We start from the raw sequence: 288358 nt of genomic DNA, 5'->3' as shown, positions 1-288358 counted from the left end.
TAAAAAAAAACTCACCTGAAAACATTTTCCCTTTCAGAAATGGTCCAAATACACTTTGACAGTTGTCGTTACTGATATGGAAGGAAGAGGTTATTCAACCACTGGCACAGCTGTTATTACTGTGACTGACAGCAATGATAACGCACCTCAGTTTGACCAAATCTCAGTAATGTATATTGATAGATTCAGAATGTTATAATATACAGGGGTGCACATAACTTTTTTTTTGGTCTGGTTCTCTAGGAAGAAACTGGAGATGTTGCTTGGTACTCACACTTTATGCGACACACTTATCCTAAAAGCTGTCCTCATCACTTTCCTCCTGACTGCTCTCCTCACTGTCTTCTTTTCTTTTTAATGGCAGACAACAGCAAGAATATTAGGCTGCTGTCACTTTAAGAAGGAAAGCACGGACCTAATAACTGACACACATCCGGTTTCTTTCTCAACTGTTCGCTTATGACATAACTGAGAGAATACTTGCCGAGACAGGTATTTTGACATAATTTTGTGTGTCTGTATCTGTTCAAGCGCAAGTAAACGCGAAAGAGGAATAGACCCTTTTCACATTTCTGGGTTTCTCAGAAGTGAAGTCGTCATAGTTGGGTTAACTTTTATAGCAGAGAATGAAAGACTTCATTAAATATATTTTTTGTTTCCATTTGCATAAATAGCAAAAGAAAACTCCACAATTGTGTTTTCACAACTTTCAAAAAGAGGAAAAAATACAGAGCGATTGGTAACGGCAGTCAGAAAAGAGAAAGATGTAGTTTTTACTGTCACTGCAATAGCCGCTGTATTAGAAACATCCTCACAGCAGCGTTAATTTTATTTTATTTTATTTTTTTTTTTTTTTTTGTTTGGTGATTTGATACAAAGGTAATATAATACAATGTATAGTGTTATAAATGTATGTACATTTTTTTTTTTTTTTTTTGAAAATCTAAAAAACTTTGCAGGATTTACGATATTGATGACCTTTAGAAAGCGGAATCACAGTCTGTGAAAAGAGTCTATTAAATCGGCATTCGAGTGCTGACTGACTGACTCTCTCTCTCTCTGTGTGTGCGTTTCGGGATTGTGAGGCTGTGCGCACAAATAACAGCTTGCGAGTCCCGATTTTCACCTCTTTCGCTTTTAATATCAATTTTGTTAATTGGCGAGACAAAACACATCCAAATGATAAACTTTCACTCTATGATGATTAAATTTAGCAGTTAATCTGCGAATCACATGCGTACTGAACCGCTGGACCTAATCCATATGGATTAACTGCGATCCGTTGCACACCTAATAATAAAAGAACACACTTATCATCATGATTGCTATCTTACCAGAGATGGAGAAAAATTCTACTCCAGTAAGTAAACGTATCTGCGAACCGGTCCTCAAAGAAGTTGGTACTCAAAAGTGCTTCCGCTACCACTCATGTGAACCCCTGATAATATAAGTGCTTTAACTTTAATACTTATACTGTATGCATCATACCTCTCTTTGTTTTAGCACACTGTATCTGTCCCAGAGAATAAAGTAGGAGCTGAAGTGGCCAAACTTACAGTTACTGATGGAGATGAAGAGGGATCTCCTGCCTGGTCAACCAAATATCGCATTATTAGTGGAGACAAGGGTGGGTTTTTCAGTGTCAGTACTGGACCCAGCCAGCTAGAGGGCGTCATCACCACTGTAAAGGTACTGTGTGTTGCTCATGTGTTTGCACAGGCGATTGGTTGTGATGATTTAACTTTAGTAAAAGACACTTTCTTTTCCATTCAGCCTCTGGACTTTGAGAAGAACAAGCAATACATTCTATCTGTGATTGTTGAGAACGATGAGCCGTTTGTCGGTTCTTTGGCCACTTCCACTGCCACAGTCACGGTGAATGTAGAAGATGTGAATGAGCCTCCAGAGTTTAATCCAAATGAGAAGATTATTTACAAACCTGAAGATTCACCGGTTGATAGTGAATTGGTTACTTATACAGCCACTGATCCAGACACTGGAAAATCACAGAAGATAACGTAAGAAATGTTGCAATATTTTTTTCCCCTCCCAGACAATCTAATCACCAAAATTTCATTATTTCATTTGAAAATTCTGACTGTTTTCTTTAGAGATTCAGATCTTGTAGCTAACAAAAATTGCATAGATTTGCATGGAAGGAGTTGAGAGTTTTTTTTTTTTTTGGTCAAACAGCCTCACTAGCACTAGAAACCACTGAGAACTATCTTAGCAACTGTTTAACAGATACCTTTCAAGGCCTTTTATCCCTTCCAATATCAAACCTCTTCTACCCACAATTTAAATTACAGCATTCAGCAAGAACAACGTAATTAAGTTTTGCCTGGAAATTGAAAATAATTCAAAAGATATACAGGGTATATCTTTTGAATTATTTTCAATTTCCAGGCAATACTTAATTACGTTGTTCTTGTTGAACATTTCTAGTTTTAACTTGTATGTGGTTCCTTACAGGTATAAAATTGGCAATGATCCTGCCGGCTGGCTGAGTGTAAATCAAGTCATTGGATTGATTAAAGTCAGGAAACCTATGGATAGAGAGTCTTCCTATGTCAAAGATGGCAAATACAAAGTTATCATTTTGGCCATGGATGATGGTAATTTGTTTCTTTTTTTAGAATAAGAAATCATGCTAGCATAGCCTTTTTCTAATGTCTGCTTGTGTTCAGATAAGACTCCAGCAACTGGTACTGGAACCCTGATAATTGAATTGTCGGATGTAAATGACAACGCTCCTGTCATTAATGAAAGGACTATAGAAATGTGCAATCGTGGTTCAACCCCAGTGCTTCTCTCTATAACGGACAAAGATGACCCTCCTTTTGCTGGTCCCTTTACTGTTGAGACTCAAGGAGAAACCAGTAAAAATTGGTCCACCGTGATGAACGAAACGTGTAAGCAATTACTAATGTTTAAAGGAGTAATTATTCACATTCTTTTATATGTTACACATTAAAATATCTGGCTGGCTTTGTATACATGTCTAACTACTATAATGTGCCCATTTTAGCAACCGGTGTCTTTCTGAAACCGAAGTTTGCATTGGAGCAGGGTGACTACAATGTTGTCCTGAGAGTTTTTGATCGAGAGAGGCTGTCTCAGGATAGCACCATTCAAGTATCTGTGTGTGACTGTGAAGGAGATGATGTCAAATGTACTGACAAACAGATAGCAGGAATACCACTATCTGGAGTTCTTGGAATCCTAGGAGCAATCTTGCTTCTGCTATGTATGTAATTTCTCCCATGCATTTATATATGTGTGTATGTAGTTAGTATTCCAGATTTTGAATGCCTACAGAAAGATATACTTTATACTGCAGGTGACTCATACTATTAAGCTGTTTCACTCTTTGAATTGAACTCCTGCCATAAGATTAATAGCAATCCAATTTTCCGTTGACCGTTTTTAGAGTCCCTTTTCGGTCTTTCTTAGTTCATTATTGATACTGCTGAATTCTTTAGGGTAAATAAGTTGTTCCTTATACTACAGTGCTCGCCCTTCTTCTGCTCTTGTTCATGAGGAGGAAAAGTAGCACCAAAAAAGAACCTCTCCTTGCTGAAAATGATATAAGGGACAACATCTACTATTATAATGAGGAAGGCGGTGGAGAAGATGATAAGGTTGGTTTTAATTTGAGAAAAATTAAGGGGTTTATGAGTTTTTCATGGCTGAATTCATTTGTATTTGTTTGGTTAATTTTAATACTGAATGTTGACAGACAAACTTGCCGTTACTTGGCTTTTGCACAAGCAACATGTCTTTTTGCTGTATAAGCATTTGTGAAGCTCTAAAATAATGGGGTGACCTACTTGCCCTCGGAAAGCTCTTATGGGACTTTATTCAAGGTCCAATGCTTCACTACCTGAATCGCTGTGGTGCTCGCAGTACACTAGGTTCAGGGTCCTTACAATGTCTTGGACTTAAATTCAATTCTATCAAATAAAGTCTTGTATGACTTGTACCAAGATATATAAATGGTACGAGAAAAGGTTAACATAAAAGGTTTAATAACTTAAAATGATGTTAAGGCACATCCAAAACCAGCCAGCAGCCATATCACCCTGTAGCCCAAGACTGGTTGCCCACTGAAGCTAAGCAGGGCTGAGACTGGTTAGTACCTGGATGGGAGACCTCATGGGAAAACCAGGTAGCTGCTGGAAGAGGTGTTAGTGAGGCCAGCAGGGGGTGCTCACCCTGCGGTCTGTGTGGGTCCTAACGCCCCAGTATAGTGACGGGGACACTGTACTGTAACAAGCACCGTCCTTCGGATGAGACGTTAAACCGAGGTCCTGACTCTCTGTGGTCATTAAAAATCCCATGGCACTTCTCATAAAAGAGTAGGGGTGTAACCCCGGTGTCCTGGGCAAATTCCCTCCATAGGCCCTTACCAATCATGGCCTCCTAAGAATCCCCATCCATTGAATTGGCTCTTTCACTCTCTCTCCTCTCCACCTACAGCTGGTGTGTGGTGAGCGCACTGGCGCCGTTGTACTGTGGCCTGGAGGTCGTGGACAGGTGCGGACTGGTAGGATGCCTCCAGGGTGGTACCGGCAGTTCAGGGGGCCATAGCAGATCAGGCAGTACTGGGCGCCATGGTGGATCAGGATATTCAGGGCGGCATGGCAATGCCTTGGCCCAGACCCCAACTTGGCCACTATGACCACGGGTCTGGAGCTGACTCAGGGACTGGAGCGGAGTCTGGAGCTGACTCAGGGACTGGAGCAGAGTCTGGAGCTGACTCTGGGACTGGAGCGGAGTCTAGAGCTGACTCTGGGACTGGAGCGGAGTCTGGAGCTGACTCGGGGACTGGAGCGGTGTCTGGAGCTGACTCAGGGACTGGAGTGGAGTCTGGAGCTGACTCGGGGACTGGAGCGGAGTCTGGAGCTGACTCAGGGACTGTAGTCGACGTGTGTGCCACCCATACACACAGAAGTGCTGTGGCCATAATGACCAGCGCTGCACTCTCTGAAGACTTAAGGGATAGGAACAGATTCTGGGACTGGAGCCATTTCTGGGCTCTGGTCAGGGGCTGAAGCAGACACTGGAGCAGATTCAGGGGCTGGAGAAGATACTGGAGTGGAGTCAGGGGCTGGAATAAATGAATGAGGCATATATATAGCGCTTTCCTATGTACAACTGTACACCCAAAGCGCTTTACAATCTTATCAGGGGTCTCTCCTCATCCACCACCAGTGTGCAGCATTCACTTGGATGATGCGACGACAGCCACAGTACAATGGCGCCAGTGTGCTCAACACACTAACTGTAGGTGGAGAGAAGAGAGAGTGAAAGAACCAATTTAAATGGATGGGGATCATTAGGAGGGCTCAGGTGTGGTGGCAGCCATCTTGCGATGAGGCTCTGGGATGTCGGCCATCTTTATCACTGGACTGAGAACTTGGGGTAGAAATGGATGGATCCATTGGAGGGATATGTGGAGGGAACAGGCTTTGGGTGAGCTGCTGACGACATGTGTGTCTTCGATGGGACTGGATGAGGAAAATACTTTCTTTCTTTAACTTCTTCAACTTCAAAATTAGAACCATTTAAATAGAGAATAAGATTAATAGACTCGACTAGAGAGAAATAACAAGATTCGCTATAGCGAATAGTATCCTCATTCAGACCCAAGCGGAAACACACAACAAGAGAGGCGTCAGGCCAGCTCACCTGATGGGAGAGCTCAAGAAACTCCTCCACAAACCTCTCCAAAGGACAACCACTCTGCCTTAGTCCCCACAGGCGGTCCTCAGCCAGGATCATGTTGTTCGGTTTGGGTCTACCACTGTCTTTATAACCAGAAAGGTGATAGTATTTCAGCAAAAATACAATGTAAACAGTGTCAGAATATCAAGTGAAGGGACGATACAAAATTAGCTTTTGTGCTAAGGACGGCATGCACAAGTCACTCAGGGACGCTGAGGGTATTTTAATTGAAGGAGGAAACAAGATGTTTCACTCATTGTTTGCAGCAAGACTCAAATGGTCTAAAGAAACAAATCTGGTGGTGGTGGCCTTACGAATCCATGCACCAAATGTGTGGATGTTGTAGTTTGCTCGAAACTTTGAAAACATAACAATAGTTTCCGATTAGATGCTGGGTGCTGCTGTCATTGAGCTAATTCGTAAAAGTACACAAACTGCATAAGCTACATTGTGTGTTACTATCAAACCACATCAAAATCGAATCATACCATGTACCTGCCTGTCCAAGAGAAATACTGCAACCATGGCATCATCTTTCAGACCCTTTGATTCCCACAGTTGTCTCCATTGTGGAAAAGCAACACTGATATCAATTTGGGATTTTAGCTCTTTTATGATCCAGCCATTTCAGAGATACTCTGAACTAGTCACCTTGCCATAACATCTCTTAATGATTAACCGTGCAGCTGTAGTGTGTAGTAGTTTGCAATGCTTCACTCGCAGTGACTCTTGTCTAATGAATGGATATTATCAAAGGAAATAACGTGGTAACCATGGTAAGTCAACAGGACTTGACAGGACAGGAGTGTGAATGCTTGCTGCATACCTGCTGTTGAAATTACACTGATGTTGATGTGCTGTAAATGCAAGGTGTGTGAATATGTGATTACATGCTGCTGTTATGTAGTAGATGGTTTCCTGTTTGCAGTTCTTTTTAAATATCAAACACCCTTTCTACACAGGACTATGATCTGAGTGTGCTGCATCGAGGCTTGGACAACAGACCTGAAGTGTTCAGAAACGATGTGGTGCCCACTTTCATGCCAGCACCTCAGTATAGACCTCGACCAGCCAACCCTGAGGAGATTGGCACATTCATTGATGATGTAAGTGATTGTTACTTTGTTAAACATCAATTAAGAGAATTCATTTTAAAGCAAGGTTTAAGTATGACAGTAACACAATTCTTTGTACGGTAGAATCTGAATGCTGCGGATAACGACCCCACAGCGCCCCCCTACGACTCCCTCCTGGTGTTTGACTATGAAGGAGGTGGCTCAGATGCCGGTTCGCTTAGTTCCATCAACTCCTCTAGCTCAGGACATGACCAGGACTACGACTTCCTCAATGACTGGGGCCCACGCTTCAAGAAGCTGGCAGACATGTTTGGAGGAGAAGAGGATTAAGACTTTTTGTTTTTTGTTCATTTCGCTCTCTGTGTGGAAGAGGCACATTGATGGTTTAAAAGTGCAAAATATGATAATTTTATACTTCACTTTATGGTCTGGTGATTGAATATTATGTTTAAAATTGGAACTGGAAAAATAGCACTGCTCACTTGTAAACATAAAGGAAAGATTCTTTGACTTGAAGTGTTTACTTTTCGTGGGAGCAGTCTAGGCAGGAACTTGGCTTTTTTCCTCTAAATGAAGTTCCCAATTGAAAAGACAATCTGTTGTGATTGCTCTGTGGATAAACAACTGAAATGCAGCTTAAGATTTTGTCCCAACTTTAAGTTGTTTGCTCAGTATATTTTATGTAATAATTTTCAAATCCCACATTTTTTCAATGCATTTTTTTACAACTACTTTGGCACTAAAGATTTATCTAAAGCATGAATTATACTGTAAGTTTTTTTTTTTCTTTCTTTTTTTTTTTCAAAAGCACTGATTTTTCAACAACAACAAAAAAGCTTGTTTTGGCATTACATTTTTACAATGTATTTGCTTATTTTATTAAACAGATTACTTTTACAGTTTTTGTTTCCAAGTGTTCACTCTGTAACACACTTTACACACAACCCTGGTCAAATGAACATTTTTAAAGTCTGCATGAAATTCTTGCGACCAACTTTATTATTTTTGTGACTCATTTCTGGGTGAAACTGGTAACACTTTATTTTATGGTATTGTTGTTATACATGATCCATGTACTTACTATAGTAATGACTGAAATATGCAGAATTATATGCTGAACTATATTGTCAAAAGTATTGGGACACCGCTCCAAATCATTCAATTCAGGTGTTCCAATCTCTTCCATGGCCACAGGTGTATAAAATCAAGCACCTAGGCATGAAGACTGCTTCTATAAACATTTGTGAAAGAATGGGTCGCTCTCAGGAGCTAAGTGAATTCAAGTGATTACCTTTGATTTCGTTAGATAGAAAAGAAGCAGGGCCGTACGCAGGGTTTTCTATTTGCCGAGGTCACAATATGTATTATGCTAGGGGGGTTCGGGGGCATGCTCCCCCGAGAAAATTTTGATTTCCTTGGTGTACATATATGCATTTTAAGACGTTTTAAGGCAAACAAATTGGATAACAATAGCTTTAAAACCATGTCAACAAATACATACATGCATGCACAGTTTTGAGGCAGCTTTAATCGCATGTTTGATAATTTCATGACTTCATTTACAGCAGAATAACGACGGTGCATGCCCGTTGTTTCTTTTGCGCTTTAGTTAAGCTATAATAAAGTAATATGCAGCGCGCACCGGCGCATTTGCGTGAGCAATTCTTGAGTTCACGCTTCGAGCACAGTAGGCTATAGCCTAACGGCTGGTTGGAGTTTTACTGACATAGTCTGACAACATCTCATCTGACCACAGTTCACTGTTGTGAAGCTCCCTCGTCGTCACCTGCACCTTTTCCGCGCTCGTTTGACTTGCGCCTGGCTCTGAGGCGAAGTCGGAATGCGCGTCTGAAAAGTGTCCCGTTTGTTGTGGTCGTAAAGAGACAGTTCCCTTTCGTGGGAACTATCGACGCTGCGTGAAACGCATTGGGAACCTTCTGCGTGATATCGTCATTGAAGCACTCCTGTATCCAACCAATCATGTAACGAGACGTCAGAGGCGGGTGACGTCACGGACCAGGAAACTATAAAGCATGCCCGGATGCAGAGAACGCTAGCTTCTGTTATCTTCAGCAAGCACTCTATGTTATCCCGTGTGTCTTATTTATTGTTGTCTGTCCATATATATATATATATATATTTCTCTGGTCTCACTCTTCGTCTGAGGACAAGAGTTGCAGCAACAAGTGTGTGTGTGTCTAAGATCGCTGTTGTGCGTCTTATTGTTTGTTATTCTCTCTCTCTCTCTTTGTCTGAGGACAAGAGTTGCAGTATAAACACACATATATACACACCCATAAGACACAAATATATAAGAAATGGCGGATGAAAGCAGCAAGCGATTCAGGAAGTGTGTGCATCCCTGTACTCGCTTTATCCCCGACGGGGATACACACGATATGTGTGTTATTTGCCTGGGGGTTGAGCACGCGCAGGCAGCTCTCGAGGGAGCTGTCTGCGTGCATTGTGAGAGGCTCACCCTCAGAGTGCTGCGATCTCGCCGGGCACTCTTTGATAAAGCGGAGGGTGCCTCGGTTGGTGTTCCCCGCGGATCGGGTCCCGCTGCTGCCGAGGCAGAGCGAAGGCTCCATTCGTGGGGTTCACAAATGGATCTGGCAGCGGGGGTTGAGACGGGCTCCGCCCTATCTCTCCCTTTAGCTGCCAGACCCACTGTCTCTCCTGCCGTGGTGGAAGCACGCCCAGCGGTTTCTTCCCCTCGGGGAGAGACATCGGCACTTCATCTGTCTTCATCTGAGGATGTTGACGTGATGAGTGTCGAAGCAGCGGATGAGGAACCGCCATCCTCTTCCTCTGCAGATGAGGAGCTCATGGAGGTAGTGGCCAGAGCTGTTGCCAAATTAAATATTAGCTGGCCAGAAGCAGAGCGGGGAGATGTAAAACCCAAAAGCAAACTCGATGAGTGCTTTCTCCCCGCGCGGTCATTACCTCCACGTCGGTGCTTGCCGTTCTTTCCAGATCTACACACTGAGGTGTCTAGATCTTGGAACAGACCGGTTCAGCATAGAGTGTTCAGCCCCCAGACCTCGGTCTATAGTAATATCGTGGGGCTGAAACAGTGTGGCTATGCGGCGATGCCCCGGGTTGAAGAGACGCTCGCGGGCTATCTCTCACCCGAGTCGGCGTCGTCCCTAAAAGCACCGACGTTGCCCACCAAGCCCCTTAAGACTACATCTAACTTGGTGGGCAAAGCTTATGCGGCAGCAGGGCAGGCAGCAGCATGTCTTCACACCATGGCGCTGCTGCAAGCTTATCAAGCTGAAGTGCTGGGGGAAATAGATACCAGCGGGGAGGCCACATTTGAGTGCATCCAGGAACTGCGCATGGCGACAGACCTGGCTCTCCGTGCCACCAAGGAGACGGCTAAGGAAGTGGGCCGTTCTATGGCAGCCCTGGTGGCCACGGAGAGGCACTTGTGGCTGAACCTCTCCGACATAAGGGACAGAGATAAGTCTGCCCTTATGGACGCGCCGCTGTCTCCTGCGGGCCTCTTCGGTGACGCAGTCACAACTGTCGTCGAGAGGTTCCAGGAGACCAAGAAACAATCTGCGGCGTTTCAGAGGTTCCTCCCCCGCCGGTCTAAAATCCCCGCCGAGACTGTTGAGCGGGAGCAGTCTCGGCCCGCAACGAGCTCCTCAGCGCACCACAGAGCGCAGCAAAAGATCAGTGTGGCCACCCGTGCTCCCCCACGTAGATTCTGGGGACAGGGGCAGGCTGCACAGAAGCCTTCTCAGCCCAAGACCGACCTGCGGGCTGTCATTGTGGCGCGGAAGGCTTCTAAAAAGCGGTCCTGATATCTGTGGGTCAGGACCCAGGAGGGCGGCCCCCGTCTGGAGGAAGCGTGGTGTTGAAACACCTGGCACCCGCTTCCATCCAGCGCCCTCCGGGGACCACGCTATCTTCACCATCCAGTGTGCGTCGGGTCCCCACCAATCCTCCGAGGAGGGTTGGCCTGCACTTGATTCGGCTGACTTCTGCCGGCACGCCGTTTCAGAGCGCCGAGCCAAGTGCTCAAAAAACACCAGAGGCCAGTCTCGAGAGACTGGTTCCCTTAGTAGATTTTCTGGAAGAATGGAAAACTCTACCGAATATATCAAATTGGGTGCTGCTCATGATAGAAAAGGGGTACAGAATTCAGTTCGGGTCTCGCCCGCCCAGATTCAATGGGGTCCTTCCCACAGTGGTGACCCCCGAGCAGTCTCTGGTTATGGAACAGGAAGTTATGACACTTTTGCAAAAAGGAGCTATAGAAAGGGTTCCTCCTCCCAGCAAGCTGTCAGGCTTTTACAGCCGCTACTTCATAGTTCCAAAGAAGGATGGGGGACTTCGTCCTATCATAGATTTACGGGTGTTAAATCAGTCTGTACAAAAACTGAAATTCAAGATGCTTACACTCAAACAGATCATTCCCCAAATCAGGTCCGAGGACTGGTTTGTGACGATAGACTTGAAAGATGCATACTTTCATGTGTCCATCCATCCTTCTCATTGGAAGTTCCTCAGGTTTGCTTTCGGGGGCGAAGCTTACCAGTACAAGGTTCTTCCGTTTGGCCTATCATTATCACCCCGCACATTCACGAAGTGCGTGGATGCAGCCCTGGCTCCTTTGAGACTCCAGGGCATTCGCATACTGAATTACATCGACGATTGGTTGATTCTAGCTCGCTCAGAGCAACAAGCAGTTCAACATCGAGATGTTGTTCTGTCTCACATGAAAAGGCTTGGGCTGAGGCTCAATGCCAAGAAGAGTGTGCTGATACCGGCTCAGACCACCAATTATCTAGGTGTTATGTGGGAATCCACAACAATGCGGGCACGTCTGACTCCTGCCCGTGTGAGCTCTGTTCTGTCAGCCGTAAAAGGGGTGAAGTTAGGCCAGTCTCTCACTGTGAAACAGTTTCAGAAACTGTTGGGTCTAATGGCAGCTGCGTCCAACATAATTCCTTTTGGCCTCCTGCATATGAGACCCCTACAGTGGTGGCTCAGGACCAGGGGGTTTTCCCCGAGGGGGAACCCTTTTCGAATGATCAAAGTCACACGGCGATGCCTTCGTGCTCTAGCCGTGTGGAAAACCCCTGGTTCCTGTCCCAGGGTCCCGTGTTGGGAGCCTCTGGTCGTCACGCAATGCTTACGACAGACGCTTCCCTCACGGGCTGGGGAGCGATCATGAGCGATCGCTCAGCTCAGGGTCTTTGGGAGGACCAGCAACTCTCCTGGCATATAAATCGGCTGGAGATGATGGCGGTGTTTCTAGCACTAAAACACTTTCTCCCAGACCTGAGAGACCATCATGTGCTGGTCCGCACAGACAATATGTCAGTGGTCTCTTATATAAACCATCAGGGGGGTCTACGGTCTCGCCAACTAAATTACTTGGCCCGTCGGATCCTCCTGTGGTCTCAGGGGAAGCTGCTTTCGTTGAAGGCAGCCTATATCCCCGGGAGTCAGAATGTGGGGGCAGACGCCCTGTCGAGGCAGGGGCCGAGGCCCGGGGAGTGGAGACTCCATCCAGAAGTGGTGGATCTCATTTGGAAAAACTTTGGTCAAGCACAAGTAGACCTGTTTGCTTCGGGAGAGTCAACCCAGTGTCCGCTCTGGTACTCCCTCACGCATCCAGCACCCCTGGGTCTGGATGCCATGGTACAGACGTGGCCGAGGCTACGTCTGTACGCATTTCCCCCGTTCGCTCTGCTCCCACGAGTCCTGGAGAAAGTACGCCAGGAAGGGGTCAGCCTGATACTGGTGGCCCCATACTGGCCGACCCGCATATGGTTCTTGGACTTGGTGTCCATGATAGACGGCGCTCCGATGGAGCTCCCCTTGAGACGGGATCTTCTATCTCAGGCGGGCGGCGCGATAATACATCCCCGCCCAGAACTATGGAAACTATGGGCCTGGCCTCTGAGGGGGACAGGTTCATAGAGGCTGGTCTCTCATCTGAGGTTGTTGAGACCATACTTAGCTCCAGGGCTCCCTCCACGAGGAAGCTTTACTCTTATAAGTGGAATCTATTCTCTACCTGGTGTAGACAACATGAAACGGACCCTGTCCGTGCTCCTATCAGCTTTGTGCTATCTTTTCTCCAAGAAAAATTCTCGGAGGGCTTATCCTATTCAACCTTGAAGGTTTATGTTGCGGCTATATCAGCCTATCATGTTGGGGGGGATTCCTCGGTCGGTCGAGACCCCCTCGTGTCACGCTTCCTCCGTGGTACACTGAGGCTGAGGCCTCCAGTGCGCACAAGGACCCCGGTCTGGGACTTATCAGTGGTTCTACGTGGGTTAGCTGAGGCTCCCTTTGAACCACTGGAGGAGGTGTCTGCAAAGTTTCTGACTTTAAAGACGATATTTTTACTTGCTATTACTTCTCTAAAAAGAATTGGAGATCTTCAGGCCCTTTCAGTGGCCCCCTCATATCTGGAGTTCGCTCCTGGAATGGTGAGAGCATTTCTTCATGCTAGACCTGGCTATGTGCCTAAGGTCCCCACCAATGTCCCGGGTCCCATTGTGCTTCAAGCTTTTCATCCTCCTCCTTTTATATCCTCGGATCAGGAAAAACTAAATCTGCTTTGCCCAGTGAGGGCTTTGGACGCTTATGTCCACAGAGCTGCCCTGTGGCGTAAAACAGAGCAATTGTTCGTCTGTTACGGTTCTCCTAATAAAGGTGGACCGGCGTCCAAGCAGAGGATGAGCAAGTGGGTGGTTGAGGCCATCTCACTTGCATATAAAGCGGTCGGACAGTCCTCTCCCTTTAACGTCCGCGCTCATTCCACAAGGGGTATGGCGGCATCAAGAGCTTTGATGTCTGGCGTCTCTATGAGTGACGTTTGTGATGCAGCTGGATGGTCAAACCAGCACACATTTATCAAATATTATAACCTTGATGTGGGCTCCACTCCGGGGTCCTCCGTACTGTCGAGCTAACATAACAAGCATTTGAAGTACGGCACAGTTGGGATTGCGTTCCCAATGCGTTTCACGCAGCGTCGATAGTTCCCACGAAAGGGAACGTCTCGGGTTACGGATGTAACCCTGGTTCCCTGAGTAAGGGAACGAGACGCTGCGTCTCTCGCCGTACCCCTGCATGCTTGCGAGTGCTTGCTTCAGATTTTCCACAGAAGCTAGCGTTCTCTGCATCCGGGCATGCTTTATAGTTTCCTGGTCCGTGACGTCACCCGCCTCTGACGTCTCGTTACACGATTGGTTGAATACAGGAGTGCTTCAATGACGATATCACGCAGAAGGTTCCCAATGCGTTTCACGCAGCGTCTCGTTCCCTTACTCAGGGAACCAGGGTTACATCCGTAACCCGATACGTTCTATATAAACGCAGCGTTTTACTTGGCGATGTTTTAAAAAACATTTTTATTTTTGGTATTTTTATGCTCTGTTGGTGGTTTGTGGAGTAACATCACCTGGGGGGATTAGACAAATGCTTAATTAGAAATGGTAAAAGTGAGTGGGTCCAATATCATTGGTCTTAAAAAGTGGGTGGGTCCTGTCCCACCCACATACAATGGTTCCGACGCCCATGCTACTAAGTATTCCATGGTCAACTGTTAGTGGTATCATAACAAAGGAGAAGCAATTGGGAACAACAGCAACTCAGCCACAAACCCTTAGTTCCAGTGAAAGGAACTCTTAATGCTTCAGCATACAAAGACATTTTGGACAATTTCATGTTCCCAACATTGTGGGAACAGTTTGGGGATGGCCCCTTCCTGTTCCAACATGACTGCGCACCAGTGCACAAAGCAAGGTCCATAAAGACATGGATGAGCAAGTTTGGTGTGGAGGAACTTGACTGGCCTGCACAGAGTCCTGACCTCAACCCAACAGAACACCTTTGGGATGAATTAGAGCAGAAACTGTGAGCCAGGCCTTCACGCCAACATCACTGCCTGACCTCACAAATGTGCTTCTAGAAGAATGGTCAAAAATTCCCATAAACACACTCCTAAACCTTGTGGAAAGCCTTCCCAGAAGAGTTGAGGCTGTTACAGCTGTAAAGGGTGGGCTAACTCCATATTAAACCCTACGGATTAAGAATGGGATGTCATTAAAATTCATGTGCATGTAAAGGCAGGAGTCCCAAAACTTTTGGCAATATAGTGTATACATATATATATATATATATATATATATATATATATATATATATATATATATATATATATAGCAGAACATTGCCCAAAGCATCACACTGCCTCCGCCGGCTTGCCTTCTTCCCATAGTGCATCCTGGTGCCATGTGTTCCCCAGGTAAGCGACACACACCCGGCCATCCATGTAATGTAAAAGAAAACGTGATTCATCAGACCATCACCTTCTTCCATTGCTCCGTGGTCCAGTTCTGATGCTCACGTGTCCACTGTTGGCTCTTTCGGCGGTGGACAGGGGTCAGCATGGGCACCCTGACTGGTCTGCAGCTCCATACGCAACAAACTGATGCACTGTGTATTCTGACACCTTTCTATCAGAATCAGCATTAACTTCTGGAGCAATTTGAGCTACATTAGCTCGTCTGTTGAATCGGACCACACAGGCCAGCCTTCGCTCCCCACGTGCATCAATGAGTCTTGTCCGCCCATGACCCTGTCGTCGGTTCACCACTGTTCCTTCCTTGGAGCACTTTTGACAGATACTGACCACTACAGACCGGGAACACCCCACAAGAGCTGCAGTTTCGGAGATAAAATCCATGACGCCTTGTATCTAAACAAGATGTCCAGGACCTCCAGCAGAAAAACAGGCCCACAACATTATAGATCCAGCAGTATATTTAACTGTGGACATGGGGTACTTTTCTATACCTGTGTACACCAAACCCATCTTGAGTGTTTGATGCTAACAAGCAAATTTTTAGTTTTATCTGACCATAGAACCCAGTCAAGTTTGACGATCCAGTAGTGTCTGACAGCTGAATATTCTGGAGTTTGTTTCTGGATGAAAGCAGAGTTTTTTTTCTTGAAACTCTCCCAAACAACATGTGGTGCAGGTGGTGAAGGTGCAGTTTGATATTTTTTTAGGCTTTCTGACCACATTTCTGCAGTTCTCCAGCTGTGATCCTTGGAGAATCTTTGGCCATCTCTTTAGATTCGGGGTGTCTAAGAGTTGAATGATATCCATTTTTCCCATATCAGCCATTTTGGGCGTCTGCCATTTTGAATTTTGTAGTAAAAAGCTGTATTTTTTACGGACGCATGAACATATTGTTAAGAAACTCGGTATGGGTCATCGACACAATGCCCTGAAGGAGTCTGAGAAGTTTCAGACCAGCGTCACTTAGTGGGGAAAAAAAATATTTACATGCTTATAACTTTGGATGTGGTTTACTTATTTTCACAGGATATTATTTCCAATGATAACGAACTTGCTAAGTTTGTTTCTCCTTATGGTACAACATTTGCGAATATCTTCTAAACCGTTTTTAGAGGTCATTGATTATAAGCTAATGGCCAAATGTCAAAATTTTGATACTAAGTGATAAAAAAATGCAATCAAAGTCAGTTGTGGGTATTTATTATGTGTTTATACATATACATGTCTATAACTCTTAAAGGTCCCGTTCTTCGTGATCCCATGTTTCAAACTTTAGTTAGTGTGTAACGCTGTTATTTTCATCCCGCAGTCCAATCACCGGGTCTGATTCCGGCTCAAATTGATAGGGTAAAATTAAAGACATGTTTACAATAACACTGAGCGCATACATCTCCACGTTATGGTAAGAGGCGTGACTTTTCCGGGCAAGATGCGCTCTCTCTATGGCTCTGGGTGCGCTCAGAGCTGTCAAATCACAACACAGGAACCGCTGGCACAATCAGAACTCGTTACGTATTTCTGAAGGAGGGACTTCATAGAACAAGGAAGTCATCAGCCCGTTTTTATGACAGTGGAAACAGCGGTATACAGATAAGTAAATTATGTGAAAAATACTGTGTTTTTTTACACGCGAAACATGAACACATGTTATATTGCACACTATAAACACAATCAAAGCTTCAAAAAACCACGAAAAACGGGACCTTTAAACAAAATGAGATATTTTCACCAAATTTGACATGCTTATGTATGGGAGCACTCTGAGGACACAAAAAAGTGGTGTGACTGCGCCACTCTAACTACAGTATGTTGGTCTGACTGACTTTGCAGCGTCTTTGTCTCAGTTGCTATCATAGTCCATTATGACAAACATGACGTGTCAGAAGTAGTGACTCAGCAGTACAATGAGGATGTAAACAGATGCTGAATGAAGGATTCCTAATGCAAACAAATGAATGGCACATCGGTGAAGTAAGTCTGTGTTTGTTTGGAGAAGGATAAACGACTAAATGGAACAATTTAAGCCACAATTGCTTCTAAAACTCTCAGGCAATATCACAGAGAATTGGTGGAGATGGGAGCAAAGATTTTTATGGCAACTGGGGCTAAAGAAAAAGATGAGAATGTTAAAATAGTGATTTTGCTTCACACAATAGGTGAAGAGGCATTGGAAATTTATAACACTCTCACGATTGATTATGAAGATGAATAAAATTATACTATGCAAGCTATTTTGCAAGCTTTTAATAAACAGTACTGCAGACCCTTAAAGGTCATCTGAATGGAGTGGATGTCAAGTTTGAACTCGACACAGGTGACGAAGCAAATGTGTTGTCAATGGAGATTTATGAAAAGATTCCTTCTGTATATTCGATGGAATCTACAAATACTTTGCTTGTGGCTTTCGGACCATAGACTGTAAAAAAAATATGGACGTAGCGTCCGTGACGTCACCCATAGAGTTCTGAACAGCAGTTTTGACGCCTAAATGAGGCCGCGGCCATCTTAGCTGCGCATCACCACACGTCACTCCCGGATAACTGAAAATGGGCAAAGAGGCGGGGAGGTGGTTTGAGCTGATATGACTGGTTGCTGAAACCACGCCCTCCTAGCTCGACGTGACCATGTTAGCAGCAAAGGAGCTATATATCTATCTTAGATACGATCTAAAATATTAATGAAGATAAGTTTTATCATCAGAACGTTCTAAAGGTTTACCGTTCAATCTACGGTGTTTTTTAAGATATAGATGCTCCAACACCAGTAGTGTTGGTTGTGCAAATAACAACATGGAAAATCAAATGGGACTTCATACCTTTATAATGAAATAGAGATCGCGAGATGAATCCAATCCGTGGCACTTGGGTAAAATATGAATGTCCATTGCAAAACAAAAAAACATTTCACATTTCTTCTGAATGATCTGCTCTCTGTCATCGTTCTTCAAGAAAGGATGCAATCTGAGCAGCGATCGTATCTAACAAACAAATGAGACCGTGTCCAAAGTATATTTTTTTCAAAATAGTGCAGCAGTTTTAGTTATAATATCCAAGCAGTGCTGTCGGATTTTGATATCCTCCCGCCATTGTCATTGCAGTAAATCTCACAACCAAAACTTTCAGCCAATGCCACGATCCAACAACGTGTGTTCTGTGTCTCTTCCCCATGCATGCACATCTACACAGACACACATCAGTCTCGAATATTATGCAGCAAGCCATATTTTATAATTGTATAAAATAATCGAGCACAAATACGGCTGAGATGCCAAATTCAGCGGCAGCTGAGGTAACATGACGGCTCACAGACAGCAGCGCAATATACCTGTCACTCAAGTGACCACGCCCTTAATTATGCAGAACTTTAAGGCTTAATATAATTTAAATGGATAAGTTATAAAAAAATTCACCCCCCTCAGAGTTGTCATGAAGGGCAAAAATAGCAGTATAGACCAAAACCACAATTTGAACCAACTTGTAAACATGTTTTTTTCTGCTATAAACTTGGCCAATTTAACATGGGACTCTATGAGATTCTGCTCTCTTTTGGAGCCTGTCCCTAGCGGCCAGTCGATGAATCGCAGTTTAAGTTACTTCCGTATTGGCTTCACGAGAGAAAGGGGGAGGTTGCCGCTTGTTTTGGACAGAATAAATCCAGAAGGTACCATGTCAGGTATGCACAAAAAATAGGTTCTTCAGCAAAGACGGTGGTTAACATGTTCAGTTGAAAACAGTCCATTATTATAAATCAAATCTGTATGCTCGTTATCTTATCCTTCTGTTTTGTTTATGCATAAATGTAGCTGTTAAATGCAGTACTGTCATTAAATATATGTGCTGGATATGTTAAATGTTTTTGATAGATAGATAGATAGATAGATAGATAGATAGATAGATAGATAGATAGATAGATAGATAGATAGATAGATAGATAGACACGACAAAAATCAATCAGAAATCACAGCCAATCAGGAGCGCGTGTGGGCGGAGTCTCTCTGCAAGCACACTGAATTCATAACGAAATGGATAAATATTAGGCATACTTCTAACATAATTAAAAAAATACACACTGAGTGACTGAAACAATCGTTGTCATAAAATACACTTGTTTGTTCACAGTTTGAGTGCTTTTGTTTAATTTATTTTCAAGATCTGAGGTGAATTATCCATCGTCGCTTTCATTACGACTGTGAAAAACACACAAAATGAAATTCAAACTCACATTAGACGCTTTTAACATTAATTAAAGGACATAAACAGTACCATAGATGATCGTTGTCATACTTTGTTGTTTCAGTCGTGTCGTATAGAAACCGTTTGTAAATGTCGTCGCGTGTTGAGCTCTGAATAACATGTTTAATACATTAAACGATTAACCACATTTTAAGCATTGCATTGACCATGTTACTATGTTTTTATCAACGAGCGAGGGTGAAAAAATAAATAAATAATCTCTGGGGAATCACATCCCACGTTTCATCAAAATAAAGTTCTGCTGTTTTGTTCGCGCGCGTGCACCTGTTTGCCGCGAAATGTCTCGACAAACATGGCCCCGCCCTCCTACACTTGTCCTTTCATTCTGATTGGCTGAGCGAGCTGTCCGTCCAGCTCGAGCCCGCACCTGACTCTCTCTTCTCTACTCGAGAATGTGGCGCAAAGACAACCTCCAAACATCAGCTATTCATTCAACACTCAACATCTCCCGCTTCAGTTTCCTGCAGAAGACCCAAGGTACGATGCCAAGGTCTTTCTTGGTGAAGAAACACCTCACGAACAAGAAGCCTGACTATGGAGTGTTGGGCTCAAAAAAACACGGTAAGTTATTTTCAGACTAAAATGACTAAATAGAAAGTTTCTCGTTTGTGAGACTTGTTTTTTTAACTGCTTATGTGTTTCATAGTTTGATTATTATTTATATTAGGAGATATCAATTCGATATGTGCATAGTAGTTTAAAATATTTAACACATCATTTGTTTTCGCATAAATCACCTTTAATAATATAATTCACTTGTTTGAGTAAAATAAAAAGGTAGGAATGAGGAGAAATGTTTTGCATTAATTATTATAATTTAATAAAATTATGAATGTACAAATATTACAGTTTTACAAAAGTGTTAACGTGGACATTATGTTCTAATCTTAAGATCACTAGTGCAAAAACTATAAATATATCTTAAAATTAATATTTCCTTATAGCTGAGACTTTTTAAAAGTCTTATTATGATGTAATTCAGACGGCATGCATGATAATTTTACAAGAATATAAAATGTTTCAGATATATATATATATATAGTCACTGCTTTAAATGTGTCACGATAGGCCTATATGATCAGCTACAGATGTTTTATACATGATGATGATGATGATGATGATGAGAGAAGGATGAAGATATGGCAGTTTAGCAGGTGCAGAATCTCTCGCAAAAGAGCGAGTCCTTACTTTGGGTCTGAAGAGTCCTGATAGAAAAGCTGGAGAGGGATAAACATGTGTAGGTATTATTCAACAGCATTGTGCTAGACTGAGCCATTGTCATGGATGGACTTGAAAACCTTTGTGACTAATTTTTGGGCTGATATGTGCCAAATTTTGAGTTTTTCTTTCCCTTGGACACAATTCTCTGAAACCAAAACTACATTAACTTAAAACCCTTCTGTTGATGTAAGCAAAGGCTGTTTGAGATCATTAAAAGCTTAGTTCACCCAAAAATGTAAATTCTGTTATCAGTTTTTTACTCTCATGTTGTTTGACTTTGGTTAGTCTTTCAAACACAAATTTAGATAATTTTAAGAAAACAGGATGGAAAACTTTTTTGGATCTTTTAAGTTTTGGTTACCTGGACTTTCAGTTGGAGGGACAGAAACCTCTCAGATTTCATTAAAAATATGTTTATGTTTCAAAGTCTAACCAAAGTCTTATGGGTTTGTGACGTCATGAGGGTGAGTAAATGATGAGAGAATTTCATTCTTTAATCATGCGGTTGCACTAAAGTCAACATTCTTTTTAATTAAAGAGTTAAATTGTCACCTGCCAAAGTTTAAACTGTCAAAATTAAGCTAACATTGATTTTTGTTTCATGGTCAGCTATTCAGTTGCTTGTCAAAAGATTTTAACATCAACAGCAGGAGGCAGAGGAGGTGTCAGGGAGTTTTCAGTGTGAAAAAGCCATGAAAGATGTTTTTCAGTTGAGTGAACAGCAGTTGCACAATCCAGGCAATTGCACATACAGGATTAGTAATCCGGGGATTTTCGAACAAGTGTAGGCCATACATACTCATATGTGGAAATGGTAATTACAGGATGGGCGAGGTCATCTGGCTGCTTACATCAGAGCCCAACTACCTGCTGAAGACCATTTTCCTCAATTCACGGTTGATGAGAGGTTGGAAGGAAGAGCTGCTCTACACTTACAACACTTCGAAAGATTGGAAAGCTGAAGGATTTTCTGTGGATTTTATCGTGTCGAATGGCTTTTGTAAGGATTGTGGGATTAGCAGTGATCGTTTTTCTTTTTCAGGTAAGTTTTTGTTTTGTGGCGTCGAAAACTGTCGCACGGTTTCATCATCGAAGGCTTCGGTTTGTTATAAAATGTTAATATTTGTTACATTTTTTTTTTTAAAATAGGTATTTTCGTGTGGATATACGGAGGAGTCGACATGTACACCTGGGTTTGAGTCGGAGATAGTCATTTTTAAAGTGCAAAGAGATCACCTTCACAGGGGAAAGAGACTAGGAAGAGGTAAGTCTTCATAAATCTCATTACTGAAGCATTTTTAAAGTGTTTTAATATTTAAAGGCAATGCGAAGTACACTATTTCAAAAATCCTATTTGTGGTCTATGCCAGTGTTTCCCAACCCTGTTCTTGGAGGCACACCAGCAGTAAACATTTTCCAACTCTTTCTAATCAAACTCGCCTGATTCAACTCATCAGCTCATTAGAAGAGACTCCAAGACCTGAAATGTTTGGGTCAGATAAGCGAGACATCCAAACTGTGTACTGTTGGTGTGCCTCTAGGAACAGGGTTGGGAAACACTGGTCTATGCTAATGCCTGCGATAAATCTGGTCTCCCCTCAAGTTTAATTGTTGTGCCTTGATTGAGTTTCGTCGAAAATATAACTTTGTTTTACAGAACTTAATTTCGATTCTTCACCTTAACCCTTTATTAGGTCTAGAGACTTCGTAAAGATATTGGCAATTTTTTAATTATGTAGTCTCTGGTGTGACAAAGCAAATGTGGAGTGTTTGTGCAGGTTAAACTAATGTTTTTCTGTTCCACCTAGGACTGAACCCCACAAATGTTCAATTAAAACACATTTTAGTTCTCCCATATATCAGGAAGTGAGGCCAGGTGTTCAATTAAAGTCTCTATATAAATGTCATGCTTCAGTAAGTCTCTGCAGATGTTGTGAAATTCAAGTGATCTCATTCGATGAGTTTCCGTGGGTGTGAAACCAGGAGATCAGGGCCAAAAAGTCCTTTAAGATGTGTCACTTCCTTTTTTTTCTTTTCAATCATTGAAATATTAAAATATTAACCCAATTATTTTTGGTTTCATCATACCCTGAACTTTATTGGCCACAGTTTTTATTAAGTGTAAACATTTCTATTTCATGCATTGATTCCCTCGCCCCAATCAGGTTGTTTCCATGAAAAGCGATGCTGGTTAAAGATGGTTTATAATTAAGGGTTCAAGCGTGTAGTGCTGAAACCCTATTGTAATTATTAAATTTTACAAGGATCAGCCTTCTCCCCTAAAAGTGATCGGGCAGATCAAACCATAAGTCGTAGAGAGGGCTGGTAGTACTCATACCGCCAACAACGTCACCAAGGCTCGCCCCGATTGGCCTAATGGGGGCGCTACAGTGGTCAAAAGTACCAACTTTTGGGTACTTTGGGTTTTTTGAAAAACCTATTTTGCAAACTAGTCCTAAGTTTTTGGCCTGATCGGAACCAAACTAGTGCAGAAATGTTCTCTGGAGTCCTTATATCAATAATTATCAAAAAATCAAAATTTTGGTTCACGGTCACTAAGGGGCGCCAAAACCTACAATGTGGTCGGAGCCACTTCTACTAAAATGGCTATAAGTCGAGAAAGAAATTAGATATTTGCACCAAATTTGCACTCAATCTTTGATCCCGATAAAAAAATAGTGTCGATTGGACACTATGTGGCGCTATAACACAAAAAAATCTTGTAAACAGTTATAACTGCAACTGTTAGTCTGATCGACTTGAAATTTGGCATGCAGTGTCTCGGTCCAAGGGGGCATGATAGTCTATGAGGACAATGGCGTATCTCAAAAAACATGGCCGTCATCGGCCAATGAATTTTGAGCACCTATTAGACAAGGTTAAAGGAGGCTGACCGGAACGAAACTGGGTGGGCATGTTCAACTCATGGTCTTAGAGGTCTGTAAGAATTTTGATAGAAATCGGCCACTAGTTGGTGCTAATGAATTTTATGCCTCAGTAATCATGTGGTGTTTCACAGATTCACACAATATACATATCATTTGATAGATCTCCTCATGCTGAACAACTTTGCCTCAAGAACCAATGTTGTCAATCAAATCATTCATTAATTATTCATGAATAGCTGAAAAACCTACTTTTGCGAACTAGTCCTAGGTTTTTCGCCCGATCGGACCAAAACCAGCGACAGGACAATTCTCTGGACTCTCTAGATCAATAATTATCAAAAAAAAAAAGTTGAACTTTACCCTTTGGGTCACTATAACAGGGTCATTTAGAAAATGGGAGTGGCTAAATATACCCAAAAGCCTATAAATCATAAAAGAAAACTCAGAACTTCACAGAATTAAGGGAGCACATGCAGCATGACTCTAAAGAAGCACACCAGTTTTTATGGAGATGGGACCATATTTAAAAAAAACATATGTTTTTAAATGGTTTGGGATGAAAATGTATATAACTTTGGGTGTAGTCGACTTATTTTCACGGGAGTCACATTTTTAGACTCACGAAATCCTTGCCGAGTCCAACAATACCAGACATGCCAGGTTTCGGCTTATGGTTTGTGTAACGTTGTGATTTAGTGCTTAAAAAACTTCTGTGAATTTCGTCTCGAAACCGTTAGTCCGATCGAGACGAAACCACCAAAACAAGGAACCTAAGTTCATTAACTAAATGTGAAAAGCCCAAATGTTGGGCTGATAGGAAGTGGCAAAAAAATCCAATCAAAGGTCATTTTTTATGCTCTCATATATTTAAGTATCTATAATTGTAAAACACAATGAGATATTTTCACCAAAATTAACACGCATATGTATTGACTCTGAGGACACCCAAAAAAGTGGTGCAGATCAGGCAATAGGTAACACTTGACTGTCAAAAAACCTTTAAAAACCTAATTTTTCCTTAGTAAATTGCCTGAAACTGCAATTTTGTGCCACCAGATGGCAGCAGAAGGCCACTAATATAGTTCAAGGTTTCAAGGTTTTGATTTTTTCAAGAAAATGATTTTTTACTGAAATTTGCAAAAAACAATCTTTACCCATCATGTATTTCAAATACTGAATCTGCAAGAAAATATGCGCATGTCTATGTGTTTATGTGTGTGTCTTTGTGTGTGTGTGTGTGTGTGTGTGTGTGTGATAATAATAATAATAATAATAATAATTTTTATTTATATAGCGCCTTTCCAGAGCTCAAGGACGCTTTACAGTGTACATAACAAGGAAGAGATAATACGAGTAAACAATGATGAGAAACAATAATGGACATGAGAGTATACAGAAAAATAGAGACAAGTACAAAATTACAAAACAGGACTTAAGAGACATAACATAACATTCAGACAAATATTAGTAGTAATGCAGACCAATCAATGAATCAAATCAAGAGGTATAACATTCAGAAAACAGGTGAGTTTTGAGTAATGATTTAAATTCGGTGATATTATTGACACAACAGAGTGAGCGGGGGAGAGAATTCCAGAGTTTGGGTGCAATAACACTGAATGATCTGCCCCCCATTGAAAAGAGGCGATGCCAAGGGACAACGAGAAGGCCAGAGTCAGAGGAACGTAGTGAGCAAGTCGGAGGGTAGGGGACGAGCATATTATAGAGATAACGGGGAGCCAAGCCATGCAAAGATTTAAAAGTGAGCAGGAGAATTTTGAATTTAATACGGTAAGCAACTGGAAGCCAGTGGAGATCATACAAAATTGGGGTGATGTGAGCAGAACGTTTGGTATGGGTGAGTATTCTAGCCGCAGAGTTTTGAATGTATTGTAATTTGGAAATGGAGCTGGAAGGTAGACCAATGAAAAAAGCATTACAGTAATCAAGGCGTGATGAGACAAATGCATGGATGACAGATTCAGCGTCTTTGGTACTGATGAAGGAACGGATTTGGGCAATGCGACGTAGGTGAAAGAATGCAGATTTGGTAATAGAGGTAATATGAGACTGAAAGGAAAGGGTGGAGTCAATGATTACACCAAAAATTTTTAACAGTATTGGATGTTTTGATGTGAGAACCAGCAATTTCACAGGTGAGATTTGTAGAAATATTGCTGGTAAGTGAGGGAGTTCCAATGAGGGAGGGAGTTCAGTTTTGTCCATGTTGAGTTTCAGAAAATTTGAATTAAGCCAATCTTTTATGTCTTTTACACAAGCAGAGATTTGGTCTGTTGGAGGAGGTAGAGTAGGTGTGCAGATTGAGTATAATTGAATGTCATCAGCGTAAAAATGATAGTTGAGACCATGACGTTGTAAAATCTGACCAAGTGGCATGATGTAAATTATGAATAATAAAGGCCCGAGAACGGATCCCTGGGGAACACCTCACTTCAGGGGGACAGTAGGTGATCGAAAATCCTTGATTGAGATGTAAAATTGTCTGTCAAAGAGATAGGAAGAAAACCAAGAAAGAGCAGAACCAGAAATACCCAAATCAGAGAGACGAGAAACAAGTAATTCATGGGAGACGGTATCGAAGGCAGAGTTGAGGTCGAGTAGCAGAAGTATAGACAGAGTTTGTTTTAGCATATACAGTATCATAGTTGTTCCTCTATAATTTCAGTGGTTACATGCTGGCTAAATAAAACAATTCCTTTTTACGCACATGTGCTTAAAGGCCTTAAATGCTTGAACCCCGATAAATGCTGCTTGCAGCTTTAATTTTAGTTTTGATTTTATACTTTTCTCACAAGCATTGTTTATTTAATCATTTAAAGGATGTCTATTACTTCCTCATCCATTTTATCTAAAATTCTCAAACAATTTTGTGAATAATTTGTGCCGCATTATACTGTTTTATTTATTATTATTATTTAAATTGGTCTTTGGTTTCATATTGCAATTGATCTGTAGTTTACCTCTGTACATCTTGAAAGGAGTTTTCTTTTATTGTCCCACTAATGGTGGCTTATTTCTAAGGGTTGAATGATTTCACCACTTCCAACCTCTAATGAATGGCAGCACTATGGCTATTGCAAAACCTCTGTATGACAGGATAGTGTTTGTTAAAATGAATTATGCTTTGACACATTAAGCATTCTGAAGTTGAGACATGCCTTAGGACATGACGCATGACTGTAAGCTATACCACATGAAAAACAATGAACTTGAATATTGCAAATTGAATTTATTATAAAAGTGTTTCACAACTTTTTCCGTCAAAAAAACATTTTATGAGACCAGAATGTATATAAAAATTGGCCATAAGAGGCCAGTGAGTCAAATAATACTGTGGGTGGATAACACGTGGCAAGTAGCTTATCCTTAGACCATCTGATAGTTATGTTGGTATGATCAAAACATTTGATGAAATTAATGTGTTGTGAAGTGAAACGATTAAAGCTTTTGCGGTAATATAACTCGAGTCTGTACTGCTACAAATGTCAGCATATAAATTTATACTTTATTTTTCTTAAGGAAAAGTTTTAAAATCATCTTTTTAAACAACACATTGAAGTCATAGCTTGAATTTGTTCACCCTGTCTAAGTTTATGCTCCTTTCCCTCCCCCAGTAACTTTCAGTAATTGTGATGGAAGAACAAGAACGCTCTTTCACTCCGTTGACAAGCGGTTTGATGTGGACACGGATGGGACTGTAACACTGAAGAGACTAGTTACTCTTCATGAAGGTCACAAGGTGTTTTCTGTGCACGCTTGGGACTCCAGTGGCAAGAAGCACATGGTGTCTGTCAGAGTTGAGCGTGTCCACCATCATGAGGACCACCATAGGGACCATCATGAGGATCATCATAGGGACCATCATGTGGATGCAGTCATGAACATCTCCTCTCCACAGGTACAAACAAGTTTCTTCAAGAAACTACTGTCAGTATAGTACAAGCCTGACCTCTTTTGGGACCTCATTTCAGTTTTTTATATGTGCTGCTTTACTATGGTACTTTAAATGGGCATATTCAACTACTAAATTCTGTACATATTTACAACTAAATACAAAACAGTAACTTTATGAATTACCTTTTATGATTAAAATAGAACAGCATTAAAGTTTAGGTAATCTTAGGTTTGGATTGGACGTTTCATAAGTTTAACACTTTATTTTTTGGAAATGCACATTTTTTACACACAGATACACTTCACATTTTTTAATTCTTTACACTTTTCTAGTCATTTTTCCTTAATAAATATCTTGATAGAAAAAAAATTCTTAGTTCCTGCATGTTGTAACAGGTGATTATTGTTTTAAATCATGAAACCGGTTTGTGTTGACTGACTTTAACCCTCTACTGCACACATGTTGATGGCACATGAAAAAAAAAATATTCCACATAATTTTTTGGTTCATTTGGGAACATTTTTTTGATTAAAAAAAAAAATTTCCCCCCACCCTCCCCCAATCCCAAAATATTTTTTCGTTGCCTCAGGGCAACGTTGTGCGACAATGGTACAGAGTCATAGAGAAAATTATCATTAAAATATATACATATATTTTTTTTTTAATTCAAGAAATCATTAAGTAAAAAGGGAAAAACACTTGAAAGACATTGATATATTGAATTTGACACATGCATAGCTCTGTATCATGTAGTGTGCTCAAGGGCGTAGATTTGGTTTCAACATTGGGGGGGGTTGAGAGTTGGTATGCTGCCTGTTATTATTTTTTTTAATAAAAAAAAAAAATCTGTTTTATGTGTAGCGTTATTGGATAATTTATTTCTTATCTATCTATCTATCTATCTATCTATCTATCTATCATAACTTTATGGAATTTATCTATAACCATTCATCTAATTCTAACATAAGGGAGTGATTCTAAAAAGAAAGAAATTGTTAAATATTGAAACCGCCAGTAGGTGGCAGCGATTCGACGTTTTAATGAGTGAGCTACTTAAATCATTAATTCAAGCCAATTCGTTCAAAAGTCAGATTAATTAAGGAAGAAAACAAACACAGATGTGAATACTTTTGTCATTGATAACTATTGAAAAATGAAGTAACAAAACAGACGGCTGTTTTGGTAACTGGTTACAGTTACACTGATAGTTATGACTAAACTGCAATGGATTAGATAATATATATGTGGAGTGTACCTAGCTGTTACAATGTTTTCATACCTCCTTCTCAGTACATGCTTTATTCTTTTTAACGTCCCTCTTTGAACAGAAGTTTAATATAGTCGGCTGGGCAACGGTTCTCTTCATTTTTTGGTGCTACCCGTGCTCTCCATTCAAACAGTACACCTCCACTCGCGTTGTGTTAGTGAAAGTGCGACGCGCATTGGTTGGGCGTTACCAATCGGTTCAATGGAAGGGGGGTACTTTTTTGACTAATTTATTATGACAAACTCATATTCGATTAGAAACAAAATTATTGTTACAAAATAAATGAATTATACATATGTTAGTATAGATCTACTGTGATTTTCATGCTGAAATATTGGGGAGGTTGTAACTGATGGATTTGAATATTGGGGGGGTTACCTCCCCCCCCATCCCCCACGCAAACTACGCCCCTGAGTGTGCTATGCAATATGATGTACTTCATGTAATAAGATTTCACTCCGTACGAAACTTCAAAAAGCAGTTCTTCTCTGCTGTGACATAGTGGTGTATGTTACAATTTTTGCACATCACTTTGGGTGTTCCTGCACACCCAGGAATCTTGCATCTTCCCTTCTTATAATACATTGTTGCCAATGTGAGGTATTGTCTAAAACCTCCTCGAAAAGTACCCCTTATCGCACAACGTTGCCCTGAGGCAATGAAAATAAAACGTCTCAGGTTACAGATGTAACCCTGGTTCCCTGAGTAGGGAACGAGACGCTGCGTGGCAACGCATTGGGAACCTTCTTGTCAAATGTTATCTTGACAAGACAGATGACCCCACAGTGGGGCCGACATCAAGGTTGTAAAACCTAATAAATGTGTGCTGGCATGACCATCTAGCTGCATCACATATATCACTGATGGAAACTCCTGACATCAACGCTGTTGATGCCGCCATACCCCGAGTAGAGTGGGCGCGGACATTTAAAGGAGAAGGCTGTCCGGCCGCTTCATAGGCAAGTGAGATGGCCTCAACCACCCACTTGCTCATCCTCTGCTTGGAAGCTGGGCCCCCTTTCCTAGGGGACCCATAACAGACAAATAGCTGATCTGTCTTACGCCACAGGGCAGCTCTGTGAACATAAGTATCCAACGCCCTTACAGGGCAAAGCAGATTTAATCTTTCCTGATCCGAAGTTTCGAAGGGAGGAGGATAAAAGGCATGGAGCACAATGGGACCTGGGACATTGGTGGGAACCTTCGGCACATAGCCCGGTCTCGGATAAAGGAATGCTTTCACCATTCCTGGAGCAAATTCAAGATATGAGGGAGCAACCAAAAGTGCTTGTAAATCTCCTATCCTCTTCAGAGAAGAGATAGCCAACAGTAAGATAGTTTTCAGAGTGAGGAACCTCTTAGGAACCTCCTCTAGTGGTTCAAAGGGTGCCTCAGCCAACCCCTGTAAAACCACGGCCAGGTCCCAGGCCGGAACCCTTGTGCGCACTGGAGGCCTCAACCTCAGTGTGCCATGGAGGAAGCGTGTAACGAGGGGGTCTCGTCCTACCAAGGAACCCCCCTCAAGAGCAACATGGTAGGCTGAGATAGCCGCAACATAGACCTTCAAGGTCGAATGAGATAACCCCTCCGAGAATTTCTCTTGGAGGAAACTTAGCACTGAGCTAACAGGAGACTGGACAGGGTCCATATTATTTCTTCTACACCAAGTAGAGAAAAGATTCCATTTGTAGGTATACAGCTTCCTCGTGGCTGGAGCTCTGGAATTAAGGATGGTCTCCACAACCTCGGTTGGGAGCCCAGCATCTATGAACCTGGCCCCCTCAGAGGCCAGGCCCATAGCTTCAATGTTTCTGGGCGGGGATGTAGAATCGCACCGCCCGCTTGCGACAGGAGGTCCTGTCTGAGGGGAAGCTCCAAGGGGGAGCTGTCTAGAAGGGACACCAAGTCTGAAAACCATATTCTTGTCGGCCAGAATGGGGCTACCAGTATCAGGCTGGCCCCTTCACAGCGTACTTTTTCCAGAACTCCCGGGAGCAAGGCGAACGGGGGAAATGCGTACAGACGTAGCCTCGGCCACGTCTGTGACATCGCATCCAGACCTAGAGGTGCTGGGTGCGTTAGGGAGTACCAGAGCGGACACTGGGTTGACTCTCCCGAAGCAAAGAGGTCGACTTCTGCACGACCGAAATTTTTCCACAGGAGATCCACCACTTCTGGGTGGAGTCTCCACTCCCCGGGCCTCGAACCCTGCCTCGACAGGGCGTCTGTTCCCACATTTTGATCCCCCGGGATATAAGTTGCCTTCAGCGAGAGCAACTTCCCCTGGGACCACAGGAGGATCTGACGGGTCAAGTAATACAGTTGGCGAGACCGCAGACCCCCCTGATGGTTTATATATGCGACCACCGCTGTGTTGTCCGTGCGGACCAACACATGCTGGCCCCGCAGGTCTGGGAGAAAGTGTTTCAGTGCTAGAAACACAGCCATCATCTCCAGCCGATTTATGTGCCAGGAGCGCTGATGGACCTCCCAAAGACCTTGAGCTGGGCGACCACTCATGATCGCCCCCCAGCCCGTGAGGGAAGCATCTGTCGTGAGCATTACACGGCGAACAGAAGTCCCCAACATGGGTCCCTGGGACAGGAACCAGGGATATTTCCACATGACCAGAGCAGGAAGGCATCGCCGTGAGACTTTGATCATGCGAAAAGGATTTCCCCTCTGAGAAAATCCCCTGGTCCTGAGCCACCACTGTAAGGGTCTCATGTGCAGAAGGCCAAAAGGTATCACGTTGGACGCAGCTGCCATCAGACCCAGCAGTTTCTGGAACTGCTTCACAGTGAGTGACCGGCCTAACTTCACCCCTTTCATGGCCAAGAGAATGGAACTCACACGAGCGGGGGACAGATGTGCCCGCATCGTGGTGGAGTCCCAGATTACACCTAAATAATTGGTGGTCTGAGCCGAAACCAGCACACTCTTTTTGGCGTTGAGCCTCAGCCCAAGCCTCTTCATATGGGACAGAACAACATCTCGATGTTGAACTGCCTCCTGTTCTGATCGAGCTAAAATCAACCAGTCGTCGATGTAATTGAATACACAGATGCCCTGGAGTCTCAAAGGAGCCAGCGCTGCATCCACGCACTTCGTGAATGTGCGGGGTGATAATGATAGGCCGAACGGAAGAACCCTGTACTGGTAAGCTTCGCCCCCGAAAGCAAACCTGAGGAACTTCCTGTGAGAAAGATGGATGGACATATGAAAGTATGCATCTTTCAGGTCTATTGCCACAAACCAGTCCTCGGACCTGATTTGTGGAATAATCTGTTTGAGTGTAAGCACCTTGAACTTGAGCTTTTGTATTGAGCAATTAAGCACACGTAAATCTATGATAGGACGTAGTCCTCCATCCTTCTTTGGAACAATGAAGTAGCAGCTGTAGAAACCTGACAGCTTGCTGGGAGGAGGAATCCTTTCTATAGCTCCTTTTCGCAAAACCTGGGCGGGTGAGACCCGAACTGAATTCTGTACCCTTTTTCTATAATGAGCAGCACCCATTTCAATATATTCGGCAGAAGTTTCCATTCTGTCATAAAATCTGCTAAGGGAACCAGTCTCTCGAGACTGGCCTCTGGTGTTTTTTGAGCTCTCGGCTCGATTGTCTGGCGCGGTGCACCGGCAGACAAACGAATCAAGTGACCGGCCCTCCTCGGAGGGAGGACACTGGGTGGCAGGGTTGACAGACCGATCCCCTGAGGGCGCCAATGGGGAGCGGGGACTAGATGTATTTTTCCCCGGCTTCCTTCGGAGGGGGCCGCCCTCAGCGGTTCCTGACCCACAGATGTCAGGACCGCTTCGAAGCCTTCCGGGCGATAATAACAGCCCGCAGGTCCGTTTTACCCCCAGAAGACTTCTTTTGAGCGGGCCGACCCGATCCCCAAGTTCTCTGCGGGGGAGCACGGGCGGCCATGCTCACTTTTTGTTGCGCTCTGTGGTGCGCCGAGGAGCTCGATGACGGCCGAGGCTGCTCCCGCTCAGCAGCCTCGGGAGGAATTTTTGAACGGCGGGGGAGGAACCTCTGGAACGCCGCTGACTGTTTTTTGGTCTCCTGGAACCTCTCGACGACTGATGTAACAGCGTCGCCGAAGAGGCCCACAGGGGACAGCGGCGCATCCATCAGGGCAGATTTATCTCGCTCCCTGATGTCCGAGAGGTTCAGCCACAAGTGCCTCTCCGTGGCCACCAAGGCTGCCATAGACCGGCCGATTTCTTTGGCCATCTCTTTGGTGGCACGGAGAGCCAGGTCAGTTGCCATCCTGATTTCCTGGATGCACTCGAATGTGGCCTCCCCGCTTTCATCAATATCCCCCAGCAGGTCAGCCTGATATGCTTGGAGCAGCTACATGGTATGTAAGCATGCCGTCGCCTGACCTGCTGCTGACCGAAGTCTGGGGGCTGAACACACAGTACTGCATTGGCCTTCTTCACGATCTCGACACCTCGGTGTGGAGATTGGGGAAGGCAAGGCAAGGCGAGGAAATTTTATTTGTATAGCACATTTCATACACAATGGTAATTCAAAGTGCTTTACATAAAAAAGAATAATAAAAATAGAACATAAGGAATAGAAATAACAGTCAGAATGACAAGATGATACATTAAAAGATATATAATACATTAAAAATGAAATAAAAACAGGAAAAGGAATTAAAAGAATAAAAAGATAATACGTATAAAATAAAGTGCAAACAGTTCGGACATAGCACAGTGCTCAATCAGCAAATGCATAGATAAAAAGATGTGTTTTAAGTCTGGATTTGAATGTGGCTACTGTTGGAGCACACCTGATCTCTTCTGGAAGCTGGTTCCAGCTGCGGCTGGCGTAACAGCTAAAAGCAGACTCTCCTTGCTTTGAGTGAACCCTTGGTATTTCTAAATTACTTGATCCTGATGATCTGAGTGATCTGTTAGGTTTATATTCTATGAGCATATCTGCAATGTATTGAGGTCCTAGACTATTGAGTGATTTATAAACAAGTAACAGTACTTTAAAATCAATTCTAAATGCAACTGGAAGCCAGTGCAAGGACCTGAGGACTGGTGTGATGTGTTCATGTTTTCTGGTTCTGCTCAGAATCCTGGCAGCAGTGTTCTGTACAAGCTGCAGCTGTCTTATGGTCTTTTTGGGAAGACCAGTGAGGAGCCCATTACAATAATCCACCCGGCTGGTGATGAAAGCATGAACAAGTTTCTCTAAGTCTTGACTGGAGACAAAGCATCTAATTCTTGCAATATTTTTGAGATGATAATATGCTGATTTAGTTACTGTCTTTACATGGCTACTGAAACTCAGGTCTGACTCCAAAATCACACCAAGATTCCTGACTTGATTTTTAGTTGTTTGACCCTTAGAGTGAAGATACATGTTCACTTTGAGAACTTCATCTTTGTTACCAAACACAATGATTTCAGTTTTGTCTTTGTTTAACTGAAGGAAGTTTAGACACATCCAATTTTTAATTTCATCAATGCATTGGCACAGGGAGTCAATGGGGCTGTAGTCGTTAGGTGATAGGGCTAGGTAAATCTGGGTGTCATCTGCATAGCTGTGATATGCAATTTGGTTCTTTTTCATTATTTGGCTCAGTGGCAGCATATATAGGTTGAACAGGAGGGGTGCAAGAATTGAACCTTGAGGGACTCCGCATGTCATGGATGTCCACTCAGACTTATGGTCACCGATACTCACATAATAACCTCTCCCTTCTAAGTATGACCTGAACCATTTAAGGACCATCCCAGAAAGCCCAACCTAGTTTTCCAGCCTGTCAAGAAGAATGTTGTGATCGACAGTGTCAAACGCAGCACTGAGGTCAAGTAGAACCAGCACTGATAATTTACCTGAATCTGTGTTAAGGCGAATATCATTTATTATATTTATGAGTGCTGTCTCTGTGCTGTGATGCGGTCGGAAACCAGATTGAAAGTTGTCAAAGTATCCATTCAAGCTTAAGAACTTGTTCAGCTGATTGAAAACAACTTTTTCAATGATCTTGCCTATGAAAGGAAGATTTGAGATTGGTCTGTAGTTGCTCAATATGGTGTTATCCAGATTGTTCTTTTTCAGGAGGGGCTTGACAACTGCAGTTTTCAGGGATTTTGGAAAAGTCCCAGAGAGAAGTGAGGCATTTACCACTTCTAGGAAATCTGCTTCTAAACAGTTAAACACACTTTTGAAAAAAGATGTGGGAAGTGTGACAAGGGTGCAGGTTGATGTTTTAAGGTGCTGTACTGTTTCTTCCAAAAAATTTTCATCAATTGCTTCGAAAACAGACATAATAGCTGCTTTCTGATGTTGTGATCTGATCTGTTTTACCCCAGTGCAGCTCAAGGATGTGCTGATCGCCTTTCTGATATTATTAATTTTCTCAGAAAAGAAGGAAGCAAACTCACAGCATTTGCTGTCTGAGAGCATTTCACTGGGAATCTGACTTGGGGGGTTTGTTAGTCTCTCTACAGTAGCAAAAAGAGTGCGGGTGTTGTTTAAGTTTTTGTTTATAATATTTGAGAAGAAGGTCTGTCTAGCTTTGCCTAATTCCACATTGAAAGCATGAAGAATATCTTTATAGATGTTATAATGGATTTCAAGTTTTGTCTTTCGCCACATGCACTCAGCTTTTCTGCATTGTCTTTTCATATTTTGCACTGCTGTTGAGTTTCTCCATGGTGCTTTTTGTCTGCCACTTTTCTTCCTGACTTTCACAGGAGCAATGTTATCAATAACATTCTGTACTTTTGAGTTAAAAGAATCAAGGAGAAAATCAACAGAGTCTGCAGATATGCTTGGTGTTAAAGATATAGCCTTCATAAACAGTGCACTAGTATTCTCATTTAAGCATCGCTTTTTGACCAAGATAGATCTAGCTTCAACAGTCGTAAAGTCGTGTAAAGTCCTCCACAAAGGCTGGAGAGTATTTTGGAGGCCTGTAGATAACTATAAGTAGAATGCGAGGAGCACCTTTTAACACAATACCCAAGTATTCGAAAGACAAGTAATCACCAAATGACACTTGCTTGCACTGATAGACATCTTTAAATAGAGCAGCAACACCTCCACCTCTCCTAACAGCTCTGCAGACACTCATAAAAGTAAAGTTAGGAGGGGCTGTTTCATTCAGGATTATTGCACTGCAGCTGTCTTCAAGCCATGTTTCATTTAGAAGAATAAAATCTAGGTTGTTTGTGGTTATTAAGTCATTGACTAGAAGTGATTTATTTTTAAGTGAGCAGATGTTTAAAAGTGCTAACTTAACAGTCTTACTTTCTGTCTCTACAGTAATCTTAGTTTGACATGTAATAGGTAGCAGATTAAATGGGTTTGCCAAACGGTTTGAAAAGGCCTTAGGCTTTCTATAACGTAATAAAACAGAAATAGAGAAAGCTACAGGCATACTGGGTTCCCACTTGTTCTGTAAACATTTGATAAAGTCACTGTTATCATAGCGGGGATCCGACACACATCACTGAGAGCTGTTATCGGTTGTTTTTGGTTCACCTAGAACAGACGGAGGAGGTTGAGGGCCCTGACGTTGTGGCAGGGGCCGAAGAGCTCTCGCAGGAGGAGGGGGAGGGCGAGCTGGGCCCACAGGCTTTGGTGGTTTCGGGGCTTGACGCTTTTTTGTTGATATCTGGGGGCTCGCAGCAAAAGAGTGGGAGAGTTTGGTTCCAGCATACACCAGTTCCTCCATTTTCTCTGAGAAGCACAGAAGAGGGGATGCTGGAGAATGGGATAACGTGTCCGGTGAGAGGGGCTGTTGCTCTGGTGTTACCGGAGGCTGTAATATGTTGTCCTGGCTTCCCTGGCTGTTTTCCCGAAAGTCGTCCTTGGGTGCTGAATCTTGGAGCAGTTCTAACATGTCACTGTCTCTCGGTGAGCTCTGTGGGCAGGGCTTAGTCAGGATTGTGTGCGTGAGCAGTGGTTGTTGTGGCTGCATGGTGTTATCATTGACCTTGTGGGATGTGTTAACCGCACGTCCATTCAGGTGCTGAAATTAAGTCCTGTGGTCAGTTGTACTCTGTCCAGGTGTGTTTGTGCCATTCAGGTTGAGTGGATTTGCACACACTGCTGAAGGATGATTGAGGTAGAAGTAGATATTGTCCTTTAGCACTCTTGAGCCCAGTTTGTTTGGGTGCAGGCCATCATGAGTGAACAGTTGTCTCTGACTCCAGAACAGATTGAAGTTGTCCATGAAATTCAGTCCTTTTAAGTTGCAGGTTTTTTGCAGCCATGTATTAACCCTCTGGAGTCTGAGGCTGATTTGGGGCTTGGAGAAGTTTTGACATGCCCTGACATTTGTGCTTTTTTCAGTTGTTCATAAACATATAAATGACAAAAGTGTCATTACACTGTATTCAGCACAAACTAGGCTACAATAATATGTGAGGAACATATACGTACATTTTTGTATTTTTGAAGGAATAATGTTTATGCGTGGTTATTGAAAAAAACAAAAAACTTAAGTCACTGAAATAAGGCCAAAAAAAGTATATTAAATCTGTGTTCATAAGACTTCTGGGTATTGGAGGTTGTAGACTAGAGTTTTTGCTTCAGAATTATGTAAAAATTATGCTGCCTACTCCTTCATATAAAACAATAGAGAGATTTAAATTTTCTAAGACACTTTTGGTCAAGAAACACAGTATGCATGGAGGTGTGAATCCTCATGTATAATGGGTGATTCTCACCTGAGAAGACAAAAGAATTGAATAATAATAACCTGAAATGACTTGCATATTAATGAGGCCTTTCAGTCAGGTAGGCTGTGAAAAAACTCTCTGTGATCATGCTGATAACAGGATTAAAGTCCACTCAGGACAAAAAAAAAACATGATTTTTGTGATCTCATGCATGCACGTATTATTGCACATGATATGAAGAAAATGTTGTATAGGCCTATGTTAAATTACACTACCAGTCAAAAGATTGAACACATTGCCATTATAATGTTTTTAAAAGAAGTCTCAAGTCTCTAACCCAATAATGGTTTTCTATTTTAATATACTTTAAAATATAATGTATTTCTGTGATGCAACGCGTCTGAACATTCCTACCTCTAGGGCATTTCATATAGGCTACTATATTTGTTACATTATAGAGCCTAAATGTTGATGTGCAGTTGACAAACTATACATCATTAAAAAGATCTAAGACTCAAGCTTCACATTTTGACTCTTAAAATCTTATATTGACCATAATTTCTTAATATGCTTAAAAGCATACACATTTGGAGAAATATTGATGGATTCTCATATGTTTATATCAATTTTCTATACAGAGGAGTAATATTTATTATTCTATATTTATTGTCATCATTATGAGCGCTGGATGCTGTGTTTTTAATTCATACTTGAGCCAGAGGGCGCTCTGCCCCTTTTGTCCACAAATGCCTCAGTAAAAGAAGAGGCATATCATGTGACAATCAAGGAACTAACAGAGGCAAGAGATCGCTAAATATGGCTATTCAAAACACTTTTGAAGACAATAAATACACGATTGAGATGACGAATGCATGTATTGACTGAATTTGCATCTGAATAGCGCTGGCTCTGTGGGCGTGGCCGCATTAGCGGATAATGAGCTGAATCACAGACTTCTGACATGGCTCTCTTTTCATACAGATTACATAAACACAGAAGGTTTGTTTTCGATTTGACTTATATGTTTTAAAACCTGACATCTTAACGTTTTTTTAGACATAAGTGTAATTTTTTTGTCATTAGTATTCACTAAGTTACAGTTCATTTTCTAAGAACTATCAGATTGGAGTTCGTTCAGAGGGAGACGAGAGATCACGCATCATGTTAGTTTTCTTTATTTTACAAAAAGCACAACATTTTGTTTTTACTCTGAGTGTACACAAATGAAAGAAGATATTCCACAGATTAAAATGGTGTATAACTCTTAATTGTATGTGCAACATTGACGGAGTATTTTGAGTCTCTTTCACACTGGTAAGAAAAAAACCACGGTGGTATCGCCGGCGATACCCTCAGACCTCAGAGTGTTAAGCCCAAGCAACCGTGTAAATCTATTTGTTCCTCTTGCTGGGAGTGGTCCACTGATGAACGACTGAACTTTTAGTCTTTTAAGCATTTCAAAAAGTTCATTGAAATCCCTCTTAAGGAGTTCTGACTGCTCCTTCCGAATATCATTGTTCCCCACATGAATGATTAGTCGATTTGCAGTCTTATATTTCATCAGAATGCTCTTAAGTTCCCTGTTTACATCAGAAACTGTTGCTTGTGGAAGGCAGCATGTAGTTGTATCCCTGCTGCTAATGTTTCTGATAATAGAGTCACCCACTATCAGAGTCCTGGGCTCGGCTGCTCTATGAGCTGAGTGCCGCTGACTGTTTAACCTTGAGCGGCAGTTAGCATCAGTGTTAGCTGCTGGCTGATTTGATCTGTGTCCGATCATGTTTGGGGATTCCTCACCCACATTCATCATGTCTGGAGATTCCTCACCCACATTCATTAACACTTCAAATCTGTTCTCCAGATGTATTGGCGGTGGTAGGGAGCTAGTGTTTGGGGTAGAGGATGCTACTGCATTAATATGTGATACTCTTGACAATCTGATGTCTCGAGTGCCTTTGGGTCTCGCTCCCTGTGTGTGCCATCGATTAATATGTTGATCAATTTCAGCACTCAGTACGGTCTGTTTAGGGACATTAGATTCATGGGATTCATGGTCCATGATGAAGCTCTGTTGTGTGTTCCTTCTGGTTTGGTAGTCCCGCAAGTAACTTTGTTTCAAGAACTGCAATCCTTTGTAGAAGTCTGTGGCAGTTTGTGCAGCAGATAGATTCTTCAACCAGAGGAGGCATATTATTTCTAATCCTTTTGGATGTAGGCAGCTGTGTTTTCCCTTCTCCGGAATGTAAGCTGATGGCTGCCGTCAGTGGGAGGCTGGTTGGATAAAAATTCCCCTTTTTTGTAGCAATTCTTCCAGTTAAAAAGATTGTTGGTGCCAAGATTTGTCGTTTGAGCACTGTGCTGATTTGCTGTAGTTAAAATTAGGAGATAAAATATAAAAGCAATAGAGCAAAGCGCAGAGCTGTGAGCAAGAGCATCCGAACAGTAGCGACGCAGGAAGCAGAAAGCAGGAAGCAGGGGAAGAAAGGCAGACCCCGACGCTGGGGTAGCGACCGAGCAGGCAGGAAGCGCTCATCTAGCTTGCTTTTCGGTCTAGTTTCTGCCCGCTCTGCTGGCCAATCAATTTTTAATTTGGCCACAGCCCTGGTCACTACCTCCAGGAGCTCCTCGTATGCTGGGGCAGAGGATGGCGGGCCCTCTTCCCCAGTCTCGACACTCACCACGTCAACCTCCTCGGAGGAAGAGAGGTGAAGCGCCGGTGCCTCTCTCTGGGGGGAAGAAACCGCCATGCATGCTTCCGCCGCCTGAGAAGAGACACTGGGGCTGGCAGGTAAAGGGCGAGATAGGGCAGGGCCCGTCTCAACCCCCTCTGCCAGCTCCATTTGCGATCCCCACAAGTGAAGCTGCTGCTGTGCCTCGGCAACAGCGGGGCCCGACCCGCGGGGAACACCGACCGGAGCGCCCTCTTTATTATTAAAGAGCACCCGGCGTGATCGCAACACTCTGAGGGTGAGCTTTTCGCAGTGGACACAGACAGCCCCCTCGAGAGCTGCCTGTGCATGCCCAACCCCCAGACAGACGACACACATGTCGTGTATATCCCCGTCAGGAATGTACCTGGTGCAGGGATGAACACACTTCCTAAATCGCCTGTCATCCGCCATTACTCGTGTCTTATTCTCACAAACTAATATATATATATATATATATATATATATATATATATATATATATATGTTTGTGGTACTGAAGCTCTTGTCCTCAGACGAAGATCTTTGCTTCAAATGGAGCGAGACAAACAACAGTAAATAAGACACACAAGATAACATAGAGCGCTTGCTGAAGACACAGAAGCTAGCGTGCTCTGCATCCGGGTATGCTTTATAGTTTCCTGGTCCGTGACGTCACCCGTCTCTGACGTCTCGCTACGCGATTGGTTAGATACAGGAGTGCTTCAGTGACGACATCATGCAGAAGGTTCCCAATGCATTGCCACGCAGCGTTGACAGTTCCCACGAAAGAGAAACTGAATTTCTGAACATGCAAAATAAAAAAAACTTCATAAAACTTGACAAAAGGCTTCTCTACACCTTCATACACACACACATATTTTTTTTATGTACAGTTCATGTCGTTTTAAATAAGATTACTAAAGCAAATAATATTGCCTTCTTCTCACACCATGTGCTCGTGTGACCATGTGTCAGAACAGGACGTCCCACCTTTAAATGGTACTTGATATTGACTCCAACACCTTACTGAACTGTTCTTTGGTACTTTCTCGACCTTTCTAATTGGTTGTTATCATTTAAAGAAAAATTTACTAAACATAGGGCTTAAGAAAACTTTCCGTTGCCTGAGGGTAACGCTGTGCTGTAGAGGGTTAATGGCACGTATCTTAAGCACTAACAGTTATTTTTCTTAAATGAGACTGCCTCGATGATGTATGCAGCCTTCAAAGGGTGCAGCCCCTGAATTAGGACACAGCCATTGTTGAAAAATCTCTGGGCTTCCGTATTCCGAAAGAAAAGCGTTGATGGGTAGCTCTTGCTCTTGCTCTGGGTGATGTGTGTGTACACGCTTATCAGGGAAAAGTGCCTATACAAGGAATTCCACCCTTTTTTTACGTGATAAAGGGCCATACTAGAAAAAAACCCCTCAAAATCCTGTACTGGAACCGGAAGTAGTCATTTGGCACAAAAATACTTTGTCATACTGTCGCAGTGCATGGTTATGGGAAACACACGCATTACACTCCCCCTCCTTTAATTACTTAAATATACACTGAGGAGAATACTAAACCATAATGAGCATTATATAGTCTTTATGATCATAAGCTTTCTATAGATATTATTTTAATGTTTTTGAGACAAGTATACGCAGAGTTTTGGTTCATTTTTGTGACGCTCTCCAGTTCATGAAGACTGAGACGGCAGAAAGCGCATCCTGTTTGTTTTCTTTATTTTACAGAGGCACAGCGTTTTCTTGTTGTTGTGAGTTTACATAAATAGAAGTAGACCCTTTACAGTTTCGGTTGATGTATTATGTCTGTATGACCATAAAAAATTGAGTATATTTCTGCTGTTATCAGGAAAAAATGCAAGTGATCGTTCCGGCGCCTCCAAGTCATGCTGTAAGCTCACTATACTTCAGCTTCTACACTCCACATGAACACTTGGGTATGCACCTAATAATAGTGCACATTTAGGAAAATGTTTGAGCGAGCAGCCATGTTTTTTTTTTGCGACTAATAAACTAATACTATTTTGGTCGACTAAGTCTCTTTCAACAATTAGTTGAATTTTAGGGGGCGGCCAAGTAAAATTTAAATATATTCTGACTTTTTTTTTTTTTTATTTAGCATTGGTCTTCCATAGTAGCATACAGATCATGGTAACCACAGTTAAAACCAGGCATATAGCACCTCACTACCATAGTAAAATGTAACCATATGGTATTTGTCTGAAAATCAGGAGCAATACATTTAGCATAAATAATAATAACAATAATAATAATAATTATTATTATTACATTTAGTATAAATGCACAAATGTTATAGCTTAATCACACAAAAGACTGTAATAGTATTCCATTACTCTTTTTAATACACTTGATACATGTCTACATTAAAATAATACATTTGATATGAATATCCCACATTTATGCAACAATACCACGGTGTAGTTAATGTTTCTACAGTAAATACATGGTAAATGATGATGATTTGTAGATTGAAAAGCCTTTTGACTGTATCATTGTGCAGAGTGTTTCTCTTGCTTTCAGCGCTGTTTTATCTGGCTTAGTTTAAATCGCAGAGACATTTGTGTTCTTTGCTGAATTCAAGCACTTCTCACTGGATCTCACGGCGCTGTTTAGTGGTTGCGTGACCGAAACTAGTCAGAGTAAACGCATCTGCTCTAGTAAGCTTGCTCTGCCATTTGAACATTGAGCCAAGCAGATAAATGGTCCATGTGGCGCAGTTCAAACGTGTAGCACTGTCTCGTTCCGCTTGTGGCACATAAACATTATATCATATATTTATCAAACTCTTATCGTTTTATCTAGGGATGCACCGATCCGCCTTTTTGTGCCTCCGATTCCGATAGCTGGGATTCAGTATTGGCTGATACGGAGTACCGATACGATCTTCAAGTAATAATAAAACAGTGCTGAATTACATAATAAATATTACAATATGAATATTTATCTGTATCTCACATTAAACTATGGATTGGCTTCAGAACACTTGAAATATAGTGCAAAAAAAACTTTATGGTGCTTTTTAATTTTAAAATTGTAAAATTTTATGGGGCTTAACAATAACACAGAATAGTACACGCACATTATCAGATGTTGAGTCAGTCCTGTTTGACCAATACCCGATCCGGCAAAAATATTAGTATCTGAGCCAAAACCGATACTGAGTAGCGGATCAGCACATCCCTAGTTTTATTGAGGAAAATTATATCGCAATAATTATCATTTTATCACCCATCTCTACTAAGAATGTACCAGATCAATGTCGCTCATTGTATTTTACTTAACATTTTCAGATGGAATCTCCTTCTAATGATCTGGTTCTGACATTTCCGAAGTCTTCGACGGGTCTAAAGAGAGCAAAGAGAGATTGGGTTATTCCTCCATTCAATGTACTTGAGAACAGCAGAGGTCCTTTCCCACAGTGGCTGGTCCAGGTGAGTGAATGTCATTAAGGGAATGTTTAAAATGAGATGGACGAGAAAGAGGTTTGTCTGTCATTAGGGCCCGAGCACAGATGGTGTGAGGACCCTATTGTAATTGCTCGGGCAATTTTTCTGCCTCCCCGAAATGAATAACATTTTTGAGGACCTGAACATGCTTGAAAACTCATGAAACTTTGCACACATGTTAGAAGTGGTAAAAAATTTACGTCTGAAATGGGTATCAGACATCTACATGCCAGTATTCGGTTACCGTCAAAGCGCCACCTGCGGGCAACAGGAAATTACATGTTTTACACTATGATCAACTCCTCATAGAGATTTAACCAGAACCACATCATATATGGTCAGTCTAATCTTAAGGCCTTTGCAATGTTAAATTGCAAAGATCTTCAGTTTTCGTTGAAGGGCGTGTCCGTGGCGACTGACAAAATCTGATGTTTTGCTATGAAAGAGGAAGCTGTTGTAACTCAGGCATACTGTGTCCGATCTGCCCCAAACTTCACATGTGTGATAAGATTCCTGGCCTGAAGACATCTATATGCCAATATTCAGTTAGTCATAGCGTCACCTGCTGGCAACAGGAAATGGCATGCTTTGCACTGTAACTCACTCCCAGAAACACATTTCAATATGCCACGAAGTGCCAAACATGCTAGAGACACGTTAAATCATGCAACACTTGGCTGAGTGCTAATGTATGCAATTAACGCCACGAAACAGGAAGTTATTTTAACTCAGTCATACAATGTTTGACCTGCTCCAAACTTCACATGTTCGCAAATAATCCTGGCCTGAAGACATCAACATGGCAATATTCAGTTACAGTCAAAGCGCCACCTGTTGGCAGCAGGAAGTGTGGCACTTTGAAATGACTTTGCCATATTTCCCTTGTATTTACTCGCTTACATGCATGTCACCCACTGTTCATTGTTTTCCTAAGGCCAACGGGTGGCAGTGAGCCCGTGTGCGAGGGCCCTTTCATCGCTGCTTGCAGCTTTAATTGACTTTGTTCACTTATTGCTTTCTTTTTTTTTTAGATAAAGTCGGACTACTCTAAAGAAGCTCAGATGGCATACAGGATCACAGGTGAAGGAGCAGATCTGGACCCTAAGGGGACTTTCACTATAGAAAGATTATCAGGGAATCTGTTTGTGACTCGACCACTCGACAGAGAAAGAAAAGCTTCATACAGAGTAAGTTGATTTTTAGTTTCTTTAACTTTTAAAATCAATATTTAGTTCTTATTTTAAATCAATATTTAGTTCTGTTATTTTTTTGAAAGCTGTCATCAGTTAATCAGATAAAAAGGTCAGATGAAATGCATTTACACAGTTTTCTTGTGTTTGCAGAGACCATACATTTTTGTGTCACCTAACAGACATGGACTAAAGAACTCTAATTTATTTAATTGTGTTTTCAAACAACCTCAGATATTTGTCTCTTAACATGCCTGTATTTCTTCTCCTGTCTTTAGCTTATAGCTCATGCTACTGGAGTTGGTGTGAATATAGCAGAAAAGCCATTAGAAATTATTGTAAATGTGCTGGACCAAAATGATAATTATCCTGTTTTTACACAAAATCCATTCAATGGAAATGTTCCTGAAGCTGCTGATAAAGGTAGGTGTATGGTGCAGTTTCTCAGTGAAATTGTTTTTAGTATTTTTGTTTTCCCCAATTGCCTCTTCAGCTCGTACCACCTAATCGGTCTTTATTCTTCTCTCTCTGAAGGTCATGAGTTTATGACAGTCACAGCCACTGATGCAGATGATCCAAATACTGACAATGGTGTGATCAGATACTCAATTGTCAAGCAAGAACCAGAATCACCAAATGCAAACATGTTTGAAATCAACTCTGTTACTGGAGGAATTCGTGTGAATTCTTTAGGTTTGGACAGAGAGGTGAGAAATCTGATGAATGGATCTCACTGTGATGAAGAATGATTTGATGTAAACAAACTCACCTGAAAACATTTTCCCTTTCAGAAATGGTCCAAATACACTTTGACAGTTGTCGTTACTGATATGGAAGGAAGAGGTTTTTCAACCACTGGCACAGCTGTTATTACTGTGACTGACAGCAATGATAACGCACCTCAGTTTGAGCAACCCTCGGTAATGTATATTGATAGATTCAGAATGTTATAATATACAGGGGTGCGCATAACTTTTTTTTTGGTCTGGTCCTCAAGGGAGCACCTGGAGATGTTGCTTGGTACTCACACTTTATGCGACACACTGATCCTAAAAGCTGTCCTCATCACTTTCCTCCTGACTGCTCTTCTCACTGTCTTCTTTTCTTTTTAATGGCAGACAACAGCAAGAATATTAGGCTGCTGTCACTTTAAGAAGGAAAGCACGGAGCTAATAACTGACTGCAAAGGTAATATAATACAATGTATAGTGTTATATATAGTGTTATGTATGGTGTTATAAATATACGTACATTTTTTTTTTGATACATAAAATACATTTTTTTGAAAATATAAAAAACTTTGCAGGATTTACAATACTGATGACCTTTAAAAAGCGGCATCACAGTCTGTGAAAAGAGTCTATTAATTCGGTGTTCGAGTGCTGACTGACTCTCTTTCTCTCTCTCTTTCTCTCTCTCTGTGTGTGCGTTTCGGGAGTGTGAGGCTGTGCGCACAGATAACAGCTTGCAAGTCCCGATTTTCACCTCTTTCGCTTTTAATATCAATTGTGTTAATTGGCGAGAGACAAAACACGTCCAAATGATAAACTTTCTCTCTATGATGATTAAATTTAGCAGTTAATCCACGAATCACATGCGTACCGAACCGTTGGACCTAATCCATATGGATTAACTGCGATCCGTTGCACACCTAATAATAAAAGAACACACTTATCATCATGATTGCTATCTTACCAGAGATGTAGAAAAATTCTACTCCAGTAAGTAAACATGTCCCTGTGAACCGGTCCTCAAAGAAGTTGGTACTCAAAAGCGCTTCCCTCCATGTTTTCTGGTATGCATCGTTTATTTTTGCCATGCATGCGTACCTGCGTACCACTCATGTGCACCCCTGATAATATAAGCGTTTTAACTTTAATACTTATGCATCATACCTCTCTTTGTTTTAGTACACTGTATCTGTCCCAGAGAATAAAGTAGGAGCTGAAGTGGCCAAACTTACAGTTACTGATGAAGATGAAGAGGGATCTCCTGCCTGGTCAACCAAATATCGTATTATTAGCGGAGACAAGGGTGGGTTTTTCAATGTCAGTACTGGACCCAGCCAGCTAGAGGGCGTCATCACCACTGTAAAGGTACTGTGTGTTGCTCATGTGTTTGCACAGGTGATTGGTTTTGATGATTTAACTTTAGTTAAAGACACTTTCTTTTCCATTCAGCCTCTGGACTTTGAGAAGAACAAGCAATACATTCTGTCTGTGATTGTTGAGAACGATGAGCCGTTTGTCGGTTCTTTGGCCACTTCCACTGCCACAGTCACGGTGAATGTAGAAGATGTGAATGAGCCTCCAGAGTTTAATCCAGAGGAGAAGATCATTTACAAACCTGAAGATTTACCGGTTGATAGTGAATTGGTTACTTATACAGCCACTGATCCAGACATTGGAAAATTACAGAAGATAATGTAAGAAATGTTGCAATTATTTTTCCCCTCCAAAACAAACCACCAACATTTCATTATTCCGTTTGAAAATTCTGACTGATTTCTTTAGAGATTCAGATCTTGTAGCTAACAAAAACTGCATAGATTTGCATGGAAGGAGTTATCAATTTCCAGGCCAGACTTAATTATGTTGTTTTTGCTGAACGTTTTTAGTTTTAACTTGTATGTGGTTCCTTCCAGGTATAAAATTGGCAATGATCCTGACGGCTGGCTGAGTGTAAATCAAGACACTGGATTGATTAAAGTCAGGAAACCTATGGATAGAGAATCTTCCTATGTCAAAGATGGCAAATACAAAGCTATCATTTTGGCTGTGGATGATGGTAATTTGTTTCTTTTTTTAGAAGAAGGTTTCTTGCTAGCATAACCTTTTTCTAATGTCTGTGCTTGTGTTCAGATAAGACTCCAGCAACTGGTACTGGAACCCTGGTAATTGAATTGTCGGATGTAAATGACAACGCTCCTGTTATTAATGAAAGGAATATAAAGATTTGTAATCGTGGTTCAGCCCCAGTGCTTCTCTCTATAACGGACAAAGATGACCCTCCTTTTGCTGGTCCCTTTACTGTTGAGACTCAAGGAGAAACCAGTAAAAATTGGTCCACTGTGATGAACGACACATGTGAGCAATTACTAATGTATTAAGGAGAAATTAATCTCATTCTTTCATATGTTACATGTTGAAATATCTGGCTGGCTTGGTATACATGTCTAACTATTATAATGTGCCCATTTTAGCAACCGGTGTATTTCTGAAACTGAAGTCTACATTGAAGCAGGGTGAATACAATGTTGTCCTGAGAGTTTTTGATCGGGAGAGGCTGTCTCAGGATAGCACCATTCAAGTAACTGTGTGTGACTGTGAAGGAGATGTACTCCAGTGTACTGTAATAGACGTGGCAGGAATACCACTATCTGGAGTTCTTGGTATCCTAGGAGCAATCTTGCTTCTGCTATGTATGTAATTTCTCCCATGCATTTATATATGTGTGTATGTAGTTCGTCTTCCAGATTGTGAATGCCTACAGAAAGTTTAATTTACATACTTTATACTGCAGAAAAGTGTCTCATGTTATTAAGCCATTTCACTCTTTGAATTGAACTCCTGCCATAAGATTAATAGCAATCCAATTTTCCTTGACCTTTTTAGACTCCTTTTTGATCTTTCTTAGTTCATTATTGATCCTGCTGAATTCTTTAGGGTAAATAAGTTGTTTCTTATACTACAGTGCTCGCCCTTCTTCTGCTCCTGTTCCTGAGGAGGAAAAGAAGCACCAAAAAAGAACCTCTCCTTGCTGAAGATGATATAAGGGACAACATCTACTATTATGATGAGGAAGGCGGTGGAGAAGATGATCAGGTTGGTTTTAATTTGAAAAAACTTAAGGGGTTTATGAGTTTTTCATGGCTGAATTAATTTGTATTTGTTTGGTTAATTTTAAAACTGAATATTGACAGACAAACTTGCTGTTACTTGGCTTTTTGCTGTATAAGCATTTGTGAAATAATGGGGTGACCTACTTGCCCTTAGAAAGTTCTTATGGGACTTTATTCAAGGTCCAGTAATTTCCTACCTGAATCGCTGTGGTGCTCACAGTACACTAAGATCAGGGTCCCTGTGGGTCCTTAAAATGTCTTAGACTTAAATTCAATTCTATCAAATAAAAAGTCTTGTACAACTTGTACCAAGATATATAAATGGTACAAAAAACGACTTGATTATTTCAGGAGATCTTAAATTGGGAACAGAAAAGGGAATTGTGATATAACTTAATGTAACTGCATATTAAACTTCAAAAGGCAATGATTTAATTGTAAATTTGAGCGCTGCATGTTTCAAAGTAAGTTTTCAGTATTTCGCCTGCCTTTCCAGTCTTAAGTTAATGGCAAATTAACTTGATTTGCTGAGCCTTGGCTCGAGCTCTGAGCACAACTAAAGGTGCTACAGAGTAGGGCTTTTCACACTGCATTTAACCCAGGGTTATCGTTGTACTAAATACCGCTTTAACCCTGGATAAAGGAAAATTTCACACTTTAGAAGCAGGGTTAGCACTGCTTTTCACCCGGGGTTATGAAACCCTGCTCTGGAGCAGGGTTAGCACCGCTTTCACCCCGCATTGCAGTGCCAAACTTGTACAGTGTGAAATGATGTGGTGAATGTTACAGCCAGACGTTTGGCAAAAGAAATGTAGAGGTGGAAGAATGCTGGAAGAATTGCCACTGGGGCGGCACAATGACTACTGCCTATATAACTTTAACCACCTGCCTAATAAGCTGCTGTTCTTCCGCTTGCTGCCAAAACAGTGCTGACCCGCCAAGGCATGGACTCTACAAAACTTCTGTAGGTGTCCTGTAGTATCCTGTAGAGGTAGAGCCACCATGGATTGAACTTGTTGGTCCAGCACAGGAATGAGGCATTTATATAGCACTTGACTATGAACTACTGTACACCCAAAGTGCATTACAATCATATCCGGGGGTCTCTCCTCAACCACCACCAGTGTGCAGCATCCACTTGGATGATATGACTGCAGCCGCAGTACAACGGTACCGGTGCGCTCACCACATGGCAGCTATAGATGGCGAGAAGCGAGCCAATTCAGTGGATGGGGAGACCATGATTGATAAGGGCCAATGGAGAGAATTTGGCCAGGATACCGGGGTTACACCTCTACTACTGATCGGGCAGTTCAGGGGTCCATGACGGATCGGGCAGTTCAGGGGGCCATGGTGGATCGGGCAGTTCAGGGGGCCATGGCGGATCAGGCAGTACTGGGTGCCATGGTGGATCAGGACATCGGCCCAGGCCCCTGGCTCGGCCACTATGACCACAGGTATATGCCCCCCCCCCCTTTTCTTGGAAGGAGTCACGGGTTTCTGGGCTGGAGCGTGCTCGTGGGCTGGAGCTGACTCTTGAGCGGGCTCGTGGGCTGGAGTGGAGTCTGGAGCTGACTCAGGGACTGGAGCAGAGTCTAGAGCTGACTCAGGGACTGGAGCAGAGTCTAGAGCTGACTCAGGGACTGGAGCAGAGTCTAGAGCTGATTCAGGGACTGAAGCAGAGTCTGGAGCTGACTCAGGGACTGGAGCAGAGTCTGGAGCTGACTCAGGAACTGGAGCAGAGTCTGGACCTGACTCAGGGACTGGAGCAGAGTCTGGAGCTGACTCTGGGACTCGAGCGAGCTCATCGGTTGTGGCCATAATGACCAGCGCTGCACTCTCTGAAGACTCGGGGGTAGGAACAGATTCTGGGACTGGAGCCATTTCTGGGCTCTGGTCAGGGGCTGAAGCAGACACTTGAGCAGATTCAGGGGCTGGAGAAGACACTGGAGCAGATTCAGGGGCTTGAGAAGATACTGGAGTGGATTCAGGGGTTGGAACCATCTCTGGGTTCCAGGACATCCCCTTATACTCAACTAAAAGGCATAAGTGCACAAGTGTGGCGGCAGCCATCTTGACCGAGGGCTCAGGCATGGCAGTGGCCATCTTGCGACGAGGCTCTGGGATGGCGGCCATCTTTATCACTGGACTGAGAACTTGGGGAAGAAATGGATGGATCCATTGGATGGATATGTGAAGGGAACCAGCTTTGGGTGAGCTGCTGATGCCATGTGTGTCTTCAATGGGACTGGATGAGGAAAATACTTTCTTTAACTTCTTCAACTTCAAAATTAGAACCATTTATATAGAGAATACGATTAATATACTCAACTAGAGAGAAATAACAAGGTTCGCTATAGCAAATAGTATGCTCATCCAAACCCAAGCGAAAACACACAACAAGAGAGGCGTCAGGCCAGCTCACCTGATGGGAGAGCTCAAGAAACTCCTCCACATACCTCTCCAAAGGACGACCACTCTGCCTCAGTCCCCACAGGCGGTCCTCAGCCAGGATCATGTTGTTCAGTTTGGGTCCAGTCATCTGTAACGGTGTGTCACCAAAGTATGAGAGCAGGTTTCCAAATAACACAAAAGGTTTAATAATAACTCAAAATGATGGGACAGCATGCTAGGGACAGCATGCACAAGACACGCAGGGACACTAAGGTCATTATATTTGAAGGAGGAAACATGATGTTTCATCCGTTGTTTGCAGCAAGACTCAAATGGTAGAAAGAAACAAATGGTCGAATCATTTGGTGGTGGTGGCCTTATGAATCCATGCACCAAAGGTGTGGATGTTATAGTTTGCTCTTAACTTTGAAAACATAACAATAGTCTCTGATTAGATGCTGGGTGCTGCTGTCATTGAGCTAATTCGTAAAAGTAAACAAACTGCATAAGCTACATTGGGTGTTACTATCAAAACACATCAAAATCGAATCATACCATGTACCTGCCTGTCCAAAAGAAATATTGCAACCATGGCATCATCTTTCAGACCCTTTGATTCCCACAGTTTTCTCCATTGTGGAAAAGCAACACCGATATCAATTTAGGATTTTAGCTCTTTTATGATCCAGCCATTTCAGAGATATTCTGAACTAGTCACCTTGCCATAACATCTCTTAATGATTAACCGTGCAGCTGTAGTGTGTAGTAGTTTGCAATGCTCCACTCGCGGTGACTCTTGTCTAATGAATGGATATTATAAAAGGAAATAACGTGGTAACCAAGAAGTCAACAGGACTTGACAGGACAGGAGTGTGAATGCTTGCTGCATTCCTGCTGTTGCAATTACACTGATGTTGATGTGCTGTAAATGCAAGGTGTGTGAATATGTGATTACATGCTGACTAACTGTTTGCTGCTATGTAGTAGATGGTTTCCTGTTTGCCGTTCTTTTTAAATATCAAAACCCTTTCTACACAGGACTATGATCTGAGTGTGCTGCATCGAGGCTTGGACAACAGACCTGAAGTGTTCAGGAACGATGTGGCGCCCACTTTCATGCCAGCACCTCTGTATAGACCTCGACCAGCCAACCCTGAGGAGATTGGCACATTCATTGATGATGTAAGTGATTGTTACGTTGTTAAACATCAATTAAGAGAATTCCTTTTAAAGCAAGGTTTAAGTATGACAGTAACACAATTCTTTGTACGGTAGAATCTGAATGCTGCAGATAACGACCCCACAGCGCCCCCCTACGACTCCCTCCTGGTGTTTGACTATGAAGGAGGCGGCTCAGATGCCGGTTCGCTTAGTTCCATCAACTCTTCTAGCTCAGGACATGACCAGGACTACGACTTCCTCAATGACTGGGGCCCACGCTTCAAGAAGCTGGCAGACATGTTTGGAGGAGAAGAGGATTAAGACTTTTTGTATTTTGTTAATTTCTCTCTCTCTCTCTGTGCAAAAGGCACATTGATGGTTTAAAAGTGCAAAATATGAGAATTTTATACTTCACTTTATGGTCTGGTGATTTGAATATTATGTTTAAAGTTGGAACTGGAAAAATAGCACTGCTCACCTGTCACCATAAAGGAAAGATTCTTTGACTTGAAGTGTTTTCTTTTTGTGGGAGCAGTCTAGGCAGGAACTTGGCTTTTTTCCTCTAAATGACGCTCCCTATTGAAAAGACAATCTGTTGTGATTGCTCTGTGGATAAGCAGCTGAAATGCAGCTTAAGATTTTGTCCCCAATTTTAAGTTGTTTGCCCAGTATATTTTATGTTATTTTGCAAATCCCACATTTTTTTCAATGCATTTTTTTACAACTACTTTGGCACTAAAGATTTATCTAAAGCATGGATTATAATGCTTTTTTTTTTTTCTTTCTTTCTCTCTTTTTTTTTTTCTTTTTTTTTTGAAAAGCACTGATTTTTCAAGAAATTTTTGTATGATATTTGCAGGTCTCTATTTCTGTTCTTTTCCCATCAGCTGCAAGATTGATCCATGTGTACATGATCCATGTACTTACTATACTAATGACTGAATTATGCAGTATTACAACACTAAACAAAATCCTAACCCTCTAGTAAGTATTGATAATGTTAATCAGTAATTAATTGTCTATATATATATATATATATATATATATATATATATATATATACACACACACACACAGATATATACACTATATTGCCAAAAGTATTGGGACACCCCTCCAAATCATTGAATTCAGGTGTTCCAATCACTTCCATGGCCACAAACATTTGTGAAAGAATGGGTCGCTCTCAGGAGCTCAGTGAATTCAAGCGTGGTACCGTGATAGGTTGCCACCTGTGCAATAAGTCTATTCGTGAAATTTCCTCACTACTAAATATTCAACTGTTAGTGGTATCATAACAAAGTGGAAGCAATTGGGAAAAACAGCAACGCAGGCACGAAGTGGTAGGCCACGTAAATGTAATGACTGAGACAAATCAGACACAATTATTTGTTAGTTCACCAATAGTTTTAAGCTCACTCTGGGATTTGACTGTCCCCATCCCCCGAGAAGTTTATTGCACTGAGGAATGTGCTGCCACATTGAGAGCAGAGAAGAGACGCAGGAAATCTGCATCTTCCCTGCATTTTCCACACAGAACACAGACTGCATTAATTTATAGACAGACTATTTTCTACATACATATTCTCAGGAAATGAGATCCATGATTGCTGTTGTTGTATTGTACCCATTGTATTTACATGCCTTATGATTTTTAAATGCTATGACCTGCAAGGTAACTTCAATTATGCCATGTTTGGTGTCTATGGGTTCGTATCGAGCAGATTTAAATGCTTGTGTATGCGGTATGTCCACACCTGCACAAGACATAAGTATTACAAGAAGCTTTAATAGTTCTTCTTCAAAGCTCAGCCAGTTTAATCTTACTTGGTCATAAAAGCCCTGACAAGGGGGTGTGTGTCACCCGGAAATACAACATCTTCATTGGCCCCCATCATTCCTAAGAGGTTGGACATTGACCAGAGGTTAAAAACCAGCGAACAGTGCCACTCCCTCTCTTCTTCCTTGCTTCTGGACGACCAAACAGGTCTCCAAGGCTGGTAGACCCCCGGCCTACAACACCCAGCCATGTGCTCATCACCCAACAGACTAGCAACAACTTTTCAGACGATAACCTTAAGATTTATCCTCAACCTGCAGATCCGACGCTCCTCAGCCTAAAGGTATCTTGCAAGTATCGTACATTTTAATGCTAAACAGCGATTTAGTATTGATTTGTAAGACTTACCTTTGCTATTGCTAAAATAAACTGATGAGTCCTTTCCAGAGTGTCTTTGACTTTCCTATAGCTCTAGTAACAGTACCTCTTCCGGTTCAACTCTATCATTACTCATTCTGACCTACATATGTGTGTGACCCTTTGTGTATGTTATGTTATGTTATGTTATGTGTTTGCTAGTTTAGTTATGTGTTTGTGAGTTAGTTAATAAAGATTGTGCACAATACATGTTTGGTTCTGACTCCATCTGCTAATGAATTGCCTCTTAAGTGATATAGACCCGAACCTATGCTCTAAGTAGCACGGTGCGATAAGAATGTTATTTTTCCATAACCTGGAAATGAACATTTCTTAGAATTATTAAACAATCAACACTAAGTGTTCCATGGACAACAGGTTAATTGATTGTAATATTAAGATTAATGTAGCTATATCCAGTAAATCTGATTAACCGATTTACATATTCATAATTAATCATAATTAATAAGTCATATTGAGTTATGAATAATTATTAATATTTCCCCTTTGAGTTAATTCGCTACATAAAATCACAGAGCGGGGTCAGCTCATGCTGAGGTGCACAGTGCACAGACGTCGCCAACTTTCTGCAGAGTCAATAGCTACAGACCTCCAAACTTTGTGTGGCCTTCAGATTAGTTCAAGAACAGTGTGTAGAGAGCTTCATGGAATGGGTTTCCATGGCCGAGCAGCTGCATCCAAACCTTACATCACCAAGTGCAATGCAAAGCGTCGGATGCAGTGGTGTAAAGCACACCACCACTGGACTCTAGAGCAGTGGAGATGTGTTCTCTGGAGTGACGAATCACGCTTCTCTGGCAATCTGATTGACGAGTCTGGGTTTGGCGGTTTCCAGGAGAACGGCACTTGCCTGACTGCATTGTGCCAAGTGTAAAGTTTGGTGGAGGGGGATTGTGGTGTGGGGTTGTTTTTCAGGGGTTGGGCTTGGACCCTTAGTTCCAGTGAAAGGAACTCTTAATGCTTACCAATTCTTACAGCATACCAAGACATTTTGGACATTTTCATGCTCCCAACACTGTACGAACAGTTTGGGGATGGCCCCTTCCTGTTCCAACATGACTGCGCACCAAGGTCCATAAAGACATGGATGAGCGAGTTTGGTGTGGAGGAACTTGACTGGCCTGCACAGAGTCCTGACCTCAACCCGATAGAACATCTTTGGGATGAATTAGAGCGGAGACTGCGAGCCAGACCTTCTCGTTCAACATCACTGCCTGACCTCACAAATGTGCTTCTAAACCTTGTGGAAAGCCTTCCCAGAAGGGTTGAAGCTGTTATAGCTGCAAGGGGTGGGCCAACTCCATATTAAACCCTACGGATTAAGAATGGGATGTCATTGAAGTTCATGTGCACATAAAGGCAGGCGTCCCAAAACTTTTGGGACTTCCGTTGGCTTGCCTTCTTCCCATAGTGCATCCTGTTGCCATGTGTTCCCCAGGTAAGCGACGCACACACACCCGGCCATCCACGTGATATAAACGAAAACGTTGTAGCATATGCACACGTATCAGGATAATCAATAAACTTTGGAATGTTCAGAATGCTTTTAGCATGCTGGACTGGGTTGTAAAACCATCCCGGCTCCGAACAGTCTGCCATAAGATGAGCCCACTTGACACTTTTGTGGACCTGCGAGGGTAAACAGAAAACTCCAACTTCCTCACTTTGGTTACTTCAAATGGAGCACTCCCCCCCCCCCCAGAGACTGACCAGATCCACATTCCAACACCCCACACACACAGGGACACACAAAAACACACACACAGACACATACAGAAACACACAATCATACATTTTTGACTGTATATGTAAAATACGACTATGCTGAAATATATATCCATCATGTATTTTAGGGCCTATGCATGTTTCCTAGTGTTTAAATGAGTGTATTTGTGCTAGTGTGCATTTTAATGATAGAATTTGGTCTGTAAACCATAACTTCTTTTATATGCATTTCTGATGTATCGAGTTTGATCTCGTTTTAAAGCTCCGGACTCGAGCTATTCACTGAGAGGTGTCACATAGCTGACAAATGCATTTTTCTATGTGTTTAATGATCCTGTGAAGAACGGACTCCATCTCGAAATCCGATCTGATAGTCATTAAGTATGCAAATTCAGCTAGGAGACCAAACAAAGGAACTTTGCCCGCCAAATAGTGCTGCGCATCTATTGGTCGCTACAATTCAGGAGGTGTGTTAGCTTGGGTTTCCATAAAAACAACCACACACACCTTCTCCTCCTCCTTCCTCTCCTTTGTCTCCCGATGGTCTCACGAGCACCTCGTGCACGGACGCCTCCTGTGACCACGCGCTGCCATCGTGCTCATCTTCGGGACCACTTCTCTGGACTCTCTCTTTCTCTCTCTCTTCGGTTAAGTTACTTAAGTTTAAACCTCTTTTGAAAACCCCGCCGGAGAAACCCTCTCGGAAAGGACCAACCCAGCCAGCCGCACTGAAACTGCTACACACGGACTTGAACCAATAAGCAAGTATTAGAATTTACCTGAAATTTGTTTAAACTGATTTCTGTGCTGGCTCTCTCAAAAAGGTTTAACTGTGTAATTTGCCATTCTTTGATCATCTTTCTTTTCCTGTCTTTTCTTCATTTTCACTTTTGTGTATATATATGTGTATACCTTCTGTATATATTTTAGACGTATAATCTCTGTAGTCGTAGCTGCATATATTAAACACTTAATTCATGCTAGATTGCTCTGTTTGTTCTTTCAACTGAAGACCAAGTCACTTTAACGTTTTTCGATCGTTTTATGCTTTGATGCTATAATAGGAATTTATTCTCATTGGCCAGAGAATAACTCCGCTCCTAATATTCTATAACATTCTGAGGAGCTGCAGTTTGCTGGACAAACCAACAGTTTCTCTAAATAATTAGTAAACCAGAACTAAACATATATGTAATTGATCATAATTCGTTGTAATTAATTCACAATATATGTTTAATTCCCCGTTGGGTCGATATATGAATCATAATTTATTCATAAGGCTTTATGAATTATTATATTCATATTTCATCCATAAATTGATTAATAACCGCTACGTCATTATATATTACAACGTGATTTATCAGACCAGGCCACCTTCTTCCATTGCTCCGTGATCCAGTACTGATGCTCACGTGTCCACTGTTGGTGCTTTCGGTGGTGGACAGGGGTCAGCATGGTCACCCTGACTGGTCTGCAGCTATGCAGCTCCATACGCAACAAACTGTGATGCACTGTGTATTCTGACACTTTTCTATCAGAACCAGCATTAACTTCTGGAGCAATCTGAGCTACAGTAGCTCGTTTGTTGGATCGGACCACACAGGCCAGCCTTTGCTCCCCACATGCATCAATGAGCCTCGGTCGTCCATGACCCTGTTGTCGGTTCACCACTGTTCCTTTCTTGGACCACTTTTGATAGATACTGACCACTGCAGACCGGGAACACCCCACAAGAGCTGCAGTTTTGGAGATAAAATCCATGATGCCTTGTATCTGAACAAGATGTCCAGGACCTCCAGCAGAAAAACAGGCCCACAACATTATAGATCCAGCAGTATGGACATGGGGTACTTTTCTATCCCTGTGTGCACCAAACCCATCTTGAGTGTTTGATACTAACAAGCACATTTTTAGTTTCATCTGACCATAGAACCCAGTCAAGTTTGACGATCCAGTAGTGTCTGACAGCTGAGTATGCTGGAGATTGTTTCTGGATGAGATGCTTTTTCTTGAAACTCTCCCAAACAACATGTAGTGATGAAGGTGCAGTTTGATATTTTTTTAGGCTTTCTGACCGCATGACTGAACTATTTTCTGCAATTCCCCAGCTGTGATCCTTGGAGAATCTTTGGCCATCTCTTTAGATTCGGGGTGTCTAAGAGTTGAATGATATCCATTTATCCCATATCGGCCATTTTGGGCGTCGGCCTTTTTGAATTTTGTAGTAAAAATGCTGTTTTTTTATTTACGAACACATGAACATATTGTTACGAAACTCGCTATGGGTCATCAACACGATGCCCTGAAGGAGTATGAGAAGTTTCAGACCAGCGCCATCTAGTGGTGAAAGAAATATTTACATGCTTATAACTTTGGATGTGGTTTAATTATTTTCACAGGATATTATTTCCAATGATACCGAACTTGCTAAGTTTGTTTCACCTTATGGTTAGTGCAATGTTGTGATTTAGCATTCAAACAACATTCACGAATATCTTCGAAACCGTTTCCTACCACTGCAGGAAAATTGAAAACATAGGTCGTTGATTACAAGCTAAAGGCCAAATGTCAAAATTTTGATAGTAAGTGAAAAAATTTTTATCAAAGTCAGTTGTGGGTATTTATGTGTTTATACATATACATGTCTATGACTCTTAAACAAAATTAGATATTTTCACAAAATTTGACATGCTTATGTATGGGAGCACTCTGAGGACACAAAAAAGTGGTGTGACTGCGCCACTCTAACTACAGTATGTTGGTCTGACTGACTTTGCAGCGTCTTTGTCTCAGTTGCTATCATAGTCCATTATGACAAACATGACGTGTCAGAAGTAGTGACTCAGCAGTACAATGAGGATGTAAACAGGTGCTGAATGAAGGATTCCTAATGCAAACAAATGAATGGCACATCAGTGAAGTAAGTCTGTTATTGTTTGGAGAAGGATAAACGACTAAATGGAACAATTTAAGCCACAATTGCTTCTAAAACTCTCAGGCAATATCGCAGAGAATTGGTGGAGATGGGAGCAAAGATTTTTATGGCAACTGGGGCTGAAGAAAAAGATGAGAATGTTAAAATAGTGATTTTGCTTCACACAATAGGTGAAGAGGCATTGGAATTTTATAACACTCTCATGATCGGTTATGAAGATGAATAAAATCATACTATGCAAGCTACTTTGCAAGCTTTTAATAAACAGTACTGCAGACCCTTAAAGGTCATCTGAATGGAGTGGATGTCAAGTTTGAACTCGACACAGGTGACGAAGCAAATGTGTTGTCAATGGAGATTTATGAAAAGATTCCTTCTGTATATTCGATGGAATCTACAAACACTTTGCTTGTGGCTTTTGGACAGAATAAAACCAGAAGGTACCATGTCAGGTATGCACAAAAAATAGGTTCTTCAGCAAAGACGGTGGTTAACATGTTCTTGTAAGCAGTGGGGTTGGCGGAGATGTGTAAAGTGTTTTGAATAAATCTTTTTCTTCCAGGGAGCAACAAAAGGTAAATGTTAGTGACTTTTTTCTTCATCACATCTTTTCTTTCCATATAATGAAAGAGAATGAAAGGCTGTGATTCCCTAATGTCTCCATGCATGAAAAAATCATACCAGTTGTAACTACATGAGGATGAATAAATGATGATTGTATTTTAATATTTGGGGGTGAATTATCCCTTTAACAAACTGTAAAAAAATAAAAATAAATAAATAATAATAATAATATCTCACACTTGCACATGTGAGTACACTAATGTCACACAAGATGGCGATGTTGAATACAGGTGTAGACTCAACCTTTCTCTCTCTATTGTACATTTGATTTTTCAACATTTAAAAATATTACATATGTTTTTGTACATGGCCCACGTGGTTCCTGTTCTGTTAAACCTTCATTAACCCACTGATTGCTGGACATATAATGGCAACAATGCAAACTGCTAATATCAAAACTATTTCAATAATATTAGTCAAGACGAATTGCTTGCAACAAATTATTAAATTATTTATTTATTTACTATTTACAGAAGGCACAGGCCTACATGCAACTTATCAATTTCTGGTTCCTGAAACGTTCTGCATGAGAACTTTAGTTTATGGTTCGAAAAGAAAAAATAAATAAAGAGAACACTAAAAATTGGTTCCCAATAATGGAATAATTTACCATATATAACCCAACTGTAAATAGCCAACAATTAAGCTAAAATAGTTTTTTATAGTACATTATTTCACTGTATTTCAGTCATCCAGTTGAATAAAAACAGTCCATTATTATAAATCAAATCTGTATCCTTGTTATCTTATCCTTCTGTAGATAGATAGATAGATAGATCCAAACCAGACGCGACAAAAATCAATCAAAAATCACAGCCAATCAGAAACGCATATGGGCGGAGTCTCTCTGCAAGCACACTGAATTCATAACGAAATGGATAAATATTAGGCATGATTCTAATATAATTAAAAAATACACACTGAGTGACTGAAACAAAGAAAAGAAAGAAAAACAAAGAAAAGAAAAAAGACAAACGTAGCAACCATTTGAAGTGCAGTCAGAGATGTTCACAATCTCAAAACAATTCCTTTACAGCATTCATGAAACAAATATTTCAATTCTTCATCAGCTGACCTCTATTAGAGAACCCTTCCTCATACCAAAAGAAATGAAACTGGAACGTTGTTCCTTCCACAGCATCTACTGTAAGTCACACAGCAACAGCAAAACATGTGCATACAAGATAATCAGCACAAAATCAATATAGATGTAGGTAAAAAAAATGATCTAAAATAGATTACAAACAATATATCATGAGTAATAAAGAATATAAATAAATGAATCAAAAGATGAGTAAATGAATACCATAGTATGGATATATGAATATAACATGTGAAAAATACAATAATAAATGGATTATAACGTGTGCTTTTTGAAAGCATAGCCAAATAAACTGTTCTGCTTTCCTGACATGAGCCAGACCAACAATCACCCCTCAGATAAGATACATACGAGTACAGATGGCTTTACAAAGTAATATCCCTTACTTCCCAGCAACAGAATCAAATACAAGAGGCGTTAATCAAACATCATTTCTAAAAATTGCCTCAAAAGTCAGAATGCTCTGTGTTTTACAATACTTTATATTTTAAGCAGAGCTGTGCTTCTCTCTTTCTGTGTCAAGCACACATAGGCCGTAAACACTATGGTTAGGCCTGGCAATATTTTGTCAAACTGCAACACTGTTGGGGATTTGGTCTGGGGACAAATAACAATAATCCAATGTTAATTCCTCATTCCTGCTCTTGATGATGTTGGTCACCTCATCCAGTTTCTTGCGGAAAGTCTTTATGGCTTCCTTCACTGGTTGCTCCGTGAAGCACATATCTGGATACGTGCCTAAGAACAGCTGGGGAAAAAAATGTAAGTTCAGAAAACAGAACAACATCTTGCCTCCTCAGTTATTGTCATTCATTTAGACAAGCTTATAAAACACTGGGGATTTTCATGAACAGCAGGATTTTTGGAGAAATGTGCTCATTATGTGGAAAAAAACTGAATGGATATTATTCTTGGAATGAAGTCTGACATTTCAAAGAATTTTTATTTGCTGTGTTTCTTTAAAGAACTTGTTAAATTATGCGGTATCAAGAACTGCAGATCAGAATCAGTGCAAATGCTTTTTCCTGTAAGCACTGTAAAAATATGATATGATCATTACTTTAACTCATCAAAATAATTTCAGCTTAATTTTATAAGTTGTTCAAGATTCAACTCAGTATTATTATTTTTTTATGCTCTGTGCCCTCAGGTAGTAAAAGTTTTATTCTTTTTATTCATTCATTGATTTAGACTAGACTGCTGCCGTGTTCTCTACAATTTCAAGAGGAAAGTATAGACCTCATTCTTCTGGAACTGACTGAGGGCCCAAACTGTTCCTAGAGCCTTGATGGAACATCCACGGTCAGGCAGACTATCCATGATATACTTCATATCCACTTGGCCCTTCTGTTCGGGAGGCGGCTTGCGCATGGTGGAAGGACTGTTGGGGATCCAGCCATACCAGTCAAACTGGAACGTAAAAGGTTATTCACAGATATTAGCTTATAGATAGAATCTATGAATTTGTCTAGCAATTTGTTGTGTGTAATCTCACTTGTCCAAAGTTGACTGCAGCATGTTGTGCTGAAGCTGTGAATATCACAACGGTCAGGTACTCAGCTAGCTCCTTTCGCGTTTTCAGAGACTTTGGAAACTCTGTAAACAGTGGCAGTGTGCGTTTAACTTGTGCACACGTTTCAAGTTGGCTTGATACACACGAGATGCATGTAGAATATACAAGAATACAAACAATCATGCTTGCACAGACAAACATACACTGACTCACTGTCAGAATTGTTCATGCCAAAGGAAACATCCTTAACAAATTCTTGAATCTCCACATCTTTTTGAACCGTTTCATCGCTGTCATAGTAGATCTCGACCACAGCAGAAACAAAACTAGAGGAAGATCAATAAGATGACAAATTTTCATTGGAGTGTATGTGGACTAATTTGTACGTTTGCAGTACAGGATCTGAACTGTTGCAACACCTACCAGTTTATTGCCTCCCAGATCTTCATGCCATCATCTCTATAAAAGTACTTGGGCATATCTTCCATTCCTCGAGCTTTTATGGCCTCAGGGAAGCACAGGGACTCGTAGGTTAAAGTCTTCATGGCTCTTTTAATCACTTTCACCATCTCAGCTCCAGCGATGCTACTAATCTTTGGATACCAAGAATTCCAATAAACATTTGCCTAAATATTTTCAGCACTTATTTAGCCTATTCAACTGACCATCTAGGGTATTATGGGTGAAGTTTTATTCTGGTAGTTGTTTTTGTGTTTGGAGAAATTTAGGAACTACTTAGGTCTGGCAACTTGCTTTTCCATTGCAGTTAGTACCGCTTCAAAGTGGGTGGGATTATAGACTGATCGTATAGTTGCGCCACCTCTACTGCCGTGGATCCACTCCTCATCTACCAACGAGTCTTTACCTCATCTACTGACCACGATACAGCCTTTTCTTTTTTCAGGAAGTAATTTTGCGAACAAATAATACTGCAGTGGCTGTTACTGACTATTTAAATGTAGCGGTTTTGGTGTCTCACGTTTCAAATCGCTGGTAGTGACGATTCTCTCGGACTAATCAGTGATCTGCAGTGTTTACACCTCACATGTAGTATCGGTACGGCACGCTTGGAACCTCCGCCGAGGTGGTACTATTTAACCCTTGTGCGACCTTATGGACATTTTTGTCCATTTTGCACCTATGTCTAACTCTTTTTTTTTTTTTTTTTTGACGCACAAGGGTTAAGCGAACTGTACCATTCCATATTGAGCCGTCTCAAACAGTGAAAAAGCTCCAAAAAGTGAGCCAAAGTGAGCCGTACCGAACCATGCCATGCAGTGGAAAAGTGCTATATGAAACAAAAATAAAAGCATTCAGCAAAAAAAAAAAATATATATATATATATATATATATATATATAGCCGTGAGCAGCAATTATCAGGGTTCAAGTGCTTTAAGGCCTTTTAGCGCATGCATAAAAAAAGTTATTAAGTTTTAATTAGCAAGCCTGTAACCATCTTGATCATAGATGGAAAGACCATTTACAGCAAATATAGCAAATTAACTTTTTTTTTTTTTTAAATAATTCCCAATATTTAATGAATGATTCGATGCACAGCTGTTAACCTTGTCTGATAGTGTCATGGTTCCAGTCATTCCCGGACTACATTTCCCACAATCCTCCCTGGCAATCACCTTCACTCATTTCACCAATCAGTAATTACCACACCCAGCTGCAGCACATTATCTGGACTATTTAATCCACTCACATCCTGTCATACTTTGCGAGGTCTTGTACAATACGGTTACACTCCATGTACGATTCTCTGCTGCCTGCCCCTTGGACTATTTGCTCTGTTTTGGATTTACTATTGTTATCTGCCTGCCCTGACCCATTGCCTGTTCCTTGACTATGATTCTGCCTGTCCCTGCTGTACCGGTTTGCCACTGTTTGACCCTTGCCTGTTTGACTACGAACTCTGTTTAATAAAAGCTGCAAATGGATCCTATCCCGTGTCCCGCCTCATTACAGATAGCTGCTCGAATTTCATTTGCCAATGGCGGACATGTTTTTTTATACTTAAGTGTCCTCATGGACAATCATGGAACCTCGGACAAAGACACTGCATTCAAATTTTGTAGTCTATAGGACTAACGGTGAGGAAGTTATAGCCATTTTCATGTTTTTTTGCTCCTATGGTGCCGCAGCCTTTTTCACATGACTACAGAATGACCTCTCACATAGATGTGCTGAGTTTGGTGAAAATATCTCATTCCGTTCATGTTTAGTAAAAGTGGCTCGCACCACTTTGGGCCATGAATCGTAATTTCAACTTAATAGCAATCAGACTCCACAGAATCTTGCCACATTGGGTTGGTTCCGATTGGACCAAAAACCTAGTTCGCAAAAGTAGGTTTTTCAAAAAATCCAAAATACCTGATAATTTCGCCGTAAGAGCCTACACCTAATGGTTTAGGATTTATAAGCGTACTTTTGACCACTGTAGCGCCCCTGTCAGGCCGATCAGGGTGAGCATTGGTGACGTTGTAGACGGTGTGAGCACTACCAGCCCTTAAAGTTTCAAGTCTCTACGACTTACGGTTTGGTCTGCCCGATTACTTTTAGGGGGGAATTTTGATCCTTGGAAAATTGAACAATTACAATAGAGTTTCAGCGCTACGTGCTTAAAAGCCCTAAATACGAAATGAATTGCTTTATATTCTAGCAAGATGCTGTTTATGAGGGATATATTAAATTAGGTGTAGAGCTACCTTGCTGAAGACCCCGCCATCACTGACGAGCTTTTCACGGGCCTCTGCATTGATTGCAATTGTGAAACGAACATGTGGTTTCAGTAACTGTAAGAAACAAATTATGCATTTAAACGTGCATTAAATCATAACAATTTATTCAAAAAGCATATCCTGAAGAAGACTGTGTATTGAAAGACAGGTACCGTGTGTATGGGATGGACTGCAGAGAGCTGTCTGTACATGGCAATTTCAAAAACCTCTGATATCAGATGTGTCTTGAGAAGGTGTGTGACCAACTGGTGTACATTGAAGTCAGAAGATTTCACCCACATCTTGGCAAGCATCCAATCATATTCATTATCGCTTGGGAGAAAGATTGGGCTCTTTTCCCCTGGGTTTTGACTGAGCTGATTCAGATATAATAAAGTCAGGCAGGACATTTTTTACTTCAATGTGTAAATTTACATCAAAAGCACATTTTGGTTGCAACCTGGTCTTATAGGAGAGATGTACCCGTGGGCACGTTTTCACAAGACACAAAATTACGTACCAACGCGTACGTCTCGCTGCAGTTTCCGACAGAAACGAACGCTAGAGGCTGGTAAAACGTCAATGAGTCCTTTTCACACACGGTTTTGATGACGGCCGGGGTCAGATTATGGATTCATAAAGACTCGTTTTCACGTCTCCTCGCGCAATATTATGTTACGACTTCAAAACGCTTCTTACCAGAGTGCCCGATTTGTAAACGAACGTACTTTGGACTTTGCGTCACTTGACCGGCTCTATGCGTTTCACTTTTTTTGGCCGTTACCAAGCTTGCTCGGTAGTTCAGCCGGAGTTGGACTTACGACGAGGAGTCGACTCCCCCCTGCCTGGGTACGAATCCCGTGAAAGGCGACTGACAGCAAAAAGAGAGATCTAAACAAGCTGAAAAATGGTACGATCGCGAACGCTTTTTACATCACATTTGCTTCTGTTAACGCTATCGGGTAGGTTTAGGCGTACCGTCGGTGGGAAGTTATTTTAAAACGCAACGGAGCACAAATGTCAAATCAAGAACCGTGGCGATTCGTCTAAAAAGCAACGTCATATATGTGTACCGTATTCACCCTATTATCTGCTCTAGCAAAAAAAAAAAAAAAGGAACATGCTTTTAGCGCCACTCAGTGGACATTTCGCATCGAAACTGCAGCGTACCCACGGGAACGTTTTCGTCATGAGACCAGGTTGCTTTTTTTTTTCAGTTACTTTATGTTTTCATTTGATACTGATTCTATATGGGACAGATACCTGAATGGCAAGTGGCAAAATTTGGTCCAATCTGTTTTTGTACAGCAGGCAGATGGGTGCAGTCAAATAGTGCCGTGTACTGGATGCTGGCACTCCATCCAGTATTTTATAATCCGCTATGTAGATGTTTCCCGCCTGTAAACAAGTGTACACAGTTGTATAGTTTAGAACAAAAGGTTTGTAAGGTTAAAGTAACATTAATATGAAGCATTTCTATAAAATACATTATGTGAAGGATGTTACAATACAAGTTGGGTGTTTCGTTGGTGACCACTTAGTGATGTTTTCTTCTATATGACACATCTTCAGTTGTGCACCTTGACTTTCGGCCATTTACCACAAGACTCCCTCCCCTGAGGCAGGCCCACCACAGGCTGATCAGACCTGGGTGTGTGTCGCAAGGGGACAGAGTGATCATTTGATTCCCCACGCTGTCTCCTTTCTTCTCAACCACAGCCAGTGACTGCTCCTTTCATCGGCTATGGCAAGTTCTTTGATGGTTTTCGCCTGGGCCTGTCCTCTAATGCCTACTTCCTCTAGGAACCTTGTAGAAGGATTCCTTGGACCTTCACCTCCACTGGACACACCTCCATGCTCCAGCCCCTTTCCTCTGCCTCAGCAGCCAAAGTAGCATAGCACAACTTTTTCTGCTTCATTGATGGCATCTTCCCAGGGGACCGTTAGCTCAACAATGAAGACATGACGGCAGGAGATGGACCACAGCACTAGGTCTGGGCGCAGGTTGGTCACAGCGATTGCTGGTGGAAAAGTGAGTCTCTAAGTTGATTCGCATTTCCCTGTCCCTGGCTGCGTTTAATTAGCTAGAATCTGAGGGTAAAGGGTTGGCCTGCTTCATTTCACCTTCACGAATGAAGGGTATTGGCTTTTGGAGGATAGTCTGGGTATTTGGGGTGGCGTTGATTATGGTCCCAGGTGTATCTTCCTTGGGTCCACCAAGATGTTTGGTGATAAATTATCAACTGTTCAAATGATTTTATGTCTTAATATATCTGTCAGCTATCACCCTGTAGATTGGTTGCCCATTGAAGCTAAGCAGGGTTGAGCCTGGTCAGTACATGGATGGCGTCATTTAAATGAGCACTGACTTTGCGGTCATAAAAAATCCCAGGATGTCCTTCGACAAAGAGTAGGGGGGTGACCCCAGCATCCTGGCCACATTTGCCCATTGGCCTCTGTCCATCATCATGACCTCCTAATACACCTAATACTCCAAATACATGGTCTCCTCTCCACATATAAGCTGGTGTGCGGTGGGTGTTCTGGCGCAATATGGCTGCCATCGCATCATCCTGATGCTGTACATTGGTGGTGGTTGTGGAGGTTCCCCCTTCCATATGTAAAGAGCTTTTCTTACCTAGAAAAGCGCTATAAAATGTAACAAATTATTATTAATAATAATGTTTCTGACCTTTATTTCCTCTTGTAGTGTGGCACCTCTCTTCAGAAAGCCATCCACCATCTCATGTCTGACTGGAAAATTGTCTGGAAGATTCATACACTTCCTGATCATGACAGGATTGCAGCCATTCAAAAACTGATAGCCAAACATGTAATCCTTACTCCAGTCTTGCATCACATTCTCTGGCGAGATTTCAAAGGGGAAGATTGTGTCAGCTGTAAAAGGCTTTACAGGTATGAAATGTGCTTCTACATTGTTGGTTTCCTAGAATAATTGTGTTTTTGGATATATAGTTTTTGTTTAAATGAAGAAACAAACAAACATTATTGACAAAGGAAGAAATAATCCAAACCTAGTAGAGTGTTCTTGATTTTAAAATCTTCCAATATCTTTTCAAAATCTGCCAAGTCTTTCCAGGACTGAATGAAACCTTTAAATTTGTCAAGAAATGAATCCCCAATCCTGAAACAGAATGCATACTCTATAATTATAGACTTGAACACTATATGCATGGTACTGCATTTGTTCTGAATTTCATTCTGGAAAACAGGAAAAATTCAGTATCAAATCAACAAGGAATTTAGCCATGCCACAAACTTACGCTTTCATGAAATTCAATTCAAAATCCAAAGATTTTTCTTTATCAAACTTAACTTCACTAGGAAGTTCATCCATTTTGGCATCTATGCTCATAGGAAAGCCTGGGCGCCACTCATTCCATCTTCAACAAGAAAAATTACAACATTTATGTTAAGTTAGTTTCATTTTCATAGACTTTTATTTTGTTTATCGTCAGTTTCCTGTTTCTTTTGTCTTAGTTCCCTGCCCAGCATGCTGGTAAGTTATCCATCACACACACACACATTTTTACATTCATTGCTACGGACACATAATGTATATGTGACAATATATTTACATTATTATTGTGTCAAGCACACTGAGCTGTATCTAGGGAGTAATAAAGAAAAACAAAATGCAACAAATGAATATTGTTCAAGTCTGAAATTGTTTCGTCAAACCTGAATGTTTTACGTCTAGATTTCAGTTCCTCTTGTCTTTGCTTTTTAAGCAATTCGGTGTCATCCTGAGGCAATTGAGCTAAATGAACACAAAAAGAAATACATAGCACACATTTTATATATAGAAAGGACAGCATTTAATCAATCACAACTGAATTTAAAATAATAATAATAATAATAATACTTAATTAAGAACTGGATAATGAATAAAGTGAGTCTGTACGTACCGCTGCCTTCTCGGATAATAATCACTTCATTTTTGCCTACTAACCAGCGATGACAGGGGAACTCAAAGAACTTTTCTGAGGGTGTTTTCACTTTGATATGCTTACAAAACCACTGAAAATTGACAAAGTGTTTCTCCTTTTCAAGTTTCACCTGGACAATGTCTCCAAGGTCCTTCTTCGCACTGACGTCAAAGGAGATCTCCTTTGATGACAACTTTTATTAGACACGTTATATGGGGGGGAAATCAATCAATCAAACAAACAAACAAACAAATAAACAAACATTTCTCCACAGGCTTTGGCGAAGTGAGATTAATCCTAATTGTGCCACCCTGCTTATCTGCACTATCAAGATGCAGGATATTGAGTGGAAGGATGTTTGGAGGTTGAGTGGAAAGTACTGTCTCACCCAAAACTTATTTTAATCCACTTAATTTATCCTGTAAAACAAGTCATTTCCAAAATTGTATTTGTGTTCTGTAATGATCCTCAACTGGATGGAACTGAAATAAATACTTTGAATGTTGCGATCCTATCGGACTTATGATAGCAACCTGATTCGTAACAAAGCACTGTTCACCAGAGGAGAACTGGCCCCCCGACTAAGCCTGGTTTCTCCCAAGGTTTTTTTTTCCTCCATTTTAACACCTATTTGCCACTTGTTTGCCACCTGATGTCACCTGATGGAGTTTGGGCTCCTTGCCGCTGTCGCCTTTGGCTTGCTTAGTTGGGGACACTTGACATTTGACTTGACATTATTCAACAGTGCTTTGATCTGCCTGCATTGACACTATTCTTGAAGAGCTGCTGTGCAGCAAAAGTTATGTACCAGTTATCAATGTAAAGCTGCTTTGATACAATCTGCATTGTAAAAAGCACTATATAAATAAAGGTGACTTGACTTGACTTGTAATGTAGGGAACAAATGCTGAATTTGAACATTTGATATTTAAACACCAAAATTAAAATGCATTCTATAAAGAATGAGAATCGTTTGCAAAACATATTTGGGACCTGTTCAAAAATTATCGGTGTGCCTCTGCAGAGTTTTTATGAGTTGCAATTTAAAAAAGGAAAGAGTATCAACACGCACCCATTGAAAACACTTTAAGATAATGCCTTCGGGTAGTTAGTTCAAAAGCATATACAGACATGGACAAAATTGTTGGTACCCTTGGTAAATATGAACAAAAAAGCCTGTGAAATAGATGTGCATCGTTAATCCTTTAAATCTTTTATTTCAAAGCATTTTCATTTAAGTATAAGAAAATTTAAGTGTGAAATAAATGTTTTTCTCAATACACGTTGGACACAATTAATGGTACCCTTAGAAATTCTTATGAGTAAAATATCTCTGAAGTATATTCCCATCCATATTTACTTTTTTAGCACACCAGGGTGACTAGGAGCATGTCCAGCCATGACTTCCTGTTCCACAGGAGTATAAACATGAGGAAACACAAAGGCCAAATTCCCTTAATCATTCATCACAATGAGTAAAACCAAAGAATATAGTTCTGATGTGCAGAAAAAGATTGTTGAGCTTCACAAAATAAAAAATGGCTATAAGAAAAAAGCTAACGCATTGAAAATCCCCATTTCCACAATCAGGGCAATAATTAAGAAGTTCCAATCACTAAAGATGTTACAAATCTGCCTGGAAGAGGACGCGTGTCTAAATCATCCTAATGCGCGGTGAGGACTCTCCAAGGATCACAGCTGGAGATTAGCAGAGATTAGTTGAGTTTTGGGGTCAGAAAACCTAAACCTACAATTCAAACAGCACCTACATCCCCACAACTTGTTCGGGAGGGTTTCAAGAAAAATCCTCCTCGCTCATCCAAAAACAATCTCCAGCATATTCAGTTGTCAGACACGACTGGAACTTCAAAAAGGGACCTGGTTCTATGGTCAGATGAAACTAAAAAAGAGCTTTTTGGATCTTCCAACAGGACGATGATAAAAAACCAAACATAAAATTTGTGTCACTGAGCACAAAATGAAGCTTCTGCCATGGCTGTCCAAGTTTCCTGACCTGAACCCTAAGGAAAATGAGCTGAAGAGAAGAAGCACCAACGTGGAGCTGGAATCTGAAAGATCTGGAGAGATTCTGTATGGAGGAATTGTCTGTTGTCAGGTGTTCTCCAAACTCATCAGGCATTATAGGAGAAAACTCAGAGCTGTTATCTTTGCAAAAGGAGGTTGCGAAACGTATTGAATAAAAGGGTACTGTTAATTGTTTCCAACATGTATTAGAGAAAAAACATTTATTTCATAATGAGATTTACCCCCCATTTTAAATTCTTATAAGAATTTTGTGAATAAAAAAAAAAATTACATTTACATTTATTTTCACAGACTTTTTTGTTCATATTTACCAAGGGTACCAACAATTTTGTCCACATCTGTACATACACATGGAAGTAAATAAATAAATAAATAATCAAGTGTTTAAAGTTCTTACCCTTTCCGTATCACCAAAGCGGGATTTTTTCACCAGGGTTCTTTCACTGCTCTGATTATTTGAGTCCAGCAGCGTCAGGTAAATGCTGTTCTTTGTCTCAGCAGTCCTCTGTCTATCAGTAGATATTAACACCTTGTAGGTCAACATTGTGCCTTTGTGTAAGGATGTACAGTCTCTGGATCCTCAGTTTTATTCTTAAGCAACTTTATATGAAGTTCACTTCCCTCCCTACTCTCCACCTCCTTTGATATTATCTCGATTACTTAAACACAGTTCTTGAAATTTTACCTCCTTTCCTCGAAACTCTAAACACGAAGGTAACACTTTAGAATAATGGTCCATCATTAATATGTGACTATGCAGGAAGTAATGCATGACTATTGAGTAGTACTACATTAAAGGGTTAGTTCATCCAAAAATGAAAATTCTGTCATTAATTACTCACCCTCATGCCATTCCACAGACCTTCGTTTATCTTCGAAACACAAATTAAGATATTTTTGATAAAATCCAATGGTTCAGTGAGGCCTAGAAAGCTATAGACATATTTAAAACAGTTCATGTGACTGCAGTGGTTCAACCTTAATGTTATGAAGTGATGAGAATACTTTTTGTGCACCAAAAAAAAACAAAATAACGACTTTATTCAACAATATCTAGTGATGGGCGATTTCAAAACACGGTCCCACTATATATTAAGTGGCCTTAACTAGTATGTACTTACATTTAAATTAATAATTTGATACAATGCACTTATTTTGTTTTTACACTTTTTTTTACTTGTTTTACACTGTACTTATATTTTAACGTATTTTATATAATTACATCTGTAATTAATTTCTGTATAATTACACTGTTGACCCATCCCTTACACCTTACCCCTACCCTTAAACCAACCCAAACCACCAAAGCTGTCCCTAACCTTACCCGTATCCACCTCAATAGCAGCAAAAGTGATTTGCGCAAATATAAACCCAATAAGTACATTTACTTATTTTTTTTATCTAAGTATAGTAGTTAAGGCCACTTAATATAAAGTGCACAAAACACTTTCTGGGCATTTTAAAGAGTTAATTATCTTGCTGTCAATGCAGGCCTCACTGAGCCATCAGATTTCATCAAAAATATCTTAATTTGTGTTCTGAAGATGAACGAAGGTCTTACGGGTGTGGAACGACAATTAATGACAGAATTTTCATTTTTTGGTGAACTAACCCTTAATTCGATAAGTAATATCAAATCTAGGACTAAGATACTTCCTTATGAGGTAATCAATAATTACTGAATGAGGTAACACTTTAGAATAATGGTCCGCCATTAATAAGTAACTATGCAGGAAGTAATGCAGGACAAATGACTAGTAGTATGCACATCTTCCTGATGTATGCTTACCTATAATATATAAGTACTTATTTAACCAATAACCATTAACCTTGTAAAAATTATTTCTTCTCTTCGTTTCTTTCCAATAACCCTCCCTGTCCAAACCTTTTGTTGTATACTGTATAAATGTCTCCCTTTTTTCCTCTGCATCTCAACGTCTCTGCCACTTTTCCATAATTTTCAGTTCAGATCTAAGCGTTAGCTTCTGCTTTAGCAATGATGGTGTGATGCCCCTATTGGAATTGCTCTGCCAATTCTGCTTCTTCTTCGAAATAAATCACATTTTTGAGGGCCTAAACATGCTCGAAAACTCATGAAACTTTGCACACGCATCAGAAGTGGTGAAAATTTATGTCTGATATGGGTTTCAGAATTAGTTGTGGCGAAATGGCTCAATAGCGCCACCTACAAAATTTCAATTAAGCGCCCTTTGTGCTACATTTCGCATACAGGTATGAAATTCGGTAGACACATTTGACAGCCCAATACCTACAAAAAAGTCCCTGGGTGCAAAATCTGAAACCCAACAGGAAGGCGAGATCTGTTTGGTTACTGACATTCTTCTAAATATCTTCCTTGGAACTACTTGAGGGTGAGAAAATGATGACAGAATTTTCATTTTTGGGTGAATTATCCCTTTAATGTACTACTAGTAATTTTTCCTGCATTACTTCCTGCATAGTTACTTATTAATGGCAAACAAATAGCCACTACCCTTACGAAAAAGTTTATTCAAGTGTGCTATTAGTATACTTCTTTTAAACATAAAAATAACAAAGTATGCTTTCAGTCTATTTTTTGTATACTTCTCAAAAATATACTTTATGTACTTCTGAGAGATATACTTAAAATTGCACTTAAGAATACTTGACTTGTACTGACAGAAAAGTCTAAGTATATTTGGCCTATACTTTTGATTGATATGTACTTAAAAGAATATTTATAAAAGTATAGTATAAAAGTACATTGTTTGAAAATATTGATTTATAAAGAAAACAGATATATTCCTAATTCTGAATATCTGAATTTACATAGTACAAACGGAATTTACTTCAAATCTACTTCACTCTTTCGTCGCCATTGGCTGAATTTTCAGGCTATACGGTAGGGGGCGCTGTTACGCATCTTCTGAAAGAGTACAGAATCTCTGGATCAAAATGCAGGAGAAGAAGAAGCTGAAACAAGCGATAGAAGATTACTCACGCAAATGTAAATTAAAGCGATCATCAAACATCAAACAGCATATAAATAAAAACTGCCTAACGTTCCTGAATGAGGACTATATGAAGCTTTCGGGGTGTTTATGGACTCGGTTTACTCCACCTGTGTTTGATCATTGTTCTGAATCCCAGCCGGATGTAGTCTTTGACCAAAAAGCAAATTTTTCAGCTTTTTGTTTAAATGTTTCCTTTTAAACAAAAAGAAAACTTACCCATATTTAAGTGTTGATAAAAAAGGATTCATGTAGCTAGAATAAAATGTTACCTTAATACCTAAATAGAACACAGTAGTATACTTACAGCAAAAATTGCAAAAAGAAAAAAAATATAAAAAATTATATATAAAAAGTAAACTATAAGTGTGATTTTATGTTCACTAAAAGAAAACTTACAAGTATACTTGCACTAAACTAGTAGTTACTGAGAGTATATTTCAAAGTGTACCTTCATATTACTAAAAATGTAGCCTACTACTAGTATTAAAATAGTAAACTACTAGTTTACTTGTAGTACAAATGAGAAACGAAGCTGTGAACTAGTAAGTTTACTACTGTTACACTTATACTTCAGTTGGGCCAATTTAGTCCCAAGCGGTATTAAAATAGTACACTTACAAGTTTACTACTAGTACATTGATACTAGTATACTTAAGTATACTTAAACAATATACTTGAACATTACTTAATAAAATGAACTTGAAGTATACTTATTTTTTGTAAGGGCCCACACACAAAAATAGGTTCTTCAGCAAAGACGGTGGTTAATATGTTCTTGTAAGCAGTGGGGTTGGCGGAGATGTGTAAAGTGTTTTGCATAAATCTCTTTCTTCCAGGGAGCAAAAAGGTAAACTTTAGTGACTTTTTTTCTTCATCACATCTTTTCTTTCCATGTAATGAAAGAGAATGAAGAAAAAAAATCATATCAGTTTGAAACCACATGAGGATGAATAAATGATGATTGTATTTTAATATGTTAATGTGTTTTAAAAAACTGTAGAAAATAAAAAAATATCTCACACTTGCACATGTGAGTACACTAATGTCACACTAGATGGCGATGTTGAATACAGGTGTAGACTCAACCTTTCTCTCTCTAGTGTACATTTGATTTTTCAACATTTACAGTTTTTCTCATTCGTTTTGGTGCATTTCTCACATCACTATTTACATTTGCACAACATTTTGTTCAACCTCCACAACATTTAGTCTTTTGTGCACATCATAGTAGCAGTTTCTCATTCCTTCGAACAAATTGCAAATGCTTTTGGACATGCATCAATTGCTTTCATACAACTCTCTGCTGTTTTATAACATTATCATTTGCTTATGTCATGTCAGTCAAAATTAACTATACTTGTGAATGCTGAATAGTCATTCCATATAAAACTAATAGTCCTCATTTCATTGCTTGAGTCATTACATACAAAAACGTTGAACTAGTTGTCAAAATCTGTCAAGCAAATTTTACACATTTTTTTTAAATCTTTTTTTCCTGAAAATGTCTCCTAAATTGAACAATTTCTCTCAAGTGAATCTCAACTTTCACTGATGAGAAGGGGTGTGTGAAGCATTAGTTGCAACCAATGATAAGCCACTTCTCTACAATCACTGTCAGAGCTGAATCCCATAAACCCCCACTTTACAAGCATATATGAACCAAGCAGGACATAGTGTGTACCATTTCTACAATACTGTGACACAGAAATGGAAGGTCAGCCTCGTGGAAGAGGGGTAAGGGTGCGGGGAGGAAGGGGAAGGGGACAAAACAGGTGAAGAGGAAGAAGAGGCCAATAGGCAGATCCCTGATGAAATCAGGGCTACAATTGTGGATCATGTTGTCAGTCACGGCCTCACAATGGCTGAGGCTGGTCGAAGGGTGCAGCCAAATGTTGGGAGAACCACTGTAAATTCAATTATTCAAACATTTCGTTGGGAGAACAGGTGTGTATAAATGGACAGTAATTCAGCACTAAACAATCTGCACTGCACTACTGTCATCGTGTCATACATGAAGCTTGCAGTGGGACAAGAACTTGTCACTGTACATTTTACATTTAGACGTACAGCTTTACTGCATCACACATTTAGTGTATTGTAGTGTACAGTAGTGTTACAGTAAAGATTTGCCATATGTACTGCAATATTGTTTACAGTTGTGCACAGCTCTACCCAAAGGGAGTTTATGCTTGTTGCAAATAAGGGTGTATTTTTTCTTTTGCACAATGCTGTGAACAAATTAGAATTGCAAAGAGCATATGCAGTAAAAATGTGAAACATACATATTCAGTGTCTTGTATTCAGTTACCTCACTAAATACAGTAATGTGTAACATTACTGTATTTTTCAAATGGCTGTGCAAATAGTATATAGTGCTGTCTTGAGCATTTTCAGGTAGTGTCACCAAGATCTGACTTTTTTGCATTGGAAAACATTGACAGAGTAAACTGTCATAATGAAAACATGACAAAGCCATTTGACTATCTTGTTCATAAACAATGGTGTCAGGACTTTTCATCTTGATGATACTGACACTTTCATTGACACGAATACTTGCTTTTGAGGAATGACCTATCCATTTTGAGCAAGTGACACGCTTTTGCAGGTTATCAACTAGATTTTGCAGTTTGTACTAATTGTTTTGAGAACTGCATTAACTGTTGTGCAAATGTGAATAGTGATGTGAGAAATGCACCAAAGTGACTGAGAAAAACTGTAAAAATATTACATATGTTTTTGTACATGGCCCACGTGGTTCCTGTTCTGTTAAACCTTCATTAACCCACTGATTGCTGGACATATAATGGCAACAATGCAAACTGCTAATATCAAAACTATTTCAATAATATTAGAGTCAAGACAGGCAAAATTCATACAAGAAATGAATTGCTTGCAACAAATTATTAAATTATTAATAATTTTGATAGATAGATAGATAGATAGATAGATAGATAGATAGATAGATAGATCGACAGATAGATAGATCAACAGACAGACAGACAGACAGATAGATAGATAGATAGATAGATAGATAGATAGATAGATAGATAGATAGATAGATAGATAGGCAGATAGATAGATAGATAGATAGATAGATCAATAGATAGATAGATAGATAGATAGATCGACAGACAGATAGATAGATAGATAGATAGATAGATAGATAGATCGACAGACAGACAGACAGATAGATAGATAGATAGATAGATAGATAGATAGATAGATAGATAGATAGATAGATAGATAGATAGATAGGCAGATAGATAGATAGATAGATAGATAGATAGATCAATAGATAGATAGATAGATAGATAGATAGATAGATCGACAGACAGATAGATAGATAGATAGATAGATCGGCAGACAGATAGATAGATAGATAGATAGATAGATAGATAGATAGATAGATAGATAGATCGACAGACAGACAGACAGATAGATAGATAGATAGATAGATAGATAGATAGATAGGCAGATAGATAGATAGATAGATAGATAGATAGATAGATAGATAGATAGATAGATAGATAGATAGATAGGTAGATAGATCAATAGATAGATAGATAGATAGATAGATAGATCGACAGACAGACAGATAGATAGATAGATAGATAGATAGATAGATAGATAGATAGATAGATCGACAGACAGATAGATAGATAGATAGATAGATAGACAGACAGACAGACAGATAGATAGATAGATAGATAGATAGATAGATAGATAGGCAGATAGATCAATAGATAGATAGATAGATAGATAGATAGATAGATAGATAGATAGATCGACCGACAGACAGACAGACAGACAGACAGACAGACAGACAGATAGATAGATAGATAGATAGATAGATAGATAGATAGATAGATAGATAGATTTATCCACACCAGACGCTACAAAAATCACAGCCAATCAGGAGCGCGTGTGGGCGGAGTCTCTCTGCAAGCACACTGAATTCATAACGAAATGGATAAATATTAGACATAATTCTAACATAATTAAAAAAATACACACTGAGTGACTGAAACAATCGTTGTCATAAAATACACTTGTTTGTTCACAGTTTGAGTGCTTTTGTTTAGGCTAATTTATTTTCAAGATCTGAGGTGAATTATCCATCGTCGCTTTCAGTACGACTGTGAAAAAAACACAAAATGAAATTCAAACTCACATTAGACGCTTTTAACATTAATTAAAGGACATAAACAGTACCATAGATGATACTTTGTTGTTCCAGTCGCTACGTTTAGAAACCGTTTGTAAAATGTTGTCGCGTTTGACAAAAACTCTGAATAACATGGAAAACATTTTATACATTAAACGATTCACCACATTTTAAGCATTGCACTGACCGTGTTACATGTTAGGCTATGTTTTTATCAACGAGCGAGGGTGAAAAAACAACGATAATCTCTGGGGAATATATGTTTCATCAAAATAAAGTTCTGCTGTTTTGATAGCGCGCGTGCACCTGTTTGCCGCGGAATGTCTCGACAAACATGGCCCCGCCCTCCTACACTTGTCCTTTCATTCTGATTGGCTGAGCGAGCTGTCCGTCCAGCTCGAGCCCGCACCTGACTCTCTCTTCTCTACTCGAGAATGTGGCGCAAAGACAACCTCCAAACATCAGCTATTCATTCAACACTCAACATCTCCCGCTTCAGTTTCCTGCAGAAGACCCAAGGTACGATGCCAAGGTCTTTCTTGGTGAAGAAACACCTCACGAACAAGAAGCCTGACTATGGAGTGTTGGGCTCAAAAAAACACGGTAAGTTATTTTCAGACTAAATGACTAAATAGAAAGTTTCTCGTTTGTGAGACTTGTTGTTTTAACTGCTTATGTGTTTCATAGTTTGATTATTATTTATATTAGGAGATATCAATTCGATATGTGCATAGTAGTTTAAAATATTTAACACATCATTTGTTTTCGCATAAATCACATTTAATAATATAATTCACTTGTTTGAGTAAAATGAAAAGGTATGAATGAGGAGAAATGTTTTGCATTAGTGATTATAATTTAATAAAATTATGAATGTACAAATATTACAGTTTTACAAAAGTGTTAACGTGGACATTATGTTCTAATCTTAATATCACTAGTGCAAAAACTATAAATATATCTTAAAATTAATATTTCCTTATAGCTGAGACTTTTTAAAAGTCTTATTATGATGTAATTCAGACGGCATGCATGATAATTTTACAAGAATATAAAATGTTTCAGATATATATAGTCACTGCTTTAAATGTGTCACGATAGGCCTATATGATCAGCTACAGATGTTTTATACATGATGATGATGATGATGAGAGAAGGATGAAGATATGGCAGTTTAGCAGGTGCAGAATCTCTCACAAAAGAGCGGCTCATTGTGAGTCCTTACTTTGGGTCTGAAGAGTCCTGATAGAAAAGCCGGAGAGGGATAAACGTGTGTAGGTATTATTCAACAGTATATATTAGAGGTAGATTAGAAATAAGAAACAGTGGACTAGACATTATAATATCTATTATTTTTACTTTTTTGACAAAAGACTGACAAAACACTTGAGAAACCTGCTCAACTAACTATAACTTGCATTTTGTTTTTACAAAGACTTAGTATTATTTTTATTTTTCCTGTCGATGATCTTCTCTGACAAAATGAATAAGGTCAATATTAATTAACTACATTAGTTAACATGAACTTCTAAAGCATTTGATAATCTTACCTAATTTTCATTTCCGTATTTACTAATACATTACTAAAATCAAACATTGTATCTGTTGGTATTATTTAATAGACCTGAGCTGACATGAACTAACAATCAACAGTTGTATTTTTATTAACTAATATTAATATATATATATATAAACATTATCAAATGAATTGCTTATTATTAGTTAATGTTAGTTAATGCTTTAAAGGATTAGTTCACTTCAGAATTAAAATTTCCTGATCATTTACTCTCCTCCATGTCATCCAAGATGTTCATGTCTTTCTTTCTTCAGTGGAAAAGAAATGAAGGTTTTTGAGGAAAACATTCCAGGATTTTTCTCCATATAGTGGACTTCACTGGGGTTCAACAGCTTCAAAGAGCTCTACATGATCCCAGACGAGGAATAAGAGTACATGGGGAAAAAATGCATGGAAAAACAAAAAGCTGAATATCAGTTATTAATATTTTGTTGCTTCTCACTTGTTTTTGCATGTGTTCATAATTTCTTTGTTTGACATCCTGGACAAAAAATTATTTGGCAGGTTTCATTGCATTATTATCACAAATAAAACAAACAAATAAGGCTGAAGTTGTTGATTTTCCTAGAACATATACAAGTTAAATTTATGATAAGTATTCAGCTTATTTTGCCATGCGGATGTAAGCTGTTTCCTGTGAATGTGAGACTTCTGATTCATCAGCCGTTATAAGGAAAGAAGAGAAGAATAACAAAATGCAGTAAATGTAAAACTATTTGTGCAACAAATCAATGTGTTCATGATTATGATAAATAAAAAGCGTAAGCCTCGCACATTCATGTTACACTTGCTCTAATGTTAAAAGTGAGGTAGATGATGTGAAATCAATCATGCTTTAAAGGCACATTTAATCATTTATTGTTAGTTTATTTGTTTATTGTTAGTGATTTATTTGAATGTTGATACCCATGAATTCAGATAATGCTATAAATTATGCATTACATATCTCCACAGAGGTGATTCATATCGAATCCTCGAGCTCCAGACTCAAAGCGCTGCATCCACATGAGACTCTGCTTCTTGGGAACACATTGAGCTCCAGTCTGCGGACGATCCCGGTCAGTTCAGGGATGTACGTGCCTCCTCAACACCCAACGGACGGCCCAGTTCTGGGTCTCACTTACCCCTTACCTGTGACGTCCAGTCCTCTTCCAGACATACGGCCAATGCTGGAGCGAACCGAGCCACGGCCATTCCAGCTATCCCAAAGAGACCTACAAGACGACGTGTCCGCTTTAGGACTGGCCCGCACCGGCAGCGCTGATGAATGTTATGACTGCCAGAAAGCTTACCTGAGCTTCTCTAGTCTGACCGGCCCGAGGCAGGTCCACTGTCAGTGGCAGTGCCAAAAGTGCTTCAGCTGCAAGTACTGCGACAAGGAGTACGTGAGTCTCGGGGCGCTGAAGATGCACATCCGCACGCACACGCTGCCATGTGTGTGTAAGCTGTGCGGAAAGGCCTTCTCCAGGCCCTGGCTGCTTCAGGGACACATTCGCACACACACAGGTACGTTCAGAGTCGCCGGAGGAACATTAAAATGTATTTGCTGTTTGAATATGTTGTGAAAGGAATATGTGTCACTCAAACATTTGTCACTCTTAAGAAATAAAGAGTCACTTTGGCATAATGTTATGTTTGAATATACATAAATATCTGTAGTTTTAAAGCTGTTGAGATAATTGAAAAACTTCAGGGTGGCACAACTGCAAATATTTTATTATCAGCTGACAAGATAATAACGTTAAGGCTGATACTGTAATGCAACATCCAGAGGATCTATGAGTGAAAAGGTTTTAGATATCTCTGTCAAATACTAATAAAAACAGCTAATTTCAAGTATCTGTAGATATATATTTGGGTCAATGGCGTGACGGTCATTTTTTTGTCCAAAGGCCTTAATAATAATAATAAAAAACAAAGATATGACATCCAAAGTATGTAAGGTAGTACAACTAAATCTCTTTTATTGAATCCAAAAGGTTTTAATTATATTTTGCTTCATATAAACGTATTTTAAAGATTCGGAAGTGTCAAAAGGTCATTCGGTTTAACCGTCCAACTGTTGATTTGTGATTAAAATATCTTAAAATGTAATAAATGTATATATTTTTTTTATTCTGGCATGATTTTATAACATCATATATTAACATAGTGCAAAAATGGTGTTAAAATTGTGTAGAAGTCGTTGGTTTGTTATGAGAAAGAATGTCCGGATAAATGAATTTCATTGATGTCATTCGGAGTAACCAATATAAAGGACCATTTTGGATCAAGTCATGTGGTCACTATCATGTGACAGGATGTGACATCATTCAGACACTTGAAAATGACCACATGGTCATGAAGCAAAGTAACTAACTCTCTTTTAACTATTTGAAAAATTCATGTTTTCAATCTCATACGCATGTCCCGAAACATCAGGTCATTCGGTGCAACCGCTATAAAACATGGAAAATGATGTAATATTTACTAAATATAAAATGTTTTATTGTACTTTTGTTAGCTAGCTAGATATCAGCCTATTGGCATTGTCATTATTCATTATCATCATTCGGTGTAACCAAAAGTGTCATTCGGTAAAACCGAAATTTTGGTTAAACCAAATTACTTTTTTGGAGACAAATTTTTGTCCATCTTGTAAAAAATGACAAAAGCAGTGATAATTGATTCTAAAAAAAACAGATAATGTCATTGTTAACACTTAATAAAACTTAAATTATAAATTAATTAACTATATCTGCATTATGTTTTTTTTACACTTTTAAAAACCTTATTTATCAATGACCCATTTACAGATATTTGGTTGTACTGCTGACAAAAAAAGTTTAAAAAATGAATTTAAACACTTTGAAATGTTATGTAACAACTGAAACTTGTTTAAAAACATCATTCATGACTCAAAAATATGCATCAGTTTTGAAAAGATTTTTTAAAAATACCTGTAGGAAAAACATTACAATAAAAGTGTATTTCCGTCAGTGTATTTGTACGTCTACAGCTGAAATCATTAGAGAATAAACTTGTAGTTTTGATGTTAGTATTTACTTAAAAATGCAATGATTTATTTAGCAGTAATGTTGAACTGTTTAACTGAGGTAAGAGTGTGTTTAGATCAGGTTTTAAAAAACAGTTACATTACTTTGGAGAAATGTGTCAAATCGATTGAGAAAAACTGTAGTATGAAAAAAAATTTATAATCTAAAGAACTTTTTTCCCCTATAAAGAACCTTTTATCCAATGGAAAGGTTTCGTGGATGTTAAAGGCTCTTCATGGAGCCGTCGATGCTAATGAAGAACCTTATTGGTAACACTTTATTTTAAGGTGAGGTAGTTACACGTTACTGCATGTACTTCCTATAGTAACAACAGTAAATTATGCATAATTACAAGTAACTGACCATAAACCTAACTCTAACTCTAACTCTATAGTAAGTACATGTAGTTATCAAGTATAAACCCTTTATTTTTAAGATTATTGTGTCATTTCATATTTTCTGCTTGTGTGAAACATGAAATGAGAATAGCTACAGTATGTTTTCATCCAAAGTTGTGAATTTAACTTATGCATAAAACTAGAATGTCGCATAAAATATTTGTAAATAAAGCAGCGTTTTCATCCCATGTGTTCAAGAGAACAAAATCATCACTTCTTGGGAGATTGGCGCAAAAAATCAGTAATAAAAATGTAATGCTCTTTTGTTGAGTTTGTCTTTTGGAGGGAATTAAACCAAATCATTCTGATGACAGACTTTGACTCGGGCGTTTCAGAACCACCAAACCAACATCTGAGATGCTGCAATGTGATTGGTCCGCTGGTTAGTATAGTTATCCAATCACAGCCTCCGCTGAGGCAAGGTCACGTTTTTTTGTTGCACATCGAGGGATTTATTCGTTAAATGTTGTAGTTCATGCACATGTCTTCTTATCGGATAAAAAATGTGTCTGCCTCATTTGAGCATGAGTTTTTCATGCATATCCAGCTTCCATCCAGCATTTGTTTTCAGGTAATGTGGATATAAACGGTTAATGTCAGTGCTAGTCGTTTCCATACAATGAAAGTGTAAGGCGACTATACTGCCAAGCTCCACATCGGTCACGAAAGCTACATAAATTAAACTAAAATGAATCTACACAGTCTTCTGAAGCTGTATGAACAGACCAAAACTTGTGTCAGTTTTCCCTTCCACAGTCTCAAATCTTGATCTTACTTGTGTTGACCTAAATTGTGATTTTTTGACATTGCTGATGATGGCAAAACTCCACTGGTTCTCACCTCACATCATGGCAGGTTTGAAATAAGTGCACACAAATGAGATTTGAGATTGACAGCACAGGGGAATATTTTAAAATTCAGTCTCTTCCACAAACACGTGACTTCTGAAGATTTCCAATATATAGTCCACAGGTTGTATAGACCATTTTGTGAGACTTTTATGGTGCTTTTTGGAGCTTGGCAGTTTAAATCATCATCCACTTTCCTTGTATGCACATGAATATCCTCCCTTAGATCTTTTTTTTTGTTGTTTTCTGAAAGAAAACAAATAATACAGGACCGGAATGATATGTACACTAAAAGTACACTGGGAAAAAAAAGGTGTATGATTTACTTTGAAACAATTTTCACTCAGAAATTGCTTGTACATTTCACAATCAAAGACCCTGCAAGTAACACATTAAATTAAAAATGAAATTTTGAAGTTGAAAGACTCATAATTTCTTGTAAAACACTCCAATAATGTCTAATAAAGCCTTTATATACAATGCATTCAATGCATTTAATTGTGCACCTTATAATGCATCGTATGGTCTCATGAAAAATTGTAACCACAGTTATGATGCATTATAATACTACTAATACTATAATGCATTTTAACTTTGGTTGCAGTTGTTTGTTTAAAAAAAATATAAACTACATTATGAATACCTTTATAATGCGTTATACATAAAGGCTTCAAGTAAAGTGTATTTTCTACAGTGCAAGTAACATTTTCATTTTAAGTGCACTGCTTCTCACAGATGTATGAAAATGATGCATTATAATTTTGAAGAAAAAATGGATGTGACCTAACTCAGATCATTTAATGCTTTCAGGTGAGAAGCCGTTCTCCTGTCCCCACTGCAGTCGTGCGTTCGCTGACCGCTCGAACCTCCGGGCGCATCTACAAACCCACTCCGAGATCAAGAAATACCAGTGCAGAAGCTGCTTCAAAACCTTCTCCAGAATATCACTCCTGACCAAGCATGAAGAGGCCGGGTGCTGCCCCATGTCCTAATATTACCAGAGCCAAAGTTTGACAGATCGTTCTGCTTGGACGGATCAACAAGTACTCAAGAACGAGGAATACTGACTGATATATACTGTATGCTCTTTGAATGCAATGCAAAACTATAAAGCACAATATGCTGTGTGAGAGTGGCCTTACAAATCTTCCAGTTGTTTTCAGTTGTTATATTTAGTACTTGTGATGGTTTTTCAGGTTACGGTTTTGTAATGGGGAAATTTCTAAGCAAACAATAAAATAATATTTTTCTAATAATATAATATGTGTCCTGTTTAGTATAACATATAAGTTTGAAACAACTGCCGTGTGCTTTATGGCGAGCCGTTTTGACTTTTATTCACATCTCAGGATATGAATTCTTGATATCATCAGTTCAGTTCTTGATATCAGGAATTACATTTTCACTAGTAACAATGTTAATTCTTGATATCAACATTTGAATTTCCACTAGTAAAAACTAGAATTCTTGATATCTGTAATCGTATTTGGTAACACTTTACTTGAAGGGGTGTTCATAAGACTGACATGACACCTTCATAATCTTGACATGACACGTGTCATGAATATGAAGGAGGTTTTATGACAACTGTCATTAAGTGTCATTCGCTCAATTATGTCATTTTTAATGCAAAGATGACATTGTTTGAGATGTCCGAGTTATGACAACTTGACATAAACCAATACATCATAACCTGTCAGTGTCTTTGTCATGACAACTTGACATCATTTAGCTTTATGGGTTAACATTACATTAAACTGTCATGTGGTTGGTTTTGACATTGGCTGTCATGAGGCCATTATAATAGTGTCATGAATATGTATCTTGAGCTCAAGTACAGTGGTACAAATTGAACTTGTCATTAAAATGTCATTAAGTGACAATACTCTGACAAATAATTTTATAACAGCGTCACAACTATTTTTCATTTCATGATTTTTCAGTTTTTGTTTTTTGTTTTTTTAAGTTTCCTCCAACAGAAGGTCAGATAATAGACAATTTCAAATTTTGTAAAAAAGATGACAATGTTATAAAATAATGGTAACACTTTATTTTAGGGTCTTTTAACTAGTTGCTTATTACTATTAGCATTCATATGGCTAAAATATTGGCTATTTATTAGTACTTATAAAGCACATATTAATGCCTTATTCTGCATGACCTTATTCTACATTCTTAATCCTACCCAATACCTAAACCTAACAATTAACTATAATAAGCAGTAAATTAAGAGTTTATCGAGGAAAAAGTCATAGTTAATCATGTATATATGTGTTCCTTATACTGAAGTGTTGCCAAAATAATGTAATGTAATGTTAACCCATAAAGCTAAGTAGTTTTTTAAGTTTGATAATTAATCTGCTATGTCATGTTTATGACAGGTTATGATGTTTTGCTAATGTCAAGTTGTCATGACAAAGACACTGACAGGTTATGATGTGTTGGTTTATGTCAAGTTGTCGTCTCCAAAGTGTTACCTTGTATTTTCACAAGTGAAATGTCACCATAGGCTGCCATTCAAATTCAGTTGTTGATATCAAGAATTTATTTCTTAGTTGAAATTCCAATTTCACATATCAATTATTACTAGTAAAAATTGTAATTTTTGATATCAAGAATTCAATTGTCACTAGTTTAAATGTCAGTTCTTGATATCAACAATTGAATTGCTACTTTATTGTTTGTTTTTGATATCTGAAAATTCTGATATCAATATAATTTCAGATATCTAAAATGGCTTTCTTACTAGTAACAATCACATTCATGATATCAGAAACTAACATTGTCACTAGCAGCAATTCAATTGTTGATATCAAGAACTGACATTTCAACTAGTGACAAATGAATTATTGATATCAAAAATTAAGATTTTTACTAGTAAGAATTGTATTTCTGATATGTGAAATTGGAATTTCAACCAGTAAGAAATCAGTTCTTGATATCAACAATTGAATTTGAATGGCAGCCTATGGTGACATTTCACTAGTGAAAATATCAAGAATAGTTTTTACTAGTGGAGATGTTAATTCTTGATATCAACAATTGTCATTGTTACTAGTAGAAATGTAATTCCTGATATCAAGAATTAGCATTTTAACTAGTGAAAACTGAATTGTTGATATCAAGAATTCATATCCTGAGAATGAATAAAAGTCAAAATGGCTTGCCATAGTGCTTCTGCACCTGCTCACGACACTGGGTTAAAAACAACCCAACTTGTTGAATGTTTGACCCAACAATCTGGATTTTTTAACTCAACTATAATTTAAAAAATACTGTATTGCTGGGATAAAATGAACCCAAAACAGTTTGGAAATTAAAGTCGCACACAGAAACACTAGAGTAACAACACAGGCAACAGTAATAATCAAAAGGTGAACATTTATTAATAAGCAAGAACAAAATTATAGGAAAGAGTAAAAACAATGTGTACACGTGTATGGGAGTGAGAAACTCAACAGCTTATACAGTATACAAGTGAGTTTTAATATTTAATAAATTACGTTTATGAACAAAGTTTACCATATTTCACTTTTTTTTCCTCCGACCAGACACATTAATAACACTACGGCCAAGTTCAGCCAAAAAACACTGAAAGTTGGGAATCAATATGATTTTACCCTCGCTGGAAAACACTAAAATGACCCATCATGACTTTTGACTTCACATGCTGTTACAGAAAATTAATTCGTACAGTATTAATTAATATGTCTATATTGAGGGCAGCTGAGGAGAGGAAAATTCTTTGAGGCTAAATAAAACCTGCAATGTTTCCCATTTGTAATTGTGCATGGAAAAATCCCTGTATATATATCTGTTTATTGGCAGGTGGATGGAGGCCAGCTGCAGACCATAATGGCACCATGGATCTTGGGCTGTGTTTGAAATCGCCCCCTGTACCCTCATTAGTCCACTAATATAGTCCACTTGAAGGAGTGAATGAAAATGAGCGAGTAAATACAAACACTAGTGTGCCGGAAGGGCTGCTGCTTTTACATAGTTTGGGTTGTTTAAAAATCATTATTGTAAACTTAGCAAACTGGCAGCTACATAAGTAATGAAAAAGATTTATCTTGAACTCTGTCATGGAATCTGTGTATAAACCTATGATTTCACTTTTTTAACTTTAGTTAGTGTGTAATGTTGCTGTTTGATCATAAACAACATCTGCAAAATTATGACGCTCAAAGTTCAATGCAAAGGGAGATATTTTCTTTTACAGAAATTTAACATCACAAACCCCCAAATTTACATAACCCCGCCCCCGAGAACACACAACAAAGGGGGCGGGGCCATGTTGGGCTGCTTTAGAGAAGAGGAAGAGTTGTTGTAGTAGAGTGTTGTTGACATGCCGTCATTTTACGCCGGACTGCTTCACAAACGAGGGTCAATTCAACACAAAAGATGAACATGACGGCACATGCTAGTGGATGAGTTGAATCAACTCCACAGCAACTACATAAATTTATCCACTAACCGTTCAGAAACGTCTAAAAGTTGTAACTTCTTCCTGAGTCTCTCCATCAGTTTGAACAATGTAAGGCTGAACACTTTCGTCATTTTGGCTGCGTGAGATTCTCCAGCTTTGTTGTTGTTGAGCTGTTAAAGCCCCGCCCTCTTCTGGAAAGGGGGCGGGAGCAGCAGCTCATTTGCATTTAAAGGGACACACACAAAAACGGCGTGTTTTTGCTCACACCCAAATAGGGGCAAATTTGACAAGCTATAATAAATGATCTGTGGGGGATTTTGAGCTGAAACTTCACAGACACATTCTGGAGACACCGTGTTACATCTTGTGAAAGGGGCATAATAGGTCCTCTTTAATGAAACAATTTAACAGTCAATTTAAATGGAATTTAAACTTGTATAACATTACATTTGACCAGCGATTTGGAAAATGGATGATTAGATGATTCATCTGCGGGCGCCATCTTCTGGTCAGAAGCGGGAATTCATTCGGCATGCAACTCTCAAAGTGCATTATGGGTATTCTCTAGCTGCTGTACACTCACATTGTGGGATTGAATGAGAGCACTCAATAGAGTCCACTATGGTTTTGGACACCAACACAAATTTGTTCTCTCAAATAGTGCCCTATTTAAGGGTATAGGGGGTGATTTCGGACACAACCTAGATCTGTTTTCTCTCATCTGAAAGAAATTTAGTGCTCGTCTAATCACTGATTAAAAAAAACAACGCTTTTCCTCTGCAGAATTCTATTTCGCTTTGTTCTGAAAAAAATACCGCAAGGTTCAGCTCGATACAGCTCAACCGCATTGGGTCAAACGTGAAAACTACGATGGATTGAAGCACCAACAGGTTCTCTAAACATATTAAGATACAACAGAGGGCAAAGGTCTGCAAGTCTCTCTAGTATTTTACCATAGTCATGACACAGCAGACACAGACTGGTATTTGTTCATTTATCCTGACTGGAGCCGACATGACCAAACCTTCACCTCCAACACTAAATTTACATCCGTCTCATTCCTTAGCCGCAGTCCACCAATCCCACTGTCTGCAAAAGCAAGTCTGCTTCATATTAACCATGCAGTGTGGCTCTAGCCGAATCTGGATAAACTAAAGGCCTCCATGGCAGATGTGATCTTGACCCCCTGTCACTATGCTCCATGACGTTTCCATCAGCTGACGCCGAGGCTCCTAACTATAACCACTGTGACTCCACAAAAGAGGTGTCCAGCTCAAAAAATATGCTGTAGCCAGGGTGAGGGAGGCATGGGCCCACCCCTATACTGCTTCAGACGGTCCAAAATAGATCTTGAGGCACTATTTCTGACCAGCTGAAGAATAGGCCAAGCAGGACGGCTTCCATTCCCGCTTGCCTCTGGAATTCAGAGAGTTTCCAATTGCCCTAATGAGTCAGCGCTCTCCATTTCCACCTGTGTCTCCTTACTCCATACTGCCCATATCTTCCACACTCCTTCTTCTGTCAATCACAAAACAAGGTGTGTGGAAGAATTTGGCCTGAGGTTTACATTAAAGGGGTCATGAATTGAGAAATCTAATTTTCCTTGAGCTTTTGACATATAAGAGGTTATTATATTATAGAAATAACCTGTAAGTTTCAGAACTCACATTTTCCTTGTTAGTCCAAAAACAGCTTTTTTCGGATTTTGTCACATTATTACATCATAGTGCAATGAAACTCCGCCTCTGCAGAAGAAGATCGACGCCTACTTCTACATCATTGCCTCTTTAGCCCCACCCACCGATTTGTGAGTTATATTAAATATGAGTTAAAATCTGGCATTTATTGATCCAGTTTCAGTCTTCTCTCCGATTTTCTCTCAATAAAAAGTGGCGAAGGCCCTAAAACAATAATAAAAGAGGAGATTTGTTTTTACATGCAGCACAACTGTTTTCAACATTGATAATAATAAGAAATGTTTCTTGAGCAGCAAGTCAGCATATTAGTAATTTATTAATTTATTTCTGTGATCAAAGCTGAATTTTCAGCATCATTACTCCAGTCACTTGATCCTTCAGAAATCATTCTGATATGATGATTTGCTGCTCAAGAAAATTTCGAATTATCAATGTTTAAAACAGTTCTGCTTATTACCCTGATATTTCTGACTTTATGCTATAAAAATATTTGAATTTATACTTTATTTAATTCATGAATTAAAAACATGTTCATCATAGAAGAAGAGTATTCAAGTCATGTCTTTTATTTTGAAATGCTGTTCCATTTCCTTTAGTTCCTGTTTCCCTGCTCTGTTTAGTTTTGTTTACTTGGTTATTAATTATGTCTTTGTTTGTTTCTATAGTTACGTATTAGTTTCACCTGTGTCTAGTTTACTTGTTCTACCCCTTTATTTCAGTCGTTTTTTGTTATTTCTCGTTTACTTTACTTTGTGGTTTGCATTTTTCCTATGTATCTCCAGCGGTTTCCTGTGTTTCTACTGTTGATTGTCCAGTGATCTCCTGCGTGTTTAATGAAATATTTGATTTTAATAGTATCTTTGTAGCATAAAAATTATTGTATGAATGTATGAATTGCATTTTTATATAAATTAATAAACAGGACAAAGATGACCGGCACCAAAGACTATAGAATAACACAAGACGCGTCAGTCATAATGTTTTGAACGGGAGAAAGTGCAACGCGCAATATGGTGGAATAAGTCCCGCCTTCTAAATAAGAGCCAATCGCCGATTGGTAAAATCATTGCATCACTGCAGCGGCCGTTAGAAGCTCCGGTTCCAATAGAAACAGTGAGATGCTTACCTCCGAAATGAGACGTACATTTCAGACTGCGTATGCGCACTAGCTTGATCCAGCCTGAAAATACAAGCGTTTAGAAACAACATTTTGGAGACAGTTGTTGTCAGATTTCATTAGTGATTTCAAATATGAAATTTAATCGAAAGCTTGGCAAACAGCTTTGATGTTTCCCCATCCAAAGAGATAGGAGCTGCACTTGCATGCCTGAGAGACGTTTCAAAGATGACCGCCGAGTGAAATGACTTGTCTTAAAGGGACTTTGCCGGCACATCATTTACCCATGTATTGAATAGAGAATACCTGTAAAATAATGTAAGACTATTGTTGACAGTGAATAAAAGAATTGCTTTAGAATCTCTTGTAGATAAGTTTGCTTGTTTTCCATTAAAGCTCTCAGAACGGATCTGTTAAGCACGATCACAGAGCTCAGGATGGGAGATAAAAAGTTTCTTGGATATCAATGAAAACTTTTGAGTTGTAAAAATACCAAATTCTGTTTATAGTAAGCATGCAACTGCATTACATAGTGACACACTATTACAATTCCATCTGCTACTTTTAGCCACCTTTAAGACAGAGTTGGTCTATATTTAGCCTATTAAGCGGATGCTATCCAGCTCGAGGGAGATATTTGTACAGGGGCTCTCAGAGCAGCCGCTGAGATTTACAGAATATTTTCCACACTGAGTGTCGGGTGTATATAAATATCAAGCTCCTACAAGCCGCTGACACACAGTGCATGGCAGTAATGTGTTGCACTTGTTACCCTGTGCTCTTCTGCTCGGTTATATCCGTCCACTTGTTGTGGAAAATAAGTTCCCCAGAACAGGTGCAGCACGGTCACATTTACAGGCCAGTTCCAGTCAGCAGCAACCCCACCCTGTTTTTCCACCCTCAATCTAGGCTTGTTTTCCTCCACAGGTTGATCACTGGATTTGCGTTTCACTCCGTGCCCTTTAACCTCTGAGGTCAAGTTGTGGCACCGCTCGTCTCTTGTGTTGATGTTCCACTCTTTCTCCTGACACTTCAGCCAGGCCATAAATCTCACACATAAATCTGCATGTATTCACAATCATCTATAATGTATTTATGTGTTAAATAAATGTTCAAATATTCCAGTTATAAATAAAACAATTCTTTACAGTTAAATTAATCACTTACTTAGCTATAATTATTTATTAATTAAGAGTTAATCAAGTGTAAGAATCATGCACTAACTTGTCTTTTTACGAATTGTATAGTAAGCTATATGTGCATTTTCAATTAATATCACTACTGACAAAGACCTGATTTTGAGGGGGTCCTGATGTGCCACGACACTGGGAAGATTTTAAAACTAGCGTTTCATTCATAAATCCGTAAGAACTTACCTTCATGCTGTGGAAACACAGTGCTGAAAAGGGGCGGGGCTACACAAGGTCTTAAAGGGACAGTTCACCCAAAAATGAAAATCATGTTGTTCCAAACTTGTATGATTTTTTTTTTTCTGCTGAACACAAAAGAAGATATTTTGAAGAATATAGGTAACCAAACAGTTGATGGACATCATTGACTTCCATAGTATGGGAAAAAAAAATAAAAATACTATGGACGTCAATGGGGCCCATTAACCGTTTTGTTACTGAATTCTTCAAAATATCTTCTTTTGTGTTCAGCAGAAGAAAGAAACTCATACAGGTTTGGAACAACTTGAGGGTGAGTAAATCATAACATAATTTTCACTTTTGGGTGAGCTATCCCTTTAAGAGCAAAATAAATTATGAACATGCAACGTCGTAGTTACATAGTCATGATATTACCATAAAGTACCAATAAATTCTGTAAAGCACTCTTAAGTTCAACTATAGCATTAGTATAATTTTAACTATACACTGTAAAAAATCAAAAGTTGAGAAAACTCAAAAATCTGCTGAAGTTTGAAGTAAGTTTTCTCAACTTTTGATTTTTTACAGTGTAATACATTTTAATTTATTTGTAAATAACATGCAATTAAGTGTCATCATCATCATCACACTTAAGTATGTTCTTTTAAAGTATATTATTTTCATAATAAAAGTATATGAGGATTTTCAGGATCACCTGAAAATGTCAAATAGCATTGAATAAAATAAACAACAAACTAATAATGAATTTTAAGTTGTTGTCATTTTGTCAAGTAGCAAGTCATGAAATTACCATAAATTACCAATAAATTCTGTAAAGCACTCTTAAGTTCAACTATAGCATTTAGTATAATTTTAACTATACACTGTAAAAGATCAAAAGTTGAGAAAACTTAAAAGTTTAAGGCAACAAACTTCAGCAGATTTTTGAGTTTTCTCAACTTTTTGTTGTAAAAACCGAATACAAGAAGTTGAGAAAACTCAAAAATCTGCTGTTTGAAGTAAGTTTTCTCAACTTTTGATTTTTTACAGTGTAATACATTTTAATTTATTTGTAAATAACATGCAATTAAGTGTCATTGACATTCATTCAGTTCACACTTAAGTATGTTCTTTTAAGGTATATTATTTTCATAATAAAAGTGTACGTTTTTTTCACAAGGGTTGGTAAGGATCACCTGAAAATGTCAAATAGCATTAAATAAAATAAACAACAAACTAATAATGAATTTTAAGTTGTTTTCATTGTTGTCAAGTAGCAAGTCATGAAATTACCATAAAGTACCAATAAATTCTGTAAAGCACTCTTAAGTTCAACTAATAGCATTTAGTATAATTTTAACTATAAAACATTTTAATTTATTTGTAAATAACATGCAATTAAGTGTCATTATCATCACACTTAAGTATGTTCTTTTAAGGTATATTATTTTCATAATAAAAGTGTACTTTTTTCACAAGGGTTGGTAAGGATCACCTGAAAATGTCAAATAGCATTAAATAAAATAAACAACAAACTAATAATGAATTTTAAGTTGTTGTTTCTTACATAGCATTTGTTGTCTTTAAAGCTCAAAATGGCCTTTTGCACATTTAAGACACAAATAGGTCATCTTGGGCATGAAGGAGATGTTTGAGCACAAAGAAGAAAACTCCATATTGTGCAAACGTGTCCTGCTCTTGTTGGAGCACACGGGGTCAGAGCAGGTCGGCCCTTAAACTTTCTAACAAAAAGGTCGATGGAGACACTTGAGGGTCTGGATCCGTGTCTTTAATGAGCCACCGAACATTACAACACCTGCTCTTGAAGCTCCACGCATGCACAAATTCAAAACAGCTCTAGGAAAATCTGCTCTATAAACAATGTGCAGAAACAGACAGTCGCAGGCGCACTAAAGATGTCAGCGGCAGTGATTTATAATAATGCAGAGCCGGTCTCCACCTGCGGAGGTCTGGCAGGCTTTCGGCAGGTGCTGATCTTGACCGCAGGCAGGTTTGGGCGAGCCGACATGCTTCCTAAGAGCCAAGCGTCACCCTGGATTCCCAGACCGTCCTGCCGCCTTCCAAACTCCAGCTCCTCTAAAGCCAGGCATTGCCCCGGCAACCAGCAATTGTGTAGAAGATTGTAGGGTCTACGGTGGGCTGGGGTTCCCCGTTCCCCAAAGAAAAGATGATTGTCAGGAATCTATTCAGATCTGGTAATTAAGCCGCTCTCTTGTGAATGAACCCCTAGCCATGTGTTTCTCATTTGTCCCCTGCCTCCACATGTTCAGACAAATGGGTCGGTGAAGATAGTGTCGTTGACAGTGACCTGACAATCCACTTTGAATCTATTTGCCATCAGGTTAAATTACTCTGTGCTTTACGTTAAGATTAAATACAGTGATTGCATCAGAAGAAGCTGCCATTAAAGATGATTTTTATAATGGGGAAATTTCCAATGCATTGTCCTCAAGACCTTTCTGAGGCGTACGCCTTTTCATTTTCTTACTCCACTTTTGTTGTGAATAGATAATATTCCTGTCTGATCATGAAAACAAAATGTTGTAATTGTTGATTTGTCCTTCAAATTAACGTTATAATATTAAAGATATGGAACGAATAAATAAATGTGTATAAATACAGACAAATTCACTTAAAGGGTTAGTTCTCCCAAAAATGAAAATAATGTCATTTATTACTCTCCCTCATGTCGTTACACACCGTAAGACCTTTGTTAATCTTCAGAACACAAATTAAGATATTTTTGATGAAATCCGATGGCTCGGTAAGGCCTGAGCAATGACATTTCCTCTCTCAAGGTCCATAAAGGTACTAAAAACATATTTGATTCATGTGAGTACAGTGGTTCAATATTAATATTATAAAGCATCGAGAATATTTTTGGTGCGCCAAAAAAACTAAATTAAGACATTTCAGCAATATCTATATGGGCCGATTTTCAAGCTCAGAAGCTTCATGAAGCAGTGTTTTGAAATCGGCCCATAATGATATTGTTGAAAAGTCGTTATTTTGTTTTTTTGGTGCACAAAAAGTATTCTTATTGCTTTATAATATTAATATTGAACCACTGTACTCAAATGAACTGATTTAAATATGTTTTTAGTACATTAATGGATCTTGAGAGAGGAAATGTCATTGCTGTGAATGCAGGCCTCACTGAGCCATCGGATTTCATCAAAAATATCTTAATTTTATGTTCTGAAGACGATCTTATGGGTGTGTAAGGACATGAAGGTGAATAATTAATGACAGAATTTTCATTTTTGGGTGAACTAACCCTTTAAAGCAGCTATATGTAAAATTCATAGAGTTTTTAGCGACATCCTGTGGCCATTAAGTGAACTGCAGCCAGAAAAACGTCCTTCACATAAAAAACAGTCTAAATTTCTGTCATTAATTACTCACCCTTATGTCGTTCCACACCCGTAAGACCTTCATTCATCTTCAGAACACAAATTAAGATATTTTTGATGAAATCCAATGGCTCAGTGAGGCCTGCATTGACACTTTCAGATGCCCAGAAAGCTGCTAAAGACATATTTAAAACAGTCATGTGACTACAGTGGTTCAACCTTAATGTTATGAAGCGACGAGAATACTTTTTGTGTGCCAAAAAAAACAACTAATTAACGACTTTATTTAACAATATCTAGTGATGGGCGATTTCAAAACACTGCTTCATGAAGCTTTTGAAGCTTTACGAATCTTTTGTTTCAAATCAGTGGTTTGGATCGCATATCAAACTGCCAAAGTCATGTGAACCATTGAAATTTCGAAATGTTTCAAAACACTTATGACGTAACGAAGCCTCGTTTGATGAAATCACGTGACTTTGGCGCTTCAAACCACTGATTCGAAACAAAAGAAAAGTGTTTTGAAATCGCCCATCACTAGATATTGGTGAAAAGTCGTTATTTTGGTTTTTTTTGGTGCACAAAAAGTATTCTCGTCACTTCATAATATTAAGGTTGAACCACTGCAGTCACATGACTGTTTTAAATATGTCTTTAGTAGCTTTCTGGACTTTGAAAGTGTTAATTATCTTGCTGTCAATGAGCCTCACCGAGCCATCGGATTTCATCAAAAATATCATAATTTGTGTTCTGAAGATGAACGAAGGTCTTACAGGTGTGGAACGGCATGAGGGTGAGTAATTAATGACAGAAATTTCATTTTTGGGTGAACCAACCCTTTAAGTTTCATTACCGGCAGTCACACGTTGGCATTAAAAAAGCGATTAATAAGTGAAAATTCTTACATATAGCCCTTATAATTGTAGGCCTTAATATCTAATTCAGCTGTAACCGTAATAGGCACGAGAACTTCTCCTTGTCTTCACCCATTAATTCTGGGAAAAAGCCTCTCATGGCCACACAGGGAGGTCTTGCTTGTGTTTAAAGGAGTATTCAGAGTCATGGCGCCCCCTGCCTGTAGCAGTGCATAACACAAGATCTTGCTCCTTGTAGGACTGCTTTTTGGGGGTAACTGGAAAATTCAGTATTCTGAAAATATATATTCCCTCATAATGAGTTATGGAGCTCCATGGGACACTTCACTACCTCCGTATGCAGTGGTGGGATGGTGTGATTGTCCAAACGGTCTTGAGTAGGTGCTTATTTTGAATAAGTAATTACTTCTCGATATAGTATGAATGTGTGTAGTGTGAATATAATCCGGACGTACTACATCCGCCATAATGTGATTATCATATGACCTACCAGTGTTGTGTCAATGCCATTCAGAAATCCTCTCCCGTCCATCAAATGCACACTTCAGAGGCTCTCTGGAAGTAGTAGACGAAACTGTTTTATGAATACTGTGAATTCAGACTTACTACTCTGTTCACTTACTTTTTCACCTACTATTTAGTATGCGATTTTGAGTGCAAAGTTAGAAAGGAGTAAAGTCTCCTACAGGAAAAGCACCCAATTCATTTAGTTTTTAAGTGCCATTAATGGCCGGATCAGTTTGAAACAGTCCAAATATGGCAAAACAGAATCCATAATGAAAGCATTGGAGAAATGATCAATACGAATGAAAAGTGTGCAAAATGCATCAGATCGTCAGCACCAGTGACTGAGGCCCTGTCCACACGAACACGGGTATTTTCAAAACGCAGCTTTTTCTATACATTGCTGTCGTGTAGATGGTGAAATCAGAGATTTTGGCTTGTGACGTCAGAACCAGGACCAGTAATAACCTTTTTTTCCAGGTTTATGATTGGCCAACATGGCTTTACAGGGTTATATCGCCACCTGTTGGTTTGGCATGCTCTTGACACTGCTTCTTTTTCACGTGGACTAGGCCTGAGATGTTGTGTAAATATCATTTCAGGTAGGATCATTTCATACTTGATAAAAAAAAGCAGTGACAGATTTTTCACCCCGAATGAAACTTGTACAATAAGTTCAGAATAGTAAATTGATCATATTCACGGTTACTTCCTGGTTTTCGTTAAGCCAGCTTGGGCATTTCCGGTGAACAGTTAGCTGATCATTCTGTACTCGCTGTACATCGACACAAAACCATCAATGGTTGACTTTTTAATATTGTATTTTTAATGCAGTCATCACACTTGCCTAATTTGCCAATAAACCAGTTTTATTGATCGCAATAAAGACGAAGCTAATGGGAACGTTTGTTCTTTTTAATGTGATGACCAAAAACATTATTTGTTTATCCTTCTGAGATTGTCCCCATTTGTAAAACCAAATGTTTCAAGAAATCCAACATTTGATTAAAAAAATAAAATAAAAATTACCACTATAACCAGCAGAGGAGCTTTTATTGGCTCATATTAGCCATTTCCTGTAATAGTTTTTCACTCAGTTTCACTTTTGAATAAATATTAAACATTATAAAATCGTTCGGTTTAAAAATACACTTTGTCAAGGTGAAGTATGAAGTAGTCACAAAGTCTCATGAAAAACAACTTTTCTTATGAATGAATTACATAGAAAGCGATCACCTTTATAATCACTGAAGCTGTCAGTAAGTGCAGAGCAAGATCACACTTGTGAAAACTCACATTTTATTCAATGACTCTAACTAAAGTACACAATAAATCTTTAATTTACAGCGTGTTGAGGCTTTTTTTTTTTTTTTTACACAAAAGTGTGAAAACTGATGGTCGAATTGAATTTTGCTGAGGAGGAACACTGAGACACGTCTTTTTTTTTTCTTTAAAGGTGCCCAAGAATGCTTTTTCACAAGATGTAATATAAGTCTAAGGTGTCCCCTGAATGTGTCTGTGAAGTTTCAGCTCAAAATACCCCATAGATTTTTTTAAATAAATTTTTTTAACTGCCTATTTTGGGGCATCATTAACAATGCACTGATTTACGCTGGGCGCCGCCCCTTTAAATCGCGCGCTCCCTGCCACACGAGCTCTCGACTATATTACAGCGCATTTACAAAGTTCACACAGCTAATATAACCCTCAAATGGATCTTTACAAGATGTTCGTCATGCATACTGCATGCATGCTTCGAATTATGTGAGTAAAGTATTTATTTGGATGTTTACATTTGATTCTGAATGAGTTTGATGGTGCTCTGTGGCTAACGGCTAATGCTACACTGTTGGAGAGATTTATAAAGAATGAAGTTGTGTTTATGAATTATACAGACTGCAAGTGTTTAAAAATGAAAATAACGACGGCTCTCTTGTCTCCGTGAATACAGTAAGAAACGATGGTAACTTTAACCACATGTAACAGTACATTAGCAACATGCTAACGAAACATTTAGAAAGACAGTTTACAAATATCACTAAAAATATCATGTTATCATGGATCATGTCAGTTATTATTGCTCCATCTGCCATTTTTCGCTATTGTCCTTGCTTGCTTAGTTTGATGATTCAGCTGTGCACAGATCCAGACGTTAATACTGGCTGCCCTTGTCTAATGCCTTGAACATGAGCTGGCATATGCAAATATTGGGGTCATACATATTAATGATCCCGACTGTTACGTAACAGTCGGTGTTATGTTGAGATCCACGTGTTTTCCGGAAGTCTTTTAAACAAATGAGATTTATATAAGAAGGAGGAAACAATTGAGTTTGAAACTCACTGTATGTCATTTCCATGTACTGAACTCTTGTTATTTAACTATGCTGAGGTAAATTAAATTTTTGATTCTAGGGCACCTTTAATGGCGTCTTACATTTGAATAACTAAATTAACCCTAGGCCTGACAATTTAAGAGACTATATTCTGATTATAAACTAAGTATTACACTACTGATGCTGTTAAAGCTACCTCAGGACACTGAAGATACCGACACTACAACAAGTGACATTTCACCGGACGTTTTCCAGCTGGATTATATTATTGTGGAAGTTCTTGAGAATGTTCCTTGCGTTTGGTCAATTTGTAAGCAGAAGTGAAATGTAAACACCCATCATGTGATATTTCTGTGATGTCATGAGAAGACTATATAAACTCTTCTGGCACAAACATGAGGAAATCTTTTTATAATAGTGGCACACTATTACATTTCCTGGAACTAATTTTACCCAGTGTTAAGGCGAAGCTCGTCTATATTTAGCCTATCAAACAGATGCAGGGAGACATTTGCACAGGGGCTCTCAGAGATTTACAGAATATTTTCCACACTGAGTGTCGGGTGTATATAAATATCAAGCTCCTACAAGCCGCTGACACACAGTGATGTGCTGCACTTGTTACCCTGTGCTCTTCTGCTCGGTTATATCCGTCCACTTGTCGTGGAAAATAAGTTCCCCAGAACAGGTGCAGCACGGTCACATTTAGAGGCCTGTTCCAGTCAGCAGCCATCTGGACGTTTTCATTGCAGGTTGATTATTGTGTTTGCATTTCACACCGTGCCCTTTGACCTCTGAGATCCAGTCGTGACATCGTCACACTTTCTCCTGAGACTTCTGACAAACTGTAAACACGTTTTTTTTTGTACTATGATAAAATGAAACCGTAAAGCATTATAATAAAGTCCCATTTGTTAACATGCAAATGCGAATATCTTTGATAAATAATAAATAATTAAATAATAAAAATACAATTGTTTATTATTCTTGTTGTGCATTTAATAATGCTAAATTAAAGTAAATGTTAAATTAATGCTTTATTGTATACTATTATAGTTTTTATTAATTCAAATCTTTTCCATTTTCATTTTAATTTTTGTTAATTTTTTTATAATTTTGTTGCGTTTTTGTCATTTTTATCAGTTTTTTTAACGTCTATATAGTTTTTATTACTTTTATTTCATTATTAGTTTATTTTTGTCGTCTAAAATGAAAAAGTTTCCTTGGCAACTTGCACAAATAAAATAAGTATTTCATTCATATTTTAATGTTTAAGTAACACAAATGTTTTTTAAAAATGGTTTTAGTTTTAGTTAACTGTAATAACCCTCGTTATTGTTAGAAATCAAACCTTATTCCAAAGTATTACTAATTAACCAAATATATGATTTAAACATCCAATAATAATAATACAAAAAAAAAAAAAAAGCATGGCAATATTCAGCTCAAGTAATGTGGTGGAAATATATTTGGTAGTTTAAACGGTTATTTGCCATTTCGTACTGAACGTTCAACCATCAACACTAAATCACAATAAATTAAGCGATTTATTATAAGGCGGACGAGAACTAAGTGATCCTACCAGAATTTACTTGTATACTCAAACTAAAAATACATGATTTCAAACCTACAGTAAATTTCCATGTCAATATTGATTAATAGCGTGGTTTAGGATATTTTGGGATATTGCGAAATGTGGCACAGCGTATATATTTCCATATTCTAGCTGGATCCTGTGCTGTAATATTTTCTCTCTTATTGTTCTGAAGTGTTGGGATGATTTTTACAATAAACTTCCAAACTCCAAATTGCAAAAAATGGGTACAGAATTTCAGGTTTATGTTGTTTTGTAGATTATGCCCTTGTTTGTTGCCATGGTTACTGATTGCTTTGCGCACCTGTTTCTTGTTCAGTTTATTTTCTCCTGTGTATTTAAGCCCTCGGTTTAGTTCTACTTGTCGTCTGGTACTTTGTGGAGCTGTTATGTTGTTTACCGCCTTTTAGTCTTGTTTTTTTTTGTAAATAAACAATAACTGTTGCAATCGAAAGCCTCTACTCCTCTTCCATCCCCCCAAATTGTTTGTGCAAAAACAGTGTTTACGCCAAAGGACAAGGCGGTTAAAGATGGGTGCATCTGTGTTTTTATTAAGGGGAAAACTGCTACAAATACACTGTGTAAGTATCTTATTAAACCTCAGTCAGTATTACAGCTTCAAAAATGCACACCATCATTAACATCAGCATTGTTATTACTGTTATCTCATTATTATTCATAGTCGTGAATAAGCTAACACACAAACACGGGAGGCACCTGAGAGGCTGTGGCGCCCTCTGCCTGTGGCGGCACAAAACACAGGTTTTCAGGAAAGTTTCCTGGTCAAATGCTGAATCCATTACATGTCGAGAGTCTGGCACGTTTCCTTCCCAAGCATCTGGCGTTTCAACATATTCCAAAAAGTCTCCGTTGAGTCCTTGGTCAGTCATTAAGAGCGTTTCATTTCTCCTTTATATAGACAGACCACAAGCCATCCGTTGTTTACGTCGTTCTGCTGGAGATCCGTCAACCAACACAAGAAATGCAGAAGTCCTGTATGTTTATCTGTGACAGTATGCATTGATGTTACAATACAAAAAGAGTGAAAAATATACATTTTAAGGTCATTCTCAAAGGTATCAGAACTGGAGAGCTGTGTTGTACAATATCAAAAGTTTCACTTTAAAAAAAAACTTACATACTATGCTACAGCTGTGCACATGAATATTGTTTGAGCAATATATTTAGACACTTAAAAAAAAGAAAGGAAAAAAAAACAGTAAAAATATTGGGATACTGAGAAACTTGGTTGTCTTTTTCTACTTTCTACTCCTCAATATCGTTCTTTCAGAGCAAGACCATTAAATACCGACACCATGTAAAAGCCAATCAAAAACACATCGCCATTAATTACAATGAACACATTTTCAGTAGGCAATTCTACTGATAAATTCTTACTGCTTGCAGTTTTTACTGCTGCTTTATGTCAAGTGAGGATTTTTTTATATATATAATAACAATAAAATATTACCAATTACTGAAAAGTGACAGCATTTCTGAAAATGTTTTGTTGAACTCGACCCACCTTTTTCACACAACAATGACATGACAAATTCATCTGCCTCTTGTAAAATACATTTGGCAGTTAGTAGTTACTAAATAAATGGAACAAAATTCCTACTCGATCATCAAAAGACATTTGAGTTAATTAAAGTGCAATGTTTTTTAACATGCTTCCTAGCAGAAAAGGCGATCGCACCTTAATCCAGATTTCAACATATGCCACCAAAAAAACGTGGCAGCCATTTTATGTACAATCTAACCAAAAAACAAAAGAAGAATAAAATCGTCACTTATACTATGAATGTATAAGCCTCTTAACGGGCCTCTTAATAAATACCAACAAGGACATTCCAACATTACCCAGAAGGCCTTACACAATTATAAATGGCCCCGTATTCAGTACAAATGTACATCAAAAGACAAATGACATTTAACACTGTGTCCTAATGTGACGTGACAAGTTTCCAGTGAGAAATTTCTCAGTCTATACTGAAAGCGTAAAACGCAAAAACAAATGCAAATCGTAACGCATTTGACGATAATTCACGCTCTATAACGGAATTAAGGTAATAACGAAGCGACAACTGTGATATTGTACTCAAAGCTGTTAGGACAAAAACTCGGAAGAGACACAGTTTGTCATGCCATTAGGACACGGCGTTATTCTTAAAGAAATCGATACAAACTCTACGATGGCTTTTAAGAAAACCATACAGGAATGATCACTCTAAGTGATTACACATTAAACTTTCTAAATGATTAGAAACTGACAGCAGGACATTTGTGGAAGCAAACGACTGTTCACATGACACGAGTTCATAAATGTTCCTTTTTTTCCAAGTCTTGTGGAGTCACTTTCATGCTGCAGACCATTACAGAAATCAAACCGATTTTCAGTGTTGGGGAAAGTTACTTTTAAAAATAATGCGTTACAATATTGTGTTACTCCCTAAAAAGTAACTAATTGTGTAACTTAGTTACTTTTTACGGAAAGCAATGCATTGTTACTTTTGTGCAACTATTTCTCACAAATGTTATTTATCTAAAGACATTTTTGTTTATTAGTGCGGTTGAATTGGATCATCGAGTGTCAGCAGCGAAGACATTGGTTAATAAAGTGAGATTAAATACATAAAGTATATTTGTAATTTAATATTTAATTATTGCAGGCTTGCATTTCACTGTTTTTATTCATTTTGAGGAATACTGAAAACTAAATGGGAAAACAGAGTAACGTGCATTACTTGTTTGAAAAAGTAACTGATATTTTGCTGTAAATTGAAAAGTAATGCATTACTTTACTCATTACCTGGAAAAGTAATCTGATTACGTAATTCGCATTACTTGTAATGCGATACCCCCAACATTTTACTGTAAATTTATGAAGTAATGCATTACTTTACTCATTACTTGGAAAAGTAATCTGATTACGTAACTCGCGTTACTTGTAATGCGTTACTCCCAACATTTTGCTGTAAATTGAAAAGTAATGCATTACTTTACTCATTACTTGGAAAAGTAATCTGATTACGTAACTCGCATTACTTGTAATGCGATACCCCCAACATTTTACTGTAAATTTATGAAGTAATGCATTACTTTACTCATTACTTGGAAAAGTAATCTGATTACGTAACTCGCGTTACTTGTAATGCGTTACTCCCAACATTTTGCTGTAAATTGAAAAGTAATGCATTACTTTACTCATTACTTGGAAAAGTAATCTGATTACGTAACTCGCGTTACTTGTAATGCGATACCCCCAACATTTTACTGTAAATTTATGAAGTAATGCATTACTTTACTCATTACTTGGAAAAGTAATCTGATTACGTAACTCGCATTACTTGTAATGCGATACCCCCAACATTTTACTGTAAATTTATGAAGTAATGCATTACTTTACTCATTACTTGGAAAAGTAATCTGATTACGTAACTTGCGTTACTTGTAATGCGTTACTCCCAACATTTTGCTGTAAATTGAAAAGTAATGCATTACTTTACTCATTACTTGGAAAAGTAATCTGATTACGTAACTCGCATTACTTGTAATGTGATACCCCCAACATTTTACTGTAAATTTATGAAGTAATGCATTACTTTACTCATTACTTGGAAAAGTAATCTGATTACGTAACTCGCGTTACTTGTAATGCGTTACTCCCAACATTTTGCTGTAAATTGAAAAGTAATGCATTACTTTACTCATTACTTGGAAAAGTAATCTGATTACGTAACTCGCATTACTTGTAATGCGATACCCCCAACATTTTACTGTAAATTTATAAAGTAATGCATTACTTTACTCATTACTTGGAAAAGTAATCTGATTACGTAACTCGCGTTACTTGTAATGCGTTACTCCCAACATTTTGCTGTAAATTGTAAAGTAATGCATTACTTTACTCATTACTTGGAAAAGTAATCCGATTACGTAACTCGCGTTACTTGTAATGCGTTACTCCCAACATTTTGCTGTAAATTGTAAAGTAATGCATTACTTTATTCATTACTTGGAAAAGTAATCCGATTACGTAACTCGCGTTACTTGTAATGCGTTACTCCCAACATTTTACTGTAAATTTATAAAGTAATGCATTACTTTATTCATTACTTGGAAAAGTAATCTGATTACGTAACTTGCGTTACTTGTAATGCGTTACTCCCAATATTTTACTGTAAATTGAAAAGTAATGCATTACTTTACTCATTACTTGGAAAAGTAATCTGATTACGTAACTCCTGTTACTTGTAATGCATTAACCCCAACACTGCAAATTTAATTCCTGGTCATAGAGCTTCAGATTTGACAATGATTGTGACACGCTTAACCTTGCTAAAATAATAATTCACAAAATGGAGATAATCACAATGGCTCTATTGCGACAGATTAAACAAACACACCATTTATCAACACAGAAATGAATCACAAGTTAAAGCACATCATCTTATTCTTAAAAAAGTTGCTAACTTCAAAAACAAATGTTTCCAACCAGCCCTAATGGTCTTCAACTCTTCCGCCATGACTGGCTCTAAATATATCAAAAACACTGTATCTGGTTATCAAAGCTTTATGAAATGGGAAATGATGCACCAGCATCAAACAAATCCACCAAAACTAAGCACACACACTCAGAAGCTTGAAGCACATCCTTGTAGGCCTATAACATACTCTATGCAAGTACATGAATGCAAATGATTCTAACTATGCAAGCTAAAACTCCTGTAGTTTGAGACCGACTTAAGAAAACATAATGCTTTGTTGATTGAAGACATTAAAAGCAACCATCACGTTAAGCACATACAAAAGGACTTTGTGCAATGCTTTGGCCAAACATTCACATTAGTGTACTTGTGTAGAGCATGTTTCTGTCCAGGCATATATATTACACTCCGTGGCTGAGAAGAATGGGATAGAAACGGAATTCTTAGGTATGCCTGCAAAGTGGGGACATTAGATTCCTATAACAAATGCCTAAACGTATCACACCAATGCTCCTCTAAGCATCAGTGCTCCTTTACAACACTCATGGGCTTGGATTCAACATGTACAAAGTACAGAAACCCCCTTCCGGTAGTAGTACATGACTCTGAATGACTTCAAAGCGTACAACTGCACACTGTTCCACTTCCATCCAAAACACTGATCGTCCCCTGGTGACTGGCTGCGGTATAGGTCATAAACCCCACCCTCTCCATGTAACCGACAAACTAAAAATACACTTTTTTTCCCCAAAGATGATTTCTGTCATTTTAGGTAGTTCTCATCGCGCTGATGTATGTTCAAGTGTTCGTTTTTCCAATAAGTTTGGTTTTAGTTAGTTACTTGATGCTATAAAAATGGGGTGTGGCGTCATGATTGACATCTCTGCGGGAGCGGAAGTGTGGGCGGCACCTTGATACCGCAGCTCAGCCTCACGATCACTACTGCGCAGACTCTGGCTCCGAGTAACGTAATCGGGAATGACCGTTTCTGGGATATTTTGGCTTAATTTTTCTACAGTGGAAGGAAGTGAACATGAAGGGGTATCATAGTGGAAGTAAACTGGTATTGATCATAATAAATTGCAACTCAATTCACATCAATATTGAATGGCCATTAATGGACAAAAGTTGCAGAGGGTGTAATTACAGCGTCTACCAGCAAGGGTATCGCGCTAATTAACAAATCCTTGTCCATTTGGTGACGATTATGTGTTACAAAACTACATTTCCCATAATTCTATGTGGCAGCACAAGAATGATTAAGATATATGCAAAAAAAAAAGCTTCCTATGTATGTTTGGGAAGCAATAAAGAGAGAAAGTAATTTGCCAAACGCATCCCTTTAATTCCAACCAAACCAATTGAATTGACGTCACATCGTAAGTACGATTCCCGAACTCGTAAATAAAACTCCTGATGTCAGCACTAGTGAGTGATGCAATGAACAGTACCAATGGACACATTAACAGATAAAACGTTTCAGCACATCTCTAGAAGCTTGCCGTCTTATTATTAGTGCACCATTTAAAACTGAAGCTTTTTTCCAAAAATATAAATTTTAATCTTATCGGACGCTTCTTAGAAAATATTACTGTTGCAAGTTAAGAGCAGAGTATGCAGTCCTGTCGGTCAATATTCTGTTATTGAACTATAAAAGAACAACGATACTAGAATTCGGACATGTAGAAAACTGTGACGAGTGCAAGTATTCACATCAACTCTTGATTAAAAAAGGGCGGATGGTATTCAGCATTCCATAAATGGTGACATGAGCGATAATGAGGATGCTGGAGATCGATCTCTCATTCTCTCTATTCTGAACTGGTATTGCCTAAAGATGAGAGTTCATCACGAGGACAGCCAACCCCAACACAGTTCGCTTTTCAGCTTCGTTTTAATAATTCAGATAACGTGGCGCACCGTATCGAGCGCCGATCCCTCTGTACTCGGTTTCGCTTCACTGCTGGGGTCACATTTGGATAGAAAACGACAGGAAGAACAGCAAGAACAAGCGTGGTGATATTTATCTATTCCTTTGTCTGACATTTTGCATACATCACTGTTTTGTTGGTTGATGATCGGATGGTTACGATAATGCAACTGGCAAACAAGCTATTGAGCTACTTCAGGATCTAGCTGGAGTGTAGCTCAGAAATATAGACCAGAAGAGAGGTAGAGTGAGAGGAAATACAGAGAAACAATGAAAATATTTAGCGAGAAGATCCTTCACATGGCGGCGTTTGTGGAACAGGATATGATGTCAGACTCTCAGTTCTCAGACAGTGAGAGGGTCAGTGCTGCCTGCAGTGCTGCCTCCTCATCAATACTGTAGTCCTGCGTTCACAAGCAGACAAATAAAAGACATTGTCAGCGTTCATTTTGACAGCCCTTTCTGAGTCACGATAAAGATTTGCTTCAGAACCATTTGGATGTTTTGTTTGTGATGAGGTTCCATTTCCTTCACAAGGCATCAGAACAGAATGTTAGAATACAAAACGAAGGATTTATAAGTGTAAAGTATACGCCTCCTCACCACAAATGTGTCATAGGAGAATTTGTGCCGGTGGAGAAGATGCTGCAGGAAGTTGGAGCTCTTATAGCTGGGGTCGCCCCAAGGCATAGCTGAACATACCGGACATACCTACAAAACAAAAACACATATGAAAAGAGTGTTCACCACTGAGGATCAAGATAAGATCAGGGAGGCATGAATATCATGTGGGTTTCGGTCACCATGAGGGTGAGTAAAGGAAAGCATTTTCATTTTAGATTATCGCTTTAAAGGGTTAATTCACCCAAAAATGAAAATAATGTCATTTATTACTCACCCTCATGTTGTTCTACACCTGTAAGACCTTCGTTCATCTTCAGAACACAAATTAAGATATTTTTGATGAAATCCGATGGCTCGGTGAGGCCTGCATTGAGAGCAAATGACATTTCCTCTCTCAAGATCCATTAATTTACTAAAAACATATTTAAATCGGTTCATGTGAGTACAGTGGTTCAATATTAATATTATAAAGCCACGAGAATATTTTTGGTGCGCCAAAAAAACAAAATAACGACTTATATAGTGATGGCCGATTTCAAAACACTGCTTCAGGAAGCTTCAGAGCGTTATGAATCTTTTGTGTCGAATCATGATTCGGATCGCGTGTCAAACCGCCAAACTGCTGAAATTATTTGACTTTGGCGCTCCGAACCGCAGATTCGATACTCTGATTCATTTGTGCTCCGAAGCTTCCTGAAGCAGTGTTTTGAAATCGGCCATCACTAAATAAGTCGTTATTTTGTTTTTTTTTGGCGCACAAAAAATATTCTTGTCGCTTTATAATATTAATATTGAACCACTGTACTCACATGAACTGATTTAAATATGTTTTTAGTACATTAATGGATCTTGAGAGAGGAAATGTCATTGCTGGCTATGCAGGCCTCACTGAGCCATCGGATTTCAACAAAAATATCTTAATTTGCGTTCCAAATTGGGTGTGGAACGGCATGAGGGTGAGTAATTAATGACATTATTTTCATTTTTGGGTGAACTAACCCTTTAATTCCCAATACAAGATATTCTGCTGTACAAGTGCATTACTGCACTGGTTCTTGACTGGTTTGGTTGTGGTCATTAAGCCGCGACCCAAATGTTTACGAATTTGAACTTAGCAAAAATGATTGATGCACTCACAAGTTCCATCCCACTTAACATACACACAAATTGTAAAAAAAAAAAAAAATCACTTATGAATAAACAGCATAAGCTTTCATGCACGTCATTCAAAATAAGCCTTGCATCAGAAAACATTTAGAATTACGTTTTTTGTTGTTGTTTCTTTGACTACACACTCCGTGACCCACTTTTGGGTCGTGACCCAGCGGTTGAGAAACACTGCATTACTGCGTGACAGATAAGACTGGCGAGTAAATTAACTGACGCTCACCACTTTGTTGGGGTCATTGCGATGGTTCTCCATGCAGTGCTTCACTAGTTCCTGTTGGTCCAGGTTTCGAGCGCCACAGTACGGGCACACAAACGTGGAGCGGTTTGGAATATTGCTGTTGATGGAGAAAACACAGGTGTAAAGAATACCTGAAAACCAGTTCAGAAAGTTCAGATACCTTACAGTGAAAATGACTCCATTACAAGTCACCAATACCACTTGCGTAAAAGATTTTAACAGTACTTTAGTATTTTAACTCATACTGAATGTAGGCTCACTAATCATCAACATCTTAGAGACACGGCAGTGAAAAAACAAGTGACAAGAGGAATCACGTGTTTATTAAAACTAATCACCTCAATATTGCAATAAATTAAGGTCGACACAAACAGCTTCAAGTCTCAGTTGAGCTCAAGTGCGCAAAAAGTAAACCAAAATCCTTCAAAAAAAAGGTCTCTTCAGTATAAGGAATAAATAAAATAATGTTAAGTAAAATTAAATAGACAAAGCCAACTTGCATTGGACATATATGAAACACCAGCTATTGCATTCGCATTCGTGTAAAGTAGTCTTGTTGACAAGTTTGGCAAAGATGCACAAGATATAGTACCTTCAATGCCCTGTAGATGGCGATATCACTTCTGTAGCAGAAATAAACTGCTGCAGAAAAAGTTAGGCGCCATGGAAAATGTAACAAGCATAAAGAGTACATATACTTGTTCAAAAATGTAGTCAAGTAGAGAGTAGAAGTTGCTAATATCTTTGATACACTGTAACATCTTACATTTACTTAATTATAAGAATTTTAGTGTATCTTAACCATGTGGTCTGATAAACTAATATCACATTCCTACAGTATTACATAATGAGAGCAAAAGAGTAAATAGGCAAATGAATTGAGTTGTGTAACAAACTGATTATCAGTGCTTACATGAATAATGCAAATGTGCAACCAGAGGGTGTATAACACTGTGCAAACAACTTTCAAGTCTATAAGAAATGAGCCAAGAACTTTCTGTTCACATCAGCTCTTTGAGGCATGCCTGAGCGGCCAGTTCAGCAGCACTTTCCTTTTCTTGACAGGCATTTCAAAAACTTTGGGGATATTACTTTTATTTAACAGATCAAAGAACGTTAATACACCAATGAAATATTAATATTGAGTAAGTCACGTTTCAGGCAAAATTTGTTTGGATAGCCAGCAAACACGGACAAGCGGAAGGATAAAAAGATTTTTCTTCAAGGTTTTTGTAACACTTGACTGGGAATTCAGTTTCAATTCGATTATATTTTTATCTCTGGGAGCCACACTGTCATGCTCTATACTGCCAAGAATTACACCTATTATATTATAATTCCATAAATCACATTCTCAATCAACACTATGTAAATATACAAAGGACTATACAAAGGCCATCAAACATGTAAATGTACCTTGGTTTAGATTTTCCTTGCCCGGAGCCAGATATTGACTCCTTTTTAAACTGCTTCTATTATGCTTATTCGAATATTATTTTCATGCAGTGTATAATATAGGTGTTTGTGAATGTAAAAGATCTGCAAAGTTTTAAAGATCAAAGGGCACGACAATTACATTTATTGACTCCTAAAAGAAATAATCGAATCTGAACTGCCAAAATGAGCTGTCAGCAATTTCAGTTTTACTTTCATATTTGCATAATGCCAGCTTATGGTCTTTATTAGCTGCCCAACGCCATTGTTCCTGTTTGTATCATTGTTTATCAAGTGCTGAGGAAGATCAAGAGCTTAAATTCATATATGGTAATGGGTGTTTTGTTTCTGACACGTGCTGCAAGCGGTCGACCTGTCACAACAGACTGGGCCGTCTGACCAATCAGAGCAGAGTAGATCAATCACAACAGACTGGCCCGTGTGACCAATTACAACAGACTGGGCCATCTGACCAATCAGGGCAGAGTAGATCAATCACAACAGACTGGGCCATCTGACCAATCACAACAGACTGGGCCGTCTGACCAATCAGAGCAGAGTAGATCAATCACAACAGACTGGGCCATCTGACCAATCAGAGCAGAGTAGATCAATCACAACAGACTGGGCATCTGACCAATCAGGGCAGAGTAGATCAATCACAACAGACTGGGCCATCTGACCAATCACAACAGACTGGGCCGTCTGACCAATCAGAGCAGAGTAGATCAATCACAACAGACTGGGCCGTGTGACCAATCACAACAGACTGGGCCGTCTGACCAATCAGGGCAGAGTAGATCAATCACAACAGACTGGGCCATCTGACCAATCACAACAGACTGGGCCGTGTGACCAATCAGAACAAAGTAGATCAATCACAAAAGACTGGGCCGTCTGACCAATCAGGTCAGAGTAGATCAATCACAACAGACTGGGCCGTCTGACCAATCAGGGCAGAGTAGATCAATCACAACAGACTGGGCCGTCTGACCAATCAGAACAGAGTAGATCAATCACAACAGACTGGGCCGTCTGACCAATCAGGGCAGAGTAGATCAATCACAATAGATTGGCCGTTTGACCAATCAGAGCAGAGTAGAACAATCACAACAGACTGGGCCGTTTGACCAATCAGAGCAGAGTAGATCAATCACAACAGACTGGGCCGTGTGACCAATCAGAGCAGAGTAGATCAATCACAACAGACTGGGCCGTGTGACCAATCAGGGCAGAGTAGATCAATCACAACAGACTGGGCCATCTGACCAATCAGAGCAGAGTAGATCAATCACAACAGACTGGGCCGTGTGACCAATCACAACAGACTGGGCCGTCTGACCAATCAGGGCAGAGTAGATCAATCACAACAGACTGGGCCATCTGATCAATCACAACAGACTGGGCCATCTGACCAATCAGAGCAGAGTAGATCAATCACAACAGACTGGGCCGTGTGACCAATCACAACAGACTGGGCCGTCTGACCAATCAGGGCAGAGTAGATCAATCACAACAGACTGGGCCATCTGACCAATCACAACAGACTGGGCCGTCTGACCAATCAGAGCAGAGTAGATCAATCACAACAGACTGGGCTGTCTGACCAATCAGAGCAGAGTAGATCAATCAAAACAGACTTGGCCATCTGATCAATCACAACAGACTGGGCCGTCTGACCAATCAGAGCAGAGTAGATCAATCACAACAGACTGGGCCGTGTGACCAATCACAACAGACTGGGCCGTCTGACCAATCAGGGCAGAGTAGATCAATCACAACAGACTGGGCCATCTGACCAATCACAACAGACTGGGCTGTCTGACCAATCAGAGCAGAGTAGATCAATCACAACAGACTGGGCCGTGTGACCAATCACAACAGACTGGGCCGTCTGACCAATCAGGGCAGAGTAGATCAATCACAACAGACTGGGCCATCTGATCAATCACAACAGACTGGGCCGTCTGACCAATCAGAGCAGAGTAGATCAATCACAACAGACTGGGCCGTGTGACCAATCACAACAGACTGGGCCGTCTGACCAATCAGGGCAGAGTAGATCAATCACAACAGACTGGGCCATCTGACAAATCACAACAGACTGGGCCGTCTGACCAATCAGAGCAGAGTAGATCAATCACAACAGACTGGGCTGTCTGACCAATCAGAGCAGAGTAGATCAATCACAACAGACTTGGCCATCTGATCAATCACAACAGACTGGGCCGTCTGACCAATCAGAGCAGAGTAGATCAATCACAACAGACTGGGCCGTGTGACCAATCACAACAGACTGGGCCGTCTGACCAATCAGGGCAGAGTAGATCAATCACAACAGACTGGGCCATCTGACCAATCACAACAGACTGGGCCGTCTGACCAATCAGAGCAGAGTAGATCAATCACAACAGACTTGGCCATCTGATCAATCACAACAGACTGGGCCGTCTGACCAATCAGAGCAGAGTAGATCAATCACAACAGACTTGGCCATCTGATCAATCACAACAGACTGGGCCGTGTGACCAATCACAACAGACTGGGCCGTCTGATCAATCACAACAGACTGGGCCGTCTGACCAATCAGGGCAGAGTAGATCAATCACAACAGACTGGGCCGTTTGACCAATCACAACAGACTTGGCCATCTGATCAATCACAACAGACTGGGCCGTCTGACCAATCAGGGCAGAGTAGATCAATCACAACAGACTGGGCCGTGTGACCAATCACAACAGACTTGGCCATCTGATCAATCACAACAGACTGGGCCGTGTGACCAATCACAACAGACTGGGCCGTCTGATCAATCACAACAGACTGGGCCGTCTGACCAATCAGGGCAGAGTAGATCAATCACAACAGACTGGGCCGTTTGACCAATCACAACAGACTTGGCCATCTGATCAATCACAACAGACTGGGCCGTCTGACCAATCAGGGCAGAGTAGATCAATCACAACAGACTGGGCCGTGTGACCAATCACAACAGACTTGGCCATCTGATCAATCACAACAGACTGGGCCGTTTGACCAGTCAGAGCAGAGTAGATCAATCACAACAGACTGGGCGTGTGACTATTCAGAGCAGAGTAGATCAATCACAACAGACTGGGCCGTTTGACCAATCAGAGCAGAGTAGATCAATCACAACAGACTGGGTATGTGACCAATCAGGTCATGTGCAATGTATATTATGAGAAAATTAAAGTGTTTTTGGATGCAGGGATGCAACTTGGATGCATGTAAACCTATTGTAGGAGACTCCAAAACAAAATTAGGAACCTTTAAAATTGCATAATAAGGGCACTTTAAATCCTGCCATGGTGCTTGAATACCCTGATGATCTGGCAAAGATGTTTACTTGCTCAGTGGGAGCCATTTTAATATTTTACTTGCAAAGCCCCCTCGGCAAACAGCATGGAAAAGACTTCAACAGACTGAGACATAACAGGATTAATAGATGAAGCTTGTGCAGACAAGAATAGAGGATCTTAAGGTCTCTATCACAGTCACCATGACCAGAGCTGTGCGGCTTCATCAAGGCACCAAGCACAGGCGCCGATTTATGTTTCTGCTGGTGGGTGCCCAGTGCCCCACATCACCCCCCCATTACATCCATATTATATTAGAGATAAATCCGCGCTCAATTTTTGTGTTCCCTAATGGTCTCGTGGTAAAGCTTTTGTTAATAGAGTCAAAGGTTCAGCCGAGCTCTAATTATCAGTGGTTCGAATCTGCCCTCATATAGTTTTTTTTCCCCTCATTAAGTTCAAAGAAGTTCATTAATGTTTATATATCAAGAGCAGGGACATGTTTGTGTGCATTTATTCAGTGATTTCCCTGGAAAGAAGAATCAAGCGATAGATTGACGCACATGTCTGAAGACTAACTTACATGAGCCACAAAGTTTCTCAGCATGATTTCAAAAACATCACGTTTCAGAGCTAAGTCGCTTCTTATTTAACTCAAATCAACGTCAACTGGATGTTTCATTTGCATTATATCCGTGCAGCAAGATGACAATTTCGACCCAAAAGCACATTCTTTTCACGAGTGTTGTCGCGAGTCATGCTCTCATTGACATCTGATGCAAGGAGAGTTTGAGTTTGAGTGCACGCATGTATCTGATCGAAAGCAGAGCCATTTGTGCTCGCGCATCACTTGGATGTGTTCTCGACATTTGCCATTAAAATATCGCCATAGAAACGGCCTTAAATAAACTATAAAAAAGGGAGAAGATCGTGTCTGAAAGCTCCACTCGATTTTTTATTGGTTAAAATCAATGGAGAATATCTCGTATTCTCGTACTATTTCCGTGGGGGCTCCAGCCCACGGGATCGGCGCCTATGGCACCAAGTGAGTGCCACAGAGGACAAATTAACTACAGCTGTGCCCAAAACCTTAATGCCACTTTATCAGGGAGTATCCAGAGGGCAAGTCTGAATCGAATGCCCCACTGAGATACTTTTATAATCACATTTTTTTTTTTACAGATGTATGTAGGTGGCAGCAAGTCACTGAGTCATTCATTCAAACGATTTGTTAAAACGGCTGATTCATTCAGTCATTGACTCATTCAAAATGCACCTCGCACATCGTTAAAACAATAATAACGATACCATCATAGACTATACTTAATCGCACAACCCTAGTCCTAATCTACATTTTTTCTCGATTGGCTCAGAAATTCATCCGATTATGTAAGTAAAATGGGTTGGGAATGTTTTATGCAGACTTTAAATATTCTTTTAGCTCTGAATCTCACTTGAGTTTGTTCTAGATCATCAGACATGTGCCTTTTGAACCTTAAACCACTGACTCTCTGTAAATGTGTCGTTGTGTCACGGACACTCTACTGCACAAGGGTGGCATGTTGGTGACATAGTTCTACATTATTTGTGTGATGTTTCCACAAAGAGTACGATAAATAGCCGTGATGCAAGACAGACACAGTGGGAATACATCAACATGCTCTGCTTTGAAGAGCTAATTAATTCTTATCCTCGTCCCGCTCTTCCTGTGCTTCAAAGGAAGACAGAGAGACGCAACACATAACTCAACCTGGAGTCATCCGATTGGACTTTTATCGGATTCCTGTCTGCAAAACTTTCAGTGTCTGCCAGACATCAGTTTGACATCTCTAGATCTAAGTCTACCTACACCACTAGTGTGTGGGTCTGTGAGTATCTCTAAAGAATGAAACGTGTCCTGGATCCATATTTTAAGCTCTTCGCTGCATTCTGACTGTTGTCCCGAAGAGTGTTGCGTGCTTCAGAGAAGCATGAGTCATGAGGCAGTGTTTGCCTGAGAGAGAATTGTGGGATTGGTTGTGCTTTAACGTAGGGGGAAAGAAAGAAAACGCTGTTCTAACACAGAGTCCAAACCAAGTGCAATGCAATAAGTTTTGATTGACGTGATTCCACTGTTTGTCCTGACTGAAACTGAAAATATTGCATGATGCAACAGTCAATCAGAATATTGCTGATGTTACATATAGAGTGGGATTTTAGAGAGAGATATTCAATCAATGGGAATTTCACTGTGGGCGGAGCCACCTATAATAAGAAGATAAAAAGGAAATAAAAAAATGTTAGTCCTTTTGATTTGTTGTTTAAGATTAATGTGATATTTTGAGAATAAATTCAGCATTATAAAATTAAAGTCAGAATATTTTGAGAATAAAGCAGTATATTGCAAGAATAAATTATTTTAAAGAAAAAAAATTCACGTTTATGAGAAAGTCATAGCAACAAAAGATTAATGTAATATTTTGAGAATAAAGTCAGAGCATTATGAGATTAAAGTCAGAATATTTAAGTAATATATTTGAGTAATATAAATGAATATATTGCATGAATAAATTTAATTATTTTGACGACAAAAAAAATCTAAGATTGCGAGAATAAAGTCGTAGCAATACAAAAACAAAGTCGAAATACTTTAAGATTAAAGTAAAAATTACAATAAACTTGAATTTAAAATATTTTGAGAATAAGCAGAATATTGCACAAATAAATATAATTATTATTTCGAGGTAAAAAAAAAATAAAACTATGCAAAAGTCTTAGCAACACAAGATTAATGTCATAATATTTTAAGAATAAAGAATAAAGTCAAAGCATTATGAGATTAAAGTCAGAATATTTTGAGAATAAAATAGAATATTGCATGAATAAAGTTAATTATTTTGAGGACAAAAAGAAATCTAAGAAATCAAATTATTGTTTACTGTTGGCCAAACAACATTTACTTCAAATGTCCACTTAATCTTTAATATTTGGCCCCTTTTTTATGATAGAAATGCTTTATATAGGTATGTTATGATAGGTTTATAAATAATTACGCTACAAATCTGGTGGAATAGCGTACGTTATGTCCCCAGATGAACGTTATGAGCGACCCAAACTCACGGCAAATGCAGAAATGGATTTTGTTAAAGGGATAGTTCACTCAAAAGTGAAAATTGAGTAAACTATCCCTTTAACAAAATCCATTTTTTTACCTAGCATTTGCACAAAAATAAAATAAAATAAAATAATGAATAAATAAATAAAATGAGAAAGATACACAATAGCTACTGGCAATTGATGATGCAACAAATTTTACTTTCCATGATACTTTTTGGAAGTAACAATAATGTACGATATAAGGCAGGCTTGTACTGTAGAATCATCTGAGGAACCTGATCCAATCACAAAGCTGACCTGAAATGATCCCTGGAGCGACGCTTACCTGGGAATGGGCTGTGAGGTGGGAACCACAGGCATGAACTTTGGGCAGTTGGCCATCTGTTCCTGAACCTTTGTGCAAGATGAAATATGCGACCGCATTTTGACCAGGGTGACCTGGGATATTCAGAGGAACATGATAGAGCAAAGTGAGTAACTTGAGCTTAATACAAATAACACCTTCATTAAGGGCATTTAACTTGCAATTTCTATTTCGCTGCGGTGTAAACAGTGGAAATGTGACCCTCGCTGGTCATGTTTTTAAATAAAGCAGTCATGTTTTGCTGACTTCATAAAACTAAAATATCTACAAAACTGCTGCGTCAAATCAACAGCGAGCAAAAAAAAAGAAAACTGCATAATAAACATAATAAATAAAAGGGTTTATTGGTCTCTCTAAGCTCACTGTGGTAATTTTAGGACATTTTAAGGCCCGGGATTCTTCATTTTTCATGTTTCGCTCCATCTCGCGCACAGTCAGTGCAGATTTCAAATTATAAATGAGCGTGAATGGACGCGTTCGACACAGTTTTGCACAAACTGCTTCTACAAGACATCATCGTGTCATTTGCAGGACATTCGCTCGGAAGGACAGAAGAATTGCATGCAAAGATTAAAACAAGAATGAAAATAAAAACGATGGAGAAGGATGTGCTTTTTTATCGTCCTTTCGGCACCAGGTTTGCGTAACAAAACTCGCCGAATCACGTTACAGTGGTACCAATGTCACGTACCAATGTCTGCCTGCCCTTCTACAGTTTTTAATTGTAACAGCAGCAAACCCACAAAAGTGGTAAGGTGTTAATATGCACTTTAACATTCAAAGTCTTACAGTACTAAGTGGTGTACTGAAAAGTAGCTAAATAAACAAGCAGACAATGTATTTACTGTAAACAAGTTAACCACTTTAATAATGGTTAAAAGAGTGGTTAAAATTTTGGTTAAAAGAAATTAGGAACATGCAAAAGTGCAGAACAATCAACTACAAATAAAATAACTTAAGATAAACAGTATCTTCTTATAAATATATAAGAAAAAAATAAATGTAAATGTACAAAACGGACAATATTATATTATATACTTAAATAATGACAAATGAACAGATTAGATGGACCTGTAACAAGATAACAATAATACATTTATTAACATTAAGGCCGTGTTGTCCACAAAAGCCTTTTTTCCAGAGGCTAGCGTACTTTTTCTAATTGTTTTCAATGGGAGCGCAGCGTTTTTTTTGAGGCACTGAGCATCGTTTTCATGCTTTTTTGGTGTTTTTTTTACCGGTCGCCTTGAGTTGAAGAATGTTTGACTTTGAGTAAAACGCTGCGCTCAAACCGTTTGGTTACCGACATTCTTCAAAATATCAGCACAGGAAAGAAATAATACAGGTTTGGAACAACATGAGAGTGCGTAATTAATGACAGAACTTTCATTTTTGGGAGAACTATCTCTTTAAGAACAAGGGGCAGCATGTTTACTATTAGGCTGCTGTCACTTTAAAAATCAAGCTGTCATTTAATGTGCTCTTGGGGGCCCCCTGGTGGCCACGGGTTCGCTTCTTCCTTGGGCCGGCTCTGGCAACAGTGTTAAAGTACCCAATTCCTGGGGAAATCCGGGACTTACCAGCACTCTTTACATCACAACTGTGTATTTCCACCTAGTGGACTGTTCTGTCTCAACAATCATCTGCTGGATTGCATGCGGATAGTATGCGCAGACGTCCGCGGACTCTCCTGATGACGAAAATTACATCACACAGAGTGCACGGAGCGTCATAGAACGCCCGAAGCATACTTTGGGCTTTAGTGTGTCAAATTGTAGTTTTTGGACAGTGCTTGTTTGGCTTTGACTAATTTATAAACTTTATAAACTGTCACTGCGGTTCTGAAAGGCTCCTGTGGGAGTTATAATGTCCCTGAAGCATTTTTTAGTGTGAATGCCTTACATAATGACAGCTGCACTGTTCAGAGGAACATGCCTTGTGGAACTACACACAGTTTTTAAATCCATATTTGTGCAAGCACAAGGACTAACCTTTTTGCTGCATCCTCGGCATGGTGCCTTATACGAAGAGAGCTGTTTCTCCACGCTGGAGGATTTGTCCACTTTCTTTGGATCGAAAGGCATGCGACAGAGTGGACAGAGAGGCGAGGTCACCTGCAGACACGGCTGTAGACAGTCCCCACAGAACCTGTGAACACACACACACACACAGATGTATTACAGACACACTGTGTAGCGGGGCATGGCACAGATGGCTGAAATATTTTAAAATAAAGTTTTTCAACTGTTGACAATATTCAATATACATCACGATTATATATTTATTCTGAAATGGCTTAAAAGAGATCCAGATTATTATTATTTTTCTGCCCTAAACCTAAACCAGCTCTATCGGTACGTCTTTGATCCGAGCAAACAGCAAACCATGAATTATCACAATCGCGCTCTTGTGCAAGGCACTTACCTTCAGGTTTCTCCCGAAGGACTTGTTCCTGTAATAAGTGTACTATAAGCTGCACTGGATAAAAGTGTCCGCTAAATGTTTACTAACTGCATAAGCCTCTGAGGAGAACACCGATTTTGAACCAATGAACTCTGGCTGGCAGGCAACAGGCCTGTGAATAGCTGAACAAATGCTGATGTATCAGACTATCAGGAATCTGGCCATCACCTTTCAAGCTGGCGTGACTCAGCTTGGGTCCAAATACATGGCAGCATCAGCAAAAAATGGCTAGTGAACGTGCGGTGGCAGCCTTGTCACTTTCTGACGGATGAGGCGAGAGTTTATGGGACTGTAAATGCAATGAATCACTCTGAGCTTTTTGTCCGCCAGGCTTACGCCGCGTTTTACGGCACTGTTGAATCCAGGGCCGGGGCCAATCAAGAGCCACTCCATCACTGTCTACACTTAAATGCGGCACTGACTGACTCACAGGGGAACAGGAAGTGAAGGTCAGTCGCTAAGCGTAGCGTTGCGTTTGCAAGATTCCTAAAAATTCAAAGAGTCGTGTCATGCTGTAATTAACTGCATTCTGCCCTCTGAGTTTTTGGTCAAATAAGTGTTTTTTTAAAACTAGGGCTGTCAAACCACTAAACCACAGTGATCCACTGCCTTAAATGAAGTAAATTGTGAGACTGTAACAATCAGGGATGAGCATGATTCCTGAAAATGCAGGAATACAAAAAGGTAAGACAAATAAATATTTGCGTATTTATAGTCAGGTTCTTTTGTTAATGTCATAGATTACTACCAATTTACATTCTGTAACTGTGCAAACTATATAGATGCAGTCTATAGTCTTGCAAGCTTTAGTTATGCAGTGTGGATAATAGGGGTGTAACGGCATGTATTCGTCCTGAACCATACGGCATGGACGTCACGGTTTGGTTCATGCAGGCAGACAATGAATACAGTCAGTCACAAGCAATTCACACTCCAATCCAGAAGGGGGCGGACGATAATGCAACACTGTTTGCTAACCCATAATAAGAAGAACAGGCGATCTAGAAATGCGTGTAATCTCTCAACCGGTGTTATTTAACCGCAAAAAGACATCAATAAAACGGCTTGAGAATAATATCTCATTTAGCATTACATTTACCTCAGGCAAGTCGTTTAGTGTCCACAGCATGTTAGTTATACTGTGTATAAATGGGTCTAATAATATTTTAAGAAAATTCCAAAAATCAAATAATTGTCTTTTATATAATGCCTTTGTACTAATGTCATATTTTAAAATTATTTTATGGAAAATATTACCTTTATATTAACTGTAGGATGAGATAACCTGAAAATATATATTTAGTAATACAGCATTTTCAGAAACTTTTATGAAGAGTCGTTTTTTTTTTTATAAAGATAATTGAAATGATAATATGAAATTTGGTAAATTTGTTCAAATGATTCTAGTGTTGTCAAAAGTACCGACCGCAATACCAAGGCAGTACTGAAATTTTTAAAATATGGCGCTTTGAGCGCTGTTGAGGGGATTCGTAAACACCTCTGATTGGCCTTTGTGTTCACATGCTCAACAGATATGTCTGTGATTGGCTACAATGATCAACGATCAATTCAAATGCCCCCGTGTGTATCTGTGAGCGCTCGGTGAAGAGCGACACTGATGTCTATTTATGTTTTTGAAGCGTTGATCATTGTAGCCAATCACAGACATATCTGTTGAGCGCATGAACACATTGGCCAATCAGAGGTGTTTACGAATCCCCTCAACAGCATTCAAAGCATCACATTTTTTAAATTTCAGTACCGACTTTGTATCTCGGTCGGTACTTTTAACAACACAAAAATGATTCTGTTACATACATTTAACGAATATCTTCAAAACATTTTTTTTTCTCTTTTCTTTTTCTAAATTTTCATGCCAGTTTAAAAAACTCCTGGCCAATATCACAATAACTGGCCACTGGCAACTCGGCTCTTTAGATATCGGTTCTATCATAGGCCACTGACAAATCTATATTGCCTGACCAGAATTTATGATTTTTGGTCCAATACAATTTTACAGGAGAATATTTCCCTGAGAGAGATAGATAGAGTTGACCTTGTTTCTAGTGTGAGTGCTGCGGACTCTCTCCTGCTTCATTGTGCTGCTGTTGAGTATTGCAGACATAATGAGAGCAAATGAAAGCAGGTGCTGGTGGTGAGTTGGGCTTGAGGCTGCTTAGGCCTCTTCCTCTACAGTCCCTGTATTTCACTGCTTAAACCCGAGCACGACGGCTGCCCTTCCTCCCTTAGGAGAATAAAGCTATTTCCATAGCTTTGTACACATCAGGGGAAAAGAGAATGACTCAATGTTCCAGACAGGGTTTGGGCAGGAAATTTGATGGTCTGAAATAACAGACAATAATTTGACAAGCTTTCACACATAGCAGGAAGTAAAAGAGACTTCACACGGAGGTCAGTGATTTCATCATTACAGGTTTGGAATGACATGAGGGTAATTAATAACAAAATTTATAGTTTTGGGTGAACTAACCCTGTAAAGATACAAAATCAATTCAGTCGAGAGCAATGAGATTGTTTGATTAACATTAATGACACAGACGGCAGCAGGTTTATTAGGCTGCTGTCACTTTATGACTGAATGCACTGATCTAATATACTGTTACACATGTGCTTTCTTTCATTTTGACACATTAAATGTGTGTATTTGACCATTTAAGCCAAACAAGGTGCAAAAAAAATGAACTTAGTTCAGTACTTACACGCTGTATGACTGCATGTGCGCACGTTTCAGGTGTGTGCGCTCTGAAACGGTCTCTCAGACAGCATGCGCATATGCCGAAATGAGCCCTCTCCTGATGCTTATTGCACTTTAATGGTTTAAAACCATGTTTTTAAACTGCAAGGCTTAAAAATGCATTCAAATGATTCCCTTTTGTGATGGTGCAGCACAGCAACATCACACAAGCGTAACCACGATACAGAATCTATACTGGTTGACAAATTTCTACCGGTTAATCGGGTAATCTACTGATATATCGCCCACCCCTAATGCCTTCTTTACCACCATGTTTACAAATCTACACATCATTGCAGGAGCATGACACGTCATCCGTACGTCATGCGCACTTTGGTTTAGTGTGGATTAGATGTGATTCTAGTGTTCACATGCCTGTTTATTGCTATTAAAATCACCATATGCCACATATTTTACTATGATTATTGACACAGACGGCAGCAGGTTTATTAGGCTGCTGTCACTTTAAGATCGAATGCACTGATCTAATATACTGTTACACGTGTGCTTTCTTTCATTTTGACACATTAAATGTGTGCGCTCTGAAACGGTCTCTCAGACAGCGTGCGCATATGCTGAAATGAGCCCTCTCCTGATGCTTATTGCGCTTGAATAGTTTAAAACCATGTTTTTAAACTGCGAGGCTTAAAAATGCATTCAAATGATTCGCTTTTGTGATGGTGCAGCTCAGCAACATCACACAAGCGTAACCACGATACAGAATCTATACTGGTTGACAAATTTCTACCGGTTAATCGGGTAATCTACTGATATATCGCCCACCCCTAATGCCTTCTTTACCACCATGTTTACAAATCTACACATCATTGCAGGAGCATGACACGTCATCCGTACGTCATGCGCACTTTGGTTTAGTGTGGATTAGATGTGATTCTAGTGTTCACATGCCTGTTTATTGCTATTAAAATCACCATATGCCACATATTTTACTATGATTATTGACACAGACGGCAGCAGGTTTATTAGGCTGCTGTCACTTTAAGATCGAATGCACTGATCTAATATACTGTTACACGTGTGCTTTCTTTCATTTTGACACATTAAATGTGTGCGCTCTGAAACGGTCTCTCAGACAGCGTGCGCATATGCTGAAATGAGCCCTCTCCTGATGCTTATTGCGCTTGAATAGTTTAAAACCATGTTTTTAAACTGCAAGGCTTAAAAATGCATTCAAATGATTCGCTTTTGTGATGGTGCAGCACAGCAACATCACACAAGCGTAACCACGATACAGAATCTATACCGGTTGACAAATTTCTACCGGTTAATCGGATAATCTACCGGTATATTGCCCACCCCTAATGCCTTCTTTACCACCATGTTTACAAATCTGCACATCACTGCAGGAGCATGACACGTCATCCGTACGTCATGCGCACTTTGGTTTAGTGTGGATTAGATGTGATTCTAGTGTTCACATACCTGTTTATTGCTATTAAAATCACCATATGCCACATATTTTACTATGATTATTGACACAGACGGCAGCAGGTTTATTAGGCTGCTGTCACTTTAAGATCGAATGCACTGATCTAATATACTGTTACACGTGTGCTTTCTTTCATTTTGACACATTAAATGTGTGCGCTCTGAAACGGTCTCTCAGACAGCGTGCGCATATGCTGAAATGAGCCCTCTCCTGATGCTTATTGCGCTTGAATAGTTTAAAACCATGTTTTTAAACTGCAAGGCTTAAAAATGCATTCAAATGATTCGCTTTTGTGATGGTGCAGCACAGCAACATCACACAAGCGTAACCACGATACAGAATCTATACCGGTTGACAAATTTCTACCGGTTAATCGGATAATCTACCGGTATATTGCCCACCCCTAATGCCTTCTTTACCACCATGTTTACAAATCTGCACATCACTGCAGGAGCATGACACGTCATCCGTACGTCACATGTGCACTTTGGTTTAGTGTGGATTAGATGTGATTCTAGTGTTCACATACCTGTTTATTGCTATTAAAATCACCATATGCCACATATTTTACTATGATTATTGACACAGACGGCAGCAGGTTTATTAGGCTGCTGTCACTTTAAGATCGAATGCACTGATCTAATATACTGTTACACGTGTGCTTTCTTTCATTTTGACACATTAAATGTGTGCGCTCTGAAACGGTCTCTCAGACAGCGTGCGCATATGCTGAAATGAGCCCTCTCCTGATGCTTATTGCGCTTGAATAGTTTAAAACCATGTTTTTAAACTGCAAGGCTTAAAAATGCATTCAAATGATTCGCTTTTGTGATGGTGCAGCACAGCAACATCACACAAGCGTAACCACGATACAGAATCTATACCGGTTGACAAATTTCTACCGGTTAATCGGATAATCTACCGGTATATTGCCCACCCCTAATGCCTTCTTTACCACCATGTTTACAAATCTGCACATCACTGCAGGAGCATGACACGTTATCCGTACGTCACATGTGCACTTTGGTTTAGTGTGGATTAGATGTGATTCTAGTGTTCACATGCCTGTTTATTGCTATTAAAATCACCATATGCCACATATTTTACTATGATTATTGACACAGACGGCAGCAGGTTTATTAGGCTGCTGTCACTTTAAGATCGAATGCACTGATCTAATATACTGTTACACGTGTGCTTTCTTTCATTTTGACACATTAAATGTGTGCGCTCTGAAACGGTCTCTCAGACAGCGTGCGCATATGCTGAAATGAGCCCTCTCCTGATGCTTATTGCGCTTGAATAGTTTAAAACCATGTTTTTAAACTGCAAGGCTTAAAAATGCATTCAAATGATTCGCTTTTGTGATGGTGCAGCTCAGCAACATCACACAAGCGTAACCACGATACAGAATCTATACCGGTTGACAAATTTCTACCGGTTAATCGGATAATCTACCGGTATATTGCCCACCCCTAATGCCTTCTTTACCACCATGTTTACAAATCTGCACATCACTGCAGGAGCATGACACGTCATCCGTACGTCACATGTGCACTTTGGTTTAGTGTGGATTAGATGTGATTCTAGTGTTCACATACCTGTTTATTGCTATTAAAATCACCATATGCCACATATTTTACTATGATTATTGACACAGACGGCAGCAGGTTTATTAGGCTGCTGTCACTTTAAGATCGAATGCACTGATCTAATATACTGTTACACATATTTTACTATGATTATGGTTGCTATGATTATGAGCTTAATTGCATCAATTTGATTGAGGTATTGTGTTTACACGAGGTAAAGTTAAACTGCAATATTGCCTAAATCACATCATAATTGCATTATGTGCATAACAAAGGCTATGTTTTCAAGTGGATGATCATTTTGGTGGGTCAGATGAGCCATGGCTCATGTCATACAGCAGTCAAACAGAATAGAGAACAGAAACAGAAGAATATGGTTGTTTCTCTAAAATAAGAACATGGTTCACCTCAGGTAAAACTACAGTAGACAATATGTGGAGTGGTATTTGTTCTGGAATGAGCTATGCTAGTCTACCTCCTGCTGTTGTGGCCCATGAAGGCTACTGTGGTCCATTGTTCTCTCTCAAAAAAAAAACAAAAAAAAAACATACATTCTTCAGATTTTCTGCAGTCTGTTTATAAAGATTTATAAAGATTTTATAAAGTCTATACTTCCATTCGTTGTATTTTCTCATTTATCAGCTGCTGGTTCCTCTCATCCTCTCACTTTTATCTCCTTAAGTTCCCACCCCATTCATCTCATTTAACTGTGGTGAATAATTCAATAGCTCCAGAAAAAGCAGTTGTGCTTCAACGCATCACTGAACCAGGAACATTAAGATCCAAACTCTACCAGCCGTCTAATGAAGTCAAGATCAGCCTTATTTCATTTCAACTAGGGCTGTCAAGCCATTAAAATGTTTAATTGAATTAATTACATGATGTGATGATAATCGCACATCAAATTTGGCTGAGAAAGTACCCCCAAAAGATCATTTAAAGTCATCAAATAGACATTACAAAAAGTAGCTTCAGAAAGAAATATTTTATTTGATTCAACATAGAATTTTAAACTTTTAGGCTACAACAGCCATTTTTTTTTTTCAGAAGCTGCATCTGAATTGGTATTTAGATACATTTACAAACCAAAACAGTTTGGTTACCAACATTCATCAAAATATCTTCTTCTATGTTCCGCAAAAGAAAAAGTCATACAGGTTTGAAATGACACGAGGGTATGTAAATAAACAGAATTTTCATTTTTGGGCAAACTATCCCCAGAATATGAAATTATTTTTTAATGAAATGATATGCTAAATAAGAAACAAAAACTGCCAGTAGGTGGCAGTAAATGTCTAAATGAGTAATTTATTACGTGTTTTCGGAATTAAGTGTACATTTACACAACAACGATATGCTTAAATCTGAGAAGTTTTTCCTTTGTCAAAATGATCCCCATTCATATGAATCCGTGAAAATGAATAAAAACACTGTATTCTGCTGGCAGGCCATTAGATGGCGATGAAACACTATACTGAACATGTAATGCGCATGTGCATGACGCCATCTTTTCACAGATTTGTGTTTTTGTTGTTTACATAGAGACTGTTTTCAAAAATTTGCACTTTGAAACCCGTTTTCAAAAGTTTGCAATTTCAGGCCACCAAAATGCATAGTTTTTCGTTTTTAGTTGAAAATGGTTTCGTGTAAACAGCCCCTAAGGAAATGGCTCTCTTTAAGAATGAGCCATTGAATCATTGGTTTACCCGATTGATTACTCGTGTAATGTTGCTTAATTATGATAAAAATATGAGACAAAAAGTCATACAGGAGCATTTTTGCCCTGATATCTTGAATTTTAGGGTCATTCGAACTGCATCACACGGTGAGTTGTTGCCCTGCTTCATGTTCTTCACCAATCAACTGTATGAAACGTAAGATGAACTACGTAGGTCTGGAGCGGGACGGGTGTGTTAAATAATTTTAACGTGTTATTTTTCCATAACTAATTAATTAGATTAATGTGTTAAATCGACAGCCCCAATTTAAACAAAGTTTTCTGAGGATCTAAGAGAATACAACCAACGTAGGATTCATAGGATCCACACAGGTTTTCCCAACACTCGTTCATCTGCCATTAGTAAAACAAACAGACCTCGGTGGTTGAGGCTATACGTTGTTGTCTCAGACTAGTCAGGATGTTCAAACAATCAGAGCGATGCTGTGATAGTGCCAAAGAGCCCCAGTGTTTACACTCCTCAGGGAAATCAACATATGAATGATTTACTTTGGTGTCTCTGCAAAATAACTGTGACAGAATCTAAAACACTGCTCTTAAAGTAAAATTCATTATTAACTTAAAGATTAGTTCACTTCATAATTAAAATTTTCTAATAAATTTACTCACCCCCAAGTCTTTCTTTCTTCAGTCAAAAAGAAATTAAGGTTTTTGAGGTCCACTATATGGAGAAAAATCCTGGAATGTTTTCATCAAAAACCTTAATTTATTTTTGACTGAAGAAAGAAAGACACGGGGTGAGTGAGTTATCAGGAAATTTTAGTTCACAATCTCAAAAAAACAAGTCATCCGCAGGAACTAAAACAGTCGATCTGATCTCAAAGATCACAGATAAACTACCAAATCATTTCTGAATTAAATAAAATAAAGCAACATGAAAGAGGAAACAAGAAAGGCTTAAAAACGGATAAATCTTTAGGCATATGCCTCCTACTCTTGAGATGAGCCACAGCATTGCACAGTCCATGAATGTGTTATATGAATGTGATATATGAGTGTGGGCAGTTCTGTGCAAAACCAAAGACAGCATCAGAAACGCCAGCCCACATTATTTATGAAGGCGGTCAACCACAGTTTAATCAATGTGCTACAATCTCACCTGCATCTCTGGCAGGAACATATGGTGGTGTTGGCATAGCGAGATAAGGATTAGGACAGTTATTTTAGTCTACTTATAAAACCATCTAATCTGTATTCGGCAGGTAGATGCATTAGAAAATGAGTATGTAGACAAGCGTGGCTCTTTTTGCCATCAGGCTAGAACAGCTGCTTCAACTTCCCTATTTAGCTGCATAAAACTCACTAGAACCAGATTTCCTAATACTAAAACTAGTAAGTATTGTTTGAATTAGTTGAGCATCACTGTATTCTTATGGTTAGGAGTTGTCCAAATCTCTAACCTTATATTATGATTTCACTTTTTTAACTTTAGTTAGTGTGTAATGTTGCTGTTTGATCATAAACAACATCTGCAAAGTTACGACACTCAAAGTTCAATGCAAAGAGAGATATTTTCTTTTACAGAAATCGCTACAACAAACGGCTGGTAGGGACTACAACGAGCTTCTTCCTGGGTTAGTGACATCACAAACCCTAAAATTTACATAAACTCCGCCCCCGAGAACACACAACAAAGGGGGCGGGGCCATGTTGGGCTGCTTTAGAGAAGAGGAAGAGTTGTTGTAGTAGAGTGTTGTTGACATGCCGTCATTTTACGCCGGACTGCTTCACAAACGAGGGTCAATTCAACACAAAAGATGAACATGACGGCACATGCTAGTGGATGAGTTGAATCAACTCTACAACAACTACATCAATTTATCCACTAACCATTCAGAAACGTCTAAAAGTTGTAACTTCTTCCTGAGTCTCTCCATCAGTGTCGACTCCGGTTTGAACAATGTAAGGCTGAACACCGTTACTGACAATCCTCATTTTGGCTGCGTGAGATTCTCCAGCTTTGTTGTTGTTGAGCTGTTAAAGCTCCGCCCTCTTCTGGAAAGGGGGCGGGAGCAGCAGCTCATTTGCATTTAAAGGGACACACACAAAAACGGCGTGTTTTTGCTCACAACCAAATAGGGGCAAATTTGACAAGCTATAATAAATGATCTGTGGGGGATTTTGAGCTGAAACTTCACAGACACATTCTGGAGACACCAGAGACTGATATTACATCTTGTAAAAGGGGCATTATAGGTCCCCTTTAAACTTTAGCACTTTTAGACTTGATTCTGGTCTTGGTTGGTTTTTCATTTCTCCAGAGGCCTGTTGCAAAAAGATAGTTGTTTTAGGAGTAGGTTTAGAGTTGACAAAACCATGCAAATCCAACTTGGTTTAGATCAGGGGCCTGTACCATGAAGCTGGATTAGCTGGCTACCCAGGTAAATTTCAGATTAGTTTGCGCCAATCCTGGGTTTTAGGTACCATGAAAGTAACTTGACTTTTAGCGGTGTTCATCGCCATGGTAACTTACGCTCCACGGCTAACCTGCTCCAGGGCAGGTTATGTTCTGGTTCAGAGATCAAACTGAAATTGGACCAATCAGATGTGAGCAAAGTGACACTGACACACTCAACACAATAAAGTCACTCCCCCAGTTTCTCTTCCTCCAAATTAAAGGTCATTATATAGTAAAAACAAATATTTAATGATGAAATTGTCTGGTTTTAATGATAATTACTTAGAATTATTTTATGATTTATATATGATTTGTATAATTATATGATCTATATTTTTATTAATCCATTACACACACGCAAGTTTAGTTTAACAGTTGTTATTTAGCATTTAGTTTCAATGAGTATTAATATATATATATAGATCATATGTAATATAAATAAGCTGTAAATAAATTTTAAATATGACTACATGTGACCTTGTATGTTTGAGTCTCTATCGCTATATTATCAACTATATAAACTAACTTCATAACTTTCACTTGCACTGATAGAGAAAGATCATTTCTTTTATTTGTCCTCTTTCACAGACAAGTATTTTCCATTAGTGTAAATGCGTTTAAATTCTTCATTTTCATTTTGAATGGTGCTGACTGAAGTGAATCAGAGTTTATCTCTGCTGCAAGGCATGTGATTGGCTGTTCACCACTGATGTCATGCATTCATGTGCACGCGCTCCACAAACTCAGGATCAAAGCCTGAGTTGACAGAGAAAGTTGATGATCAGCATCATGGTACCAACAAAGCCAGATTGGAGTGGTTTGGTTTTGTCAACTCGAAACTAATCCTATAACCCTGAGTTTGTTCATCTACCATCACGGTACAGGCCCCAGGTACAGCGGGCTCACAACATTCGGTATAAACGTTCAGGGTTTGATTCAGAGTTTGTGATTAATAGTAGTTGACCAAATTAACGGCCGATATTTAGCATTTTATTTTTAATATTGGCATTGGCCAATAAGTTTTTCTGTTTGGCTGATGTGTTGGACTTGGGACTTTTATTTTGACAGCGACAGTGTTACCATTCTCTGTCTTCATTAGTTATGGTCTCTGTTTAACAGTTTTGTAAAAAGATAATTAGATAAAACTATTAAACAAAGAAAGTAAACTGTACAATTTCAACTGTACAAACAATTTCTTTATTTGTGAAAAATACTGTAATACGATTATAGAATAAAAAAAGTTGCCATCTAAAGTAAGTTATTTCTAATTTATTAAATATTAATAAAAAAACAATATCGGTTGACCACTAGTTATTAACTCTGTGTGCAACTGAAAGTGTGACATCAGCAATGAACAGCCAATCACATGGAACATGGAGAGCGTCAGTTTGATTCACTTCTCTGCTGAAGATTAAGAGATTGTTATGAAAAATATAATGCATTTACAAGGCAGGAATAAACACTGCTGCTGCAGTTTGAGAAGGACATGTAAGGGGAGTGGCTTGATTGCATCACATGTATGTCACTTTGCTCACAGCTGATTGGTCCAGCTTGGGTTTGCAATCTCGAACCCAGAATAAAACCTGCTCTGGAGCAGGTCAGCCGTGTGGCGCAAGTTACCAAAAATAATCCACCTTCCTGAGGCCAAAAAACAGAGTTTGCTCAAACTAATCTCAAACTCAAAACGGCTCCATACAACAGGTCTCATTTTTTGGTTTGGTATACCTTGATTTGCTATCATTGATATTCCTCCATATTCTCACTATATTGAAAGCCTGATGTATCAAATGTGATACTCAGCAAAAACACACGTCAGGCTTTACAGGTTTAAGCATCGGTTATCAAGGGAAAAAAAGGATCCCTCAGGTTTACAGCAGCTGTGTGAAGGTTACAGTGTTTCCCTCATCAAAAATTCATTTTTTTCTGAAAGGGCAGTAAAAGGGCAAGGCCAGTCCCTGGGTGTTTCAGCGATCAGCATCTCCTCCCAGTATTGCTCCACACGGACCTCCAGGTGAACAGCAATCTAAGCTTCACTCTCCACAAAATACAGTGCATCAAGGCACAAATTACTGTAATCAACCTGTTAAATCAAAACTATGAGCTGCCTTTATCCGATTAACTGAAGTGAAGATTTGACGAGTATCTGAGATGCTGCCAGTTCAGATGTGTCTCTAAATGCATCTATTGTTATGGAGCTCAATATTCTCCATGGATCAAAGAGCGACCGATTCAGCCATCCACAGCGACTGGGGGATTTTCTGATGCTGCTACATCAGTTCAGACGCCTTATGTCTGGATTTTGTTTTCCTCTATGAAAATGTCTTCAATTCTTCAACCCAATAGAGTGGAACAGTCGGGAAGTAAAAACACCATTTATTTTCTTGATAGGGAAAATTGATTTTTAACGATAACTATAAACCTTTAAAAACAGCCCTACTGTGAGTTACGAGGTTGTTAATCGATGGAATTTGCTTCTGCTGAAGCCGTCAGCCCACATATATATATATAAAATCAACATTTTTAAAATGACTTATATATTTCTCCATCGCAATTCTGTCAGCCCACATTATTTCCACTTGGTTTTAAAATGATCATGTTTAACACCAAAATTTGTGGTGAAAAATTACCCATGATGCTCTACAAAAATACCACCAATCAAAGTCGAAACAAGCAAACCATGCTTCTTTAGCCCTGCCCACTCCCACGAAGCTCCGCAAATTACGTAATCGAGTCGCTCTGAAAATACTTAAATATTTGTATAGTATAGTATATTTTTATATATATATATATATATATATATATATATATATATATATATATATATATATATATATATATATATATATATATATATAAATAAATTCAATATTTTTAAAATTAGTACTTTTATATTTCTCCATCGCAATTCTGTCAGCCCACATTATTTCAACTTAGTTTTAAAATAATCGCGTTTAGCAAACCGTGCCTCTTTAGCTCCGCCCACTCCCATGAAGCACTGTAAATGATGTAATCGAGTCGCTCTGAAAATACTTAAATATTTGCATAGTATTTTATATATATATATATAAAAATCAACATTTCCACTTGGTTTTAAAATAGTCGTGTTTAAGAGCAGAATTTGTGGTGAAAAACTACATTACCCATAATGCTGTATAAAATTCCACCAGTCGAAACAAGCAAACCACGCTTCTTTAGCTCCGCCCACTCCCATGACGCTCCACAAATGACGTAATCGAGTCGCTCTCGAAATATTTAAATATTTGAATATATTGCATATTTTGCAATAAACTTAAAATGTATTGTTTTTATATAATCAACATTTTTAAAATTAGTGGTTTTATTTTTCTCCTATAAACTTAAAAATCAACATTTTTAAAATTAGTAGTTTTATATTTCATAGTTCACATTATTTTAACTTGGTTTTAAAATAATTGTGTTTAACAGCAGAATTTGTGGGGAAAACTACATTACCCATAATGCTGCACAAAAATTCCACCAATCAGAGTCTAAACAAACAAACCACGCCTCTTTAGCTCCGCCCACTCCCATGAAGCTCCGCAAATGACGTAATCGAGTTGCTCTCGAAATATTTAAATATTTGAATATATAGCATATTTTGCAATAAACTTAAATTGTTTTTATATAACCAACATTTTTAAAATTAGTAGTTTTATTTTTCTCCTACGCAATTCTGTCAGCCCACATTATTTCAACTTAGTTTTAAAATAATCGTGTTTAACAACAGAAATCATGGTGAAAACTACTTTACCCATGATGCTCTACAAAATTTTCACCAGAGTCGAAACAAGCAAACCATGCCTCTTTAGCTCCGCCCACTTCCATGAAGCACTGCAAATGACAATCAAATCGCTCTGAAAATACTTACAGTAAATATTGGAATATATAAGCATATTTTGCAATAAACTTAAAAATCAACATTTTTAAAATGAGTAGTTTTATGTTTCTTCATCGCAATTCTGTCAGCCCACATTATTTCAACTTAGTTTTAAAATAATCGCATTTAACAGTAGAATGTGTGGTGAAAAACTACATTACCCATAATGCTGTACAAAATTTCACCAATCAGAGTCGAAAAAAGCAAACCATGCCTCTTTAGCTCCGCCCACTCCCATGAAACACTGCAATTGAGTCACTCTGAAAATACTTAAATATTTGAATATATAAGCATAGTTTGCAATAAATTTAAAATATATCGTTTTTAGATATAATCATTTTTTTAATGAGTAGTTTATCCATCGATTCAGCTGTTTGCAATGCTTCATGGGACTGTAGTTCTTTTCCTCACAGTCGTGTACCTTTGTATTATTGTCTGATTTTCAAATACTCTTTTTCATTGGTGTTAATGTTGTTCCAGAAAAAACACTAACAAACTTAACAATCGTTACAGTTCAAAAGTGTTCAGGACATTATAGGTAACGTCACGAAGTCCGACTCTTTTTAGCGAATCGGTTCTTTTGAACGTTCGTTTCAGGAACCGATTCAGTGATCAATTGGGGGTTAGTAGCGGTTATATTTACGTCACGTAAGTGCCCTGTCAAGCTAATTTTTGGTTCTTAAAAACAGAAGCACACATGCTACCAATAGCAAGCTTTGCATTATTAAAATGACGATGAAAACTCATTTTACAACCGAATATGAACGAGCATTTTAATAACTGTATTCCCAATCAAAAGGTAAGATCAGACGACTCGGTTCCCAGACAGATTCGGTCTCATTTGCGAATCGGTTCGAATGATTCTTTTAAAAAGATCCGAAACAGACATCGCTATGAAATATCGCTCGCTTTGTTCTTTGCCACAGATGGGAAGAGAAACTCTAAAACCTCAACTGACGTTTTTATACATCTTCAAAATTGGTTTAGAAAATTGTAATGCATAAACAGATGAAAACACGCATCATTTTCATTACCCAAGACTGACAAAGAAACATGCACAAAGCACAAAGGGAGCAGTTTTTCATCTTTAAAGAGTGGCATTACATAATTATTCTTCAAGAAGATTATTGGAAGTGTGTGGATAGGTGAATTCTGTCAACATGTGGTGCATATTTTTGCAATAAACACACATATGCATCAATCCAAATGCCAAAATTGATGTTTTTTCTCTAAATCACCAGAAACACTGAATGGACATATTAAAAGGGCCACTAAACTCACGTATGGGCGCAGCTTGCGATGCTGACAGGCTTGTGGTAGACCTCCAGACAGATGGGGCAGGAGAACTGGCTCTCCAGGCTCTCCCCAGGTGCGGCTGCTGCGGCTCCATTTTGCTGCTGATGCTGCCTGAGCTGAGCAGCCGACACAAAACTGCGGAACATCGCCATCATCAACACGGACAGCAGGATCAACCACTAATACTGCCGATGCGAAGAGGATTCCGTGTCTTTAACGAATGTATCGCAGGGAAAATGTGGTTTACACGACATTAGATACCGCATCTGCAATCTCCAACACTGTTAGCCGAGGAGGACACGCCGTTGTTCCAAAGAAGTAAACATTACATGGTAGCTTTAACGGAACGGTCTCGATCCGATTAGGAGGACAAAACAATGGGAGTTGTAGTTTTTACAGCGATTGCATTCGCAGAGCGGCGGTTTAATAGAACTACATTTCCCAGACATCGCGTTCATAACAATTCCATGTAGCATAGATAGATGGCGTCAACGTAAATGTAGCGAATGTAGCTACGTTGTCGTTCAATAAGATAAAATTATATTTTTAGATACGAACGTAAACGTTAAGACATCATTTTACAAATTGCAGAAGAGGGGGGAAATAAGTGCTTCCTTTCTATATAAAATAATATAATTGGTTTCCTTTTAGCCCGTTTTTGCATGTATATGTGGTATGAATTATAATTAAACTACACTTTAGAATATTAAAACATGCTGAAATGAAACATAAACATAGCATAAACAACACGTATGAAAATATAGGCGTGGCTTCTGTACGTCATCAAAAGGGGTCAGGAAAATTCTGCGCACACGTGAAAACAAGCTTGTGTTATTTTGACGATTCTCTTTAGTAAGTTTTGAGAGAAATTGGTCATTTTTAAGAGGCTGAATAGCGTCGGGTGTTTAGTTTCATTTAGTTTGTGAATTTGAAGCCGTCATGTGTCAAGTTGAGGAGGATTATAATGGTCTGGAGTGTAAACAGGAGAAGATACCTGTGCCGACGTGAGTTGAACTCTCTCTCTGTGTGTGTGTGTGTGTGTGTGTGTGTGTGTGTGTGGCAGATGTAAGAACCATGTTTTTGGGCGATATAATGATGATTGTACCATTATATTTTTGATGTGACACCATAACAATCATAATGTGCATGTGCTATGATGGTATTGGTATATTGCGTGATATTCATTTAAAGGTAACCTTTTTTTTAAACTATAACTTTTTTGTTGTTCAGAATATATATAATGAGCGAGTACTGAATTACTAAACTACGCCTATAATATGTGTTTATATTCGGACTATTTTAGTCGCTGCGGAGTAGCACATAACCTGCGTGATTCGTCATGTACATAAACAGAGAGAAGTAAATCCGACGACAATGTTCTTCCGCAAGACGCTTGCCGTTTTGTTTATTAAAGGGTTAGTTCGCCCAAAAATGAAATTTCTGTCATTAATTACTCGCCCTCATGTCGTTCCACACCCGTAAGACCTTCATTCATCGTCAGAACACAAATTAAGATATTTTTGATGAAATCCGAGAGGTTTTAGACAGCAATATAATCAACACTTTCAAGGTCCAGAAAGGTACTAAAGACATCGTAAAACAGTCATGTGACTGCAGTGGTTCAACCTTAACGTTATAAACATGCCATGCAACAAGAAGCGACACTCAATAGAACAATCCATTGAAACACCGGCGCCCAGCAGCAGCCCTGCGTTTCCGCCATTTTGGGGTGAAAGCGACTCGTCAGTCCACTAGTTTCTATGGCAATATCAGCTGCTTTGTTAAAAAAAACTTACATTAAAGCTGAAATCCAACCTGAATGATGACATCACAGAATAAAATACTATCACTAGTGATCATCAAATCCTTTTAACAGTTTATTTTACAGACTTTGTGTTTAAGTCTTCCACTTTTTTTCACAAAACCTTTGCTCTCTAGAAACCCAGTTTGGGTTAAAATTCTTTGAAGTTCAAGTATTAGCATTATAAACACTGAATTAATTAAATTAAGGACATGCATCATAAAAACTGTGAATATTGGACAGTAAATATATGAATATAGCAGCTTGTTTTTGCAGTGTTGTCTAATGTCCGTTAAAGCAAAAGTGTCCAAAAGTGTGAATTATGTGTGAATTAAATTTATTAATTTACTATTAATAAATGTGTAAAGTTGCATAAAATGGAAATACTCAATAAAGTAGGCTAACTGCATTACCTCAGATGGATGAATGGTTGGATTCCACAACTGGTAAAATAAAACATATATAAGACAAAACAACATTTACTGTAGGATTCATACAATTTACTGATGACTTAATTTAAAAAAATGTTCTATTGCGCTTCTGATTTGGCAGTGAAATTCACCGATTTTGGGTGCGTAAGATGTGAAGGATTCTATGGTCCAGTTAGTATTTTCACCCCATAATGGCGGCCGCGCTACCAGAGCGCGATCTAGTGGCTGTTACCCAAAAAGTATCAAAGTGTCGCCTCTTGGGTTCTAAGCTCTTTGCCGCAGTAACACAGTGAAGCTTCTGTGTTTACGTCTGAATGCCGGCTCAGTATTGGCACGATGCATGCATGTGATGCTGACGCAGGAGCCGGTCAATAATGAGTTGGCGTTCTGACGTACAACCTGGAAGCGCTTGATGTAAACAACGCAAGAGAATGACACAGAAGAGAAGATATTGTTGAATAAAGTCGTTATTTAGGGCCCAAGCGAAAATTCGCGCAGGGCCCTCTTGTTCTTCTAAGGATTATTATTAGGGCCCAAGCGAAAATTCGCGCAGGGCCCTCTTGTTCTTCTAAGGATTATTATTATTTTTTTTTTTTTTTTTTTTTTTTTTTTTTTCCGTCTTCCGGGGCTTTTTGGGGGCCTTAACATGCTCAAAAACTCTTGAAAATTGGCACACACATTGGAATCCGCGGCCATTAGGACGCCGGAGAGGCTGGTACCCGGGCGTGGCAGGGGGGCTCGACAGCGCCCCCTTGAAAAAAGTCTGAAAATTTGGTCCATATATTAAACACGCTTGCACGTATTAGTATGAAACTCAGTACACATATAGACCTCATCGGGCCGAACAACTTTCGTGCTCTAAGTTAAACACCACGCCAACAGGAAGTCAGCTATTAAGGGTTGTTTGAAAAACGCATGCTCTGGAATTTGATATACTCCTCCTAGACGATTAATCCGATCGCCACCAAACTCGGTCAGCATGAAGTCAAGACACTGATGATTAAAAATTGCCAGGGGATTTTTGATATCTCGAACGGTTTGGCCGTGGCGAGGCAACGAATTTATGGCGAGAAAAAGGAAACAGGAAATGTGTTATAACGTCTGCATACATATATTGATCTTTATGAAACTTCACGAGTGTGTTCGTTATAGGAGTCTGATCACATGGATGTGACTATTGTGAGTCAAAGTTATAGCGCCACCAACTGGCAGCAGGAAGTGTATCACTTTTTGAAATGTTTTGAGATCACCCTCTTATTTTTACCTGATTTGCTTCAAACTTCATCAGTGTAATGTCAATACACAGCAGATGTAGACCTATGACAGGATTTTTGATATTTGAAATATTGTTGCCATGGCAACAGGTCAAACTGTAATAATATTCTTGAGTGTTTTTGAGGCTCTTAACATGCTTCAAATTGCATGAAACTCGACACACACATCAATATTGTCAACCAGTAGACATGGACAAAGCCATAGAAATGGGCGTGGTGGAGGGGCTCAGTAGCGCCACCTTTTGACAAAAGTGGGGGGGTTAGTTTTTCCTACAATCACCAAACTCGGTACACATATTGTTCTCATCAAGCCGGACAATTTTCTAATTTACATTCATTAGCTCCGACCAACAGGAAGTCAGCTATTTTGGTTTGAATGTTAATTTTTTGAAAAAACAGGCTATGAATTTTATACTACTGCTCCTACAGGGTTTATCCAATTTACACCAAACTTTTTTTAACTTGTTGCTAACACATTGAAGTTGTTTAATTGCAAACGGATTTTGGATATCTCAAACGGTTTGGCCGTGGCGAGGCAACGAATTTATGGCAAGAAAAGGGAAACAAAGTGTTATAACTTCTGCATACATTAATTGATTTTGATGAAACTTCGGCTTAGTCTTCGTTGTACAAGGCTGATCACATGGATGTGACTATTGTGATTCAAAGTAATAGCGCCACCAACTGGAAGCAGAAAATGTGTCACTTTCAGCATACATTGAGATCACCCTCTTATTTTTACCTGATTTGCTTCAAAATTCATCAGAATAATGTTAAAACTTGGCACATGTAATCCTTTGAAAATGGGCAGGGAGGAGGGGCTCTATAGTGGCACCTTGTAGTGCAGTAAATGTGGAGTGAATTTGACATAGTCCTTTGATGTTTAACCGTTTTAAGTGCCTATTGCCCGCTGTGCACAGTTGCCCTGAAGCCACCGGGGTGGCGGTGCCACCGGGCTTGGGCCCGCCATCGCTGCTCGCAGCTATATTTATTTTTTTTTTTTTTTTTTTTTTTTATTTTTTTCCGTCTTCCGGGGCTTTTTGGGGCCTTAACATGCTCAAAAACTCTTGAAAATTGGCACACACATTGGAATCCGCGGCCATTAGGACGCCGGAGAGGCTGGTACCCGGGCGTGGCAGGGGGGCTCGACAGCGCCCCCTTGAAAAAAGTCTGAAAATTTGGTCCATATATTAAACACGCTTGCACGTATTAGTATGAAACTCAGTACACATATAGACCTCATCGGGCCGAACAACTTTCGTGCTCTAAGTTAAACACCACGCCAACAGGAAGTCAGCTATTAAGGGTTGTTTGAAAAACGCATGCTCTGGAATTTGATATACTCCTCCTAGACGATTAATCCGATCGCCACCAAACTCGGTCAGCATGAAGTCAAGACACTGATGATTAAAAATTGCCAGGGGATTTTTGATATCTCGAACGGTTTGGCCGTGGCGAGGCAACGAATTTATGGCGAGAAAAAGGAAACAGGAAATGTGTTATAACGTCTGCATACATATATTGATCTTTATGAAACTTCACGAGTGTGTTCGTTATAGGAGTCTGATCACATGGATGTGACTATTGTGAGTCAAAGTTATAGCGCCACCAACTGGCAGCAGGAAGTGTATCACTTTTTGAAATGTTTTGAGATCACCCTCTTATTTTTACCTGATTTGCTTCAAACTTCATCAGTGTAATGTCAATACACAGCAGATGTAGACCTATGACAGGATTTTTGATATTTGAAATATTGTTGCCATGGCAACAGGTCAAACTGTAATAATATTCTTGAGTGTTTTTGAGGCTCTTAACATGCTTCAAATTGCATGAAACTCGACACACACATCAATATTGTCAACCAGTAGACATGGACAAAGCCATAGAAATGGGCGTGGTGGAGGGGCTCAGTAGCGCCACCTTTTGACAAAAGTGGGGGGGTTAGTTTTTCCTACAATCACCAAACTCGGTACACATATTGTTCTCATCAAGCCGGACAATTTTCTAATTTACATTCATTAGCTCCGACCAACAGGAAGTCAGCTATTTTGGTTTGAATGTTAATTTTTTGAAAAAACAGGCTATGAATTTTATACTACTGCTCCTACAGGGTTTATCCAATTTACACCAAACTTTTTTTAACTTGTTGCTAACACATTGAAGTTGTTTAATTGCAAACGGATTTTGGATATCTCAAACGGTTTGGCCGTGGCGAGGCAACGAATTTATGGCAAGAAAAGGGAAACAAAGTGTTATAACTTCTGCATACATTAATTGATTTTGATGAAACTTCGGCTTAGTCTTCGTTGTACAAGGCTGATCACATGGATGTGACTATTGTGATTCAAAGTAATAGCGCCACCAACTGGAAGCAGAAAATGTGTCACTTTCAGCATACATTGAGATCACCCTCTTATTTTTACCTGATTTGCTTCAAAATTCATCAGAATAATGTTAAAACTTGGCACATGTAATCCTTTGAAAATGGGCAGGGAGGAGGGGCTCTATAGTGGCACCTTGTAGTGCAGTAAATGTGGAGTGAATTTGACATAGTCCTTTGATGTTTAACCGTTTTAAGTGCCTATTGCCCGCTGTGCACAGTTGCCCTGAAGCCACCGGGGTGGCGGTGCCACCGGGCTTGGGCCCGCCATCGCTGCTCGCAGCTATATTTTTGGTTTTGTTTTTGTACACAAAAAGGATGAACCACTGCAGTCACATGACTGTTTAAACAATGTCTTTAGTACCTTTCTGGACCTTGAAAGTGTTGATATTGCTGTCTAATACCTCTCGGATTTCATCAAAAATATCTTCATTTGTGTTCTGAAGATGAAGGAAGGTCTTACGGGTTTGGAACGACATGAGGTTGAATAATTAATGACAGAAATGACATTTTTGGGTGAACTAACCCTTGTATTACTATTCTCATTGACAAAGTACACACTCTTTTATTTGTGACATTTTTCAGGCTTAACAGGAAGTGTATGAAATGTAAGGAGGGAACGGCTGTGCTCATCATCCGTGTCAGTGATGCATTTTGCCGGTAGGCGATCCAATTAATCTTCTCAATTACACTTCATTATGTGATGCAGACTTGTCAGAAAAACACTATCTATCTGTTGTTGACTAGGTCCTGCTTCAAGGAGTACTTCATACACAAATTTCGAGCCATGCTGGGAAAGAATCGTGTCATCTTTCCCCAGGAGAAGGTAAATATTGCCTAAAAGTTATTGTCTCTTAAAAGAAAGCGAGTCGTCAGCAATTCCAGTCTCACTTCCTGTTACAAACCTATGAAGGAGACCTTCAAAACAAAATTAGGAACCTTTAAAGTAGCATAATAATGGCACTTTTACAGTCGTTAGATCCTTCAGTGTCCACACTGACTGCTCATCTCCTCAGTTTCAGTTAAACTGCAATGAATTGTTTGTTCACTGACCTTCACACCTGCTCTCCTTAGGTTCTTCTTGCTGTTTCTGGTGGCGCAGCCTCTTGCTCGATGCTCGCACAAGTTCAAGAGGTAAATACACCAGGTTTTTCCTTGTTCTCCAGGCAACAAAACCAAGGCCACACTAGTGGTCAAGTTGGATTTAGGGACATGGTAGCTTGTTTGCTGCTAAATCCAAGTGATCTACTTTGTTGACTTTGGCTGTAGAAGCTTATAGAGCAGCTAGAAACCATAAAATAAGATACCATATGAAGCTTAGTTCCAGTGGTCCCGCTTTTATATGATTTTTAGTTCATTTAGGCCACTGAGCCTGGTTTTTCCCAATCTTTTCTTTTTAGTTCCTTTTCTGCTACTAAATCTGTGAGCGAACTGTAATAAATGAATTTCGAACATATTGTTTGTGATTATGGTTGGTGAATACTAATTTTGTACATCGACTCTTTATAGTTCTACTTGTGAGCAAAAATCTGCTGTTTTTGTGTGTGTCCCTTTAAATGCAAATGAGCTGCTGCTCCCTGCCCCCTTTCAAGAAGAGGGCGGAGCTTTAGGATCTCATGCAACAACAAAACAGGACAATCTCACGCTCTGAAAATGTCAGAAACTGTCCGTAGCGTTAAGACGTTCAGTCTTATATGTTCGAAACCGAGTCGGACAATGATGGAGAATTGTTATGCTGCATGGAGATAGAACAGGTATAGTTTAATTGTTGTCATCTTGCTTTTATCCACTCTTAGTACAAGCCTGTTGTAGCGGACCCCGTCCGAATGATGGCCAAAACTTTACTGATTGTTTGTGATTATGGTTGGTGAACACTAACTTTGTACATCGACTCTGTTATTGAACCGAATTAAGCTGAATAATGACATCATTATCTTTATAGATATAAATTAATGTGACTTTCTGCTTTCATTTTTCAGGGGCTGAGTCGGGATGCTCCCAAAAAGTTGAGATTTATGCCTGGAATCATATACATTGATGGTAAAGCTCTTTGACTAGGACAGATAGGGCATTATTCCTGTCTCTCTAATTTATGCTTTAAGGTTAAAAATGTTTTGATTTGTGTGTGGTTTTAATTAGACGGCGGCGCTTGTGGGCGGAGTCCAGAGGAGCGGCAGAGGTCTGTAGATCAGCTGAAGAGCATCTTCACAGAGACGGGCTTCCCTTACTTTATAGTTCCTCTGGAGCAGGTAAACAGGGTTTCTTTCCTCTGTGTATTAATTAATATAATCCATGCATTACCGATTTTCAATCCGCTTTGTGTTGTTTCAATGTTGGTAGTAGCCTATATGCAAATGAACAATGTTTACTCGTTCTCCGTGTTACCTGGACTGAGAAATTCATGTTTATGTGACTTTTGACAGCTCCAGGGCTTTCGTGAAAACTACAGATTATACTTCTGCATTTTTGTATTCCCGCTGATGGATAGGCGGATCCGTGGAAAAATTTAGAGAAAAGCAGTGTAATAATAATAATAATAATTTAAATGAGTGTATAAGCTAATCTAACTTGATAAATGAATTTGATTAAAATAAAAAAAATATTAAAATGTTATTTAAATGAATTAATAAGACATTAATACATTAGAATAAAATAAATTGATTAAATAAATAAAAACATGATTCAAAGAAATAAGTAATAAACTAAATAAATAATTTCATTTAAATAAATAATACATTTGATTAGAATAAATTATTTTAATATTATTTAAACAAAAAATAACTACATAAAACATTTGATAAATAAATAAATCAAATAAAAATAAAACAATTAAGACTAAATAATGATTAAAATAAACAATTTCATTTCACAAATAAGACATATAAATAAGATTAAACTTAGTAAATAAATTAATTGATTAAAATAAAAATTGATTAAAATAAATGAAAAATATCATTTAAATTAATAAATAAAAAAATAATAGATTTGATTAAAATGTATCTTTATTTTTGTTTTTTGATAAAAAATAAATTGATACATCTAATTTACATCTAACAATACAGTATTACATTGAGTAAAAAAGGATAATGTAATAGAAATGACATATTTTACACATTTTAAATATTACATTTTCACAGTATTAATTGGGTTTTTATTACATGACAATATATAGTTGTCTTTTAAAATTTTGGATGGGGGTCCCTTGTACAAGGATGATCATATGTAGGGGTTGAAAAGCCTTGACCTAAAACACTGTCAGCTGAAATGTTGACTTCAAACATTGAGGTTTTTCAGATTTTCCGTCGACACCATTATGATTGAAAGTTTGCTAAGAAGTATTTCCTACTAAAGCAAGGCGCTATTCGACTCTGGTCAAGCCTATCCAATAGGAGCAGACTGGGCGTGGCCTATGACGGGAAGACGATAACCTTTTTTTCTGTTTTCTCTATCCAGGTAGCACCGATTTTCCATTTTTTTTCACCTTTCTGCTGCATAGACAGCCACGTTTTATTGCTTTCAGGGCGTTATGCTCTTTGCAACTCCAGAGAGAGACTCTGACTGGTGTAATGCTTTGCTCTTCACCGTTTCTCAGGTTTTCAGTCTGCCCACCTCTGTTCTGGTGCCTGGCACGTCTGATCCAGACCCGTCCAATCCCAGCTATAAACAAGCTGTGGATCAGTATATCAAAGAGAAACAGAAGCTGACAGAAGAGGAAGCAGCCAGTGCAGTGGCTCAGCTCCGTATAGAGGAGTCTGTATGTTCACCTGAACACAAGCTGGCGTTAGAGAGGCTGTTCTCATCTCTGAACACGCTGACAGCCAAAGAAGATATGCTACAGACCTTAAGGTGAGTTTTTCAGCCAGATCCTTTGCTTTTTTATACCGCTAGATCTCTTCAGATTCAAAACTGATTCATTTGAGTCTCTGTGCTTGACTTTGTTAAAGTATTTGCTTGACTATATCTGAACTACTTTAAATGATGAGTAGCTTGACAGCCAGTAACTTCTCCAAAGCTGCATCTGCCAAGCACAAGATGATTTATTAGCACTTTGTGTTGTTTTTTTATTATATATAATGACAATGACAGGCTGAGTCATAATCCTCGAGTTCTTTGTGGTAAATTCCCGATGCTTTTATAGGCTTTGATTGCATCACGCACTCCTTCACCCTTCCTGTCTCTGATCACTTTTGTGTGACTTTTGGCTGAATCATCACTGAAGAGCTGATCTTTGAAGTGTGTTTGAGTCAGTCACTCTCTCACAGAGCTTAAAGCTTCACTGGATTGAACAGTGAGTGATTGGAGACGTATGCCTTCACACTCACTCAGTACATCCTCTGAAGCTTCTTATCGCCTGTAACTAACAGTTAAAGGGTTAGTTCAGCAAAAAATTAAAATTCTGTCATTAATTACTTACCCTCTTGTCGTTCCAAACCTGTAAGATGTTAAAAACATAATTTACCACTTTATTTACAAAATATGAATCTCCAACGCGCGATTACTCAACGATGTCTGCTCTCGCATCAATGCAACACCTATGTGTTGTGGTGCTCTCGTGAACATGCGCTAACTTTTTTAATGAATTTTGACAATGCATGTTTGTAAGAATGTGATGTGTCTCAGTGCGATCATCAAATCACAGCGGTTGTGATGTAATTATGTAAATATATAGTCTGATGCGCTGCATGTTTCAGAGTAAAGCACAGAACTGTGTTTTCAGTTTCGATTCACAGTAAATGATCCTGTGTGTTTGAGTCACTTATTTGCATTTGAGAACGCAACATGCACCAACCGTCTTCCCAAATTCATAATGAGAATCGTTTATAAAAATCTTTTGGTATTAATAAAGTGTTAATATCTCCCAGTGGTTTTCTGCCAAAATAAAAGCTTGATGGTTTAACGTTTGAAAGCAAAGAAATTAAGACATAAATATTAGTATTGTAATTTTACAGTTGTTCTGTAAAATAATAATAACAACGATAATAGTAATACCAATTCTTTTAATGCTTTTATTATAACATACATTGCATTATACTATAACATAATTGTTGTATCCGTTGCCGTTCTTCTTCTTCTTCCTCTCTGGAAGTCTACAGAACCACTTGTGGGAAAGTTATGAAATCTGACAGATAGAGCTCAGTCTGAACTGTCACCAAAGCAAATTTGGTGAAACTCAATCCCTCTAGCGCCACCAACTGTCCAAACATGCACTTATATTTATGCTAATAACTTCTGAACCATAAGGTCTAGAAACAAAATTCCTTCTTTTTTCCTCTGATTCTTTCAAGACGATTCGATTGCACCCTATGACATAATTTTCCATCATGGAAATTTTCCTGCAATTTTTAATTTTTTTTCGAACTCCTCCCCGGCCTTTCCTCTGATTTTCATGAAAATTGAACCAGATCATCTTGAAGCCATTCCGACAAAAAGTTGTGGAATTCAAGTCAATTTGTCAAACGAATTTTGTGAACGAATTTTACATATCGCTTGCTAAAATAGAAGTAAGGCTGTATCTCCTCAACGCTTTATTGTATTCAGACCAAACTTGGTCAAGCATGACCTGACGCTAAAAACTGCGTTTCAGTGCAGCGCCACCTACTGGCCCAGAGATAGGAAAAATAGCTATTTTTGCTTATATCTTCGGAATGGTTTGTCCAAAAATCATAAAAGTTGTCTCTTTAGATTCGCGGCATCATGCCGAGTCAAATATTTGATAATTGTGGGCGTCGATCCTTTTGAATTTTGTAATAAAATGCTGTATTTTACAAACGCATGAATGTATCATTACAAAACTCAGTATGGGTGATCGGCACGATGCCCTGAAGTAGTCTGAGAAGTTTCAGACCAGCGCCACCTATTGGTGTGAAAAATTATTTACATGCTTTTTAACTTTGGATGTCGTTGACTTATTTTCATGGGAATCATCTCCTTGGATTCCTGAATCCTTGCTGAGTCCAACGATACCAAACATGCTAGGTTTCGCCTAACGTTATGATTTAGCATTTAAACAACATTCGCAAGTATCTTAGACCGTTAGTCTGATTGAGACGAAACCATTGAAACTGATTGAAAACATAGGTCGTTGGTAATGACAATTTATTTATAAAGCACAATTAAATACAATCTATGTTGTCCAATGTGCTTTACAATAGCTAAAAACACAGTAAAACACAATAAGTAAAAAGACAAAAAATTATTAAGCAATAAAACACATACACAAATTGTAAAAACATACCATAAAATGGACTAAAAATGGTGCTTCAGCGTAAAAGATAACAATAAAAGACAACGTAAGGGTGCTTCAACATGTATTATATGCCTTATCAAACAAATATGTTTTCAACTTAGATTTAAAAACAGATAGAGATGGAGCCTGTCTAATTGAAATGGGCAAATTGTTGAATATATGCTAATGGACAAATGTCAATATTTTGATAGTGGCAAAAAATGCAATCAAAGTCAGGTGAGGGTAATTTTTTATGCGTTCATACGCATAAATGTCTATAACTTCTAAACAAAATTTGACACACTTATGTATGGGGGCACTCTGAGGAAAAAAGATGCTGGGAATGCACCACCAAGCGCTATAATTGAACAAAACATGAAATTGGCTCTAACTACAGTATCATTGGTCTATCTGACTTCAAAATTGCATTGCTATCGTAGCTTCCTTGTTTGCTTCTGTTTTGCTTGGCCCCTTAATTGCAGTAGTAAGATTGGGGTGGGGGGTGATTAGGTTTTCCTTCTTTTTTTGTCTTTAGCTGATCACATGCCTGTATATAGTCTGACACGCTGCATGTTTCAGAGTAAAGCCGAAGCCCAGCATTGTGTTCATTTTCAGGTTTTGATTCACAGTAACTGCTTCTCTGTAGTGCTGTGTTTGTGTCGCTTTTATCTAACATAGGACATTGTAAAATAACCCTGATGGTCAAAATTTCAATAGCAGAAGGCTACCATTGACCTCAAACACATTGGGACGTCTCTGAACCAATCATAATCAAGAATTCAACGACACCCTGGTATAAAGATTTCAGTTTGTAACCGTGTATTGGTACAGGCAGCACCTGATTCTGCACATTGCCCGTGAGAACGGCTACTCGAAGGTCATGATGGGCGATAGCTGCTCACGACTGGCTGTCAAACTGCTCAGTAATATCGCTCTGGGCCGCGGAGCAGCGCTGGCTTCAGACACGGTGAGTGAAGTTTGTGCTGAGCTGTCATACGACTAAACGAGCCTACGTGTTTCTTATATCAACATGAAACTGTCTTGTAGGGTTTCTCCGATCCTCGGTACGGGGATGTGGTGATAGTGCGGCCCATGAGGGACTATTCATCCAAAGAGATCGCCGCCTACAGCAGGATGTTTCATGTGCCCTCAGTTTTTATCTCGGGACTGGATACCAAGGTGAGAGGTTGTGTCATCAGGCCAAGAATAATGTCTCTACATCACTGTCATGCTAACATCGTTACGCCTTCAGTCAGGCATATCTCTCATGCTACTTCAAATGTTATTGAGTCAAAGCTTGATTGGGGATGCATGTGTTGATACATCAGTCTAGGGCTGGGCTTTGACACACATTTGACGATTCACAAGCTTACGATTCGATTTAACCCTTCGATCAAAAATGCCGATTTTGAAATGCATTTATTTATTTTTTTGCTTCATCGGAATAGGATGACACTTGGTGACTTTTGTTGCATTAATTATGTGAACACACACACAAAAAAATAATGGACACGATTCAGGTATGTTAAAGGGTCGAAATTCGCAAACACAGCTGTCAATCATGATGCCACACCCTGTTTTTATAGCATCAAATAACTAAAATCAAACTTATTGGAAAAATGAAAACTTGAACGTACGTCAGTGTGCTGATGTAACTAACGCTGTAGTTAGGGTATTTTATTGGCATTGATGGTTACATGAAGTCTTTCCATTGAACAAACAGTTCTTTAAAGTGTAAAAAGATTCTTTTAGATGTTCTTCACAGAACGAAAGTGATTCTTTTATGGCTTTGAACTCTTTACTTTTAAGAGTGTGTCTTGGATATTTTTAACAGTCATTCATGTCCCAAATCTACAACATGAGTTACTCTAAATAGACTTGAAACTTTGATACCTGAATCTACAGATCTGATCCCAGTCTTTCCCATCCTGACTGAAAACATGACTCAGCAAATGAAGGCTACGGTTTGAGACTTGACTTTAATACCTGTGGTTTAACTTTCATTTCAGACCCACGATAAAGCCAGCATCCAGCGGCTGACGGAGAGTTTCGTCACCAACCTGCAGGCTGACTTCCCCTCCACGGTTAGCACCATCTACAGGTCATCTTGAATTGAAAACAACAGCTCTGACCCTGAATTCAGCTGGTGTCCTCTGAAGATTAAATTTAATTGATGTCTTAATGGTTCCTTTCCAGAACTAGTGAGAAGCTTCACACAGTCATGCCCTCTCAAGGTCAAACCACTGAACCTGCCTCCAAGTGTCTGCTGTGTCTCTGTGCTCTCGACACTAACGTAGGTAGGTTATGCTGTGCACATAACAGGTCGTGTGTATGTCACATGTTGTTCAACAATAGAGTTGGGAATGGAGGATCAGTTTTTAAAGTTAGATTGATCAATAATCGATTTTACAGATAATTGATTTTACAGATAATTGGTTTTTACAGATAATGGATTTACAGATAATTGGTTTTTACAGATAATTGGTTTTTACAGATAATTGGTTTTACCAAAAATTGATTTTACCGATAATTGTTTTTTTTACCGATAATTGGTTTTACCAAAAATTGTTTTTACAGATAATTGTTTTTTACCGAAAATTGTTTTTTTACCGATAATCGTTTTTTTACCGATAATTGGTTTTACCAATAATTGTTTTTTTTACCGATAATTGTTTTTTTAATCGATAATTGTTTTTTTTATCGATAATTGGTTTTACCAAAAATTGGTTTTACCGATAATCGATTTTTACAGATAATTGGTTTTAACGATAATTGGTTTTAACGATAATTGGTTTTACAGATAATTGGTTTTACCGATAATTGGTTTTTACAGATAATTGGTTTTTTACTGATAATTGGTTTTACCGATAATTGGTTTTACCGATAATTGGTTTTACCGATAATTGGTTTTTACCGATAATTGGTTTTACCAAAAATTGGTTTTATCGATAATCGATTTTTACAGATAATTGTTTTTTACAGATAATTGGTTTTACCAAAAATTGGTTTTACCAATAATCGATTTTTACAGATAATTGGTTTTACTGATAATTGGTTTTAGCGAAAATTGTTTTTAGCAAAAATTGTTTTTACAGATAATTGTTTTTTACCAAAAATTGTTTTTACAGATAATTGTTTTTTACCAAAAATTGTTTTTACAGATAATTGTTTTTTACCGATAATCGTTTTTTTACCGATAATTGGTTTTACCAATAATTGTTTTTTTTACCGATAATTGTTTTTTTAATCGATAATTGTTTTTTTTTATCGATAATTGGTTTTACCAAAAATTGGTTTTACCGATAATCGATTTTTACAGATAATTGGTTTTAACGATAATTGGTTTTACCGATAATTGGTTTTACCGATAATTGGTTTTACCGATAATTGGTTTTTACAGATAATTGGTTTTTTACTGATAATTGGTTTTACCGATAATTGGTTTTACCAAAAATTGGTTTTACCGATAATCGTTTTTTACAGATATTTGGTTTTAACGATAATTGGTTTTTACAGATAATTGGTTTTAGCAAAAATAGTTTTTTACCGAAAATTGTTTTTACAGATAATTGTTTTTTACCGATAATTGGTTTTACTGATAATTGTTTTTAGCGAAAATTGTTTTTACCGAAAATTGTTTTTTACTGATAATCGTTTTTTTACCGATAATTGTTTTTTTTACCGATAATCGGTTTTTACCGATAATTGTTTTTTTTTTTACCGATAATTGGTTTTACCAAAAATTGGTTTTTTACCGAAAATTGGTTTTACAGATAATCGATTTTTACAGATAATTGGTTTTACCGATAATTGGTTATACCGATAATTGGTTTTACAGATAATTGGTTTTACAGATAATTGGTTTTTTACCGATAATTGGTTTTACAGATAATTGTTTTTACCGATAACTGGTTTTACCGATAACTGGTTTTACCGATAACTGGTTTTACCGATAATTGTTTTTTACCGATAATTGGTTTTTTACCGATAATTGATTTTTACAGATAATTGGTTTTAACGATAATTGGTTTTAACGATAATTGGTTTTTACAGATAATTGTTTTTTTATTTTACAGATAGATAATCGTTTTCTACAGATTTTTTAACAGATAATCATTTTTTACAGATAATCCTTTTTTTTAATTGTTTTTTCAGATAATCTTTTTTTTTTTTTTTTTTTTTTTTTTACAGATAATCGTTTTGTTTTTTTGTTATTTACAGATAATTGGTTTTACTGATAATTGTTTTTTATAGATTTTACTGATATTTCCGAGATTTAAAATGTTTTCCTTAATTGGATATCAGTTTTGTAATATCGGATCCAACAATATTGCGTGCAAATATCACCATATCGTGAGGGGAAATTACGCTGTTTTTCAGGTACATCTTGCTTTGCTTCATTTATTCAATGTAACAACCATTCATGCTGAAATTAAATGTGTTACATGAATACTTGATATGTAGTTTAAACTGGATGCTAAGAAACAGACAAACTCACAGAGTAATGCAGTCGCAAAGACAACTTTACATTAATTAAATGAAAGAGCCTTGGATGAGTGCATGTTGGAAATATTTTAATTTAATTCTCCCTCTCATTAGTCTCAAAGCATCTTATGTCATTTACGTACTTTCAGCTCTGTGGAAATAAATTTAGTATCTAAGAAAGTCAATATACATTATACACATTATTACACAATAGAAAAATTTTAAAACTGTTAGATGGAAATGAGTGTTGATGAGATGAGTGTTGATCAAATCACAGCGGTTGTGATGTAATTATTTAAATATATAGTCTGACGCACTGCATGTTTCAGAGTAAAGCACAGAACTGTGTTTTCAGTTTCGATTCACAGTAAATGATCCTGTGTGTTTGAGTCACTTATTTGCATTTGAGAATGCAACATGCACCAACCGTCTTCCCAAATTCATAATGAGAATCGTTTATAAATCTGTTGTCAACAAAGAGAAGTGTTAATATCTCCCAGTGGATTTATACCAAAATAAAACTTGATGGTTTAACGATTGAAAGCAAAGAAATTGAAGACGTGAATGTTAGTATTGTGATTGTACTGTTCATTGACCTTACTTTGATAAAGAAAATGTAAATGTTGTCATGTAAATGCATTATTAATCATAATCGGGTTAAGAACATGCATGTAATTATGTAGTATCTATTAGTTGGTACTTCCTCTAAAACACTAAAGGAATCAGACCAGAGCAGAATCACCAAATTCCTAACCATTACTTACAAAATTGCTGTTTCTCACTGATGGTCATTAGCTTGTCTAGATAATTGATCAGTTGATGTGGCCAAGTTTAGGGTGGACCAGTCTCAAAAAACTCAAAAAGCCTGACCACCGTCCGTAAGCTGACATAACTCATCTTATTCTGCAGATAAAGCTTCTGCCTTCCATGCCACTTTGGTATCCGAGCAGCTCTCTCAGGTCAAACTTCAGGACATGTCCCGTGATGCACGGTGCTGTGCGGAGGGTCAGGGCTGTGGGACCGGAGGCTGCTGCTCCTCAAATAGGTGCGTTACGGCAGCCATTTTTATTCTTTTTGAAGTTTAAGGCGAGTCAGAAGTTGGAATGCATGCTGTGAGATTCGATGTGCCTCGTTTTTATGTTTTGTGAATGTGTTTCAGGTCACCTGAACATCAGGACTTGAAGACACTCTTGTGTTACAGCTGTAGACTCACTATCAAGGACATGGTGAGTTTCAGGAGCGAGAAACGCTCATTCGCACCATCTAACTGTGTGTACTGTATGCTGAACTACTTTAAAATGTGTATAAATGTTCACTTGTATAGTCCTATAGTGACTATTTGTGTTAGAAAAATGAACTACAGAGAAAAATAAATAATTGATGTATGAGCTTCCTCTTTCCTACAGGGAGCGGTGGACGCTCTTCCACCTTACATCATAACAGAGGCGGAGAAACGGCAGAAAAGGTGGGAAACTGTAACCTAAAATAATAATTAGTTATCGTTTACTCACCCTTTTCACTCGTTCTGTGGAACACAAAATGTTTACCAGAACATCCTGAATGCACTAAAAATAAATGAGGATTTGGAGCTGTTGAGTTTCAAAAATAGGAGATAAAGCACTATAAAACTTGTTCAGACGACTCGTTCGCTCAAGTCTTTTGAAGCATTGTGTGAGGAACAAAGTTAACACACAAAGACTGAAATAATTCATAATCAGAAAATATTATCAATCTGATCATACTGACTTGAGTCTTCTGTAGAGCTGCTTCATAATTGATGAACTTTGCTATCTTTGTTTATTACTGTGAAGCTAATTTGAAACATTCTGTATTGTAAATCGCTGTATGAATAAACTTGACTATCGTATGGCTTCAGAAGACATGGAATATAGTGCACTAGTTTTAATGGAAAAGAGCAGCGCAAACAGATTTCGCATCTCAAGTCATACAGATTTGGATCAAGTAGTTTGAGCATTAATTACATGCACATTGCCCAATTTCTATATATCCTAATTATTGTTAATGTAATTCATTTTTCCAGGAGCTCATTGCTTCTACCTTCAGTTAAACTGCTAACAGTGATTGTAAATTAATTGCCTAAATTATTACATTATTTGTTAACTGCATTCTTTAAATTGTGATGTTGACATTCATTCTCTGTGAAGCTGCTTTGAAATTATAAATATTGTGAAAAGTGCTATACAAATAAATGTGAATTTAATTTAATAAAACCATCTCGAGATTAAACTTGTTAAATTTCGAGAAAGTCAAAATAAAATGTTGAGAATGAACTCGTTAAATTTCAAGAAAAAAGTCGAGATAAAATGTTGAGTATAAACTCGTTAAATTACGAGAAACTCGTTAAATTTCAAGAAAAAAGTCGAGATAAAATGTAGAATAAACTCATTAAATTACGAGAAAAAAGTCGTTAAATTACGAGAAAAATGTCGTTAAATTTCAAGAAAAAAGTCGAGATAAAATGTAGAATGGACTCATTAAATTACGAGAAAAAAGTCGTTAAATTACGAGAAAAAAGTCGAGATAAAATGTTGAGTATAAACTCGTTAAATTACGAGAAACTCGTTAAATTTCAAGAAAAAAGTCGAGATAAAATGTAGAATAAACTCATTAAATTACGAGAAAAAAGTCGTTAAATTACGAGAAAAATGTCGTTAAATTTCAAGAAAAAAGTCGAGATAAAATGTTGAGAATAAACTCATTAAATTACGAGAAAAAAGTCGTTAAATTACGAGAACAAATTCGTTAAATTATGAGAAAAATGTCATTAAATTTCGAGAAAAAAGTCGAGATAAAATGTTGAGAATAAACTCATTAAATTACGAGAAAAAAGTCGTTAAATTACGAGAACAAATTCGTTAAATTATGAGAAAAATGTCATTAAATTTCGAGAAAAAAGTCGAGATAAAATGTTGAGAATAAACTCGTTAAATTACGAGAAAAAAGTCGTTAAATTACGAGAACAAATTCGTTAAATTATGAGAAAAATGTCATTAAATTTCGAGAAAAAAGTTGAGATAAAATGTAGAATAAACTCATTAAATTACGAGAAAAAAGTTGTTAAATTACGAGAACAAATTCGTTAAATTATGAGAAAAATGACGTTAAATTTCAAGAAAAAAGTCGAGATAAAATGTTGAGGAAAAAAGTCGTTAAATTATGAGAACAAATTCGTAATTTAACAAATTTGTTCTCGTAATTTAACAACTTTTTTCTCATAATTTAATGACTTTATTCTCAACATTTGATCTCGACTTTTTTCTCGAGATGGTTTTATTTATTTTTTTTATTATTGCTTGGCCCTAATCCTCTTCCGTACAATCCGGACTTTATAACTTGCAATTGCGAGGAAAAAATTTATCGTTGCAGTTAGCTTTTTTTTCTTTCTATTTTGTATTTGTTGCAGAAACGAGCTTCCATAAAACTAGTCCTTTACGTCCTGCTTGGATTGAGTTCTGGTGTTGAACCGGTGTCTGAGGGCGTGTTCACACTGGGCAGGATTGAAGCCATTGCTCTGTTAGTGCGGCTCATTTGAATAAGTGTGAACTTGGTCCGTTCACACTTATTCAAGTGGATCTTGCTCCACTTCCAAACAAACTCTGGCGCTATTCAACTGAAATATGAACGTAACACGGATCAAAGACATGATGACATAAAGTGTTACCCTAAAAAGCACAGAATGCTCAAGCACACCTGGTTCTTCTTGTCAGTCATGATGTTTCCATCACAGTTCAGTACAGGTTTCTGAACTGCGTCTCCTTCGTTTGTGTTCAATGGAGGAATTCCTGAAGCTGTTTTGACTCCTTTACACATTTTAGAAGTCCTCAGCTGGTAAAAATATCATCATGTACACACAAACAACGAGTGCGTTTAGCTCACAGCATTGGTAAGTTCAGTCACAAAATATACGTCATAAAAGCCTGGCCTTAAACTTGACCAGGATTTCATTTATCACTATATTTTTTGGTCCAAACCAAAAGAACTGAACTACAAGTGTGAACACACCCTTAGACTCGCTCTGTTTCCATCCAATGTTGCCAATTTGGAATATATCGCATGAATCATTTATTTATTCGGTAAATGTGTTTCCATCAGTGTATGTGCATGTCTTACCAGACAAAAAAAAATGATCCAACAAGTTTTTTTTTATGTGCATCTTTGTGTTTTCATCCAGCATTTTTATTTTTATGCGATATCCCAAAATTTGCATAAATAGATTGATAGAACTATTAATATGTCTGTTTTTTTCCACAGATCTCGGATGAAGATGGAAATCAGCGAGTATCTTTTGGAGGATGAAGACTAGCAGACATTTGTTTTGAAAGTGATATTTAAAGCCACATCATAAAAGTGTCCCACTGTAATCATTTCATTGTCTGTCTCCATTTGTAAATGAATAAAGTTACCATTTTTAAACATTTGTTTTTGCTTGAACAGATTTGGCTTGTATTGATCAGACACAGAATACTTGAATATGCCGCCGGCCATTTAAATCAATATAACCTTTTATACATTCAGTCTTTTGTACAGTAATTTAATTATGTTACATTGAGTTCTTAATTTAGCAAACAAACTCAGCAAGGAATTTTTACAGGCTCATTTGATTTCTGAAGAGGAAAAGAAGGCAAAGAGTACTTGTTCGTGTCCCTTTGTGTAACCATACAGTGGAAATGATTATTCCAGCCATTACAGATGAGCTTCGGCACACGCATTATTACGCAACGTGTGCGCTTAAGACAATTACAGAATGTAGAAACATCATCCTAACGACCTTAACTGATAAATCACAGCATTCCAGCACTTAACGAATGGAAGTGTGGCACTCGCCACCCTAAAAACAAGAAGATTCTGGTCTTTTTATGAGGAAACATGGTTCAAGTGTTTGATCAGAAATTGTAAAACCAGGAATGAAATACTAAATGGTTCTCATCCTAAGATACTTTGGCTTGTAAACACTTTTGCTGTAGTATTAGAACAAAAACGGTTAAAATCTCACAAAAGACATCAACAGCAGGTCTGGGTCATATTTCACCCCAAAATTAAACAGTCATGGAATTTTGACATAATAAACCCAGAAAGTTTTGGAAAAGATCTGTATAATCGAATATTTGGTAGTTTATAATACTGGTTAAACAAATTGTATCCAGCCATTCAGTCATGTGACATTATGCTTGTATTTATTAATAAATCAAATAGCATTAATTTTAATTAAAACATGCTATGATAAATTTGAACATGGATTTTATTCCTGTATACATAGATTGCATTAATATTTGCTTCGGAAATCAGAGAAAAGTCATGGATAAAAATATTGATGGAAATGTGCATGAACACTGATGACATTGTTATTTGTGATATTTTGCATAATGAAAATAAAGCTTATTTGAATGCTCGTTAAGTTGATTTGCATTGTTTTTCATGATAATTAAGCAATCAAAAAATATTTCATTTATACAATGATTTATCACTATGAATTGACTCTAATTTATGCTGATTTTAATTGAAAAAATCTATTATGTTAATGTTTTATAGTCATGAGAATCTGGATGTATTATAGAACAACCTTAATAGCCCAAAAAACAGGCTCTTTTTAAATGGAAAATTCCTGTTATTCTGTGGTAAAACATGACCCAGACGTAGTTTAGTGAGATTCACTCTTATAGTGTTTGGATTTCCACTTTGAAGGTCCTGCTGTTTTGTACCCAGCGGTCACTAGCGTCCGAATCAGTCACATTGAGAGAGGCTGATTCTCAAGCTTTGCTGACGAAATGAAACACGATTCAGGCAGAATAGCACACGGAGGCTCCACCTGACCCCCGTCATCCAACCTCTGAGTGCAAAGAAGGCCGCTCCGTAGCATTGGAGAAATGGCTATAGACTCATTGAATCATCCAACTTTAAGCAGTAAAGCTCCAGCGCTTCCAGCTGGCCTCGAGGCCGCATCCGCCACAAAACACGTTCAGTCTTGATTCTTCTCTCTAGTCCACTTGATCATGGTCTCTGGAGAGCGATAGAGGAAGATGAGTTTTGAGTACAGCTCTTCCTCCAGCTCCAGTTCTCCGGTTTCCCGCACCAGGAAGATGTCCATGCACAGTTTGAGGATGCGGTCCACGCACGGCAGCTCCTCGAACATGATGGAGTGAGAGATCTCGCTGAAAAAGCCTCGCACAAACTTGCCGATGACCAGAACCACCGACACGTACAGTCCCATGATCCTGCGGGAGGAGAAGAGACGGATGTATTCGCGAGGAATATTCTGGAATATTCACTACTGGTCAAAAGTTTGGGATAATTATGATTTTTCATTTTAATGTTTTGAAAGATTTTTTTTTTTTTTTGCTCACCACGGCTGCATTTATTTGATCAAAAATACAGTAAAAATTTTGAAATATTTTTACAATTTAAAATCACTGTTTTCTATGTGAAAATATAGTAAAGTGTAATTTATTCCTGTGATCAAATCTGAGTTTTCAGCATCATTACTCCAGTCTTCAGTGTCACATGATCCTTCAGAAATCATTCTAATATGATGATCTAATATGATGAGTTTTTCCTGCTTAATAATTTTGTGGAAATGAATACACTACCATTCAAAAGTTTGGGGAAGTAAGATTAAAAAAAGAATAAATATAGCTGAGAGCAGCAATTATTGAGTTTCAAGCACTTTAAGCACATAAAAAGGTATTATATTTTATTTAGCAAGCATGTAAGCACTTAGATCATAGCATTTACAGCCAATAAAGGCAATTCACTAAGGAAAAATGTTTTTTGACAGTTATAGCGCCACCTATTGCCTGATCTCCACCACTTTTTTTTTTTTTTTTAGGTGTCCTCAAAGCATGCCCATACATGTCAAATTTGGTGAAAATATGTAATTTCATTTTTAAGTTATAGACACTTACATAAATGAAAGCATAAAAATTACCCATGAGCAACTTTGATTGGATTTTTTTTTTGCCACTTCCTATCAAAATTTTGACTTTTGGGCATTAGTGAATATTAACAAGCTATGGTTTCATATTTCCTAAAGTGGTTTAATCTCAGACTAATTGTTTTGAAAATATTCACAAAAGTTTTTCAAGCGCTAAATCACAACATTGCACAAACCATAGGGCGAAACCTAGCATGTTTGGTATCGTTGGACTCGGCAAGGATTCGGGACTGTAATGACTCCTGTGAAAATAAGTCGACCATACCCAAAGTTATAAACATTTAATTTTACCACTAGATGGAGCTGGTTCAAAACTTCTCAGGCTCATTCAGGGCATCGTGCCGATGACCCATACCAAGTTTCGTTCAGATCGGCCTCCGTTAACCTTGTCTAACAGGTGTTCAAATTTCATTGGCCGATGGCAGCCATGTTTTTCAAGATATGCCAATGTCCTCATAGACTATCACGGCACCTTGGACCAATACACTGCATGCCGAATTTCAAGTCGATCGGACTAACGATTGCATAGTTAGAGCTGTTTCCTCTTTTTTTCATTTCATAGCGCCACCAAGTGTTCAATCACTGCGATTTTTTTTTTCACTGTGACCACATGTATACCAAATTTGGTGAAAATATCTCACTCCATTCAAGAGTTACAGCCATTTTAGTGAAAATGGTCCTTCCCATTTCTAACGTTTTTGCGCAACTTCGAAACCAAGAATCAAAATTTCAACTTTTTAAAAAAAAAATAATTATTGATATTCAGAGTCCAGAAAAATTTTCATGGCGGAAATAACAGGTCTAGGAGTTATGAGCATTTTTGCGGTTTTGATTGCTGTAGCGCCACCTGTTGGACAATCGGTATTGCCTTGTCAGTCTCTCCCCAAATTGAGACCTATCATCTGGCCAAGTTTCAAGCCTCTAGGCCTTACTATCACAGTTTCCACATAATGTTAAGAAGTGAAAACAGTTTTCAACATCGATAATGATCAGAAAATGTTTCTTGAGAAACAAATCAACATATTAGAATGATTTCTGAAGGATCATGTGACACTGAAGACCGGAGTAATGATGCTGAAAATTCAGCTTTGATCACAAGAATAAATTGCATTTTACAGTATATTCACATAGAAATCTTGCAGCCTTGAGAAGATTTTAACAGCAACTTATTTCAAAAACATTAAAAAAATCTTAATTATTCTTAACTTTTGACAGCTAATAACATAACTAATAAAATACATTTAACTATGTTTAATGATCAGCAGTAAGAGTTTACAGCGAATACAATAAAAAGCCTGCACTAAATCTCAAAAGGAATGGAGGTGGTGTACCCATATCCTGCTAGGAAGCCCAAACTCGGAGGGCTAACTTTGTCGTTAAAGATGACCATGGGTAAGACGTTGCAGGAGTCGCGGCAGTCGGCGATACTGATGTCCCACCACTCTTGAGCTCCAGTGGTGTTCACTGAGGCTTCCCTCATCAGAGACAGGGTCACATTCTGATATCCATCCTCACCACCTGCCACGACAAAACAACCACATCTTTACCTTAGGAAACGGCTCAAAAGTAAAACTAGCACATATTATATTGAATATGGCAGGCAATGTGAATGTATTTGGACTTGGCAGACTATTTCTGCTACGCTTCTGCTGCTGCAGATCAAGCATGGACTTGCTACTGCTAATAGATACACAGACACACTGCTGTGAGACTGTAAGATCTGCTGCTGCTGCATAAATAGACATACATCAATCCTGTAGCAGATCTAGGCAGGTGGAGCTGGGGAGGTGGAGGGGTTCAGAGGAACTGCAGGACTAGATTACAGCAAAAACTGAACCATACGTTGATCAAGCAATCTCATTGGCTGTAGGATCAGCGGAGGGCAATGAACTTGTGATGTGATGGCTTGCTTGCTGACTGCATGTAAAGGACTGATTAGCCTAACTGGTCATGTATGTCCCAAACAAGGTAGAAATCCCCCACAATTCATTGGAAACATATTAAGGAGGAAATTCACAAGAGTGTCCTGTGCCTGACTAAAACACTAAAGAGACGTTTGATTCTTTTTACCTTCATACAGCTGGCTGACGGGTTTCGCTTCAGCTCCATTAGGTGCTCGGATGTAGTTAGGAAACATGTGCGGCACAAGCCTACGAGAGAATTAGAGATGATAAAAATCAGAAAAATAGTGTGAAATATAGACACTTGCCAAATATGAGTAACAAAATATATGGTGTAGGATTTACTTTGAAACAGGTTTTCATTCAGAAATTGCTAGTACATTTCACAAATAATTTTAAAGATGTTTTTAAGTAGAAAGACTGAAAGAGTAGCTGCACGATTAATCGTTAAAAGATCGCAATCTTATTCTTAAATGACAGTGATTTGGCCCTATGTGTTTTTAACCACAATGTATCATTATTTCCGTCTTACAATAATTCAGATTATCCCAGAAGTACTGGGATAAAAGTTTATAGTTCGGATATAAAGACTGATGTCTACGGTAGCGATCAAAATAGAGTAAATTAACTTTTGAAAGTAGCGTGATGCTTCAAATAAAGATTGTAATTACATTGTTACACCAGTAGGTGGCGACAAGGACTTAAAAAATGTATTTGTCATCGAATCATTCAAGAGATTTGTTCAAAAATGCTGATTCATCCAGTAATAAAACAAGTCTTTATGAGTGAGTCATTGAATCATTCACTCAACCAGACTTTTTAAGTCAAATGAATTAAATATTTATTTTAAATAGAGTGCAGCAATTAATATTTAGTAAATTACTTAGAGTAAATTAAGTTAGGATTTTTTTTTTCTTAAGAGTGTATCTAGGATGATGGATGAAGTTGTGAAATGTGCGGCACAAGCCTATGAGAGAATTAGAGATGATAAAAATCAGAAAAAGTGTGTGAAGAAAAGATACTTGCCATATATGAGTAACAAAAAATGGTGTAGGATTTACTTTGAAACTGTTTTCACTCAGAAATTGCTAGTACATTTCACAAATAATTTAAAAGACATTGAATTAAACATGACATTTTGAAGTAGAAAGACTAAAATAGTAGTTGCACGATTAATCGTTAAAAGATTGCAATCTTATTCTTAAATGACAGTGATTCAGCTCTATGTGTTTTCAACCACGCAGTATCAATATTTCTGTCTTACAATAATTCAGATTATCCCAGGAATACTGAGATAAAAGTTTATAGCTCAGATATCAACGCTGATGTCTACGGTAGCGATCAAAATAGAGTAAATTAACTTTTGAAATTAGCGTGATGCTTCAAATAAAGATTGTAATTACATCATTACACCAGTAGGTGGTGACAAGTGACTTAAAAATATATTTGTCATTGAATCATTCAAGAGATTCTTTCAAAAATGCTGATTCATCCAGTAATGAAACAAGTCTTTATGAGTGAGTCATTGAATCATTCACTCAATTTGACTCATTTGACTTTTAAGTCAAATTAATTAAATATTTATTTTAAAAAGAGTGCAGCAATTAACATTTAGTAAATTACCTCTAGTAAATTACGTTATGAATCATGGGAGATTTTTTTTCCTAAGAGTGTGTCTAGGATGATGGATGAAGTTGTGATAAAACTTACACAGGATCCTTCCGGTTGCCCAGCAGCAGCGAGGCCAGGTCGGCTCTGACTGGATTCTCTCGTGCCAGACTGATGGAGTGCCTGTCGAAAGTATGTTCCACTGTCCCACCCTTCCCAAGGTCCCTATCAGACACAAGCACATAATGAACATGAGATCCTGTGCTCCAGCAGAAGCAGCTTATTTCTTTCTCCATCAAACTGACCTTTGGAAGATCCAGTCCAGACGGAGGGTCATGTCACCGGTGCTGCCGAGCAGTTCCTTTATGAGCTCCTGTCGGCTCGGCGGGCTGATCTGCCACACTGACCCCGAGCTGCCCTCGATGTTGGCTGTGACGATGTCTTCATAGCTGTACATGGTGATAAACTGCATGGCCACCTGTGGACACATTCCAGCCGACTGTTATATCCGGCAGAGGTGGATACCTCACACTTGTGCCAGTTAAAAAAAATCTTACTGCAGCCTTGATAATAAACATAATATCTATTTCTGTTTTCAACTCTTGTGAAATGACTAACTGCAAAAGATGTGCCTGAAGTGGCTTCAAAACGGATAACTAATTCTTCCGAATAACAGGAAAAATATTTGACAGTCACTCACTGGATAACAGGTGAGTCAGGGAATAGCATGATATTATACATAAACCTCTAAAATAACTATGCAGCAATGACTGTGTGAAGTAAATGAGTGTAAGCTTTAAGAATGAAATGAACGTAAATCAAAATATCTGCATCACTGTGCATCTCTCAGAAGTCTATGGAAGCTTGTTTCCACCACTAAATAAAAATAATATAAAATGAAAAAGGTAATTGCGAGAAAAAAGGTCAAAATTGCGAGTTGTAAAGTCAGAATTGCAAGTTATAAAGTCAAAATTACGAGTTGTAATGTCAGAATTGCGAGATATAAAGTCAGAATTGCAAGTTATAAAGTCAAAATTGCGAATTGTAAAGTCAGAATTGCGAGACATAAAGTCAGAATTGCGAGACAAAGTCAGAATTGCGAGTTATAAAGTCAGAATTGCGAGACAAAGTCAGAATTGCGTGTTATAAAGTCAGAATTGCGAGATAAAGTCAGAATTGGGAGTTATAAAGTCAGAATTGCGTGATATAAAGTCAGAATTGCGAGACAAAGTCAGAATTGCAAGATATAAAGTCAGAATTGCGAGACAAAGTCAGAATTGCGAGTTGTAAAGTCAGAATTGCAAGTTATAAAGTCAGAATTGCGAGTTATAGTCAGAATTGCGAATTAAGTCAGAATTGCAAGTTATAAAGTCAAAATTGCGAATTGTAAAGTCAGAATTGCGAGACATAAAGTCAGAATTGCGAGACAAAGTCAGAATTGCGAGTTATAAAGTCAGAATTGCGAGACAAAGTCAGAATTGCGAGATATAAAGTCAGAATTGCGAGACAAAGTCAGAATTGCGTGTTATAAAGTCAGAATTGCGAGATAAAGTCAGAATTGGGAGTTATAAAGTCAGAATTGCGTGATATAAAGTCAGAATTGCGAGACAAAGTCAGAATTGCAAGATATAAAGTCAGAATTGCGAGACAAAGTCAGAATTGCGAGTTGTAAAGTCAGAATTGCGAGTTATAAAGTCAGAATTGCGAGTTATAAAGTCAGAATTGCGAATTAAGTCAGAATTGCAAGTTGTAAAGTCAGAATTGCAAGTTGTAAAGTCAGAATTGCGTGATATAAAGTCAGAATTGCGAGACAAAGTCAGAATTGTGAGATATAAAGTCAGAATTGCAAGTTGTAATGTCAGAATTGCAAGTTATAAAGTCAGAATTGCGAGTTATAAAGTCAGAATTGCGAATTAAGTCAGAATTGCAAGTTGTACAGTCAGAATTGCAAGTTGTAAAGTCAGAATTGCGTGATATAAAGTCAGAATTGCGAGTTAAGTCAGAATTGCGTGATATAAAGTCAGAATTGCGAGACAAAGTCAGAATTGCGAGTTATAAAGTCAGAATTGCGAGACAAAGTCAGAATTGCGTGATATAAAGTCAGAATTGCGAGACAAAGTCAGAATTGCGAGACAAAGTCAGAATTGCGTGATATAAAGTCAGAATTGCGAGACAAAGTCAGAATTGCGAGATATAAAGTCAGAATTGCGAGACAAAGTCAGAATTGCGAGACAAAGTCAGAATTGCGAGATATAAATTTAGAATTGCAAGTTGTAAAGTCAGAATTGCGAATTAAGTCATAATTGCAAGTTGTAAAGTCAGAATTGCAAGATGTAAAGTCAGAATTGCGTGATATAAAGTCAGAATTGTGAGTTAAGTCAGAATTGCACGTTATTAAGTCAGAATTGCCAGTTATAAAGTCAGAATTGCGAGATATAAAGTCAGAATTGCAAATTAAGTCAGAATTGCAAGTTGTGAAGTCAGAATTGCGTGATATAAAGTCAGAATTGCACGTTGTAAAGTCAGAATTGCGTGATATAAAGTCAGAATTGTGAGTTAAGTCAGAATTGCGTGATATAAAGTCAGAATTGCGAGACAAAGTCAGAATTGCGAGAAAGTAAGAATTGCGAGATATAAAGTCAGAATTGCAAGTTGTAATGTCAGAATTGCAAGTTATAAAGTCAGAATTACGAATTAAGTCAGAATTGCAAGTTGTAAAGTCAGAATTGCAAGTTGTAAAGTCAGAATTGCGTGATATAAAGTCAGAATTGCGAGACAAAGTCAGAATTGCGAGACAAATTCAGAATTGCGAGTTGTAAAGTCAGAATTGCGAGACAAAGTCAGAATTGCGTGATATAAAGTCAGAATTGCGAGACAAAGTCAGAATTGCGAGACAAAGTCAGAATTGCGAGTTATAAAGTCAGAATTGCGAGACAAAGTCAGAATTGCGTGATATAAAGTCAGAATTGCGAGACAAAGTCAGAATTGCGAGACAAAGTCAGAATTGCGTGATATAAAGTCAGAATTGCGAGACAAAGTCAGAATTGCGAGATATAAATTTAGAATTGCAAGTTGTAAAGTCAGAATTGCGAATTAAGTCATAATTGCAAGTTGTAAAGTCAGAATTGCAAGATGTAAAGTCAGAATTGCGTGATATAAAGTCAGAATTGTGAGTTAAGTCAGAATTGCACGTTATTAAGTCAGAATTGCGAGTTATAAAGTCAGAATTGCGAGTTATAAAGTCAGAATTGCGAGATATAAAGTCAGAATTGCAAATTAAGTCAGAATTGCAAGTTGTGAAGTCAGAATTGCGTGATATAAAGTCAGAATTGCACGTTGTAAAGTCAGAATTGCGAGATATAAAGTCAGAATTGCGAATTAAGTCAGAATTGCAAGTTGTAAAGTCAGAATTGCAAGTTGTAAAGTCAGAATTGCGTGATATAAAGTCAGAATTGTGAGTTAAGTCAGAATTGCGTGATATAAAGTCAGAATTGCGAGACAAAGCCAGAATTGCGAGAAAGTCAGAATTGCGAGATATAAAGTCAGAATTGCAAGTTGTAATGTCAGAATTGCAAGTTATGAAGTCAGAATTGCGAGTTATAAAGTCAGAATTACGAATTAAGTCAGAATTGCAAGTTGTAAAGTCAGAATTGCAAGTTGTAAAGTCAGAATTGCGTGATATAAAGTCAGAATTGCGAGACAAAGTCAGAATTGCGAGACAAATTCAGAATTGCGAGTTGTAAAGTCAGAATTGCGAGACAAAGTCAGAATTGCGTGATATAAAGTCAGAATTGCGAGACAAAGTCAGAATTGCGAGACAAAGTCAGAATTGCGAGATATAAAGTCAGAATTGCAAGTTGTAAAGTCAGAATTGCGTGATATAAAGTCAGAATTTTGAGTTAAGTCAGAATTGCATGTTATTAAGTCAGAATTGCAAGATATAAAGTCAGAATTGCGAGTTATAAAGTCAGAATTGCGAATTAAGTCAGAATTGCGAATTAAGTCAGAATTGCAAGTTGTAAAGTCAGAATTGCAAGTTGTAAAGTCAGAATTGTGAGTTATAAAGTCAGAATTGCGAATTAAGTCAGAATTGCAAGTTGTAAAGTCAGAATTGCATGATATAAAGTCAGAATTGCAAGTTGTGAAGTCAGAATTGCGAGATATAAAGTCAGAATTGCGAGTTATAAAGTCAGAATTGCGAATTAAGTCAGAATTGCAAGTTGTAAAGTCAGAATTGCGTGATATAAAGTCAGAATTGCACGTTGTAAAGTCAGAATTGCGAGATATAAAGTCAGAATTGCAAGTTATAAAGTCAGAATTGCGAATTAAGTCAGAATTGCGAGTTATAAAGTCAGAATTGCAAGTTGTAAAGTCAGAATTGCGAGTTATAAAGTCAGAATTGCAAGATATAGTCAGAATTGCGAGTTATAAAGTCAGAATTGCGAGATATAAAGTCAGAATTGCAAGTTGTAAAGTCAGAATTGCGAGTTATAAAGTCAGAATTGCGAAATATAAAGTCAGAATTGCAAGTTGTAAAGTCAGAATTGCGAGTTATAAAGTCAGAATTGCAAGATATAAAGTCAGAATTGCAAGATATAAAGTCAGAATTGCGAGATATAAAGATACAAATATATAAAGATATAAATGATGTCCACTTACAGCATTTTTCCCAAACTTATTGTTGAGATGGTTGTAGTCCTGCTCAGTGTAAGGCTTGATGGACTGCTGCTGAACACTCATCGTGAATAAAGGCTGCAAGAGAAAACAATCAAATCTCAAACGTAAAATCTCAAAGTACTAAACTATTATAGAAATATTACAATAGTATTTTACCTCATAACCTCCGAGCTTGACTGTGACGGTGACATCAACAGGATGGTTAACCACGCCCACTACTGATTTAACCAGTGAGATGAAGAGTAGTGGGAACCAAATGATGCAAATGAGGAACAGAATGATTATGCCGCCCATCCCATACTTGACTATCTTCTTTTTCTTTTGACCTTTTGGTTGAGGATATTTCTGCAGAGAGAAAGTTTAATGAAGCCCAAAAATCATGGACAAATAAGATTATAAGTGGTGCTTGCCAAACCCAAACCCAAAGAGGCACAGCCTTTGAAGTATCATCATCGGCAAGCTTTTGTAACATTATAACACTTTTGATCAATTTAATGATTAAACCTGCTACCTTTTCTGTTTCACGGCTGCACTTGATGATGAAGATATTAGCGTAGATGTCTTCTACACACATCCAGTTGGAGAGAGACAGTGTGGTATCTGTCCAAACCCAGTCCATCACCGCTCGAAGCTCAACTAGAAACGGAACCAGGCGGAACCTGAGGAAATTCAATCCATTAATGCCTTCGGTGGCTCTCATCTCATCTCATTTCATCTCATCCTTTTAAGAAAAACTTTTGAAGAGAAGACACTGAAAAATGAAAATACAAAGTGCCCACCCTTGGAAGAGGAAGAGGTTGAGATGATTGAATTTCTTGGTGAGGAAGTTTCCGAGGATTCGTGTCGGGTAGCCGCAACGGATCTGGTACGCCGACAATGTGAAGTAGATGCACTTGAAGAAATACCAGAGCTGGGCCACTGAGTTATGATTGAACATCCTGTGAAAATAAAGGAAGAGATATAAACTCTAAAGCCTTTGATCTCAGCTGCAAAGATCTCCTGCATTTGTACACAAGCCTCGCTTACCTCTCTGTGACAGCCGGAAGGATGAAGAACATCCACAGGTGGATCCCGAAAACCAGTATAACCTGGAAGATGAGCTTTCCCAAGATGCTCTTCCGCAGGTACAGCGCACGATCAATGATCATGGTGCTGAACTGAATGAGGAGCATGACTAGAAACGCCTCGGGAACCTGATCCTCGGACAGAGAGGAGGCTATGTCTGCTGCCGCCGAGTGTTTCTGGGACAGAGCAAACATTTCATGCTCAAACTTTACACAGTCAATGAGCCTATTTACACTTGTCACATGTCACTATTCGATTTGACCTGGAATGCGTCTCAAAGCACGTCCTGAAGTGATTTGAGCCTCGGAGGGTATTACACCTGGTCGGATAGCTAAGTGACCAGGTGTCTAATTAATTTGGCATCCTAAATTTAGTTGCATAATATTATTTGCATTTAGCATTGTTGTTGTTTTAACTCAGATTGAGAATAATTTCTTCAGGATTGGTTCCAATTCATGCCATTCCAAAACGCAAATCCGGTAGACATTCCTTTGGGATTTTTTGACTAGGGATATCTTTATCTGAGTTTTCTGTACTCACTCCAAAGGCCCAGAAACCGAAGATGACGATGATAAAATCCACCACATCCGTGAGGAACATCAGAGCGTAGACATCAGTAGCCGCCCGATACTCCGCATGCAGGATGTTCTGGAAGAATCCACAGGTCGGCTTGTAGACATTCTTCACTCTGTGTAGAGGAATTGAAAACACCACAAGATAAAATCAATGACGGTCAAACCTTAAATATGGCATTAAATTATGAATATCAACATCTGGATCATGATACTGCATGTTATATATCAATTACTATTGTCAGTGTTGATTCTTCAAAATATAAATTATTTTTAAACAGTGTAGAAGCAGCAGAAACTCAGCCCAAACCAACTGCAAATGTTTCATTAAAGGTGCATCTTTTAAATGCAATTAACAAATCATTATACCACTAAATATGAAGTCTCTTTATAATATGAGTTATTTTATTAAATTGTAGGGCTTGTTTTGTTTGTTTTATGGAGAGCTTGGCTAGTAAGAGACTTTTAACTACAACTTTTCCCTTTTATTATAGAAATGTGTCAATAAATGTCTACAAATGTATAAAACTGATCTGAGATCAGGTAAAAATCATAAATAAACACTGGTTCAAGGGTTCAGAGAGATCATTGCCCCCTAACGGCAAACAAATGACATTTCGAAATGTTTCTAAACAGTTATGATATAATAAAGCCTTGTTCACTGAAATCACGTGACTTTGGCAGTTTGATACGAGCTCCGAATCTCTGGTCGAAATCGCCCATCATTGGTACCTCCTCTTACAAAAGAAAAAATGCCCCTGGAAATCAATTTGACCGGGCAAATATTGCTCCGTAATGAAAATGTTAATTTCTGACCCTTTCCTGCTGGGTTGAAACAAAAGCAACAGGAATCTTACATGGATAAGAAAAGGCCTTTGAGTTTTCCTCCAACAGCATTCAATAGTTTTTTACTGGTGTCCTCGCTGTGTTTCGTCTTTGACTTCTTCTTCTTCTTCTTCTTGGGTTCTTTCTGTTTAGTTTCTGTGACAGGATTGTTCATACATGTCAAAATAACACACATAACAGGCTCAGTACAATTTTATAGACATAATTTAGGTAGAATTCATATTTTAATAGGGTTGGACATCGTTTGAGTTTTATCGATTCCGATTCTTATCGATCTTTTCGTTTCAATTCCACTCATCAAATATCAAACATATTAATATTTTTGCAAAACATTTTGTTGCACCTGAATACCATGAACACAAATACCACAGAAAAAACTACTAGCCCACCTAATATAAACGTCAAACATTATTAAAGTTCAGAATTGCCAATTTAGTGACGTTTTAGACCCCCGTAGCAACTTTTTTTCAAAAAGTGATTTGCAACATTTTGGACTGTGGTTAACATGTAGTCAGTCACTATATCATACTCGTTTCATTGTCTGACAGAAAATAGGCAAATGAGAACAGCTTTATTGGACATTCGGCTATATATTGTATTAAAACTACAGTATGTGAACATGGATTGAGAGTTGGTGCATTCTGTCATCTAGCGACATTTAGCTACTTTTTGAGCTACTTTCAAAATAGTTGGCAACACTGTTAAAGACAAGACTTTTTATCTCACAATTCAGACTTTTTTTCTCACAACTGTGAGATATAAACACAATTGCGAGAAATAAAGTCAGAATTGTGAGTTATAAACTCGCAATTCTGACTTTTTTCTCACAATTCTGACTTTATAACTCGCAGTTTATATCACGCAAATTAGATTTTTTTCATTCAGTGGCGGAAACAAGCTTTCATAGTAAACCATCAGTAATAAAAATAAGAACAAATAAATTAGCAATAGTACAAAAATACAACTAAACAAAGATCAGGTACAGAAATTGAAATCAACTGTAAAAACACTACATAGTATTATTTTTATAAATAAAACATAGATTTTATAAAAATAAAGTTGCAAAGTGATTCAGTCGTGAGCAGTGAGTGATTTTCTCTTTGTCATTTGTTGTTTGATTAACAGACGTTAGCAGGCTTATTAGGCTGCTGTCACTTTAAGACCGAATGCACGGATCCAATATACTGATACACATCTGATTTGTTTTACTGTTTACGTTCACTTAACACATAACCGACTGTTTACACAAGGATATTTTGACAATTTTGAGTGTCCACGTGCAAGAAAATGCAAAAGAGAACTCAATTCAGTATTCGCACAGTATATGAGATGCGGTTTTAAATGTGCGGATGCCGAATTGAATTCTGTGTCAGAATCAATAAGCAGAATTGAGATTTTAGTATCTAATTTCTGACATTAAGTATCCGATTTCAGAATTGGAATCGATTTTCGATTCCCAACACTATATCTAAATAAATCAGTTTTTCAACAGACCTATTTCTGACTGTTTTTTCTTGCGGAAGCGCAGGAAGGGACTCTTCTTCTTCTTTCCCTCCTCCTTCTCTGTCTGTAGTGTTTCTGTGGTGTCCGTGTGAATGTTGGGGTCCGGGTCGGTCTGTATCTCAGCATCGGTCGGTGATTCTGCCGACGGCGTCATTGACATCACCTCCGTGTCGGGCTCTGGCTGTGCTCGACTGTCCTCTTCATCTGAGAGTTTCTCATCCCTTTTTTTCTTGCTCTTCTCCGCAGATGAAAGATCAGTCTTCTCTTCCAGAGGGCCCTCTTGGTCCCAGAGACCATAACGCTGAGAGAGGCAAAGACAAAAATGTGTGTCGTGATGGATTACAAACCAAATGCCAAGTCATAATATAAGAAAAATGCATTCTGTATATTTTAAGTCTTCACAGAATCTAAATCATTAAAATCAATTTTCCTATGGGGAAAATGAATGTAGTTTTTACTTCTGGACTGTTACATTCTATTGAGTTCCAAAGAAGCCGAAACAAACTTTATACCAATAACTCTTAACTGTGCTTTAAACATGGTGACCATCAGACCAACAGTCTAATATTCTAATATTCTAGTATTCAGATAAACTGAATACCTGGAGAAGTGAGCGGTGAAAGAAGAGGGCCAGCAGCTGAAGCAAATCATAGCGGATGTAGTTGTCGGTTTTCTCCAGACCCAGGATCCGTGGAGGGAAGAAGGGCTTGTCCTCGTTTAACTTCAGCTGATGCTCACTATTCCACGGGAAGAAGCCGAACTGAAACAGGTATTTGACCACCACCATGACCTGTGGGAAACACATCAGCCCAGAGATACGCATTTTAGTTATTATAGTACCAACTGCAACTGTTTAATATGCAAACTTTCAAAGCTTTCATATAAGTAGCCCTTTATACAAACGTCCACCTTGAGCTTGTGCTTCATGTGTCTTTTTGCTGTGAAATCTTTATAAAGTAAACGCAAGAATCACTTTGATATTGTTAGTAATATTTCAAGATCAACACTTACTGGACATATTGCACATATTGTTTTATATATACCGTTAAAATTAAACATAAAATAAAATAAAAAGTTAATTAAATTCAAATTTATAATTAAATATTGAAATTAAAATTAAATATTAAATAAAAATCTAAATATTAAAATAAAAACTATTCTACAAATTTAAATAAGGTTTCTTTTTAATTATCTGAAACATTAAATCAAGTCAATTTTACAAATATTCTGTTTTTATATTTATTTATTTTTAATTTGGTCTAAAGGTTCAATGAACTGTAAAAAAGTTTACGTTTAAAAAGTGGTTAAAATAGTATTTTCTATATACTGTATTAAATAAAATGTAAATATTACAATTTTAAAATTAAATATTACACGAAAATAGAAATAATAAAATAAAAACATTCTAAAAATATATATATAAAAAAAATAAAAATATATATATATATATATATATATATATATATATATATATATATATATATATATATATATATATATATATATGAAACATTAAATCAAGTCAATTTTACAAATTTTATGATTTTATTTTATTTATTTTTTTATTTGGTCAATTTTCAATTAACTGTAAAAATGTTCACTTTTTTTTCTATAGTTGTCTGTATACTGTATAAAATAAAATATACAAAAAAAGCATTAAATATAAACATTTAAATTAAACTAAATATTACACAAAAATCTAAATATTAAAACAAAAACTATCTAAAAATATTCTAAAAATTAAAATAAGGGGAAAAAAGGCCTTGTGCGTTCTTCCCACCTCTGTGTAGACTATGGCCGTCATCCAGAACCTCTTGGAAGGTCGCGGCACAGACAGCATGGCCCAGAGAAAGACCAGAACCGGCAGCACCAGTGAGACGACAGAGGCGGTCACCAGGTTATTGAGCACGATGATGAAATAACAGACCAGCTCAGAGTGAGCCGCCAGAACATTATAGAGCGCGAAGAGCAGCTTCAGCAGTCGGTTCTGAGACGAGTAGAACTCACGGCTCTGTATCAGCTCCTCAACACTGAACGGCCTGAAACAGAGACAAGAAACAAAACCTTTTAAATGTACTGTGTCTTACATAAAGAAAATAAAGTCTATTTAGTACCTATTTAACACCATTAACTCTTTCATAAAAAAAGCAACATATTTGAACAAAACGCTGAGAAAAATCACATTTTTTTTCAAAGACTACTGTGTGCAAAAGCAATGCTCGTGTTTTGATCCGGAGAATCTGTACTTGTTCAGATGATGTGTAATAGCGCCCCCTACCATATAACAGTGAAAATACGGAAAGCTGGAGAATTAAGTCAATGGCAGGGAAAGAGTTAATACACGTTTTCGCTCAAATTCTCATTACTGTAATGTCAGATGATGTGTAATAGCGCCCCCTACCATATAACAGTGAAAATACGGAAAGCTGGAGAATTAAGTCAATGGCAGGGAAAGAGTTAATACACGTTTTCTCTCAAATTCTCATTACTGTAATGTCAGATGATGTGTAATAGCGCCCCCTACCATATAACAGTGAAAATACGGAAAGCTGGAGAATTAAGTCAATGGCAGGGAAAGAGTTAATACACGTTTTCTCTCAAATTCTCATTACTGTAATGTCAGATGATGTGTAATAGCGCCCCCTACCGTATAACAGTGAAAATACGGAAAGCTGGAGAATTAAGTCAATGGCAGGGAAAGAGTTAATACATGTTTTCTCTCAAATTCTCATTACTGTAATGTCAGATGATGTGTAATAGCGCCCCCTACCATATAACAGTAAAAATACGGAAAGCTGGAGAATTAAGTCAATGGCAGGGAAAGAGTTAATACACATTTTCTCTCAAAATCTCATTACTGTAATGTCAGATGATGTGTAATAGCGCCCCCTACCATATAACAGTGAAAATACGGAAAGCTGGGGAATTAAGTCAATGGCAGGGAAAGAGTTAATACACGTTTTCTCTCAAATTCTCATTACTGTAATGTCAGATGATGTGTAATAGCGCCCCCTACCATATAACAGTGAAAATACGGAAAGCTGGAGAATTAAGTCAATGGCAGGGAAAGAGTTAATACACGTTTTCTCTCAAATTCTCATTACTGTAATGTCAGATGATGTGTAATAGCGCCCCCACCGTATAACAGTGAAAATACGGAAAGCTGGAGAATTAAGTCAATGGCAGGGAAAGAGTTAATTCACGTTTTCTCTCAAATTCTCATTACTGTAATGTCAGATGATGTGTAATAGCGCCCCCTACCGTATAACAGTGAAAATACGGAAAGCTGGAGAATTAAGTCAATGGCAGGGAAAGAGTTAATACATGTTTTCTCTCAAATTCTCATTACTGTAATGTCAGATGATGTGTAATAGCGCCCCCTACCGTATAACAGTGAAAATACGGAAAGCTGGAGAATTAAGTCAATGGCAGGGAAAGAGTTAATACACGTTTTCTCTCAAATTCTCATTACTGTAATGTCAGATGATGTGTAATAGCGCCCCCTACCATATAACAGTGAAAATACGGAAAGCTGGAGAATTAAGTCAATGGCAGGGAAAGAGTTAATACACGTTTTCTCTCAAATTCTCATTACTGTAATGTCAGATGATGTGTAATAGCGCCCCCTACCATATAACAGTGAAAATACGGAAAGCTGGAGAATTAAGTCAATGGCAGGGAAAGAGTTAATAGATGTTTTCTCTCAAATTCTCATTACTGTAATGTCAGATGATGTGTAATAGCGCCCCCACCGTATAACAGTGAAAATACGGAAAGCTGTAAAATTACGTCAATGGCGGGGAAAGAGTTAATACATGTTTTCTCTCAAATTCTCATTACTGTAATGTCAGATGATGTGCAATAGCGCCCCCTACCGTATAACAGTGAAAATACGGAAAGCTGGAGAATTAAGTCAATGGCAGGGAAAGAGTTAATAGATGTTTTCTCTCAAATTCTCATTACTGTAATGTCAGATGATGTGTAATAGCGCCCCCTACCGTATAACAGTGAAAATATGGAAAGCTGGAGAATTAAGTCAATGGCAGGGAAAGAGTTAATACATGTTTTCTCTCAAATTCTCATTACTGTAATGTCAGATGATGTGTAATAGCGCCCCCTACCGTATAACAGTGAAAATACGGAAAGCTGGAGAATTAAGTCAATGGCAGGGAAAGAGTTAATAGATGTTTTCTCTCAAATTCTCATTACTGTAATGTCAGATGATGTGTAATAGCGCCTTTTACCGTATAACAGTGAAAATACGGAAAGCTGTAAAATTACGTCAATGGCGGGGAAAGAGTTAATACATGTTTTCTCTCAAATTCTCATTACTGTAATGTCAGATGATGTGTAATAGCGCCCCCTACCGTATAACAGTGAAAATACGGAAAGTTGGAAAATTACGTCAATGGTGGGAAAAGAGTTAATACATGTTTTCTCTCAAATTCTCATTACTGTAATGTCAGATGATGTGTAATAGCGCCCCCACCGTATAACAGTGAAAATACGGAAAGCTGGAGAATTAAGTCAATGGCGGGAAAAGAGTTAATACACGTTTTCTCTCAAATTCTCATTACTGTAATGTCAGATGATGTGTAATAGCGCCCCCTACCATATAACAGTGAAAATACGGAAAGCTGGAGAATTAAGTCAATGGCAGGGAAAGAGTTAATACATGTTTTCTCTCAAATTCTCATTACTGTAATGTCAGATGATGTGTAATAGCGCCCCCTACCGTATAACAGTGAAAATACGGAAAGCTGGAGAATTAAGTCAATGGCAGGGAAAGAGTTAATACACGTTTTCTCTCAAATTCTCATTACTGTAATGTCAGATGATGTGTAATAGCGCCCCCTACCGTATCACAGTGAAAATACGGAAAGCTGTAAAATTACGTCAATGGCGGGGAAAGAGTTAATACATGTTTTCTCTCAAATTCTCATTACTGTAATGTCAGATGATGTGTAATAGCGCCCCCTACCATATAACAGTGAAAATACGGAAAGTTGGAAAATTACGTCAATGGTGGGAAAAGAGTTAATACATGTTTTCTCTCAAATTCTCATTACTGTAATGTCAGATGATGTTTAATAGCGCCCCCTACCATATAACAGTGAAAATACGGAAAGCTGGAGAATTAAGTCAATGGCAGGGAAAGAGTTAATACACGTTTTCTCTCAAATTCTCATTACTGTAATGTCAGATGATGTGTAATAGCGCCCCCTACCGTATAACAGTGAAAATACGGAAAGTTGGAAAATTACGTCAATGGTGGGAAAAGAGTTAATACACGTTTTCTCTCAAATTCTCATTACTGTAATGTCAGATGATGTGTAATAGCGCCCCCTACCGTATAACAGTGAAAATACGGAAAGCGGCAGGGAAAGAGTTAATAGATGTTTTCTCTCAAATTCTCATTACTGAAATGTCAGATGATGTGTAATAGCGCCCCCTACCATATAACAGTGAAAATACGGAAAGCTGGAGAATTACGTCAATGGCGGGAAAAGAGTTAATACATGTTTTCTCTCAAATTCTCATTACTGTAATGTCAGATGATGTGTAATAGCGCCCCCTACCATATAACAGTGAAAATACGGAAAGTTGGAAAATTACGTCAATGGTGGGAAGAGAGTTAATACATGTTTTCTCAAATTCTCATTACTGTAATGTCAGATGATGTGTAATAGCGCCCCCTACCATATAACAGTGAAAATACGGAAAGTTGGAAAATTACGTCAATGGTGGGAAGAGAGTTAATACATGTTTTCTCAAATTCTCATTACTGTAATGTCAGATGATGTGTAATAGCGCCGCCTACAGTATAACAGAGAAAATACAGGAAGCTGGAAAATCAACTAACTCTCAGAGTATTGGACTGTTAGGTTAGGGTTAGTAGAATAAGCCGCACCTGTCTGAAAGCAGTTCACTGGCGGTTCTGGAGCGTCGAGGGCGGAGGCTGTGCTGGCTGTAAAACGGCTCTGTATCCAGCTCTAGTGTGAGTTCAGAGGACAGAGTCGTGCTGCTGAAGTCACGGGCCTTCGCAAAACCACCCAGATTCTCCAACTCAATCACACTGCGAAAGAAATGGGATGACAGAGAAAAATATAAAGAAAAAGGCATTTTGTTGGCCTCCTGGTATCTATCCCACTGGATAACCCACACTGAAATATCATTGGTCCAATGACAAATTCTCAGCTATGTGAACATCCTATCTAAGAAAGGAACTGAACAGGTCAGACTCACTTGATGTTGCTACTGAAGCGAACATTGTCTGTATCAGTTTCATCGAGACAGGTCTCGACAGTGAGATTCTCACTGTCCTGTGAGAGCTGGTCATCCATGGGCTCTCTGGAGGGTCTCTGTGGACGGCACAAACTTCATAAGAACAACGCCTGTTATGCACTGGGTAAGGTGTGTTTGGGTGAGTGACCCACCTGGCTGATGTTGTGAATGAAGAGGTAGCGCTCCTCACAGAGGACCGTGGAAGTGTCTACATACTGCTTGGTGAGCAAGTCAAGCCACATGGTGAATCCGTCCACCATGGCCAGGAAAAGCACCCACAGGAACTTCAGTATGTCCAGAATCCTCTGCACTACATCACTGCCAGTGCCTTGAGATGCTGTAAAATCAGAAAGATGCACTGGGTTGTCATGTGACCCTCAAATCCCTAACCTGTTTTCAGCTGCTTATGGTTAGGCACTAATACAGTAAATCTCCATTTACACTATATGGACAACAGTATTGGGACACGTAACCATTAGACCAACTGGGACTGTAATGACGTTACATTCTAAATACATAGACATTAATATGGAGTATGGAGAGCTTTCACTCTTCTGGGAAGGCTTTCCATGAGATTTTTGCCTATTCATCCAGTAGAGCATGATGTTGGACGAGAAGGCCTGGATCACAATCTCCATTCTAGTTCATCCCAGATGTGTTTGATGGGGTTGATGTCAGGGATCTGTGTGGGTGAGTCAAGTTCTTCCACACCAAACTCATCCATGGACCTTGCTTTGTGCACTGGGGCAGTCATGCTGGGATAGAAAAGGGCCTTCCCCAAACTGTTCCCACAAAGTTGGAAGCATAGCATTGTCGAAAATGTCTTGGTATGCTGGGTTACTTCACCCCAAAATGAAAATTATCCCATGATTTACTCACCCTCAAGCCATCCTAGGTGTATATAACTATATTCTTTCAGACGAACACAATCAGAGTTATATTAAAAATATTCTGGCTCTTCCAAGCTTCATAATGGGTGTGAATGGGCTCAAGATTTTGAAGTCCAAAAAATAGCATCCATCCATCATAGAAGAAATCCTTAGATTCATAAAGGTCTTCTAAAGCGAAGCAATATTCGAGTCTAGTTCCAGCAGAAGAGCTAACGTCTGACCCAATGCATGATGACATTGATGAACACAGAAGTGCAGAGGATAGAGCAAAACAAAACACCGGTCATGAATTAGATGTCTAAAATGAGAATTTTTAAAGAGAAATGTCAGAGGATTTTGATATAAGAGAAGAGGAACTTGAGTTTGTTTGCCAGCCCTATTTATTTAAACTGCGAGAGGCGTTTAAGCTTATGCTACCCCAATATTCTATGTCATACGTCGGGTCAGAGTTCACTCTTCCGCTGGAATTAGACTCTTCAACTGGACGTATAAGGGGCCTAACCCGAATCCATTATCCCTCCTCCACCAAACTTTACAGTTGGCACAATGCAGTCAGGCAGGTAACGTTCTCCTGGCATCCGCCAAACCCAGACTCACCCATCAGACTACCAAACCGAGAAGCGAGCTTCGTTACTCCACAGAACAGGTTTCTACTGCTCCAGAGTCCAGTGGAGACGTGCTTTACACCACACCATCCCATGGTAGGCATTGTACTTGTTGATGAGGCTTGCACGCAGATGCTCGGCAGTGGAAACTCACTCCATGAAGCTCCTGCCGCACAGTTTTGTGCTGATATTAATGTCAGTGAATCTCTTCAGCAATGGAATCAGCAGAGCATTGGTGACTTTTACGCACTCTGTAACCGGCTCGCTCTGTGACTTTATGTGGTCTTATATATATTAACACGTGATTAATTCAAAATCCTGAACACGGTCATTAGCGTAATTTATGTCGTGCAGTTAGATGACCTTAGAAGGCAGGAGTCACACTGAGCATCTACAATAATACACTATATTGCCAAACGTTTTGGGACGCCTGGCTTTACATGCACGTTATTGACTTCCCATTGTTAATCCGTAGGGTTTAATATGGAATTGTCCGACCCTTTGCAGCTATAACAGCTTCAACTCTTCTGGAAAGGCTTTCCACAAGGTTTAGGAGTGTGTTTATGGGAATTTTTGACCATTCTTCTAGAAGCGCATTTGTGAGGTCAGGCAGTGATGTTCACGAGAAGGTCTGGCTCACAGTCTCCGCTCTAATTCATCCCAAAGGTGTTCTGTCGGTTTGAGGTCAGGACTCTGTGCAGGCCAGTCAAGTTCCTCCACACCAAACTTGCTCATCCATGTCTTTATGGACCTTGCTTTGTGCACTGGTGCGCAGTCATGTTGGAGCAGGAAGGGGCCATACCCAAACTGTTCCCACAAAGTTAGGAGCATGAAATTGTCCAAAATGTCTTGGTATGCTGAAGCATTAAGAGTTCCTTTCACTGGAACTAAGGGTCAAGACCAACCCCTGAAAAACAACCCCACATCATAATCCCCCCTCCGCCAAACTTTACACTTGGCACAATGCAGTCAGGCAAGTACCACTCTCCTGGCAACCGCCAAACCCAGACTCGTCCATCGGATTGCCAGACAGAGAAGTGTTATTGGTCAATCCAGAGAACACGTCTCCACTGCTCTAGAGTCCAGTGACGGCGTGCTTTACACCACTGCATCCAAGGCTTTGCATTGCACTTGGTGATGTAAGGCTTGGATGCAGCTGCTCGGCCATGGAAACCCATTCCATGAAGCTCTCTACACACTGTTCTTGAGCTAATCTGAAGGCCACACGAAGTTTGGAGGTCTGTAGCTATTGACTAGCTAGCTATAGCTAGCGACTTCTGCGCACCTCAGCATGTGCTGACCCCGCTCTGTGATTTTACGTGGGCTACCACTTCGTGGCTGAGTTGTTGTTGTTCCCAATTGCTTCCACTTTGACACCACTAACAGTTGACCATGGAATATTTAGAAGTGAGGAAATTTCACGAATGGACTTATTGCACAGGTGGCAACCTATCACGGTACCACGCTTGAATTCACTGAGCTCCTGACAGCGACCCATTCTTTCACAAATGTTTGTAGAAGCAGTCTTCATGCCTAGGTGCTTGATTTTATACACCTGTGGCCATGAAAGTGATTGGAACACCTGAATTCAATGATTTGGAGGGGTGTCCCAATACGTTTGGCAATATGGTGTATATACACATATATATATATATATTCCTCAGCCAGAGATTACTTACCCACATCGTCTCCTTCCTCTTGAACTTCCTCTACTTCCTGGGAATCCCCAACATCAAAAACCACTCCATCCTCCTCAGCACCACCTGATATCCATTGAGAGAAATAAACACTCAATATACCACTGTAATAATAGGAAGTGTAGTTGATTTGTCTCTTTGTATATACAGTATATATCGCTGCATGGTTCATATGTCTGCGTTTAACCTGAAGCCTGAGCGATTTGTTGTTTCTTTGCTTCCGCTCTCTGTTCTTTCTGCCTCTGCTGGCGGTCTTTCAGGGCTTCTTTTGCACTGGTGACCCAAGCCTGGTACGCCAGCTGTGAGAAACATTTTATACACACAAACTTTACGCACATATCCCTGCAACAACTGCCTTACCAAACATTTAACACAGTACAAATGTAATACAAAGTGTGTGTCACCTGAAAGGCAGTCTGTTTTTTGCGAGGTTTCTGTTCCTCCTGAAAGGATTCATCTTCTTCTCCGCTGTCAGACTCAAACATGTAGTATTCCCCAGAATGCAACACTAAAACAAAGACATTCACTCATATTTAAACTCCAGCAGCATTGATGCATTCTGAATCTCTTGTTTGCTTCCCTGAAAATGTTCATTTTGTAAGACTGCCATCTTTAAATGAAATGAAATGATTTGACAGGGATAAGCTTGATATTCAGAAAGATCATTTCGCAGCTGACTGTGAGTTTACCAGTCGCATGATCCATCCAAGGATACTGCCATCTATTGGACTTTGATGACTGTCTCCTTTTCTTCTGTTCCTTAGAGTCTATGAAAAACACATACACATGAGGGATGTGTGGCTGATTTCCTCATTTCCTAGCTACAGATTTCATGCATCATATCACATCACTTATTCATACTTATTTCAAACCACAGCTGAGTTAAATTAGTTTAAATGGTAATGCATTCATACCTGTGGGCTTCTCCTCTATCTCAGAAGTTTTACGGCCTTCCTTGTACTTCTGCTGTTTTTCACGTATGCGATTCATCCTGATGAAATATAAGGATTGAATATATAGAGTGACTAGAGCTCGATAAGTTTGTTTCCACCACAGATTAAAAAAATAAAAAAAGGTATTTGCAACTTTATATCTCACAATTTGGACTTTATTTCTCACAATTTTGAGTTCATATCGAGTTTATGCAAGTTATAAACTCAGAATTGCAAGATATAAAATCAGAATTGTGAGATAGAAACTATATAAAGTTATATTAATTTGACCTAAAGTTCATATTATATAAAGGTTATATATTGCAATCAAATACCGTGACTTTTCTCATAATTGTGTGTTTATATAGATATAAACTAATTTATAAAACAATGTGACTTTCTCAGAATTGCATTTGTATCTCACAAATGTGACTTTTTTCTCAGAAATGTTTATATCTCACAATTGTGACTTTCTCAGAATTGCATGTTTTTATCTCGCGAATGTGACTGTTCTCAGAATCGTGAGTTATCATCTCGTAAATATAACTTTTTTCTTAGAATCGCAAGTTTTTATCTCGCGAATGTGAGTTTTTGTTCTCAGAATCGCGAGTTTTTATCTTGTAAATGTGAGTTTTTGTTCTCAGAATCGCGAGTTTTTATCTCGCAAATGTGAGTTTTTGTTCTCAGAATCGCGAGTTTTTATCTTGTAAATATAACTTTTTTCTCAGAATCGCAAGTTTTTATCTCGCAAATGTGAGTTTTTGTTCTCAGAATCGCAAGTTTTTATCTTGTAAATATAACTTTTTTTCTCAGAATCGCGAGTTTTTATCTCGCAAATGTGAGTTTTTGTTCTCAGAATCGCAAGTTTTTATCTTGTAAATATAACTTTTTTCTTAGAATCGCGAGTTTTTATCTCGCAAATGTGAGTTTTTGTTCTCAGAATCGCAAGTTTTTATCTTGTAAATATAACTTTTTTCTCAGAATCGCGAGTTTTTATCTCGCAAATGTGAGTTTTTGTTCTCAGAATCGCAAGTTTTTATCTTGTAAATATAACTTTTTTTCTCAGAATCGCAAGTTTTTATCTCGCAAATGTGAGTTTTTGTTCTCAGAATCGCAAGTTTTTATCTCGCAAATGTGAGTTTTTGTTCTCAGAATCGCAAGTTTTTATCTTGTAAATATAACTTTTTTTCTCAGAATCGCAAGTTTTTATCTCGCAAATGTGAGTTTTTGTTCTCAGAATCGCAAGTTTTTATCTCGCAAATGTGAGTTTTTGTTCTCAGAATCGCGAGTTTTTATCTTGTAAATATAACTTTTTTCTCAGAATCGCAAGTTTTTATCTCGCAAATGTGAGTTTTTGTTCTCAGAATCGCGAGTTTTTATCTCGCAAATGTGAGTTTTTGTTCTCAGAATCGCAAGTTTTTTTCTCGTAAATATAACTTTTTTTCTCAGAATCGCAAGTTTTTATCTCGCAAATGTGAGTTTTTGTTCTCAGAATCGCAAGTTTTTATCTCGCAAATATAACTTTTTCTCAGAATTGCGAGTTTGTAATTGTGAATTTTTTCTCAGAGTTGCGTGTTTATATCTCGCAATTCTGATTTTTTATAAACTTGCAATTCTGAGGAAAAAATTCAGAAAAATCACAGTTACCTTTGTTTTTTAATTCTGTGGCAGAAATAAGCTTCCATCTGTAGGACATTCTCTTTTTTATTCATTTATTTTTATTATGGCAAATAAAAGGACAAGGACTCACGATTCCTTTAGCTGCTGAAGTGACTTCTTCTCTGTCTGCTGATAGAAATGCATGTTCTTGATAATGCTGGCTCGGAAAAGCTCGAAACCCCTTAATGCACAGACACACAGAAAATAAACTTTTTATGTTAGAAACACCCCAACGTAATCACTGTTTTTGCTACATTCCATTCAACTTGGAAAGTCAAAATTCTAAACTCCATTCTTTGAAAAGTGCAACGCAGACTTCAGCTTGGCCTAGATGCATTTATGATGCCTAACGGACATGGCAGCCTCCAGGGAGATGAACATAGTTAATGATAAACACTTGAGCAAAAATAAGATAAATAATAATAATAATTGAATGGTAATGAAACCTATTCAGTATCTGCACAGATGGTAAAATCATTTTCTCTGTGGATAGTCATTCACTTGCAAAAAAATTACACAACTATTTTTGGTTCTTTTTACATCAACTTTTAAGCATCAGACAACAGAACACTTTAGGGTCATAGGAAAGATATATAACAAGTAGAAATCTGACTTTGAATGTGTTGCATGAAATAACTGCCCTTTCTGACGTGTCCAGCAGGGGCCGCACTTACCGAGAGGCCTGTCGCGCTGAAGCTTGAAGGTCTGCAGTTACATGCAAGAAGTAAAAACTGAGGAAGACTCTCCTCTGCAGCAGGAGGAAGAAGAAGCAGATGCTGTCCCAGATAATGCCAGCCTCTTCCACAGGCAGAGAGCAATTTTTATCACTCACTGAATTAGCTGAGGAAGAGACACACACACATGATTACATTTGACTGTGCTGTGGGACTGTTATTTTATAAATGTTGTGCACATATCCTAGGAAAATACAGTAAATAAAGAGATATTTAAAACATATTTTACAAATATTACAAGCACTGGCCTGCAAGTTCATCTCATTAGTAAATAACACTTCTGTCATCAAATAATTGAGTATATTTTCATAATTTAACTTCCCTTCCCTCTTGTGGCATCTCTTCTCTTCTCTAATGATGAGGGCGGGGCAACCTGTCACTCACATGAGATCCACCAACAGCAAACCACAACCATCCAATCAATTCCCCACAGACAAAATCAAGCCCCGCCCAACATTTGTTCTTGTTTGAGAAGCCGTTTCACTCTGATATACAGCACAATAGGGTCAATAGGCAACATCCGTTTCATACCGACTTTAAGAACAATGCCTGCTTTATGTTATTATCCCTTACTCATATATATACATATATGACAATGTGCTTGACAACACGTAAAAGAAGGGAAAAGTTGCTCTAGGACAATGCAGCGCAAAACTTACGGTTATAGTAGCCTTTGACGGTGCACACCAGACTGAAGAGCTGAATGACCCAGCAGAAGTTCTTCTGCATCTCCACCACAAACACACAGGCCAGGATCTAACACAAACGGGGCTGTTGTAACAAAGCTGCTCTCTTTGTAGTTGTTAGCACATGTTATATGCGTAGTTAAATCCTCACTCACAGACAGGATGTTCTTGGAGATGATCACAGCCACGTTGTACATGATGAGACAGTCCCACATGACCAGACGTGTGCGTGACGGCTTGATCAGCAGCCGTGTGCCGAAGAGCAGGAAGAAGAAGCAGGCCATAAGATAACCCAACCCGAATACGCTGATCCGAGTCGCTCCGGTCACAAAAACCACCGTCAGCACAAACCAGAACATGTACCGGAACACCAGGACCTTTGCCATGTCCAGATAGGATCTACAACACACAGAGAAAGAGAGAGAGATGTTATATTTTAAATGACCAAATGCAAGGAACGTTCTTAAAAACGTTCACAATAATATAATCCAGCTGGAAAACTTCCGGTGAAATGTCACTTGTTGTAGTGTCTGTATCTTCAGTGTCCTGAGGTAGCTTTAACAGCATCTAGTTTATAATCAGAATATAGTCACTTAGCTAGAATTAATTTAGTTATTCAAATGTGAGACGGCATAAAAAAGAAGTGTCTCAGTGTTCTTCCTCGGAAAAATTAAATTCAAACATCAGTTTTCACACTTTCGTGTCGCAAGAAAAGTTATTGTTTTTCATGAGATTTTGTGAGTACTTCATACTTCACCTTGACAAAATGTATTTTTACGCCTAGTGATTTTATAATGTTTAATATTTATTCAAAAGCGAAACTGAGTGTAAAACTTACAAATGGCTAATATGAGCCAATAAATACTGCTCTGCTGCCATCTGATGGTTATAGTGGTAATTAATGTCTTTTTATTTCTAAATAAAAGTGTTTTCTATCAAATGTTGGATTTTCTACATCTTGAAACATTCGATTTTAGAAATGGGGACAATCTCAGAAGGATGAACAAATAATGTTTTTGGTCATCTCATTAAAAATAACATTTGAAGTGCTGGAAAAATGTTCTGTGTACATTTTTTTTTTTTTTTTTCAAAAGCTGCATCTGAAGTAGGTATATTTACACAAACTGTGTAATGAAGCTCATGAATACGAATGAAAAATGAAATGATACTCTAACATGAAACTAAAACTGCCAGTAGGGGGCGGCAAATCGCTGTCTTAATGAGTAAGTCATTGAATCATTCATTCAACCAGTTCATTCAAACATCTGATTCTTTAAGTGGCCGTCATTATGAATAAGTCAATGACTCACTTGATTCGTTACAAAAAGATTCACTGAGTAATGAAACCGCTGTGTGTCACTCAGAGATGCACATCAGTTCTGCTGTGGCTTTGTTGGCAGCGAAATTGAGCAAAAACAGACAATATTGTGTCTAAAATGTAACACAATATTAACTTCTTGTTTAATGAACTGCTGTATAAATCAATATCACATCTGCAATCATGCTGATATTCTGGGGGAAAAAACGCAATCTTGCTTGTGTGGTATTGCTAAACTATACAATATGATATAAATAAAAGCCTAAAACCCATACAAGGACAATTCATGCCATCATATCTTGAAATTTGGTGGCAGTTGTTGCCCTGCATCATGTTCGTAACTAAACTGTGTGCAATGTCAAATGTTAAAAGTGTTCATTTTAATGTGTTTTGTGAAAGAAATTCATGAAGCAGATCTATTTGAATAATCTATTTGTAATTGCTACATTAATTATCTACAGAAATGTTCATACTGCTGTTTATAAAAGCAATAAGTCATGTTAAAGCTCCTTTTGCACCAGATCCCTCACAAGTTTTTATTTCTCATTCGTTACTAATGTACTTACCTGCAGTTGATGAAGTTTGGGGCCGGGTTGAAGGGCATATCCTCCATGGGGTCTGGGTTGTCTTTGTTTTCTCCTCCCATGACCATCCACTCTTCCTTTTTCTCATTTTCGAACACCATCCACTGCTGGGAGGCACACATCAGCAGAAGGAAGTCCGCTGCAACAGATCATTTGCAAACATTTTATGCATTTTGGAGTCGATATAGCCACCTTATTTTTCAATGCGGAAGTAAATGATTTCCTGTGAATTTGTGAGATTCTCATTCTGGTAAAAAAGCTAGAAGAAAATCAGTGTAGTCACAAACTATATGAACTATTTGTGGCTTAAGTGTCCGAATACTTTTTGAGGCCATTGTACTGTAGGTTGGAAAACTGGTGAGTAATTATATTGTCGTTTTTGTTGAAGGTGTCACTTACAAATGAGGTTCCTGGAGTTGGGGATGGTGTAGAAGTCAGGTAAGTAGATCCATTTAACCAGAGCTGAGTGGATAGTTACTGAGGTTCTCCATCTCCAAGGGTAATCTATAGCCATGTGAGAAAGCTCAGGTTACCAGAGTCAGGTGACTTAACATGAAAAATAAAGAGACGCAGGATGTGTTCTTGTAATTAATCTGTGATAATTCTTGGCCACTGTACACAAACATCAGCATGACGTTTTGCTGTTCTGTACTATGACTCTGATGTAGGATTAGTTTAAACTAGTCTAAAGTGGATTGGACCTGGCAACAGAGCGGATTTACACTGGTCAGGTTGGTACAAAGAAGAACAGTTCCTAGCAAGCAGCTTTGAGCCTAGACGAATAAAAGGACATTTAAAGGTGAAGTATGTAGTTTCTGCGACACTAGTGGCTCCTAGCGAAATTACAAAAATACAGCATATTTTGCAAATGCCCCTTTCACGCGTTGCACTTCCCCAACTCAAACATCACAAACAAAGCTTTAATGGTGGTTTGTGAAGACTTTTCTCAACAGGTAAAAACAGGTACTTTTAGTTAAAGATCCAACATATTAGGAATACTTTTTCCTGTGTTGTTATGTGTCATGAGTAAGCAGTTGTCATGTATAGGTATGAAACTGCTTCACAAACAGTCTTTTCACCACACAGTATCATTATTTCTGTCTTATAATAATTTAAATTATCAGAGAAGTACTGGGATAAAAGTTTATAGTATGGATATAAACACTGATGTCTATGGTAGTGATCAAAATAGAGTAAATGAACTTTTGAAAGTAACTTGATGTGTCAAATAAAGATTTTATCAATTACATCGCTTCACCAGTAGGTGGCGACAAATGTAAACAAATTGTAACATTGAAACACTCGTTCAAGAGATTTGTTCAAAAATGCTGATTCATCCAGTAATAAAATAAGTGATGGTTGTCTACTCAGAATCATGAGAGAATCATGATTTTTAAATCACATTTCAAAAGACATTTAGTTTATATTAGGAATGACCATAATTAACCTGTTAACCGACAGTAAGAATTTTGACCTATTATTAGTATTAGTAATTTTCAAAGTAATACACTACACGTATCAGTCAAAATTGTATTCTTGAGAGAAAAAAACAGATGTGCATATCATATTTTATTATAACATTCAGAAAAAATGCAAAATACCTAAACGTTTAAAAATAAACACTAAACATAATATTCCAAAAGTGCTGCTTTATGCTGCTATTTGTGCATATAAAACTAAACCTTGTGGTATTTTAATGGGCCACAGACACTTCTAATTCCATTATAATTTAATTTAATTCTAATTTAACCTTTCAATCTTATCGGTTAACTGATAATGATCAGTTAAAAGGCATTGGCTGTCATTCAGGAAAAAACATGTAAAATGAACATCCCTAGTTCATATATTTCAACTGTCAACTAAAAATGTAGAGATCTGACCTCCAAAATCTTTACAGTGTGTTTGTGATGGCAAGAAATAACAGTTAAACCAAAACAGGTGTCGCACTTTACCATCTAACAGGGGACCAAAGGCATTTCGTTCTATTTATTGTAAAAAGTGCTGACCTGCAGTTGTTACCTTAAAAAGCTATTTCTGCTTGATTTAACCCACAACATCTGTTTGGTTGCCTTTACATTTAGCAATATTTCACATTCTGACTATCTCTGAATGTAATGGCAATGTTCATAGTAACACTAAACCACCAGTTCTTGCCATAAAAATACACTGTAAAAATATTTTGGAGGTCAAAACTCTTTTTTTTTTTTATGTTGATTGTTGCATTGAAAATCTTCAGTTAGTTCAACTAAAGTGCCAATGTTAAAAGACATTCAGTTCATATTACCATAATTAACCTGTTAACCGATAGTAAGAATTTTGACCTATTATTACTAGCAGTAAACAGTTAAAAAAGTAATTTAAATATTTTTTTTAAGTAATACTCTACACGTATCAGTCTCAATGTCTCAACAATTCTCCAGAATCATGCAGCTCTAGTATAGTGTATCTGGGTAAGGCTGAATATACTTACGGTAACTGTATAATTTGTTATCATTTATTAATTTGTTAAAGAATTCAAGTTATTAGAGGGGTTTTAAACACTTTAAAACAGGTTGACAGACCAGAAGCCCAAACATCTAGACAGTTAAAAACAGTCCATCATTTAAAAACTCTTTTAGAGTCCTGTGTTCTGTACCATTTCATTGCTTTTCTGAAAACCAAGAATGCTTTTTGTGTTTCTGTGCAACCCATATATTACTTTTAAGCTAGACAAAAAGAATTGCTGTTAAAAGTGATATAGTGCTACTAATAATCATCCAGACATCACTCACCTATACAGAGTGCGGGAGGGATGCCCACACACAGAACGTACTGGTATATCATGAAGACAACTAGAAACAGGCAGTACTTTGACCAGATCTTGGCAATGGCTTCTCTGCGTCGCCGCACCAGGATGGCCACCAACCAACAGCCATGGATAATAACCAGGAAGTTCATACGCTGGCCAATGACATTCACAGTCATGAGGAAGCAGATCTAGATGTAGAAGTGATGACAAAGATTATCATCAGATTTCATATTTGATAGCAAAATATTGTTATAGCAAGCGTTTAGTATTTCTGGTCTAAGAGGAACTCATACCTCAAGGCCAAACTTGTAGAAGCTGTAGTTGAGCAGGTATTTGATGCAGTGCAGGAGACTCTGGTCCAGCGTGTCACGGATGGCCTGGGGAAAGATGACTGGAATCGTAGGAGGCGAGCGCTGCTGTTGTCTGTAGTGATGAATCTGGTGCCGGTACACTGTCGCCTCAAACACCAGCAGCATCAGGACCAGCAGATGATCCTAACCAGACACAACACAGAGCTAGAGTGACCACATATGATGGAAAACAAATGATGATAGCCATACTTAGTATTTTCTTATTACTTTTTATTATTTTTTATGACATGAGATCCACCAATAGCAAACCACAACCTGCCAATCAATTCCCCTCAGACAAAACCAAGCCGTGCCCTAAATTTGTTCTTGTTCCAGAAGCCGTTTCACTCGGATATACGGCACAATTAGGAAAAAAAAAAGGTAACACTTTACTTGAAGGGGTGTGCATAAGACTGACATGACACATGTCATGAATATGAAGGAGGTTTTATGAATGTTTATGACAACTGTCATTAAGTGTCATTCGCTCAATTATGTAATTTTTAATGCAAAGATGACATTGTTTGAGATGTCCGAGTTATGACAACTTGACATAAACCAATACATCATAACCTGTCAGTGTCTTTGTCATGACAACTTGACATTATTTAGCTTTATGGGTTAACGTTACATTAAACTGTCATGTGGTTGGTTTTGACATTGGCTGTCTTGAGGCCATTATAATAGTGTCATGAATATGTATCTTGACCTCAACTACAGTGGTACAAATTGTACTTGTCATTAAAATGTCATTAAGTGACAATACTCTGACAAATAATTTTATAACAGCGTCATGACTATTTTTCATTTCATGATTTTTTTGTTTTTGTTTTTTGTTTTTTTAAGTTTCCTCCAACAGAAGGTCAGATAATAGACAATTTCAAATTTGATGACACGGTTATAAAATAATGGTAACACTTTATTTTAGGGTCTTTTAACTAGTTGCTTATTACTTATTAGCATTCATATGGCTAAAATATTGGCTATTTATTAGTACTTATAAAGCACATATTAATGCCTTATTCTGCATGACCTTATTCTACATTCTTAATCCTACCCAATACCTAAACCTAACAATTAACTATAATAAGCAGTAAATTAAGAGTTTATTGAGGAAAAAGTCATAGTTAATCATGTATATATGTTTTCACTATACTGAAGTGTTACCAAAATAATGTAATGTAATGTTAACCCATAAAGCTAAGTAGTTTTTTAAGTTTGATAATTAATCTGCTTAATTAATAATTAATCTGTTTATGACAGGTTATGATGTTTTGCTAATGTCAAGTTGTCATGACAAAGACACTGACAGGTTATGATGTATTGGTTTATGTCAAGTTGTCGTAACAAAGACATCTCAAACAATGTCATCTTTGCATTAAAAATGACATAATTGAGCGAATGACACTTAATGACAGTTGTCATAAACATTCATAAAACCTCCTTCATATTCATGACACGTGTCATGTCAAGATTATAAAGGTGTCATGTCAGTCTTATGCACACCCCTTCAAGTAAAGTGTTACCAAAAAAAAAAAAAAAAAAAAAAAAAAAAAAAAAAAGAGTAGCACAACTTCTGTTTCATGCCGACTTTAAAAACAACTATATAAAATGTGCCATATTTGCATATAACTCCAGGTTTCCACTTTAGTATTTGGCTAGTAAAGCAAATTTCTGAATGTGTGAATGGTGAATCTCACCTTGCTGTATCCAAGGGCAGTAGCATCTTTCCTAACACCGAACCAGTTGGCTGGATCCACAGGCGCTCTGTACAGGGTGGAGTCCAGCACTTCATCCGGCTCCAGACTGGTCTCATTGACCATTGGCTACAGATTCGAAAAGAGAAAGAGTAAACACTGTGTCCCCACCAGCAAGAAGTTATTTTTCTGTCCTCACCAAAAGTGAAATGTTTACCAACATAATGTCTTGTCGCTACATCATGTTTAGGACACGTCACAATTACCGAATGGAAAGAAACAAGTTGGCAAGAAATACAAGGGACATTTCAAGTCCGCTAGGTCCCGGTTAGGCTGTGAGGCAAAATCCTGTCAGCAGAATAGACTAATTACTCTGAAGAGGAAAGTTTGGCCATTTATGTGTTGACAAGCCTTTTAAACAGCCAGCCTGAACATTTGTAAATCACCTGAGAGAAACAATCCACTTTTTCCCCTCAAACATCCATAAAACGCAAGACTAAACACATCAACTTTATCCACGCTTCAGGGTATTTGTTTAATTAGTGCTAAGTTTATGAGACCAGCAGCGAGACGGTGTTGCTGTTGTTAATCTTGGTACACGTGTGGGAGGAAGTGAACACTGAATGTGTTTAAAAGTGCCTGTGTTAAAGATTTTTACATTTTATGAAGAAAATGTGAGTACTTGCTTGTGCAAAAGTCATGATAATAGGGTGTTCTGGGTATTTGTGTCCACACTTAAAGTCTGAATTATATCCGGATCCCAAGATAAAATAGATATTTTATCATCTACAAGATACAAATTATATGTCTGGTTCTGAAAGATTATGTTTGAAAAATGAATAACGCTTCTCCACAATATTTGAAAAAACATGCATGTTAGTAGAATGGCGCAGGATAAATGATCAAAAAGTCCAATAATCTTACAAAATTTTTGTTTTAAAAACACACAAACAACAAACAAACAAAAACAAGCCATTTTCAAAAACCTAAAAAAAGTCATCTTTATTATCGCCATTGCAAAATTTAAATGACGCTGCAATACTTGGTTACAGGGTTTGTTCAAATTGTTAGAGATTTTACTATTTTGTTAATATTACGGTATGTAAATATATCCGTGAAGCAAAGAACTAACATTCTTAACACTTCAAAGTGATAAAATAACATGCATGAATGAGGAAAATAAAGAGCGGGACATGCATGATGTTAAAAAGGGCGTGAAAAAAATATCTCAATGCATTACTCACGCTGACTGATTGGGCCCCCCCCCCCGAAATCAGGTCTCCATTAGGACTCAACGTGATCCCATTGGTTCAAACTGCTTTTAATAGGTGCTCCCTTTAGGGCCTGATTACAATTCCTAAAAATCATGTTATGACAAATGCTGTTTCAACTACATTATAATGACCATTTATGTCTATATTAGTTTATGTATTAGCTTAGCATAGCATACAGATACTCGATTAGCCTGATAGCTTAGTTTATACACGCATTTGCACTTACCCTACATGTATTCACAACCATCTTTAATGTGTTAAATCAAGTGTTAAATGTCCAAATATTTCATTAATGATGTTCTTAATAGCCTATTGTTATATTATTATTTAGAATATATTTAGAAATTATTTTCAATTGGTTTCAATATGCACCAATTAGTTGTTTTTTTTTATTTTTTTTTACGCATTATATAGTAAGCTATGTGCATTTTAAATTAATATCATTCGTATATACTTAGGATAATCATTAAGTGACAGTTTGTAAAGACCTGATTTCAAGTGGGGACTCGATTTGTCATGACACCGACACACACATCAAATTCATATTAGATCCATGCATTTGGTCTTAAAGTGACAGCCGCCTAATAAACCTGCTGCTGCCTGTGTCATTAATGATGATCAAACAACAAAAGATAAAGAGAAAATCACTCACTGATCTTGACTGAATCACTTTAGTAGCTTTAATAAGAATCAATGTAAATTTTAATTTATGCAGTGTGTTATTTTTACATTCGAAGATTCAATTTTTGAACATTCAAGCATGAAAACCTATTCTAGTAGATCCCAAAAAGGGCATAAACAGGTCCACACTTCTAACTAACAATGCATAAAGTGTGTGTGTGTGTAAGCATGCGTGTTTGTTCTCTGTCTCACCGCGGTGCAGTTGTTGGAGTACTCCATTGGGTTGACGACACTGAGCTGGTACAGCATCTTGCAGACGATGATGACACAAACCCAGATGGTGGAGAGACAGGAGGCCATGGCTCTGAAACGGCCGTAAGGCATGGCGAAACTCCACAGCACCACCAGCACCAGGTTCATCGCAGATGGCTGTGAATGAAGGGGGGAAACGAGAAAGCAAGGGGAGGAATGTGTGAAACACTGGCATATTATCACCTCATAACAAGATAGACAGAAGCAGATGGCCGTTTCTCCGGTGCACAGTTAAACTACATAAACAACTGCAACATGATGAAATGGCCTTAATATGAGAGTGTGCAGACCTCCAATAGTGCCACCCAGACGACAAAAAAAGCCACAATTTTGACGATGTGCAGCTCCAATACTCTCCAAATGAAACTCTGGACGTGGGTCAAGGTGTCAGAGAACTTCCTGGACAGCACCATTAGTCTGTCCATCACCAGTCCCCACTTGCTGGGTATCGTCTCTGAGAATGGAGCAAGAATTCACACTAAAATTAGGGATGCATGTCGGTGACTGTATGGGTATTGACTAGGGATGCACCGATGTATTGGCAAACAGACCGATAAAAGCAATTATTTAAACTATCGCCATCGGCAGATTGTTTAAAAACAGCCGATAATCAGGGCTGATTAAATCCTGTCAATCAAAAGGGGTGGAAAAATGTGTTCAGACTGCAACTCATACTGTGTGTGAAGAAAATGGCTCTTATGTTGAAGTTAATGCGACAATAACGCATTAACAGTTAAAAAAAAATAGTGATGTTAAAGCAGCTCTGAATCACCCATAGTTCAGGGTTGCCAGGTCCGCAGTTTTTCCCTACACCAAACATTATTTGTATCGCCTCCCATCTAATAATCGCAAAGAGCTTTGTTACTTGTGATAAGAAACAAAGTCCCAGCTTTCAAATTTTGTTCATTTTATTATGAAATTCAAAAAATAAATAGCCTTTTGACGCTCTTAAATGTGATGTAACAGATCACTGTAGAACCTCAGATTCTTTTCTTCCACTTTACTACAAGTTACAGCATGAAAAAACATGCATGAACATCAGAAGGTAAGTTAAAAGATACAGTACAACTTGCTGAAATGTACAATCGCTAAATAAATAGCAGTTGAATATAATAGTTTGGGATCAGTTGTTCATTTAACCTCTAATATTAATGTAATGTACCAAATGAGAGGGTCCCTGTATAGTTTACAGCATTAGATGATAAATAGAGTTTTTTTTGTATCGGTAGATATCATTCTGAAGAATCGGCTATCGGTATAGGTGCATCTCTAGTATTGACCCATATTAAGTGTAAAATTCCTTTCATTGAGCTCCATCAGCACAGTGACTCTCACCATCAACCTCTGATGGATCATCGCCCTGATCTGTGATGAGATCTTCCTCCTCAGATCTGACTTCCTCTGTGGATCGAACCAAATCCGGGTTCTCTATTCCTCTCTTCCTGTGGGGAAATTAACAGTGATAATCAGAGCATTTCTTGAATATCTCAAACATTTCTCACGGAAAGCAACAAATCCTCTGGGAATGCTTTGAATTTAAATAAATATTGGCAGAAATCGCACTTTTATTATTTTAAATATATGATTAAAATAATGTGTTTTAACACATGTTACATGTACTCGTACTATACATGGGTTTCAAAGACGTCACTTCCGCTATGCCCGCCGCCATATTTGGGACCGGTCACAGCTGCGCGCCCTGTTTAAGTCTATGGTGACAGCAGCTACAACTACCAGAGGAAGGCCAACAAAACGCTCTCAGAAGGTTCACAACAAGTTTATAATAGATCTTGGATATGTGGTGCTGTTAGCCGTTTCAACAGTCGTCAGAACTTCAAATTTATTTGATTTATTTGAAAATATTATGAATTCTAGTTGCTGTGTTTCGGCGTGTTACAGGATGAACAAATTCACGACACCAGCTGACTACATTACTTAGTTCAAGTACATGCGTGCATGATTTTGTGCAAATATAAGTTGTAATTTTATGTATAGCTTGTATAAATATATATGAATTACCATAGGATGTGTCCTGTTGAGTTAATTAACCTTCTAGCAAAGCGCTTCAGTTTACGGGTGTTCATTCAGCGCGCGCAGCTCAAATAATACTGTTATCAAAATGAATCTGTTATTGATGTTATTGTATACAAAAAAAAAATCTGTTATTGTTCATGATCCTTATTATTAATCAAACTATGTGTTGATGAAAATAATACTAGAATATAAGAGCTAGTTATTAAAAATAATGCATTCGTTTTCTAAAAGAAATATTAAAGTTTTAATAATACTGTGTAGTAACGTTAAACATTTTAATGACTTAATCATTGCTGTTTGAGCTGCGCACGCTGAAGCTGAAGAGAATAAAAAACCCCATAAACTGAAAGTTAATTAACTTTCAACTTTTTAATTAATCAACGGAACACATCCTATATAAAATAATCCAGATATTAATACAAAATAAAAATAATATTACAACTAGTATTTGCACAAAATCACGCACAGATGAACTTGAAGTAACCTCATTGAAACTCCGAAACACAGCAAATAAGCCCAAATAATTCACAACGTTATTTTACAAGTATATACGATTATAATATCATGTATAAGAAGAAGACAGTCCCAATCATATTAATGTTTTGTCTTTTTGAGCGCTCGCACTGAAGCTATAGATGATCATCAGCTCTGTGGGTTATTTACCTCAACGAAACACATCCTTTATGAGAATAATCAGATATTTATACTTAATAAAATTAATAAGTTTTATCTGTACAAAATGACGCGAATGCACAAGTGAAGTTTGAACAAGTTATGTAATCAATGTTTAACTCAGTCGACGCGCTCTTACCACAACAACACGCTGAAACAACAACACAGAGAATTCACAACATTTTATTACAATAGTGTCCTCGTTATAATGTTACGTAAATGACAGTCCCAGCAGTTATTAATGTTGTGCATTGCTGTTTGGCTGCCAGTGGTGTGGTCCCTTCTGAATGAAGCCAATAATTCTGCCGATCTAACTACTTTGGGATCAAATAAATTTGTAGTTCTGGCGACTGTTGAAACGGCTAACAGCACCACATATCCAAGATATATTATAAACTTGTTGTGAACCTTCTGAAAGCGTTTCGTTGGCCTTCCTCTGGTAGTTGTAGCTGCTGTCACCATAGACTTAAACAGGGCGCGCAGCTGTGACCGGTCCCAAATATGGCGGCGATAGAATACAGTGACGTCACATGAAACCCATGTATAGCCACATACCAGTTATAATAGGGGGTGTACACTTATGCAGTTACATTGTTTTAACTTTTTTTCTATGTATTTTTTCTCTGAAATGTGTCACTTTGGTTTTTAGTGGCATTGCATAAGTTGTAATTTTATATTAAAGGTGCAAAAGTTCTAAGATTATTGTTTTTTACATCACAAAAACTGGAAAAAACGAACAAACGGAAAAAAAAAACGTAATCTCCCGACTTGTATCTGCTGAAGAAGCTATTTGGGACATTTCGGCTATCTAAAAATGACTGGTATCTATGAATGTTCTGTGCTTCTGGTTCCTGATTTTCAGTTTTTATAACATAATGAATGAGTTATATTGAACATTTGAACAAATGCCTATAAATAGCATTCAAATTTAATAGGGATGCACGATATATCGGCCACCATATCGGTAATGGCCTGTTCATTATGTTCATATCGTTATCAGCCCATGAGAAAATATGGCCGATATATATTAAAGCAGATAAATAATGGATTATTTCCTTCAGCTGAGACACTACAGATGCGCACTGTTCACGTGATGTTTTGAATTGCTTGAAATATGACTGGAGTCTCTTCAAAAAGTCATAAAGACTACATAAAATTATAATGAGAATATTATAATCGTGTGCTTGGGACAAGGCTTTTGTTTTTGCAACGAGGCACTCAAAAATTACATAAAAATTTGGATTTAGATTTATCTGCCAATATATCGGTTATCGGCTCTCAAATATAAAGAATTATCGGTATCGGCCAAAATGTTCATATCGGTGTATCCCTAAAATCTAATTTAATATTTAACCACATACGCTAACTCTGACAGCTCTAAATAATTAATGCCTTTTAAATTATTCTAAAATGTGTTTTATTTTGGTAAAATAAACTAGTCAGGAGGTAATGTGGCTCATGCCTGTGGATGGGAGTGACGTTCTCCAGATCGGTGATTTTCATGAAGGGCTTGTGGAAGTAGTGCAGCTGGAGAATACAGGCCAACAGGAAGAAGCCTGGGATCAGAATACTGGTGAAGAGCTCCGATAGTTTAAACGTCTCCAGTCCCACATCGGCCAACCTAAAGATGGAGAACCACATGCAATTATCACATGCATGCAATCAGCATATGTAAGATTTTCATGTATTCACATTTTTATTGCCAATGTGTGAACAGCTTGTAATGAAAGAGAAGTTACATAAAATCAATTTCACATGTACGTTACGTTTTTTTTCCACTTTTGGAGCTCAAAAGTCCCAAACTCATTCAATTTCATTGTGTTGAAAAGACCTGCAGGAACATTCAGGCAAACTGTGTTTTTGTCGAAATCCTCATCCGCACTGGATTCAGAACGATGATCAAAACAGAATGTGTAGATCGAGTTCATCAACACCCCCAAAGCTTCACAGTTATTTCCTCTTCATGAGTTCAACGTTTCATTTGGCAACGTTAGGCAGTTTTGATTTATATTCTGTTTAATGTAAGCAACACTTCTATCGCTTGTTTCTGCTTCTTCTTTGTTTGTGTTTTGATCAGAAGATGCGAAACAGCACCCCCTACCGTATAACAGCGAAAACAAGGATTACTGGAAAAACTCATTAAAGGCATAGTTCACCCAAAAATGAAAATTTGATGTTTATCTGCTTTCCCCAGCGCATCTAAGATGTAGGTGACTTTGTTTCTTCAGTAGAACACAAATGATGATTTTTAACTCCAACTCGTTGCGGTCTGTCAGTCGTATAATGCATGTTAATGGGAACTTCGTCTATAAGAGTAAAAAAAAAAACATGCACAGACAAATCCAAATTAAACCCTGCGGCTCGTGACGACACATTGATGTCCTAAGACACGAAACGATCGGTTTGTGCGAGAAAAGGAACAGTATTTATATCATTTTTTACCTCTAATACACCACTACGTATGCGTTCAGCACTCGCTTAGTGAGGTCTGATCTCGCTCTGACAACGGCAGTGATGTCTCGCGCATATACTTCAATGAGTGCTAGATATCACTGCCGTTGTCAGAGCGTGATCAGACCTCACTAAGCGAGTGCTGAACGCAGTTGGACATAGTGGTGTTTTAGAGGTAAAAAATGATATAAATACTGTTTGTTTTCTCGCACAAACCAATCGTTTCGTGTCTCATCAATGTGTCGTCACGAGCCACAGGGTTTAATTTGGATTTGTCTATGCAAGTTTTTTCGACTCTTATTGTTCGAATTCCCATTCACTCCCATTATAAGACTGACAGACCGCAACGAGTTGGAGTTAAAAATCATCATTTGTGTTCTACTGAAGAAACAAAGTCACCTACGTCTTGGATGCCCTGGGGGTAAGCAGATAAACATCAAATTTTCATTTTTGGGTGAACTATCCCTTTAATGATGAGTTAATCATCTGAAACACTTGCAAATAGTAAACAGGTAAGCAGGAGACATACTGCTGTTCTGTGAATCCAGTGAAGTTTCCCCAATAGCCTGGAAAGTCCTCAAACTGAAAGGTGTATATAGCAATGAGCACCACCATGGTGTAGGCCACCACCGTCCACCAGAAGGCCTTCAGCAACCTCCTCCAGAGAGAGTAGTACACCTACAGAGAGAGAGAGAAGTGGTACAACAACTCAGTTTTATGAATAAACTGAGTGAAAATCATTATATGTGGGCTGGTAAAAGTGTACCTGGTACAGGCACAGGCAGAGCAGAAACAGCAGCATGTAGACGATCTTGTAGGCTACGAGCTTTCCTGCGAAGCTGACCATGATGAACATGCCTCCGCACACGTAGATCCAGTACTTAGCGTACAGACTCATCACCATCCCACCCAACACCTTCAAAATCGACTCATTTCGCCCTGTGCTCTCTGAAAGAGAAAAAGAGAGATGCTCAAACTTCCCTGTCTGTGGTCAAATACGAAGAAGGACTCAAATACAAGCACTTTTTGATGGTTTATTTCCTAACACTCTTAAAAATAATAAATGTTTTTTTATTGGGATGGATGGTTCTTTTAGGAAGCTTAAACCTCCATAGACCCTTTCCATTGCACAAAATAATCTTTACAATGACAAAATGTTCTCCAGATTATTAAAGTTATTCACACAATAATAAAAAAAAGAACCAAAAAATGGTTCTTTAATGGCATCACTGTGAATGCTGCAAGTACAATTTTTTCATAGTTCTTCAGATGACTTGGAATAAAACGAACATGTCATGTGACCTACTTTACAGTACTTATGTGGTGCTTTATCATAACAGCTCAACTGTCTTTGCTTTTTTTTGTGGAAAAGAGCAGCTTTAACAACCTACAAAATTCCTCCTTTTTATTTCTACAGAAGACATATGATTCATACAGGTTTGGATTGACATGAGCACTAAATAAATGAGGACAGAATTTCCATTTTTGTTTAAACTAGCCCTTAATCAATTAATTTGAATTGAGTGTGAGAAAGAAATGGGAACAATAAATGAGGTGGAGCAGGGAGGGAATTATGAATGCTTTGATAATTATGACTAATAGACAGCGGTTAATGATTTAATGTCCTGAAATTTATAAAAAAAAAAAATGAATCTTATGTTCTTAAACATCATGGCTTTGTGGTTAGAGCCAGTGTTGCCAAATCCCGCAAAACTGGGCTACTTTAACACTGTTGCCGCGGATTGTTTTTCATGTCCGCAGTTTGAAGCGACCTCAAATTACATGATATTTAGCTCCCGTAATGCAAAATTTTCCAAGGGAACCCCACCAAAACGCTGATTTTACCGGGGGATCCCCCTGAAATGCGATTGGGCTAGTTTTGAGCTAGTTTTGAGTAGCAATTGGGTGGGTTTTGTTGTGAAAACCTGGCAACCCTAGTTAATAAAATGACAGAAAAGTCATTAGCTGCATTTACATGGACCCTAATAATCAGTTTGTAATTGATATGGAAATGGCGTAATGACGTATGACGCACAGAACGAGCTGTTGTTGTTGTCGAAGGAAAGATTTCGCTCTAAAATTCTCCTTCCACTCATCGTCTGTGAAGTCGTTGCTTCGGACTCTCAGGCCACATGCTCGTCGTATCATTATTTTGGTCTTACAATAATTCAAAATATCACAAGTACTGGGATAAAAGTTTATGGTTTGGATATAAACACTGATGTCTACGATAGCAAACTTTAGCAATTTATCAATTACATCATTACACCAGTAGGTGGCGACAAGTGACAATTAAAAATGCATTTATCATTGAATCATTCATTTAGAAGATTGGTTCAAAAAATTCTGATTCATCCAGTAATTGAACAAGAGAAGTCATTATGAGTGAGTCATTGAATTATTCACTCAACCTAATTTTGTCAGAACCTCTAGTAGATGCCATGTTATTTTGTTTAGTCGTCTATTCAGAATTGTGGGAGAATCCTGATCTCTATTTTAAACACTGTGATTCTCAATTTCTCCAGAATCATGCAGCTCTAAAGCGTAGCTAATGATGTTGACAGTGATGTTCACCTCCAGTGGTGACCTCCTGCAATGGGACAGTCATTCTCTTCTTCCTGCTGAACGTATCCTTCACCGACTGTCTCAGCAGAAGCCAAAATGTCAATGTGAACAGCAGCTGAGGATAAAGAGAGAGAGTGAAGCAATATTTGCACTTTCCTCACAGTGTATTGAGTAACATCATGAGAATTATGACTGATCATGTCGTTGGATTGTGTAAAAATATAGCAAGAGAAAACAAGTTTTCCACATTTTTCAGAATCTTCCAGGTTTAGTATGAGGCACTAACAATGGAAGTCAATGGGGTACATTTTTGGAGGGTTTGAATGCAGAAATTTGAAGCTTGTGATTTTATAAAATCTCTTACAATGATTCTTCTATTAAAAGTTGCTTAATATTTGAGCTGCAAAGTTGTTTTTTCATGTTTTTATCAGTCATTTTAGGGTTTTAGGTAGCATTTGCATAGAAAATGTTAATGAGTGTTTTTTTTAAATCATGTTAAACTCACATTATGTCTGTCTTGTGGCTATAGTATTGAACCAGGGAGAATACTATCATTTACATACTGGCCCAAATCACTTCCACTCTAAGTGCCTTAATATAGTGCCTTTTTTTCAAATAGGCAAAGTCAAAATTATTTTACTGGTAATCAACACTATGCAGCAAATGCTTGATTAACTTCTTTATGTGCCAGTATTATATGACAATGGCAAAAAGTACATTTGCCAGAGCTTCAGTGTCCTCACCATGGCTCCCAAGCGCAAACAGGGGTAGTGTGCTCGATCCAGACCCAGCTGGCGCAGGCTCATGGTGCCGATGTGCTGGGGCAGTTCTGTTTCTAGGTCCATGGCCCACACATACTGCAGGCAGCAGAGAGCCAAGCCATACAGCAGGATGAAGGGAGAGCAAAGGCCAGCAAAGCGTTGACGTGCCCGCAGCATCCAGATCAGACACGACCACAGCAGCAGCACAAACGTCAGCCAACTGTGGTATGTTATACTCCACACCTGCAGGGGGCAAGAGTGCAAAAATGCTGTCATCACATGCATCACAGACACATGGGTGGATGGATAATTTTGAGATTGTGTGTTTTACCATCATGGCGATGAGGGCACAAATGTAACTTTGTTGCAAGATCATTCGTCCCACCAGACGAAGAGGATTGTCGGCCACAGCGTCTCCACTGGTTCCTGCACAAACACACATTCAGCTTCAGGCACATATCTATACAATGTGAACTGGAATCTTCTGTAAGTGTAAACAAAACTAAATGCACATTTCTTTCCTTACCGATGTCATGTTGGCTTGAGCCGTTGGTCACATGTTCTTTAGAGACGTCTGATTCAGATAGAGGCGAGTCTCCCGTGGTGAGAAGCGTTTGCTAAATCAGACAAAAAGCAAACGTGATTGACACTTATTTTGATAATCAAATAATTTGATGATTATTCTTTTGATTAATCAAATATTTATTCCTCATCATTATCAGATAAGAGCTGGTTAAAGGTGAGAATATTCAGCACATAACAAATTGAACACTGTTAAAATGAATTAATTATTTTGACTGCGATATAGGCGGAGTTAGTGAGGTGCAGTGGGAGTAATGAAATTGTTGAAATTGTTTAAAAGGGTGGTTGATTATGATTTCACTTTTTTAACTTTAGTTAGTGTGTAATGTTGATGTTTGAGCATAAACAACATCTGCAAAGTTACGACGCTCAAAGTTCAATGCAAAGGGAGATATTTTCTTTTAAAGAAATCACTTTTAAACAGCTGGTAGGGACTACAACGAGCTTCTTCCCGGGTTGTGACATCACAAACCCTAAAATTTACATAAACCCCGCCCCCGAGAACATGCAACAAAGGCTGAACACCGTTACTGACAATCCTCATTTTGGCTGCGTGAGATTCTCCAGCTTTGTTGTTGTTGAGCTGTTAAAGCCCCGCCCTCTTCTGGAAAGGGGGCGGGAGCAGCAGCTCATTTGCATTTAAAGGGACACACACAAAAACGGCGTGTTTTTGCTCACAACCAAATAGGGGCAAATTTGACAAGCTATAATAAATGATCTGTGGGGGATTTTGAACTGAAACGTCACAGACACATTCTGGGGACACTTATATTACATCTTGTGAAAGGGGCGTTATAGGTGAATAAAATGCACACATATTTGCCCCTCAAAACACAACAGTGACCTCCTCCTACAGTTTCATATTGGTAGGTGTGTCACTGTGATGATTCAAGTTTTAGTCGTACTTTAGTGTCATCTTCACTGCTGTGTGTCCTTTCTTCCCACGGCCTGAGCTCCACTTCCTCTCCAGCCTCACCCTGTGCTGCCGTCATTGCTCCGCCCTCATGGGTCTCCACAAACACAAGCACATTACATCAGTTAATATAGCCAGACAAAGTTACTGTACACAAACAATGAGGCAAACGTTAATCAGTGGCTTACAGGGGTATGAATGTAAGATGTTTGGGTTTACTGTATCTAATGCATTCAGATCTATTTTGACCCAGAAGAGATACGATATGGTTTTCGTTGAAAAATATTACGTTAGTTACACAGGGTCAAAATATACCAGGAATGCAACAGGTGTATACAGCTTTTTAATGCATTATAGATAGCCAAAAAAATCAATAAAGTCTGTGAATCGCTTTAGATGTATTGGTATATAGCGCGCAAATGATATGCAATATTTTATGGTTCTTTTATTGTCCTTTTTAAAATCCACTGGTTGGAAAACGGGAGCAACTTGAGATAAACAATTCTAATTTTGGAGTGAATTATCCCTTTAGCGTGTGAAAGCACCTTGTCCGTGTGGCTCAGACTGTAGCTGTTGATTTTCAGCACAACGGTCACAGAGATGTACAGGAGCAGGAGAATGCCGGGATTGACGTACACGGGCCAGTCGTGTTGTGTGTTGAGAGTGAGGTCGAAAGAAGAGCAGTTTCCAGGCTTTATTACATCCTTCAGGCCAAACAGTCTGGAGCGAAACAAAGAAAACACATTGGCCAAATTCCCTTTCAAGGCAAGTCAGTTCATTCAGTGGCCATATTTACGACACCTCCGATCAGTTATTTCAGGCATGCAAGACCAACTCTTATCTACATTTATACAACAAAATCTGGTTGGTTCAGCCAATGCACATACACGGTCCCAAGCAACACCTATTGGCTTATTTATTTAGATATTTGGACTTATTATGTCATATTGTATGTTACACTTTCTCACATTCAAAGTAAAATGAATGAAACATCTTGGTATATACACTACAGGTCAAAAGTTTGGAATAATTAAGTTTTTTTTAACGTTTTTGAAAGTCTTTAATGCTCACCATGCCTTTATTTAATTCATCAAAAATACTGTAAAAATTGTGAAATATTATTACAATGTAAAAGAACTGTTTTCTGTGAGAATATATAATAAAATATAATTTATTCCTGTGATCAAAGTTGAATTTTCAGCATCATTACTCCAGTCTTCAGTGTCACATGATCCTTCAGAAATCATTCTATAATGATGATTTGCTGCTCAAGAAACATTTATGATTATTATCAGTGTTTTTGCTACTTAATATAACTATCGTTCAGGGTGAGTTCGGCTTATGATTTTGTTCAAATTTAAGTATGTACAATAATAATAGTGATGCTTGCCTTAGCAAACACCACTAATGATCTTGATCTGACAGCAGTGCACGTTTGCATGTGACATGATGATGAGAATGGCGTAAAGCCAAATTTTGTTTTATCTCACTGTGACAGCTGTGACAGTTATCTGCAACAGCGCAAAGGTCAGCAGAGATTTATGGGTCAGGAAACGCGCACAGAGCTGGCAGCCTCGCCGAGCCAGAAACATATCTACGGCTCGAGTCTCAGTGCTGCGTTTCGGTGGGTTACGCGAGGTTGGCAGGGTACAGCACCTTCACCTCCCCAGCCTGAGGCGCTATTTTAGTCCCGCAATGACTCTCGCATTTACATCACACACCCTGCCCTAACACGAGCCTCGTGTAATTAACACACATGAACAGCCAGACTTCTCATTTACTAACCACAGTAAGGTAAGATCGGGGTAAGAAACTTGAAATCCTATTTGCATTGAACATAATGATGTTTTTATATGACCAGTAACTTTAATTAGATTACTGAGAAATAAAGGTAAACATCAACTGAAATAAAATAAAATAAACTTATTTCAGCTAAGGCAACATTTCTGATTTTCATGTATGGTGGATCAAACATGCATTGCATTGCATAAAATAAAACTATGAAATAAAATACATTCAAAATGTACTAAAATAACTAAAACGGAAATAAAAATTAATAGAAATTAAATAGACATTTTTTAAAAAAGTAATAAAAGTGACAAAATTACTAAAACTTTAACAAAAATTAATATGAAAAATAAAATAAAAACTAATTAAAAAAATTAATAAATATTATTATCTCAGTGATACTAAATTAACATTTCACAGAAGCACCTGAGAGGCATGCTGTTACTAGTGTTATTATTATTTTTAATTTAATACGTAATATAATTCATGATGTTATATTCCTCAATAATTCCAAGAGTTATGTACATTAAAACCTATAGGCTATTTGAGAGAAATTGAATTCAAAGTGTTTTATTATGACATATCTTCATTTAAAATATGGACAATTATTACTCTTTTACTAGGATTCTGCTTTGTTTGTTCAACTATTGAACAAAATTGTCAAAACAATTTTAATAGAATAGATGATTTAGTATTTTACATTAATGACAAAAACTACAGTGAAAAGTTGTGCATTATGAGTTATGACAACCATTAGCAAATGTGTTCATTTATTTCCCTTAATGGCACATTGGCGGATGCATCATCCTCATCCTGAACATGCTTATCTACATATGTTAATATGTAAAAGTAATTGTTCTTGGGGGGCCCATCTTACCTTAAAGCACATTGGATTACATTGTAAATACCACAGTATATGAATATGGTAATTTTACAGTACCATGGTACAAATCAAAGTACCAAGGCATTACAGTTTAATGCCATTGCCTCACCATAACACCGCCACAATCATCTCTTGCTGGTACTACCAATAATGGTCAGTGCGATTTTGCCAAGTAGAGCATGTTTCTGTATCAACATTCTTTTGTTGGTCCTGGAACGAGATTCCTGTCAAGAAAACACAGTCCTAACCCCAAACCTAACCATTAACCCTATGCTTAACCCTGACTCAAACCATATTGTTTAATATCACTGTTGTCCTGCGACCTTTGAAAGATGTTGATCCAGGAAATGGTGTCAGTGTTTTCCTACTTTTAAAAATCACGGTAACCCGTCTTATCGGCTTACAGGAAGGTTGTTCCAGGACAAACAAGGATGTTGAACTAGGTACACATACTACTTGGCCAAAATGAGAGCAAACTGAGCGGTGAAAATGATGCTAGATGTACAGAGACTGTGAAGAGAGTTATGAAGAGCAATACCTGGCCCACAGGCCCACCGGGGAGAACATCTCTTGTGCAAATGAGCTCTGATACAGGTAAAGACACACCAGGTGTCCCCCTGTGAAGAAGGCCACCATCACACACAGTGTATTAAACCCCAGATGGCTGATGGGAAAGTGGCAAGCCCACCAGGTGCACACTCCAATGAAGAGGAGGAAGTAGAAGGCCGAGAATGCAGAGGGTAAAGTGATTCCTGAAAAGAGAAGGACATGAATCTATAACATGAATTAAGACCCACCAACCTGCCAAATATTTCAGCAGTTGCGTGTAACGCTTGAATTTCGGTGCGTATTGTGCATAATTTTACTAATTCCCGCAGATTTTGTTCTCACACCCAAAGTGCGCACACATAAAGCCACCTCTCAGTACTAAACTGAGTTCTTTTTCGCTGCATATTGCACTTAAACAGTCAAAAACACACAAAATAATGTCAAAATGCCGGTGTTCACGAAAACACAATCAGTTGTTTTGAGTGAACGTAAACAGTTGAGAAAGAAAACGCATGTGTAACAGTATAATGGATCCGTGCATCAGGTCTTAAAGTGACAGCAGCCTAATAAACCTGCTGCCAAATTATGAGATAATATGAAAAATATTTATATAGCAGTTTTTCCCCATTGATATCAATATCAAAATTGTGGCCAGTGAAAATGCTGAGTGGCGAGCAACTTTGGAAAACCACAAACCACAGTGGCTGGTCAGCAAGTCAAGCCTTGATTGTATTAGATATAGTTTAAGTCTGTTCTCAGATTCTCTTACCAGCCAGTGCTAGTAGTGTGATGGCCAGGATGCGGCCCATGTTCCTGAGGAAGCGCTGTGCTGTGGCTCGCAGGCGGGCAGCTAACTGTGCCGCCCCACTGCTCGAGGAAGGACTCTCCTCTTCCTCAGTCTCACTACAGGACATTCCCTCATCGTCTCTCTCTGTGCCATCATCTTCGTCTTCTGTTTCGTCCTCCTAAAGATAAGAGACATGACAAAGACTTTTTCAGGATTCAAAAATAGGCCACATAAAGGCAAGTGATAAGATAAATGAGGTCCAGCTCCCCCTCTCTGGATGTAATGGGTGGAGCTCAACCTTGTCCAGCTGCACCTTTGTGGGAGTTATGTTTAGGGTGTGGGCAGGGTTAGGATGTGTCTAGCTCCACTCGTTACGTCCAGCTAGGGGGAACTGTATGTCAACTGTATGTCTCTGCAGTGAGCAGCCTCTTCATGAAGGCCCTGATATACTTCAACTGAAATCGAAGAACGAACTGGTGTGACGTAATTGCAACCAAAATCAGGCCGTTTGTTTGGACAGCTTGCCAAAGCTAACTGTCTGGAAAAGTTTGCTCTGGTTGGTAAACACCTCTGAACCACCATTGGCCTGTGGTGATGATGTAATAGGTGGGTGTGGCATTGAGGCTCCACCTTCTTTGACTCCTCTGGTTAATTTCTTCTGATCAGACCATCGAGGTCAGACGTGAGTAAAAACATGAGCACATGAGCCGCTTTATAGTAGAAACTGAAGTTGTAATTCTAATTTAAAGACGATTTTATTACACAGGTGAGCAAATGTTTGGATACATTTATCAACAGAAAACGAATAATTGTTATATAGCTAAACACGGTTAGTCTTACAGTTTGAATTGCTTGTTTTCTTGATTTACCACGATTACCATGTTTTTTCCATGCCTCAGAGACAACACTATTTGTCAATTGGCTAACATAGCATAATCAGAAAGCTTTGTCCATCAAACAACATATTTTTATGTCATTTAACAACACAAGTCTTCCAGTTTTTAATAATATGACATTCTAATATCGATCTAGATCACTGCAAAGTGCAACATGTCTCTCGTAGCAGCCACCGAGCGAACGCACAGAGTAACGTTATAACATAACTTTCAACACACTCAAATGTATTTAGTATGATTGTTTTAACCATGTAGTACAGCGCTGTGTTACCCCACATACGCAACGGAAAGAGCGGAAGCCAACTGTAGCATAAGCATAATAAAAGCTACGTTGGACTCCCGCGGCTCTTGGCCCCGCCCTGCTTCATACCACAGCAACGTTAATAAAACTTTAATACATTAGCTCATCCATGAACATGATTTCTGGCCGAGTCCGTCGGATTGCTTTCCATCGGCTGGCTGTGGGGGTGAAGACAACACTCCCATGATTCCACGCTCATTCACGGGATCAGCAAGCTACGCCTTTGTTTTGAATAAGCGACCACTAGTGGCAAAAATTACATATTGTGCCTTTAAATGTGGACAGTGTCGGGATGTTCACTAACAGCAAACCGCTGTTCACGTATTCAAACTTCTTTTTACCCCTAAGTGAAGAGCGAAAAAGAGCTTTGCAGTGAGTATATCTGGGCCTTAAGAATTATGTTTTTTTTGTCCAAAAATCCTATACAGGTATTTGTATTTCTACTTATGTTTGTGTGACAAAAGCTCTACTGAACATCTATTACAATGCTGGTGTCCAAACTGTAAATGTGCTGTCAGAGAAATAGATACAGTAAGAGACAGAAACAGGTATAAGTCTAGAAAATTATGTGTCAGCAAAACTTCAAAAGGTGAAGGAATTTTTCTGAGGCACGTACACACATGAGAGAGTGTGTTACTCTTGGCTCCTCGGGGTCATAGCAATCATTGCTGGCCAGACCCGCAGAGCCAGACAGGCATGTTTGCATCATGAGATGTTTTTGGCTGAAAATGAAACGCTGTTCAAACCAGTGACCTGCTGCTGTCAAGGAGGTCTATAACACCTAGAGAGACTTGGATTGCTTTCCCATTGACTTCAATAGCAGCAGCTGCACAATCCCAAACTCTTTACTAGCTAGTATTCCCAGACTGAGCCTGGTTTCTCCCAAGATTTCTGTCACCTGATGGAGTTTGGGTTCCTTGCCATTGTCGCCTTCAGCATGCTTAGTTAGGGTCTAAAAGACACTTAAGATCCAGAAATATTATTGATTTGACTGCACTGACACTATGTAATGTGAGCAAAACTTGAACTTGTTTCATAATGAAAAAATAAAGGGAAAGATTTTTATGTTGCTTGCCAAATATGTTACTTTCTAACAATACACAGCTACTTTTGAATGGTCAGCAATGGTATTTTGGGCAGAAAAATGGTCTAGTTTTGGCATCTACCAGCAGTGGCTAACTGAACCATGCTAAACAGACAAACCTTGATCCCTTGGTTTGGATCATGGGGTGCTTTGGGTTAAAAAAACTGACACAGCTTTCAAACTCTTGACCTGGTACAATACGAGTTCATTACTGCGTCATTAAAAACTTTAGATTCTTTCACGCATGTGAGATAAGTTTTCAAACATCTACCTATTCTTGCTGGCACATACACCTCTGCTAGAATAAACTTCTGAAATAAACCCTGAATCTTGCAACAAAGCAGTGAAAGCTACTTCATGTGTAAATGAGAGTCTGTGTGTATTCAATCGGTTACTGATCTTAAGACCCGTTCACAGTGAGGACGATAACTAGCTATGAAGTTTTAAGTCGGCGCTTTCGGGTCCATCGTCCATTAGTTTTCACGCTTTATTCTATGACAAGAAATACATCAGTAGTACAGGACTTGTGATTTTTTTAAGCTTTTAGATGTCTAAAAGTAAAACTCCTCACTAGTCCGCTTCTGTAGCCTTGCTGTGTTTATACTTGAGCCCTCCAAACTATTCAAACTGAATTCTAACATTCCAACTTGTAAATTTTAAATGAAGATTGAAAGAGTTGTCGGAATCTTAGTAGTGGTGATGTTGAAGTCATGTGACCTGGTGTAGTTTCTGGCTTCTGGCCATTTAGACTTCAAAACTCTGCTTTTTTTCTGCAATAATACAATGGAAGTCAATGGAAAAATCCTATTGGGTTTTTGTCAAGGGACAGTTCCGGCTTTTTGTGCTTTTGGCGGATAGGACAGTGGAGACTGACAGGAAAGTGTTGGGTTAAGAGAGGGGAACGGGATCAGCAAAGGACCTCGAGTCGGATTTGAACCCAGGTCAGCCAGCGCCATACATCAGTGTGCTAACCACTAGGCTATCAGACCTCACAGAACACAGTTTTTAATGGAGATATCATAACATAAAGGGAAAAAGGTTTAATGTCAGAATATCAACAACTCTTAGTCTCCTAGTCTCACCTGTGTGCCTATGGACCGTTCTGGATATCAAATTCAAAAGTAGCAAGAGTTTTGAGAACGCTGCATAAAGTCAGCCAATCAGATTTGAGCTTGCAATATTGGTCAGACTTTCAGTGGGTGTGACGTATGAGCCTGAGATTAAAAGTCTACCCCTAAACATTGAGGACCAGGGGCCAGTTGCATAAACATAGACTGTGTCTTAAGAACTAGTCTGACCAACTAGCTATTAGTTAAGGCTAATCAGACTTACTTTGTACCTTTATGTAATGGACTTTTAAAATGTATGAATTGGTCTTGAAGGTAAAAAAAAAAAAGATGACTAACTTGTAAGACTAGTCTAAGCAACTGGCCACACTTTGCTTTCCCATCGTAGTTCATCTGCTTCTTTTTTCTGACCTCTTGACCCTGAATATGAAACCAGTGTTAGACTCTTTCAAGGGCGAGGGAAGGTTGTATTCCAGTCTTTTCGAGGCTTTTCAGCCCAGTGTCCCATCAGTGTCAGGGTCGTCCCTCATTCCACAGCCTCATGTGACTCTATTAGCACCGTCTCCAATACTAAACACTGAGCCTCAATAAGGCATCAGCTGCCCGTTGGAAGGATCCATGTAATGAATCCACAGGCCAATCTAAGCCTTAATTAGTGTGTTGACTATACTCTCAGGGAAAAAAAAAAGTGCAAAAATGTTTACCTTTAGTAGTACAGCAGCTTGTAACTGGGGTAGTATCCTCAAAGGGACATCTTTGTACCTTATTTACCCCTAGTAGTTACTTAAAGGGCCTGATAAACTCACTGCAAACATTCTTCAATTATGGGTGGGGGAAAAAAAAGGGAAAGACAAGCAGCTTAACAGCATTAAAAATGTGAAAAACAGTGTCAGTGCCAGAAGAAACCAATGGTAGTTCCGGAACGTTTCCGGAAAATTCACTTTATCATGCTGTTTCGAACTCCAAATGAACTTCATTTTGGCCTGATTTTCTTTGAACTGATGTCACATCGGTTCGTTCTTCGATTCTGTTTATTTCGGTGACCTATACTGGGTACATATTACTAATCCAAGGTATAAATAGATTGTTCAGCAGAACAAACAAATTTATACAGGTTTGGAACAACTTGAGGGTGAGTAAATGATGACAGAATGTTTATTTTTGGGTGAACTCTTATTGTGACTTTTAGGGGTACATACAGTACAAAGTTGTCCCTTTAAGGGTACTGATCCCAGCAACATCTTACAAATGTTTTGTACAATTGACAAAAAAAAAAAAAAAAAGCATCTGCTTAATGTGTAAATGTAAAGGTTTTGCACTTTTTTTTGACAGTTTAAGCTCACTGGATACATTCTGAATAAATGATATTGTATAATTCCTATGAGAAACAACCATTTAAATCACCCAAAGCTGGTTAGGCTGGTCTGTTTAGCTGGTTTTAGAGAGGTTACAGGTTCATGTCAGGTCAGACTGGGAAACCACGGATTGATCAACAAAACACCAGTTTCATCATGCTTAAGACCAACTAAACCAGCATAAACTAAACTAAAAAAATGCAGTTTCTTTCATCGGACATCTTATCAAAATGTCCAAAAGTTTCAATGCCATGAACCTTGCATATTTCCATCTCATCCTCTGGTGCGCTTAATGTAGCAGCATGGGAAGCTGTAAACAAAACACGGTTTCCTGATGGAAAAATGCCGGAAGTCGTGTTCTGTTTGGTGTTATAAAAAATGCGTCAAGTAGTTTTTTCCTTCTCTTTATTTTCCCTTTTGCCTTTCAGAGCTTTCCACTTCATGTGTTGAAAGTGCATTCAAGATCCCATTTTATTTCCAAGTTTCATAACTGTCATCATAAGCCACCTACCAATCAGGACTAACCCTCCAGGTTATGTAGTTTCTATGTCTGCATCAAAAGTTACATAAAAGCAACTATATTGCATTTATTATAATGCAGTGTGGAACTTGATGCATGGACGCTGGTCTTTACCGCAGCATTTCTTTTCTCTGCAGTAAAACAGAGACGTGTATAAACGCATTGCATCAGGATATAATTTTGTGTTTCCCAGTCGCTCAGTCTCAAACTGAAGGCCAATACTTAGGAATGTGTTGCTTAAATATTATGTTGTTCCTACACCAATTTACAAGGCAGGTGGTTGCAAGTTGGCTAAAATGATACAACACAATAAATGTTGGCATAAAGCGGTAGTTAAACTGTTGTAGAGGTCATGTGGAAATGAAAATTGCTACTCTTAATAACCCAACACACCCATGGAGCTTTCTGTGAACAAGATGACGATTTGAAGTGGGAGTAATAAATAAAAGTCCCCAGGAAACCATTGCTTAGCACTGATTCATTTTGAATTCATTCATTTAGGTGACTCATTTCAATGAACCGATTGGTCTTTTTAACCATAATCTATAATAAATACATTCTATAACAGTTTTAGATAAATTACTCACATTTTGTTTTTTGCTGCTTTGGTTTGTAATTTATAGAATTTCACTGCTTTTTCCACTATAGTTTAACTATGTTAAATCACGAGTGGTTTGTAACTCTGAAAGCATTTACACTGCCATAATCAACTCTTAACAGTCCCATTGAAGCGTTTTACTCATTTTTGTGCATTTGAGGGTAGAAACGAGTCAGACAGGTAAGCAGAGGTCAGCTTTGAGCTATCTGGGAATAATATTAATATTATCAGTGTTGAAACGGTGTCTATTGTTAGATTCCAGTAAAGCAGACACACACGCCTGGATAAGCACTTGGGCCTCTTTTGCTAATTGATCTTATAAAGGTCCTATTTTTCTATGCTGACACATACAGCGAGTCAGCCAGTGTTTGTTGATGCTGTTGGCTTGGCAACAGCAGCAGGAAGTTGTCAGACTCTGGGCCGCTGTACAGTGCTGGAATGGTGCAAAGAGTCGAATGGAACAAAAAAAAAAAAGAAGAAAAGAAATGCGGGAGCAAGAACCACATGAAACATCACAGAGTCAAAACGTTTACTATGAACAATATTTAAAGAGAACCAAAGAATTTGATGGTTTTATTATTAAGATTTTCTACTTATACTAAAAACAGAGCTTCTTAAAAGTCTGCTGCTTTTTGTTTATATTCCAGCTCTGGGTTTCTCTCATGAGGTGTATCATGGGATTTTCAAAGAGGACGAGTTCCCATTGGCTGCATTTCAGTTCCCTCCAACGCATCCATTTAAATGTTTTAAATAACATTTTAGGTTGGTGAAGCACAATTTCTATGTATAAACATAATATACTGTATAAACTGAAGGCTTGTGAACCGTAGAAGATTTCCACCTCAAAGAAGGCGGAGCCTCAGAACCACACCCACCTATTACATCATCACCACGGACCAATGGTAGTTCGAATGCGTTTACCAGCCACTAATTTCACCAAGGCAATCTATTTCTAACTCCCTAAATGGACTTTGTTTTGCCCTGATTGTGTTTGAATTGACGTCACACCAGTTCGTTATTCGATTTCGCTTGAAGTAAATCAAGACCTTTAGAATAGATAAGCAAATACTATCATAAGAACTATATTTTCTGGAGTGTATGCAGCAATAACACTACAATGTAAGGCTGTTGTCTGTGGTTAATGGGTGGTTAGTTGTTGTGGGTGGATGTTTTGTGTCACTTCTGGCCCAAGTCAAGAAAAGTAATAGCTCACCGCTCCTCAATAAACTGCATGATGGTCTGATTCTGGTCCAGTTACCAACACTGTATGAAGTGATGCTGGATCATGTTTCTGCTTCTCACTTTTTTGTTCACTTTAATTCTTGTTGCTATGTTTGTGTGACTTGTGCAAGAATTCATGTGTACCAACGCAAAACGTGTGACCTTGTGGCCATGGTTACAAGCTGTTGACAGCACATTGTTTTAATAATAATTTTGCCATACACTCTCTTTCTCACTCACACACACACACACACACACACACACACACACACACACACACACACACACACACACATTCAGCTTTGCATGACATGATAGTATTTTAATTTACAATCCAGTGAAACTCTGTTGGGCAGAAACAGTCCCTGAATTGAACTTTTGAGGAGTTTTTTTCTAAGCAGCACTAGATACTTCTGTGGTTTTGTTTGCAAGTGTCCAAAAGTCCAAGTATCAAACTCTCAAAGTCACGACCCCCAGTGGTGAACCACTGAAATTTCGAAACACTTACAGTATGACGTAATGAAGCCTCGTTTACTGAAATCACGTGACTTTGGCGCTCCGAACCACTGATTCGATACAAAAGATTCGTAAATCTTCGAAGCTTCATGAAGCAGTGTTTTGAAATCATTCATCACTAGATATTTGATGTTTTTTTTGGGGCACAAAAAGTATTCTCGTCGCTTCATAATATTAAAAATGTAGTCACATGACTGTTTTAAATACGTCTTTAGTAGCTTTCTGGGCGTCTGAACTTGCTGATCCATCGGATTTCATCAAAAATATCTTGATTTGTGTTCTGAAGATGAATGAAGGTCTTACGGGTGTGGAACGGCATGAGGGTGAGTCATTAATTACAGAATTTTAATTTTCGGGTGAACTAACCCTTTAAGGTATATCTATACAGCACTATGGGCATGGACAACATTAGTACTGCAAGACATTTTTTAATGTAACGTCTGGAGGATATTTTATCTCACTATAAGATACACTCAGACAGGAAGCTTCCACCTGACCAACATATAAAATCATCAACCACAATTAGTTTTTTACATGATATAAAGAGGCAGGTAATTCTCAAATCAATGATACCATCTCGCATTTCGTGGTCACAATTTCCCTGCATCTAAAAAGTACCGAATATTTCATGGATATAACTCTGCAGTAAACATGCAGTTGTTCCAGAGGAGATCACATTTGCTCGACAAAACTTCAGTATGAAAAAATAAAGCCAGCCAACTCAGACTAAAGGCCACGATATACTTCAAGGGAAACTGAAGAACAAACTGGTGTGACGGGATGATCACTAACAGTATATCTCTGCTCAAGTACGCTTCGAACATCTGTTTACCCCTAAGCGAAGAATGAAATAGTACTTCTCTGTGAGTGTGTGCTGCTCGAACACAAGACAACAGAAGATGGCAGTAGGCCTGGTCTGCGCTCTGCTCACCTCATGTAGAAGTGCAGACATGTGAGGTACGAGCCCCTCCTCTCTCTTCTTCAACAGCCGGTTACAGAGGATCAGGGTGATCAGAGAGATGATGAAGATGCCAAGATCTGGGGTCAGGAGCCACACAACAGCCCAAGGGTCGTCCAGGGGCAGCCTGCAGGAGCAAGCACAAACTCCGCTGTTAAACACCATATCTGAGCAATGTGGCGTTAGAGAGGTCATAAAATGGCACTTTCCAAGAAAAAGGTCAAACAAAAAATAAAATAAAATGTTAATATAAGCATTTTATTTTATTTTATTTTATTTTATTTTATTTTATTATTATTTTATTTTTTTATTTTATTTTATTTTATTTTATTTTATTTTATTTTATTTTATTTTATTTTTTTATTTTATTTTATTTTATTTTATTTTATTTTATTTTATTTACCAAATATTTTTATTTGGAAATAAAATAAAATAAAATAAAATAAAATAAAATAAAATAAAATAAAATAAAATAAAATAAAATAAAATAAAATAAAATAAAATGCTTATATTAACATTTTATTTTATTTATTTATAATATACACATTATATTAAAGCTTATAAAATAAAGGCATATAAAATAAAATAAAAAAAAATAAAAAAAAAATAACAGTTTAATATACACATTAAAATAAATAAAATAAAAACAAAACAAAATAAAAGCATATAAAATAAAATAAAATAAAATGTTAATGTTAATGTTATTTTTTTCCCTAAATAAAATTACATTTGGTATCATCTGAAAAATAAATAAAATAAAATAATAAAATAAAATAAAATTTTAATACACACATTATATTAAAGCATATATAAATAAGCATATAAAATAAAATAAAAAATATCTAAAATAAAATGTTAATTTAAGCATGTTATTGTATTTTATTATTTTCTTTTTTTTTTTTCCAAATAAAAAAAATATATTTGGTATCACCTGAAAAAGAAATAAAATATAATAATAAAATAAAATAACATTTTAATATAAGCATTAAAAATAAACATAAAATAATATATTTTTTTTTAATGTAAGCATTTTATTTTATTTTTTTATTTTATTTTTTCCCCAGATGAAAGTATATTTGGCTATTTTCAAGCCCTATTTTGTAGTACCCAAAAAACTACTTGTAATACCCCCTAAAAATTATTTTATTTAAAAATAAAAATAGAGTGCTATATGATATGTATATATGAATAAAATAAAATAAAATAAAATAAAATAATAAAATAAAATAAAATAAAATAAAATAAAATAAAATAAAATAAAATAAAATAAAATAAAATAAAATAATTGTGTATCACACGTTCATATGGTGAAAATCATGCAGTAACAGTATGAAAAATGTTGGTATTTTATGCTAAAATTAGTTTTGGTAATAAGATAATGATCAAAAAATTATTTTCCACAATGAAGTAAATGTCACTCGTATAAAAATGCTTTAGCAAGACACTTAATTTAAACTTTATTCGTGTGAAGTGTAGAGACCTGAGACCTGTTCCCTCAGACCTGAACACTGTGATCTAACACTGATCACTTTCAAACAGGTCAAGGTGACGCCTCTCATTCTCCACATTCTCCACATACCTGGACACTCCAACATGTCTTGATAGTCTCTCCCATGAGCTGCCTATGGAGAGAGAAAGAGAGAGGGATTGTGAACTCAGGATAAAGTGAGTCACAGTGAGTTCTACATGCTGGACATTGTCAACCACAAGTGCCCTCACAAAGCTACCGAAACGTTTCCATGAGCCACCGAAGTCAGCCAAAGGCTATGAGCCCTTGTAGTCTCTGCAGTCAGCCTGGCGACTCCTTAAAGAAGTCTGAGACTCAGGAATGATGCATCTCGCATCGGTCTTTCAGGACAGTTTGGGAATGAAACGCAAACACAACGTCCAAACCTCAAACAAGAGAGGCTAATAACTGAGGCTCCTCAAACAGATTATATATCATGCAATTAAAGAAAGGAAAGAAATCTGACCATACTGTGATTTAAGTTCAACACTATCTGATTTTATGGGTGCTTTATTAGTTACAGCAATGCTTGGGGTTAGAGAAAAATACTTTTTTAGTCAACCAGACTGTTGTTTTGGAACCAACATAAGATTTAGATGTCCTACTTGAGAAAAATCACGGTCACCTGTGAATGCCCTGCTGGAAAATTCAGTTTAATCAGGTAGGCGTGTTTGGAACAGTAGCTGGCAAGTTGGACATTATCTAGTAAAACGCGGTAGACCATCTTGGACCAGCAACAAACCAGCTGATAATACTAGCTTATCTGCTTGATGTTTAAACATCGCTCTCGAGGCCTCTGCGTCCCGAACGCGTCCTCTGCATGAATGCCGTAGTGGTGAGAAAGTGAGTCCCCCCCAAAAATCAGGTCTCCATTAGGACCCCGAATGATCTTGTTGGTTCAACTGACTTTTAATGGGTAGTATTTTTAGCACCTGATTACTGATTACTATGATGCAACAATCCTTATCCTCATAAAAACACATTTTTAGGCATGGCTGTGTTTCCAGTTTGTTTGATTACGCAATACATAGGCATTTGTTTTATATTTCAAGCATGTTGTTTGTGTAATAAACATCATGCAATTGTTAAAAAGGTTATAATTAGTCAAGACATCGCAATAACAACTTTTGATCAGGCATTACCGCCTGAGTCCTAAAGGAGAGCTAATTCCTGGGAGGACTCGATTTCTCATGACAGGTCTAATGACATTTAAAGGCCCACTGAAGTGCCTTGAAACACGCAGCATGTGTTCAATGTGTTGACGTAATTTCCACTGAAACAGGAAGACAGGGCAGGACACATCAAACAGCTTCTCCCATTTTTTAAAATAGCCAATAGCGTTTAGTTTATATCACAACTCAATCGGAGCTGTTGAACTCCGTAAAGCCTCAGTTTCTCCTAATCTTCTCCTTATCGCTTTAAAATACAGCATTCTGTGCAGAATTCAAATAGGTCTGATACTTTTTGTGGTCGCCTCAATGGAAAGCATGTTTACACTGTCTGAATCGTTCCCTATCCCCTATATAGTGCACTATATGCCATTCACCATGTAGAAAATAGTATACAAGTGACCGATTTCAGCCGCAGCTTCAGCGTCTATTTATAATGTAGTGGGCGGGACGCTTCAGATTCTAGAGAGCATTTGATTGGACAGAACATCTGATGAGAAGCGTGATGTCATCAAAATCGTTGATCCATACTTTTGGAAGTGAGAGTTTTAGACGCTAATATCTTCTAAATGCGAATTGTGTTATTGTTTTGGAGCATACTAGCATATAGATAACCTTAAGGTGAACATATTCATACTAAAAGCCTATGATTGTACATGCACCTGAAATAATTCAGACTTACAGTTGTGTCCCAGTACATCATCAAGGCTGGGGATGGTGTACAGGCAGATCTGGAAGCAGACGTGTGCCAAGAGGAAAATCAGACTGGTGCTGAAAAGAGCCTTGATGAAACGTCCAGTGTGTCCTGTGGAACGGAGAGGAAAGATACAGTAAGGAAAGAGAAATGCATGGGAGTTGAAAGTTTTCTTCAGAAAAACAGTACATACAGTCCAGTCACTGATATGACAATCAATATTACAAATCTATACAGTTTTCATTCACAAATTAGCCTACATCAACTTGAAAATAAACCTCATATTTACTGTTCATATAAGTTTAAGCCGTCCATGGACACAGTACTACCCATTGGTTGTCATAACAATAGCTTTACAGGCTTTGCAGAAACTCTTGTAATATTTAATTGCAAAATTTACATTGTAGCCACCCAAAGACTGGATTTCCAACAATCTTTTTCCAACAGCGCAGAGGTACGGGAGCAAAATGAGCACATGTGTGAGTGTTTAACTTTTGCGAGAATTAGGAAAATGCAAAGCCAGCCCAGCTATTCTAATCATAGCAGGACTGTCAAAATACACACAAAAAATCATTTCTGCTAAAACATACACGAGTAAAGAGCACCGGGACAGTCTGTAAAGAGCTCTAAACTTCAGCTACAGCTGGTCACTGTTAGGGCCGAGTCATTTTACATGTTTTAAACTGCCCCTTTATGCTATTTTAAGGGTTGCTAATTGTGTATAACAGGTTTACGTGCATTCAAGGTCAAAAAACACTTTAATTTTCTCATAATATACACTGCAGGATCATCTATTTTCTCACAGTGTCTGAAATGTTTGGTTCAAAGTTTCAGTCTCTCTAAACCCCGCCTTTCTGAGAGCCTACTCTGCTCTGATTGGTCAGATGACCCAGTCTGTCGTGATTGGTCGACCGCTTACAGCGCATATCGCATATCTGAATTTCAGCTCTGGATCTTCCTCAGCACTTGATACACAGTGATACGAACAGTAATGATGGCGTCAGACGACTTTCCTCAACAAACCACATCATTTCATTCATGTCTGTCCGTACCACAAACGGACACACTATAAGTTTAAGACGTAGGGTTAGGGGTTTTCACTAACCGTAAGTATGAATAGTAAGAGGACCTTAGTATGCACTACTTATAGGAAAGTTGCAGAGTCAACAATTACAGCCTGAAATGAGCACCACCTGAGGTCTGTGGTTATACCTTACTGTAAAACACTGATGGAAATGCTCTGCTGCATAATGTAACCTGTAAAATAAAGGCACATCAGATGGGCCGTTCCCTTACTTGGGGCTTTCTGCCTACTATACTGGAAACTGAAGTACATGCTCTGTATGTCAGGATCGCAGCAGAGATATCCGGGCTAGACGAGGTGAGTGAGGACACCTGGGTAAGAATGAACACTCTGGACACACAGAGCTGTGTTTGTCTTTCTAGTTTGTCTTGGCGATTTCTCTGGTTTGTTTCCAGTGAGATTCAATGAAAGGCCGCTTCAGCGTTCGCCACAGATAGCAGCTCCACTGTTTACATCAAACCTGTTCCACACTGCAGCGGGAGTGTGAAATCTGCACGGCCATTATGAGATTTTCCACACAACTAGATGACTGTGATGTCTTGTGTTTTGACACGTGTAGCCGTGATTGTTTTAACAAGAATCTGGGCTCTAGAGCACTTGACACAGCTCCATAGACCCCAATATGGTGTAGAGTTACTGAGTTACTATGGAAAGAATAACAGTCTGCCTTACCAAGACAAGCAAGAGATTTTACACATCAGCGGTGGGATATTTTCAGTCAATTTCGAAGGTTATCCTGTTGTTATACACACTGTTTACTTTGGCAAATCCCTACAGTGTAATATAATGAAAGACAATTGGATTTTCAGTATTTTAATGTGGGGTAAAAAACATGTTTCTTCTTGGTGAGAATTTTTGACAATTTTTTTTCTGGAACCTAGCATATTTTCTCCCTTAGTTTGGTTCAACACATCAATCACGCTCAGATCCGCACCGAAACAATCGGTCTGAGATCGCCTGAACGAGGTGGTCTCGTCCCCTTTGAAAACAAACCCTGGAGCGGTTCAATGGAAAGAAAGCAATCCGACCCAATGATATACAAATATTTTGAAAGCGTGACCAATATATATATATATATGTATATCTCCTGTTCTCAGTGCTGTCAAAATAAAAGTTTTGACACATCGGCCAAACAAAAAAGACTTATCGGTGGATGCCGATAATTAAAAAATGCCATATATTGGCCGATATAATCATAACTTTTATGATTTATTTTCACACAAAATCTGTTGCTCCATCAATGTTCAACACACAACTTCCAACACATAGGGCAAAAAGGGAAAACTTATTGTTCAATGCCGATAATGAAAAACGGCCGATATATCGGTTTTACCTGTTTGTCTGTGGGGTAAAAGTAAAACTTATATGATATATTTTCACACAAAATCTGTTGCTCCATCAATGTTCAATACAATCATATATTTTTTTTCTGCAATCATACACTATGGGAGTAATGAAAAGCACATTTTTTAAGGTGTGCCTTTAGCACCGTTTTACCATATATATATATATATATATATATATATATATATATATATATATATATATATATATATATATATATATATATATATTCTGTTCTCAGTGCTGACAAAATAAAAGCCCCACTTCAAACACATCAGGCAAACATAAAGAATTATTGGTCGATGCTGATAATTAAAAAAATGCCACATATCGACCGATATATCGGCCATGGCAATATATCGTGGACAATTACTGAAAATCCCCTTAGTCATACTACATTACTGTCATCTGCGTGATTAAATTGAACCCATCGCATAATTTTTCGCCCTCATGCAAAGTTCCCAATTTCGTGTTTTCCTATTTAAAAGAAAAAATTTGCTGGACAACGATAAATGTGACTGCACCTTTAGTATGCTATTCCAAAAATAGAAATTATTTCAATATCTCTCCAACTCCAACAAGTTTCAATTGGAAATATGTGAAAACAGAAAAGAAAAGTGTGCTGTGCAAACAATTTGATGGGATCTTTAACCCTTAAACACATACATCGGGTCTTTATTGACCTAGGAAATGAGCTCTGACGATTACAACGATGATGGTAAAAAACATCAAATTGAACCCTTCCAAGTTCCAAAAGGTAACAAAATATGTTTTCTTTTATTCTTTAGTAATTGTTATTCAAATATCAAGTGAGTTTTATATTACTGCGGCAGTTAGAGATCGACCAGTGTCAGATATAGATCCGGGTCGCTAAAGACCCGAAAATGTAATAATGATTGGCAAAACATTCAGTTCAGTGTATACGCCAATAGAACTACCCATTTCTGAATGTGCCACACATTGAGATGCTTGTGTTAGGATGGACTAAAGAATGAAAAAGAAAATATGGTCCTTTTAGCCATAACTTTAAAAAGGCTTTATGAGTATTACTCCGGAGGCCCTCAGTGGGTTCATGCCGTATCAATGTGTTTATTCTTGTTAAATCTTTAGATTTTAAACAAAAAAAGACTCTAATCCTAATTATTTGAATTTTGAACATGAATTATACCTCAAATTGTGTGGTTTGTTGGAGAGAGGTATGCTATTACTTTTGTAACCGTTAAGACTTTGTATGGCAGACGATAAAACCGATACAACTTAAAAACACATTTTAAATGCTCCAAGTAGTGTACAATGCACATGATGGCCAAAAATACAGTTAATTTTTTATCTGAGTCATCAACGACCCGACCCTGGTGTCATTTGTTAAAAATCAGTGCATGAAATGTTATATATACTAGTTAATGGAACCGCATTATCAAAATAAATAATGCTTCAAGATGACAAACTACTCTTCCCAAGAGTATCACGAGCTTCCTGTGGTTGAGGAAGTGAATGTTGGTGAGAGAAAGCAGCTTATGCAAGTCTCTGAAGTAACTGGTGAGACTAGAACCCAAATTCTGACCCTGGCAGCAGGGGGCACGTGGCAGACTCACCCCAGAGAGAGCTGATGCTTTCCGGAACGTTTCGCTCCCACATAGTGCTGGGAAATCATGCGCTCTGACATACCAGTGTGCATTTGTGTGGAAAATTTAGAACAAAGCCATTATTAATTAAACCACTTTAAATAATCTTTAATGGAAAATGATCAAGTACCAAACCAATTATGTTAATGTAAGATGAAAATAAATCTATTCAAGACCAAGAATTATGACATCTAATGTAGATTAAATTATACAGAATGTAGGGCTGGGCAGTATAACAGTATATATTGTGGTGATGATATAAAGTGTCGATCGTTGAGTTCTTTTTAATCTTCGCTTAGGGGTAAAAAGAAGTTTGAAATATGTGACCAGTGGTTTTTACTGTTTTTATTGGTGGACGTCTGACCTCGATGGACTGAACAGAAGAAATTAACCAGAGAACATTTACACCTCAAAGAAGGCGGAGCCCCATAGCCACACCCACTTGTTACATCATCACCATGGACCAATAGTAGTTTGAAGGGGTTTATCAGCCAAAGTTTGCTTCGAACTCCTGAAACAAACACCAAACGAACTTCGTTTTGGCCTGATTTAGTTTAAAATGAAACCGCACCGGTTCGATCTTTGATTTCACTTTAAGTATATCAAGGCCTTTAGAGATACTTCTAAAGGCTGTATTGTTTATTTTGAGTATGTAAATATATCCGCATAGCACTTAAAGGTGCCCAAGAATGCTTTTTCACAAGATGTAATATAAGTCTAAGGTGTCTCCTGAATGTGTCTGTGAAGTTTCAGCTCAAAATACCCCATAGATTTTTTTTAATAAATTTTTTTAACTGCCTATTTTGGGGCATCATTAACTATGCACTGATTTTTTCAGCGCGCCGCCCCCTTTAATTCACGTGCTCCCTGCCACACGAGCTCTCGATTATATTACAGCACATTTACAAAGTTCACACAGCTAATATAACCCTCAAATGGATCTTTACAAGATGTTCGTCATGCATGTATGCGTCGGATCATGTGAGTATAGTATTTATTTGGATGTTTATATTTGATTCTCTATGAGTTTGAGGCTGTGCTCCGTGGCTAACGGCTAATGCTACACTGTTAGAGAGATTTATAAAGAATGAAGTTGTGTTTATGAATTATACAGACTGCAAGTGTTTAAAAATGAAAATAGCGACGGCTCTTGTCTCCGTGAATTCAGTAAGAAACGATGGTAACTTTAACCACATTTAACAGTACATTAGCAACATGCTAACAAAACATTTAGAAAGACAATTTACAAATATCACTAAAAATATCATGTTATCATGGATCATGTCAGTGATTATCACTCCATCAGACGTTAATACTGGCTGCCCTTGTCTAATGCCTTTCATAATGTTGGGAACATGGGCTGGCATATGCAAATATTGGGGGCGTACACCCCGACTGTTACGTAACAGTCGGTGTTATGTTGAGATCCGCGTGTTTTCCGGAAGTCTTTTAAACAAATGAGATTTACATAAGAAAGAGAAAGCAATGGAGTTTGAGACTCACTGTATGTCTTTTCCATGTACTGAACTCTTGTTATTTAACTATGCCAAGGTAAATTCAAATTTTTAATCTAGGGCACCTTTAACATGTTAATCAAACAATAAAAGACAAACGTGGCACAAACGTACTCGTGGCTGAATAACTTTAGTAGCTTTAAAAAGAATAAATTTATATTTAATTCATACAGTAAAGACTATGTAGTGTTTCATTACGATTACGATTTCTGTAATATTGCTTACTACATGTTCAATAATCCTACTGTAGCTGATTGTATCATTTGTTTGTAATTTGCATCTTTGTTCTTACTTAAACAACAATAAAATAAAATAAAAATACCTATATTGAGATATACATTGTTATCATGAAATTTCATGTGTCATTAAATGTCATATCATCCACCTCTAATAAAATGGCTAACAATAATATAGGTGTGTCAGTGAAGTTTTACTTAATGTAAATAATAATAATAATAATAATAATAATAATAATAATAATAATAATAATAATAATCATCAAAATTGACCCTATTTACTTTCTTAACACATGCGCGTCAAATCAAATAATTACAAAACAACATCCTCATTAATATCCTGTCTGACACATTACACTCAAAAAAAAATAAAAAAAATATTTAGGTGTAAATTTAAGATTTATGTCTTTAAATTGCAAAGTTTTAACAAACTAATGAACTTCATGTGAGGCACATTTATCATGACGGTTTATTATTAACTATTTGCATCTATTTGATTTTTTTAAATAATCATTTTCAAAACGCATTTAGAATCAGCATAAATCTGATTATTAAGAAAGCAATTAAATTAATTCAGTTAAAAATGTATGAAGATGGTTAAAATAGCTAGCTGTGGAACAGGCTATATTTCATTAGTTAAAATGTATGAGATTGAAACAAATTGGATTGATTTATGATAAATATATAAACCCTGTTACTGTGTACTTAAAACACATTTAGTTTATTAGTACTATTAATGTTTCATTTATGTTAAAACTGTGTAATCCGAATGCAAATCAAATATGTAAACTTAAATTTAGGCCTAAATTGGGTTAGGATTAATTTCATGTTGACCTCAAACCGTTTATGAACTTTCACCAAGAAAATAACCTCTTTAAGGCGTTTACATACCTTTAAAGTCAACCATCATATTGGACCTTTTTGAGTTTTGAGAACCATTTTTGCATGAACTACGCATCAGACAGCATGAGAGCAGTGCCGTCTGAAACATCTGCGAAGAAGTTATTACAGTAAAAGGTCAAAGGTAACCAAGTCAGTAAGCAGAACAAGCTATTCTGAAGTTAATAAGCTGTAAACCTAAATAATTGAGGAAACTGTGAGTATAAAGTGAATTTGACCCAAATATACCCTGGCTAACATTCTGTAGTGGTGATCTACATTTTCCTACAGCTTTCTTCTTCTCCTAAGCCTCTGATTGTTCACAACTGGCTTGGCTTTCCCCGGATTTCCCCGCCACAGAATGTGTAGCTAATCCGCAGTAGGAAAAAAGCAAGATGGTTTTCATTAAAACCATTAATTCTGTTCAACGTCAGGTTTCGTTTCACTATGGCTGGCTGTTGCAGGGATCTTCCCTCAGTGCCAGATTATCCCCTGTGAAAAGGCACGTAGATGACGGTCATTTGAGTCACATCGCTTGCTGTAAGCCTCCCCTGAGAGCAGTAACATCCAGACGGTGGGAAGCAAACTTTGTAGCTGTAGGAATTCTACACCTCTTTCAGTGAGGTAAAGCAAGGTGAAGCAATCGGCACATTTCCTCCTTCTCTGACAAAACAATAAAGCTAATCCTTAGACGTAAGACACGTAACATCCACCAGTGTTTCCCACAGTTAAATTCATCAATCTTGCGCACTTTGAGAGTTCAAAGTTCAGTGTGAACATTGAAAAAATCTGTGCATTGACTTGTACCTGAACTTTAATGGGAACTCAAACCTCTTTTAGTTGTGATATAGTGTCTCAGTCTGCCTTACATTCACACTGCTGTTTTTACAAACAATTAGGATACAATAATAATAATTTATATTACTGCTATTCCTATGACAGTAATAACCATAATGCACTGTAAAATAAATGAAAATGAATATTTCACAATTTTTACATTACAGTAAGGAAATCACAATACTTTTGTACTGATTTCTTGCAAGTACAGTGGCACATTGCTGCCACATACATATTTTTTTCGCTCAATTATGTCGTAATAACGAGATGTTAAGATGTTAAAACAACATTTTTTTCCTAATAATGAGATGTCGTAAAACAACATAATTTTTGTCGTAATGAGATGTTATGTCATTAAAACGACATCTTTTCTCGTAATAAGATGTTATGTCGGAAAAATGACACATTTTCTCATAATAACAATATGTTGTAAAAACTAAATAATTTCTCATAATAACGAGACGTTATATCATTAAAACGGCATTTTTCTCGTAATAACGAGGTTATGTTGTAAAAACAACATTTTTTGTCATAATAACGTGATGCTGTTAAAATGACATCTTTTCACATAATAATGAGATGTTGTCATAAAACAACATTTTCTGGTAATAATGAGACGTTATGTCATTAAAATACCATCTTTTCTCGTAATGAGATGTTATGTCGGAAAAAATGACACATTTTCTCATAATAATATGTTGTAAAAACTAAATAATTTCTCATAATAACGAGACGTTATGTCATTAAAACGGCATTTTTCTCGTAATGAGATGTTACGTCGTTAAAATACCATCTTTTCTCGTAATGAAATGTTATGTCGTAAAAATGTCATTTTCTCTTAATAACAAGATGTTATGTCATAAAAAACATTTTCTGGTAATAATGAGATGTTATGTTGTTAAAACTACATAACGTCTCGTTATTATGAGAAATTATGTCATTAAAATACCATCTTTTCTCGTAATGAGATGTTATGTCGTTAAAATACCATCTTTTCTCGTAATAAGATGTTATGTCGTTAAAATACCATCTTTTCTCGTAATGAGATGTTATGTCGTTAAAATACCATCTTTTCTCGTAATGAGATGTTATGTCGTTAAAATACCATCTTTTCTCGTAATGAGATGTTATGTCGTTAAAATACCATCTTTTCTCGTAATGAGATGTTATGTCGTTAAAATACCATCTTTTCTCGTAATGAGATGTTATGTCGTTAAAATACCATCTTTTCTCGTAATGAGATGTTATGTCGGAAAAATGACACATTTTCTCATAATAACGAGATATGTCATTAAAATACCATCTTTTCTCGTAATGAGATGTTATGTCATTAAAATACCATCTTTTCTCGTAATGAGATGTTATGTCGTTAAAATACCATCTTTTCTCGTAATGAGATGTTATGTCGGAAAAATGACACATTTTCTCATAATAACAATATGTTGTAAAAACTAAATAATTTCTCATAATAACGAGACGTTATGTCATTAAAACGGCATTTTTCTCGTAATAAGATGTTACGTCGTTAAAATACCATCTTTTCTCGTAATGAAATGTTATGTCGTAAAAATGTCATTTTCTCTTAATAACAAGATGTTATGTCATAAAAAACAACATTTTCTGGTAATAATGAGATGTTATGTTGTTAAAACTACATAATTTCTCATAATAACGAGACGTTATGTCATTAAAATACCATCTTTTCTTGTAATGAGATGTTATGTCGTTAAAATACCATCTTTTCTCGTAATGAGATGTTATGTCGTAAAAATGACACATTTTCTCATAATAACAATATGTTGTAAAAACTAAATAATTTCTCATAATAAAGAGACGTTATGTCATTAAAACGGCATTTTTCTCGTAATAAGATGTTATGTCGTTAAAATACCATCTTTTCTCGTAATGAAATGTTATGTCGTAAAAATGACACATTTTCTCATAATAACAATATGTTGTAAAAACTAAATTATTTCTCATAATAACGAGACGTTATGTCATTAAAATACCATCTTTTCTCGTAATGAGATGTTACGTCGTTAAAATACCATCTTTTCTCGTAATGAAATGTTATGTCGTAAAAATGTCATTTTCTCTTAATAACAAGATGTTATGTCATAAAAAACAACATTTTCTGGTAATAATGAGATGTTATGTTGTTAAAACTACATAATTTCTCATAATAACGAGACGTTATGTCATTAAAATACCATCTTTTCTCGTAATGAGATGTTATGTCATTAAAATACCATCTTTTCTCGTAATGAGATGTTATGTCGTTAAAATACCATCTTTTCTCGTAATGAGATGTTATGTCGTAAAAATGACACATTTTTTCATAATAACAATATGTTGTAAAAACTAAATAATTTCTCATAATAAAGAGACGTTATGTCATTAAAACGGCATTTTTCTCGTAATAAGATGTTATGTCGTTAAAATACCATCTTTTCTCGTAATGAAATGTTATGTCGTAAAAATGTCATTTTCTCTTAATAACAAGATGTTATGTCATAAAAAACAACATTTTCTGGTAATGAGATGTTATGTTGTTAAAACTACATAATTTCTCATAATAACGAGACGTTATGTCATTAAAATACCATCTTTTCTCGTAATAAGATGTTATGTCGTTAAAATACCATCTTTTCTCGTAATGAAATGTTATGTCGTAAAAATGTCATTTTCTCTTAATAACAAGATGTTATGTCATAAAAAACAACATTTTCTCGTAATGAGATGTTATGTTGTTAAAACTACATAATTTCTCATAATAACGAGACGTTGTCATTAAAATACCATCTTTTCTCGTAATGAGATGTTATGTCATTAAAATACCATCTTTTCTCGTAATGAGATGTTATGTCGTAAAAATGACACATTTTCTCATAATAACAATATGTTGTAAAAACTAAATTATTTCTCATAATAACGAGACGTTATGTCATTAAAATACCATCTTTTCTCGTAATGAGATGTTATGTCGTTAAAATACCATCTTTTCTCGTAATGAAATGTTATGTCGTAAAAATGTCATTTTCTCTTAATAACAAGATGTTATGTCATAAAAAACAACATTTTCTGGTAATAATGAGATGTTATGTTGTTAAAACTACATAATTTCTCGTAATAACGAGACGTTATGTCATTAAAATACCATCTTTTCTCGTAATGAGATGTTATGTCGTTAAAATACAATCTTTTCTCGTAATGAGATGTTATGTCGTTAAAATACCATCTTTTCTCGTAATGAGATGTTATGTCGTTAAAATACCATCTTTTCTCGTAATGAGATATGTCATTAAAATACCATCTTTTCTCGTAATGAGATGTTATGTCGTTAAAATACCATCTTTTCTCGTAATGAGATGTTATGTCATTAAAATACCATCTTTTCTCGTAATGAGATGTTATGTCGTTAAAATGCCATCTTTTCTCGTAATGAGATGTTATGTCGTTAAAATACCATCTTTTCTCGTAATGAGATGTTATGTCGTAAAAATGACACATTTTCTCATAATAACAATATGTTGTAAAAACTAAATAATTTCTCATAATAACGAGACGTTATGTCATTAAAACGGCATTTTTCTCGTAATAAGATGTTATGTCGTTAAAATACCATCTTTTCTCGTAATGAAATGTTATGTCGTAAAAATGTCATTTTCTCTTAATAACAAGATGTTATGTCATAAAAAACAACATTTTCTGGTAATAATGAGATGTTATGTTGTTAAAACTAAATAATTTCTCATAATAACGAGACGTTATGTCATTAAAATACCATCTTTTCTCGTAATGAGATGTTATGTCGTTAAAATACCATCTTTTCTCGTAATGAGATGTTATGTCGTTAAAATACCATCTTTTCTCGTAATGAGATGTTATGTCATTAAAATACCATCTTTTCTCGTAATGAGATGTTGTCGTTAAAATACCATCTTTTCTCGTAATGAGATGTTATGTCGTAAAAATGACACATTTTCTCATAATAACAATATGTTGTAAAAACTAAATAATTTCTCATAATAACGAGACGTTATGTCGTTAAAATACCATCTTTTCTCGTAATGAGATGTTATGTCGTTAAAATACCATCTTTTCTCGTAATGAGATGTTATGTCGTAAAAATGACACATTTTCTCATAATAATATGTTGTAAAAACTAAATAATTTCTCATAATAACGAGACGTTATGTGATTAAAACAGCATTTTTCTCGTAATAAGATGTTACGTCGTTAAAATACCATCTTTTCTCGTAATGAAATGTTATGTCGTAAAAATGTCATTTTCTCTTAATAACAAGATGTTATGTCATAAAAAACAACATTTTCTGGTAATAATGAGATGTTATGTTGTTAAAACTAAATAATTTCTCATAATAGCGAGACGTTATGTCATTAAAATAAAAAATACCATCTTTTCTCGTAATGAGATGTTATGTCGGAAAAAATGACACATTTTCTCATAATAACAATATGTTGTAAAAACTAAATAATTTCTCATAATAACGAGACGTTATGTCATTAAAACAGCATTTTTCTCGTAATAAGATGTTACGTCGTTAAAATACCATCTTTTCTCGTAATGAAATGTTATGTCGTAAAAATGTCATTTTCTCTTAATAACAAGATGTTATGTCATAAAAAACATTTTCTGGTAATAATGAGATGTTATGTTGTTAAAACTACATAACGTCTCGTTATTATGAGAAATTATGTCATTAAAATACCATCTTTTCTCGTAATGAGATGTTATGTCGTTAAAATACCATCTTTTCTCGTAATAAGATGTTATGTCGTTAAAATACCATCTTTTCTCGTAATGAGATGTTATGTCGTTAAAATACCATCTTTTCTCGTAATGAGATGTTATGTCGTTAAAATACCATCTTTTCTCGTAATGAGATGTTATGTCGTTAAAATACCATCTTTTCTCGTAATGAGATGTTATGTTGTTAAAATACCATCTTTTCTCGTAATGAGATGTTATGTCGTTAAAATACCATCTTTTCTCGTAATGAGATGTTATGTCGGAAAAATGACACATTTTCTCATAATAACGAGATATGTCATTAAAATACCATCTTTTCTCGTAATGAGATGTTATGTCATTAAAATACCATCTTTTCTCGTAATGAGATGTTATGTCGTTAAAATACCATCTTTTCTCGTAATGAGATGTTATGTCGGAAAAATGACACATTTTCTCATAATAACAATATGTTGTAAAAACTAAATAATTTCTCATAATAACGAGACGTTATGTCATTAAAACGGCATTTTTCTCGTAATAAGATGTTACGTCGTTAAAATACCATCTTTTCTCGTAATGAAATGTTATGTCGTAAAAATGTCATTTTCTCTTAATAACAAGATGTTATGTCATAAAAAACAACATTTTCTGGTAATAATGAGATGTTATGTTGTTAAAACTACATAATTTCTCATAATAACGAGACGTTATGTCATTAAAATACCATCTTTTCTCGTAATGAGATATGTCGTTAAAATACCATCTTTTCTCGTAATGAGATGTTATGTCGTAAAAATGACACATTTTCTCATAATAACAATATGTTGTAAAAACTAAATAATTTCTCATAATAACGAGACGTTATGTCATTAAAACTGCATTTTTCTCGTAATAAGATGTTATGTCGTTAAAATACCATCTTTTCTCGAAATGAGATGTTATGTCGTAAAAATACCATCTTTTCTCGTAATGAGATGTTATGTCGGAAAAATGACATTTTCTCATAATAAGGAGATATGTTGTAAAAACTACATAATTTCTCATAATAACGAGACGTTATGTCATTAAAATACCATCTTCTCTCGTAACGAGATGTTAAATCGTAAAAATTACATTTTCTCATAATAACGAGATGTTATGTTATTAAAATGCCATCTTTTCTCATAACGAGATATGTCGTAAAAACAACATCTTTTCTCGTACAAGATGTTATGTCATAAAAATGACAATCTCTTAATAATTATACAAACAAACAAATAAATAAAGCATCAAAGGCTAAGATGAATTGTTAGGTATCACAACAGCATAATGTACAGTATGAAAATGGATATTCATTTATACATTACATTTAACAGTGTTATTCAATTATTAGCATTTTAAAGATTAACTGTAAATGACTAAATGTAAAAAAGGGTAAAAGAGCATGCACAATTAAATTTCCTATCCATTTTGCTGTATTAAAAAAGGCTTGAAATATTGATCCCCAATAACTGAAATGATGCTGATATATCATGCATCCCTCTTTCTTTTTATACAACTCCACCAATTTCACAGAAACAAACAAACAAACAAACATAATCGCTGCTGGAAAACACTACAGAAGTCTATTGACTTATGATGCGATCATTTTGGATATTTAACAATAATAAGAAATCAGAAACAAGTTGTATAACACAGATACATAACAATGGATAAAGAATATGGATATTCCTCCAGTGGTGCAGCATAAATACATTTACAGGAATTACAATCGTGCAAATCATATACTGAATGTTTGTTCTCATGCCAATCCAACACAGACACACATTAACTGTTATGGCAACAGAAACCGTGTACACGCCCAACATGAGATCATCATGCTATTGTATGTACACAGGACGGGAGTCATCACGGCACCTCCGTTACTGCAGGCTGATGCACGAACAACTTCAAAGAACATCACACAAACTAGTCACTATTTAAGGAAATATTAGTATAAAGTGTGATTTTTACCTACTATCCTGCTATTCAGTTCATTATATGTAGTAGACTGAATAGGTCCCGTAGCACTGTATCACTCGAACCTGGGCAACTTGAGTGGCATTTTATTGATTTAAAACATTATCATCCAACATAATGGCTCCGAATCACTGATTCGAAACAAAAGATCCGTAAAGCTTCATGAAGCAGTGTTTTGAAATCGCCCAACAATACTTTTTGTGCACCAAAAAAATTAAATAATGACTTTATTATGAATACATTTTCATTTTTGGGTGAACTAACCCTTTAAACTAAACAAGAAATGTTGCCTTTTTAAAATATATATTTGTAATTTTTAAGTTATTTATAATTAAGGTTTTTTATGTTTTTAAGGTTACACTATTTTTAAGTGTCCTTGTTACAGTGCAATTATACATTTAAGTACTAAGTAATATTGATTAACATACTATAAGTTTAGGGTTTGTTGAATGTAATTATGCATGCAGTGTAACAGGACACTGTAAAATAACGTTTTAACCATTTTTAATTTTAGTTAACAATAAAAACCCTGGCTTGAATGGCTTACATTTTCTCTTCCAGGTCCAGCAGCTCCCATGAATGGGAATATTAATGAAAAATCTATAGTATCTTACAAATACGTGGTGCTAGAAGAGGTACAAAACTGGATTTAATGATGGTGATGACAGGCACAATCACTCTGTTATTATGACACTTCTGGATGTCTCAACGCTAGTGGCTCTTTTATACCGAGCATCAAACAATCATCCTCTTTTCAGCACCTTGTTGAGCCCAGTTATCAAATACACACTGCCAGCATGTTTGTGTCCTGCTCGAGAGCTCTGGACTGAAGCCCACAGATAAACGGGCTGCCTTCCCGTCGCTGACGCGCCTGCCAAAGCCACAGCGCTGGATCCGACCCTGAACCCTACACATTACAGAGTCAGGTGCTCGGATGGGAAAAGCCGATGCGAAACCACGTTTGAGAGCCAAAGAACCTTTTGTTTATTCCATCATCGTTGAGGCTCTGTGGATCTCTGCGGTCATGAGACGTCTAATACTGCAGGAATGAATGTGTCGTGGTTTATAATGGATTCCTCTATTATCAAGGTCAGTCAAGCTGTGGTTTGGCAAACAGACACATAGTCGTGAGTTTCAGCCCTTACTAGACTGGCAGGGACAGTTTTAGATCGATTTTTATTTTATTGTATCATTACAGAATACACACACACACACATACAGTATATATAGATTTAGTTTAGTCAAACAACTCAATATGAAATCAGCTAATTTTTCAAAGACCAAATAACCGAAGCTACTCTGTCCAGTCAGAATTCCTGAACTATTTTTTCATCTGGGAATCAAACACACCAGAGCATATCACACAAAATCATGCATTTAGCAATCGTTTTGTTTCGCATTTAGCAGTCTTTTTGGTCAGACAGAGTATTGCGACATTGGGAATGAAAGCGTGAGAAACTCTCTTACCTCGTAGTGTGTGTTTGTTGGGCCATTGAAACCACGGTAAGAGCAGCAGGAACAGAAGGTAGACTAAAGATAGAGCGCTGTAGCGAAAGATGCAGGCTGTGGAGAAAAAGAGAGATATGATCAGTTTGTTATTCATAGATATTAGATAGTCAACATTGCGTTACATAAAGTAGTCTAAGGATATGGCATAAGTTACTGCTGGAAAAAAACAGCTTCTGATGGTTTTACAAGACTATTAAAATGCTGACCTTTTTGGGTCAATGATGTGACGGGTCATTTTTTTTGTCCAAAGGCTTTAATAATAATAATAAAAAACAAAGATATGACATCCAAAGTATGTAAGGTAGTACAACTAGATCTCTTTTATTGAATCTAAAAGGTTTTAATTATATTTTGCTACATATAAAGGTATTTTAAAGATTTTGAAGTGTCTTTCGGTTTAACCGTCCAAACGCCAATACAGCCATTTCATTTGTGATTAAAATATCTTAAAATGTAATAAATGTATTTTTTTTTTTATTCTGGCCTGATTTTATAACATCATATATCAACATAGTGCAAAATGGTGTTAAAATTATGTGTAGAAGTCGTTGCTTTGTTATGAGAAAGAATGTCTGGAAAAATGAATTTCATTGATGTCATTCGGAGTAACCAATATAAAGGGACCATTTTGGATCAAGTCATGTGGTCAATATCATGTGACATCATTCAGACACCTGCAAAGGACCACATGGTCATGAAGCAAAGTAACTAACTCTCTCTTAACTATCTGAAAAATTCATGTTTTCACTCTCATGCGCATGTCCCGAAACATCAGGTCATTCGGTGCAACCGCTATAAAACATGGAAAATGTTGTAATATTTTAAAAACTTGTACTAAATATAAAATGTTTGATTGTCCTTTTAACTAACTAGATATCCGCCTGTTAGCATTGATTGAAAATCTCATAATTCGGTATAACCGAATTGTTGGTTAAGCCAAATGACTTTTGGTGACAAATTTTGTCCATCTTGTAAAAAAAATGACAAAATCAGTGTTAATTGATTATAAAAACCACATAATCTCATTGTTAACACTTAATAAAACTTCAAAATTAATTATATCTCCATTATGTGTTTTTACACTTTTAAAAACCTTATTCGTCAAATTGCAAAGGCTGATTCCAAATCATCATCTGCTGCCTTTGACACAGTGAATCATCAGATCCTCCTGTCCACCCTCTCGTCACTGGGCATCACAGGTACTCCACTTCTCTGGTTTGAATCCTATCTCACAGGAAGGTCTTTCAGGGTTGCCTGGAGAGGGGAGGTATCCAAAGCTCATCAACTGACCACGGGGGTTCCTCAGGGTTCAGTGCTTGGACCCCTCCTCTTCTCCATTTACACTACATCACTTGGTCCCATCATTCAGGCACATGGTTTCTCCTACCATTGCTATGCTGATGACACACAACTCTTCCTTTCATTCCAACCAGATGATCCCACAGTAGCTGCACGAATCACAAGCTGTCTGGCGGACATCTCGGCATGGATGAAAGAACATCATCTACAGCTCAACCTGGCTAAGACTGAGCTTCTCGTCTTCCCTGCCAATCCGACTCTAAATCACGATTTCAGCATCCAGCTAGGCACATCCTCAATTACCCCATCAAATTCGGCCAGAAATCTTGGAGTAATCCTTGATGACCAACTGTCCTTCAAAGACCACATTGCAAAGACAGCTCGGTCATGCAGATTTGCACTATACAACATCAGGCCCTTTCTAACAGAACATGCAACACAACTTCTGGTCCAGGCTCTGGTCATTTCTAGGCTTGATTACTGCAATGCTCTTCTGGCTGGACTGCCATCATGCACAATCAAGCCTCTACAAATGATTCAGAACGCAGCAGCAGCACGTCTCGTCTTCAACGAGCCCAAAAGAGCCCACGTCACGCCTCTCTTCATCTCTCTGCACTGGCTACCACTTGCTGCTCGCATCAAATTCAAGGCGTTGACGCTTGCTTACAGATCTACCACAGGCTCAGCACCTCCTACTTCCACTCACTCTTACGAGTCTACACCGCTACCAGAAGCCTGCGATCACTAAAGGAGCCAAGGCTCGTGGTACCATCACAGAGAGGCACGAACTCACTTTCCAGAACATTCTCATTCACTGTTCCTTGCTGGTGGAATGATCTTCCTGCCTTCATCCGGAATGCTGAATCCCTGGCAATATTCAAAAGACATCTGAAAACTCATTTTGTGAGCACTTAACCTCATCTTAAAAAAAAACTTCTTATTCTTATCCTTTCACTTCCTCTAATCCCTCTCTATTGTAGCTTTTGATACTCTGAGCACTGCCTATAACTTGTATTGTGAGCACTTCTTGTCTATTTGCCTCGTCATGTCGACTCGCTTGTTGTTTTCCTCACTTGAGAGTCGCTTTGAATAAAAGCGTCTGCCAAATGAATAAATGTAAATGTCGTCAATGACCCTTTTAAATGATTAAGCTAGTCATTTATAGCCATTCACTGGTTCAAGCTGGTTTCCCAAAGTCCCTCATGCTATCTTAACCAACAAACCACCTTAAAATGTCACAATATACTTCAAGTGAAATTGAAGAATGAACTGGTGGGACGTCATTTTGAACAAAATCAGGCCAAGTTCGTTTGGTGTTTTTTTCAGGAGTTCAAAACAGCTTGCCACAGAGAACTTTCCGAAAAAGATGCATTTCCCAAAGCTAACTATGGTCACAAGTTCCATCATTACCAACAGACGAACAGAGGTCAATGAGTTGGCTAACGATGGTTTTGGAAAAACACCCCAGGCTGGGAAAAACACCTTTGAACTATCACTGGTCCATGGTGATGATGTAATGAGTGGGTGTGGCTATGTGGCTCCGCCTTCTTTGATGAATAAATCTTCTCCGGTTTATTTCTTCTGTTTAATCCGTCGAGGTCAGGCTTTCATTCTTCCCTAAAAGCCCAAACTTAACATCCAAATCAGCCAAATAAGTGAGTGTTGTAAAATGCAGTCTACTGTTGCTAAACAGCGGGACATGTTTGACATTAAACTGCTTTATTAAAAGTGCATTAAAGAAGACCGACTTTTACAAGATGTAATATAAGTCTCTGTTTCAGCTCAAAATACCCCACAGATCATTTATTATAGCTTGTCAAATTTGCCCCTATTTGGGTGTGAGTAAAAACATGCCGTTTTTGTGTGTGTCCCTTTAAATGCAAATGAGCTGCTGTTCCCGCCACCTTTCCAGAAGAGGGCGGAGCTTTAACAGCTCAACAACAACAAAGCTGGAGAATCTCGCGCAGCCAAAATGAGGATTGTCAGTAACGGTGTTCAGCCTTACATTGTTCAAACCGGAGTCGACACTGATGGAGAGACTCAGGAAGAAGTTACAACTTTTAGAGTGAAACTGGACGTTTCTGAATGGTTAGTGGATAAATTGATGTAGTTGCTGTGGAGTTGATTCAACTCATCCACTAGCATGTGCCGTCATGTTCATCTTTTGTGTTGAATTGACCCTCGTTTGTGAAGCAGTCCGGCGTAAAATGACGGCATGTCAACAACACTCTACTACAACAACTCTTCTCTAAAGCAGCCCAACATGGCCCCGCCCCCTTTGTTGCATGTTCTCGGGGGCGGGGTTTATGTTAATTTTAGGGTTAGTGATGTCAAAAAAAGTCAAAATGCCTTTTTTTTGGAGAGTATTCGCATAAACACAGTGTGTTATGTCTTAAGTAAACATACACATTTGAGAAAGTATCAGTATATTGGATCCGTGCAGCTCTTAAAGTGACAGCAACCGTCACAGAATATACTTTGAGCTTTACACCCCTAGTATGAATGGAGGTGAATGGAACGAAAACCAGGCAGAGGTTAGAACATCTTGGTCAACCTGGTTAGCGTCAGTCGACACCTAAACTACTGGAGATCCATGGTCTAAACAGCAACAAACAAGCTTGACCACCTGGCATGACACAATACAATCTTTATCTACACATTTCAATGGCCGGGACCACAAACAAAAAACAGAAGAGACAAGATAAGATGATAAGATCTGACAGATTTTGGCTGGTTCTAGATTTTTTTTTTTTTTGACTATTCCCGAAATCACTACACAAGGTGCAATCTGTTTGATCTAAGCTCTTTGATAAAGCTGATCAAGCACTCTTGAAGCTTTGTGATCGCTCTAATCGAGGTCCATGTGCAAAGCATTCAGGCTCTTTGAGGGTTTGCCAAGGCATACAGGAGTTCCCTGCCTCCTGCTGCGACTAGAAAAGGAAGCCTTTCCCTGACTCGCATTTTCCATAGCATCCCAACAACACCTCAGATCCTCCAAAACACATTTGCTGCTCCTCAATCTCTGATTCACGCACATAACTGACGGCTTTGTTGGAGAAGTCTGTCTCTGGCTGCTGGCCATAAAGTTTCACAGGCCTGAAGGCTGCGGAGCTGAAACTACCATTGCGGCGCAGGAACAAAGACGTACAGTGTTCTGAGCTCGGCTCACATTGCCTCATGACTTCACCAGAAAAACAGTCTATTAATGCAGGGAAACTGTGATGGAAATCCCAGAGGTGAACGTGCAGAGCGGGTTTCTTTGATAGCCCAGAGTGTTCATTTGGAGGGATCTAATTTTGATAAAAGCTGCTGAGAGATGAAAGCATGATCGTGATGGAGTCACCTGAGGCTCGGCTGTGTGTTTTCACTGAAACAGCAGCAACTGTGATCTAATAGAAACGCAGCAGGCGCAGGGAAAACACTAATAAAAAGCGGCGCATGGCTTATTTTTCCAACGTCTCTGGTTTCAGTAACCGCACGTTGCGGCAGAGATGTGCGGATAGTAAGACAGGACTTCCTGTTAGCAATCAGTTAGTTTATTACAACTTCCAAATTTAGAGATTAATTGAATATGTTTAACTTTGTTGATGCACTCAAAATATATTTCGACCTAAGATTTGAATTGGATAAAAAAACGTCCATTCATTTGGATTACAGAGTTTCAACATAAACAAACCAACTAATTTAATGTGACGTGCATATTAGTCAGTCAAACATAAATTAAACAGCTAAGAAACAGATTTGATAACAGCTTCTCAGTTAATGTGAGGTCATGCATTCACTCATGCATTCACAATTATTATAATACAATTCGGAAAAAAAATATGATAATAGTTTCATATGTTATACTACAGGACATTTCAAGGCGACTTATTTTATGCATATTAAATCTCTTTCAGTTACAGTATGTTGTGGTGTTACAGCATATGAATTATCAAATGAACATGGAAGTAGACCTACATGAACATTATCATTTAAATTAATAGAAGGAAGTAAAACTATATAGTAAACTATACTTATTTGCATTTTGCAATAATATGTAGCTGCCTGATTAGTGTTTTTGCTTTTTGTTTTTTAATAGACCCCAAGTAAATAAATTAAAACAGCATCATTCTGTTCGATGTGACAACTAAAAGTAAAGATATTTACAGTTTTTATCATCAAGTATGAAATATCATTTAAAAGCAAAACACACCATTAAGGACCACCAGTGGACTGTTGTGAGATAGAGGGGGGAAAACATATTATTGTCTTTGCATGAATGCATGGTGCGATTTGTGAAAAAAACAGGGGGGGGGGGGGGGGGGTTGTTTTGAAAAGTTTTTTTTTTTTTTTTTAAATGCAAAATCAATCGGTAGTTATTTATAGAATAACGAGACACAACCCTCCACATTCAATCGTGTTTTGTCCCATTTATTTTTGATCACAGTGCATACACATACAACATTTTAGTCCCAATGTGCGCACATTTGGAGAAATACACGTTTACCTCCGATTTCATTAGATAGAATATCCAGGCCGTACACAGGGTTTCATAATTACCGAGGTCAGAAAATGTAGTTTGCTAGGGGGGTATGGGGCATGCTCCCCCGAGAAAATTTAGATTTCCCTGTTGTACATATGTGCATTAAGACGTTTTAAGCCAACAAATTGGATAACAATAGCTTTAAAATTACATGCATGCATGCACAGTTTTGAGGCAGCTTTAATCGCATGTTTGGTAATTTCATGACAACTTACAACAGAACAACGACGGTCATTGCTCGTAGTTTCTTTTTCGAATTATTTAAGCTATAATAAAGTAATTATGCAGTGCGCGCCGGCGCATTCTTGAGTGCGCGTCACAAGCACAGTATAACGGCTGATTGGACAGTCATGTTAATTTTTCTGAGTTTTACCGACATAATCTGACAACATCTCTTCTGACTGCAGTTCACTGTTGTTCAACTGAAGCTCCCTCGTCGTCACCTGCACCTTTTCCGCGCGTTTGACTTGCGCCTGGCGCTGAGACGAAGTCAGAATGCGCGTCTGAAAAGAGACAGTTCTATATAAACGCAGCATTTTACTTGGCAATGTTTTAAAAAAAAAAAGATTTTTATTTTTGGTATTTTATATGCTCTGTTGGTGGTTTGTGGAGTAGCATTACCCGGGGGGGGGGGATATTTATTTATCCCCACCGGGGATAAAAATAATTCAGCAGAGGCAGGGATACATAGACCAGACGGGGGGGAAACCCCCCATCCCCCCTACAAATCGCACCCTGCATGAATGCAGGAATAATTGACGACATGCCACTTATACTATGTATGTTACCATACATTGAGACATTGTTCAGATGTTGTTTTTCAATTTTTTTTGTCTTTAAAACGCTCGTGTGTAGGACTAATTTCTTACGCATCTCATCCCACGCCTCCGTTGCTACTTCCAAAATGTCATTTTTAGAGCAAGTAACGTCTGTTTGCGCTCTCAACAGCGTTCGGTGCAGCGTCTCGACTAATAGCAAAACTGTAAGTTAACTGCTTCAAAAACAGCGACGTTACTACATTGATGCTGAGAAATCTCATGTAGCTTTTCAGATGCAAAACTGATTTGAATCAGAAAAATTTGAATTATAAAGTCGCAGGGACAGAGCTGACAAGTTTCTGTGTCTGTGCTGTATGTGTGCATTATGGGAGAGAGAGAGAGTGTGCTTTCCATATGACTCGGACTCGAACCCGGGTCCGCTGGCATGGGAGACGGGCCCTCTAACAAGGAGGCTAAAGACCGCAGTCTCTATCGTCAGTTGCTGGAGTGTCTCTTGAGATCAGGGGAGCGAGGTTTACATGCACCAGTATATATAGATAATAAAAGGTCATTTTGTTGGAAAAAGCCCCATGAAAATGGTGTGTATTTTTTGTCCTATTTATTTGCTTTTATTGGGTTTTGGTGCTTTTGCTGTTGTAGCTGCAAGGACCTTTGGAATAACTGAAAATATTTGCCCTGAAAAATCATTGCACGCCTTAGAACATTCGTCAACCAATCAAAATCAAGCATTCACAAGCACCCCCCCCCCCCCCCATTATTATGATGTAATGACATCACTAGTTTTAATATGTCCTATATTTATAGAAGATGTGATGTTTCACTTTCCATCAGTCTCTGTTCAAAAATACACTAATAAAATCGACACGCACACAAACACAAAATCAGATTACAGAGAAACGCCATCCAGAATCCTCCTCGGCCTTGTTTTCGTCTGCGCAGTAGATTTGTGTCGTCTCCTCTCTGTTTGAATCTGGCTGCCGTCACTTTCACCCTTTTACAGACTCACAGTTTTTCCATTGCTTACTCTATTTCCAGATACACATTCACACAGCTGTTCACTTCTTTAAAAGACTCACTTTCATTTTCCACATCTTTAAATAAATCAAAGATGGCAAGTGCAGAGTAGCGGTTTTGAAATAAACAAAAACACTTATAGTATTTATTAAAAGACTCATTTACACAGATGAAATTACAGTTTTCATCAACATGAGAGGGCCTCAATAAACGTCCAAAGAGGCACAAGATGATTATACAACACTAAAAACACTTCAAAATCAAGAATATACAATGTACTACTTATTTCATTTAAAACATCTCGAATCTGCCCCTATTATGCTATTTAAGAGGCTCTTAGATTTGTTTTGGAGCCTCCTTCAATAGGTTTACATGCATTCAAGGTCAAAAAAACTAACTCTTCCAGTCTCAAATGGCGTTGAATATTGCGTTGAGCCCAATAAGTCAAAAAAGGGTTACCCGTGACACTGAACTCCATTAAGTCTTCTGAGTTATGAAAGAGCAACCTCAGAGCAATCAAATGTTCCTGTCGGATGGTAAACTCATACGAGAGGGTCGGGCTGTACTGGGACGTGTGTGTTTACAGTTACACCTCTGAGTGTGTCTGCTGTCCTGCGCCGAACTGCTTCATGACGCTGGACGGCTGCAGGAAATTATGGTAATTTGGGCCCTGGAAAAACCAACAGCCACGCCACAGGACTGGGATCACGGCATACCTGCTTTACAAAACATGCATACCGCAGTTAAAAAAAGCCTCAGACATCAGTGCAGACACACTGCCCTAGTGAAGCCCGGTCGTCTCAACAACCGTCTATAAACCTTCAGTTCATCATAAAGGTGCTCATTTTGCTCATATAGGGCTTTTTACTTTGGTCGTTCTGTATAAATGCAGCTGAATGGTTACAATTACAATGGGTACAATTTACTATCCACTTATGAAACAGATAAAAACGTTATTATTTTATTATATTTTTAACACTACACACTTATTTATATTTTTAACACTACTTTGTTACATGCCATTCAGAGCCACAGATCATACAATGTGCTTAGGGCACCATTTCAGTTGCTATAAAATAAAATAATAAAAAAATAATAAAATACAATAAAATAATAAAATAATAAAATTAAAATAAGATAAAATTAAAATTAAATTAAATAATAAAAAAATAATTAAATTAAGTTAAAATAAATTAAAATGAATTAAATTAAAATTGTATAATAAAATTGTATTAATAAATAGTATTTCTAATAAAAAGTATCCCTAACATTATGGGAACATTATAATAATTGTCTGTTTGTCAATGACAAACCCTGTCTGGAAAGAAGTAATAATAAATGCGTTTTTTTTTTTTTTTTTTATTAATTTTTAATCATCAAAAAGGATGTCTAATCAATTGAACAATTTAATAATTTACTCAAATTTTAAAAAATAATAGTGCACCAAAAATAAATGAATTTTATTCGTTCAGAAATTTAATGTTGTCTTGTTTAAATTTTTCTGGATTCAGTGTTTTATGATTTAATACAAATTTATTATCAAAAATGGTGACAATCAAATGAAAGACATTAATTAATCTTTAAAAATGCAAATGAAATTTCAAGTTCGCTTACAGTATTCTGCTTAAGATGTTTGTTTTTTTTTTGTTTTTCTTTCTACAGGTTCTCTTAATGTTTTTTTTGTTTGTTTTAATTTTAGTTTTAGTATAACATTATAATACCGTGCAATAACATGCATATTTTTACTTTTTTTTTTATTTAAAGAATAAACCAAACCAATGTATATTCATTTGAGGCTTAATGCTATAAAAGCAATAAAAGTTGTTCAGGAAGAGTGTTTTCAGCTTGTTTATTTTAATATAACAAAATGGCATGCAGTCGCTTCAAACTATAGCATAAAGCTATTCAAAATATAATTCAATGTAAAATGTGATAATCATAATTAATAATCGCAATTACAATCTCAAGGGAATAATCGTGTCATAATCGTGCAGCCCTATTTTATAAGCTTACGTCAAACCGGATCTGTTTGCAATAGGTGTATGCACAGCTTAAATGAAGTTGACAAGTTCACAAAACAATCTGCGCTAAAATCCACCAAACAAACTCTTAGGATCAGACTGAATGATCAGAGAAATCCTTTCGAATCCCCACAGTGACAGTCTCAGCAAATGATGTTTTTCCATATCCCACAAAACCACAATCAACCTTTGTGGAAGCGGTGTTATTCGATAACCTGGGAAACACCGTGTCACAGTGGTTTGAGGTTTAAGCACAGCTGCTCTGTGAATCCGAACGGATCCGCTTCAGCTGGGACTGAACCTTCCGGTCCAATCACAGACGGATCCAGTCAATGCGATCTGCCTAATATCAACGTTAAACGCTTCATCACACTATTAGAGTTTGTATCACAGTCAAGAGGAGGTCAAGTTCACACAGGGAAAGATTCATTAGAGCATTTGCTCGGATACGTCTGTGTAACGGGAAAATACGCTCAAGCATACAGAATATGAAAAACTCTGTAAACACTTTCTCCAGCCAACCACAAATCTGAACACAAAACTGTCTGAGCAGATCAGCCTTACCAGCCAATTTCATATAAACACGACACACATGTGCGTCCTGCCCTCATGACGACCACATAAAAGGTCGTTACAAAAGACGGAGCACACATAATGGAAAAAAGGAAACAGGAAAAATAGAGGACGCAAAGCCAACTGTAAGATACTCTGAATACAAGATGTTTGGACATGGGCGGCCCGATGTAGTAACTAGAGCTGCCACAGCTGGACGTACTTCTGACCTCACTGTACCGGTATGTGTGTGTGTGTGTGTGTGTGTGTGTGTGTGTGTGTGTGTGTGTGTGTGTGTGTGTGTGTGTGTGTGTGTGTGTGTGTGTGTGTGTGTGTGTGTGTGAGAGAGACAGAGAGGGAGAGCATCAGTAGTCAAGTTGGGAAGATCTTTGACTTTTTTTCTTGATAATACAATTTAATCTGTAACCCCAGTTGACACAAACGTGAGCCACTTTATTTGATAAAGTCAACCAAAGCTGATTGGAAAAAAACATACCTGTGGCATCTCTTCTGCAAAACAATATTTTCTTGTACGTATTGTGACAGTTTCAAAGTGAAATGTCCAGGGAATATAGCATAAATCATTATCACAATTATTTTGAAATCATGATTATTTAACACAATTATTGGTTTCAAAGACTTATTTCATGATAGGAGTCATTTTAAATATCAGTGAAATTTATTGATACTTCAGCAAAAACTAATACTAGGTTAAATAATGTCAGTAAAGGTCCTCAAAACAGTTACAGAAGACAAGTAAACAGTCAGCAATACAATAAGAACAAAGAAACTGATTACACACAAAATGAAGGAAGATGTACTAACAGTGGCATTTACATAAATAATAGCCTACAGAAATTGAATAATCAAATGTAAAATAACACTGCTGTATACATTAAATATAGACTAATCCTTATTAAAACTACAAAAGTTATTCAGTCAAGAGCGGTGAGTGATTTTATCTTAATCTTTTGTTGATTAACATTAATGTCCGCAGCAGGTTTATTAGGCTGCTGTCACTTTAATAACAATAAGAAGAGAGTAGAATGTACTTTTCTACTCATATTTACAGCTGGCCTTCCATTGGAGGCCTATGGTTGCTAAGGGGCGGAAAGTTTCCGGTAAATTTTCGGAAAATTTCTGGAAACTTTCCACAGGAACTTAACCTGGGGAATTTTGGAAATATTTCAATTTGGAAACTTAACAGGAATTTACGGGAATTTATGATCATTTATGGGAATGAATTGGAAATTTTGGGAAATTTACATAAATTTATATTATTTATATAAAATGTGTCATATAAAAACAAATATAAACATTTTGTTTGGTCATAACATGAAATAACAGTTATTTATTTTTCTCATTCATTTAATTCTAATTTAGTAAATATGTAAAATAAATATATTTATGAAAATTACATATATTTATGAAATTTAAAAAATTATGCTGCAAGATGTTTGTTTTTTTCAACTACATTTAAGTACCCTGTTATAGGCTACCTTGAAAAAATTCAGTTTATTCCCATTAATTCCCATATATTCCCTTTAATTCCCATATATTCCCGTTAATTCCCATATATTCCCGTTAATTCCAATATATTCTTGTTAATTCCCATATATTCCCGTTAATTCCCATATATTCCCGTTAATTCCCATTAATTCCCGTTAATTCCCATATATTCTTGTTAATTCCATTATATTCCCAATAATTCCCATATATTCCCGTTAATTCCATTATATTCCCAATAATTCCCATATATTCCCATTTATTCCCATTAATTCCCGCTAATTCCCGTGTATTCTTGTTAATTCCATTATATTCCCAATAATTCCCATATATTCTCGTTAATTCCCATATATTCCCATGGAAAGTTTCCAGCTTTGAAAATTCCTGGAATATTGCAACCCTATGGAGGCCACATTTGACATTCTTTCATTCTTTCCTTGAAAACAAAAACAATAAAAAAACAATAAAAAAATATATACTGGTCATTTTTTTTCCCATGCAGTTACAAACAGTGCACTAGCTTTAAAAAAAAAAAAAAAAAAGCATACAGCCATTGAATCGCTTCTGAAGAGCTGCAGTCATATAGTTACATACTGAAAGAAGGAAATATCATCACAGAATCACAATGAGTGTGCAGAGAGTGAAGAGCACATGATCCACCACCTGATATAGTCGAATGCAGCAGTCAGTTAGGAGCACATGCTAGAAATCAACACTCCAGCGACCTGTTGACCTCTCATAATATAACGGCTGTCAGTGTGAACACCCCTTAAGACTCAAGTATTTATTAGGGATTTAAATAACCAACCCTGGTATCTGATTGCAGAGTATGAGCTTTAGACGGGCGACCCACAAATCACCAATAGCTTATTGAACACGAAAGCAGCAAGAGCTTTCTCGAAGCAGCAATCAGATTGGCTGTCTTGTTGGGATGCACAGCTGTATATCAGGAAAAGCTGTGTTTACTAATTCTCAAACTGTTACAACTGTCAGGGTAACGACATATTTATTTTAGACAGGGATGTACGGAAGAGGATTAGGGCCAAGCAATAATAAAAAAATAAAACCATCTCGAGATTAAAGTTGTTAAATTTCGAGAAAAAAGTCGAGACAAAATGTTGAGAATAAACTCGTTCAATTACGAGAAAAAAAGTCGTTAGATTATGAGAACAAATTCGTTAAATTATGAGAAAAAAAGTCGTTAAATTTCAAGAACAAAAGTTGAGATAAAATGTTGAGAAAGTCATTAAATTTCGAGAAAAAAGTCGTTAAATTATGAGAATTTAACGACATTTTTCTCATAATTTAACGAATTTGTTCTCATAATTTAATGACTTTATTGTCAACATTTTATCTCGACTTTTTTCTCGAAATTTAACAACATTTGTCTCATAATTTAACGAATCTGTTCTCGTAATTTAATGACTTTTTTCTCATAATTTAATGACTTTATTCAAAATTTTATCTCGACTTTTTTCTCGTAATTTAACAAATTTGTTCTCGTAATTTAATGAATTTTTTCTCGTAATTTAATGGCTTTATTAAACATTTTATCTCGACTTTTTTCTCGTAATTTAACGAATTTGTTCTCGTAATTTAATGACTTTTTTCTCGTAATTTAATGGCTTTATTAAACATTTTATCTCGACTTTTTTCTCGTAATTTAACGAGTTTATTCTCAACATTTTATCTCAACTTTTTTCTTGAAATTTAACGACTTTTTTCTCGTAATTTAATGACTTTATTCTCAACATTTTATCTCGACTTTTTTCTCGAAATTTAACGAGTTTTTTCTCAAAATTTAACAACTTTAATCTCGAGATGGTTTTATTTTTTTATTATTTCTTGGCCCTAATCCTCTTCCGTAGGAATGAAAATGAGGCTGTGAGAGACTGAAGTACACACACACACACACACACACAGACAAAAATTTTCAGTAGACAAAAACTCCACAAAACATTTTCGCAAGGTGCGAGATGTGAAAATGACGTGATCTAGGACCTTCTTATAGTGTGTGCCATTGGAAAAAATAATTTTCATTGTGTTAAATTAAATTTACTTCAATTGAAATCGAAAAGCGAACTGGTGTGATGTCATTTCGAACAAAATCAGGCCAAAACAAAGTTCGTTTCAGGAGTTTGAAACAGCTTGTCAAAGTGAAATTTCTAGAAAAGTTTGCTCCGGCTGGTAAACACCTCTGAACTACCATTGGTCCATGGTGATGATGTAATAGGGTTTGGCTCTGAGGCTCCGCCTTCTTGAGCTGGTTCATGGCAAAAATAAGCTTCAAATGGACCAGATTTTATGGAAGTACATCTCTAACATTCAATGACACATTGGTTGCACTTTTTAAAGGCTTCAGTAGAAACAATCCAACACTTTTTGAAAGTGTAGTACTGCAAGAAATGTTCAGACAGTGAATAATTAAATCTCGCTCAGTGAGTCTGGAGCAGCATGCATGCGTGAATGAGAGCTCGAGTGTGATCTGCTTCCAGCAGTGCAGATCCAGGAGAATAACTCTCCATATCTGGCATTACTACTGAGAGTTGTGCTGTTTCTCTCTTTGATTCAGAAACACACTCCCACAGAACCATCATGCATTTGTTAAAAACATTAGAGGAAAGAATTCCTCATCTGAAAGACAAAACTCCACATTGCACAAGCTGGACACCAGAGAAAATCCTAAAAAAACACGGTTTCCTGATCTTCAGCAGTGGAGTCTTTTTCTTAGATCAGAATGAGCCTTTCATTAGTAGTGTTTGATTAGGCAAGCAGCTCTATTACTAATAATCCTCAAAGTTACGGTTTTATTAATCTGTTTGTGCTTCAAACCTCAAATTATGCGGCATGTTGAAGAGAGATGAGATTAAGTCATTGGAATTATGATTTTTGCTTAAAACAAGCGAAAAATTCCCACAGACTTGCACTGATTTCAGCAATGCGAAAAAACTTGAACCATGGAATCCAGTCATAAAAATTGAAAATTTACACAGAATGTCAAAAGTAGGTCTGTACAATTAATCAAATCATGATATAGACTAGTGTCAGTGAATACTAAAGCTTAGAGCTGCTCTGAGACTCACTTCATCAGCGTTTCACCATTTCATTACTGAAAACTATCATCATATTATATACAAACAGAAACTCAAAGGTGTTCACGACAACCTGTCAAAATAAAAGTTCGGTTTAACTTGAAGAAATTATGACAGAAATATATTACTATTATACAGTAGAGTGTATTTCAAGTAATAATAATAATAATAATAATAATAATACAGTAAATTAAAACACACAGAAAATCAAAGGTCTTCATTACAACCCGCCAAAATAAAAGTTTGGCTTAACTTGAAGAAATTATGACAGAAATATAAAACTATTGCATGGTAGAGTGTACTTCTTAAAGTAATAATAATAATAATACAATTATTAAAACTTTATTTTTTAAAGGATATCACAATGTGTCTTCAATGTTTTAATTTTAAAAATAATCAGTAAAAAGTAAGCCCTAAATTGATTTTTTTTTGTCAAAGTTTTAAGAGATTGTTGTTAAATTGTATGTTTTATTATTTCAAATAATTAGACATGCTTTTCAACTACTAAAATTTAATTTACATATTAAAACAGAATTAATAACCGTCACGTTGTGTGGCTGTGTCATGGAAGCGCACTACGAAAGAGTAATCAAATGAAACAGTCTTTAATATTCACAGAGACCACAAACAATACCGGACAAATGAAACTCAGGGCTTATTTACTCAGAGAAGGAATCAAAAGAGAAACAGAACAGCTGTGTAAAATCCAGAACTATGGAAACTAATTAAACAGGGAAATTAACTAGGAACTAAGGAGAAAAGGAACAGAGCAAACAAAACTAAAACAGAACATAAAGCATACATGTTACAGCAACCACCCAAAGTACCCTAGCAACCAAATAGCAATGTTTCAGAACGTCTTGGCAACTGCATACAAATACCCTAGTAACCACGTAAAACACTTGTGATTACAAGTTTTGCAGAAGAATCTTGCTAATCTAACAAGAAGATATGCTATTACTTAGAAAAAAATACAGATCTCACAGAAATATTAGGTGAAATAGTTAATTTTTAATTAGATTTAGCTATTTTTATATATATTTTGCAAATCTAACTAGGGGAATAAATTATTATGAGATGTCTGAAACTGAAACGGCGTTATGGGGTCATCTGATGCAAAGTTATTATTATACAAAGCCCCGCCCCCAAAAGCCCAGAGTGCTCTGATTGGCCAGCTGACCAGGTGCGTTGTGATTGGCCAATCACCTCAAGCGTGTGTCGGAATTGTAACGTCGCTTCAGCAAGGCTTCTAAAGCAACTGTAAACTGTAATAACGTCATCAGATTTACCGCATCAGTTCGAGCCGGAGTCAGATTCTGAAATCGGATCGATCAGAATCAAGTCACTGAAGCCTCGTCTTCTCTCTTTGCGAATGTCTTCGGGTGGCATTACGCTAATATTACACATTGTGATGTAGATGTTTGGTAATATCTGGACTCGAATTTTCTCTGTTAGACAGAATAAATCCCTTTTGTGGGAGACTATGAGCTTTGTAACTTTGCAGATCTCATAAACAGATGCATCACACACTGAAAGAAAAGGAAAACATTAAAAAGCATCATATGATCCTGCCATCTGAGCGGAAACATGAAACAACAGCTCACAAATCATCAACTATCACGACCTCCGTTCCCAGTCATACTCTGAAACTCTAACCGTCTCTTGGCAAGAGTGGATGCCAGCCTTTCTGAAACTGTTTTTCAGTCTATAATTAGCATGTTAACGCTCTGTAGGCACAGACACACTCTCTGCATACTTCCTCTCAAAACTTCCCCTAGACAGAAGCAGGGTTATAAAATTGTGATAGTAAGACATTACATACAACAAAGTGATTTCACAAGAATGATCAAATCTTAGACGCAGTCATGGTGATTCATAAACCGAAACTTTGTCATATGCCTCATTTACTGTGTCAACCAGTTTTTAACAAACACCTGACACAGATCAGATGCGTGTGCATTTTCTGCTATTGTAGGTCATGACAGATAGGACAGGTCTGGTCTGAAGTCAGCGCTTGCTGCTCAGGAAATTTTGTGAATCAATGGCAATTCCTTAGTTAGGGTTATGGAGTGAATATGTGAGCATTATGACAGCAGTTGCATGTAAACAATAATATCAAGAGAGATTAATTTCATTAATTTATTTAAATCGTTTGTTTTCTTATTATTATTCTTCCGCTCGAGTCTATGGCAGCCCATAGAACCGTATGGTAAAAAGTTATGAAATTTGGCACACAGATAGAGGACAGTCTGAAATGATACCATAGCAAATTTGGAGTCTCTATCTCAAACCCTCTAGCGCCACCAACAGTTCAAATATTCACTCATGTTTATGCTCATAAATTTTGATGCACAAGTCCTAGAAACAAAATTATTTTTCCGCTGACTCCATGGCTCATGCTGATTTGAATGCACCCGATGACGTCATTTCAATCATGGAAATTTTTCCACCATTTTGAATTTTTTGAAAAACCTACTTTTTCGAGCTCCTCCTAGAGCGTTTGTCCAATTTGCATTAAATTTGGTATGTAGCATCTACTCACACTCCAGGCAAAAAGTAGTTATTAAAAGATTTGGTGTATTGACACCAAACTTGGTATATGTCATTACAGGCATGACTTGAGGGTACATGCACGGTATCGTCACAGCGCCACCTACTGGTGCCGATATAGGAAAAATGGATATTTTTGCTTATAGCTTTTGAATGCCTTGTGTCCTAAAATCATGAGGATGGTCTCCTTAAATTCCTTGAGGCATGCTGAGTTGACTGATTTCTGAAATTTTTTCGGCGGCCATTTTGGATTTTGTTTTAGGAACGCATGAACTTATTGTTACAAAACTTGGTATGATTCATCAAGGCCATGTTCTGAGAGGACCTGTAAAATTTTAGGTCAGCACCCCCTAGTGGTCAAGAGATATAATGAAATTTATGAAAATGCTTATAACGTGAAAAATTCAACATATTGTCATTTAACTTACATCATTAGATTTGTTGGCTTATGCCGAGTCCTACTATACCAAATTTGCCATATTTTACCATACTTACTGTCCGCCTTATTGAATTTTATTCAAAACCTACTTTTTTGAACATCTTTACAAAATTTGTCCGATTTATACGAAATTTAGTATGTTGCATCTACAGACACTCATGACAAAAAGTTATTAAAAGATTTCTGATAGACCCAACCGTTGTTTTATACGGCGTCAAAAAATTTGACTGCAAGCATACCAATATGTATATGCGGCTGTATTTTTGCAAAAAATTGGTGTATTGACTGAAAACTTGGTACATGTCATCACAGGCATGACTTGAGGGTGCATGCAGAGTTTCGTCATAGCGCCACCTACTGCTCAGAAGTTATAAACCATGTTATTATGTTATAAATGCTTTAACTGATGTAATTTAATCAGATTTATCCTAACCTCATGATCACAGACAGCACAAATATTTCCTTTTTCTGCCCATATTCAGTTTGCGGCGTAATTGCTGCTTGTAGCTATATTTTTATATGTTTTTTTTTCTAGTTTCAGAAATGCTGAAGACTCACAATTATGAATTGTTCATTCAAAAAATAAATAAATAAAGGTTTGAAGGCAAAACCACTATAATATTTATGTATATGCATTTGAATTTTATTTATACCATCTCTAACCCTAATCTGGTGCAAAGCATCTCTTTTCTGGTAAGACTATTTTTTTTTTCATGGTCCCTGACAAATAAATAAAATAAATTAATAATAAATACTTATCATACTTTCTCCTCTTGTGTTCTACAGAATGAGCAAATAATGACAACATTTTGCTAGAAAGAAAGAAAATACTGTTCCTTTAATTTAAGCACAGTGGGGTATGTGATATATGAATGCGAGTTGTATTTGACGCCGCCCAGACATGACAACATATCTAAACAAGTCTTGCCATGTGGAGTTTAGAGATAACACACCCGTACCATTACAACAGAGGAAACCGTCTCATTTTTACTTCTGTCTTCTGAACCCACGCTGATCTGTCTTGCTCACTTTCTCTGTAGTGTTCATGTACACCCAATCTGACACACCAGTGCAGACAAACACCCGGCCAGCCGTGTCAAAGGGCAGTGTGGGGGATGGAGGCGGGTGGACAATCTAACATCAGCCCAAATTCTTTGGCTCATGCAGCACAATGAAGCAATTTTCCATTAAATGCTCTATAACAAAAGAAGAATTTGATCCTAGCCTTTTCTTCCTTATTACGTTGTATACTGGGTCTGATCGCTACACACATTCTGTAGGAAGTGAAAGTAAAAACCAACGGGCTTGTTGATGCAAGCGTGAGGAATTTTATAGCGAATCCTACACGCTCAGTGGTGTGCTGCGTTGTACCCGTTTGTTTACGCAGAACTGTCAAATGCAGTTTTCCAGGGCTGCCAAATAGTCTAGGTATATCTAAATGTTAACTGAAGTCATTTTAAATGCTAAAATGTATGTTGTAAATATATCTTCTTTATTAGATAGACACAGAGCAGAGAGAGAGGAATGTCTCAAAACAGTTTTCTGTTTGTTTGTTTGAGCATGATACAACAAAACTGACTGGGTGATATGACCAAAATCTTATTTCACAATGAGTAATTTGAGTAATTTTATTTCACCACACGCATTTAGGAACAGCAGCAAATGTTTCAATGCAGAGTTTCAAACTTCCAGTGGCATTAATATCAGCACAAAAGTTATGAAATTTGGCACACAGATAGAGGCCAGTCTGAACTGTCACCATAGCAAATTTGGAGTCTCTAACTCAATCCCTTTAGCGCCACCAACTGTCCAAACTTATATTTATGCTAAGAACTTACAAACCGTAAGGTTCAAAAATTTGCCCTCTGATTCCTTGGATCAAGACGATTCGATTGCACCCATTTGCACCCATTGACATCATTTTCCGTCATGACAATTTTTCCGACATTTAGAATTTTCTGAAAAAACTACTTTTTTGTACTTTTTCTCATATGCCGATTTTCACGAAAATTGAACCAGATCTTCTTCAGACCATGCCGACAAAAAGTTGTGGAATTCAAGTTGATTTGTCAAACCGTTTTCAAAAAATGTGCGAACAAATTTTAATTAGCGCTTGCAAAAAAATGCAAGGCTCAATCTCCTCAACGCTTTATCGCATTCAGACCAAACTTGGTCCATGTTATCACAAGCATGACTGTTTCGGCACAACGCCAACTTCTGGTACGGATATACAAAAAAATGGTTATTTTTGCTTATAACTTCTGAACAGTTTGTCCAAAAATGTGTTAGATTGAGTGTCATGCCAAGTCAAATGATATCCAATTTTCCCATATTGGAAATTTTAGGCGTCAGCCATTATGAATTTCGCAGTAAAATGCATGAACGTATCATTACGAAACTCAGTATGAGTCATTGACACGATGCCTTGAAGGAGTCTGAGAAGTTTCAGACCAGCGCCACCTAGTGGTGAAAAAATATTTACATGCTTAGAACTTTGGATGTGGTCAACGTATTTTCATGGGAGTCATCTACTTGGATTCCTGAATCCTTGCCTGAGTCCAATGATACCAAACATGCTAGGTTTTGCCTCATTGTTAGTGCAACATTTGCAAATATCTTAGAAACCATTGTAACTGTAACTCCTAAATGAAATGAGATATTTTCACCAAATTTGACAAGCTTATGTATGGGAGCACTCTGAGGACACACATACAGAGGTGGGACTGCGCCACTTGGTCACGCTATATTTGAACATAAAATTTGCCTCTAACCACAGTACTGTTGGTCTGATTGAATTGTTGGTCTGCTGCTACTTTCCTTGTTTGCTTCTGTTATGGCCCCTTAATTGCTGCTTGCAGCTATATTTTTATATGTTTCTGTAATGGTTAATCCACACCAGTATGTGTAAGCTCTTTAGTTACAGTAGTGTTTCTAATGCTAAAATATAATTATTGCTGTGATTTAATGGATTCAAAGATAGATCGCACAAAAGTTTAATCAAAGGCATATATATATATATATATATATATATATATATATATATATATATATATATATATATATATATATATATAAAACAATTCTTGATACCAATATAACAGATACCACCTAGCCTAAGCCTAGCCTAAGAAAAGTAAAACATTCCCAAGCAAACAGTTGGTAATAAAATACTTAAAATCTACTGTCACCACCCCTTCATTATACACCATGTGAGCCTGTAAACCCTCGTCAAGAGGTAAATTGGCGACACCATGACAGGTGCAGACCTGTAACATAATTTGTCAGAGCCGGCCTCAGTACAGCCCTGCTCCTCTGGCATGGTCCACATTTATCCGTTACCGGTCTGATGCTGCCACAGCGGGAAGCTAAATTCCTCTTTAATGGCCACAACCCACAAACAGGGTAATGTTTCACTGCTACTTCAGCAATAAAACTGGAAGGACAGCCTGAGCTACAAGATTTGTCCTCATATGTTTGATCTGAGACTTTACGGTATCAACCTCTGGATTATCTCATTAAATCTCTAACAGCAAAATGATGGTGTCACCATTCAGTAGAGGATTCCCTCATATTTAAATGTTTAAAAGTAGTTCTTTCTTACATTCATCGAAAAACATGCAATATTATATTACAGGATTCATGTGAATGAAAAACCTCCAGGTTTCATGATGGTATATTCAATCACTTTTGTCATGATGAAATCTGGAGTGGGAAGTGAGAACATATTTTAAATGAAACTTTGGCAAGATTACATACAGTACTGGCCATTTTAAGACTCATGTAGACGTTTGGGCTGTGCTGGTTTCTCGTCATCCCATATTAAACTTTTACAAAGCAGAGCAGACCAACCACTTCCAAAAACAGCACAAATACCTTTTAAAGTCTCCGTTAGGCTGAGAAAAGCCGCCACAAGCTCTCAGACGTTAATTACAGGCAATGCAAAAGCTTGGGCTATATTTTCAGCCAGGCTTTACTTGGCAGAAATTGGCTGAGAGGGAAAAAAAAAGAGATGTCATGACATATTATTGTATTTATGAGAATAAAATATTAAAAAAAGACCCCATATTTGCATACTTGATTTGGGTGGGTGTAAGAAATGATAGGTGGGAGTGATGATAAATTCAAGAGTCATGATTATTCACAATGGGAAAACATTTTCCAACCAATGAAAGTCTGTAGCAATGTAATCTTATTTTATACAAGTCATTCAACAAAATATGTTTATTTTGAAGAATTGATTATGCTAACTACTAGTGACCTAGTAAAGTGGGTTTGTTCCCAATGGCATGGAAGATCCAGATGACCAACCAGTTTTGCCAAAATGTCCAGTTTACAATAGAACATGATTGTGATTGATATTGACTTTCCATTTTCAGATGAACAAATCTGTGACATTTGTACATAAAACTGGAACCATATTTATTACTGAGACACCATTCACTTGCATTAAATGTGACAATGTTAAGCTCTACTGTGTATTGTTGGATACTGTCAAATAGTCAGTGTACTAGTAGTTGCAACACAGGCTGATTGGAAAAACGCACCTCTACATACAAATCGCTGCGATTTCCAGCTGAAATGAATACTAGAGGCAGTAAAACAGCAGCACTTATAATCTTGTTCATACAAAATTATGATTACGGGGCAGATTATTGATTAATGAAGACTTATTTTTGCACGGTTCCTTGCACAATACTGTATTATGATCTCAAAACACTTATAACTAATACATTTTGACGTTTGCATCAACCAACCAGCTCTATGCATTTGTCTTGTCTGGCGTAGTAAACTTGCTCAGCAGCTCAGCTGATACAGCAGTGCAGTTGATGTGAAGCACTCGGGTACGAGTCTGTGAAACACCAGTCATGATTTGAAGAAACAAGCTGAAATGGCATGGTTTTGTTAACACTATCATAGGGTTTGGTGTGAATTTAGTGCGTTATTTTTAATTTAGCTTTTAGAGCCACTCAATGGACATTTCAATTTGAAACTGTTGCGAAATGTGCAAGAAGCAACATAATATTTTGCAGGAATGTCATCACAGGTACATTTTTCCAAAGTGCATGGGTTGTGTATTTCAATCCCAGCATTTCCAGACACACCCAATTCAGGTCAGTGAACCCTTCACTAACACGCTGAATCAGGAGTGTTAGATATGCGAGGCATTCAGTGCTGGGAAACACCGTTCTAATAGAGAAATTAGAAATATTTAGGCTAAACATTGCATGAATGCCTCACTTAGCATAACAGACATGTCTTCATAAAAAAGTGTTATGCAAGTTCATGACCACAATGTCTGTAGCTAAAGAAAAATGGGACTTGTAGCATTTTAGAATGATTTCCGAAGGATCATGTGACTGAAAACTGGAGTAATGATGCTGAAAATTCAGGAATAAATTACACTTTACAATGTATTAACATAGAAAACAGTTATTTTAAATTGTAATATTATTTCACTGCCTTTTTGATCAAATAAATGCAGCTTTGGTGAGCATACTGAGTGAGATTTCTTTCAAAAACATAAAAAAAAAGGTAATTATTCCAAACTTTTGACCGTTAGTGTATATATACGGCTATATTTCATAAGAGTGATTAGTTCAATATTTGTTCCATATGGTTGAATAACTGCCAAGGAAAATGAGGTGGAAACATCTTTCCCTCAAGATTTCACCATATTCCATGTGTTTATGAAAGGCTTATGGACGTCCGCACTACGTTTGAATAAACAACAGTAGAAATGTTTACATGCACTCATTTCCATCAATCCGAATGAATCCAATCCAATTTCAGATTCCGAAAGATCTGATTCACATTTGTTTACATGTGCATTACATGTATTCCTAACAAAATGACAAATCTAAAAAGAAAGCTGACATATATGTCAAAAGATGCCAATACTCAGTCTGACCAGTTCATAAGACAAAAGACATCATTTACTCACCCTCTCAAGTTGTTCCAAACCTGCATGAATTTCTCTCTTCTGTTGAACATAAAGGAAGATATTTTGAAGAATGTGGGTAACCAAACAGTTGATGGGCCCACAGTGTATAAAAAAATACTATGGAAGTCAAAGTGGACCAGAAACTGTTTGGTTACCCACATTCTTCAAAATATCTATCTATCGAAGGCTTTTCAGTATGATTGACCCATCAATCTGATTTCTAATGGATTATTTGGTTGCATGTAAACGCAGCAAGCGTGACCTGAGAGAGTATATAGCATTCTTAACTATATAACTACATAAGCATATACTATACTTTAAGAAATGCATTACCACAAATGAATCACTCGTATTTCAGGAGTGTGTTTCTGTGTGGGACGTCCTGTACACAGGTGAAGGAAACACAAGCAATCATGTGTATTCTGTCCAGGAGGTCTACAGACTACATTCACTTGCGTCTCATGCAGAAATGACTGCACACACACACACACACACACACACACACACACACACGTAACAATGGGCCTTAAACAAAATGACCTTTCAATTGTTGGTGGAAGCCCTGAGCCGCTGCACTCTCTCAGCACGACGTACATCCTGTTTTGATGGAAAATGGTCTTTTCCAATCGTCGGGTGGTAACGGCAATAGCGCGCTGAGTTGCGTTCTCATCTGGGATGATAAAACAAACAGCCCAGTCAGGGGTGATCTGTCAGATTTTACGGGTGTGAGGCATTTCGTTGCTCTGATGGGCAGTGCAAAGAAAGAGAACAAACAGAGAATTTTCTTCTTATTATTCGTCCTTTTCTTCCGCTCGAGTCTATGACAGCCCATAGAAGCTTTTGTGGGAAATTGATGAAATTTGGCACATAAATCGGACACCGTCTGAACATTAACCACAGCTATTTTGAAGTCACTAACTCAAACCCTCTAGCGCCACCGACTGTTCAAATTTGCACTTATATTTACGATAATAACTTTTGAACCGTAAGGGCTTAGAGCAAAATTCCTTAACGGTTTGTCTGATTTGCACCAAAAATGGCTCAGATCATCTTCAGACCATGCTGGGATAAAGTTATTAAAAGTTGTCTCATAGACCCAACCATTCTCAAATAACACGCAAATGAATTTGACAAAGTGCACGGCAAAATGAACACAAGGCTATATCTCCGCAACGCTTTAGCGTATTGAAACAAATTTTGGTACATGTCATCACAAGCATGACCTGATTCTACTTGCAATGTTTAAGCACAGCACCACCTACTGGTCGGGAGATATGAAAAATGATAACTTCTGAAAAGTCTACCCAAAAAATATTAAACTGGTCTCTTTTGATCGTCTCATGATACCCAGTTTTCCAATGTTGGCTATTTTGAATTTGTACCCGTCATCACCACCATGTCCTAAAGTTACTCAAAAAGTATTGAGATCTGATTAATTTTGCCTAATGAAACCTAGATAGATTCCTTGAGTCATACTGAGAAAAATGATATAAATTTCGCCATATTTGTTTGAAATTGCTGTCCGCCATTTTGATTTGCTTTGCAAACCTACTTTTTCTAACTCGCTCTCGACCGTTGGTCTGATTCTCACCAGAATTAGCTCGGATCATCTTCAGACTATGCCGGCAAAAAGTTATTAAAAGTTTTTTGTTAGACCAAACCATTTTCAAATAAAACAATCGAATATGATTGCATGATTCCAAGTTGAATCTGAGGCTGTAACTCTGAAACATATTGACACCGAACTTTGTGTGCGTCATTGTGTCCTCAAACTGACCACACAACATCAATTTAGTAACTGCGCTACCTACTGGTCAAAAGTGATAAGAAATTAAATCATATTATCAGTGATTTTTCAGCCCTTCAAACTAAAATAATCTAAAAATGTCTTTAATTACTTAGTTGCCATTGGTCTGATGCTCCCAGCTATGCTTGCAAAACTCATCATGCTTTTTTTTGTGTTTGGCCCCTTAATTGAGCTTGCAGCTATATTATTAACATTGCACTCTAGAATGAGTTTAGCAAGACTAGATTAACAAGACCAACCTGATGGTCCTTTTTTTTTTTTTTTTTTTTAATTTATGCCATTCTAGATGGCTGTGAATGGACTTTGACTTTGGTTTGACTAATCAGAACAAAACGATTAACATAGAAGAGCACCTTGAAAATAATCTTCATTTTAATCATGAAGTTCGGACTGCAAAATACAAAAGTGGTCAATTAACTTTCAGGACCATATTAATGTGGCCAGAACAGACTATAATGCACTAATCAACAAGAACAAGGCAAATCATTAGCATATTAATCTCCTGCTATTCATCTCCACTAATTAGCAACAATAAACACATACTTAATCTTTGCCTGATGAAAACTTCAGAGCGAGTCAATAATGATTTAATCACTGTTTGATCTCTTCATAAACACTTCTGGATCACATAAACTTACTAACTCATTAATCAGCCAGTTGATTACATCAGCAAATATGACATTAATTGATCTGTGCAACCTAAATGAATCTCACAAAGAAATGCCAGGGTCATTTTTCACTACAAAACTGAAAATTTTTTAAATTAAATTTATTAAAATAAATCACATTAATTCACTACATAATTACATATAATAATGTATTGTTATAAATAAAAAAAAAAAATAATAATAATGCAAAGTTCAAGTTTAATTCATGTCTTGAATACAATGCAAACTATTCTTAATGATCCTAAAAATATGAATCATTTTTGTTATCCTTTTATTTTATTATTTGGATATGTTTCAGGAAGTGGGTTCCTGATATCACACCCATTAGAGTAAATCAGAGTCCGTTCTTCTAGGCAACTGTACATGCAAAATACACAAACACAACACGTTATGACAAGAATATCTATGCAAAGTCACATTGCACATCACTTCTAGGTATTTCCCTAGGTATATAAAGTAAGAGCATTTTCTCTGCTCACAAAAGGCACTTGGAGACTAGAGAACTGTTTAATGCCTTTCCCTGAAGCTATATAAATATTCTATGAATTGTTAAAGAGGATGAACCACAGAGCTCTGTAAGTCAGAAAGTTTGTCTCATACACTGATACGTCTACAGTTTTAGACTGGTTTTAGGGAAAGTGTGCTAAATTAGCCCTCTTTTTAAATGTAAACCCTCTGGTTCTCCTCACACCCGCTCTGAGTGGGCTTCGAATCAAAAAGCCACAATTTACACCTACTATTGCTATCTATAACCTACCGCCTTGTCAGAGTCTTGTCAGAATATCTGAACGTGCAATGTATCAAAAGAAAGAACTGCTTCTTCGCCTGTGTTTTGATCCAGAGATTCTGTAGTATTTCAGAAGATGCGTAATAGCGCCCCCTACCGTATATAACACAGAAAGCTGAATAATTCCGTCAATGGCGTCGAAAGAGTTAAAGAAAGAATGTTCATTAGTATTCTTGATAAACTGTGGATTTTGACTGCACAATTTAGATTGCATGCATTTTGTGAAGAAAAGTGATTAAGCTTGCCAGAAAATATCACTCATTTAGCTGATTTAGGAGGCGACAGGCAAGTACTTTTCCCTTGAGTGGGTATTCCAGTAAAATACACAGACAAAGTATCAATTACACCTAATGTGCATCTTTTGCTCATTTATTTGTTGCAGAAGCACTAAAAAGCTTCCTGTGTTTGACGGGAAGTGAAAAAGCTCAACGCGTTCATCTCATTCAGGCCAAAATAACTCCACATCACATCACAGCATAATTTTGACTCCAAGTAGGAACTCCCTTGTAGAACTTCGAAAGCAGTCATGTAAACCAGAACGGAAGGAACCCACTCAATACGGCCCAAAATGCAAATGGACTCTGCAGCTTTAGGGGGCGTAAAATGTAAAGCTGTGTAGACCGCTTTCTATATACAAGTGATTAAAGGATTAATTCACTTCAGAATTAACATTTCCTGATAATTTACTCACCCCCATGTCATCCAAGATGTTCATGTCTTTCTTTCTTCAGTCAAAAAGAAATTAAGGTTTCTGAGGAAAACATTTGGACCTTCAACCCGTTGAACCCCAGTGAAGTCCACTATATGGAGAAAAATCCTGGAATGTTTTCCTCAAAAACCTTCATTTCTTTTCAATTGAAGAAAGAAAGACATGAACATCTTGGATGACATGGGGGTGAGTAAATTATCAGGAAATTTTAATTCAGAAGTGAACTAACTTTTATGCTCACCAGCTACTCTAGCTAGTGGTTTCCCAAAGTTACTAGCCACTCAGTATTGTAACTGGACACAATTTTGACATTGATACCATGGGGAAAAACTGCCATATAGATATTTTTAATATTATCTCATAATTTGTCAGCAGGTTTATTAGGCTGCTGTCACTTTAAGACCTGATGCACGGATCCAATATACTGTTAAACATGCGTTTTCTCTCTCAACTGTTTATGTTCACTTAAAACAACTGATTGTGTTTACGTGAATACTCGCCAAGACCAGCATTTTGACATTATTTTGTGTGTTTTTGACTGTTTAAGCGCAAATAAGCAGCAAAAAAGTACTCAAGTTAGTACTGAGAGGCAGCTTAATGTGGTGCACTTGATGTGAGAACAAAATCCGAGTAAAATTATGCGCAATACGTGCCAAAATTCAAGCTCTGTAACACCAACAATATTCATCTGAAGCAAATGAAACAAGGGTTTGTGTGTCGACTCACTGACGGAGAGATGACAGAGAGAGAAAGTGCAGCTGGTATCATGTATCTATTCTGCTGAAAATGAGCAGTGGAAGAGTTTCAGAATCGATATGTGTCGACACTTCATTGCACTTAGTTTATGTCTTTTTAAAAGACTACAACTGAAAAATTTATATAGTATATATAAAATTCAACCCACCAAGGTGGCTAGTAGGAGTGACTGTGTTACACCCGGTGTTAATGTCAAGCCCTGATCTCAAATATTGTCTCCAGTCCTAAAGTACACCTTTGTGGTTGTCCTTCTCGCTTCAGATCTGGCAGTAAAACTGCACCAATCCCTTGTCCAAAGTGAGCCATCTTTGGGTGATGCACACTTTCCAGCCTCAGGCCAAATCCAGGCATGCCAGTTTCCTTATGGGACACACTGAGGTTTAGTATTGTGACAGCATGCTGTGGTATCTTGTGCTGCAAACACACCCAAGGCTGGGAGGTTGCCCTACTTTGCAGTCGTAGAACATTTAAAAAAAGAAAGCATCCAAAATCCATTCTAAATGGTTCTCACGATAGAGGTGATTGTTTACATGAGAACAGTTGGCACTGAAGACCACGTGTAGCGTTCAACAAATCTGGCTAACCGCATGCGTGAGTCTGAGGAGAACCCGAGACGTGCATGTTGCGAGTCCCACATGACATAAGAAACCACATGTTCAAACGATATCCTGTCAGCAGACCAGATCTTTACCTGCCCTTTTATATGCTCTGTTTCTGAAACACGCCTTTAACATTCCCCTAGGTGTTTGTGCTTTTACAGTCAGGGGAGAAATGTTAAATATAGAAACCTATCTGACAGAGGCTTTTCACACTATACGCTCAACCCTGTGCTAATGTTCATGTCAGCGTTTCATACTTTTAGCACAGCTTTAAACTCAGTGCTGACAACAAAATATAGTACTAAAGGTGAAACAACTGACATTCAATTCTAAAGTAAATGATAATTGCGTAAATATTCATGCACATGCCGTTTAGTTTGAGCAACAGTCAGTAAAATGACCCATTTTTTCTTCCTTATGGTGCTTTTCCAAGTATAAAACTTTTGAGTAGGATTTGATTGATCCATTGGGAATTGATCAGGGTTTTCCAAAAGCATTATGAGCCTAAAAACTGGAAAACACTACAAGACTTTTGTCCTGATTTGCAGTCTGGACGAACCAACGCAAGTTGCTGAAAGTCAGAAACAGTCTGAAGATTTCTGGGCCGACAGAGTTGACAGATTTCACTGCGTAGTGTACGATGGGCACAAAATCTGATTTTTGTTATCTTGAGACTATGATTCCATGCAATTGGAAAAGATCAAACATGATTGAGCTGATTTCAGAACACATATTGTTTTCATAGTGGAGCCAATGTCTCTTATGAGATTCAGATATTGGACAAACCCATTTAAAGCCCATAACTCAACCCATATTGTGCATATATTGGCCCCACAATGAATGCACGTAAAACGTTGTAAATCAGGAACTGAGGATGTTAACCCCGGGATTACACATGTAGAGTGTGAAATGACGGGATTAATTAGCAGCCCAGTAAGAAATATGACCCTGGGTGAACAATTTCAAGCGTGAAAAGCCCATAATTGAACTCTCTGCGGGAGGTGAGATTTAAACACCACAAGCATGAAAGCATTCGCTCTCGGTAGGATGCAAGCAAATTGCGCAGAGAGAGAACAGTGAGAGAAGACAGTAAAAACAGGTCTGAGAAGGAAAACAGCTGTGAGGTTCACGCAGCAGGAATGCATGTTTAGTGCATTCACTAAGTTTAGGCCCGGAGGAAATGCGCCGCTCGGGCGTGTCTGCTGAACAAACACCTGAATGAGGTGAGTTCAGCGGGACACTTTCAAACAATGTAGCTGAAGATCAATAGTCAAACTCCTGTGATTTCATTAGTGCTGTCAAATCGATTTAATGCGATTAATCGCATCTAACAAAAGTTATACGGGTCAAAAGGCCTTAATAATAATAATAAAAACAAAGATATGACATCCAAAGTACGTAAGGTAGTACAACTAGATCTCTTTTATTGAATGCAAAAAGTTTTAATTATATTTTGCTACATATTTTAAAGATTTTGAAGTGTCAAAAGGTCCAACTGTTCATTTGTGATTAAAATATCTTAAAATGTAATAGATGTATATATTTTTTTATTCTGGCATGATTTTATAACATCATATATCAGCATAGTGCAAAATGGCATTAAAATTATGTGTTGAATTCGTTGCTTTGTTATGAGAAAGAATGTCTGGAAAAATGAATTTCATTGATGTCATTCGGAGTAACCAATATAAAGGGACCATTTTGGATCAAGCCATGTGTTCAGTATCATGTGACAGGATGTGACATCAATCAGACACATGGGCATGAAGCAAAGTCACTAACTCTCTCTTAACTATTTGTTAAATTCACGTTTTCGCTTGATCATAAACATGTCACGAAACATCAGGTCATTTGGTGCAACCGCTATAAAACATGGAAAATAATATTTTAAAAAATAACTAGCTAGATAACTAGATATCAGCCTGTTTGAAAATATCGTCATTCGGTGTAACCAAAAGTGTCATTCGGTAAAACCGAAATTTTGGTTAAACCGAATTACTTTTTTGATGACAAATTTTGTCCTGCTTGTAAAAAATGACAAAAGCACTGTTAATTGATTATTAAAAAAACACATAATCTCATTGTTAACACTTAATAATACTTTAATTTTATGTTTTTTTTTTTCCACTTTTAAAAATCTTATTCGTCAATGACCCATATATTATATATTTACAAAACTTATGTTAGATGCGATTAATTATGATTAATGGATTTGACAGCACTGATATATTTATATCTGTTATGTGTAGTTTTTATAATTTTATAAACACACACACATACATTTTAGCCATAAACTGTGATTTTTTTACATTAAAAATATGATTTAAGATAAGTATAAGTGTAGGGGTAAGTGTAAGGAAGGTTCAAAAGTTTCATGGATACACCACGTGACATTTCTAGAGCCATTAAATCACGTTGTTTGTTTGTTTACAATTGTATAAACATTTTAACTCTATGCAACCAACATGTAAACGCATTTTTAAGAACTTTGCATTAGTTTTGAAATAGATTTATACCTTTTCATCTCGTTTGCTGACGCTCAGTGCTTACAGTAATTATTGGAAAGCAAATGTTATTAGGTATTTAATAAAAACAAGACTTGTTTGACTGCACACATGTTGATTTCTTCTTACCTGCCAGTAAAAAGATGGGCAGCAGACAGCAGTAGAGCAATCCGCACACCACCTGAAGCTCCATGAGCGACACTTCCACTCACATTCCTCCCAGGACACAAATCCACATCTCCCAGAAGCGTGGAAAAAAGCTACATGGCGAAAACAAACTCTCTCGATTTTGTATTCCAATTTATTGACATTAAAATCGCTTCTAATCGATTAAAACCGTAGACCATCGAAACTATCAAAACATCACTAACAGCCAACGTTGTCTGTAAAGCGTTCTTAAACATACATAATGAAAGAATGATGTCTAAAGACGACTATTTCGATAAAAAAAAAACTCAAAAAGCGCCGATTATTCATTGTACATCTTCATGGAAAATGTGATTCACCGCCTCGGCGTCTGTTAAACTTTCTTCAGTCTTTCTTCCGTTCTGGCACAAATCAGCTCCGACTTCACCAGAATATGTCCACAAACTAGTTATACAGTGGCACAAAACTCATAAGGAGAGTTTGCAGTGTTTAGTCCGAGCGTCCCGACAGTTAGTTTGAAGTAACTCCCACCCTGACGAGATAACTTCTGCCAAACGAGTAACGTCACTTTCAGCTGAGAAACCCGACGCGTGCGCTGCGCGAGTGTGTCTGTCACCCACAGAGTATGGCTTCAACTTCCAAACCAGTTATACACACCTTTTGTGTTATTTCATACATTCTCTTAACGTTTACCAGGTCCGTTTTTCTGTCTTTAAATGAATGTGATGATACAGGCTAACGTTACAAGCCAAAAGAGTCGTGACTTCTGAAATGAAAAGGGTTATTTCGAATAAACTGTATTATTTATGCTTAAATTTGTGTTCATACTAAATACAAACTTTTATAAACCCCTCAATAACACCATAAAATAACACCAAGTGTGAATAAAACCACAACGTGAAAATACGATGTGGTGGTAACGTTTAGTGTAACGTGCACGTGCCTTAAATGTGGCAGTTATTTATTTCGCGCTCCTCTGTTCAGTGCCGCGAAACTGTGTTGATGTTCTTGTAAATAAACAAATTGTTTAATAAATGTCTTGTGGTGGGTGTCATTCATAGATTTATGTGTGTCATTACTGACAGGAATTGTTGTAACCCTTTTATGTTGGCTCCATCTAGCGGTGACTTTGGATAAAAGGCGAAATCCTTCAATAGACGAGGGTAAAGAGTTTTAATCGTATTGTTAAGTTAAATATTCTTCTTTCATTTACTGTCGTATGGGTTTTGATAGGCTATTTCATTTAAAGACGATATATGTGCATACTATTTTGCTGTCAATAAAACCGTTTATAAGGCTTTTCAACTTCCAGGAAAACCAGTTATACACACCTTTTGTGTTATTTCATACATTTTCTTAACGTTTACCAGGTCCGTTTTTCTGTCTTTAAATGAATGTGATGATACAGGCTAACGTTACAAGCCAAAAGAGTCGTGACTTCTGAAATGAAAAGGGTTATTTCGAATAAACTGTATTATTTATGCTTAAATTTGTGTTCATACTAAATACAGACTTTTATAAACCCCTCAATAACACCATAAAATAACACCAAGTGTCAATAAAACAATACGATGTGGTGGTAACGTTTAGTGTAACGTGCACGTGCCTTAAATGTGGCAGTTATTTATTTCGCGCTCCTCTGTTCAGTGCCGCGAAACTGTGTTGATGTTCTTGTAAATAAACAAATTGTTTAATAAATTTCTTGTGGTGGGTGTCATTCATAGATTTATGTGTGTCATTACTGACAGGAATTGTTGTAACCCTTTTATGTTGGCTCCATCTAGCGGTGACTTTGGATAAAAGGCGAAATCCTTCAATAGACGAGGGTAAAGAGTTTTAATCGTATTGTTAAGTTAAATATTCTTCTTTCATTTACTGTCGTATGGGTTTTGATAGGCTATTTCATTTAAAGACGATATATGTGCATACTATTTTGCTGTCAATAAAACCGTTTATAAGGCTTTTCAACTTCCAGGAAAACCAGTTATACACACCTTTTGTGTTATTTCATACATTTTCTTAACGTTTACCAGGTCCGTTTTTCTGTCTTTAAATGAATGTGATGATACAGGCTAACGTTACAAGAGTCGTGACTACTGAAATGAGAAGGTTCGAATAAACTGTATTTATGCTTAAATTTGTGTTCATAGCCTACTTAATACAAACTTCTATAAACCCCTCAATAACACCATCAAAATAACACCAAGTGTGAATAAAACAATACGATATGGTGGTAACGTTTAGTGTAACGTGCACGTGCCTGTGACCGTTATTTATTTCGCGCTCCTCAGTTCAGTGCCGCGAAACGTGTTGTAAATAAACAAATTACTTAATAAATTTAATAGGTATATCTATGAGTGTCATTACTGACAGGAATTGTTGCAACCACCCTTTTATGTTGGCTCCATCTAGCGGTGACTTTAGATAACAGGCGAAATCTTTCAATAGACGAGGGGAAATAGTTTTAAAATAGTTTTTTTTTAATCGTATTGTTTTTAGTACATATTTCTTTCATTTACTGTCGTATGAGATTTTGATATGCTTACAGATGATATATATATATATATATATATATATATATATATATATATATATATATAAATATGTGTGTGTGTGTGTGTGTGTATGATACATATATACATATATGTGCATATTTTGCTGTTTTAACGTGCATAGTGTCAATAAAACCGTTTATAGCAGCTGTTCACAAGAAGTTGAACTGCAGTCACATGCTGTTAAATGATTTACAGTGTTTTCTCGTTTAAAATGATTGATTTATCTTAAGAACTGTAAATTTACAACACAATAGAGAGGACTATTCCATTCATTCCAAGACCAAACCACCAAAATGAATGCTTTACGTGGTAAAATATAGAATAAATATAATTTTATATAAAAAAATAACACAAGGAGCCAAATCAAACAAATAAACATATAAGTGTTTATTATTTAATGTGGAAATAACACCCAATATTAGCATTTTTACTGTCAATCAGTTAGTTATGCGAATCTGTTTGATCAGTGGCTGCGGGGGGCGTGGCTAAAGCCAAGCTCTGCCTACATAAGTCACGTGGTCATATTTCGCGCGAAAGTTAGTGTAGGAAGACACTGAAAGGAAGTTCCGGTGGAACAAAAACATTACTGCACGCCAGGGATTCATTCGTTCTGAAGAATGGCTCAAGCTCGGGTTACCGATTATTTTGCACAGAGTAAGAAGGGTCGATCTGTACGGTCGAAGGGACAGAAAGTGTCCGGGGATGTTGTGGAATCGGCGGTGATCACTAAACCAAAAACATCGTCCAGAGCGACACGGGCTTCGCGTAAAGCGACGCGCGATCCCGCCGCACCAGAGCCGCAGAAACGCGTACAGCAGGAGTTTCTCAAAGTCATCGACGAGGCTCTGTCAGCAGAAGCTGTGGAGACCGCGACAGACTCGCGTGATGTGAGTCACTCGGACTTAACGGCGAGTCCCCGCACTCCTAAACGGACCTCGGTGGAGTTCGATGTGTGTTCGGTGTTGTTCCCGTCCACGACCGAGCAGCACAGCAGCGCCAAGAAGCGCCTGAGGCTCAGCGCGAGCCAGAGCTGCAGAACTTCACCTGAGGAGCGCGCGGGACAGAAGACCGCAAGGAAGAAGCTTGATCTCCTGAGAAACGACGATAAAGAGCAGGTACCTGTCGCAAAATCTTGCGTTTAAAGCGGAATAGAGCAACAGTGTGTGTGAAACGCTATCTTAAAAACGCGACGCTCAGTAAGACGCAACGCAACTGCCGAAGACGACGCATACGTTCATTTTGGCTCTACTATGAAACAGTACTTTAAAAAAGAGCCATAAATTGAAAATTTATTACAAATTTTGCTGCTTTATTCGTAAAAACAAAATAAAAAAAGCTATTCTATTTTATCATCTTTGATTAAATAATATTGAAACGATATAATTAAACAAATTGTAGTCCATGACTGAATACGAATTATACATTTTAAGAATTGTAGTTAGTAACGTAATCTATTACATTACACATTTTAGGTAATGTAATCTGACTACTTTTGGATTACTTTTGATCTAATTTGTTTATATTGTTAATTTGAATAGTGCAATCTTGTAGCAAATTGATTTAAAAAATAAAAAAAAATCAACATGAAGTGCATTAAACATTACATCAGGGTTTCTGCAGGGGGTTCATACATTTATGAAAAGGTAATAATTAAATCAGTTAAACTATAAGTAGTAAATATTTTGAAATTAAAATCAAAATAAAACGCCACCAACTAAAAAAGATTAAATTTTATTTGTTTATGGTGCGTGACCTCAGTTTTCATGTAATTATATTCGTTGGTCTGTGCAAATAAGATTTCTCTTGGATTTAATAGTACACTGAAACGATAAATGGTGATGATGGTAGATTACTTACAAAATTGTAATCCGTTACTAAATATACAAATTATACATTATTAAATTGTAGTTAGTAACGTAATCTATTACATTACACATTGTGGGTGATGTAATCTGACTACCTTTGGATTACTTTTGACCTAGTTTATGTAAAATTATTAATTTGAAAAGTATAATCTTGTACCAAATTGATTAAACATTACATCAGGGTTTCTGCAGGGTTCATAAATTTATGAAGAGCTAATAATTAAATCAATTAAGTTATATAAAAAAAAAAACTTAAATAAAACTCACTACATTTTTTTTGTTTATGCTGCAGTTTTCATGTCATTAGTCGTCTGTCTGTGTGTGCTTCCACAAAACTTTTGAGAAAGGAAAACTTTAAAGATGAAAAAGAATTGGAGAATTCTGAATAATTTGCTGCCATTTTGTGAATATGAAGTAATCAATTAAGTTTTGCGACTTAAATATTTCAGTATAGCCTTAGTTTATAGATTGTTCAGTCATTATTCTATCGTGTTTTTTTTTTTCTTTCTTAATTTTAATTAGATTTTTAAAATTTAGTGATGATATTTGCATTGGCATGTTTTTTCCCCCAGTTCTTAATGTTTATTAGGTGTCGTGGACTAACTTTGTTTGTTGTTCTGTGAATGTATTTGTGTGTGTTGGTTTAATGAGTGCTAATCCAGCCTGTCTTGTGTTGATGTAGAGCACTGAGCCTTCGGCCAGCAGCAGCGCTCAGACTCAACAAACTGCCATCAAAGAGTCAAAAAACACTGTTAATCATAATGCAAACGGCTCCCCTGTTAACAAAACGAGCGCAGACGATAAGCTCAAGCCAGCGAGCAGGAGCAAGGTAACACGTGGGGGTCTTCACACCTGTGCAGGAACCTCCTGGTGTTTCTCAGCTCGTCATTAATCAAGCTGCTTTTGTTCTTTCAGAAAACATTTTCTAGAGAGGATGTGGCGGCGCTGAAGTCCAAGCTGCAGAAGCTGAAAGGACGGTCTGAAGCGGTGACGACTCCCTCTCCCGCGCCCGTGTCGGCGCTAGCGGAGCTGAAAGCGAGGCTCGATGCTGCCCGCGAGATCTCGGCGAAGGTTCAGCAGAGAAAGGCCGAGCGAGTTACGGCGGATGCTAAAGCGACTGAGACACAGGCTGGGCCTGAACCAGAGGAAAGGTGAGGTTTGCTGTTTTTGTTTACCAAATGCCACAACGTATTCGCAGGTGATTTGTCACCCATGATTAAAGCGATAGTTCACCCAAAAATGTAAATCGTCATATACTAACCCTCATGTTTGAATAAACAAAAGCTTTCTTTCCATCTGTTTGTTTCAGAGAGAAGCTCCCAGCTTACCAGCGTTACCACACTCTCGCTCAGGCTGTCCCGCCTGGTCTCACCCTGCCCTTCCAATTCAAACTTCTGGCCGAGATGTTCCGCAGTACGGAGACCATCGTCGGGATGCTGTTCAACCGCTCGGAGACCGTGACTTTCGCCAAGATCAAGCAAGGCGTCCAAGATATGATGCACAAGTAAGAGGCTGGATGAAACCACCTGCTCAGCTGTAATGTGGCAGTCCGGCTGCTGGTTAACAGGGTTAATCGTATTTTTGCTTTCTTCTCAGGCGTTTTGAAGAGAACCACCTGGGGCAAATAAAGGCAGTGTTCCCTTCTGCCTATACTTTTCGCCAGGAGAAAAACATTCCCACTTTCAGCGCCACGGCAAAGAGGTCCAGCTATCAGCTCACGGTGGAGCCGGTCATTGAAGAAGGTGAGAATATTCACTGTTGCATTAAAAGCTGCTCCACACAAACTCCATCTGTGCATCTGCTTTGAGTTTTGGGACGCTTGTAACGTGTGTTAGGGAACATGACACGTACCGACCATCTTCCCACACTTGTGATGAGAAGCGCTTGTCAAAAGATGAGCGCTTCAGCAGCTTTTTATTAAGAAGATTTGGTTGTTTTAAAATGAATTTAGATGGCTGTAAATGGTAGTATTTTAATTTAACAGTTGTAATGGATAAAATAAGATTATATTTTTAAAGCATTTTTACAGTGAAATAATTAAGTTGTAATTTCTTATATTGTTTTTAGTGTTTTAGTAGTAACTATAATTTATTTTATTATTATAGGGTTTCTGCAGGTCTTAGAGGGTCTTAAAAGGTCTTAAATCAGAGCAGAAAGTCTTAAATTCATAAAGTTGTGGCATTAAATGTTGCATACATGACAAAAAATGAATACTCAGTATTTTTATCCTGTTAATACAAGTATCTAAACACTAAATTGAGAGAAATTTACTTGAGATGCAAATGTAAAATGAAAAAAATAAACAAAATTGAGTTTGTGCTTTAAAACAAGAACTATCATCTATCAAATTTATTTCAGTTTGGTCAGTTTCAGAGAAATCAAGACTTTATTTTATGTAATTTTGTATCTCCAGTAAAAGTATCTTGATTTTAATAATCTTTAGACTTTGCATTGGAAAACAATGCAAAAATACTGATGATAAATCATTATTTATTTTAATAAAGCATGTCTGTTTCCCCAGAGTTCAACGGCACTCGTCCAGTGTTGTCGGCCTCTCGTCTTTTAGAAAGAAGGCGCATTTTTCACCAAAACCTTGTTGAAATCGTGAAGGGACACCACAAGGTAAGCAGATTTACTTGCATTTGAGAAATCTAGAAGAGTTTCAGATATTATGATTTTTGTATATTCCAATCTTGTCTTCTGTTGGATGCAGGTGTTCCTGGCTTCCCTAAACCCTCCCATTGTCGTCCCTGATGACAAACTGACCCGCTGGCATCCGAGGTTCAATGTGGATGAGGTTCCCAACGTCAAGCCGAGTGATTTGCCTCAACCTCCTCAAACGGAGAAACTGACCTCTGCTCAGGAGGTGTTGGACCGAGCTCGTGCTCTCATGACCCCGAAGGTGAGCGCTCGATATGGATCAGTATGTCCCAGATCACGGCAAGGAAAAAATTTAGCGTTTATCTAGTTTTAAAGTCTTTATATCTATTTATCTCTGGAAAAGAAAGAGTGGGTGGAGAGGAAAAAAATTAACTTTTTTATATTAAAGTTGCAGGCATAGTTACCGTAACCTGGCCTGTCAATCATCCTGTCACCGTTAACATCCTCATACACATACATTTTATTAAATTAAATTTACACTACTCAAACAATTCTTCCTACTGTACTAGAGAGAAAATAGTAGAAAATAGAAAACCAAGCAGCATGCTGATTTGCCATTTGCAATTTTACTATTGTATCTTTACAAAATGTCACTATTGCAGATGAAATAACACAGACAACATTCAAATATTTATTATATTATTTTTAAATTTAAAAAGTAAAATTATCAGAACCATTTTATGGCGTTTTTACTTAACTATCTGTCTGTAGTTCTGAACCAAATAGTGTATTCCTGCCCACTTGTTCAATGCAGTTGGTTCCGGAAGTATTTTTCCCATTAATTTCTCCCATAGGGATTTTAAAATTCCTTTAAGTCTTTTGTTAAAGCATTATAAGCCAAACCAACCAGCTCTGAGGAGAATCACAACATTACAAACATCGATTTGAAGCGAAAAAAGTATTTGAAAATCTGACAAAAATATAAAGGTACAAGGGTTTGAACTTAATGGCTTTAGTGAGGGAAGGAAATACAATCCCATGAAGCATTGCAAACAGAATAATTGAATTAAAAACAATGGAGAAATACAGTTTATTGCAAAATATGCATATATACAAGTTGATTGATGGAATTTTCTGTACAGCATCATGGGTAATGTAGTTTTCACCATGAGTCGCTCTGTTAAACATGATTAACAGAAGCAAATACCATCGATTAACAACCTCGTCGCTCACAATAAGACTGCCTTTTTAATGGTTTAAGTTATTGTTAAAAATCTGGAGAGTTTTAGTTTTTCACTCTTTGAAAATCTACCAGAAATAGACCATCTGGTGACTTCTGACATACTATATGCTTTGGGTTACACATATTCTAGCCTCACATATTATTTAGGATGGATAACATGCAGATTGGCACGTAGAGTGTCTGTATGAATAATTGTTGATCTGTAAATAAATGAGCTTTACGACTCATGTCGTTCTAGATGGAGAAAGCCTTGGCTAACATGGCCTTGAAAACCGCCGAGACCGCATGCGCTAAAGAGCCTGAGACTGCAGCGAAATCCACTGCGACGCCAACAGAAACGCCCAGTGCCCTCAAAGGAGTTTCTCAATCGCTGCTGGAGAGGGTGAGTAACTCGACTTAGTGCACGACATATTTTAGTGCATTTTACAAGAACCTAATCAGCGTTTCTTCCCCTTTTAAGATTCGTGCAAAAGAGGCTCAGAAGTTGCAGGCCACCATGACGAGGAACCCGCAGCAGGAGCAGCGCCTATCGATGATGTCACGGCTGCCGGAGTTAGCCAGGATCCTGCGAAACGTGTTCGTAGCGGAGAAAAAGCCGGCGCTCCTCATGGAGCTCACCTGCAACCGCATGATCGCCAGCTACCGCTCTCCCCTGAGTTCTGGTTAGTACAGATGTTTCCTCTCGGGTTTCCCACGTCTGTTTTTTTTTCTTAGTGATCTTCCTCCTTAAACCACCTCATGACTGTATTTGAAAGCCTCTATATAGGCAGTAACTTCACACACAGTCCTCCTCACATTAAAGTCGGCATGAAACTGAAGTTGCGCTGGTCGTTTCTTCCCTATTGTGCCGTATATCCGAGTGAAACGCTTCTCGAACAAGAACAAATGTAGGGCGGAGCTTGATTTTGTCTGTGGGGAATTGATTGGATGATTGTGGATTGCTATTGGTGGATCTCATGTGAGTGACAGGTTTGCCCTGCCCATGTCATCAGAGAAGAGATGTCGCCATAAGAGAGAGGGAAAGTAATTCTGATTCAAGATTATGAGGAACATGAATTTAAACAAATAATGATGTGCACGGAACATTTTTACTGTTGGAACATTTTCTTTCCTTCATATTATTTATTTTTTTCCCCCTTTTAGATGAAATGGAGAAACATCTTCAGGATTAGAGTCTATCTCAAAAGCGCCTTTAAATGCATCTTTAAGACCCTTATGAGATCCCTTTAAGGGGTCTTAAAGGTCTTAAAGTGTCTTAAAGGGTTCTCATACGGGTCTTAAGTGTCTTAAAGATGTTTTTAGAGATCCTTTAAGACTCTTGAGATCCCTTTAAGGGGTCTTAAAGGTCTTAAAAGCGCCTTAAAAGGGTCTCGAGGGTCTTAAAGGGATCTCAAGGGTCTTAAAAGCGTCTTAAAGGGATCTCGTGGGTCTTAAAGGGATCTCATAAGGGTCTTAAAGATGTTTTTAGAGATCCTTTAAGACCCTTGAGATCCCTTTAAGGGGTCTTAAAGGTCTTAAAAGCATCTTAAAGGGATCTCATAAGGGTCTTAAAGATGTTTTTAGAGATCCTTTAAGACCCTTGAGATCCCTTTAAGGGGTCTTAAAGGTCTTAAAAGCATCTTAAAGGGATCTCAAGGGTCTTAAAGGGATCTTGAGGGTCTTAAAAGCATCTTAAAGGGATCTCATATGGAACATTTTCTTTCCTTCATATTTATTTTTTTCCCCCTCTTGATGAAATGGAGAAACATCTTCGGGATTAGAGTGATCTCAAAAGTGCCTTTAAATGCATCTTTAAGACCCTTATGAGATCCCTTTAAGGGGTCTTAAAAGCGTCTTAAAGGGATCTCATACGGGTCTTAAAGGGATCTCTTAAGGGTCTTAAAGATGTTTTTAGAGATCCTTTAAGACCCTTGATCACTTTAAGGGGTCTTAAAGGTCTTAAAAGCATCTTAAAGGGATCTCATAAGGGTCTTAAAGATGTTTTTAGAGATCCTTTAAGACCCTTGAGATCCCTTTAAGGGGTCTTAAAGGTCTTAAAAGCATCTTAAAGGGATCTCATAAGGGTCTTAAAGATGTTTTTAGAGATCCTTTAAGACCCTTGAGATCCCTTTAAGGGGTCTTAAAGGTCTTAAAAGCATCTTAAAGGGATCTCAAGGGTCTTAAAGGGATCTTGAGGGTCTTAAAAGCATCTTAAAGGGATCTCATATGGAACATTTTCTTTCCTTCATATTTATTTTTTTCCCCCTCTTGAATGAAATGGAGAAACATCTTCGGGATTAGAGTGATCTCAAAAGTGCTTTTAAATGCATCTTTAAGACCCTTATGAGATCCCTTTAAGGGGTCTTAAAAGCGTCTTAAAGGGATCTCATACGGGTCTTAAAGGGATCTCTTAAGGGTCTTAAAGATGTTTTTAGAGATCCTTTAAGACCCTTGATCACTTTAAGGGGTCTTAAAGGTCTTAAAAGCATCTTAAAGGGATCTCAAGGGTCTTAAAGGGGTCTCGAGGGTCTTAAAAGTGTCTTAAAGGGGTCTTAAAGGGATCTCGAGGGTCTTAAAGGGATCTCATAAAGGTCTTAAAGATGTTTTTAGAGATCCTTTAAGACCCTTGAGATCCCTTTAAGGGGTTTTAAAGGTCATAAAAGCATCTTAAAGGGATCTCAAGTGTCTTAAAAGCATCTTAAAGGGGTCTTAAAGGGATCTCATAAGGGTCTTAAAGATGTTTTTAGAGATCCTTTTAAGACCCTTGAGATCCCTTTAAGGGGTATTAAAGGTCTTAAAAGCATATTAAAGGGATCAAGGGTCTTAAGTGTCTTAAAGGGGTCTTAAAGGGATCTCAAGGGTCTTAAAACCATCTTAAAGGGATCTCATAAGGGTCTTAAAGATGTTTTTGGAGATCCTTTTAAGACCCTTGAGATCCCTTTAAGGGGTATTAAAGGTCTTAAAAGCATCTTAAAGGGATCTCATAAGGGTCTTAAAGGTCTTAATTCACTTTTATCGAAATTCAGGCCTTAATGTCTTAATATGAAAGAAAGAAATGCTCTAAGTTTTTTTTTTTTTTTTTTTTTTTTTTCCTCATTTAGATGAAATGGAGAAACATCTTCGCCTGCTGGCTGAGTTGACACCTGCGTGGCTCACGATACATCCAATCAGGAAGGACTTGTACCTAAAACTGAACAAGACCATGGATCTGAACATTGTGCTGGACACCCTGACCCAGAAGATGAAGGAAGAGGAGCGTGTTTGAGCGAATTCAAACAAGACTTGAGACCATACCATGTGCAATATTTTATTATGGATTTTAACTTTTAAATGACTTTTATTTTTAGTTTTGTATGTTCATAGTTTGCATTTTACAAGTCTGGTGGTCACTACATTTTTAAACTGAGATATTTCTGTTGTTTTTGAGGTTGTGACCTTGTTCTTCGCATCTTAGCACAATAACCGTTCATGAATGTTGACATGTAAAAAGTAACTGGTATAAATGCAGTAGAATGAAGGACAAATCATTTACAAGATTCGTGCATTGAATCGTTTACAATAAACAAGTTCATGCAAGCGATGGTATTGTTTCATACTCGCAGAAACAGGAAGCTCTGTCTGTACACTTCTGTAACTGGCCGTGTCTGAAATAACATCTATGAAGTAGGCAAGCAAAAAAAAAAAAAACAGTAGGTGAAAAGTACCTGAATGACTGATTTACAGCATTTGTGAATGGGAGGGAAGAAACGCAACTGATGCTGGTAGGTCACATGATGATGACAACATGGTAAATGTATAGACCTTATTCAGAGCAGCGCCATGACCGGTATGAAATCGAGGCTGTGTGGGACAGACTAACCGTGTTTCAACAGTGCTGATTACATGTAATCATATTCCAAAAATTAAGTACTTGTAATAGTGTTTTTAAATGTAATATAATCTAATCAGACTAGTTTTTTAATGACTACATATATGACATGATTATATTTATATAGCAATATTATTATTGCTATAAAAATAAAACTTATTATACTATTTACTATGTATTTAAATGCGCTTCAGATTGTTGAAAAGATTGGAATATATTTACTTTTACATCAATATGTTACAAGATTATCCAATTCAATGTGATAAACGAGTTAGGTCAAAAGTAATCCAAAAAGTAGTCCGATTATTACCTAAAATGTGTAATGGATTACTTTACTAGTTACAATTTTAGTCATGTAATTTGGAATTAGTAATGGACTACAATTTTCAATGGCATCCGCTGTAAAAAAGCTTCATGATCAGTTATTTTCCACAGTTGTCTGGAGTTTGTCTACTGACATTTCTGGGAAAGATGTGTTTCGTCCGCAAAATAATCCAAAAACCCATTAAATATAACCATACAACCCACTGAAGAGATGTATGTGTATCCAAAGTCACATGATTTCAGTAAACAAGGCTTTTTTAGGTCATAAATGATCTCTGTGAACCCATGAACCAGTGTCTATACCAGTTTTATACATTTGACACCTTTGTATAATAAAAAGGAAGAGTTGTAGTTAAAAGTCTGAACCAAGCTTCAGTGATATTAGATTATTTGTTAACTGCATATAATAGATGATAGCTTCAATAAAACATCTGTAATTGGTTTGTTAAAGGTGTTTTTATGCATGTGAGTTTTTGCTGCATTTACACTGTTCTGACCAGCAGGGGACACCGGCGTGTGGCGTTTCCAGCGCTTCGAAACACTGAATCATTTTGCGAATCAATCGATTCAACGTTTTGAAATGCTTCGTTTCTCCCATCACTACCACAAAGTAATTATTCATAAGTAGTACCTACTCAAAGTATGCAATTTTAGACGCAACCAGTTTCTTTTTCATAGTGGAATTAAGACCATCAAAACCCTAAAGGGTATAAAATTGATTGGAATTATTCATATTTCTGAAATGTAAACCATCATGTGAAAATACACAGTTCCTCTGAGGCAGTCCACGTCACGTGAAAGCTCCAGACCGTCAGTACTGTATTAGAGAGAACACAGGAGTTGGCTTCAGCTTGTCAGATCCACTGAGACACTTGAGTTCAACCACCACCAGACAGCCCAGCACCTCGGCCTTCTGCTGTTTGATCAGCTCACACGCCGCGTACAGAGTTCCTGACGAACACACGAGAGGTTACACTGTTGCTGTTGGCAGATTAAGCTGCATTCAGATCTCTTGCTCACCTCCAGTAGCCAGTAAATCATCAATGATCAGGATCTTCTGTCCTGCAGAAACCGCATCTTCCTGCATCTCTGCCTCGGCCTGAAACAACACTGCTGAGTTACATAATGAATAACTGCAAGTGGACTAGATGTGATACTGGATAACTGGAGGTACCTTTGCATACTCCAGACTATAAGCTACTGATAACGTGGGGCCAGGGAGCTTCCCTTTTTTTCTAATTGGAGCAAATCCTACTCCTAATCTCTGAGCCAGAAGCGGCCCAAACAGAAATCCTCGAGCATCCAGTCCTAGGAGAGAATGAAGAAAACATCACGGTTACAATCCTCTACATGCAATCCCTCGCTAGTCAAAAAAATTATAAAGAAGAATTACCATTATTAGCAAACTAGGAAGGAATAACACAGGATTTTTCATAATGTTTTCCAGCAGATTATTAAAAACAAAAAGCATAATGTTTTAAGCACATTATTCACAAAAATTACCTTTATGATAAAATGCTCCAGTATGACAAGGAATTTATAGCTATTCTTTCAAAAATTTATAGTTGTCCTCCATTAAATATGGAAGCTTGTTTCCGCCATGAAATAAAAAAATAACAAAAGGTAATTGTAATTTTTTCTCTCACAATTCTGAGGGGTCTTTCTTTTTTAGTTATTGCTACTTATAAATTCAGAATTGCGTTATATAAAGTCAGAATTGCAGGATATAAATTCAGAATTGTGTTATAAATTCAGAACTGCGAGTTATAAAGTCAGAATTGCGTTATATAAATTCAGAACTGCGGGATATAAAGTCAGAACTGCGAGTTATAAATTCAGAACTGCGGGATATAAAGTCAGAACTGCGGGATATAAAGTCAGAACTGCGGGATATAAAGTCAGAACTGCGGGATATAAAGTCAGAACTACGTTATATAAATTCAGAACTGCGAGTTATAAATTCAGAACTGCGGGATATAAAGTCAGAACTGCGAGTTATAAATTCAGAACTGCGGGATATAAAGTCAGAACTGCGGGATATAAAGTCAGAACTGCGGGATATAAAGTCAGAACTACGTTATATAAATTCAGAACTGCGAGTTATAAATTCAGAACTGCGGGATATAAAGTCAGAACTGCGAGTTATAAATTCAGAACTGCGGGATATAAAGTCAGAACTGCGGGATATAAAGTCAGAACTGCGAGTTATAAATTCAGAACTGCGGGATATAAAGTCAGAACTGCGGGATATAAAGTCAGAACTGCGGGATATAAAGTCAGAACTGCGGGATATAAAGTCAGAACTGCGGGATATAAAGTCAGAACTACGTTATATAAATTCAGAACTGCGAGTTATAAATTCAGAACTGCGGGATATAAAGTCAGAACTGCGAGTTATAAATTCAGAACTGCGGGATATAAAGTCAGAACTGCGGGATATAAAGTCAGAACTGCGGGATATAAAGTCAGAACTACGTTATATAAAGTCAGAACTGCGGGATATAAAGTCAGAACTGCGAGTTATAAAGTCAGAACTGCGGGATATAAAGTCAGAACTGCGGGATATAAAGTCAGAACTGCGGGATATAAATTCAGAACTGCGAGTTATAAATTCAGAACTGCGGGATATAAAGTCAGAACTGCGGGATATAAAGTCAGAACTGCGGGATATAAAGTCAGAACTACGTTATATAAAGTCAGAACTGCGGGATATAAATTCAGAACTGCGAGTTATAAAGTCAGAACTGCGGGATATAAAGTCAGAACTGCGGGATATAAAGTCAGAACTGCGGGATATAAATTCAGAACTGCGAGTTATAAATTCAGAACTGCGGGATATAAAGTCAGAACTACGTTATATAAATTCAGAACTGCGAGTTATAAATTCAGAACTGCGGGATATAAAGTCAGAACTGCGGGATATAAAGTCAGAACTGCGGGATATAAAGTCAGAACTGCGGGATATAAAGTCAGAACTGCGGGGTATAAAGTCAGAACTACGTTATATAAATTCAGAACTGCGGGATATAAATTCAGAACTGCGTGATATAAATTCAGAACTGCGGGATATAAAGTCAGAACTGCGGGATATAAAGTCAGAACTGCGGGATATAAAGTCAGAACTACGTTATATAAATTCAGAACTGCGGGATATAAATTCAGAATTGCGAGTTATAAAGTCAGAATTGCGTTATATAAATTCAGAATTGCGTTATATAAATTCAGAATTGCGGGATATAAATTCAGAATTGCGGGATATAAATTCAGAATTGCGAGTTATAAAGTCAGAATTGCGTTATATAAATTCAGAACTGTGGGATATAAATTCAGAACTGCGGGATATAAATTCAGAACTGCGAGTTATAAAGTCAGAACTGCGGGATATAAAGTCAGAACTGCGGGATATAAAGTCAGAACTGCGGGATATAAAGTCAGAACTGCGGGATATAAAGTCAGAATTGCGTGATATAAAGTCAGAATTATGAGATATAAAGTCAGAATTGCGAGTTATAAAGTCTGAATTGCGTGTTATAAAGTCAGAATTATGAGATATAAAGTCAGAATTGCGAGTTATAAAGTCAGAATTGCGTGATATAAAGTCAGAATTGCGAGTTATAAAGTCAGAATTGTGAGATATAAAGTCAGAATTATGAGATATAAAGTCAGAATTGCGAGATATAAAGTCAGAATTGCGAGTTATAAAGTCAGAATTGTGAGATATAAAGTCAGAATTAGGAGATGTAAAGTCAGAATTGCGAGTTATAAAGTCTGAATTGCGTGTTATAAAGTCAGAATTATGAGATATAAAGTCAGAATTGCGAGTTATAAAGTCAGAATTGCGTGATATAAAGTCAGAATTGCGAGTTATAAAGTCAGAATTGTGAGATATAAAGTCAGAATTATGAGATATAAAGTCAGAATTGCGAGATATAAAGTCAGAATTGCGAGTTATAAAGTCAGAATTATGAGATATAAAGTCAGAATTGCGAGATATAAAGTCAGAATTGCGAGTTATAAAGTCAGAATTGCGAGTTATAAAGTCAGAATTATGCGATATAAAGTCAGAATTATGAGATATAAAGTCAGAATTGTCAGAATTGCGAGTTATAAAGTCAGAATTGCGTGATATAAAGTCAGAATTATGAGATATAAAGTCAGAATTATGATATAAAGTCTGAATTGCGAGTTATAAAGTCTGAATTGCGTGTTATAAAGTCAGAATTATGAGATATAAAGTCAGAATTGCGAGTTATAAAGTCAGAATTGCGAGTTATAAAGTCAGAATTATGCGATATAAAGTCAGAATTATGAGATATAAAGTCAGAATTGTCAGAATTGCGAGTTATAAAGTCTGAATTGCGTGTTATAAAGTCAGAATTATGAGATATAAAGTAAGAATTGCGAGTTATAAAGTCAGAATTGCGAGTTATAAAGTCAGAATTGCGAGTTATAAAGTCAGAATTGCGAGTTATAAAGTCAGAATTGCAAATTATAAAGTCAGAATTGTGTGATATAAAGTCAGAATTGCGTGATATAAAGTCAGAATTGCGAGATATAAAGTCAGAATTGCGAGTTATAAAGTCAGAATTGCGTGATATAAAGTCAGAATTATGAGATATAAAGTCAGAATTATGAGATATAAAGTCAGAATTATGAGATATAAAGTCAGAATTATGAGATATAAAGTCAGAATTGCGTGATATAAAGTCAGAATTGCGAGTTATAAAGTCAGAATTGCGAGTTATAAAGTCAGAATTGCGAGTTATAAAGTCAGAATTGCGAGTTATAAAGTCAGAATTGCAAATTATAAAGTCAGAATTGTGTGATATAAAGTCAGAATTGTGTGATATAAAGTCAGAATTGCGAGATATAAAGTCAGAATTGCGAGTTATAAAGTCAGAATTGCGTGATATAAAGTCAGAATTGCGAGTTATAAAGTCAGAATTGCGAGTTATAAAGTCAGAATTATGAGATATAAAGTCAGAATTATGAGATATAAAGTCACAACTGCATGTTATAATGTCCAATTGTGAGGGAAAAAGAATTCTGACTTTATATCTCGTAATTTTGAGAGAAAAAAAAAAGTTGCAATTACCTTTTTTATTTTATTATTTTTTTAATTTAGTGGAAACAAGCTTCCATGATTAAAAGTTAGGCCTACACCATGTAACTTTTTATAGTTAAAAATGAACAGAAGGAGTCCATACATCACAAATCCTTTTTCCCTTCCCCTGTAGTAATCCTATTATGAGCGTTTATATTTTAGACCTGTCGGGACGGTTTTCGTGGGAAATTGTGTCACTCGCCCATTTGTCTCATCATATCCGTAAATAGAGAAAAGTTGCTCCGGCTGCTTTGACGCGTGTCTGGTGTGGAAGTGGCGTAGGTTAGTTGTCACAACAAGCGAGAAATGTTGACATGGAGCCGCTAAACCTCCATCCTCCGGGGAATCACCGGTTTTAAACAGAGTCTGCCGGCAAAAAAAAGAATCTTTCCAGAGATGATGGCGAGAACTAAGGGATTTGAAATGTTGTAAAAGTGACGCAGAGATGGTTTTTATAACTCCAGAGGCAAGTAAGTTATTTTATTGAACAGATAAATTGCCATATGTAGCTCTCTTAACAAAGTTAATTGTAAAGTATTATCTATTCTGAGGGGTTATTCATCCACACAGTGCCGAAGCACAACCAAAACAATATTCTTCCGCATAATGCATGCATTTTTTTGTTATACAGTATTATAGTGTACAACGGGGCTAAAGGCGTCTTTGGTTTTATTTTCCTCTAAACCACTAGATGGCACAAAAACTTGCCGCAGCACTTTCCTAAACATCCGTTTTTCAAAATGCACATGCAAATTTGTCTGATCCTTGATGCGATCGCGAGCAGCAGCGCGAAGTTGATTCTGAGGCAGTTTGATCTAATATTTGATGTTTTTTTTAAATGTTGTTGATTTAAGTAGCAAATAAGAATCCATTAAATTAATGTTTGTATTTTCAGATTTCAGTTTTGTTCAAGGTAATTCAAGCAACATTTTTCAATAACAGAAGAATATGTAAAAGCATGGCATTTGGGGTAAAAGGCACAATAATTAACATGATAATGAATAGCTGGCTGACTTTTCCATTTGTTGACATAACATGGTTAGATTCAGATGGCAAATATCATATATCAAACTGGGTATCCATCTTAGAGATAATACCCATATTTATAATGAAATAATCATTTTAAAATATATTAATCATATCATAATGAAATATCATTTATTGTTACTACTGTAAATCTATATTAAATAGGCTATTATGGGATCTCCTTCAATGCTTTCAGAATCTTTACTTTTTAAAATAATTTTGTTTCTGTATTTTTGTATTTTTATATTTTATATATAAATATATATCACATAGGCCTATTTTAATGACAGTATATTTACTGAACAAAAATTCTTTTATTTATCAAAATAAACAGAAAACAGTACAAATTTTTGCTAAAGTTATTCTTTTGAACAAGTATTAACCTAGTCATTATTAAAAACATATTTTAGCTAAAGTATTTGTATGAATACTGTGTCTTTTACCCCTCATCACCTCATACATTTATAAGATTTTTAAACAAAATTAACCACTTTATAATTTTTTTTCCCACACAAAATATGTTGCTCAATCAATGTTCAATACAAACATATATATTTTCCTGCAATCATATGCTTTGAGAGTAGTGAAAAGCACATTTTTTCTTAAGGTTGTACCCTATAAAGTATACCTTTAGTCCTGTTATTCAGTGTTTAATATAATTCACACTATCCAATAAGAATAACAATCAAATAAGAGTAAAATAATCCTGTAGGAATGTCATTATTTAATCAATTATGCGTATTTGATCCAAAAGGATCCTAGTTTTTCTTATCAGGAGTAACTTTGACCCTATTGTGCAACACGCACATCTATCTGACTGAATTCACTCTTACCGACTATAAGATCCACCTGAGGGAAAGTGTTCCTCACGTGCTCCTCAAACAGATCCGTCACTGCAGCCAGAGCCTTCGGATCCTTCAAGATCGGGAAAATATCCCTGCAGACGAACAGCACAGACTAATTTACCTGAAAATTATTGCCAAACCCTTCCATCCCTCATGAAGGCTCTGACTAATATTGCGCATGAACTGCTCGCTCAGATTAAAATGATATAGAATATGAATAATACCCACTTGAATGGAATCCCTTTCGTAGGGAAATCAGGGAAAGTTCTTATGCACTGGGCGATAAAATCCAGTTTCTCTGCCATGGCACGCGCTGCGAGTATTGGAAGTGGTCCACGTGTTCCAGTCAACCAATAGCACGCGCTTCCTCGTCACGTGACTTTTACGTCATTAAATGAAAAAAAAAAAAAAAAAAATTAAAGCAGTTATTACAGTTTACACTTTCCCTAAAACACGTTTCTAACAAAATAATGAGGTAAATATTAATATCTATCCAACCAACTCCTGGAGAATTTAAGTTACCAATTTACTTTTATAAAATGTTTTATGAATTCCTCACTGAAAGATATATTTATTTATAGATAGATTTTCCATATTGTAGAACCTTTTACACTCATTAATAAGAATAGCATTTTTTTATTATTGAGTTGTCTTTTGTTTACTTGTCATAAAGCCGTTGTTTACGTTTTTCACTGTATTTTATTATTATCCTCATAGGCTATGATCCTTATAATAATGTAATTAAATGTACACGATGTAACGTTTGGCCCTCTAGTGGTTAAAAAACAAAACTCCCACACCGGACACGCGTCAAAGCTACCTTTCGCGATATGACGCGACACGTAGGGGAGTGACGTATGTGCGCATTTTCCCGCGAAAACCGTCCCGACAGGTCTAGAATATGAACAGGCGTACCATAGTGAATCAGGGTAAGATAAAAACACACAATGCATAATGTAATTATTATAATGCATTATAACAGTGATTATAATTATTCATGAGATCATACAATGCATTATAAGGTTCATAATTAATGCATTAAAAATACTTTTATAATGCAATATATATAAAGGCTTTAAGTAAATTGTTACCTATTTTTTTCCTTAACAAGCACCTTTCATAAATTGGATAAAATGCCACAATAGACCAAAACCTGTCAAACTGGAAGATACTTTGGAAGAAGTATTGAATCATTATTTAAATAGTGTTAATTCTGAACAAGAAAAGTTCTACACCGGAGACCGAAAAAGTATCTCTTCATTACTTTACTTTAAAAAAATATATAAATATTCACTGTCAAATGCACAGTCACATGCAAGTTTTAAAAAAATATTTTATTGCCCCTCAAGAAAAAAATTCAAGTAAGAGTTGACACTGATTTAAAAGCATTGCAAAAGTCACAATAACTCTTTTACAATTTTACAATCATGTGCAATCAAATTTATGCTTTAACTAAAATAAATATATTTAAGGATGATAGTGTGTTTGGGTAATTGTGTTAATCTCTGTCAGTAGATGTTTATGAACAATAATATTCTCAAATGACCTGCACACATTCAGCCCTGATTAACTTCTAAATGCATAACAATCATCATAGACACAAAATATTATAAAAAGGAAACATCAAAATGTGAAAGGATTTTACTTCCCTTTTCCGTGTAAAACACTGAATGAAACGCACAGAATATACAAATATCATTTTAAAATAGAATCTGATTTGCGAGAGATGTCTTTATGGAAGGTCTCGGTGATTAATGTGGCCAATCACACTTCCATGGCTTTGACTCCGGCCCTTTAAGACATTTGCCCAGCCGCTCACAGCCAGCAGGACTCCAGTTCTGAGGAACAGAAACATGAATGAACACTTGAGGGCGCTGTTGCTCCACGAGCCGCTACAATATATGGTCAAACCAAACAATCTTCCAGTGCATTAATGGCAACAAATAAATACAA

General features: G+C 37.7%; 9 protein-coding genes across 18 annotated transcripts in view; 4 read left to right on the top strand and 5 right to left on the bottom strand.

Moving 5' to 3' along the window:
- The window catches only part of cdh31 (cadherin 31), a 93500-nt gene extending 40419 nt beyond the window's left edge, over positions 1-53081 (top strand). Inside the window, exons 1-17 of one of the 5 annotated variants that reach the window (XM_048186363.1) lie at positions 19750-19955; positions 21440-21657; positions 21765-21879; positions 27139-27422; positions 43356-43496; positions 44543-44698; positions 44980-45124; positions 45236-45408; positions 45493-45621; positions 46612-46797; positions 46882-47126; positions 47346-47488; positions 47563-47787; positions 47904-48122; positions 48395-48525; positions 51975-52118; positions 52212-53081. In XM_048186363.1, coding sequence (XP_048042320.1) covers positions 21607-21657; positions 21765-21879; positions 27139-27422; positions 43356-43496; positions 44543-44698; positions 44980-45124; positions 45236-45408; positions 45493-45621; positions 46612-46797; positions 46882-47126; positions 47346-47488; positions 47563-47787; positions 47904-48122; positions 48395-48525; positions 51975-52118; positions 52212-52418 — 2694 coding nt within the window. In that variant the 5' untranslated portion in view covers positions 19750-19955; positions 21440-21606 and the 3' untranslated portion in view covers positions 52419-53081. Of the gene's footprint in view, positions 1-37; positions 167-1503; positions 1690-1773; positions 2019-2472; positions 2616-2687; positions 2913-3028; positions 3248-3510; positions 3642-6689; positions 6834-6926; positions 7664-19749; positions 19956-21439; positions 21658-21764; positions 21880-27138; positions 27423-43355; positions 43497-44542; positions 44699-44979; positions 45125-45235; positions 45409-45492; positions 45622-46611; positions 46798-46881; positions 47127-47345; positions 47489-47562; positions 47788-47903; positions 48123-48394; positions 48526-51974; positions 52119-52211 lie in introns of those variants that run through there. The other 4 variants (XM_048186364.1, XM_048186362.1, XM_048186365.1 and 1 more) reach the window with 4 other exon arrangements.
- Positions 53082-59913: 6832 nt separating this feature from the next.
- Positions 59914-71696, bottom strand: LOC125265844 (polyunsaturated fatty acid 5-lipoxygenase-like). Its single transcript, XM_048186374.1, has 14 exons — positions 71332-71696; positions 68868-69069; positions 68641-68719; positions 68223-68342; positions 67974-68083; positions 67631-67803; positions 66202-66336; positions 65112-65315; positions 64927-65013; positions 62638-62807; positions 62428-62540; positions 62197-62297; positions 61941-62111; positions 59914-61449 (listed from the first exon to the last, which is right to left on the bottom strand). Exons 1-14 carry the CDS (start codon positions 71476-71478, stop codon positions 61270-61272), a joined length of 1992 nt encoding a protein of 663 aa, XP_048042331.1. The 5' UTR covers positions 71479-71696; the 3' UTR covers positions 59914-61269.
- A 6585-nt stretch (positions 71697-78281) lies between these two features.
- snai3 (snail family zinc finger 3) lies at positions 78282-85210 on the top strand. Its single transcript, XM_048186383.1, has 3 exons — positions 78282-78698; positions 80626-81177; positions 84763-85210. Exons 1-3 carry the CDS (start codon positions 78530-78532, stop codon positions 84942-84944), a joined length of 903 nt encoding a protein of 300 aa, XP_048042340.1. The 5' UTR covers positions 78282-78529; the 3' UTR covers positions 84945-85210.
- Positions 85211-105609: 20399 nt separating this feature from the next.
- LOC125265849 (E3 ubiquitin-protein ligase RNF166) lies at positions 105610-135827 on the bottom strand. Of its 4 annotated transcripts, none has more exons than XM_048186384.1 (6): positions 135483-135827; positions 119902-120058; positions 117872-117984; positions 109682-109796; positions 108271-108378; positions 105610-108071 (listed from the first exon to the last, which is right to left on the bottom strand). In XM_048186384.1, exons 1-6 carry the CDS (start codon positions 135650-135652, stop codon positions 108006-108008), a joined length of 729 nt encoding a protein of 242 aa, XP_048042341.1. In that variant the 5' UTR covers positions 135653-135827; the 3' UTR covers positions 105610-108005. The 4 variants fall into 4 exon arrangements, with proteins under 4 accessions (XP_048042341.1, XP_048042344.1, XP_048042342.1 ...); XM_048186387.1 differs by lacking the exon at positions 135483-135827 and adding an exon at positions 128843-128919; XM_048186385.1 differs by lacking the exon at positions 135483-135827 and adding an exon at positions 120542-120957.
- A 411-nt stretch (positions 135828-136238) lies between these two features.
- ctu2 (cytosolic thiouridylase subunit 2 homolog (S. pombe)) lies at positions 136239-156528 on the top strand. 2 transcript variants are annotated; one of them, XM_048186381.1, is made up of 15 exons: positions 136239-136501; positions 141969-142043; positions 142131-142209; positions 142458-142517; positions 143363-143423; positions 143523-143632; positions 144976-145229; positions 148441-148576; positions 148657-148788; positions 149619-149710; positions 149806-149906; positions 153004-153139; positions 153254-153320; positions 153501-153559; positions 156367-156528. In XM_048186381.1, exons 1-15 carry the CDS (start codon positions 136437-136439, stop codon positions 156416-156418), a joined length of 1479 nt encoding a protein of 492 aa, XP_048042338.1. In that variant the 5' UTR covers positions 136239-136436; the 3' UTR covers positions 156419-156528. The 2 variants fall into 2 exon arrangements, with proteins under 2 accessions (XP_048042338.1, XP_048042339.1); XM_048186382.1 differs by lacking the exons at positions 136239-136501; positions 141969-142043; positions 142131-142209; positions 142458-142517 and adding an exon at positions 143183-143246.
- A 93-nt stretch (positions 156529-156621) lies between these two features.
- On the bottom strand, positions 156622-267635 carry piezo1 (piezo-type mechanosensitive ion channel component 1). The gene is made up of 51 exons (XM_048186357.1): positions 266978-267635; positions 235259-235354; positions 219507-219629; positions 217728-217770; positions 216122-216275; positions 207615-207810; positions 206835-207048; positions 204171-204345; positions 203618-203722; positions 202657-202747; positions 202462-202556; positions 202113-202373; positions 201379-201484; positions 199571-199752; positions 199334-199482; positions 197816-197974; positions 194983-195089; positions 193938-194101; positions 193588-193764; positions 191444-191569; positions 189687-189887; positions 189377-189581; positions 187005-187109; positions 186588-186744; positions 184859-185102; positions 184677-184773; positions 183958-184123; positions 183375-183464; positions 181607-181683; positions 181382-181459; positions 181097-181200; positions 180880-180991; positions 180675-180758; positions 177653-177837; positions 177462-177577; positions 177127-177291; positions 172996-173254; positions 171817-172005; positions 171207-171516; positions 169724-169847; positions 168835-168982; positions 168256-168470; positions 168009-168167; positions 167741-167888; positions 167386-167574; positions 167212-167304; positions 162858-163030; positions 162655-162777; positions 161114-161193; positions 160375-160561; positions 156622-158327 (listed from the first exon to the last, which is right to left on the bottom strand). Exons 1-51 carry the CDS (start codon positions 267039-267041, stop codon positions 158072-158074), a joined length of 7626 nt encoding a protein of 2541 aa, XP_048042314.1. The 5' UTR covers positions 267042-267635; the 3' UTR covers positions 156622-158071.
- A 2442-nt stretch (positions 267636-270077) lies between these two features.
- Positions 270078-278814, top strand: cdt1 (chromatin licensing and DNA replication factor 1). Of its 2 annotated transcripts, none has more exons than XM_048186372.1 (10): positions 270078-270665; positions 272098-272244; positions 272331-272566; positions 272725-272919; positions 273012-273157; positions 273937-274037; positions 274129-274317; positions 275498-275641; positions 275720-275921; positions 278340-278814. In XM_048186372.1, exons 1-10 carry the CDS (start codon positions 270168-270170, stop codon positions 278501-278503), a joined length of 2022 nt encoding a protein of 673 aa, XP_048042329.1. In that variant the 5' UTR covers positions 270078-270167; the 3' UTR covers positions 278504-278814. The 2 variants fall into 2 exon arrangements, with proteins under 2 accessions (XP_048042329.1, XP_048042330.1); XM_048186373.1 differs by lacking the exon at positions 278340-278814 and adding an exon at positions 276403-276525.
- A 1406-nt stretch (positions 278815-280220) lies between these two features.
- Positions 280221-286792, bottom strand: aprt (adenine phosphoribosyltransferase). The gene is made up of 5 exons (XM_048186388.1): positions 286634-286792; positions 286394-286497; positions 280605-280738; positions 280451-280529; positions 280221-280381 (listed from the first exon to the last, which is right to left on the bottom strand). Exons 1-5 carry the CDS (start codon positions 286708-286710, stop codon positions 280242-280244), a joined length of 534 nt encoding a protein of 177 aa, XP_048042345.1. The 5' UTR covers positions 286711-286792; the 3' UTR covers positions 280221-280241.
- Positions 286793-287720: 928 nt separating this feature from the next.
- galns (galactosamine (N-acetyl)-6-sulfatase) overlaps positions 287721-288358 on the bottom strand; it is a 44764-nt gene continuing 44126 nt past the window's right edge. Inside the window, exon 14 of the mRNA XM_048186380.1 lies at positions 287721-288243. Coding sequence (XP_048042337.1) covers positions 288157-288243 — 87 coding nt within the window. The 3' untranslated portion in view covers positions 287721-288156. The remainder of the gene's footprint in view (positions 288244-288358) is intronic.

The sequence above is a fragment of the Megalobrama amblycephala genome, linkage group LG3, assembly GCF_018812025.1.
Source record: "Megalobrama amblycephala isolate DHTTF-2021 linkage group LG3, ASM1881202v1, whole genome shotgun sequence".
Classification (NCBI taxonomy): Eukaryota; Metazoa; Chordata; class Actinopteri; order Cypriniformes; family Xenocyprididae; genus Megalobrama; species Megalobrama amblycephala.
This window is presented reverse-complemented; position numbering and strand designations above follow the sequence as displayed.

Coding starts and splice junctions, on each gene's coding strand:
- LOC125265844 (XM_048186374.1), bottom strand. CDS start 71,478: ATGTTGACCTACAAGGTGTTAATATCTACTGATAGACAGAGGACTGCT. Junction 68,343..68,640: donor TCTAGACGTAAAACATTCAG/GTTTGACGAAAC, acceptor TTCTTGTTGAAG/ATGGAATGAGTGGCGCCCAG. Junction 62,298..62,427: donor TGGCATGAACAATTCTGACA/GTGAGTCAGTGT, acceptor CACTGTTTACAG/AGTTTCCAAAGTCTCTGAAA.
- snai3 (XM_048186383.1), top strand. CDS start 78,530: ATGTGGCGCAAAGACAACCTCCAAACATCAGCTATTCATTCAACACTC. Junction 78,699..80,625: donor GTTGGGCTCAAAAAAACACG/GTAAGTTATTTT, acceptor ATATCTCCACAG/AGGTGATTCATATCGAATCC. Junction 81,178..84,762: donor ACACATTCGCACACACACAG/GTACGTTCAGAG, acceptor TAATGCTTTCAG/GTGAGAAGCCGTTCTCCTGT.
- LOC125265849 (XM_048186384.1), bottom strand. CDS start 135,652: ATGATGGCGATGTTCCGCAGTTTTGTGTCGGCTGCTCAGCTCAGGCAG. Junction 117,985..119,901: donor GCCGAGGATGCAGCAAAAAG/GTTAGTCCTTGT, acceptor TGAATATCCCAG/GTCACCCTGGTCAAAATGCG. Junction 109,797..117,871: donor ACCTCACAGCCCATTCCCAG/GTAAGCGTCGCT, acceptor CTCCATCAACAG/CAATATTCCAAACCGCTCCA.
- ctu2 (XM_048186381.1), top strand. CDS start 136,437: ATGTGTCAAGTTGAGGAGGATTATAATGGTCTGGAGTGTAAACAGGAG. Junction 143,633..144,975: donor TTATAGTTCCTCTGGAGCAG/GTAAACAGGGTT, acceptor ACCGTTTCTCAG/GTTTTCAGTCTGCCCACCTC. Junction 145,230..148,440: donor GATATGCTACAGACCTTAAG/GTGAGTTTTTCA, acceptor GTATTGGTACAG/GCAGCACCTGATTCTGCACA.
- piezo1 (XM_048186357.1), bottom strand. CDS start 267,041: ATGGAGCTTCAGGTGGTGTGCGGATTGCTCTACTGCTGTCTGCTGCCC. Junction 194,102..194,982: donor TGATCCATCAGAGGTTGATG/GTGAGAGTCACT, acceptor CTCCATTCTCAG/AGACGATACCCAGCAAGTGG. Junction 184,124..184,676: donor CGTCAAAGGCTACTATAACC/GTAAGTTTTGCG, acceptor TCTCTTCCTCAG/CTAATTCAGTGAGTGATAAA.
- cdt1 (XM_048186372.1), top strand. CDS start 270,168: ATGGCTCAAGCTCGGGTTACCGATTATTTTGCACAGAGTAAGAAGGGT. Junction 274,318..275,497: donor GTGCTCTCATGACCCCGAAG/GTGAGCGCTCGA, acceptor ATGTCGTTCTAG/ATGGAGAAAGCCTTGGCTAA. Junction 275,922..278,339: donor CCGCTCTCCCCTGAGTTCTG/GTTAGTACAGAT, acceptor TTCCTCATTTAG/ATGAAATGGAGAAACATCTT.
- aprt (XM_048186388.1), bottom strand. CDS start 286,710: ATGGCAGAGAAACTGGATTTTATCGCCCAGTGCATAAGAACTTTCCCT. Junction 280,739..286,393: donor TCAGGTGGATCTTATAGTCG/GTAAGAGTGAAT, acceptor ATTCTCTCCTAG/GACTGGATGCTCGAGGATTT. Junction 280,382..280,450: donor TGATTTACTGGCTACTGGAG/GTGAGCAAGAGA, acceptor TGTGTTCGTCAG/GAACTCTGTACGCGGCGTGT.